Genomic DNA, 288,358 nt, shown 5'->3' with positions numbered 1-288,358 from the left:
AAATGAATAATCCCGAAGGAGTACTCATGAAGTGGAACGTAATTCGTTAATGAATGATAGGTAATACATTAACAGAATAAGTTCGCTATACTAGTTCTATAACTGGAACTTCCTGCATTTAGAAAACGATGCAACTGACGATGATTTAAAAAAAATTAATACACGTCACCCATAAAAATCTCAGAAAATAAACAGTAAGCGTAAACATTCTTTAAGGAGCATTACTGGAGGACACTAGGTGAACTGCTGAAGTCAGGCGTTACCGAACAGAACACCGCTTAACAGGATGTTCGAGCCCTACAATTGATTGAACTGACTGACGTGTTTACGGCCGTTTGCTTCTCATATATTCCGTCACGAGACACGATAAAACGAAAGGCCAGAATTTAAAATAGCTGTAAGTTTTTCTTCTAATATTGTACGTGCTAAGTGTGTCATTTCTCTATGTAGTCTATATTCTATACTGATATGTATTTGATTTACGGTAATTAATTGTGCTGTTTATGTGTGTCAACTGTAAGCAAACTCGTTGTTAAGGTTAAGCTTTCCTTGTAAGACTGAGAAAGCCCATATTATTGTAATACAATAGAATCTGTATATTTTATGACTTAATATACACTAGTTACCGTGATTCTTCCTCGCCATTTTGACCATATTTCCAGATCCTTCAAGTATGGGTATCATCTGAACATCTCCTGCCAAGAATGCAAGGTATCTATAGTTCCAAACTATTTCATTTTTAGAATGTATTCGAAAAAGAACGGCGTATGCCTTACATATATGATGGTGATTATAGTGGCCCAGCATGACGACATAATGTATAGTTGGGCCCACGAAAGATGGAGTCTGACATTAGGGCGGTGAAAGCAGTAACTACGAAGTACGCTGCGTTGTCATGGTTACCTCCATCTGCGGCATATCACCCTTTCTTACAGGCTGAGTGTAGGCCTAATGCAACTCAATAAACTCCTAAGCTCGTGCTTATAATTCCAGGTCATTGCCGATAAATATGAGATGTCGTAATCACTGACAAAATTACAAGATTCGGACAATAACCTCAACAAGTGCACATGTTAAATACAGAATACAACTAGCCACTGATTAACTTACAAAAAAATTAACCAACAACTAAAATAATATTAAGAAAACAAACACGGAAATGCATAAAGCCCACACAGTTAGCGCAGTACCATTCTGAATAATATCACAAAAGCGACTGAGAGCAAGCCAACAAACGTGGCGATAGCTTCCTTAACTGTGGCATCGCCATTATGGTTGCCATAGCAACAGACCATTTTCGAGCAGCATTAGTCAACTTTTTCTCACCGGTGGTGCTAAACGTCAGATTCCAACTCTCGTGGACCTTAGTATAGGAATATATATATACAGGGTGTTCGGGAAATAAGTACACTTATTTTTTCTGCTGGTTATTGCTAGGGCCCTGAATGCATATAACCAGTAGTGGCGATTGGGAGTTAGAAATGGGAGGTGGTATCACAAAAATATATAGACAACAAAATGTATGCGGGTTTTAGGAGTGGGGGAAGGACATAACAGTTGAAAAAATAGCTACAAACAGGTCATATTTTAATGCTCTCTGAACGAATTTCGATAGAGACGTAAAGATTGAGTATACCAACTTTAGTGCGGTAATAATAAATAGGCTACTACTACACAGTAAAACTTTCACCAAAGGGGCAATAATTACAAATGTAATACAATTAAATAGAAGTTCCGCGTGATTATACAATTAAAAATCATATTTTAGTATTTGACTACATACTAACAAAGTAAGACACTAGATAGAACTACACAGACACATTTACTGAGTGAGACTGCCAGAATGACGAATGCGTGCGGCAAGCGGGTGAATCATACGTGTCCATGACCTTAGCAAAAAATATACCCCTGCTACCCTTCGTCGCAGCACATGATGTACGCTGCTGCGCGGTATGAATAGGTTAGTCATAACGAACGACATTTTGTGCATATTTCCGCTAAGTATTTGTCTTAATAATGAAAGAAATTAAAAGAAGGAATAAGCTGAAAAAACAATAGTGATTGTACAAATTGCTCGTTTATATAATTTCTAGTTTCAAGCTATTTTAAAATAAATCTTAGGTTCTTCAGTAAGTCGAAATTTAAAAAATCTCAGATGGCTAAAATGGAATAAAACATTATTTTTTCTCCACAAAATGGTGGAGAGAGGTGACTGCCCCTCCCCCCCCCCCCCACCCCCACCCGGCCTCGCCCTAATCGTCACTACTGCATGTGACATCAAAATAAAGCCTTATTTCAAAAATTAAATAATGAAGTTGAGAATTTGATGTTTGTAGCTCAGGTAGTATTTAACGATGACCGACGTAGGAATTTGCGGACAGACAGTCTGCGACTCTGAGTTTGCAATCGGGAAGCAGTAGAAATGAATACCACCGTCGGCAACCCTTAGGATGGTTCTCCGTGGTTTTCCGATTTTCACACAACGCAAATGCTGGGGCTATATTTTAATTAAGGCCATAGCCGCTACCTTCCCAGTTCTAGCCCTTTACCATCCTTCCGACCCCGGAAACCTTCCATGTGTTAGTGCGATGTTAAACAAGTAGCAAAAAAAAACATTGTTGACATTTAATACAATATTTTCCAGTGTGCAAACATTCGCTTCTTGCGCGTAGAACGTGTTCATAAAACTTATGCATGCATACTACCAGGAAGCCGCACTGCAGTAATATACGGTAATTATAATTGCCCTTACACATTACGCATGTAGAATGCCGTCCTGAACCCGCAGTGAAGTGATGTGTAGGCCTACAGTTCACCGCGATAATATACGTAGAATTGCTCCTCACATATTACGCATGCAAAATAATAAGTCCTAAAGACACAGTCAAGTGATGTTTACAGCTTCAGTGCAGTGATGTATTTTGACTTGCTTGTTACTCATTACGCGTGCAGAATACCTCCTTAAGCCACAGTGCAGTAATGTATACAGCTGCAGTGCAGTGATGTGCTTAGAATTACTTCTTACACATTACGCATGCAGAATACGCCTTACAGACACAGTGAATTGATGTATACAGCTGCAGGGCGGTGATGTGCTTAGAATTACTTCTTACACATTACGCATGCAGAATACGTGCTTAAGCCACAGGGAAGTGATCTATACAGCTGCAGTGCAGTGATATATTTTGAATTGCTTCTAGGTCATTACACATGCAGAATACGCCTTAAAGACACAGTGAAGTGATGTATTTAGAATTGTTTCTTGCTCATTGCGCGTACAAAATACCTCTTTAACAAACAGGGAAGTGATGTACGCAGTTGCAGTGCAGTGATGTGCTAAGAATTACTTCTTACACATTACGCATGCAGAATACGCCTTAAATACAGAATGAACTGATGTATATAGCAGCAGTGCAGTGATGTATTTATAACACTTCTTACACATTACGCATGCAGAATACGCCTTAAATACACAATGAAGTGATGTATACAGCAGCAGTGCAGTGATGTATTTATAATTACTTCTTACACATTACGCATGCAGAATAGGCCTTAAAGACACAGTGAAGTGGTGTATGCAGCTGCAGTGCAGTGATGTATTTAGAATCTTCTTGCTCATTACGAATGCAGAATACGCCCTAAAGACACAGGGAAGTTATGTATACAGCTGACGTGCAGTGATGTATTTAGAATTGCTTCTTGCTCATTACGCATGCAGGATACCTTCTTGAAGACACGGTGAAGTGATGTATACAGCTGCAGTGCAGTGATGTATTTAGAATTACTTCTTACACATTACGCATGCAGAATTCGCCTTAAAGACACAGTGAAGTGCTGTATACAGCTGCAGTGTAGTGATGTGCTTAGAATTACTTCTTACACATTACGCATGCAGGATACCTTCTTGAAGACACGGTGAAGTGATGTATACAGCTGCAGTGCAGTGATGTATTTAGACACAGTGAAGTGATGATACATCACTGTATACATCACTTCATTGTGTATTTAAGGCGTATTCTGCATGCGTAATGTGTAAGAAGTGATTATAAATACATCACTGCACTGCTGCTGTATACATCAGTTCATTCTGTATTTAAGGCGTATTCTGCATGCGTAATGTGTAAGAAGTAATTCTTAGCACATCACTGCACTGCAACTGCGTACATCACTTCCCTGTTTGTTAAAGAGGTATATAGGTATAGGGAATCTGAAATTTTGTTCCGAATGAGTAAATTTATAATACCAATATAAATGGTCCGTTATTGGACATTACAAATTTTCCAGCTAACTCATTCCTGGTTGCCAGCGTTTCGCCCATGTGTACTAGGCTGGGCTCATCAATTGGTACCTAGCACACCAACCAAGACGCATGGCCAGTGCATACTGTGCAGGCCACTGCGTAGGCTAATTGTAGCCCCCGGCAGTGCCAATGCACTATGAAAGACTTTGTCTCATTACCAAAAATGTACTGCCTGCTTGAAACAAAATTTCAGATTCCCTATGGGAATCAACATCTATATCATCTGATGGCCAACACAGGACAGTATAGGTGTCGACAGCGTACGACATGGATTGTCGAATGAACTTTTCTCCACCCTTCAAAAATCCGCCTACCTCTGCCGGGTTTGAACGCGGTTTTCTTGGGACACTCTACCACTGATCCACAGAGGGATAGACATCGCTGCAAGAAGAATGGCGAAAAGTTGATGGCATCGCTCGTGTTGAAGTGAGTTAGAGTAATGTCTCCAGAGTTGGTAGAAAGTTCAGGGAGACAAAAGCGGTTGCTGATCGACAACGGACGGGACGCCAACGCAAAACAACTCGCAGGGACGATCAGTATTTGTTGCCTTCAGCACATCGTAGGTCCACGTCATTCCTCCAGTATCTTCGAAGGACCACCGGAGTGAATGTGTCAGATCAGACAACGTGAAATCGCCTGCACGGCGGAGGACTAATATCAACGAGGACTGTGCTAAAAGCTCCTCCTAAACAACACCATAGAGCAGCTCGTCTCAGATGGCTAAAAACCAGAGACGTAACCCCACAGCAGAAAACAAAATAGGGCCCTCTCAAAGAAATTGTATAAAACTTGCCACTAACATAGTTCATTTGATTATACCACGCATATCATACGAAAATAACTTTAAATTGTTCGAAAGTTAGAAAGCATCACATCGTACAAGGTACGACTGACATTAAATAACCGAAAGGAGAGATCGTTCACAATTCAGGAATTTAAATCAACCCATTTTCGAACAAATATGTGAAAAAAATTAGACGTTGTATAGAAATTATGCTTAGCCTACTGCGGTATCAGGTACACTATACATGAAGAAAAGGTAATTTTCTAATTAAAATATGAGATTTTGGTACGATTTTTAATTGTTGTCATTATTATTTCTAACTTGGTGCAGCTGTTTGTGACGGAGTTCACCGCTCGTATTACGACAGACGGCTGTGCTATAATAATAATAATAATAATAATAATAATAATAATAATAATAATAATAATAATAATAACTCCAGCTAGATGCTACTTAAAAACTGTAAAAGAAATAGGTCCTTTCTGACCCATTCTATAAAATCATCGTGATATCACCTTTCCTGTGCAGAGTGGCATTCCGGTAAAATTAATTAATTAATCATCACTCACGGTGGAGTGGTTAGTGTGATTAGCCACCAACCCCGGAGACCCGCGTTCGATTCCCGGCTCTGCCACGAACTTTGAAATGCGGTACGAGGGCTGTAACTGGGTTCACTCAGCCTCGCAAGATCAACTGAGTTGAGGAGGGTTAGATTTCCACCTCAGCCATCCTCGAAGTGCTTTTCCGTAGTTTCCCCCTTCTTCTCCAGGCAAATGCTGGGATGGTACCTAACTTAAGCCCCCCTCTTCCTTGTCTATCCCTTCCGGTCGCCCCATCCCCCCACTAAGTCCCAGTTTAGCATAGCAGGTGAGGCCGCCTGGACGAGGTACTGGTCCTCCTCCCTATTTGTATCCAAGACCCATAGTCTCGCGCTCAAGGACACTGCACTTGAGCGCTAGAGGTGGGATCCCTCGCTGATTCCGAGGGGAAAACCAACCCTGGAGAGTAAACGTATTACGTAAGAAGAAAGAAGGAAGGAAGAAAGAAAGAATCATCAGTCAGTCACTCACTCACTCACTCACTCACTCACTCTCTCACTTATGGACAGCCCCGGGACCGCCGCCAACTCAGACCTACCAGGCCCTAACCTTACCCTACTGGCAAAAACTCATAGCCCTTGGCATCAGGAACAGCGGAAGCGTTCGCCCTTTACTGATGAGGACATACAAAAGGAACATTGGAGTCTTAAGACGATCTGGTGAGAGATGGAATAATCCCTTCAAACTGGAGGGCTAGTATCCGGAGTTTCGTCATCTTTTGGGGTGGGATAATTTTTGATCGATGTACGCCTCTAATTGCTATCCAGGATAACATGACTACTGGCCTTGTATACAGAGATAATAACTGATCCCCCAGCCTGTAGTTACAAGACTTGCTGCCACTGTGAGTGATGGCTTTACACTGGGGGTTGATAATACTCGTACCCATCGAGCCAGTGTGGTCACTCATTTCATTGAGACGCATGACATACAGCAAGTGGTGTGGTCGGGATATTCTGCCGACATAAACTGTGTTGTACATACATGGATGGAACGGAAGAAAGCATTTGACCACCGTCTTTACCTTCCTGCTAATATGCGGCAACTGACTGAAGCTGGTATCCAAGAATGGAATAATCTGTCCCCAAAAAAGTTGGATTCCTTTGTGTAGAGTATGCCTTGACATGTTGAAGAATTCCTCAGAGCCCGAGTTTTCTATACACTAAACTAGAATATGCAAAACTTTTTGAGCATTATATTATCATTGCATAATATTTTATACATTCATATATTATTAAAACTGTTGAAATACGCTATAAAAATACATTTCCTTTCACGATGCCTTATTATTTACAATGTGCCTTTAAAATAACTTTCTAATCAATTAAAATGTGATCTACTCATTTTTCAGGTACTCATATTCTTAAACATATTATTTAGGACATTTCTTATCGTTGGGGTACGTTAAACATTTACTCGTGAGTGAGAAGTACAATCTTTAACATGTTTAAGAACCTCTGGCTTAGATGATAGAGCCAAATCGACCCTTGAGATGTTTCGCTGCCGTATTTGGACTGAAGGGTGAATATTGCAGGACCTCTGTTCACAATTTTGCGCAAAGGAGCGACTTTGAAAGAGACGTCTGACCCAGCGCCATTACGAAACAGAATGACTTCAGAGCTCAACATTTATTTATTTATTTATTTATTTATTTATTTATTTATTTATTTATTTATTTATTTATTTATTTATTTATTTATTTATTTATTTATTTATTTATTTATTTATTTATTTATTTATTTATTTATTTATTTGAACTCGACAATATGACCGGAAGTGTTAGCAAAACTGTAACGAATGCATGAAACGATCATAGCTCTGAATAATACGATAGAACAGGCAGCAAACGTTAAGCCTATGCACAGATGCCATTGCGAACTTGCTACTCACTACTAAGCTTCCCCCTGGCAAAAACAAGCCAGTCCATGGTTAAGAAACCAGGGCGTACACAGGGTGGTTCAAATCCCAGGCAGTATATTTTACTGTTACTCTGGACATGGTACGGGCTTACACCTACTCATTTTCAAAGAATGAATTTTCACTAGCACTGAAAAAATCCGTCTGTAATTGGATGTTATGTAGGATGATTCATTCGTAAAGAGGATTATTGATATAACGGCAGCATCACTACCCACTTGCTGTAATATCCTTTGATATGCTTTTGGGTCCATGTCTGGTAAAAAGAAACATACTTTAAGTTTCACCGAGCTCGATACTTGCAGTCGCTTAAGTGCGGCCAGTATCCAGTAATCGGGAGATAGTGGGTTCGAGCCCCACTGTCGGCAGCCCTGAAGATGGTTTTCCATGGTTTCCCATTTTCACACCAGGCAAATGCCGGGGCTGTGCCTTAATTAAGGCCACGGCCGCTTCCTTCCACTTCCTAGACATTTCCTATCCCATCGTCGCCATAAGACATAGCTGTGTCGGTGCGACGTAAAGCAAATAGCTTTAAGTTCCGCGGTAACCTTGTTCTATTTCCCTCAGAAGTGAACCGTGACTCTTCTAATAATTTTAAGGGGCTGATGGACCACCCTGTTTCTTTGACATTGCTATTTTGGATGAGATAGTCATAAGCGGTGGGTGGAAGAAAGAATAGACATTTCCTTTTGGATCATTGCTCCGTATACCTAGACAGGCTTACATGTAATGCCCTGATATTCCTAAGAATAGAAGACATAACTATTATTGGCATGATAAATTCTAAACATGAAAACTGCACAAACACACATACACACACACACTGCCGACGAACTGCCGGAATCAATCAATGAAGCCGTGATCCCTTGAACAGCGCGCTAACCATTTACACATGAAGCCAAGCAGACCTAATAACGTAAGGGTTACATTAACTTCACGTCTCATGTCAACATTATGAAATCTGAAGACAAAGGTTGCGGAGTAAGTCAAAGATTATTATATTTATAGTACTTTTTCAGGTGACCACATTCGACTTTTAATTCGGATAACAACATATTGAATATGGATGGCATTTAGAAGGGGAGAAGGGATACGTAAAAAATGTTATGGTATTCAACCAACCACTGACATTCTCAATAGATGGTTTTTCATATACAACCCACAAGTAGGTATATTTCAAACCACATTGTATCAGATAAAACATTCTCTATTTTATCTATCTAATTTAATTCTAGCATGACCCAATTAGTCCACACACAATTATATTCAATCATAAATGACCACACTCCACTAATTGATGTACAGAAATCTTCCACAGCAGGACTCCAGCTGCGCAGTCTTCACTTGGACGGGTGACCTTCCTTAAATCTTGATTGATATGTCGCCTTACTTCGTCTCGCAAATCCAATCACCCCCACGAAGCAAATCCATGCAGACAGATACAAACACATGTCTTCTGGCCACCACAACACACGAAGACTTGGGTCGACTCCAGAGAAAGTCCGCCACTCACGCAGTGAATACAGACAACAAACGTGGTCGCTCCTCACAGTGAACTACTCAACACTGACAACTAAACCGCAACAGCTCAACGGTATTAATGAACACAAATATATTTGTCACAACAACAATTAAATCTGGTCCAACTCTACTCACTCCAACCGTTCCTCACATAGACTCCAAATCGGTCTACAGTCCACGGTAGTACACACACAGTACTCCAAGGCAGTACACAGATAGTACTCCACGCAGTACTCGGCGATACTCTGACCCCGGTGGGACACTGACGACAGCCACAACCAGATCTACAGCCGTATCATTGGCACTACAGCCGCCCTACTCCCATCACTCGATTGACTGTACGCGGCTAGTTTCCTTATATATCCTGATGGTGGAGTACTAGTAACTTCGGGGCTCGCCTAGAGAAGGAAGTTCTCGTAGCATCTTCAAGAACGTGCAAGGGGAAACTAGACGAAGAGGAGAGGCCGCGGCCTTCAGTTCTCTAACATTATTTTCATCAAAAATACTGCGTATCCTATATAGCATGCATCATTATACAGTACAGAGCAGTACAGATGTTCTTCGGAGTTGAAAATGTTTAGTGACCTGTGTTGCACCGAATGTACAGTATGTATTTGAGTGGGTTCTCTCCTTGCAGCTCCGATGGCTCGTATGATACTGTTACAAATAAAATGCTGATAGCTTTTTGTATCTGATGCATTTTCTATTTTACAATCTGTTATACGTCGCACCGGTACAGATAGGTCTTAGGGCGACGATGGGATACGGGAGGGCTAGGAGTGGGAAGGAAGTGACGGTGACCTTAATTAAGGTATAGCTCCAGTGTTTGCCTGGTAATAAAAAAAGAAACCACGGAAAACCATCTTCAGAGCTACGACAGTGGGGTTCGAACCCACTATCTCCCGACTGCAAGCTGATGGCTACGTGACACAAGCCGTAGGGCCACTTGCTCGGTGTTTCTCACTTTCACTAAGTTCGCCGGTTTTTGCTTGTGTGTGGAGGTTTAACGAACGAAGTTCCTGACGAACTTGATCTTGCATCGGGTTGGAAAATATTTGTTCGGTTCACCGCCTTGGCTCAGGGCATTCGCCTGTGGGTAGAGGACACGAACCGTGTCCGTCATTTTGTCAGTGGAGACGCTACTACACCTTGGAACGACTCACTTTCCAGTTGTTTGTGTCAACATTGTTTTTTTTTTTAAAGTCTATCTGCTCTCGGGCGAAAAGAGACCAGGCAACTTCAAACTCTTAAAGAAAGAAAAAAGGAAAACTGATTTGAACTGATTCGTTCATAGAAGGAAGGGAGGGAATCTGCAGCATCTAAAGCGCCCTATACACATGAGAACCTGGTTCGTCGATCTCGTTTCGGCGAACCAAGTTCGTGAGCAACGCTCTCTACACACAGTAGAGGGAAATGCCAACAATGATTCGTCCAAAATGTATTTTTTCCTTTGAGTGCGGTCGAGATGAGTTGTTCGAAGTTTGCAGTTGTTGTTGTTGTTTTAGATGAGTTGGGCGTTTTTAAAGAAAACAAGAAAAAGAAATCCGAGTGAACCATGCAGCGGTTGCGTCATGGAGAAAAGTGGTCTCATATTAATCTTTTAAATCACCTCAAAGTAGGACTATAAAAATGACGTAAGAATGACTGAGGTTCAATCCAATTATTCGTTATAAATTTTGACACCCCATATATCAAAGCATGAGACTCACGTGGAAAAATCAATATTTACTGAACATCGACTAGTTGATACAATTCACTACTTGACTACAGGTAGAAACATGGAAAACTTGACATTTTCGTGTGCCATATCGCCTAAAGCACTGGGGAAAATAATTCCAGAAAAATGCAAGGCAATCCACAGCGCCATCAATGATGATTTTATTAAGGTAAGTAAATCAAATATCCGCCTCTGTGGTGTAGTGGTTAGTGTGATTAGCTGCCACCCCCGGAAGACCAGGTTCGATTCCCGGCTCTGCCACGAAATTGGAAAAGTACTAGGAGGGCTGGAACGGGGTCCATTCAGCCTCGGGAGGTCAGCTGAGTAGAGGGGGGTCGATTCCCACCTCAGCCATCCTTGAAGTGGTTTTCCGTAGTTTCCACTTCACCTTCAGGCAAATGCCGGGATGGTATATAACTCAAGGCCATGGCCGCTTCCTTTCCTTTTCCTTGTCTATCTCTTCCGATCTTCCCATCCCCCCTACAAGGCCCCTGTTCAGCATAGCAGGTGAGGCCACCTGGGCGATGTACTGGTCCTCCTGTCCAGTTGTATCCCTCGACCGTAAGTCTCACCCTCCAGAACAGTGCCCTTGAGGTGGTAGAGGGGGGATCCCTCGCTGAGTCCGAGGGGAAAACTAACCCTTGAAGGTAAACGGATTAAGAAAGAAAGCAAGTGAAGCAAATTTACCTTACAGGTGATGCCAGCAAATTGTTTTCATTTTCGTTCAGTTTTCCAAACTTCGTATTAATGATAGATAAAAGTTAAACAGTTTTTAAATTTGAAAAAATCCATGACGCCGATCTCGATGCGTGGTGTAGAGCCCTGACGACCTAGCTTAATTTTACTCTTGCTTGTACAATAGGTAGGTGTAGGGGCTGAGTGCCTGCCTCTTAGCCAGAGACCCTGAGTGCCGGCCAGGTCGCGGATTTTTACCTGGATCTGAGGGGTGGTTCGTAGTCCACTTAATCTACATGACTACAATTGACGTTCGATCTGACGATGAGATAGAGGCCCCGGTGTAGAAAGCTGAGAGGATTCGCCGTGCTGATCACACGACACCTCGTAATCTGCAGGCATTCCAGCTGAACAGTGGTCGCTTGAAAGGCCATGGCCCTTCGGGGCTGTTGCACCATGAGTTTGGTTTGTACCGTTTTAACGTTGTCGATATGGAAATACCAAAACTTTTTAACTCACTTATCATTTCCAGGAAAAACGGGAAGGTGCTGACGGTCGCACTGCTATGTAAAAATACCTAGCAATTCCGAAACCAGTTGTCAGAGAAACTTTAAGCGCCACTGAAAAGACATTTTTGGCAATTACAGGATAATTCGTTTCCTGCTGCTTTCATTTGTAATTCGGGTGAATATTCTTCGAGTTATTTCAAACATATGTGGATAATAAAAGTCAAGATAAAGCGCTGTCTTGGGGCGAAAATTAATACTGATGTTATTTAATGTACTTCCCAGAATTCTAAGAAATGCCGGAAGTCAGAATTTTGTCCCGAAAGAGTTCTTTAACGAGGTAGAAACCAGCGATACCGAGTTATTGCAATTAATCACCCTCAAATGCCACCAACTTCAATTGGGCCGCTAAATCGGTAAAACAGCGACTTAGGGTACACGTGTGTGAAAATGAAGGGTGAAACAGTATATGTGAAAATGTTCATGGCGACAGATTTGATAATAATAATAATTGTACCGGGCGGTACACCTCCACGCCGCTAATTCAAACTTTGCGCCAGTTGAAAATCCTCTGCTGGAGGAAGTCCGAACTTTATCTAATGTATTAATTTTCAAGTTACCCAGAAGAGGTCACTACTTGGAAATTTTGAAGTTTCTGAACTGGGTCGTTTTCGACGTATTTTTGTTTTGCTTGTAGTAAGAAGTGTGAACTTTCTCTTCTAGAGGACACTACTGAAGAACTACAATAGTGCACCCTAGTGCAAGGTGAAAGAACTGTTTTTTGGAGAAATTTTTATTTCAAAAGTTTGTTTCTTGTTAAATTTCTTTCTGGTATTGTTTAAATTGGCTGTATTCCCCTTTCTTTCCCCTTGTTTTGAATTTAGCCAATTCCGAATTTCTTTAATTAATTTACGACCAATAAGGGGTTTCTTCTTCAAATTGGATATGCTGCTTAACCCTAACCAATAAATGATTGTGGGCGGGTGTTTTCTTTCCTGAAACGCCTCGAACTTTCCGCGAGAGTATATAAACTGCTGATTTTAGGGTCTCTGCGCCACTTCAGTACCATCTTTCAGTGTGTAAAGTACATAGCAGGGGGCGGGAAGCGCCTCTTTCTTCGGACAGCAGTTCAACAACCAGGTAATGGCCGTATAATAACTTCTTTTCTTGCTAGCTCAGCAGTTTAACTCTCGGGGCGGGTCCGAAGCTTTTTCACCATGTAACTTTTCCCTAAAATGTAAAGACTCTTAGTATCTATTCTCTTTTAAGCTACGTATTGGGATAGAGAGTGCTTAACCCTCTCGAGCTCCCACTCATATTGTTTTGAGGTGAACTTATTTCTCACAACCGATTCTTCCTTAATGTAATGTAAATTGTTCTTTTCTAAAGTCACCTCCGTAGTATGGGATTAGCCCTTGCATTAGCGGCCTAGAGCCAGATTAGGTTTTAAACAAATGTATTAGGAGTGCAGATCGCCTCCTCTCAAATTGTTATTTTAGAGGTCATGTAACTAACCTTTTTCTCACTTAATAGGCCTCAGTAGGTTGGGTATTTTACCCCAGTGTCTATGTCCTTAGAGGACAACTTGAAGGTGGAGTTTGGTGTGGCCTTTGATAGGCTTAAAGTTGAGAGCGAGTGGCTCTTTCTCGAAAATTGAGTGTTGTATGCCTCGAGGAGGCTTTTCTGTGTAATTTAGAGCAAGTGCTCCTGGGCATGAAGGGGGTTTTCTGCCCCTCTGTTAAATCTTTTTTTGAGGTAAAGTTGGGCTAGTTGCCCAAGAATTGCGAGTTCGGGGCTCGAAGCCCAAATCCTGTAAATACTGTAATTGTACTTTTGTTGCCTTGCTACTCTGTACCTGCCATTCGTGTTATTTCTGAATTTTGGAAAGAAAATATAACCTTGTTAAATTTTAAATTAACTTTAATTTCGTAGCCTGAGACCTGTTCACCCCCGCACCTTCTTTCACCTCTACCTACCACTAAAACTTGGTAATAATAATAATAATAATAATAATAATAATAATAATAATAATAATAATAATAATAATAATAATAATAATAATAATAATAATAATAATAATGAAGTGAGCCAATACTGAATATGGCTGAGGCATTGAGATGAAATGATATTTGAAGGTGTTCATAAATGGTCATATGCCCGAAGAATACGAGATAATTGAATTAAGAATTAAGTGTTTGAATCTGGGTGAAAGTGGAAGTATTTACTCAGTTGGCGGAAGCCGATGCTGTTCTCAGAGAGAGAGAGAGAGATTTATGGCCTTCATAATGAATGACAAGAGGGGCGAGCGCCAGGCCTTAGTTGCGGGTCCCGTTAAAGTCTGTCAACCGCTCAGAGAAACCACATGTTTTTCTCATTTCACACTGTACTGAATGTTCACGTGTCAATAATTTGTTACCATCAATACTGTACGGTTCATGATCCGATAGGCTCCTCCAGTTTATATTTTTAAATAAGACCGCAGTAGGGATTTTCAGATAGCACCTCGAAGTCAAGCTTGGACCGACACCAGGAGATCTGAAAGGGGCCACAGATTCTCAGAAAGCATTAAAATGTGTGGATTTGTATGTTATATTTACAGGTTAATGCTTCATTGTAATAGTGCGTATATTTTATGTATTGTATCAGTGTATGATGATTTCTGGTGAGGTACAGGATAACCAACGTCGTGTGTCCGCTTTGTAAATATTAGAATAAGTTATTACCCCGGAGAAATGCGTATATCCGATAGTGTGATGTATAGTTAATGTGACCATGTAGCCTTTATTAGCGACAAGCGACGACATGATTTTCATAATTGGATAAATATGCGGGATTGTACTGTCATATACGTCGTAACACAACAATAATGTAAAATTATTATTGTTTTTCTCACGAGAATTCCATCCTTTTCATATAATTGTGAGTTGTTATGTACTAATATAGTGGATACCCACGGGTATCAACGGGTAGATCCCTACTGATTAATGTATATATGCAGTGTTAATGAGTTGTTTTGGGAATACCAGAATGAGATTCAGAAGTGACCAAGACTGATACAAGACATTTTAGGGCATTACCCATATGATAAGTTCAGTGTTTAACATTACCACGCAGGCAATAATATAGCATTTCTCATGTGTGTAAATATTTCATGTGACTTTCTCACCAATTAAAATTTTGCTTTTGAATTGGGAACAATTCATTCTTACCATTTAGTAGATTAGCGTATTCCTCTTACTATAGTGCCCTACATTCAATATATTTAGATGAAATGCCGACTTTATAGGACCATTGACCCGTATGTTCTTGAGCGTAGCCGTTGTGCCAGTTGAAAGAAGGGGAGGATGGGACTTCGATGCCTGGGTTTGAGTTCCGAAGTTCTTCATCCAGAAGATTTCCATCCAAATATGAATTTGTGATGATAATTTATACTATACCGGGACAGATGCACTATATACACTCTATCCCAAACCGTCACTTTCAGTATATCCCCAGAAAAGTACTAAAGCCAGGTGGTTTTCTAGCTTTCAGCTTTGTTTTTCTTTATATCATTAATACTATAGGTAAACTTCAGTACTTCGCCACTATTTGTAACTTCCTGTATTTGGACATTATCCATATATCAAACTACCTTTACATGCCGCTGACTGAATAGTTCTGCCTTCTACAAGTCCTCACATACACACTCCCCTTAGTTCATTAATGGTCTCCGTAATGTCATTTCCTGGAACCTTTTTCTGTCTCTATACATAACCTTCCATTTTTCCTTAAAATTCATACGACTCTCACCTATCTTTGCCATCATGTTACTTTTAGCTGAGAGTTTTGTTAAATTAAAATTGCTGGTGAGTACCTTTAATCTCTCCTTAGTTCCACAATCTCCTCACTCTAACTTGCACATCCTTCTTAATCTTTTTATTTTCCTCTTATAATAAATTGGATTCTCTCATTTTATGTCGCCGTTAAAGGTATATATTTGTTTTCAGATATTTCAATATTGTTTCTTCGCGTACATTGTGAAAGCCCCTAAACCCGACCTGAGGCAGTTTAGTAACGAACAAATCCTCTCATATTTCTACACCTGCGTCTAAAGTACAAATATCTCTGTTTTATTCACAGAGTTGCCAATGACGCTTTTAAACGCACATCTGTGTTATCTAAATTCCTGTTACATATTCATCCACGTAGGATCCGATATAGACCACTATTACATGTCCCTCGTGTGTGCATAACACTCTAACAACGCTCTGTATTTTACCACCTTCCCACACCAACAAATGCACTGCATGAAATTGGCATCTTCATTCCCTACCATCTAATAAAAAACCAAAATGAAATGTATATTTAAAAAAGTAAGCTCTCTGTTGAAAATGTGACCAGAAAATTACTAGTGATACAGACAGAATTGTACCTGGGTTTTCCCTTGTTATATATAATTTCTAAATATTTCTAATATTAAGGTCCCACGTACTTATATTTTCTTACTGTTAATATTTTATGTTGTTTTACAATCGGTGTAGAATGGAGTAGACCAAGCGAGTTGTCCGTGCTGTTAGGGGCGCGCAGACATGAGCTTGCATCCGAGAGATAGTGGTTTCGAGTCCCACTGTCGGCAGCACTGCAGATGGTGTTCTGTGGTTTCCCATTTTCACACCAGGCAAATGCTGGGGCTGTACCTTCATTTAAGGCCACGGCCGCTTCCTTTCCACTCTTAGACCTTTCCTATCGCATCGTCGACATAAGACTATCTATGTCGGTGCGACGTAAAGCACATTGTAATTGGAGTACTTCTTACCTGTATCAGATTACTACTAAATAAATTTTAAAAATTAAATATACTTTTAACTTTATTTACCATTTTCCACTGATTACGATTACTTTTTTATACTCCCCCGTGCTTCTCTTGTCAACTCTATGGCATTGCCTAATAACCCTACTTTTACAACCTTTCTTTCTGCCTCATTAATTTTTAACTATGACAAAAACGGTTTCTTGATTACTTATACCATCTATCAATTTATTCAGGTTCTTTACAGAGCTTATCTGGTTTTATTAGTACCACGTCTAAAATACACTGACTTAGCAAATTTCATGGGATAGTCAGCTAATAGCGTGTGGGGCCTCCTCTGGCTCTGCGAACTGCAGTGAGACACCGTGGAAATGAGTCGACAAGTCCCTGGTAGTCCTATGGACGCAGCTGACACCAAGTCGTTTGCAGAGCGGCCGCCAATGCTGGTCTGTTCGTGGGTGTAGGATCCATGGCACGGAGCCTGCGTTCCAGGACATCCCAGATATGCTCGATGGGGTTCATGTCGGGGCTCCTGGGTGGCCATGGCAGTCGTTGGACCTCCTCTGCATGTTCCTGGAACCATTCCCGAGCGACGTGGGAGCGATGTGGCGGCGCATTATCATCTTGAAACACCGCAGAGCCGTCTGGGCGCTGGAAGGCCAACAATGGGTGGAGATGATCTCCGAGTAGCTCAACATACTGCGTACCATTCAAAGTCTCTTCCAGAACAACTAGGGGGCCCATTCCATACCAGGAAAATGCACCCCAGACCATAACAGAGACACCAGCGCCCTGGACCACACCATCGAGGCAGGCGGGATCCATCGCTTCATATGGTCTGCGCCATCCACGGTGCCTCCCATCGGCATGGTGCAGTTGAAATCGTGGTTCGTCCGATCATACCACATTACGCCATTGTTCCAGTGTCCATCCCTGGTGACTGGCGACACATGCGCGTCATTGTGCCCGATGACGTTGGGTTAACAGTGGCACCCGTGTGCGGCGCCGGCTCCCATACCCCATAGAACCCATGTTCCTACGGATTGTCCACTGGGAGACGTGTCTAGCACGGCCTGTGTTGAATTGAGCCGTGATTTGTTGCACGGTTGCCCGTCTGTCACTATTGACAATCCGTCTCAGATGTCGCCGGTCACAGTCGTCGAGGGTGGCTGGATGGCCGGTTGTTCGTCTGTTGTGGACGGTGGCACCCGCATTCAACCGTTAACGATACACCCTGGACACGGTTGATCGTGTGAAGCCGAATTCCCGCACCACTTCCGAAATCGCACTTCCCATCCGTCGGGCACCGACCACCAAACCCTGTTCGAACGGTTTCATCTCACGACGATGTTCCATGTTACACCTGTCACGTGCACAGCCACTGTTCACAAGGTCTCCTATACAACTGCCGCTGGCACAGGGGACGTGTGGTGCGCAGACAACACATCTGTGCATCAGTGCTCTGCTACCCCCATGACGTTTGCTCAGTCAGTGTATTTCACCCTCTAGTTAGTCCCGTCACTTTCTGATTCAGCTATCTGTACCAGATAACTTATTTACTATTTGTTGCACGTGATTTCTGTCATTCTCATTACCTTCCCGCTTAACAATAAGTAAATTTAGATCATCCGCCACAATAACGTTCTTTTCAATGTTGTTCCCCACATAACTGATTATCTTATAGAATAATTCCGCATCACCGTCAATGCCTCCCTTTCCAAATTAGTATACCCCAGAAATATCAAGTTGTCTCTCTAGAAATGAGCCTTACACCTAGAATTTCATGTTTCTTTCATTTAACTTTCCGTAGCTTACACGTTCTTATTCCACCAGTATGAATACTCCTCCTTCTTTTCGTTCCAATCCTGTCTCTACAGTAAACACCGCAGAACCGTGAGAAAATTTCAGCATCCATTATGTCGTAATCTCAGCAATGATCCAACCCCATACTATCCGCGAAACTTCTAGTGATACCTCGGCTCGCTAGTGCTGAATCGGTAGACCTCGGATATCTTTGAGTTTCATAGTGGCAACCACTGGCACAAATCGATTATTCATCGCCGTGAGACATGTGGCGGTATAATTGCAAGACTTTAAATATGGTTGTTATTTACACAGCAAAGTCAAAATATAGGTTAAGCTTGAACATGAGTGAGTGAGAAAAATCGAGGTACATCTCAGGAACAACCTAGAACTCCTACACGGAAACGACGGTTTAGAAAATTCATAACGATCGATCATACTATCGATTCAATTCAGATTTCATTTCCATTCAGTTGGCAGTATTACTGGAACCGTTGTAGCTCCCTCCTTACTCCTCACACCCGTACAACACAGTGTCACCAAAAGTTTCCCGGATAATACATACACACATACATGCATACATACATACATACATACATACATACATGCATACATACATACATACATACATACATACATACATACATACATACATGCATACATACATAAGTGTAAGAGAGGGCCAAGAGCCCTAACTTCGCCACAAATAAAGACATCAATAAATAAATAATACATACATACATACATACATACATACATACATACATACATACATACTGTCTCCGTAACAAGGTCTGCCGGTGAACAAGAGACACCCCAGGGGTGCTCAGTTCGACAGGAATGCTGACTTACTAACTACAAGTGGTAGGATTTGACATGAGGTTCGGAAATGAGAATGTTTAAGTATATAACATCAGATTACACTTTTATTCAAATAAATAAAATATTTGCCATCCTGATATCTATGGTGATGAAAAATGATCGCTACGTTACGTTAATTTACTAATGAATCCTGACGTGACAAAAAAATACTAACAAATGGGGTGGTACGCGTGACTTAGTTTCCCTACAATTCTAACAGGGTTTTGAATATAACATCATTTTTTTCTTCGATAAATATTAATTTAATAACTTGAAATTTATTTCATTTGAAAAATGAGCTTGTCGCCTCAAACTCCGCGAACAATCTAAAAAAATGCATTAAATTTTAATGAAGTGTCTGAGATTAAATATCCAAGATTAACAAGTTTACTTCTTTTAACAAAATATTAGTGAAATCCTGTTCATCAGAATTTTTATTAACATCTGAATGAACTTTGAATTTGCTTTTGTTTTCTGATAAAGTTAATTCGAGACGTCTAGTATATCTGTTCAACATCTTCCCATTTATCTCCTCGCGAGAACTAACAACAAAATTTACTATTGCTTGGTCATCATCAGAACTGAAATAAGCATCATGACTCCTCAAAGAAAATCATTAATTAGAGAAAATATACTTCGTCAACGTGGAAATCCAGTCCACAACTATGAATAAACACCACTAAAGTGTCACAGATTATCACAACACAAATGCATAAAAAATGTCTTAACACTAGAAAATCTACTAAATCTACGACTAACTACTGGGAAATTCTAAAAAGAAGAAATATTTACAGTATCTACACGCCGCATTCAGGTACTAATCAATATCGTCACTCTCCAATAAATCCGTTTATCAGGTGGGTACGAATTATGGCGATGAACAGTGAGTTCACCTGGTATCGAACTATAACATTATTAGGATATTAAATTGAGGATCTATTTTCCAGACTTAAGGTCCTCCTGTAAGACTTACACAAACTTTAAAACTTTAAATTACTGACTTCATGAGCTTTATCAGGGTAAGCTTTTTCCAACATATTAAAGCTGAATTACGGAGTACATCGATCGACAATGACTTGTTCTTATCATCAGAAGACATTGCTACAATGACTACACCTCGTATAATCTCGAAGATTCATTCTCTCTTGTATCATGATCAACATCATGTATAAAATATCGCCACATTAATACGCGAAATTCAATATCACAAAGACTCATATCGCCTGTACTAATTCTACATAAATTCCACATACAGAAACAACATCACAATAACGACTATAACTCATCATAACCGCGTATCACACGATGTGTAGTAAGAAAAATGTGTAAGAACTTGTAATCGTCCTAAAACAAGTCCTACTCTCATTCAATTTGTCTTGATGACTAAATAATCCATTAATAATCATATACCACAGCGCATGTACTCTACGTAAATCCATAATCTCGATTCGGAATTAATATCCTGAATACATGCTATCGTCACCACGAGGCACGAGTAAAAGTTCAAGTTATCATGAAAATGTGAAAAATATTGGGAAAATATTACCTCGATAAATTCATCTGACACAGATTAACTCACTATTATAATGAAATTCGTACAATAAGAAAGGATGGTTCTGATAACACATGGATAACTCCAACTACTCTGTAATTTCCGAACTCGACAACACGTGGTCATGAATCAAACAAGTGCACGACTAAAGTTAAAATCCTCTCTTACAAATAAGGAAATAACCAGTGAAATACCGTGAAAATGAAATCAACTATAGATTATAATACCAATCCAAAGGAATAACAATAATAGAAGTAAAGAGCTACATAGAACAGATATTAATAAGACGTTGTCGACTTATTTTGTTGTCTTCATGTTGAAGTCCTGGGGTCCACAATCACACATTCTAATATGGAAACCCTTGCATTTCTCTGTTGTCGACGCCGGTCTATGGGCTTAAAAACTTATGATAGAATGGGTGTAGTCTCTGGCACGAACTTCCATCTTCTGGCGATGACAATGTAGAGGTCCTCTTCTACGTTTACACTCTCTGACGATTGCTGAAACTTGTACCAAATGAGTTAAGAAAAATCCTGAGCACAATCTTGCAAAAAGACACATACGTTTATGAATTATCTGATGTTTTTCGACGTCTGTTGGTTACGCTAATTAGAGTTGTAGGCTGGCACAGTCTGAAGTAAGAGTTGAACACAGGAAATGAGTCCAATATCCCTGTCGTTGACAGTATCCCCACTGACGTTCTGCGATGAAATGCAGCTAGCGAGGCGAACGAAGTTGCAGAAGTGAGTAAATGATAAGCATGTGAGAGCTTGTACATGTATGACTCGCTTTAAGTACCGTCGCGCAACACTCGTTGTAGGAAGTAAAGTCAATTCAAGTACTGAATTCTTATTGGTTTCATTAAATAAATAACACCTCAATTTCAGCCGAAATATAATTAAAATTAAACAAAAATTCAGTTACTAATCATTATACTTCACACTTGATATCATTTACCCTGCCCAGTAAAATATAATTTTTGTACACCTTCATAGTTACACATATCACGCCATCGACGATATTATAAATATTTCCTTTACTACAAATCCAGTGTGACTGCAGACGAACATATTCAAGCTTTTTTCATCTCTCGCTCTTTTATTTTTATTTTTATTTCTCGAGTCAACTAGCTCCCCTTGTCAGATTAGAAACAGGTCTACAAGGACACGTGTGCCACGCCGACAAAGCTAGTCCAGTGACACACTGACACATATTCACTCAGCAGAGACCTGCATGCGGTCATAATACATACATACATACATACATACATACATACATACATACATACATACATACATACATACATACATACATACATACATACATACATACATACATACATACACACATACATCTTCATTATATAGTGTTATGGCTTTCAGTGCTCAGTCCGCAAGCGTCTGTGAATTAACAAAACGCCTCTACAATCCTATATTTGTAAGTAGAGTAGCTCTGTGACTTAGTTTAGTTCTATACCTCTTATTTTAGACACCGAGTCTAGCCATCTTCGTCTTGGTCTCCCCGTACTTCTCTTGCCCTATATGTAACCTATCCTCCTCCATCGCCACACATGGCCCCACCACCAATGGCGGTTTATGCGTACAGCTTCATCAATCGAGTTCATTGCTAACTTAGCCTTTATCTCCACATTCCGGGCACCCTCCTACCATTGTTCCCACCTGTTTGTACCTGCGCTCATTCTCGCTACTCTCATACCTGTTACTCCTAACGTATGAATAAGATATCCTGAGTCCACCCAGCTTTCACTCCCATACAGAAAAGTTCACACGTAGAACTGCAAGTTGAGTGAATTAGCGTTGTTGGACCTTGATTCAATTTTCATTTACGGTACTGCCACACTGGGAGAATACACTCCCTAAATACTTGAAATGGTCTACCTGTACCGCCCTGAGTGGTTCAGACGGTTAAGACGCTGGCTTTCTGAGACCAAGTAGACAGGTTCGATTCTGTCTCAGTTCGGTAGTATTAGAAGGTAGGTTGATTTACCATTACGTAAAAGAACTCCTACGGGACAAAATCCCGGTTCCTTGGCGTCTCCGAAAACTGCACAAGTAGTTAGTGAGTCTTAAAACCAATAACATTATTTCATCTATGATTTACTTGTTCCAGTTTTGCATTCCAAACCTGACATTCAATTCTCTTGGGTTTCTTTCCTACTTTAGTCTTGGAGAGGCTAATTTTCATATCATACTCACTGCACCTATTTGACGATCCATGTAAACTATGAACAACAGGGATGAAAGATTACAGTCTTGTTTAACCCCTGTAAATGAAATGGCGTATGGCTTTTAGTACCGGGAGTGTCCGAGGACAAGCTCGGCTCGCCAGATGCAGAACTTTTGATTTGACGCCCATATGCGATCATGAAATGATGATGAGGACGACACATACACCCAACCCCCCGTGCCAGCTGAATTAACCAATTATGGTTAAAATTCCCGACCTTGCCTGGAATCGACCCTGGGACCCCTGTGACCAAAGACCAGCACGCTAACTATTTAGCCATGGAACCGGACTTAATCCCTGTAAGTACCTTGAACCAAGAACTCATTCTACCACCAATTCTCACTGCAGCTCACTTTTCAACGTAAATGCATTTTGATTCCTTTTAATAATTTGCCCCTAATTTCACAATCCCCCAGTAAGGCTAACACTTTTTCCTTCGGTATTATATCATATGCCTTCCCTTGATCTACCAAACTTAAACATAAGTGTCTATTCCTCTCATGCATTTTTGAACTACCTGGCGCATAGTGAAAATCTGATCCTGACAGCCCCTAGTGGTGTGAAACTTACACTCAACAACTGATCGTACAATACCTTTCAAAATGCCAATGATCACCTCTTCTGGTATACTGATCAAAGAAATACAGTACCTCGATAGTTGTTGCAACCCTTCTTGATTCCTTGCTTATAGATAAGTGAAATCATTGATTTCGTTTGATAAGAAGGTGCCTTACTAACATTCCGTGTTAATCTTATTACTCTCTGAAGCCATTTGTGTGTTTCATACTTAAGTTGTGTGTGAATTTGTATGTAATGATGTTGGATTTAGATTGTGGGAATTGCTAGTTGTACTCTTGTTGTTGTAGTTTTAACTGTACTTTATTATCACACTACTGTAAGTGACCATTGCCAAAGGGGTATTTTCCACTTGCCAAGTATTTAATAATAATAATAATAATAATAATAATAATAATAATAATAATAATAATAATAATAATAATAATAATAATAATAATTTCATCCCTGCCTTCCCACTATATTTAACTATTTCAGGTCTTTATAACAATGGAATTTTTGTAACATTCTTTCTACTTCTTCAAGCGTAATAATTCCACTGACATTATTGTCCTCCTCCGCATGAACTCGGCACTTCGCGATATCTATAGAATGATTTCCTTTTACGTTGAGAAGCAGTAGCGTTTGCTGAGTCCAAGACGTGGGCTACCACGAGACTTAGGTTACCCCTTTGCGATGGTTGGCTTAGTGAAATTCAACCCTTTTAAGCGTTTTAAGCTGCAACGAAGAACGGTTGCCTTATGGATAATACAGGATAAACAGGGGCATCACTACCCATACTACATGGCCTTAAGAGTAAAAGAGAAAAGTTTGCACATAACTGGCCATTAACAAGAGGCAAGGAGGCGAAACTCCAACACTCCTTATAGTATTGACTAAAAACCTAAGTGGGCTTACGGCCCAAAGATACAGAGGTTAATCCCATACTACAAGAGGGTGACTAAAGGAGGAACCTTCAAAGCCAAGACGGGATTTACAAAATTTAGAGTTTGAAGACTTTAGTCACTCAATTGCAAGGTTGAATGGGAGACGGCAGAGGGTCACCACCCTTCTTTCCCTTACATTATATATTTCTCGGTAGGGAATAGAAACAGAGTACTCAGACTTCGCCGAAAATCCTACATTTAAACCACCAGTTCACAAAATTACATTAAAAGAAAACGGCTAAAGCCTTCCTCTCAAACTACCCGCAGGCGCTATCACATGTTTAGGAAAATTATGCCATTACCTTGTATCGCAGGATATTCTTCAAGCCGGCCGCGCCCCTGCCTCCTAGGCCTCTATCAAGTCACACTCCCATGCACTGGAGCAATTCAGACAAGACGGCCCTAAAGTGCCCTCTTTTGTAGTTCTGTAAGTGGAAACTTCCCGATTAAATTGAACTACACTTTGCTGATAGGCTGGATTCCTGTACAAAACCCCGATTTTGATTGGCTAGAGAACATATTTACAAACATCTGAAAGTTATACTACAGTAGAGGAGGAACCAGCTGAAGTGTTGACAACTTCGGTAAATTTAAATGAACAGTCTTCAGAAAAAAGGTTTACTAATAACAGAAATGAAATTTCCGAAGTTCTAGGTTCGTTTTTAGTGCGTGAGAGTGAGCTAGCAAATCAATGTTAGAGCCATCTAACTGTAGAAGACGAAATTTTTTGGGAGTTTACAAGTTCAAGTTTGTTGGCATACATGGCCTTACAGAAGGTGCGTAGTTTAAATAGCCGGGGAACCCCTGGTACTATTTTATTATTATTATTATTATTATTATTATTATTATTATTATTATTATTATTATTATTATTATTATTATTATTATTATTATTATTATTATCTTCATATGCACTAAACACATCATACTACCATCCACCACAGAAACATGTAATACTAATGACGTCCCACCTCACAGCGTTGGCGTCAGGAAGGATATTCAGCCGTAAAACTAAATCTAACTACGGTACGGGCTGATTAATGAATTTAGTAATAGGACAGGAATAATAATGTTACTTTCCCCCTGTGGGTGGGGCCGGTAGAATGCACTCACGGTATCTCTAGCCTGCCGTAAAAGGCGACTAAAAGGGGTCCCAGAGGCTTTCATTTTTGTAGCTTTTTTGAACCATGACATTGCTTCCAGTTATTTGTGTCAGGCTACTCGCTTTCATATTTCTTATCCGACCTCCCTTGGTCAAGCGTTGATTTTTTCCGACGGTGTTAGGTTTCCGGTGCCTGGGGAGACTGTCATTGTTAAGCCCTTTATGGTGCTTGGACAATACATTCTTTCTAAGCATTGTTGAAACTTTTCAAATTTTGCCTAGGGTGGTTGCCTTGTTATACCTCCCCTTGAGTCAATAGAAACTTGATAAACTGCATTCCTTCAGGCCATTTAGAATGAAACTGACCAATTAAAGGATAATGTACGTGAAATACAGGCATTAGTGTAAGTAACCACCAAACACACACTTTCCTATCTATCTATCAAATGCTTTCATTCCCCACTTGGGGCGGGCCACCTAGAGGGTGTCGCCCTCTCTCTGGCCAAGAGATGCGGGCAGGTTGGGGAGATGTGACGGAAGAAGGAGGTGGGTAAAGGATGTGAATGTCTAGGAGATGGCGAGGTGATTTATTATATCAAGTGGTTTACAATAGGAAGTACAGAAAATTTTTCAACAGTGGTATTACAGATTTACAATTTCGGTTGTGGCATGTTACAAAGATTATGCACTGCATTATAAACATGTAGGGAAGCATGTTGGGGTAAAGGAATAATGCAGAGGCTGTGGGACTAGTGAGGGGTGTGTGAGAGGGGTGAAAGAATGGGCTAGGTTGTGGAAGATACAAGAGAAATGATGCAGTGAAGTGAGTAAAATATGGAGGGGGTTTGATAGGGGTGGTGGTGGGGGAGAGAGATCGGGTGGAGGCGGGTAAAAACAGATGTGTGGACTCGGTGGAAGGAAAGGTGGAGCTGGCCGGGGACGGCGACGAGGTGTGGGAGGTCGGGTGGAAGTTTGGGGAGAAGAACGAGAGGGTTCAATCTGATGAAGGCGGCCGTGGAGATGAATTCCGTTGTCGATGAGGTGTTGGGCAGTGTCCGGAGTCGGTAGATGAAGTCGAACAAGGCACGTAGGTCCTGAGGCATTGAAGATCCGGGTTGCTCGGCGCACTGGTGTTCCGGTCTGGCGAAGAGCTTGGACGATGGTATCCGTGGATAAGAGCGGGTCCACTCCTCGAATGACGCAGGTGTAAGCTGGCGATAAAGGTGGCGTCGTGTCGGTGGCAGGTTCAGATGCTGCTTGTTGGCTTGATGGGGTAAGGTTGGGAGGGGAGATGACAGTAGTTATCATTATAGGGGTGGGATGGGTAGTAACCGAAGTGGTGAGAGAGTTTGTGTTGGGGTTGTGAACAGAGGAGATGGTGGTGGTAATAGTGGTGGTGGTGATCGTGGCGGTAGAAGTGATGCAGAGAGAGGACAATGGTTGTGGCGGGGTGGGGTAGGGAGATGACGTAGAAGCATCAGATGCAGGAAGATCAGATGAGTAGTCCGGTAATTGTTCAATAACTTGGCTAGGAGTGGGTTCCACGCGATGAAGACGGCTGCGAACATGAGCACCAGTGGCGAGAAGATGGTCACGGTCGGTCGGAGAGGTGAGAAATAGGAGGACCTCTGGTGCTGGAGCGGAGCCTTCGTAGAGTGTAGTTGCGCTGTACACTCCCGTCTTGCGGAGGTCGGAGAGGATGGTTTTTCCCGAGATGGAATGGAGGACGTCCAGGACAATACAGGTGAACATTGTCTATAGCCGACTTCCAACTAGGCGTCTCGCCGATATGCTTGTTGGGTCGGCTGGGTGCGATGGTAAAGTTGTGACGTCACCCGGTCGAATCAAAAACAATGAGGAGGAGGATTCACCAGAGCTGTGTGTTTCATGTCCCACTTTCCTTGAAATACAGTGTACTGGTGATTCAAATTTTGCACAATGAGTGATGATGGCATTACAATAATAATAGTTTGTATGTAAATACGATAATACCGTAAGGTTTCTTTTTTTAACAGAGATCTTTGCTCTGCGTCTTCAAAAGATAATCTCGTCTGTTTACGAGCAAGATTTCTCTAAAAATGAATGAAGGTTTGAATCATTTAAGAATGCTTTACCGTTGTCTATAGTAAGTGGTACTCTCGTTCGCCACTAGATGGCTCCCTGTGCGCAGTGTGAACCATCTTGTGATGAGGAGAATACGAATTTGGAAAAAATCGGAAAGAAATGATAATAGTGAAAGGACAGGGAAGAGAACTACCTAAAGGATCCTTAATGGCTGGCAACTACGTATTACTTGAGTGAAAGTGAGTGTCCCTGTTGAAACTGTCAGGATTTTTGCGTATTTCCACAGTTTCTCGTATAATCCCAGACCTGTAGTGTTTAGTGTGGGTAAGAGCTCGAACATCTGGTCTGCGGATGCAGGGTGAGTCTGGGCCCCCAAGTGGCCACGGCTGGTCTGCACTCCGACCGGCCAACTGAGCAGAGGAGGGATGGCCACGGTTTTACGCCTATGAATTCGGGAGACGGAGAGGGGCTGGTCCCCACCTTCGGCTGTCTTGAAAATATTTTAACCGAGGTTTTCCATTCTCCTATACTAAGGTGAATGCCGAGATAATTCCCAGTATAGGCAATGAACGCCTATCCCCTCACTTTCTCCTGGCATTTCCTGGTCTGAGAGACGGTGTGACGGTCTAAGAGGCTCGCCTCTTTCTTCAAGGAAGGAATGAAAACATGTTAGTAGTAGTCAAACATCTTGGAACGCGACATCATGACCCGTTGATAGGGCGCACTCAGCTATTACTGATTTGTTTGACTGATTGAGACGGATATTACGTTGGTGTTCCTTGATACGAGTACCAATAGAACTGGAATGTTTGGCCAACATATACCTTGCCGCAAGTACAGGGAATTTTGTACACCCCAGGGTGTATTTTACCCCAGGGTGTATTTTACCCCAGGGTGTATTTTGTATGGGTTATTACTAAGAGTGGTGCAGGCTTTGTAAGGCAGACCCTTCAACGATGACGGGCACCATGTGTTATAAGTACAATGTACCTTAAAAAAAAGGAAACAGGATCTTGCACGGAGAAACTTTATTTTACAGGCAGATAAAATAATACATAGTAGTACACATTGCTATTCAACATACTCACTATTCTTATCCAAGCTCTTGTTCCTCTACATCAAGACATCGATGTTGGCAAGACAGAAATCTGCTTCCAGTTTTTGAAGCCACGTCATGACGTTCATCCTCGTGCTTCATCAACGATCCGAGGAGATGGAAATCACTGGAAGCCTGGTCGGACGTTCATCGCTCAGCCCAGATCGACAAGGTTGACTTTTTCTAGGTGAGATGAAGAGAATAGAGCTGTGTTAGTATGTGTCTCTTTTGGTGGTGGTGGGGGGTGCCGTGAGGCTCCACCCTGCCTCACAGCCCGTGGTGACCTACCTGTTTGGACAAATGACCGACAAGCGAATACTAACGCAGGAACATAGCCTAGTACAAGAGTACAGAATAACTTGAGGTGCAAAGGCTAGTCTTCTGCCAGCTACTTCCACCCCTCCGTAAAGGAGAAGTTATGAGAAACCTCCCTAAACCCACCAGGCAATCCCATATCTCCTTTCGGCACTGGTTACCCTGTCGCGGTCATACCAAGACATCCCCGGCGCTAGACCACTGCCGCTCAAGAGCCACTGTCACCCCCGGTCCATGGCCGCCTGCAAGGCTTTCAAGGTAGAAAATGGAGAAGATAATAAAATAGAAAAGAAATTTTGACGCACGGTCGAGAGAGAATAAGGAATTAAAAAGTAGTCATGCAAACGCCCATGCGGATGGCAAGTAATGCGAAAGCTCTTCCCAAAGGAGCTACTTCACATACCCCCTTCAAAGTAGGATATTATTGCAGCCGCCACTTATAAAGGACGGACAGCATAGAGAATGAGGTGCCGCACCATTGTTGTCACAGCAGTGGTGGTGAATGTTGTTTTAAGAGAACGTACAACTGGGCAATCATTCTCCGATAACACTAATCAGATGGGGGGGGAAGGTGGAAGGGATCCGACAATTAGAAAAAGGAATGTATCGGCCAAAGAAAGACAAAGTCTACTACGGACACGAAAATTGAAGACTCCCTAGCCCTCGTGACCTAACACCATCGGGGTCTGAAATGAACAAGAGTTGATCAACTGAGGTCGGGTAGAACAGATGAAAGTGAGGAGCCTGACACAAGCAATGCCAGGGCACAGCTAAAGACCCCGTGGTGGCCAACCCACGCTCCCAAGTTAAGAATCCATAGAACCCCTTTTAGTCGCCTCTTGCGACAGGCAGGATCAATCAATCAATCAATCAATCACTACTGATCTGCATTTAGGGCAGTTGCCCAAGTGGCAGATTCCCTGTCTGTTGTTTACCTAGCCTTTTCTTAAATGATTACAAAGAAATCGGAAATTTATTGAACATCTTCCTTGGTAAGTTATTCCAAACCCGAACTCCCCTTCCTATAAATATTAACGTTGTTACTGCTGATTGTTTGACTAGATACTAAAGAATAGTACAGGGCAAGGTATATTGCGGAAATCATATTAAGGAGGTTGTCACGAAAGGTTACAGATCTCTCCGCATGGTTATGAGAGTATTTAGAGGGTATAGTAAGAATGTAAGGAGAAGGCGTGTACAGTAAGTCTCTGGCAAGACCCCAGTGAATGGGATCCTCACCAGGACTACTTGATATGAGAACTGGAAATGATTCAAAGGAAAGCAGCACGGTTTGTTCTGGGTGTTTTGCGACAACGGTGTAGTTTTACGAAAATGTTACAAACTTTGGGCTTGGAAGACTTGGGAGTAAGGAGACGAGATGCTCGACTATGTGGTATGTTTCGAGCTGTCAGTAGAGAAATGGCGTGAAATGATATAAGCAGACGAATAAGCTTGAGTGGTGTTTTTAAAAGTAGGAAAGAAGTTTGAAGATAAAGTTGGAATTCAAGAGGAAAAATGGGGCAAATTTCGTTTATAGGAAGAGGTGTTAGGGACTGAAATAATTTACCAAGGGAGATCTTCAATAAATTTCCAAATTATTTGCAATTATTTAAGAAAAGACTAGGGGATGTGCCACCTGGACGACTACCCTAAATGTAGATCAGTAGTGATTGATTGATTGATTGATTGATTGATTGATTGATTGATTGATTGATTGATTGATTGATTGATTGATTGATTGATTGATTGATTGATTGATTGATTGATTGATTGATTGATTGATTGATTGATTGATTGATTGATTGATTGATTGATTGTCAGTGGCGTACGCTGGGATCAAGACGTGGACTACCAGTAGACTTAGGTTACCCTTTTCCATGGTAGGTTTAGTGAACGTCAAACCTTCAGCGTTTTGACCTGCAGCCAGTAGCCAACGGAGAAGCCTGCTCTCTTGTCATATATCTGCTTCACGAGCTATTCAATCAATCAATCAATCAATCAATCAATCACTGCTGATCTGCATTTAGGGCAGTCGCCCAGGTGGCAGATTCCCTACCTGTTGTTTTCCTAGCCTTTTCTTAAATGATTGCAAAGAAATTGAAAAAATTATTGAACATTTCCCTTGGTTAGTTATTCCAATCCCTAACTGCCCTTCCTCTGCTGCTGCCAATGTTCAACCCCCGATCAGTGGAGATGGTAGCCGAAGGTTTAGCAAAATTAAAGTCCAGCTTTGTGGCTAAATGGATAGAATGCTTGCCTTTGGTCCGATGACCACGGATCAGTTTTCAGAATCAATCTCTTCATACTGTTAATCCCGTGGCTTGGGGACTAGGTGTTTATGACGTCTTTGCCATTCATTTTATCCGCATTAGGACACCACCAACCCTACACAGATGCCATGCACTATTATTATTATTATTATTATTATTATTATTATTATTATTATTATTATTATTATTATTATTATTATTAAATACAAGTGCTAAATTTTACAGCGGTCGTGTCCATCGTTCACTGGTTTATTAGCTTCCTCGGGAGATCAGTGGTGGTGTCTGACCCATGATCGAGGGGTCGATTCCAACCAGCAAAAGAGAACCTGAAAGATTGCATTTCATTTTAGCAGTTGTACCTTTAAAAATAAAACTATATTGCCCCTATAACAGCAGCCCTGCAGTGTCTTCCTACAAGGATGTAGAAGGAAACGGGAGTGAAATATCTGCATCCTGTTATCTATATGATTAAGTCAGAAGTATGAGATGAGGAAGTATATACGATGAGTAACGCATGGTTGATAGTAGTGGCGATCTGACGGACCGAAGCCTAGCACACCTACCCCCCTCCCCCACCGGCCCACGCTCCTATGCAATAGACAGTAGAGATGGGAGTTACATATCGTATTATGATACTGTATTCTGTTCCATCGCAGTAAGCTGTTCCATAAATATTATGTTCCATCCGAGACCCTAATACAAAAGTAACTGTCTCAGCGAAACCAAGGGAGCTCCTGATTGGTTAACGGATGTTAGACTGCAAGCAAGCATGGCAGCTAGACTTAAGCGCGCACTCCTGCGCATGCGTGAGCGATACATTTGTAACCGCTTAGAGGCAGTACTGACATTCCTACACTGTTACTTGTCAGCCGGTTACAGAATTACAGATATTCATTAGTTGTCTCAAGAGCGTTGTATTAGGTTTACAAGAGGGAATACATACAGTTGTGTAGTTTCTCGAAACAGTTCCGCGTGGTCTTTCCAGTTAATATTTCGTGTTTTACATTGTGCTGTACGAGATGAGTAAACGACAGAAGACGAGTCCTCTGTGGTCTTATTTCACTGTCACAGACGATGTAAATAAATCTGCCCGATGTGATTTATGTGGGCAAAAATTCAGTTACAGGGGAACGGTTTCTAACTTGAAGAAACATATTGAAAGAAGGCACCCAACAATAAATATTTCCGTGTTAAACTCTCAAAACTCTACCAGTGCATGTGGGTCTGATAATGTTCATAGTACTCAAATATCAGGTCCTGGACAGCCATCGCAAGTGCCACCTCGTGTACCTATCCCTCCTCCTGAATCTTCATCATCACCTGCAGCCCGTGAGGCAGTGAAGCAACAGTCGCTGTCATCATTTTTGCCAGTGCAAAGGAAAATGAGTGATGTGCAGAAAAAGAAGCTGGACAGGCTACTATTACGGTTGTTTACCGTGGATTTTCAGCCTTTTTCTATAGTGGAAGATGAAGGTTTTGCAGCTTTTTGTACTGGATTAAACCCTGCCTACGTTTTGCCTGATAGGAAGACTATTTCATCATCACTTGTTCCAGCAGCATATGAACAGTGTATGACAGTTGTTCGTGAACATTTAATGTCGGCTTCCAGCGTCTGTTTAACTACAGACTCCTGGACGTCTAGGAATTCAGAGAGCTACCTAGCTGTCACTGCACACTTCATAAATGAAAATTTCGAACTAGAGTCAGTTTTGCTGGAATGTTCAATTTTGCCTCATAGCCACACAAGTGTTAATTTAGCTGCTGAAATTAGGTGTATTTCAGACAAATTTCATTTGTCCGAAAAAATTGTAGCCGTTGTAACGGACAACGCATCTAATATGAAAAATGCTGTTGTAAATGAACTTCAATGGAAGCACTTTCCCTGTTATGCGCACACTTTAAATTTAATCGTCCAGGATGCATTGAAACAGATACAGTTATTACTGGAGAAAGTAAAACATGTAGTGGCGTATTTTAAAAGAAGCACGACGGGCATGGAGAAGCTACTGACAGCGCAAAAGAACATGGGTTCTTTTCATCCCAAGAAACTCATTCAGGAAGTCCCCACGAGGTGGAATTCCACCTACCATATGTTACAAAGGTTTTGTGAACTAGAGGACGCAATAAAAACTTCAATAGCTCTCATAAATAGAGGTATCCCGGTCCTTTCGCAAGAGGAATGGACATTTTGTAAGGAACTTTGTACTGTTCTCAAGCCATTTGAAGAGGTTACACTCATAATGAGTGGCCATAAGTATGTAACAGGCAGCCAAGTACTTATTTTGACAAATGGCCTCACAAATGTTTGCCGAAAACTGTTAATTGAGCCCTTCAGTGAAACAGTAATCGGCGTTGTAAACAAATTATATGAGGGACTCACTACAAGATTCAAAAATCTAGAGTACAACGAAGCGATTGCCTTATGTACGTTTCTGGATCCAAGATTCAAGTTACTGGCATTCACAGACAAGACTGCAGGAGAACTAGCAAAGAAGCGTACAATCGAACTGCTATCAAAATTAAACAAACAAGAGCAGGTTATAGCTAACGCAGATGATGGTAAACAAGTTCTGGAAAGAGATGACAACAGGAGTGAATTCTCTATTTGGACTGATTTTGATAAGGTGACATCTTCGAGAAAACCCACAGGTAGGTTGATATGATGGTGATAAATAATAATAATAATAATAATAATAATAATAATAATAATAATAATGAACACCTATGAGACATAGTATTATAATCGTTCTTTTCTTTATTAGGTACACCATTGTCAGCTGCTGCCATTGAAATTAACCGTTACTTGGATGACGAATTGCTGCACCGAAGTCGGGACCCACTACAATGGTGGAAGGAGAACTGTTACATCTATCCAACTTTATCGAACTTGGTCAGGCTGAACTTCAACATTCTTGCTACCTCTGTGCCCTGCGAAAGATTATTCTCTAAAGCAGGGCAAGTGATAAACGATCGCCGAACACGCTTAAGCTCAAAGAACTTGGGCAGGATTTTGTTTTTAAACATGAATTCCTACCTATTGCGTAGAGTATAGACTAATCTTCTCCTAAAGTATTGCAGCTCATGTTGGGTTTTATTTTGTATAGTTTTATAAATGAAATAATAATCATGAATTAATATCAATTGCTCGGGTATTCTTTGCTTGTCTATCACTATGCTGTATAAATGTAATAATGTGTATGATGTTAAAAAGTCATTTAACTGGTCCCTGTTTTGACTACGTAGTAGTATTTCTAGGAATGTAAATGGGTCACTGCAAACATTTCTTGGAATAGTAAGTGACGACCAAGTGAAAGGGATGGAGGTAGTGGAGAAAGCGAGAGGGAGATAGAGTACCGCTATTTACGTACTGGTTAGGAGCTGCAAGAGGCAGCAGGGGGTTAACGACTATTCATCCCAAAAGCTGCCCTGTACCTTGTATTAGGTTACATTTATATCCTAATACTGCAACCTAATACTACACTGTAACGGATACAGTGGAACATGATACAGGAAAGTAACCGTTTGTCCCATCCCTAATAGACAGCAGCAAGCCGCTATGGGGGAGGAGAGGGGAGAGGGACGAGAGTCTGAGCTGCGATATCAGTCTCCGATGCGTAGCTCACGGAAATACGTGCGACGTTTTTTCTCAATGCTTTCAAGTTTTGAAAATGGAACAGTGTGTCAGATGCTTAACATTATAATGTCTTTAGACTTCCATCGTTCTCATTTGAGGTTTGGGCTTGTAACTGTTCAAATCCCGTTACAAGTATTCATTATTATTATTATTATTATTATTATTATTATTATTATTATTATTATTATTATTATTATTATTATTATTATTATTGTTGTTGTTGTTTGATTCAATTCTAAAATCTGATTTCGCTATGTATTAATTAATTATCGCTTGCTTTATGGTATTTACTTTATTATGTATATATGTGTGTGTATGTTAGCATCAAATAATATAAAGTCAGAATTACTGCCTAATATCGAATATGGATATATTCTTTGTGATGCTACCTTTTTAAAACATTGCAACGCTGTTGCAATACTGCTACCGTAACTGTAGAGTCATCGCACTGTCATTGTATGCATTTAGCTATAAGCTCATATTTAGGGAACACCTAGATCTCCTTAGGCTATTGCAACACAACCTGTAACACTTTGAATTGGGTGGGAGTGACATCATTGTTATTTTTTGAGATTACGTAAGTGTGACAACTAATGGCTATATAAGCTGGTCCTATCTTACAGAAGCAGTCAGATGGATGGAGCCTTGGTCGATGGATAGTCGTATGAAAAGTAAGGCCACAAGTGGTCAGTCAGTGAGTTGGAGAAGCAGCAGTCACATGCATACTTAGTCGTCAGTCACCATATGGATTAAATGTTCGGAGTGTGTTTCATGCATCTGTTTCGATCGAGTCTTTGTGTCAGTGAGGTGACAGCCGAATATTGAGTCGTCGTAATTCAGACTAACAGTTATCAGTGAATTACTTGTAAAGTTGATTGCCAAGTGTGAATCTAATTTCAAGCCATGCTATAACTCGTCAGTGAAACAAAAAGGATTGAGATACCTACAGCTGACACCAACTCAAAGGAATACGTCGTAATAACAGTCTAAGTATTAAAGGTACTATTACGTGAACCATTGAGGGACACATTTCTAGGACAACTTTTAAATGTCCGGTCAAGAAGATTTCAAATTTAATGCCTACAGTTTCCTTCAGTTACAATGTCAGAGTTTTATATTTTCTTTGGTATTATCGCAGTAAATCTCGCTCGTTAAAGTCAATTTTTAAAGAATATACCTTGTTTATTATCAAATATGATTGATTGTTTCATTTATATAGCAGCTCAAGTAACCTCAAATTTTAATGGGGAAACCGAACAAAATCTCCTTTCCCCAAAACGAATATGTTATGTTGTGAAAAGTAAGCTTGTTGCTTCATACGCTAGAGATATTCAAGACTCTCATTTTATTAGCGCTACATCTATTTGTAGCTGGCGCCCATCAACAATTGTATGTGTAAGTAACTAGATAAGAACTAAGTGTGAGTAAATTGTCCGACGATTGAGCATTTTATTTCATAATATTTTAATATTGTATTTCATTTAAATTCAGTTTCATATGTTATATCAGTGAGTAGTAGTCACAAAGTGTCACCGCAACGTGGGACTCTTATAATTCAGAACTTGTTCTGAATGACAGCATATCATAGGTTGATTTTGGGAAGAGTATGCACATCTAAACCAACGGAATTATAACCGCTAAATGGGAGGAATGTAATTATTTTGTAATATACATTTGTATTTTGGTGGCATGTCAAAGTATTTGAAGAGGAAAATTAATTTGAGATCGCGTACTATTACTAGTGAACTAAAAATGGACAAAGAAGATAATAGCAAGTCACGTGACGACGAGACTGTTGCTTCTGCGAACATCCAAGGCGAGGTTGTTAATAGGGTACTGGTGAACACGATGGAAGGTTCTGAAGTAAGTCAGGAAAACGCAGAAGTTAAGAAGCACGTTGAAACTCAAGAGGAAGTCTCAGGGGGATGAACCAAGATCTTTTTAATTTGCTGATGGCCAAAATGACCAGGCTCAGTGGAAATATTGATAATAGTAGCGAAAATAGTAGCAAAATGGAGGAAAAGATTGATATTAATAACGAAAATAATAAGAAATGGATGAAATAATTAATTCGTAGTTGTAGTGAAAATAATAAAAACAGACGGAAGAATTAATTGGTAGTACTATCGAAAATAGTAATCGAAAAACAGAAGAATTAATTAGCAGTAATAACGTAAATTTTAAGGCGATCATTAGCAAAACAGATACTAAGATATTAGAGGTAACAGATCAAACACCTAAGTTAAATATACTTCAAATAAAGAGTGTGATGAAATTAGAGGTGAAATGGAGTTGAGTCGGAGCGATTTTCATACTCAGACCGAGCAAGTCAAGGAGGTAGGTACAGAGAACAGCAACAACATCCTACAGTCAGACATTAAGAGTTCTAGTAATCGGAAAGAAATTCATGAGGTGATCGAGAAAAGATTGGACAAGATTTACAATGCAGTTGGGCAAGATACGAGGGAACAGGTTAGTAGAATCGAACAAATGGAAAGCAAACTTGGGGAGGTCAGTGAACTACGGAACAAACAGGAAACGCTATCACAGGAAGCGAAGGAGAAAGAAGAAAATTACAGGAAGAAGTGATAATGATGAAAGGGAATGCTGAGAGCGTAGCGGAAGAAGTATTGATTTGCCAGAGAGTGATAGGCAGGAATTTAGAGGTCAGACGACGGGAGAGGTGGTAGTAGCGAGTAGTTTGTTCAGTAGAGATAAAGATTTCTGGAAAACAGTTCAATCCTGTGGAATGTGTAAAAATAGTTGAGAAAAGATTTGCGAGTAAGTTGAGGAATAATATTATTGAATGGGAATACGCGTTGGAGATCTTGTCGAATGTTGTTATCGGTGAAAGTAAAATATGTTTTCGAGTGTATCGGAATAATATGTCAGAGTTAGGATAATTTAAAGAGAAGTTCATTGACAGGCTTTGGGATGAATGTGTACAGGATCGCGAGAGAGCTTATTATGTCTGGTGAAAGTAGAACAGTAGCGGGAGGGGGGAAATCAGACAAGTATCAGAGGAGAGGTAGTTATCATGGTCAGCAGAGGACTAACAGTAATTTCAATTGTGATAAGGATCAGCAGAGTAACCAGAGACAATCCCAAAATGGGAGGCGTATGCATTTGAGTTATCAGAGAGATAATGATAGGCCGAATATGAATGTTATTCAGAAGTCGTTATCGAGCCAGAGTACTTCAAATTCTCAGGGGATCGGATAACGTAGGTCACGTGGACAGGCGAAGATAGAAGTTTAACAGTTAAGTAGTATAAGTAGTTATGTACTGAAAGTAGATTTAAAAGTACAGTGTGATTGTGACCTAAGTAATGTTAAGTGAGTAATTTTAAGTAATGACGTAGTCATAGTTAATAGAGTAATTAATGGTAGTAGTTAGACGTGAGAAGTGATCGATTAAGATATGTAAATTAATAAGGGCAAAATTGGACGAATTCAGTTTGGGTGACAAGGTGCTGCTCAAAGTTCCACTTCCATCATCTGCAGAGGCGGGAAACACGTCTAAATTCTTTCTTTTGTATCAGGGGTATATCACATTGTGAACCGTATCGGGAAGTGTGCATATTCCTTAAAAGTTCAGGAAGGGAATATTGTCGGTACTTATAACATCATAAATTTAAAGAAGTACATCATGTGAGATTTGCCGAGATATTACTAGGATGATTGTTATTTTTGTAAGAAGTTAGCATAAAATAAAACTAACATATGTAAATTTTCGTGTGAATCAAGTGTCGTATTGGTGCACTGAACTCTAGTACATGGAAAAATAAGTGCTATATTGTTGTGAATTGTATGATAAGGAGAGAACGAGACCTGAACAGTTATCTATGATGACAATCTGCAAGAAAAGTTCTCATATAAGTGATATTTCATAAAATGTATTGATATATTGTAAAAAGAATTTGGTAGATTCATTTAATTTTTTTTTACTTATACAAATAATTCCAGTGCTATATTGTTGTGAATTGTATGATGAGAGAACGGGACATTGAACAGTTATCTATGATGACAATGTGCAAGAAAAGTTCTCATATAAGTGATATTATATAAAATGTATTGATGTGTTAATAATAATAATAATAATAATAATAATAATAATAATAATAATAATAATAATTGTATACACATTTTAAAGTGTTTATGTGTATCAATGTAAGTGTGATATATATTATGTTGTTCATAAATCCATCGATTCTTTGTTCTTCGATTTATTCATGAGGTAGGCGAATTGTAACGGTTCAAATCCCGTTACAAGTATTCATCTGCATTAATGTTATGATTATTATTATTATTATTATTATTATTATTATTATTATTATTATTTGATTAAATTCTAAAATCTGATTTCGCTATGTATTAATTGATTATCGTTTGTCTTGTGGTATTTAATTTATTATGTCTATGTGTGTGTGTGTGTGTGTGTGTGTGTGTGTGTGTGTGTGTGTGTGTGTTAGCATCACATAACGTAAAGTGAGAATTACTGCCTAATATCGAAAATGGATATATTATTTGTGATGCTACCTTTTAAAACATTGCAACACATGTTGCAATACTGGTACAGTAACTATCGAGTCATCGCTTAGTCATTGTATGTATTTAGCGATGAGCTCATACTTAGGGAACACCTAGGCTATTCAACACAACCTGTAACACTTTGAGGTGGGTGGGAGTGACATCATTGTTATTTTTGGAGATTTCGTAAGTGTGACAACTAATGGCTATATTATCTGGTCGTATCTTATAGAAACAGTCAGATGGATGGAGCCTTGGTCGATGGATAGTCGTATGAAGAGTAAGGCCACAGTTGGTCAGTCAGTGAGATGGAGAAGCAGCAGTCACATGGATACTTAGTCGTCAGTCACCATATGGATTAAATGTTCGGAGTGTGTTTCGTGTATCTGTTTCGGTCGAGTCATTGTGTCAGTGCAGTGACAGCCGAATATTGAGTCGTCGTAATTCAGACTAACAGTTACCAGTGAATTACTCGTAAAGTTGATGGTCAAGTGTGAATCTAATTTCAAGCAATGCTATATCTCGTCAGTGAAACAAAAAGGATACATCACCAAATTAGGCTTGAGATACCTACAGCTGACAACAACTCGAAGGAATACGTCGTAAAATCATTCAAAATGTTCAAGGGACTGTTACATGAACCACTGAGGAATAAATTTCTTGTACAAATTTTAAATGTCCGGTCAAGAAGTTTTCAAATGTAATGCCTACAGTTTCCTTCAGTTACAATGTCAGAGTTTTGTATTTTCTTTGGTGTTATCGCAGTAAATGTCACTCGTTGAAGTCAATTTTTGAAGAATAAACTTTGTTTATTATCAAATATAATTGTTTCATTTCTATAGTAGCTCAAATAACCTCAAATTTTAATGGGGAAACCGAACGTCAATCTCCTTTTGCCAGAACCTATAAGTTATGTTGTCAAAAGTAAGCTTATTACCTCACACCCTAGAGATATTCAAGACTCTCATTTTATTATCGCTACATCTGTTTGTAGCTGGCGTCCATCAACAATTGTATGTGTAAGTAACTAGGTAAGAACTAAGTGTGAGTAAATTGTCCGACAATTGAGCATTTTATTTCATAATATTTTAATATTGTATTTCATTTAAATTCAGTTTCATATTTTATATCAGTGAGTAGTAGTCACAGGCTTCACCGATAGCCTTGGTAGCCCTCAGCATACGTCACTATTGAGAAGTTTTTCAAAATATTTCTTCCACGTGTCCAGTGATTACCTGGGATCTGCTATGAGTTCACTTGATTTACCCTAAACAATATCATTTCCTTCTATCCTTCCTTTCTAAGATTCTTTATTATCCTCCAGAAAGGTTTCCCTGCAGTTTGACGCAGCTTTTCCAGGTCATTACCGAAATCTTCCCATGACTTCTTGGTTCGGCAATAATTTATTTTGTTCTGTTTCTTTCATCTATGTGCAATTCCCAGTCGGCATCAGTCCTTGTTTGGAACCATTTTTGTTGCGCCTTCTTTTTACGTTCAAAAGCTGCCCTCACTCAATCATTCTACCAAGATATTTGCTTTTTCCCACCTTTACACACAGTTGTTCCTAGATTTTCACTTGCCGTTTCTACCACAGAGCCCTGTATGCCACCTATTTATTGACTATTATTTGGAACTTTTCATTAATGGACTGTACTTAATTTCCTCATACTGGATATTTTCTACACTTATTTTTCTGAAGACAGATTTCACTTTATCCCAGGGCTAGAATTGGAACCATACGACCCTGCCGCGTGTCCCAATGAAGTAGATAGCCGAGCCGCAGGTGCAACGATATCGGATGGGTATGTGTCGAGAGACCAGACTTATGAATGGTTCATAGAAAGGAAGGTAGCAGCCTTTCGGAAGTTGTAAGGGCGGCAGTCTAGATGATTAACTGATATGGCCCTGTAATAATACACAACATGGCGTACCTGTGTTGATACTGCTACACGGCTGAAAGCAACAGGAAATTACATCCATAACTAACTCCCGAGGACATGCAGCTCTCTCTCCGTATGAATGATGTACTGATGATGGCTTCCTCCCAGGTAAAATATTCCGGAGGTGAAATAGTTCACCATTCGGATCTCCGGGTGGTGACTACAGGAGAGGGGGCAATCATCAGGAAGATGGATACAACATTCTGCGAGTCGGAGCGTGGAATATTAGAAGTTTGAATCGTTATGGTAGGTTATAGAATCTGAAAAGGGAGATGGATAGATTAAAGTTAGATGCAGTTGATATAAGTGAGGTATGTTGGCAGGAAGAGCAAGATTTTTGGTCAGGCGACTACAGAATTATCAACACAAATTTAAACGGGGGAAATGCAGGAGTTGGTTTACTAATGATTAAGAAAATAGGGCAGCGGGTAAGTTACTACGACCAGCATAGTGAAAGGATTAGTGTTGTCAAGATAGTCACCAAACCAATGCCCACCACAATAGTGCAGGTCTATATGCCTACTAGTTCAGCAGATGATGAAGAAATCGAAAGAATGTATGAAGAGATAGAAGATTTAATACAATATCTAAAAGGTGACGAGAATTTAATTGTGATGGGGGACTAGAATGCAGTGGTAGACCAAGGAAGAGAAGAGAAGTAGGAGAAATCGGATTGCGACAATGGAATGGAAGAGAACGTCGTCTGGTTGAATTCTACACCGATCATGTTGTAGTCCTTGCTAGTGCTTGGCTCAAACAGCAAAAACGACGCCTGAACACGTGGATGAGACCTGGAGACACTGGAAGGTATCAAATAGACTTCAATATGATTAGGCAGAGATTCAGAAACCAAGTGTTGGATAGCAAAACTTTCCCACGAGTAGACGTGGGCTCTGACCACAACCTGTTGGTCATGAAATGCCATCTGAAGTTGAAGTAATTGAAGAAAGGAAGGAATACAAGGTGATGGGATCTATACATGTTGAAGGAAAAGAGTGTGAGGGATTGTTTCAAGGAACATGTTGCATACGGACTGAGTGAAAAAGCTGAAGGAAACACAATAGAAGAAGAATGGACAATCGTGAAGAATAATGTCTCTAGGGCTGCTGAAGAAATGAAGAAAGGAAAGATCAGCTAAGAATCAATGGATAACTCAGAAGATAATGGACCTGATTGATGAACGACGCAAGTACAAGAATGCAAAAAAATGAAGAGGGCAGAAAAGAATACAGACGATGAAAGAATGAAGTAGATAGATAGAAAGTGCACGACACCTAAGGAAGAATGGCTGCAGGGGAAGTGCGAGGATGTTGAAGGTTGTATGGTTGTAGGAAAGGTAGATGCTTCATGCCGGAAAATCAAGGAAACCTTTGGAGAAAGGAAAACAAGATGTATCAATATCAAGAGCTGATATGGAAAACCACTTCTAGGGAAAGAAGACAAAGCAGAAAGATAACAGAAACATACCCAACAATTGTATCAAAGTAAAGACGTAGATGACATGGTTCTGGAACAAGAAGAAACTATTGATATTGATGAAATGGTAGACCCAATTTTGAGGTCAGAATTCGACAGAGTTTTGAGAGATTGTACCTGGTATTGATGACATTCCTTCTGAATTACGGACTGCCTTAGGAGAAACCAGCAAAGCGAGGTTATTCTATTTAGTGGGGAAGATGTATGAAACGGGAGAGGTGTCATCCGATTTTCGGCATAATGTTGTTATACTTATTCCCAAGAAAGCCGGTTCTGACAAGTGTGAAAACTCCCGCACCATTAGTTTAGTACCGTATCTCATGCCTGCAAAATTTTAACACGTATTATTTACAGAAAAATGGAAAGATAAGTTAAAACTATGTTAGGAGAAGATTAATTTGGCTTCAGAAGAAATGTAGGAACACGTGAAGCAATCCTGACTTTAGTCTGATCTTAGAGGATTGAATAAGGAAGGATAAGTCCACATACATGGCGTTTATAGATCTAGAGGAGGCATTTGATAATTTTGATTGGACCAAGCTATTTGAGATTCTGAAGGTGATCGGAGTCAGATACCGAGAACGAAGAATAATCTACAATCTGTATACAAATCAGTCTGCAGTGATCAGAATCGAGGGCTTTGAAAAAGAAACAGCAATCCAGAAAGGAGTGAGGCAAGGTTGCGGTTTGTCCCCCGTCCTTTACAATGTTTATATAGAACAGGCAGTAAAGGAAATCAAAGAGGAATTTGGGAAAGGAATCACAATCCAAGGAGAGGAAATCAAAACCCTGAGATTTGCTGATGATATTGTTATTTTATCTTAGAGTGCAGAAGATCTGAAGAAATTGCTGAATGGTGGTCTTGGGTAAAGAGTACAAGATAAATAAGTCCAAAACAAAAGTAATGAGTGCAGTCGAAGTCATGTGATGCAGGAAATATTAGATTAGGAAATGAAGTCTTAAAGGAAGTAGATGAATATTGTTACCTGGGAAGTAAAATAACTAGCGATGGCAGACGTAAGCTGGACATAAAATGCAGACTAGCACAAGCAAGGAAGGCCTTTCTTAAGAAAAGAAATTTGCTCACTTCAATCATTGATATAGGGATTAGAAAGAGGGTTTTTTTTATGACTTTATAAGTAAAGGAGTGGAATCAGAGGTAAGGCTTTTGCGGATGATGTTATTCTCTATAGAGTAATAAATAAGTTACAAGATTGTGAGCAACTGCAAAATGACCTCAATAATGATGTGTGATGGACAGCAGGCAATGGAATGTTGATAAACGGGGTTAAAAGTCAGGTTGTGAGTTTTACAAATAGGAAAAGTCCTCTCAGTTTTAATTACTGCGTTGATGGGGTGAAAGTTCCTTTTGGGGATCATTGTAAGTATCTAGGTGTTAATATATGGAAAGATCTTCATTGGGGTAATCACATAAATAGGATTGTAAATAAAGGATACAGATCTCTGCACATGGTTATGAGGGTGTTTAGGGGTTGTAGTAAGGATGTAAAGGAGAGGGCATATAAGTATCTGGTAAGACCCCAACTAGAGTATGGTTCCAGTGTATGGGACTCTCACCAGGATTACGTGATTCAAGAACTCGAAAAAATCCAAAGAAAGGCAGCTCGATTTGTTCTGGGTGATTTCCGACAAAAGAGTAGCGTTACAAAAATGTTGCAAATTTTGGGCTGGGAAGAACTGCAAGAAAGGAGACGAGCTGCTAGACTAAGTGGTACCGGGCGAGTTGGCCGTGCGCGTAGAGGCGTGCGGCTGTGAGCTTGCATACGGGAGATAGTAGGTTCGAATCCCACTATCGGCAGCCCTGAAGATGGTTTTCCGTGGTTTCCCATTTTCACACCAGGCAAATGTTGGGGCTGTACCTTAATTAAGGCCACTGCCGCTTCCTTCCAACTCCTAGGCCTTTCCCATCCCATCGTCGCCATAAGACCTATCTGTGTCGGTGCGACGTAAAGCCCCTAGCAAAGAAAAAAAAAAGACTAAGTGGTATGTTCCGAGCTGTCAGCGGAGAATGGCGTGGAATGTCATTAGTAGACGAATAAGTTTGAGTGGCGTCTTAAAATTTAGGAAAGATCACAATATGAAGGTAAAGTTGGAATTCAAGGGGACAAATTGGGACAAATATCCATTTATAGGAAAGGGAGTTAGGGACTAGAATAACTTACCAAGGGAAATGTTCAGTAAATTTCCAATCTCATTGAAATCATTTGTGAAAACGCTAGGAAAACGACAGATAGGGAATTGCCACCTGGACGACTGCCCTAAATGCAGATCAGTAGTGATTGATTGATTGATTGATTGATTGATTGATTGATTGATTGATTGATTGATTGATTGATTGATTGATTGATTGATTGATTGATTGATTGATTGATTGATTGATGTCCCTTGCTTGTCAAATGGAAGTGAGACTCCATTATTCCCATAGGCTCGACGCTTATCTAAAATATTCCGAGTTAAGTTAAATTAAGTGAAGCAGAATGCTACCCCACTTACATAGTCTCAGTGAGAATCTCTCCTCTAACGTGTTAGGGACTATTAGTGGATTGTATAGTCCCAGCCGCCTGAGCCAAGGAGGGTCATGACTCGAATATGGAGGGCCAGGGGGGCCGGGTCCTCCCCAAAATGTTTCCTGAAACTAGAGCGAGGATCAATCGTTGTTTTATGCACGGTACGAACAACTTAAAAACTAACACCGAAATGTTAAATTAGCGTAACAACAAAGAATCTACTAGCAAGGCTTAGTACGGCCGTACATAATTCTCCATATTTGTACTGCTTGAATGAAAGGAAAACACTTAGAATTTTGACGCGCGGGGATATTTCCCTTTAGAGGCCTCAGTATTGGGAATATAACCGTGTGTTGACAAATGACAAGAGATGGGGAAAAGGGCCATTAGCAAGGAATTACTCAGTAGGGGGGAACGTGATCACCGAGATAACGGGGGCACGGCCAGAAACAATTTGCAAGCATACAACATCGTGTCAGCTTTTGCACATCGGTTCCAGGAAACAACAATGTCCTAGGAATCCTGGGGTTGTACCGTGGTTGAGAGATGTGCTGTGTTTAAGTTGCAGCTTTGGGACGATTGTGACAGAATTGTGAGTCGCAGGTTAGTTTTTTATTTTGTGCCATATAAGTAACTTTTTTTTTAAGATGGGCCGTTTTGTCATAACGAAGCAAAAACTATGAGCGTCCTCGGTAAGTTACGAAAAGTTTTTTTAATTCTAATAGTAGCAAGACAGATCGCGGATGCGTGCCTAAATTCTATAAGTAGGCCTACATATTTTGTCAAATGCCTGGGGACTGATTGGAACCTCAAATGACACCATCAAAAGTGCGGGTGACTATTTTGTAAGTAGCGGGCGTGATAACTCAGTTCCAGTGGTTCTATCTTCTCATCAAGACGGACGAGGCTTGATTCGCAGTTGATGCATGAAACATTTTAGAAAAGATAAGTCACGTTCTATTGCTTCGGATTCTACTTAAAACACTCGATCTCGTCCCTTACCTTTCTTTAGTACTTTTGAGCCATAACCGCATCATTTATGGTGGTGTATTTTGAGTATCCAACCATTCTTCGGGCTTATCTGTACCTTAAATTGTGAGTGGTTGCAGTGGCGTACCCAAAAATAATTTCAGTCCAAGCCAGTAGCGAGGATACAAATTTTCCTTGGAAGCGGTTGTGACAAAAAAAAATTATACAGAATTTGCTTTACGTCGCACCGTACGTCTTATGGTGACAATGGGAAAGGAAAGGGATAGGTGTTAGAACTAAGCGGCCGTAGCCTTATTTAAGGTACAGCCCCAGCATTTGCATGGTGTGAGAAGGGGAAACCACGGAAAACCGTCTTTAGGGCTGCCGACAGTGGGGTTCAAACCCACTAACTCCCGGATGCAAACTCACAGCTGTGCGTCCCTAACCAAACGACAATTCGCCCGGTGGATATGAGAAGAAAGCGGGTCCTACCGAGTGCGGTGACGGATCTTCAGTAGATATTGATGGTTTTGATTGTTACCATGTAATTATATCCAACAATCGAAATCACAGCTTCTGTATTCTTAACATAAACCGGCTGTATTATTGAAATGAAATGAAATGAAATGGCGTATGGCGTTTAGTTCTGGGAGTGTCCGAGGACAATTTCGGCTAGCCAGGTGCTGGTCTTTTGATCTGACTCCCGTAGGTGACCTGCGCGTCGTGATGGGGATGAAATTATGATGAAGACGACACATACACCCAGCCCCAGTGCCAGCGAAATTAACCAATTAAGGTTAAAATTCCCGACCCTGTTGGGAATCGGACCCGGGACCCCTGTGACGAAAGGCCAGCACGCTAACCATTTAGCCATGGAGCCGGACATTATTGAGACTGTTTGTAAAATTGATAACATCGTTCTTCGTTTGTGAGGAAGAAAAATCTGCATTGCATTTGTCTTCTTTTAAAAAAAGAGCCACTTTGGTACTACACCCCGTGAAGCTGACTACCTTCCAAGTCGTAGATATTTCGATTACGGGAGACTCAAGGCTAACTCTATTGCACCCACAAACAAGGCTGTATCTTCCCCATCCCATGCCTTTCTTAACTCTGTCAGTGCCGGGGAATGAATGCAGGATGCCTTAACAAATTCTAAAGTAAGGAGACCTAAAAGTAAACAGCCAGCTCCGCTGAGTAGGGGTAGCGTGCCTGCCTCTTACCGGAGGCCCCGGATTCGATTCCCGACCAGGTCAAAGATTTTTACCTGGATCTGAGGACTGGTTCGAGGTACACTCAGCCCACGCGCTTATAATTGCGGAGCTATCAGACGGTGAGATGGCGGCCCCGGTCTAGAAAGCCAAGAATAACGGCGGAGAGGATTCGTCGTGCTGACCACATGACACCTCGTAATCTGCTGGCCTTCGGGCTGAACAGCGGTCGCTTGGTAGGCGATGGCCCTTCGGGGCTGTTACGCCATAGAGTTTGGTTTGGAAAAGTAAACAGAGAGGGAAGCGACATCCCTGCAAGGCTCTTTAGCTTCCAGCTAGTACTTCGTCCGGTCTCGTGCATTTAGGACAGTTGGAAAACGTACTCCTTAATAAATGCTCCTCATAAAACCTTTGTAAAAATACTAACTGCATCTAATAATAATAATAATAATAATAATAATAATAATAATAATAATAATAATAATAATAATAATAATAACCAACGTCTCCTTTTCATGTGGCTTAGTTGGTTGAGTCTCTGTCCTTCTGAGTCCGAGTTCTCAGGTTAAAATCCCGACTTGGGTCGGCGGCCCTTAGACCGGTGTTGAATTTGGCGGTGTCGTATGAGTTGCACCGAGTAAAAGTTGCGCCGTGTTAAAATCAGTAAAACTTGCGCCGTGGTCATTAATCATTCTAGGAACTAGAGGTCTTGTTTGAGAATTCCACAGGAATGAAACAACGCTGATAGAATGAACATTTGCGACGGAAAACTGTAAATTTCAGTTATTGTTAAGATTAAAAAAGCTTCTTCATGACGCTGATGGAACGTAGGCTTCCCATCACTGCTCCGGGGGTTAAATCTACGATCACTTTAGATAGAGTTTATTCTGGACAAAGCTGGCGTTCAAAATATTATTTCTGATTTCTTCATATTTACATCAGCATCACTGTTTGAAACAATTTCATTTGTCATTTATTAATCTTTTATACCCAGGGGAATGCGACAGGCCTCGCCAGGGCACACAATTTCCTTTCTTTGGCAGTAGCTACGGTTCATTCTTGAGCCCTGTCACTTCATAAGGGGTGCATGTCGGGGAAACGTAGGGTGAGTCAGTTTTTTCTGTTTTCACTGGTCATTCCTTATTCAACAAATTCGCTACATTTAATTCGCCATCCATGAATCTTTGTCCGCAAAAGCACGTCAGACCTCGCACTCGGCAGTATTTTCTTCCTTTAGCGGTATTTCATTCTTCATTCATTCTATTCCTGAACCTCTCAGTTAGCTGTGGATATTCTTCATAAGACTGAAAGACTGATTCCATGTTTCCACACTTGGTTTGTAAATTAAGTCAAACTACGTAGTTATACACATATCACCTACTGATATAAATAGGATGTAGGTTTTCTAAATGTGCTAGAAACCAACATTGATAGAGTGAATACCGAGCTCGATAGCTGCAGTCGCATAAGTGCGGCCAGTATCCAGTATTCGGGAGATAGTAGGTTCGAACCCCACTGTCGGCAGCCCTGAAAATGGTTTTCCGTGATTTCCCATTTTCACACCAGGCAAATGATGGGGCTGTACCTTAATTAAGGCCACGGTCGCTTCCTTCCCACTCCTAGCCCCTTCCTGTCCCATCGTCGCCGTAAGACCTATCTGTGTCGGTGAGACGTAAAACTAGCAAAAAAAAAAAAGAGTGAATAATATTTTTTATATATTAATTTCAAAATCTCAGCACTACAGATATTCACAGACATTCCTTGAACTTGGAAATAAACCCCCTGCGGTGCAGCGCAGGTCGCAGATGCTTAAGACAGCTGTCAAACCACTTCTACTCCCGGCGGGGAATCTCCACGGCGCAAAATTTACACGGCGCAACTCATACAGAACCGAATTGAAAACAGCTCCATGTCGTTGGTTTCTGGCACGTTAATAAAAATTATGCATACGAATATTAGCGTCACAAAACTGTGACTTTATACAACTATATTCTGTATCTCCGGCTTAGGAGGACCGAGCTCGATAGTTGCAGTCGCTTAAGTGCGGCCAGTATCCAGTAATCGGGAGATAGTGGGTTCGAACCCCACTGTCGGCAGCCCTGAAGATGGTTTTCCGTGGTTTCCCCATTTTCACACCAGGAAAATGCTAGGGCTGTACCTTAACTAAGGCCACAGCCTCTTCTTTCCCAGTCCTGGTCCTTTCCTGTCCCATCGTTGCCGTAAGACCTATCTGTGTCGGTGCGACGTAAAGCCAATTAAAAAAAAGGCTTAGGAGGGAAACTAATACGACAAGATAAACCCTACCTAGCATAATTATGTTGTGACGTGTATTTTTCTTTACTAACATAATATCTATACCCATACCCCTTACATTATATATGTTGTGTGTATTTCTTTGCCGAATTATCACATGACCATTCTTATAATAAAATTACCGTATTCATTCTAAACCGAGCCTTCGTTGGTCAGGCGGCGGCGCGCCAGCGTCTTACCGCTGGTTTCCGTGGTTCAAATCCCGGTCACTCCATGTGAGATTTGTGCTGACAAAGCGGAGGCGGGACAGATTTTTTCCGAGTACTCCGGGTTTCCCTTTCATGTCATTCCAGCAACACTCTCCAATGTCATTTCGTTTCATCTGTCATGCATTAATCATTGCCCCAAGAAGTGCGACAGGCTTCGACAGCCGGCACAACTCCTATCCTCGCCGCTAGATGGGGGCTCCATTCATTCCATTCCTGACCGGTCGAATGGCTGGAAACGCGCTGTGAATTTTCATTCTAAACCAGAATATTGCATCTTTACTCAAACTATATTCTTGTATTCATTCCACTTGTACTCGGAATATATGATATGCTGCAGGTGTGTTGGGATGAGAATAACAGAGGTTGGCCGGGGCGGGGGTTGTCGTCCAAGGAGTTCAGACACCCCAAGTGTTTTAACGAATGTACTTTTACTAAGCATTTTATATATAATGTACTAGCTTCCGGAATGCGCACGAACCCACCACTGTTACTTGGATCCAAGGACACTCATTTCCTTTTTAGGTATTCGATATCACCTAAACTCTGGAAGATTGGATACCTATCAAAATAAAATTCTGGATGAAGAACTACCTTAATGCCACCCTCCCCCCTCCCCCAAACTGAAATCCTGGCTACTCTACTGTTATGAACCAAGACACCACTCCAAATGCAGCGGAATAGCATGCGGCGTACATAGCTTTTAAATTAAAATCGGTTGGCCTGATACTTGGCTTCCTAGAATGGTATAGACTTCCATGAGACGGCAGTGGGGAATGGTTGAACACAAAAACTGACTTTTGGAGTAGTTTTGCAGTTTCTATAGGCGTGAAACCATATCAAAGTGTAAAATAATTTTACACTTATTCATTCATTGATTGATTGTTTTCGTAAGGACCGGGCGAGTTGGCCGTGCGGTTAGGGGCGCGCAGATATGAGCTTGCATCCGGGAGATAGTGGGTTTGAATTCCACTGCCTGCAGCCCTGAAGATGGTTTTTCGTGGTTTTCCATTTTCACACCAGGCAAATGCTGCGGCTGTACTTAATTAAGGCCACAGCCGTTTCCTTCCCATTCCTATCCCTTTCCTATCCCATCGTCGTCATAAGACCTGCCGCGATTAAAAAAATATGCCTGCAAAGAAGAATAAGCTGTGGTTTGCTTTATCTGGAACTTTGGAGTTTTCTTCCACTGGAATTTTGGAGTTGCAGTTGGTAGATACTGACAAAATTCCATAGAGTTGGCTGCGCTGGACAGTTCCCGTTGTGCTTTACTAAACGTAGCAGAGAGTAGAATAATGTGGATGTAGTCTTTCTCCTTACGTTGTGTATGAGGTGAATGCCTATACATTTTATAACTTCGTATATAGTGCACTCGGGTCCTCACAATGACGTCACCAACTCGCTGAGAAAGACCACTGTTTCCCGCGAACCTCGCTGAAACGTCATTATTGGTTGCGATGGTGGTGATTTTTTTTCTTTTTGTTTACGTCGTACCGACACAGAAAGGTCTTGTGGCGACAATGGGATAGGGAAGAGCTAGGAGTGGGAATGAAAGCTCCAAAATTTGTCCGGTGTAACAATGGGAGGCCACAGAAAAACTTCTTCAGCGTTGCTGACAGTGTGGTTCGAACTCACTATATCCCGAATGCAAGCTGATAGCTACGTGACTCAAACCACGCGGCTACTTGCTCGGTGATTATTGTTTTAAGAGGAAGTACAACTGGGCAACCATCCTATCTTAACACCAACCGGAGGGAAAATGGCCAGGTAGGGCGGGAAAATGAGAGAGTTCCTAGGCCTCGGAAACCTAACACAACCGGGCTCGAAGCAGAACAAGAGTTAACTAAGGGAGGTCAAATAGGAAAGATGGAAGTGAGGAACCTAACACAAGTAAATGGAAGCAATGCCAGACTCACCTAGGGGAACCATAGTCGCCAACTCACGCTCCAGAGTCCCTGGTCCCCCTTTTAGTCGCCTTTTACGACAGGCAGGGTATATCGAGGATGTATTTTACCACCCCAATACACATGAGGTCCATTATTGGTTGCAGTTGTAATTTTAACAATGCTAGAGCGAAGTTGTCACATTGAGCATAGCTGGCCGAGGCGGTAAAGGTGTGCTCGGTTCGCCCGGAAGGACGTGCGTTCGAATCCCCGTCAGGAAGTCGTAAAAAAATTTAAGAAACGAGATTTCCACTTCCGGAGGTGCATATGGCCCTGAGGTTCACTCTGCCTACACCAAAAATGAGTACCAGGTTAATTCCTGGGGGCAAAGGCGGCCGGTCGTAGAACTAACCACTCTACCCCATCACGTGCCGAGATTAACAATGGTGGAAGCCTTTACCTTCCACCCCTCCAAGGGCTTTCATGGCCTGTAGGGAGGTGACTTTGCTTTGCTTTTGCTTTCTACGGTATGACTGCCATATTGCCATTCTATTGTTTGTATAAACCCTGTATTATTGCTATTATTTTCTTGGAAATGTACTTTGGTAGTAAAATACATTATTTTCAGTACCGGTAGCATCTGATTTGTTCTTGTCGCTGTATAAAGAAACAGTTTTAGTGGAGGGGTATTTTTGGAATAAAAATAAAATCATCGGTGAGGAAATCCCGCCCCCGACCCCACTGTAATTTTGCATCTTGGTAGAAACTGTCAATATTCCTTAGTGCTGGCAACGCTGGACAGTTCCCGTTGTTCTTTAGTAAACGTAGCAGATAGTAGAATAAACCTTTGAGTAGATTTCTTGAGAACAACCTAACAAAACCACCTTCAGTCAATGAAACCTTAATCAGCTGTTTCGAATATGCTACAACCTTTCCGCACATCTTTATCAATGTTTGCAGCCTCTTTTTGTTAGGTTTGTCAACAATGTGATGTTAGAAAAGAGTGATAAGGAAATACAGTGTCAGTGTGGTATTTGGCGAAACGAGCGTTAAGCCAAGTCAGATTGTGAAATTAATTGGTTAATTTACTGTGGTTGTATCTATCAGACTGTTAATATTAATTATATGCTTATATTGCGCACATAGAATGCAGTTATGCTATAGAACTCTTAATATTTAGAATTCAAGGCAGAGACCATTTGAGATTTCGTCCTGCGTAGATCTGTCACGAAAGCATTTTGTTTGCTCAGGTTGGTGACACTGAAGTTACATATTGGCTCCGCATAAAAGTGAATTATCTTGCTTCTGTGAATCCATGATTTGTGTATTATTTTGTCAAAAATTAGAGATTTGTCACTACTGTCAGTGGTTGAAAAGTGTCATTGTCTGTAGACGATAAACACTGTAGCGCATTATTAGTGTGTTATACATGAAGTCTAACGATCTAAGTTGTTATTTTTGAGAAGGAATGATTGGGGTTAATCAAACATGAATCTTTGTTCTAAAGAGAAACAAAGTTGTTTATATTGTATGCATGAGTGGGGACTTCACAGTTGAGTGAGTAGAGTTATTTTAAGAGTTTTTAATAACTATAGATTAAAAAACATATCCCAATCTTAGAAAGCTTTACTTAATGCTCTTCTTGTCATTTCAAATTAAATTAATTTTTGTTCTTGGTCCCTGTTACCATTATTTTCTAATTAATTAACATCTTGTATTATCTGAATTTTTATTTATTTATTTATTTATATGGTTTATGAGCTTTATATGTATTACTTGTGATGCTTTCTAGCCTATCTATGACATACCGTAGAAGATTTCCATATTCTATCTCTCTCTCTCTCTCTCTCTCTCTCCCCTTCTCTCTTTTGTGTTGTCGATCTTGACTATTTTACATTCATCTCATCTCGTGTCATTGCCCGCCTCTGCAGCGGAGGTCCGGGTTCAATTCCCAGTAGTGCCAGAGATTTACGAATGGCAGGAGGGCTGGTAGGCCTAAGTGATTAAAATGGTACATGCAGCTCATCTCCATTGCGGTTATGCCTGAAAAGAGCTGCACCACCTTAGTATGAGGACACGAGTTTACTTACCTTTATCTCGTCTCATCTCATGCATGCTAAGGGAAAGGGAACCTCCCTAATTGATGAGCATTTGTGTGTAGGCAATATTGTCAAATATCTGATGAGTTCTGTTTGCAAGTAAATGTGAAAATAAAAGATCAAATTATACTTAACTAGAAGAGGGAAATCAGTTTAATTCTGTGCTATTTTACTGCTAGTATCTCTATTTAATGGACATCGGTATGTATTAAGGAAATATTAGAGTAGAATTCATACAAGAAGAAATTAATATATAATTTTAGGTTAGATTTGTTGGGTAGTTTAACTTTGATGTTCAAGGTTGTGATATGATGATGGAGTCAGTTGGCATCTGAGAATTCTTAAATACGTGAGAGTGAGACCTGTGTGATTAGTTTCCTTGGCTTGTTAAAGAACTATTTTTTTGGGACAAAATATCAACATTCTTCTCTCATACAGTAGTATGTAGTGGCAATTATTGTTTTAAAAGGAAGTAGCATAGAATTGGGCAACCATCTTTCCACACTAATAAGCGGAGAAAAATGAAGAGACCAAACCTTTTGAAGAATGAGGATACCAGCAAAAGAAAGCTGTGCAACCCCAACCTTTCCCTAAATCATCCCTTTTTTATTTCAAAATAATGCAAGTAGAAAAATCCATTTATTTCTATAAAAATGAGGCAAAATTACTGATGTACTCAACAAATAACACAATTGTATGTTTATTTACTGTCGTAAGAACAAACTTACCGGGCGAGTTGGCCGTGCGCGTAGAGGCGCGCGGCTGTGAGCTTGCATCCGGGAGATAGTAGGTTCGAATCCCACTATCGGCAGCCCTGAAGATGGTTTTCCGTGGTTTCCCATTTTCACACCAGGCAAATGCTGGGGCTGTACCTTAATTAAGGCCACGGCCGATTCCTTCCAACTCCTAGGCCTTTCCTATCCCATCGTCGCCATAAGACCTATCTGTGTCGGTGCGACGTAAAGCCCCTGGCAAAAAAAAAAAAAGAACAAACTTAAAGTTGAAGGCGATTGCGAACAGCATGACACTTCGTACCGATCTCTGTGGTACTCCATTTTCTTGAACATAATATTGAGAAAATGCATTTCCTACTCAGGCTTGAAAGAGCTGGAGGGACATGAAGTTCTCATTAAACATTGGCAGATTTCCCCAAAATCCCCACTGGTGTAATTCGCAGATAATCCCATATTGCAAAGGGCGAGTTGACCGTGCGGTTAGGGGCGCGCAGCTGTGAGCTCGCATCCAGGAGATAGTGGGCTCAAATCCCACTGTTGGCAGCCCCGAAGATGGTCTTCCGTGGTTTCCCATTTTCACACCAGACAAATGCCACGGCCGCTTCCTTCCCATTCCTAGGCTGTTCCTGTCCCATGGTTGCCATAAGACCTATCTGTGTCGGTGTGATGTAAAGCAAATAGAAAAAAATCCCATATTGCCAGATACTGACTGTCATAAGCTTTCTTTGGGTCTAAAAACATGGCGATTAGGTATTCCTTCCGGAGAAAGGCCTCCTGAATGGCTCTCTCCAGTCTGACCAAATTGGCTCTATTGGTGAAAAATATCTAATTCCCTCCATGGGAATTTAGAATTTTCCATGGTCGAAGGCAGACCGATGAGAGCGAAAACTACATGGGTAGTTAGTCAAAAGTCCTCCCTCTTCCATGACCCATACAAGTCGTTGGTCACCATCTCTAATAGCTTTCAAATAGCCTACACAGGCCATTTGTATAAGACATATAGGCCTATAACCATCCAGCAGTTTTGGATCTTTACCTGGCTTGTGAAATGTTATTACAATTTCCTCATGCCCTTGAGATGGAAACACTCCCTTCCTCCATATTTTGTTGAGTAAAGTGAGGATATCATTGAGACATCGGTCGCCCAAATGCTTCAGCATTTGATTGTGGATTTTGTCCGGTCCAGGAGCTGTGTCCCTGTACAGTGCTAGTGCACTCCCCAATTTCCATTCTGTGAAAGGCACGTTGTAGGAATGCAAAGTACTAGAGGTGAAGGAGAAATGGTGTGCCTCTCCTTCATTCTTGATAGGCAGAAATGCAGGGTTGTATCTCCCAGAGCTGGACGTATCTGCAAAATGTGGCGCGATGTGATCTGCATTGATTGAAGAAATCTTAACTCCATCTTGATTAATGGAGGACTGAGGGCAAGTTCTGCTCTCCTACAATATAGCGGAGTTTTGTCCACACTTCTGATGACGGAGTATGTGCTGTCATGGAAGACACGTACTTTTCCCATGTAGCTTTCTTACTTTCTTGAATAAAATAATTGGCTTTAGTGCGCAGATGCTAGAATATTATATGATTGGCCTTTGTAGGATTCCGTTGATAATGCTTAAAAGCTGTTGGTGATCACGTATGGCTGCTGTAATTTCCAACTTGTACGTTTGAGTAGTTCCACCTTTCCACCTTTTTAAAATCTTATTTTTCTTAGATCAAAATGAGTGGTTAATTGTCTGTTTTACCCCCTATCGTAAGAGGCGACTAAAAGGGGCAACCAAGGGATGATCAAATTAGAACCATGAAACTACTTGTGATTAGTACCACCGCGCGGTGAACACCATAGGTCGCATTTACTTGCGCGTAGTACCACTATGTTGAGTACCAAATAGGTTTGTGATTTGTAGCAGACGAGAGCGCAACGGTTTTTACAGTACCCGTGATTAGCAGCACTATATAAGCGACACCATGGGATGAGGGAACCCATGGTTCTGGCTTACCTATGATTAGTACGCACTATATGAGGAACACCACGGGATAGTACGAGTCCCTGTGGTTAGTACACTTATGTGATGAACACCGTAGGTTTGCGTTGCCTGTAAATGGCGCCGCAATGTGCAAAGCACCGTAGGTCTGTAATACATGTGCAAATTTCATTACCTGTGAGCAGTACCATAATTTGTGGAATACCGCGAGTCTACGCTACTCTTGATTAGTACCACAACATGACATATACCATGGTTTTACTTTCCTAGCGATAAGTACCATTGTGAGGGGCCACTGACTTGGATTTTGGACCCCTTTCGACTACAAATATCGATTCAGTATTGTGCTATAGAAGCAGTCCCTTGGTCTTGTTCTGCGCCAGCTTCTGTGCATGTGAGGCACTGTGGGTTGGTTCCACTGATCGTTTTAAATTCATATCCGTCTGTCCGTCCATCCATTTTGAATTGTGATCAGTGGATGTTTTTGTGCTTTTAATTTGTCCTTTCATTTCGTCTCATTTCGTACCATTAGGGGCCAATGACCTAGATGTTAGGCCCCTTTAAACAACAAGCATCATCATCATCATCATCATCATCAGTTGTGTGTTTGTGCATATTTTAACTGTCATTCAAGATCACAGCTGAAGATGTTTTCTATAAAAATCGAAACGTACAGTCTAATTTTTAAATATCTTATTTTGATCTAAGAAAAATTGTAAGATTTTAAAGTGGTGGATAGGTGGAATTTCTGAAATGTACAAGTTGGAGTTTGTTATATATAATAATTTCACCATAGACCAAGATGAAATTTTTACTTGTAATAATTGCTGTAATTTCATCGGTCCACCATGGGACCTGTTTCTGGTGAGGAATACTGGACGAGGAGGGAATTGATTCCTCTGTAGCAGCTAGAATTCCAGTTATAATAGAAGGAATGTGGTCATCAACAGATTCCAGCATATCATCGGCCATCACTGCCCGTTTTGAAAATTGTGGCCAATTTGCCCGTTGAAGTAACCGGCACTTAAGTACTTTGGACTGTCTTGATTCAAGAGCATGAGAAGTATCGAGAAGTGGTCACTATCACAGCGGTCATCTTGTACCTGCCATCAAAACAGGGGAACTAGCAGATGGCTGCACAAGGTGACATATGAGAATGTGCCATGTGTGCTGCTGAAATGTGTTGGTTGCCCTGTGTTAAGCATACAAAATCAAACCGGTTGATCAGTCACTTAAGAATCCTCCCCCTAGGGCAGAAAGACGGAGAGCCCCAGAGGGTGTTGTGGGTGTTCACGTCTCCAGCAATAGAAGAGGGGGAGGTAACTGAGCAATCAAAGCTTTGGAGTTCAGGCATCTGAAGATCATAATCTGGTGGAAAGTACACGTTGCACATCACTGTCATTACTGGCAATGAGTGCAAATTGCAACTGCGTGCAGTTGAATACAAAGTAGCACTTTGTCACTGAAAATGTTAGAGTTACCCCACCATCCACAGGGCTCTACTTTGTCTTTGGAATAAAAACAATATCCCCTCATAGTTATGTCATATCCAGGTCTCAAATGAGATTCCTGTAGATACACTATAGAGGCTGCAGAGATGGATGTCAGTTGACGTAACTCAGTTGGTGATCCACTGCAATAGTGCCATTATGTGGATGGGTACTGAAACAAGGTTAGGATAATTGCTTGTCCTTCTTTCTGCCTACTACTGTCTAATTTCTACCATCAATGTTGGTGTCCACTGTCCCTTGTGTCAACATCACCATCGATGATAATGAGTAGTTCAGTCTCCATTGTCTCCCCAGATGAGGGAAACGCTGAGACTGAGCACTCCGTGGATGGCAAACTCTCCGATTACTGAGCTCGATAGCTGCAGTCGCTTAATTGCGGCCAGTATTCAGGAGATAGTGGGTTTGAACCCCACTATCGGCAGCCCTGAAGATGGTTTTCCATGGTTTCCCATGGTTTCCCATTTTCACACCAGGCAAATGCTGGGGCTGTGCCTTAAATAAGGCCATGGCCACTACCTTCTTACTCCTAGCCCTTTCCCATCCCTTCCTCACCATAAGACCTATCTGTGTCGGTGCAGTGTAAAGCAGCTTGTAACAAATAATAAATGACTCCGATTTGGAATGTTGGGCCTTCTTCCTGCTATCTTCCCTAGGAAGGGATTAATCGAGAGGACATCAGGGCCTTTTCCTTATTCTTTGAAGGAAAGTCGGGAGATGGTTTGTCCGTCTTCAAGGATCCTGTGACCCCCCGATCAGTTTGGAGAAGGCTTCGTCTCCAACATTTTAGGGGAGAGCTGTAGCTTCCCCTTCTCCTCCTTCTTTGTCTGGGCTTTGGTAGGAGCCCTGGTTGGGGATGTCATCCCTGCCCCCCCAACCTCCACCTTGGTAGGGGAGGACTTCCCGGCCGAACGTACCTGGAAAGAAGCCTTCCGAGACAACGTTGGCAATAAGGCACTAGATGGTTTCACAGGTGTGGGTACCTTCTTGGAACCATCACTTCTGTGCGTACCTATTGATTGTTGGTGGCTAGTAATCGATGTTTCAGTTCTGGAAGTGCTTGCTGCGGGTGCAAAACTTTCTGACGAGATCCATACTTGCGCGACCTTTTCAGCAAAGGAGACGGAGGACTCCAGAGCAGCCATAGAGTTAAACTTCTTCCGGACATCTGGATAGAATAGTTTATCCAGCGTTTTGATCTCATGGATTTTTTTTTTTTTTTTTTTTTTTTCCTGAAAGTGGGGCAGTCCTTGGATTTTGGAGCATGCACTCTATTGCAGTTGACACACATAAGCGTTTAGGGAATGAAAGTTGTCAAAGGGAGGTCGGATAGGAAAGACAAAAGTCGGAAGCTAAACCAGACTTTGTTGAGCGTCTCATGGTTACAACTTCACACTCATTAGTTGTGAGCACTGGAGAGGTGATTCATTTTCCAGGGATAAGTTGATCACATCTTGAAGAAAAGCTTAGTTCCTTTGTATTCTGTTTGCTTACATCTTGTGTTCTCTCTAATCATTAAATAAATTTACACCGAGCTCGGTAGCTGCAGTCGCTTAAGTGTGACCAGTATCCAGTACAAAATGTCAAAAACATATCAGATGTAAGGCTTTTCAGGCGTTTGCTCTATTAACCAGCATTTCGTCTTAGGTCTGACACTAGACTCCTCAGAGTGGGATGCGTCAGACCCTACCCACTGACGCTGCTGTGTATGCAGGTGAACTTATCAGAAGCCCTTATAAGAGGCACAGTCTGATAACTGCATACCGGAGATAAATCTTCACATGGAATTATTGCCCACCTAGCAATTCCGAATGGAAAATTCTAAATTCCCATGGAGGGAATTGGATATTTTTCACCAATAGAGCATGTCAAAAATGTCAAAAACATATCAGATGTAAGGCTTTTCAGGCGTTTGCTCTATTAACCAGCGTTTTGTCTTAGGTCTGACACTAGACTCCTCAGAGTGGGATGTGTCAGACCCTACCCACTGACGCTGGGGTGTATGCAGGTGAACTTATCAGAAGCCCTTATAAGAGGCACAGTCTGATAACTGCATACGGGAGATAAATCTCCACATGGAATTATTGCCCGCGTAGCAATTCCGAATGGAAAATTCTAAAAGTCTTACATCTGATATGTTTTTGACATTTTTGACATACTCTATTAGTGAAAAATATCCAATTCCCTCCATGGGAATTTAGAATTTTCCATTCAGTATCCAGTATTCGGGAGATAATGAGTTCAAACCTCGCTGTCAGCAGCCCTGAAGATGGTTTTCTGTGGTTTCCCATTTTCACACCAGGAAAATGCTAGGCTGAACCTTAATTAAGGCCACAGCCGCTTCCTTCCAATTTCTAGCCCTTTCCTGTCCCATCGTCACCATAAGACTTATCTGTGTCAGTGCGACGTAAAGCAAATTGTAAAAGAAAAAAGTTATTGCAGTAAGACAGATATCAGCAGCTGTCTTTGAGGTAGATCTAGGTAGTTTTGGCATTGTTCAGATTATTGTAGTTAATTCATTATGTGAAGGTAGGTTAAAACTTTATATATAAATGATGGTACCACATGGAGAGACTAATGATAGTTGTCGAAAATCAGAGTAGCTGAGGAAAACCTTTGACAGCAATAAGGTTTGTGAAGGTTATTTAATTAACTCATTTTCATCACAATACCGTGTCCAGAGATTACAATAGTAGCTCTTTTGTGTGAGGTAACTGTGATGATTAAACTTCAGACTCTTTGGAAATATAATCAGTAACAAGACTATTAGGCATGATCCTGATCGATTGAAACCACTCAGAGACTATCCTATTCCATGTGGCCACCAATCTCTTAGGAGAGCGCTTGGCATGTTCTCACATTACTTGCCCTTTGTGTCTAACTCCTTGGCAAAAATTCAATCTCTGTGCCAGGGCTTACTGCCATTGCTATTAAAGCTTTTGAAGATATCAAATCTGCTGTAGAAAATGCCACGCTTGGTAGCATAGACAACAATGCCCCTTTACAATCGAGACTGATGCATCCGATTCTACTATTGCTGTTACCCTCTCCAAAAATAAACGCCCTTTTGCATTTTTCTCTCGCACACACTCAGTTTCTGAGTACCACCATTCACCGATCGAAAAGGGAGCCTATGCTATTGCGGAAACCATTTGTAAATGGAGGCACTTCCGCATTGGCCATCATTTCCACCTTATCACAGACCAGCGCTTCGTAACTTTCGTGTTTGATTCAAAACATTCCGGGAAAATAAAGAACAACAAGATAATGCTCTGGCATTTGAAATTATCCCCTTATTGTATTTTGACCAGGCAACCATAACCAAGCTGCTGACGCCCTCTCGAAAGTTGGTTCCATCAATCACAATACAGATTTATGAAACGCTACTGTATCTTCATCAATCTCTTTATCACCTAGGCGTCATAAGAAAGGGTCATTGGATACGGATTAATAATCTTCCCTTTTCAATAGAAGATCTCCAGTGTGTTACATCTGCATGCAGGACATGCGCTGACCTGTAAAGCCTCGGTTTTTAGACATCAAGGCTCTCTTATCAAGGCTACAGTCTCTTTTCAACATTTAAATCTGGACTTTAAGGCACCGTTGCCTACTAAGACTTGAAATCACTACATTCTCACTGTAATTGATGACTTTTCTCATTTCCCCTTTGCCTTCGCCTTCTATGACGTCACATACTCCATCATCTCAAGTGTGGACTAAACTTTGACGTATTTCGAGTATCCAAGGATCATCTTCTGTACCAGTAATTACCATTGCAGGCAGTGTCGTCACTGAACCACTCTCGATTGCTAACCATCTACCTAGTAATTTCATGGTGTATCTGGCTCCGGGAATTACCTCGTGATTTCCTCACTCTGAAGCGGGAGGCAGAACATCATCACCTTAGTTTTGCCACTCAAGCTCCAGAGGACTACAACGTGTCCTTTATGGAGTGGGAACTCCGCAGCGCCTTAGCGCTTTGCAAGGACACGTCTCCTAGACCAGACAGTATCCATAACCAGATGTTGAAACACTTTAGTGAGGAAAGTACTATATCTCCTACGTGTGTTCAGCCAGATTTGGATAGGGGGTGATTTTCCGTCTCAGTGGCGAGAGGGCATAGTCATTCCTGTCCTCAAGCCTGACAAAGATCCTAAGTATATATTTCTGTCGACTGCGCTTTTATCCCTTTGACTCTATTTTAGTTCGTGTTGCGTATTTTAATGTGTTATTTTAACTCATAATTTGAATTCTATGTATGTATATATCTGAATGTTTAGGCAATACCTTATTCCATTATGACCTCTATTTTCTATTTTATTAGAAAATAAGGCATTGCAAATTACATCCACTGATTGTTTTAATCTCATAATCATTTTTCATCACCATTTATTTTCAACTCTAGTCAGTGGATACATTTTAATATTTTACTTACCATCTCATGTTGTCCATCTCGTACCATTAGGGGTCGATGATCTTAGATGTTAGGCCCCTTTAAACAACAAGCATCATCATCATATCATCATCATCATCACAAAGCATTCTTAAATTCAAACCTCATGAGCCATCGAGATTTTCTTCTGAAGACACGGATTAAATTTCTCTGCGAAACATAAAGAATTTCACCTTTTGTTCTTGACATAACAAAAGTGCAAAAGCATTTCTAGAAACCTACTCTCATCCTTGACTGCTGAAGGACATATATCAAGAAAGTTAATGTACCTGTACATATCAAACTTTTTTGTTGTTGTTGATTTTTCTGGGAAGTCTTGAATGATTAAGCATTTATACTGTGTTTAATAAGAGGTGAATATTAAATAATTTTGTTAGAATATTTTTGCTAATATTGGCAAACAAAACTTGAATTTTAATATTGCAGGACATACATAAAGAATGATAGAGATAGTGGAAAACAGCATTGAACAGAGTTGTATAAATAGGAGGCGGTACCATGAACCAAAAATTATAACAAAGTAATGGCAGAAGGCTTAACAACTTCGAGACTTGCTGATGACATTGCATTACTGGCAAACGACAATGATGAACTCCAGACATTAGTTACTGGTCTTGCCATGGAATGTGAGTCAGTTGGCTTGAAGATGAACCTTTCCAAAACAAAAGTCATGTCCAAGAAGTGGGTCACAGCAGGAAATATGAACATCAACAACACGCCGTTAGAGAAGGTCAATGAATATATCTCTCTGGGCCAGTTGATGAATATGAAATTTTTTGACCCATTAAGCTAGGATGGCAGGCGTATGGAAGAAACTCAACTGTCTTCAGATCAAATATGCCAGTAAATCTGAAGAAAATAGTTTATGATCAGTGCATTCTACCTGTGCTGACTTATGGCTGTGAGACCTGGACACTGAACGAATTTATGAAAGGGAAACTTAGGACAGCACAGAGAGGCGCGGAGAGGTCAATGCTGGGTTTTACAAGGAAACATAAGAAGAGACCAGATGACATCAGATCAGTCACTAAATTTAATGACATTATTGAGAGAATAACCACCTTAAATGGCAATGGGCTGGACATATTGCTCGAAGGGAAGATGACAGATCGACGAAGCAAGTGTTAGAATGGAGTCCAAGAGATCATCAGAGGCCTAGAGGAAGAGTGCCAGACAGATGGGACAAAGACATCAAGAGAATAGGTGGTGCTACCTGGCAGAGAACTGCTCAAAGCCATTCCACCTGGAGAGTTCTGCTAAAGACTTAAAGAGGTCACATTCGGTAATGATAGTATTGGCTGATGATGATGATGATGATGATGATGATGAATTGCTGAAGTAAAGTTAGAAATGGTTTACGGTACCCGAGAAAAAAGAGATATTCTTAACAGTAGGAAGAAGCTATTATAGAATTGTAAAAGAATGGAAAAAGTTAGTATCGACATTAGATAGAGTTATATTGACAACCTCAGCAGAATAAAAAGCAGATGGGAGGAATATTTTCAATACTTACAGTAGGAAGAGCATGAAGTAATGACACAAAGGAAATTTAGCCAACAGAAAAAGTTGAAACAAACTTTTCTGTGGCAGAGATAGAATTGGCTGGTAAAAAGATGAAAGTAATAAAAGCTCTGGAAATAGATATGTTCAGTCAAATGTTGTCATTTACCACAGATCTGCATTTAGAGCTGTTGTCCAGATGGCAGATTCCCTGCTGATTGATTACCTAGTCCTCTCTTAAATGATTTAAATGTAAGGAATTAAGAAAACGTGTTTTTAGGGAGGGAGATAATAATAGTAAGTTTATGTGACAATTACTAGCCTTATAAAGCCCTTGTAAGGCTGATCCTCTAAAGACAGACAACATGCTGTGTACAGGGAATTAACCATTCATGATAAAAATCCCATGACCCAGCCAGGAATCAAGTAGTCTTAAATGTATTTTGCTGGACTCCAGGGGCGCAACTTTCATCACAATGCTTGGTTGCTTTTTTTTTGTTTTGCTAGTGGCTTTACATCGCACCAACACAGATAGGTCTTATGGCGACGATGGGATAGGAAAGGCCTAGGAGTTGGAAGGAAGCGGCCGTGGCCTTAATTAAGGTACAGCCCCAGCATTTGCCTGGTGTGAAAATGGGAAACCACGGAAAACCATCTTCAGGGCTGCCGACAGTGGGATTCAAACTCACTGTCTCCCGGATGCAAGCTCACAGCCGCGCGCCTCTAACCGCCAACTCGCCCTATCTTGGTTGCCTTATCCTTGAGACATCCTGATAAGGCTTTCAGTATTTTTTTTTTTTTTTTAATCTTTTGGAGTTCTGAAAAACTGCCCTATCCTCATGAATGCATTTTCAAACATTTTGAAGCCATTTTTTTTTTGTCCATATCTTGCTACATTTTGTGAAAGAAGGAAATTCTTAGCACTTCTTTGCACCACAGTTTTCTCAAACACTCAGTGTTTGATTATTACTTTTTTTTTTTTCACTTTTAATTAATTTTTTTGTGGCACAGGCCTATACTGATAGAACTCACTGTGGCAAATCAAATGACATCTCATGCTACGTGCTACCACACTGGAGTCCAGAGCTATGCTAATTGTTAGTCATACAGCACTGCAGTTCTAGTACAGGGTCATCCAATTAATGCAGAACCACAGCTGAGACAAGGCTGAGATGGGTAAGCTATCGCTTCCTGCCGGCTGGGCAATACGAGAGCTAGTTAGAGTGACGGCCTGATAAATTCTAATGCGCTGTAAAAGTACATTACTCACCTGTCACTAAAGGAGATGCCGGAACTGCCTGCCTTCATTTTAGAAATATTTCTGGTGTCTTCTTATGAAACTCTTCTTAGTTCACTTTGAGGAATCAAATTAATCTCTTATCAAATGGTATCCTTCCCATCCTTGTTGAAGTTATTGATATTGATAGTGGTATTCTCCAGTTCGTCTAAAGTGTGCGATTTGTTTTCATAAACTTGACCTTTTATTGATCCCCAGAGCTAATAATCACAGGCTGTTAAATCAGGAAATCACAGGAGCCATATATTGTTGCTGATACGGTAACTGTATCGTCAAACACTTGTTGAATTCTGTACCGATGTACGAATTGTAAATAAATACTCCCATGTGGTATAGATTATTACTTTCCATTTATCCTCACTTCACTGTGCACACAGGTGTTGCTTTCACTGAAACACAAAATAAACTTCATTGCAAGACAAAGCCAGAATTGATAGTTCTCCCATAGGCTCCTCTTCTTCCCACGCAGCTGTCGATTTAGTCACTCCCAGCTGCCATTCCGGTTCCAAGATAAATGGATGACTCAGTACCTCTCTCAAGATGGTTACACTATGACCCAGTGATATCCTACCAAGGTCAGATTCTGCTTGGTACGTCCTTCCTCTTTCCAGTGAGATGTTGTTAAGTTTTTAACTTCAAAACTTTCATGCTTTTGTTGTGCTCACCAGTCCAAGTACAGTTCCAAAATTATAGATGTATTCTACATTAAAAATTGATTGTTTATTGAGATAATTTAGTCATATTAATTAGATGAATAAACAAGAAATGCAAATCAAGGTATGATGTTACAAATGAAAAGGAAGGTAAGACCCAGGTTTCTCTTGATGGCAGGATTCAGAATAGGGTGAGGCAACAGGACCTGGACTAGAACATGATGATGGAAGAGGAGTGATGTAAATATGTAATACCCTGATGCGACTGCATCTGTATAAGGGAAGATCATAAATGTTCACATTGTTGATGTGTAAATGGATTTTAATATGTTCCTTAGCTACTATGTGCTCTCAAGTGACTAATAAAAAACGCATTGAACTAATATAAACTTTCTCCTAATTAAGTTGAAATTTAAAGTTTCTGTTCACTTCCATTTTGCAGTGTAACAAATGCTGAAAGTAAAAATTCCACTCAAAACAAGTAAAGATGGTGCAACAGGATCGGGATATCCTAGCAGCTGCCGAAGCATTACTTGGAAGTTCATCTAGCTACCAGAACAATGTCAGTAAGTGACTGTCTTAAACATTTTTTTATTTTTTTATGTAGGGCCGCGGTAAGTGATAGCCTTAAACATTTTAAATGTACTTTTCAAGGCATGAGAAGGAATTTATACTGAGGAAAATTTCTATCACAATACAGATCCTGTTATAGTCCTGATGTTCAACGCATACCCATGCAGTATCTTCTGATCTCAAAACTTGGCCCACCCTTGTAATAATGAGGGTTGTCAGTCTGCCCGCCCTGTGATAATGAGGGTTGTCGGTCGGTTCCTTTCCTCTGGACACAAGGGGTGCGTGTTGTTTAAAAGGCAAGTGAGTGTTGTCAAAGGCAAGGTTGTCATATTTTGTGTCGATTATTTAAACATGTTAACATTTAATTTATTCTAAAGTCAAAATATAAATATAAGAACTTGATCATGAACCACAGCACAAACCAATATCGCAGAATAATTTGTTTCGTGTTTAACCCATGCGGTGGTCGCAGATGTTGAAAGAAAGAAAGAAAAAACAGGAAGAAGGAATTGGCAAATAAACTTGACAAAGACTATTAAAATAAACTTAAATTGATATCAAAGTAGGCCTATTAAAATATTAATTTTATGCTGCTAATATCAGTGTCTCGCTTTCAGTAAAGAAAGGAAAAGTACAACAATTTTTTACAATTTGTTTTATGTCGCACCGACACAGATAGGTGTTATGGCGACGATGGGGTAGGAAAGGCCTAGGAGTGGGAAGGAAGTGCCCATGGCCTTAATTAAGGTACTTCCCAAGCATTTGCCTGGTGTGAAAATGGGAAACAACGGAGAACCATCTTCAGAGCTGCTGACAGTGGGGCTTGAACCCATTATCTCCCCGATGCAAGCTCACAGCTGTGCCCCTAACCACACAGCCAACTCGCCTGGCAAAGGAAAAGTAAAATCACGAACTAGGGACTGGGATAATAATAATAATAATAATAATAATAATAATAATAATAATAATTGTCCGCCTCTGTGGTTTAGTGGTTAGTGCGATTAGCTGCCAACCCCGGAGGCCCGGGTTCAATTCCCGGCTCTGCCACGAAATTTGAAAAGTGGTACGAGGGCTGGAACGGGGTCAACTCAGCCTCGGGAGGTCAACTGAGTAGATGTGGGTTCGATTCCCACCTCAGTCATCATGGAAGTGGTTTTCCGTGTTTTCCTTCTTCTTCTCCAGGCAAATGCCGGGATGGTACCTAACTTAAGGTCACGGCCGCTTCCTTCCCTCTTCCTTGCCTATCCTTTCCAATCTTCCCATCCCCCTCCAAGGCCCCTGTTCAGCATAGCAGGTGAGGCCGCCTTGTCATTCTCCCCAGTTGTATCCCCCGACCCAATGTCTCACGCTCCAGGTCACTCCCCTTGAGGCGGTAGAGGTAGGATCCCTTGCTGAGTCAGAGGAAAAAACCAACCCTGGAGGGTAAGCAGATTAAGATGATAATAATAATAATAATAATAATAATAATAATAATAATAATAATAATAATAATAATAGTAATAATAATAATAATAATAATAATAATAATAATAATAGCAAAGCAAATTCACCTCCGTTCAGGCCATGAAGGCCCTTGGAGGAATGGAAGGTAATGGCTTCCACCATTGTTAACCTCGGCACGTGATGGGTTAGAGTGGTGAGCTCAATGCCCGACCGCCTTTGCCCCCAGGAATTAACCTGGTACTCATTTTTGGTGTAGGCTGAGTGAGCCTCAGAGCCATATGCAGCTCCGGAAGAGGAAATCTCGTTTCTTGAATTTTACGACTTCTTGACAAGGATTCAAACCCACGTCCTTCCGTGCGAACCGAGCACGCCTTTACCGCCTCGGCCAGGCAGCCCCTAACAATAATAATAATAATAATAATAATAATAATAATAAATATCGGAGTGTGCAGTTCAGACAAAAAATAGCCAGCAAACTTAGCTACTTTTAAAACAAATGCAGTATTAAACCTTACCTCTATTTGTCGTCCTCGTCATTGTCTGCTAGGTGAATTGCAAATCTATCTTGGTTGCTATACGTGTCGTGTTTCATGTACTTCTCTTCTGCCTAAATGGTGCTTCGAACACAAGCAGACCATCTCTCAGGACCGATCGTTCCAGCTCCTTCACGCAAAAGTTGACACACACTAGCACTCAAAGTTGGCGTAACATTATTTTTCTTAACATACGCCTTCAGCTGAGACCACATCATTTCTGTAGGGTTTAAAATACAGTGATATGGAGGGAGTCGCAAAACTTCCGTGTCCACATGAGGCTGCGATCTCCTCTACGGTGTACCTTTTACTGATATTGGCTAATTTGATTTCCTGCAACATAACTGCCTTGATAGGTACAGGTTTTGGCATGGGAATGTTATTGTACTCCATAAACTTAATATTGTCCTTAATATTAGTGTTCATGGAAGGAAACCTAATCAGCTGCCGCGAATGATAGCTTGCATTGTCCATCACGATTACACATTTTCGGTCACGTAGTAGGTTCTCTAGAAGATGAGACCTAAACCAGTTTTCGAAAACTTGAGCAATTCTCAATCCAGCCCTTACTGCCTCCAGCATGCAATACCATAATACGCTTGCCTCGCGATGTTGGTGCTTTCAGTATGCAATTACAAATTCCATCATCCCACCCTTTCTTCACGATGTCATGAGTATCGTACCAAGTTTCATCTAGATAGACAACTCTGCACCCCTCGGAATGCAACTTTTGGAGACGGTCTATTAATTTATATCGCCAAGCTACTATACTAGCAGATTCCATTACAATCTGTTTTTTCCTCAGAATATGGAAACAAAACCCAAGTTTTATCAACAGCTGTCGTAGAGTAGTGTTTTCATAAGGCAAGCCACACACATTTTTCAAATGTTTTAACAGTTCGTGTACGGTTGGTGACTTACCTTTAGTAAAGAATGTATATACCTTCCGTCTCACCAAGTCACAACAAAAATCATCAATTTTATTAAAGATAACCCTATTATTACCACACCTTTTCGGAGTTGTAGGTTCCCCCTTTACTATTTTACTTATAGTTTTCCTGTTAAGTTTCAACATTTTAGCTGTCTTAGAAATATAACCCTTGCAAACGTTGTTCTTCATTATAAGAAATTAGAATAGTTCTGTATTGACGGTTTTCACTTTACAAAGGTGAAAAATGAGAGTATCCTCCTAATTCAATACAATAAATTTATTGTTCTTCATAACATATTCGTATGCGTTACATACCAGCCGTTGACTTTGCTTACTTAAAGTTTAGTCGCCTTTCTTTTCTCCGCGGAACGACTGTTACCCGGCTGAATATCACTCGCGGGCGCGGAACCACTGCTACCCGGCTGAGTATCACTCGCGGACACGGAACCAGTACTACTCGGTCGAATATCACTGTTACTGGTGCTCAGTTGAAGATCGTTTGCATGCACTGGCAGATTTAATTCAGGATTTTCTGATGCGATAATTTCCAGGCATGATTCCCACGGCCTCCATATTGCTGCATGAAGCGAAGTGAAAAGCAACTCACTTATTAATTAACGAAGCAAAGAAATAATCCAAAACTTTCAAACAGTGAACAAAGCAAGTGTGAATTGTCTTAGCTGAAAAAAGAGACTGACGACTATTTAACAAGAAGTGCATTGGCAACAGAGCTGTGTGGATTTCTGAAGGGGAACGCGAACTTCCGTTTTAAAGCCCACTGCCATCATAAATCACCCCCTGCTAGGCCAGTGAGTGGCCAGGGAGATCAAACGTTTGCTGAACTGTTTGAATGCTGCTGGGTATGCGTTGCCTGTCTCAGCTATAGCTTGCATCTGGGAGATGGTGGGTTTGAATCCAACTGTCAACAGATCTGAAGATGGTTTCCCATGGTTTCCTATTTTCACTCTTGGTAATTAGAGGAGCTGTACCGTAAGGCCATGGTCACTACCTTTCCAGTCCTAGCCCTTTCCCATTCTGAAATCATTGTAAACCTCTACATGTTAATGTGGCATTAAAGCACTAACAAAAAGGAAATCAAGAATGTCTACATTTAACATCTCGTGACTGACTGACTGACTGACTGACTGACTGACTGACTGACTGACTGACTGATTCGTTATCGCCGAGACTAAACAACTGGACATAAAGAAATTAAATTTTGGGGATACATTTATATTAGAGTGTAGGTGCTCACTAATGGAAGATTTAGATGAGTAGATTTATCATCAACAGGTTATTTTCACAATTAAAGGTGATTCAATAAAACATAATATACAACAAATACACCTTAAATAAATAACACTAATTTCCTAAAATAAAAACCCTGTTCAAACTAATTTACAACATCGTAAATAAATCAAACTAATTTACAACACCATAAATAAATAAAACTGAATCTCCTTAAGTAATTGACATTGTTAAACTACATTAGTAATGTTTACATAATTTACCGATATAGCCTTACATTCATGAGGTCATTAGGGCATGTCTGATTTTAGATGGGGGTGAGTGAAAAAGGTCCACAGATTCACCCACCTCATTCAGTGATGTTAGTGCCCTCATGAGCCATGAGTTAGCCCGAGCCACAGTTCTCACTTTAGGCAGATGAAAGATATTGCAATTTCAATATAACTATTAGAAACACAGTAGAACTTATTAAGAGATAAGAATTTCATACTGTTCCATATTGAAGTGAGTTCAGTATTAAGTTAAAAGAAGGTATACAATGGTTCCACCTTTCAATACTGTTAATGTTTACATTCCTATTTAATTAAAATTGGTGCCGGTTTCGACCAGTATTCATGGTCATCATTAGCCAATTATAAGTTTAAAACAATGCATAGAAAAATAAATTTTGAAGTTTAAATAATTCTGTTTGGTTTCTGCTAGTGAAGCACTAAAATCTTTAATAAAACATTTATTGCAGCCAATGATCAATTGTGTAAAGCAATAATACAATGTCACAATAGTATAATAATTAAATTATACAAATTAATGCTTGTCTGAACAAAATTCCTTCCATGATTCTCGCCGAAGCCTACAGTACAAAGCATGATATCGATCACAAGAGTTTCCACAATGATCACACACACAGTTCGGACCAGGCTGATGAAACCGCTTCATTATACACAGTTTATAGTGAAAGCCATGTACAGCGAACCTAGTGTCTAGGAATCCTAGGTCATACTCTTTTCACATCCAGTTTTGATAGACCATTGCATCAGTAGCATGAAAGTCTCTCCATATGCTATTTTTTAAAAATTTTAGTTCATTCAGTAATTGATCATATCCTTGTACGGACAGAAGAGGCATTTGTAGCCAAAGATCCTCTATGTAGACAGTTCCCTTGTTAACTCATAAACCAGACATGAAAGGGTGTATTTAGAGACGCACAGAATCTTCTTCAAGAAAGTCACCTTAACTTTTTCTCTTAACACTAAGTGTTTCTTCTTTAAATAAGGCCATACGATTTCAAGGCCGTAAACTATAACGGGTGTTACCTTCAGATTAAACAATTCCAGGGCTGTCTTTAGTGATAGCCTGTGTGGGAATCGGATGTCATTCATAGCTTTTATTGCCGGGTTTATTTTTTCCCTAATATGCAGCGTAAAATCCTTGCCAGAAAACTGTAATGTGACGCCCAGGTATTTGAAGCTGTTCATACTTCGCAGGGGACCATTCCTGGCGCTTCCACCCTTCCTAAATGTCATAGAAACTGTCTTTTCTTCGTTCAAATGAAGCTTATTCTTTTCCGCCCATGTCATCATTAGGTTAAAAGCTGCTTGTAGCTCTTGTTCTGAACTCGAAGCCAACACTATATCATCTGCATACATATACAGAATTACTCTTTCTGAAAAAATTTCTACATCATTAGCAGTCGCGATAATAAATAACAATGGGCTCAACGGATCACCCTGTAATACGCCATTGGTTTGTTCTATAGGATTAGATGTTGTTATTCCATCATTTATCACTATGCCATTTGAGGCCAATATGTTTATAATGAGTCATGTTATGTAGCTGCTATTCCCTATCAATTGTTCTAATTTCTCCAACAGAATCTTCCTGCTTAACGTGTCAAATGCTTTGGAAAAATCTATGAAAATGCCATGTGATTTTCCTCTTGAGACTGCTAGAGCAGCCGCAATACCATTTAGAAAGCACTTAATTGCCTGTGCTGCTGATCTTCCTCTCCGAAATCCAAACTGTGCCTCTGGAAGTCTGTCATCAACTATCTTAATCAGACGTTTAGCCAGGAGCTTTGGTAAGGTCTTAAACATGGTGCATTCAAGGGCAATACCTCTATAGGCATTTGGGTCATCTGATTTTCCTTTCCCCTTATATATCATTCTGACCGTAGATCTTCTCCAACGATTGAAGGCATACATTAAAAATAGAAGTGATAGCTTGTTTAAGCACTGGAAGAGCACTTTTCAGGTGTTCATTGTGAATGAGATCAGGGCCAGAGGGTTTATTGTCTTTAGAACTATTAATTACTGCCACCACCTCTTCAACTGTAAAAAGTTCAAGGTCCACCGCAAATCCATAATTGCTTACTTTGTCTTCTAGAAGGCAAGTATCTTTCTCTTGTAGGACAGTTCTCCCAAATTTCCATGGGAATGTTACTAGGTATTTGGGTCGCCTAGGATTTAGAGCTCTATACGGATCTCGTTCTCCTTCCTCAATCAGACTTTTTTCTTCTTGTTCCTGGTATAATTCTTTTGTCTCTTTAAGGAGCACTGTGCGTTGATATATAGCTAAAAACACAAATAAGATAAACAGGTAAAAATGAAGTTTAAATGATGCTGTCAGATGCAGTTATGGAACACTATAACACATAAGGGAGCACTGTGCGTTGAGATTTCAAAGTTATGTAGAAGTCTAAAGTCAAATACGTATTTTTAGTTGTAGTTTATGAGGCACTGTATAATTTTGAGTATCGGTAACGCGTGTCTGTAAAGAAGTCGTAGATCAAATACGTTATTAAGACATATGTTAGAGAGCACTGTGTTGAAGAAGAATCAAATATGCACTTAAATGTAGTACGGAGTAAGTACTTGAAGAGTTCAGTTACATTTTATCGGGCACTGTATAATTTGAGAGATTAGCACTGCATATCAATAGATCCAAATATAATGAAGAAGTTGTAAATCGTATTTGACGTATTTGACGATATAGATGCTGATTCCCATACGGAACCTGAAATATTGGTCCCGAATGAGTATATTTGTAATACCAATAATAGTTCATCTATATCATCTGATGGCCAGGCAGGCATCAATTCTTGGTAATGAGACAAAGTCTCTCATAGTGCATTGGCACTGCCGGTGGCTCCAATTAGCTTATGCAGTGGCCTCCACGGTATGCTCTGTTGGTAAAGCAATCAATATCTAGTGTCAAAACTTTCATTTTTAGGTTCCGTATTGAATCGAGATTTACATTCAAAATTGTTAGGTATGGAGATCCACCTATTCAATACAAGAAATAGTGATAATTACAAAGTCATCGCATTTTCAATTTTATTTGGGACCAGTTTTGGCAATAGGGTATGCCATCATCAGCTTAGGAATTAAGACAAAGTCATTGGGCATAGAGTACATTACATTTCTTAAAATTATTAATATATACGTGCTTGAACTGAATTACTTTACATATGTACAAGGGTTTTTATCAATAAAATTGAATATAGAAAGGTGTACCAAAATGCAACACCAGTGTAGAGATGGCGTGACCATGTGCTGTACATTACCTGATTATTAGAACTTGGAGCAACCTAGAAGACACTTCACACTTGTTGATAGGAAATGGACCAGAAAATAGAGATCAAGGAGGAACCAGTTTGGTTTGATGGAACAGTTCCATCTTTGGTTCGAGATTCTTCCAGAGTTTTTACCAGATCCATTCAATACTACTCTCTCGAAACCTTGTCTGCTCTTTTATATTAACTTACAATTTTCAAGCCGCAATTTACGGTCACGGAGAAACCAACCCGTACAATGAACTTACCCATTTTACTTAATAAATTTAGGGATATAATAAGCTGTGATGCTGTGTCATATCATCGGATTTTAGCTATATAAGAGATTTGTATACAAAATCCATACAATGTTAAGTCCAAGTTGAATGCCTCAGTAATTTTAATTAGTACACCTTTATGAGGATCTTCTTTCACTTGAATAACAGACTGTAGCAATTAGCTCATCAGCATATCTAGATTGATTACAAATGTTTAAAAATTGACATCAAGATGTTCAAATAGATTAACCAAATTTTACATATACCACAAGAACTGGAAAGTAGTTAACACCTGCAGACAAGCAGACCAAGCTCAATGGACTTATTCTCTTTTTCTTTTTTTAATGAACCCTTGTGGATATAATAACCTGTGACACAAAAGCCTTACCGTACTATATTTTAGCCGTATAAGACATTTATATATCCAAGTTGAATAATTATTGAACATCTACTAGGAAATTTAAGTAAACAACTGGTTGTTGTAACTAGTCCATCAGACTATCTATAATAGGCTGTTAATGTTATTACTGAAGTGAGAAACTCAATTTCATATATACCATTACGACTACATAGTAGCTACGACCCATATTGTTCTTACAATGTGAAAAAAGCTCATTCCACTTTTGTAATTTTAACTGTACAAACATTTTGTAGTACACCTTTCTATATTCAATTTTAATGATAAAAACCCTTGTACATATGTAAAGTAATTCAGTTCAAGCACGTACATTTAAAAAAAGTATTGTTAATAATTTTAAGAAATTTAATGTACTCTATGTCCAATGTCTTTGTCTTAATTCCTAGGCTGATGATGGCATACCCTATTGCCGAAACCGGTCCCAAATAAAAATGAATAGGTGATGACTTTGTAATTATCACTATTTCTTGTATTGAATAGGTGGATCCCCATACCTAACAATTTTGAATGTAGAGCAACCGACACGAAATCGGGAGGTTGTGGGTTCGGATCCCACTGGTGTCTGGTTGACCATGTTTGTTCTGTATTTAACATCCATTCAACATGTACTAAATGTACATAACACAACCTAATAGGTTAAAAGTCGGTTATGATTACAATGCGGTCGTGAAAATTCAATATTCATTAACCCTGTCGTCTGCCGGACAATATGCGTGGATATTAGTAGCTCCCCTTTCCCCTCCTGCAAAGCTATTTGCTTCACTTTCTCTCTAGCTTCCTTTGAGTCTTGACCATGTAGAGAATAGTTGTGTCACTGTGCGTTGCTTCATTCCGTCTCTACAGGGACCGCGTCGTCTGAGGTACGAATGCTTAGTGACAACGTTACTTTTATATTTGATACATAATTGAGCATGCTTACATTTATTTATTTATTTATTTATTTATTTATTTATTTATTTATTTATTTATTTATTTATTTATTTACTCTGCAGATTCTAAAAATAAACAATAGCTTATTGCACATTGTGTCCATGAGTACTTCCATTATTAACATCGGGATATATAATTTCATCATAACGTTCGCATTAACTGTAATTGTGTGTTGAAATCGGGAATCCACTCCAGAAAATTGAAATATATTTCAGATGGCAGAGAATATCAGAGATGACCCACACACAATACTACAACTTCTGACTGAAGTAGATGACACTGGCGACTACACAGCAGTAACTAGAGAGACATGCAGTGAACTGGAGGACGACATCGAATTAACTGACAGACAATCTGACCCAGAGCATAACTCGCAGTTAGATGATTCCTATGATTCTGACGAGCCGGAAAGAAAGAGAAGACGTGATCCTGAACCAACATACTCTGATGAGGACCCTGATTCAACTAGTAGCAATTCAAACCCGATTGTTTCCAGTGCTAGGCTTCCGAATGTTTTAGTCCCTAATAAGACCAATCTACGAGGGAGAAATAAACACAGATGATCAGCACTTCCATTGAGAAACCGTAATACCAGGACACCCGCCAGAAACATAATTCATATAAACTAAACCCCTTTAGGAGAAGCCAGAAATGTTTCAACATCCACGGAATCGTTTTCTTTATTCTTTAACGATTTCGTTTTAGAAAAACTAGTACAACACACGAATGAGAAAATACCAGTTCAGAGTTGTAACTACGCTACAGCTAGTGCAACAATTTCTCAAACAGGCAGGGAAGAAATCAACGCTCTTTTTGGTATACTTGTGTTATCAGCAGCCATGGAAACCAATAATCTTCCTACAAGAGAGCTGTTTGATTCAACTTTCTGTGGTTACAGAAATAAGGCGACAGTGTCAAGTGAGCGTTTTGATTTTCTGTTGAAGTGTCTTATATTCGATGATAAATCTACTAGGGTAGAGAGACGAGCGAATGACAAGTTTGCAGGCATTCGAGAAGTGTGGGACGAGTTTATCAAGAACTATCGAGACTCGTACAAGCCAGGAAGTTACACAACCATTGATGAGCAACTCGTTGGATTTCGTGAATGATGTCCTTTCAGGATGTACATCCCCAACAAACCTATAAAATATGGAATTAAGATTGTTATGTTGAACAACGTTGGGACCAAATATATGATTGACGCTAAGCCATATTTGGGGGAAAATACGAATATGTCTGGTCAACCTCTCGCTCATTATTTTGTAAAAGAACTGACTGTGACCATCCATGGTTTGAATAGGAATGTAACCATGGATAATTGGTTTACCTCCGTCCCACTGGCTGAAGACCTTTTAAAACCACTTTACTCTCTGACAGTTGTAGGAACAATAAGAAAGAATAAATGCGAAATACCTCGTGAGCTCCTTGAAGTGAAGAAGCGAAAAATTGGCACGTCTATGTTTTGTTTTGACAGACCAAAAACCCTTCTTTCGTACAAACGAAAGCAGGGGAAAATCGTCGTTTTGCTGTCCACTACTCACGATGACATAGAAATAAGGGATAACAGTGGCAAACCTGCAGCAATTGAATTTTATAACGAAATAAAAGGTGCAACAGACTCTTTCGTACAAATGTGTTGCAGCGTGAACTGCAGTAGAAAGACCCAGCACTGGCCTCTGTGTGTATTCTTCACTATGATGAATATGTTCTTAGTGATTGGATATACTTTGTTCTGCCACAACATCCTCTGAAAGGGAGAAAACCTATCTTGAGAAGGGCATTCGCGCAACAGTTAAGCGGTGACCTGATTAGACCTCATTCTAGCTCAGCCTTACGCAACCAACTTTGTAACGGTCATTACGTGATATGATCTGCGAGATTCTCAATGAAAATCTTATAGTACACAGGCCAGACCAAGCACAACTTGGCAAAAAGAAAATATGTGCATTTTGTTCCTCAAAGCTACGAAGAAGAACATGGTTTTATTGTACTGTTTGCAGTCGAGCCATGTGCGGTGATCACCGATCAACAACTTGTGCTGAGTGTTGAAATGACACGAGTTTGTGAAAAATGGAAAAATCTGTCTGTACATAGAATGTATTATGTGCTGGGTTAGTTATTAAGTTTTAAATAAAGTAATTGTAAGAGTTATGGAAGTTTTTTTTCCCCGTAGTCTCGTAGATGAATGCTTAGTGATAACGTACTTCATAGAAAAGCTTAGTAATCTGGGGTTAAATGCTTGAATTTTCAGTTCAAAAATGTGCAAAAGTAAGTGATATACTGCACCCGCCCCCTCCCTAAATGGCACCGGCATGGAATCTACAGGGTCGCACATGGGTCAAGAAGTATGAAATAAATGGGCGCTGAACTAAAGTAAACTTAAAGGCGTACAGGGGAGGAGAAGCGGGGCATACATAACTGAAATGAGAACACATTCGAGGTAAGATATTTAACTCAAACACCAGTTTATTCAACCTTAATGATCATGGGAAATGGCGCACTAAATAACACTAATGAATTACATTAAAATTTATAAATGTTTGTTGTGATTTGTGAGGTGGACATCTGTCCGTTATACTTGATAGAAACGAGTACTTTATCGCGAAGCGATGTATCGTGACATATGGCGAATGGTAATTTTATCATAACACTGAGGCTATATTATCGCTAACACATAAAACTATCATGCATCCGACAACACGTCTGAGCAATCCCTATTCTAATAAAGACCTAGATTTCCCAATGAAATGACGTAAAAACAAAAAATACACACACATGATACAACACCTGGGTTCGAACCGACCCTCGCTATTATAGACATCGCCAAGCTGATGGACAGAACCACCACTGACCTTATGTACAACCACACATGACATAAAGAACACATAAATGATACATGATATGCAACAAAACACGTAAAAGGCACTTTGATCTTTCTTCTGACGCTGTAGGCCTCCTATGCCTACGTTGAGCATCGAACTGACAACCTCTTGCGATGAAGGCAGGGTCCTGTAATCCCTATCTATATTAGACTCGAACAATTAACAATGATTCAATGGCAAACATTATCATTATCGGCCGGGTCGCTTGTTAATTATTACACTGCTCTGCCGTGTTAGGTAAATCACATTATTTTGCCGTTCAAAGAAGCCAACTTCTCTTTAACAGCAATGTCCCTCCTTCCTCAGCTTATGGGACACCCACACAAAAAAAAGAAACACAACTGGGGCAAGGTCAGACGGGACGGGTCCGCCACCCCAAGGGTCAACAGCCCACATAACACGCGTGACGTTCCCTTTTCAAAGGAAACAGTAACACTTCACTCGGAAGTACGTCTACAATAAACTCGCGCAAATCACCTTGAATTCAACACATATTTACCCAACAGTATCACGTCATTTTCACAACGCGACTCCGGTATTACAATGGTAACCTTTGCCCGATCACTATTATTATTATTATTATTATTATTATTATTATTATTATTATTATTATTATTATTATTATTATTATTATTATTATTATTATTCCTGCCGTCCTACATGGCTTACCCGCTACATTACTTATACATGGTCATCGTGCGGAATCTATTCAGCAATTACAACACAATTAAGTGCTCGCTCGGCAATTTACATCCGATTACTGACTGCTAATTAATCGATGGTCAGCCCATGGCTACTTTATTGTCACACGGCAATACATTCATTAATTAATTAATATTCACACGGATTGATATTTGACACACGCATTATGATCACTTCCTGGTAAATTTAATCACATAATCAATTTAATCTTATCACTTCCTATCTAAGTATTTCAAAGGGTGGAGTTCTTGGCTGTCAGTTCGGCCGCTGAGCCTCGTAGTTACGTGCCTTACGCACTGTAGTACTTACCGTTTTACTTGCCATACACTTATCAAATTAATGATTACTCTAATAACTACTCTCACTGCACTCCCCTAAACTAATTACTCCTGGTCTTCTGACGCCAATAAACAAACAGAATCTCCCAAGAAAGAAATAATTGAATAAATCTCTATCCCATGAAAAGCTAGAGTATTATATTCCCTAAATTATTTACAATCAATTACTCAGACCTGTCGCCGGTTTCCTAAACTAAAAATTAACAACTACGCGCCCATTTCGGCGCTCTATTTCAACATGACTACATCTTTAATTTCTTATAGCGTCAGTTTACAATAAATATTCCCATCCCCTCTATGCATGCCAGATATTAGAACTTTGTACTCATCTCTATCACATGATGACACCTTCGTCAGCTCAGGAGGTCCACCCTGAGCTTACTCCTCCTCCATGGGCACCGCGGTGATTACTTCCATTTCCATTCCATCTTGAAATTGAAGATCCATTGTTCGATGCTGGTGGAGCCGCTGGCAATTAATCATGTACACACACGTCACTGTTTAATTCACACTCCGGTTAACAGCGTTCAATGTGAACGTCCGGTCACGATCTCGTAAGCGACTACGTAAGATTATTATACTATAGTAATGATAATAATATTACTTTACACATCACGGTTTTCTAAAAAGTTAACACTGGCGTCACAGAGATCAAAACTATACACTGTTTATGCGAGTTGTATTATTTCACTTAAATAGGAGTTAACTTCACTTGAACAAAGAACTAACGAGGGCTTAACCGAGCGTAGCTTCGCCGTCGATGAGCCGCTAACCCCGAATGACACTCGTCCCTTACTGCAGTAGTTTTTACAAGGGAGCGATACCCCTTCCACTAATTTGCGTAGCGCCTATTCCCGGCATACTCGAGGTATAATAGTACGGTTAATCGGTGACCAGTATTTAGTTGATGCGATTGAGACATAACCACTCAATTATCCTTCGGTGAATCTCCTTAAATTAATTAAAATCTGTCCTACTTCCCCCACCCTGCATGGTGAACTCCCTTTCTCGAGGAGGTGTCGTGAGAATAAACAGATGGCCCAGTACTTTTCCACGCAGAAACCACACAGTATTCTTTCTTCTTCTGAAAGTTATCAAGGAAGAGGACATTAAACACTAAATAAATGTCCCAGTGACATTTATCCCTTTTAAATCGGGAGATGACCCATAATTCGAGTTTCCTTAATTTTCTAGATCGTAGGTAATTAAGTTGGCTAGTCCGAGTCCAAGATGGCTCCTATATTTCGTTTCGAAAAAGTTGGTTTCCCCTCATTCTGTGAGTCTTGAGGAGGGATGTCTTCTCTCAAGTGATGTCACGGGGAATCCCCATTCATAACCCCTCCCGGGTCTAAGTTGGCTTGGCTTCATCTGCGGGCCCCCGCCACACAAAGGACAATACTGCACAATAAGTTGCAGACAAAGAAATCTCATAGAATAATTTTTAAAATACACAATTTATCCATCTCAATAGTATGAATATTAATTAGTTTCGGTATGACCTCTATTAATGATATGAATATTAATCAGTTTCAACATTCTTTCCCTTAAATAGCATTGCGTGCGTAATTACGAAGATCAATATCAACCAAAGGTCCTTGGATCATGCCCCTGTCGGGTTCAATACGGTCAGCATTTCCAATGGTTGTGCCCCTCAGCATGTACCTAAAACTGGCATAGGTCAATAGTTATTGTTTCTCAACTATCTGTTAATAAATGTGTTATTTTCTGCTAAAATTATAGTCTTTAGTCTATGTGAAACTTAAATCGCTTACATTTGTACCTAAAATGTACATGGCATCTAGCAGAACTACAGGGTGGATGTATAGTGAAACATTGTACTGGTATAATATCCTAAACATCATCAGAATATATACCAGCAATCAAAGTTCTAAAAATAATAAAATGTGGCTTTAATTGGTTAATATCTCTTTCCTGAAGAAAGCAGTTTGGTTGGTCAAGCTTGCTCCTTCTCTGTAGATTTCATGTGCATTCATACCTTTCAGTTTCCTTCATGTAAGCAACATGCTTCATAACTGTATTGCAGCTGCCAGTTCCATGGCTACAGACTGAGATTGTTGCTGCCTAAACTGGCAAAGACAACTCTTTTTTAGCAATGAAAATTATTCAAATTCAAAGTGTAAGAAAGACGTTAAATGTAACTGGAGTTCAAAGGTGAGTGTATGTTCCACATGGACTGTGGTATTAGGTTACAGTAATGGACTGCCAGATATTTGAGATGTGAGCTGTATTATGTCATTGGTTCATATAAACACACAAACATAAGTGGTATTCAAAATATATCATCTCCATGGCAATATTGTGATGGCATTGTTACATTCAATAACAATAATCTACTTATTCATCCAGAAGTTAGAAATAGAGTTGAGATTGATAACATATATTCCGGCCAGGGTTACCAGCTACAGGATAGAGTAGATCGTGCATCAACCGACTCAACGCCAAGTGTTGAGCGGCAGTAAATAACCCGGCTCTCTAAAGAGGTGACCCCTGCCAGTTAAGGCAATACCACTGAAACCCAGCAGGCAGTGTCTGTTCTCCAGCTTAGGGGCAGCCTCATTGAAAAATGGCAGTTAGGTGTAAAATGACTTTGGGTGTAGCAAGCCCATAGTAATAATAGCTTATATGATGTGTTAAAGTGAATCAGAACAAAGACATACAGAGTATCCCAGAAGTGATGTGCATCTTCTGTGTCTCCAGGGAGGTGCGAGAAGTGGATGGTGATCCTGGATCTATAGCCAGACCCAGGAGCTCCCTGGATAAGGATACTGAGGAAGATGATGAACAATAATTGTTTAGAAAATATTAAGTCATATATATAGAGGGATAGGAACATTAAAGAGAACACACACTAACATAAACGCAGCCTGCCTGGTGGTGATGATTGTTAAGGCATTGAAGTCTAAACGGTCTGACACTGTGGTTAGCCGGTTTGAGTCCCGTTGGTCGAGAAACTGTTCACCATCAGAATGTTGGCCGGCAGGCTAGGGTAGGTGGGGGTATACAATTTCTAATCACTAGATTGCGTGTCAAATGCCTGGATTAAATTCCTTCTTCTTGCTAGTTGCTTTACGTCGCACCGACGCAGATAGGTCTTATGGCTACTATGGTATAGGAAAGGCCTAGGAGTTGGAAGGAAGCTGCCATGGCCTGAATTGAGGTACAACCCCAGCATTTGCCTGGTGTGAAAATGGGAAACTACCTGTGAACATTATCAGCTTGTAAAAATGCTCAGATAATTGTTATCAGTTAGAGAATGAATGAGAATTATAGTCTACAAAATACAGTATTTAGCTTTTGGCTGACCGGGCGAGTTGGCCGTGCACGTAGAGGCGCGCGGCTGTGAGCTTGCATCCGGGAGATAGTAGATTCGAATCCCACTATCGGCAGCCCTGAAGATGGTTTTCCGTGGTTTCCCATTTTCATACCAGGCAAATGCTGGGGCTGTACCTTAATTAAGGCCACGGCCGCTTCCTTCCAACTCCTAGGCCTTTCCTATCCCATCGTCGCCATAAGACCTATCTGTGTTGGTGTGACGTAAAGCCCCTAGCAAAAAAAAAAAAAAAAAAAAAAGCTTTTGGCTGACTTGCTCTTTTATTCGTTTATTTGTTTGCTTATAGGGGGGAGATGATTTATTACTGCAAATAATAATCATTGGGTTCCCAAATTTATGGTTTACCAGCAGTGGGCAGAGCAAGCAGATCAGTATTTCTTTTACAAAATGTTGAAAACTGTTGTATAACTCAAGATAAATGTAGCATTCGATTTGATAAATTGACATAATTATCAGATCTTCATCAATGCAGGGTTCTCCAGGAGCATAGATAGTCCCATACTATTCCCATTGATCCCCATGTGACAGGTATCACAATGTTCAAAATGCTTTTCTGTGGTAAATTGAACCCTTTCTAGAACTGTGTGAAGAAAGATGGTATGTGCCCCTAGCATTAGCCTAATAACCTTGATCTCCAGGTGGTAATTGTCCTTGTCAAAAGGTACTGTAGGAATAGAAGCATTCCTTTTCTCAACTTCTACTTCTTTAGCCTGTCCTCTACGATTTTCGGATCGGATAGTTTGGTCAATTGCATAGCCTTAATTGTTGATGTTGAATGCTATTGTATGAATACACCTTGTGCTGTCAGCAGATAATATACGTGGACCTTTTGTACACATTAAAGCCCTTCCTCTGCAGTTCATTGGCAATTAAAGATTGGATTTTATGATATTGGGAGTTTCTCAGTACTTCACAGTACAAGCATTTTCCAAGGACATGAGCCAGTGTTTCTTCTCTCTAGTGCATCGTCGACAGAGGTTGCCATCCAAAGATCTTCCTAGAACAGTCCTGATTGGGTGACGTTAGCTGTTATTTCTAACTACTCCACACCATTCGCTTCAGGAAAGAACTTTTTAATTTCTGATCTAACTGTTGGTGGGTGTATATTCTTTATAAAGGTCCATACCAATGCCCACACCCGATTGCCATTTTGCATTCTCTTATTTCCCAACAAACTTTTGTCATATCAGTTAAGCTGCTTTGCTGGTTTGTCACGTGATTGTTGTTAGTAATCTTATTCACTAAAATGACCGAGACCAAAATTGTAGTTAATAGTGTAGATGTGGAAGAATCTGCAGTCGCTTAAGTGCGGCCAGTATCCAGTAATCAGGAGATCGTGGGTTCGAGCCCCACTGTCGGCAGCCCTGAAGATGGTTTTCCGTGGTTTCCCATTTTCACACCAGGCAAATGCCGGGGCTGTACCTTAATTAAGGCCACGGCCGCTTCCTTCCACTTCCTAGGCCTTTCCTATCCCATCGTCACCAAAGACCTATCTGTGTCGGTGCGACGTTAAACAAATAGCAAAAAAAAAACCCACACATTTGCGTTTGTCATCAGGACGCAGAACTTGTAACAGCTATAATTTGTACGGCTTCATAACCAACTGACGTCTCAAAAAAACACCAAATTGATGTTGTAGGCAGTTGTAACTCCCGACTGGCATGATGAGTTGATGTTGAAGGACTACGTTGGAAAGCAGTTTCAATTCATGCAACATTTTCTTCAGGAACACGAGGACAGCCAGCACTCTTTCCTTTACATACACATCCTGTATCTACAAACTGTCGATACCATCTGCGAAGGTTCCACCCATTCGGAGGATCAATTTGGTACCTCAACCTGAAACGTCTTTGCACTGTAATCACGGAATTACACTTCTACTGCGGAGTACCATTTGAAACATATGACGGTTACCAAGCAAAACAGAAGACAACTGACATCAAGCAGCTATTAATATAAACTAGACGATGTATTCGTTTCTACAATAGCTGAGCCGAGGTGCAGCGATCGATAGTTTGGATAAAATAATACTTTGTAATACGTATATTCTTTTTGAAACACCCTGTATTTACCTTTTTGTTTTGTTTTGTTTTGTTTTGTTTTGTTTTGTTTTGTTTTGTTTTGTTTTGTTTTGTTTTGTTTTGTTTTGTTTTGTTTTGTTTTGTTTTGTTTGTAAAAGTTTTCTCTGAATAACAGTTCAAATGGGACCACACACCTCATGCCAGTAAGTATTTTACGAGTAGGAAAGTAAAGGAAAAAATAGAAAGAACATTAGCATACAGTTCAGAATATTTTCGTATTGTATTTTTGGGACATTAGTCCATTGACTTGGTTTGATGCAGCCCTCCATTCCTCCCTATCCTGTGCTAACCTTTCCGTTTCTATATATAACTACTACATCCTTCCAGTTTTACAAGATAGTTGTATTACCTATAGATATGCAAGACTTGAGTTGGAAGTTGGGAGTTGATAATGTCTTACAGCATCTAATGGAGTTGCTTGAAGTGGAAGCATAATACATTACTCCCTGTTTCATGAGTCATTCTTTTATTTCAAAAGAATTGAAAAGAACTCTTTTTATTTTTATTTTTACACATGTATAAAGAAAAAGTGGGTAATAGTAAGGTTATTAATAAATGCAGTGCTGTATTTAGTTTGACATATGTAATGTTCAAATTATGGGAGAATCTAATACAGTGATCAGAAAAACAAGTGGATCACTTATCTAATACAGCCATTATTATTAAATCTGGGGATGTTTTTGAAGTGTTTTATCTTGGTTTGGACTCTTCCTTCTCCCTATAAATGATTACAAAACATTATCCCTTTCCATCTGCTAAGCCAGCTTAATTTAAGAGTACCGGTATAATGATTCAATCGTCAATTTTCAAGTTTTTAAGTTTTGTGACAGGATATTAATGTGGAATATTCATCTGGTGGTTATATGGTGTTTCAGTGCAGTTTTATAGTTGTTATCTTGTTGCAGATTATAGTATCAATTCCCCAATGGAGCCAGTTTACAATCAGGACATCATCACTGGCTCCAGGGATGAGGGAAGAATGTCTGTCATCAGTGATGAGGGAAGAATATCTGTGGTGCGACGATTCTTTTGCTTATTTGTGACATTTGATCTCCTGTTCATTGTCCTCATGTGGCTCATATGTATCATGGTAAGTGTTCTAGCTACAATTTTCTCTCTACTAATTTAATATTTACCTTTTTTTGTTTTGTTTATGAAAGTTTTCTCTGAATAACAGTTCAAATGGGACCACACACCTCATGCCGGTACAAATGTTTTACAAGTAGCAAAGTAAAGGAAAGAATAGAACATTAGCATACAGTTCAGAATATTTTCATATTGTATGGTTTGGGTCATTAGTCCATTGACTTGGTTTGATGCAGCCCTGCATGCCACCCTATCTGGTGCTGACCTTTTCATTTCTACATAACTACTACATCCTTCATCTACTCTGTTTGCCATATTCATGCCTTGGTCAACCCCCACCATTCTTACCACCTATACTTCCCTAAAAGAACTCAGCAAGTCCCAGGTGTCTTCAGATGTGGGACCGATGACCTACATGTTAGGCCCTTATAAACAACAAGCATCATCAACTCTTAAGATGTGTCCCAGCATTCATCTCTTCTTCTGGTCAAATTTTTCCAAATTTTTTTTCTCTCACCACATTGATTCAGTACTTCATCATTCTTGATTCAGTCTAACATTTTGCCTAGAACATTCTTCTGTAACATATATCCAGTTTAAATAATTTGAGTTCAAACGCTAAAATTGCCAAAGCTTCTTTTCCATGATTTACAGTGCATTGTACATCTTTGAGGATTTATTCCATCAAATTTACAACTATACAGTACTCTGTGATTTTGAATTTTATCTGAATATTGTTTGTACTGTATATCTAATATTATTGTGTATTTTGTGTATGTATTTATAAAGTCTTGAAAAGTGTAATATTTGAATGTATTCTATTTTGAAATGTTCTTTAATGAAACATCACCAAATTGCTACCCTATGTCAATGCTAAGACACCTTTTGAGATAAGAGTATTTAAACATTTAGTTTCTACATTGTAATTCAGGATAACATGTAAGGAAACACTAAGATATTGTTCTTGGAGTGTGAACAAACTGGAATTCTAGATATCATGGTATAGAACCAGATAGTAGAGTAAGAACTATGCTATAAGTCTGTGTTTATATATCAAAATCTTTCCTTTTTCTAAGGCATCTTCTTCATATTGAACTAGTGCAGTGATATGTGTGCCCAATGCATTTTCCGACATGTTCTAAAATGGCATCAGAGTGGAGATATAGTCCACACAAGTCAGAACTATATAAAGTGAACTATAATTTAAAAGTTCACAGGAGGTCAAGATCAAGTAAAGAGCGCATAATTTCAGGGGCTATGAGTAGAGAACATAAAAATATCAAGTGGATTGTTTGAAAAGAAACAAGAAAATATGAATGTATTATTACACTAACTAATTTGCCGAGGTACTGGACGGACTCCGAAGATTTCAGCTGTGTGAAAAGAGAAAGATATTAGCCGATTTAAAGCAAATTACTAAAAAATTACTTGTCTTAAGAAGAAGATACGGCGTAATACAAAGTATTCAGTGCAGAGGAAAGGAATTGCAGTGTGAAATAAGGAGATTTGAATTAAATACATTCATCAACTGGTCAGACAAGGACCGCAATGACACATCAAAGCTTATTTGAGGATGGAGATCGGAGGATGGAAAATAGCCAAGAATTATTACCAAGACGGCAAGATTAAGAGATTCTTAAACCTTAAAGAACAGAATTATAATATAAAATTCTATACAAAAATTAAAGCAAAGATAAGACTGGAAATACACTGAACCCAGTGTTAAATATTTTGGGAATCGTCAGCTCAATAAGCAGATATAAGAGTATTAGTGAGATATTTGTTCTTCAAGAAACATTAAAATGAACTCTTACTTGTTGGGATTATTTTATGTTGACACTAGCGCAAGAGAGATGATCATGACTTGCCAAATTTGTGTTGGACCGACCTGGAGGTGAATATGTAACCGTCCAGCCAACTAACCTGATGTAGGAGAGGACTCCAGCTGATCCATAGTTTCCAGCCGGCCAAGGACTACAGCTGTAGTGCATATAGCTACAAAGTAGTCATAGCCAGAGAATGACAGGCTAAGTTTACTAAATTATAGTTCTTAATTAAGTTAGAATGTAGTAACCTCATGAAATTTATAGTAATTGTGAAGTATTTAAGATATCAAGTGACTCAGTGAAGTGCAATGATTGAATTAAGTATTACAAGGTTAAGTTGTGATAAAATCAATATCTCGAAGAAGTGATTATACATGTTTTGAGTGTATTATGATAGCTGTGGAATTTATGATTTGCGAGAATGAGTGTAGATTTCACATAGCAAAATGAGAGTATATGCACTTAATGGATTCCTTAAATGGGTTTGGAAGCTGAACATGCTTATTAATCATCATAATGAATTGATGTAGAAAGGAAGTGTAGATTGTAAGAGTTATTCCTTGCCGATGTACGTCATGAAGGGGTATCATGGAATACTAGAGGTTAAATATTATTCTATGAGATGAATTATGATCCATTGAAGTGAATATAGATTCAGTGAAGTTTAATACGACATGGGAATTGTGTTTTATACGAAGAGGTTATGATATGAAGGAAAGTGGTTATGTTGATATTTATAATTGAATGAATTGAGCGATATGTAGAAGTTAATGGAGTAATGAGAAGGAATTGAAATGAAATGTTATGAAAATAGATGCAGCAGAGACGTAATGATGGATGCTAAATATAATATTCATCTTCTGGATCAATTATAGGAAGCAAATACATAGAATGATTAATACTTAGTTGGAATATTGTAAGACAAGGTAGGCATGGCTAACCCAAACGTATATGTCAAAGCAAATGGTTCTTGCTACATTAAAATAAGGTTGTGTTGTTAAGAAATATCCATAGCAAATGTCATATAGGGATAATACATGAATCAAAAGATTAGATGTACGTGTGGCTGTGTTGAATAATATTGACGTCAGAGATAATATTGAGCTATCATATTAAAATTGAAAGGGGTCACTTAACTCTTCAACGCAAATAAGACTTCATGAAAAGTCAGATATGGAAGAAGAGGTCGAAATTATGGCTAATTAAGAATTAGTAGAGTTAGTAATGAGATTTAGATTAATTTTATTTTGGAAAGATATGTGATAATTTCAAATGCTCAAATATAGTAAGACTAGGATGGTAGGTGTCAAGATTATACGTGGCAATAGGTGTTGGTAACCTTAGCATGTCATTCAACAGAGATAAACAGAGATGAGGCAATATAAACTAAACAATATAGAATTCATAACTTGAAGAAAAACATTTAAATATGAATTATGTGTTATTTTAAACAGTGATATGATTGATTTTTAATTTAATCATTATTTAAATATTGTGATGAACTAATTCAATATTTAAATATCAAATGATGATATAAAAACAAGGTGTTAGTTCATATCAAGATTGAGTATGATTCATATTAAGTCAGTGCTGATATAAATGAAATCCATGGATAATGTTAATTTATTTTATGACTTATCAAACAAATATTTTAATGAGTTACTTTCTCTTTTCTTTTGCATTAAATTAGACTAATAAACTTGTTTTTTAGATTTTTATATGTGTGAGTAATTGATTTATAGGGTATTTTGTGGATTTTTGCGATTTCTGATGATACATGCGTTGGAAGAATATGCGGTAAGATGGATACGTTCATCCGGTATTGAATTATGTCTTACTAGCAAATGTACCCGTGCTTCGCTATGGTATTCTACATTGTATACGGATATCAAAGTAAATACTGTACGTGCAATAAATAAGATTGCTTTAAATTTGCATGTCTCTTAGCGTTATCTGAGAAATAGCATGGACAGGTCAGCATACATTGTTTCCAATGTAAAGTGCGGGTTGTGGAGTTGTGATGATAACGGCAGGCTCACTTGCCTAGTGCTATTCACAATCGAGTTGGGAAGTTTTCATTATAATTGCAGGCCCCATTGCCTACTGCGCGATCACAATTAATTTGGGGAGTTTTCGTTACAATGGCACGCCCCTTTTCCTACTTCCAGACAGATTACAATTGAGGAGTTTTTATTATAATGGCAGGCAACTTCCCTACTACCAGTCAAAATTGAGTTGTGCCATTATCATTATAATGACAGGCCTTTTTTCCTGCTGCCAGCTAGCTTACTACCAGTCGCACAGAGTTGGTGAGTTGCCGTTAAAATAGCAGGCCACTATGCCTAATGCTAGTCACATATTAGATGGGTACAATTGTTTATAATGGCGGGCACCCTGGCCTACAGCCAAACTCAATCGGATGGGGGAGTTTTGAACAAAATTGCATGCTCTCTTGCCTTCTGCAAGTGAAATAGAGAAGTGAATTATTCATTACATTGCTAGGCCCTCCTTACTACTGCCGATTACACAGGAGTTGGAGAAGGATCCCATTCCTACTGCCAGTCAAAGTCGTTGTGGGGAGTACTGATTACAGTAGCAGGCACACCCTTTCTCGATTGCTACAAATCAACATCAATGAATATATATAGATTGACATACGAAAGTATATGCATGTTTACAATAATGCAGACCTTCATTTACAGATTAACTGCTGCTAAATGGTACATCATATCGACAAAGGATTGTACCATAAGACGCAGTATTTATTTATTTATTTATTTATTTATTTATTTATTTATTGATGTCTTTATTTGTATTAAAATTAAAAATTAAATAATTGAAAAAGAGGTTCAACCTATTCAATACATAAAAGAAAGAAATGTAGTGATTACATTCTTATTTAATAGTAACTATAAATGGGACCGGTTTCGACCCTAGTCCAGGTCATCGTCAGCCGTAAAAACATGTAAAACAATGCATATGAAAAAGAAAAAGATTAAGTGAACTCTGGATCGGTATAAGATGAAACATAAATTAACGATGGGGGTAGAAATTGTGAGTCGCTTAAAAGAAAACAGTACGTAATATTAAGAATGGTAGTATGGCACACGCAATGATAGGCGAAGTCTCACAATGTTTATGAATATTGGAGAACTGTCAAATGGGTCAGTTTCCACACTCTGTTAGGCACAAAGTCACAATACTATCAAATAATATATGAAGATCATAAATAACTTGAAGTCGCGGTTTGCTTCTACAAATCTATTCGTCTGCGACTTCAAGTTATTTATGATCTTCATATATTATTTGATAGTGTTGTGACTTTGTGCCTAACAGAGTGTGGAAACTGACCCATTTGACAGTTCTCCAATATTCATAAACATTGTGAGACTTTGCCTATCATTGCGTGTGCCATACTACCATTCTTAATATTACGTACTGTTTTCTTTTAAGTGACTCACAATTTCTACCCCCATCGTTAATTTATGTTTCATCTTATACCGATCCAGAGTTCACTTAATCTTTTTCTTTTTCTTTTTCATATGCATTGTTTTACATGTTTTTACGGCTGACGATGACCTGGACTAGGGTCGAAACCGGTCCCATTTATAGTTACTATTAAATAAGAATGTAATCACTACATTTCTTTCTTTTATGTATTGAATAGGTTGAACCTCTTTTTCAATTATTTAATTTTTAATGTTAATACTTTAAATACGGAACAATGAAATTTTTATCTTTAAAAGTCTTTATTTGTGGCAAAGTTAGGGCTCTTGGCCCTCTCTTACACTTAACCACATTATGCGGCTATATACTGAATCCAAACTTAATATACTAACTTAACACAGTGTATATAATATAATAGTAATATAACTTGATATAGTCTAAAACTAAAAGATTACATCATAAGTCTAAAATTAGAAAAATAATAAATAAATTCAGTATTAACTACTCTAGGTGGAATTCATAAAATATAACAGTAATTTATGTAAACTTTTGGGAACTATTTACTCCAGACATTCACTCACACATTCACACATAACTACATGATATAGCCTACGTATTCAAGAAGAAATCTTTAGACTGTCTATTGAAGGTAATTAATGAGGAACAATTTCTAATTTCAGGGGGTAAAGCATTCCATATTCTAGCGCCCGACACAAGGAAAGAATTACTGTAGGTAGATGTATGATGTGGAGGTATTGCAATTGTTGACCCAGATCACGTGTCATGGTCATGATAGGAGGATAGAAAACGGAAATTACTGGAGAGATATTCAGGTATATTTTCAGTCAAGAGTCGATAGATAAGGGTTGATACATGGTGATTCCTCTGCTGCTCTACCTTTAACCAAGAAAGTCGTGCATAAAAAGGGGATACATGCGAGGCAAAATTCAATGAAAAGATAAATCTAATGCAGGAGTTTAAAGCTCTCTGCAATTTCGTATTTTGTTCACTGGTAGCATCCAGCAACACAACATCACAATAGTTAAAAATTGGAAGTATCAATGTTTGAACCAGTTTTATTTTTAAGTTGAGAGGTATTACGGTCTGGTGAATCATAAGGGGATGAAGTGATGAATGAACTTTCCTGCATACGTTAGTGACATGCTCATCCCAGTTTAAAGTTTCATTATAGTGACTCCAAGGCTTTTTACTGATTTACAGAGTGGGATAGCAATGCCATTTAGTTGAATGACTGGAATTTGTAGACTGTGTAGATAGGCAAGCAGTTTTCTCTGCCCTAGTATGATAGCTTGTGTTTTCGTTGGGTTGATGGAGAGAGAATTCTCAGCTGCATAACAGCTGATCTGCTCTAAGTTTTGGTTCATATTTTCAATAGCTGCATTTATCTCATTCACTTTTGTGTGGCAGTAAATTTGAAGGTCGTCGGCATAGAGATGGTAGTTGCAGTTTTTCAACTTAGAAGAGATGTCATTCAAATATAAAATAAATAACAGGGGGCCGAGTATAGAACCTTGTGGCACACCATTAACTTTCCACTCCGTTCTTTTATCATTCATGACAACACACTGGCGTCGGTTATGGAAGTAGGAAGCGAACAATTTGAGAGCAGCGTGGCTAAGATGGAAGGAATGCAATTTCGCTATTAATATGTCCGTACTGATAGTGTCAAAAGCACTGCTGAAGTCTAGGAGAATGAGCACGGTCACTTTACGTTCATCCATTGCTTTTCTTACGTTATCCGTAATTTTTAGAAGAGCAGTAGATGTACTATGTCCTTTTTTAAATCCAGATTGCAGGTGATCAAGTAACGAATGGTGCATCAAATATCGGAGCAGTTGTTCATGCATGATTTTTTCTAAGACTTTCAAAAGCGAAGAAAGTATACAGACAGGTCGATAGTCAGATGGAGAATTTGCTAGAGATTTTTTTGGTACTGGAAAAATTAAGGCATCCTTCCAAACAGTTGGGAAGTAGCCTTCCAAAAGACATGAGTTACATATATGGGTTAAAATTGGCAGTACTACATCTATCAAGGTAACGACGAAGGATATCGGGATGTCGTCCACTCCGATTGCTCGCGATTTGATTGATGTTAGTTTTCTTCTTACATCGTTTTCATTTACTTTACGAAATTTGAACAAAGGCCGTTGTGGCAACGGAGTAGATTGGAGAGAATTTATTGTTGTTTGTATAATATGAGGGTGGGTATTAACTATTTCTCTAGCAAAGTGGGCATTTAATTCATCTGGATTTATGTCATGCGTATTGGAGTTTGTAGTTTGCCTCCCAATACCTACGGATCTGAGTTGTTTCCAGGTACTTTTTGTGTTCAAGTTACTGGCTAATTGTTGGAAGTACGCATATTTTTTGTTTCTGATTATTTGTTTAACTTTATTTCTAAGCACACGGTAATTTTCAAAATCTTCAGTTGATAATGTCTGCTTGTAACATCTGTGTAGTGCATCTCGTTCAGCCATTGCGGACTTAATGTCATTTGATAACCATGGAGCAGCTTTGTGAGTCACCCTAGCAGTACGTTTAGGTACGTGTTTGTTATACAATCCCAACAATAATGTGTTAAACCTCTTTACTTTTTCGTCATTGTCAGTCAAGTACAGTATTTCGTCCCACGGGCAGAGATTAGCATCTTGTATCAATTGTTGAGGATTTAGCTTTTTCATGTCTCTATAGGTTATCCACTTCGGCTTTGTTTTGGGAACTTTAAAGAATAAGCTAAATATATGAGATCGTGGTATGATATATCAGGTACAGAAGTTTGTCCGTGTTTCAGTATTTTCTGAGGATTGTTTGTGATAAGTAAATCTATTAGAGTGTGTGAGGATCCGTTAGCCGTGTGCACGTGGTGAGTGGGGTTAAGTGGCAACACTGACATGTTACAAGAGGTAAATATGTTCTGTAAACGATATGCTTCAATGGAGTCTAATAACATGTTTGTGTTAAAGTCGCCAAATATGAGTACGTGTTCGTAGGTAGGTACGAGTCTTAGTAAATTTTCTTCGAAGTCGGTGAAGTTTCCTGCTTTTGGTGGTTTGTAAACAACTCCAATCAGTACTTTAGTCTTATCAACAGATAGTTCTACAAACATATATTCAGTTAAAGTGTCAGTAGATAATGTCGAAGTTTGCATAATCTTCCCTGTTAAATTGTTTTTGTAGTATAGAGCTACTCCTCCTCCACGGCGGTTCGGTCTATTGTGAAAAACTGCATTAAATCCTTCTATATTTACCGAGTTCAGAGGGACCAAGTCCTTCATCCAACTCTCACTAATTGCTACAACATTTACCATGCTTCCTTCAAAAATAGCTTTCAGCTCAGTGTGATGGGCAATTATAGACTGAGCATTGACATGGGCGCACAATAATGAGCGGGGAAAGGACGAGAATTCTCTCTCCCGGTGACTGCGGGCAGGGTGAGAGGGGTCAGGGAAAGAAAAGGGTGGGAGGGTTCAGTATCAAGGTGAAGGTTGTTTACCCTGCCCAGGGAGAAAGCTATGTTATTACCTGTGTTAGCCATAATCAAAAATAAACAGAGGGCAACTTACCATGGTTTCCTCTTGCCTACGTAAGCCACTTGAATCATTCAAACATTCACTCACACTAAACTTATAATTAAAACGTAAATCCATGAGTCAGGTATTCTACTAATCACCTAGCCCTGAAATAACAGCATTTAGTTCCGCTTTAGTGGTCACAGTGAATTTGTTTTCGTTTTTGCCTAGAACTACGATTCTTCCTTCCTGGGTCCAAACGTTACACACTCCGAGCTGATCTCGGGCTCGATTTAACAGATCTTTTCTAGAAGCAGTCAATGACTCCGTCACCAATAGTTTGGTGCCTTTGAAGAGCTTCTTAGCGCGCCAGACACGATCGCGAACATGAAACCGGACGAATTTGACTATAATCGGCCTCGATGTCATCCATCGATAATTCCACTTGTAGCTTGCCTCCCAATACCTACGGATCTGAGTTGTTTCCAGGTACTTTTTGTGTTCAAGTTACTGGCTAATTGTTGGAAGTACGCATTTATTGTCTCTATCACTTTGACATAGACATTCTCAGCCGGTTCTTCTTTCACCCCGTGTATGAGTAGACAGTTCCATATACTGTATTGTTCGGCTTCGTCAGCCCTGGCTTCGTGCTGGTCAAGACGCTGTTGAACAACTAGTAACTCCTCCTTTACATAAGAAATTTCCGCCGAGATGTACTGGCGAAAGTCTTTGAACTCGGAACAGAGGGAAGACAGATTTTCATCGGTGCGGTCGTTAGTGTTGGCAGCCCTGCTAGCACTGGCTGATGCCAACTGTTCCAAGCGAGCTTGGAACTCATCATTTAGTGACATAATATGATATTTTCTCACATCTCATCTATTCATGGGTCAGATTGAGTTAGAAACTATAAATAGGGTGAAATTTGTGTAAGATTATCTTACATTGCATTACTTTTCGGATAATTATGTGACATAGCATTTGGTTCCCATAGGGGGTACTGGGTGGGCCAACGTTCGTGTAGAGTTTGAAGATTCTATCTTTTCCGTAAGTGATTGAAAGTATGAATTATGCATGTAAAAAGTCCAAATTTACTTAAAATCGAGAAATAGAGATAAATCTAACATATAGAAGAAGTCATAAGACCAAGACTGAAAATCACTCCAAATTGAACTGAGATTGTGCCATCCGTTATGTGATAGGACTTCCCGTTTGTCCCATGAAACACCTCAAAACGAAGGTTTGCACCATCATTAAAATTGCCTCCATATTTTCATATTCTTCGGGGATAAAAAGTGAAAAATTTAAAGATCTTGGAAGTTTTCCGTCCATTACAGGCTAAAACGTATAATTTTGCTTAATTTCAATTTTCAAGCTCATGTGGTAGATTGTGCCACAATCTTGATTTTGGGCGAGGAGGGTAAAATTTAGGACTTTCAGGAAACTATAGCTAAATAATATGCAGATGGTCATTATTACCCCTTAAACGGAAATCTGCATGAAAATTTTACCAAAATAGTCAATACACAGACACACGGTCGTTACGATTTGATCTATATAGATAAGGAATTGCTCCACATACAACACCTTTTGGGCTATGTCTGCTGGACTTAGCCTGAGAAACCGACCTTTCATGATATCTCCCTTACTAATCCTCCTGACTCACCAAGGTGTCTGCTTTCACCAACAGCTGACTGCTGACACTGCCGTCCATCTCTTCTGTCTCCATTATCTCCGCTGATGATGTCTTGTGCTCAGTCACTGCAACTCCCTTCTTCCCCTCCCATTTCCAGCTTCAGTAGTTTCCCCGGGGTCCAAATTCGCAACCATTTCCTGTCTGCTGTAACCAAACACTTCCCTACTGTCTTTGCTCGCAGGCCCTGTGCTCTCGCCTTCCACATATGCTGTTTTAAGATTTATATCTGCTTCCTCTCACCCTTGTCTATCTGCCTTCAAATATATGTTTGAGCCTTTGAGATTCACTGCATTTCTTAATCAAATGTCTGCCATTAAGGTTGAAATCAATCTCATTTTCACTGGCCTATTCCCATTGTTCCTTCCTACTGTGTACAAGTCATCAATGTCCACTTCAGAGAAGTTCTTTTTCATCTTGTTTGCAATTATATCTACAACTTTCAGCACCAACTCCACTTTTTATTCTTTTTTATCTGGTAATCCATACACAAAAACATTCTTCCTTGTTGACTCCTGCATCGCCAGCCTTGTTTCTTTCTTCATTTCTGCCAATTCCTCTTCCAATGCACTCACCTTCTCTCTCAAACTTCCCACTTCTTCTTCTAAATCCGCTATCTTATCGTTTACCCCACCAATTTCTTCTTTTATAAAAAGTTTTAGGTCCTTCATCTCTCTTATGTGTGTGGATCGGTGTTCCTGCAACATTTCTTTAATCTCTTCTCCCTTACTTGCTTCCTTTATCACTCTTTATTTCTTCCAATTCCTCCCACCCAAATTGTCCTGAATTGGGACCTGAGTTCTTCTCTACTCCTCCCACCACCAACAACGTTGCTATCACCACCACACACAACATGATTTCTAACAGCCCCTTAGGAATGCTTTTATCTCTCCCTCCTTCCACTTCTCACTTCCTCCAGCACCACGTTGCTCCTTGCCAACACCCTATTCTTATCCTGTACTGCTGCACCGTTATTCCCATCATTCACTACTCGTTTCCACTGACACGTCTGCAATATATGCTGTCTTGATCACGATCGGATGGAATAAATAGTATAAGGCAACTATTGCTCCATCATCTTTTCTTTAAACCTTCATAACAAAATAATATCTGAAATGTCGAGCTATTCCTTGGAGCTTCAGTGCAGCTGTCAACGTAGCGCGGCGCTTGCAGTTGCTAACAGATATGTATATTTGTGATCAATTATGTGCAGACTGGTTATCAGATATACCTACGGTTATCAGATATAACTAGAGACAGTGAATTAGATATTCTAATTATGTGAGTGATTCTGACAGTGCTTTTGGTCCTTCTATTTCAAATCGTGGACAACAATCTCGTGTGTTGGAATACAGCAGAGACTCAGATGCACACAAGTCGAGTATAGATAGCACTTGTATTTAGTAGGTACAGATACAGTCAGCACCTTCTCAGAAGATAATCAAGTTCGTAATTTAAAAGTTTGAGGTCGATATCTAGAATAGTTTTTGCGTTACATGAGTTTGAGTGCAGCAGTGTAAATTTGTTCTTGTAGGCTTCACTACTCGATCAACAGGGGGTAGTGACCTCCGCTCGGACCCGGTCGCCAATGCGTTAAGAGCTAATCCAACACAAAAATTAACAATAAATTTACTTTTAAAGGGATCAGACATCAAGAAAAACTATAGCAAAAGGTATTGATATACTTTGCCAGCTAATCTTTCACAGAAGTTGCAGTGAGGATGCAATAATTTAAAGCACAAAAATAAGTACATCAATTTGGGTATGAAACTACATCAGAAGAAAATATAAATATCACTTATTAATGCCTTGCAGTACCAAACGTGCAAGCATGGTATCATGAATTTAAAATTTAGAATTTAAATAATATAAACCCAGAACCATATCTTTCAAGATATGCAAACGTATAATGAAGGGATTTACAAATTTAAACTTTCACTGATTTTACTTTTCATTACAACACAATTACGTGGTAGCCGTTCAAAGAGAAGTTGTAAAGAAAATTACATTTTCTTCACAACACAGTTTCGATAGTGACTCCAGTTGCAGGAAAATAAATATTACACATTAATCTTAGTTTCTTGAGAAAATCACCAGCTTACTTGAGTTGGAGTAAAGATTTAAAAATATTGCGAGGTGAAAAGCACAAAATGAGTAAGTAATGCTAACCAAAAAGAAAACTAAAACTTCACATCCGCTTCCGTGCCTGGGCTGGTAGGTAAACATGCCATAACCTTCATATAACACAAAGAGATGGCTCAGAAGTACCCACACTAAACATTAGCGACAAGTCAATACAGGATCAAATAAAATACCTATTTTGGTTAAGTTTATCAACAAAATCAATCTCTGTCCATATAATAGTCAGTTCCATAGGAAACAAATTGTATGTGCACTTCATAAAGTCTCAGGTTGAGCAAAAGTGACTATCACTAGCTTTTCATTAAGGTGGCTGTGTTTCACAGTGCAAATAAGAGTTTTGTAATGAAAAGTCACGTTTTTCTGATTCATATTCTGTGTAAAACTGGAGGTCGTGTGCTGATGAGTATATCAACAGTCATGTGAAACTACAAGCTACTGGGCAAGTTAGTCGTGCGGTTAGGGGTGCGCAGCTGTGAGCTCTCATCCGAGGGATAGTGGGATTTGAATCCCACTGTCGGCAGCCCTGAAGATGGTTTTTGGCGGTTTCCCATTTTTCACACCAGGCAAATGCTGGGGCTGTACCTTAAGGCCACGGCCGCTTCCTTCCCATTCCTAGGCCTTTCCTGTCCCATCGTCGCCATAAGACCTATCTGTCTCAGTGGGACGTTAAGCAAAAAAAAAAGAAAGAAAAAAAAAACTACAAGCTTGCTTGTTTGGTTACGTTAATAGGAAAAATGGCCTCCAAGGATATTAAAAAAAAACATAAAAATGCTTCTACTTTACAATTCCAAGCATTAACACTGTCTGAGAACTCGCTAAGCAAAACAATACTGGTGAACTCGATAGTGCTTTGAAGTAAATGAAACCAGGAAAAGCCACTGGCCTAGACAATATTGTATGGTAAGTGCTTTAATGCCCTCAAACATGAGATGCAGCAGGCTGGTTATAATTGCTGTTCAGCCAAATTGCTAAAGAGGCACAAGCACTTCACTGGCAGTAGATCACCATTGTAGACATCTTGTAAAAGAAGGCAAACTGCCGTCTTATCTGACTTCTGAGCCATACAGTGAAGATCTTTGAACACATTCTCGACAAGTATATCTGCAAGGTAGTCAAATTTACCGAAAATCAAGATAGTTTTGTAAAAAGAATTGCACCATAGTCGATGCAATCCATGCTGCAATCACTCTTAGAAATTGGTTATTATTATTTTGTCAGAGCATTGATGCAATATAAATATACATAAACATAACACAGCCTACATGTTGCAAGTTCATAAAATACATGGCACTTTACAGATATAATTCATGTGGTCACACAGAGTCCATTCAATAATCAGTAACAGTAATTCCCTCTTTGCTAGAAATTGATAATAGATACAGAATGACATATTGTAAAACAGTTCCTATATATTCAAATAAATTATGGTCACTGGGGAACACACTCCCATGGGGAAGTGGGATCATCGTGAAACTTTTGGCAGTCGTTTCTTATCTATTGAAATGAACACTCATGGTGGTACTATGCGGTGCAATTCGGTATGAGAATTGTGGGACGTCAAAGTTTGTGAAATATTCTTCAGCGTGCCTAGCACATGGGAAACTCTCCACCCAAACCAAATGCATCCAGTACTGAATTAGTCTCCAATGAAATGATGGTCAGTAATGAAGTAGATATAAATATTAAATTAAAAGTAACAGGAACAGTTTTAATAAATAAAAACAACTGATTGTGCTGAAAATCATTATTTTATAAGATTGGACGATACGAAGGCGGATCAAATATAAACAGGAATTTGAATGTACCGCTGCTGTTAATGAGGATTCTGAGGTGGTGCTTTGTCAGGATGTTGGTGGGGATGTCTGAAGAAGGGGTTTGCGAGTGCGAACGACAGTGGAGAGCTGGGCTGCTTTAGTACGCCGTGAGTAAGCAGAAGGTGCACAAGTCTGTTGCGTACCACATCATTATCAAATTTTCTGCAAAAGAGGGCACCAAACCTGAAATTTTGAAACAGTTTGGGGAAGAAACACTTTTGCAGACTCAAATGTATGAGTGGGCTAAACAATTTGTGGCAGGAAGAGGAACTGTGGAAAGTGAACCTCATGAAAGGAGACCGCAGAAAAGGATCATTGCAGACAACATTCTTGCAATTTGTGACATTATTGGTGAAGATCGGCAAATAAAAATTTTGCAAATTGTTTTAGCCGTAGGAATAAGTTATGGAAGTGTTCAAACCATCATCCAAGATGAACTCTATTTCAGAAAATTGTCTGCCAGTTCTTGTCTCCTCAACCACGTGCAAAAAACTTTACACCAGGAAGTTTGTCAAGAGACTCCTGCATAGCTGCGAGGAGGAAAAAGAGGATTTCTTGCTTCGTGGAGACAACTTAGGAAAGGATCGTAAGTTTTCGGGGATAAAGAGAGAAAGGAAAGCAGGTTATAAGGAACAGCAGTTACACAATTTATTTTAACAATATTAAGAATAAATAATCACATTAAAAGAAGCAAGAATTTTACAAACTTGAAAGGCATTAAGTAAGTGACTTTGAGCTTAACAACTATAGGTACTGCACATTGAATATTGAATGTAAATAAGACTGATGTCTTATTGAAACTAGAAAACATTTGACATAAGCCAAAATAAAACCATGTAAACTACATTGCAGGCTGACCAATGTCAAACCATAATTTAAGTTACAAAAGTTTTAATAACAGGAAAATATTAAAGTGAATTAAAGATTAAAGAAAACATTAAGTTTAAGTAGAGAAAAAAATGGTTGACAAAAGTTTAAAAAAAAAAAAACTATTTAACTAGATAGCAGGATCTTGAAAGAAGAGATTTTCTGTAATTTGTAGCGCTCCTCCAGGGAGAAAAAACCAAAGTGTAATAACATGGTTAAAAATCCAAAGAGCAGCATTTAGAGCCTACAGCCATAAAATGTTGATGTCTAGCAGAAGAAAAGAAACCGGGTGAACAGATCTTCACCGGCTGCTAGACAAACCAGTCGTCAGCAATATTTTAAAAGGAAGAGCCATGAGAACTGAATGCTACTGGCGAATGCGAAGAAAAGCAGACAAAATGCAGAGCTGCAACTGCCATCTGACGTGTTTCTGCATTGAACATGAAAAACTCTGCCACGCAGGTGGCAACTGAAGTTTATGCTAGCTGCTGTCTTGACATGTCGGCATGGCTTAGAGCTGCAGCGGGAGCACAAGCATGCGCTGGTGAGCGGTTGACCTTCTCATGGCTGAATTCAAGCTAGCGAGTCTCCTGCTAGCATTCTGTAGAGAGGTGGAATGTTGTAGAGGCAGAAGACGAAAAGTAGCGCTGGAAACTAACAATTAAGTTACTACAGAGAATAATAACAGAATACAAGAAGAGTACAGAAAAAATCTGAAAAAATGTCCTAAAGGAATATTAGTAATAACATTCAATAAATAATTGAGAAAGAATTAAATAATGAATTAAAAAGAATAACCAATCAAAGGGAAGACAGCGGTGAAAGATTACATCATCGGTACCAATCAGCGTAAAAGTTGCCGATGACGTGAGCAACATGTCCAGGTGATAGTAGCTAATAAGAAAATTAGGAATTAATTGCCACGGGGTCAGCATACCTGCCAAGAAATCACAGAAAATAGCTTTCATTAAACCTGTGACATGAACACACGCCAAGGGTGAACTTAAACTCTTCCAGATTGAAGAGCTACTTCAATCGAAAGCAAGTTTGAGGTAAGATTAGCATCAATAAATAACAAAGTTGATAAAAAATGAGAGGTATCTAAATTTAAATGTGTGAATATACATTTATCATCAAACTGTGAATATGTTTTTGTAAAGCATGAACCAAATCGTATTGTGACTTGAGATGAAACTTGGGTGCATCATTACACACCAGAGTCAAAGCAAGCAAGTATGGAGTGGCAGTGAAGAGACTAAGTATGTCTGTTCAAGGCCAAAACACGCCCATCTGCTGGAAAGATGCTTGGAATCGTTTTCTGGGACTCTGCGAGCATTTTGCCTGTGAATATTCTTCATGAACAAAGATCTATTAATGCAGCCTAATACTGTCTCCTTTTGAATGAACCAAAAGCTGCGTATCACAACAACCAATGCCGGCGATCGATCCAAAACGTCATTCTTCTCCATGACAATGCAAGGTAGCATACTGCCATTTTAACGTGGGAAAAACTGGAGGAAATTCGCTGGACACCTCTGGAACACCCTCCGTACAGTCCAGAATTTTTGTCCTGCAACTACCATTTGTTTGGACCACTCAAACAAGGCCTAGGAGGACAGCTGTTCGCTGATGATGCATGTATAGAAGAGTTCATGCGCATCTAGTGATGTCTTGGGATAATGTCTTGGCCTTCGATTTTTAGGAGTATGCAGCACTTCAGAAGGCGTATTAAGATCCACTGGACACACTTCTTTTGTTGCACTTTTCACAGTTGTCCTACCTACTTTTGAAGCGTCATAAACTCAATCCATCACTTTTGTAACAGGAAGAAGAGGCCCACCGTTATCATGCTTTTTCTCAAAATATAACAACTGATTTTTTTAAAAAGTCATCTCTGATAATCCGCTGGCCATGACACAGTAACAAAAACAAATGGCTTACACACACCGTGAACACATGCCCTTCATGCTGGCTAGAGAGCAACTGAGGCCACGTGTTTCTCTTCAAACAAGTGTCACCGCCGCACCAGGAGTACATGGGACTCATGGCGATGTGAACTGTGATTGGTGCTTGCTCTTAAATCTTAAATGTGGCACACCAATGATGCCAGGCATTGCAAACCATGATATTCTACCACTAGCAGAACTCTTAGTATTCTTTTCAGTAAAATAAATTTAAACAATAACATCAAATAAGTGAAGGGTGTTGGTTTCAGTGATTTAATATTAAAATCATACGGCACAGTGTAAATTCATAATAAGTGTTTTCAAGGTTATATCTATAGTTTCAAATCACCACAGGTTGGCAATACTGTTCTCTCCTCTCTTTTTTCTTTGTATGTCTGTTAAGTCTTCAGCCCAGAGGATGGCTGGATCCTCAAATAGCGCCAACAAAGGCTATACAGTTGTAACTCTACCTGCCCTATTAGTAGCACCTCTCATAACACCCAGATGCCGTAGTCGTACTACAGATATCATTATGTGCTAATGGAGTCTTTTTCTACCCATGATTCCAAGGTATTTTCTTCCACATGGTAATGCTTTGAAAACAAAAACAAAACAAAGAAATGAAATTTGCACCAGTAACACTTTATGAAGGAATCTTCCTCACATACCTACTTCCTTTTGTTAGCAGTTGGAAAATTAAGTTGTTACAAATTGTGATTTTGACATATTTTTGATGGTATGTTTCTCTTTTACTTGTTTCAGCTCAGTGGAGATGATGTGTTCTCTGCTCTTTCCAAGCAGGTAGTCCATTATAACATCCGTACTTCACTGTTTGATATTGTGGTGAGTTGATTTAACAGAATGATTCTTACTAATAATCATTATAGATAATGCCTTTATTTATGGTGAAGTCCTATGTATTAAGGTGTATTAAGATCCACTGGACACTTTTCTCAGTTGTCCTACCTACTTTTAAAGCATCACAAACTCAGTCCACCACTTTTGTAACAGGAAGAAGAGGCCTATGAAATCTGGAGTCGAGAAGTGTTTCAAATGGAGGTTGATAAATGTAAGGGGTTCCAGGAACAATGTACAAATGCCAAGACCACCTGGTTGGAGCAAATAAGGAGGGAACTCCGTGAAAGGGTGAAAGAATTCTGGTCTCGTCGCCGTAAGACCTATCTGTGTCGGTGCGACGTAAAGCAACTAGCAAAAAAAAAAATAAATAAATAAAATTAAAAAAAAAAAAAAAAAATCTGGGATGGGAAGAAAAGACAAATCGGTAAATCTGTTGTTTCCCGCAGTCCAAAGTAGGCCAAAATTGGAAGGAGAAAATGAAGAAAAAAATAAATCCCTCTCAGTACAAAAGGTGCCCCCAACATGATGGTGAAATCCTTTCTATTTTAAAATATTCCCATGTTATTTGGTCACTGGTATATTTAATAAGTTACCATAAATTATCATTGGGCCCTCTCAGTTTTAAAAGTTATGTTGTAATCAAGAGCAAGGTTTTGAATGCAAGTATCGATTCTCGGAGGTTTGCAAATGCATTATATTCAATTCTGTCCATCACTCATCACAAGCCATTAATTGTAAGGGGAAAAAATGTCATCCTACCTGAAGCAGTTTCGGTTTACTTGTGACCTAGAGTTCATCTGTGAAGCTCGTTGTGGCACTCACTGCACAAGCCAGTACAGGTGGGAAATTATACAAATTGTTTAAATGTTATGCTGTGCATATGAAACAACTGCTGTTTACATAAGGACATTTTAACACAAATGTAAAACTCCCAGTCTTATACTGTATTTGGACCAATACATTAATATGCCAAGACCTTCCATGGCTTTATACCAGGTGGTCCACCAGCCCCTTGCGATCTAGTCATATGCATACGTGACTTTTACTACAATTCTGAAATACATCAGTCCTTTTCCCTAAACCGGTGTAATATAATGAGATGTGTGGTTATGGGCTAGAAGACAGCTCGAACCTTGAGCGCCATTATTAATTCATTATGGTTACCTCGAATGAATCCATAACATGAGTGCAGATACGAAGAATACGTACCTTACAACAGGAGGTGCACACTCAGACCAGGAGCAGGTATTGTATAGGCTGGGAACTACACGCTACTTATCAAGCCTCGCAGTAGCTCACACGGCAATGACTCGGTGGGAGATGTGATAGTGGACAGTGCCCAAAGGTTCAAATCTCATGCAAGTTTTCTTTTTCTTTTTAGCACCAATTGCCTTGGATATGATAAGGTTACATGCTTGATAACTTCCACAGACTGGTGTGTTATAGCATAGGGTAAGGAGCTGGGTTTGACAAGGATGAGGTGGTGATGGTCTTTGGCTAGGAGGCACAGTGCCTCTATCAAGAATGCTATCCGGATAGACGACAACCGACAGGCATGACATTTTGAAATATGGAAAGACGTCTACAGGCTACTGCATCCCTGGAAAGGACGTAGCCTGTTTGAGATCATTCCGTGACGTCTGCTCACAATGAAATGAAATGGCATATGGCTTTTAGTACCGGGAGTGTCAGAGGACAAGTCTGGCTTGCCAAATGCAGGTCTTTTGATTTGACGCCCGTAGGCGACCCGTGCGTCGTGATGAGGATGAAATGATGATGAAGACGTCACATACACCCAGCCCCTGTGTCAGCGAAATGAACGAATTATGGTTAAAATTCCCGAACCTGCCAGAAATCGAACCCGAAACCCCTGTGACCAAAGGCCAGCACGCTGACCATTTAGCCATGGAGCCGGACGGCTCACAATGAAGAGGCTGTCTTGGATGCTATCTGGCATAATTCCCACACTAGTATATGGGCATAGGAGATGAATGTCAGCCAGGCGTCTGTCCTGCAGATATTGCATACCCAGTGGTTTCAACCATACCATATGCACTTTCACCAGGAGCTCCATGCTCATGATTTGGAAGCCCAGGTGGCGTTCTATCAATGGACCTACAACATGTGGACACTGATCCCGCCGTTTTAGTGACCATCTTTTTTATGGACAAAGTGCAGTTTTACGACAGTGGAACTGTTAATGATATAGCTGTTGATTCTCATAGGGAACCTGCTATATTTGTCCCAAATGAGTAAATGGTCCGTTATTGGACATTATAAATTTTCCCATCCGTCATGTCAGGAGAACATTATTTGCAGATTCTCTAAGGTGAAATACCACCGTTCTTGGAACCCGTGCCACTCCTTGACCACTGCAGGATGTGGTTTCAAAATGACGGGAGGGAAAATTTATAATGTCCAATAACACACCCTTTATAATGGTATATAAATTTACTAATTTGGGACAAATATTTCAGGTTCCCTATGTGAATCAACATCTATATCATTTTTGGTAATGAGACAAAGTCTCTCATAGTGCATTGGCACTGCCGGTGACTCCAAGTAGCCTGTGCAGTGGCCTCCACGGTATGCACTAGCTATGCGTCTTGGTGGGTGTGCTATTTACCAACTGATGAGCCCAACTTACCACACCGGGGCGAAACGCTGGCAACCAGGAATGAGTTAGCTGGAAAATTTATAATGTCTAATAACGGATTGTTTATATTTGTATAATGGAACTGTTAGTCACCATAATATGTATGACTGTAGTGTGGACGATCCCCATTGGGTATGGCGGGCAGCTTTCCAGGTACAGTATGCCATGAGCGTACGCTATGGCATCATGGATATTCACCTCATTGGTTTCCATTTCTTTGAGAAACCTCTGACAGGAGAAAGCTATTTGCAGATTCTCTAAGGTGAAATACCACCGTTCTTGGAACCCATGCCACCCTTGACCGCTGCAGGATGTGGTTTCAACATGACGGATGGGGGTCATCCGGAACCATCTCCTTGTGATATATCCTGATAAATGGATAGGAAGGGGAGGACCTGATCCCTGGCCTGCTAGATCACTTGATCTTACACCCTTGGATTTTTTTTCTGTGGGGCCATGTAAAACAAATGGTGTATGCAAAGGAGCTGGCCAATCCTGGTCACCTTAGACATCTCATCACTGACAGATGCTGATCCGTTACGCCAGAGATGTTGCTATGTGCCAGATGATCCGTACAATGTCGTACGCAGCTCTGTATTGACCATGGAGGTCATCAGTTCAAGTAGGTACTGGGTTAAATGACTTACGTAACTGAAATCCTGTCGCAAATTTCCTAGCCTCTTCCAGCCCAGCTCTATACTTTTCATGGCCAAATAAACAAATCAGTCTGTGGAAAATATTAAGTATGCAACCTTGCCACATCCCAGACAACTGGCTATATATAAAATTTTAGAAAAACAACCACCTTGCATGGGATTCGAGCCTCCTAACCTCGAGCAGTATTCACATTCAGATCTCTGACCACACGCCTGCCAAGAGAGCTATTGCGAGGCTTGACATGTAGTGGGAAGATACAATACCTATTCCTGGTCTGTGTGTGCACCTCCTGTTGTAAGATATATGTTCTAGTTTTACGGATCATTCGGGGTACTCATAATGAATTAATAGTACTACTTACATTTTCTGCTGTTTCCTAGCCCGTAACCACACATCTCCTTATATAACCCCAGTTTAGCGGGAGGGACCCACATATTTCTAGATTGTAGTAAACGCTGTGGATTGCATAAAACTAGATCGCAAGAGTCAAGTGAAGCACCCAGTATATGTAAGGTGCAGCATCTGCTCAGGTCATGAGAACACAATCCACTGTTCTCCCCAGAAAAATTCGTCAGCCTGGGGGCAGGAATGAGTAGCCGGGCGGGGAATACGTAAAAAATGAATGTGGTAACATTTCAATATATTCCCCTCAGGGCATTAACAATAATATCAGAGGTAAATTGTACCTGCAAAACTGTATATTTCAGTGTCATTATCACAAACAAGACACAACAGAGTATTCTTGAACTTGTAGTGTTCTCCTGCTCATTCATAATCCTGTAACACCGGTGCTTACCACTTGGTTGCTCTAGAGTGCCATACAGGTTTGTGATGCCATACGGAATCAGTGCTTGCATGTAATTTCTCACCAATCCAGACACTTCTCGCGCACGACACTGTACAATAGTCAAGCTAAACTCCGATGTAACTGATGCAATTATCTTGACCATAATGAAGATTTATCATTTAAATGAACATTTTACAGTATTTGCATTGTAATTTGGAACACCTAATGACTCAAATAGATATTAATATCATGTAACTAGCACATATCTAGATTATGTTAGCTGGGCGGTATGAAAAAACAGCAGGGCCATTAGAAAGGTCTTGGGAAGAATACTGCATTCATATATAATGCCTGATGGTGCATCATTGGAAACTGCAGCAACTGTGAAAGGTTCACCTTAGATAACACATCAAACTGTGTAAAAATGCAGATAAATTATATTTTGTAAAGCCTTTGTCCCATATGCTCAGAAGTGAGCCATGACCAACCACAGCAGTAAGAATATTGAAAGTCACAAGACATGACAAAGCTTTCAAACTCTCAAGACTCGACTAAATATCCAGCCATATTAAAATACTAGACTCATGTTAGGAAGGAGCGAGTTTGATTCCTGTCTGAAAGTGTAGTAACTAGTACCCTGCGAGATCTGCCAAAAACCTGCTCGGCAATACAATTGTAAAAAAGTCTGTCAAAAATAAACTTCTAACCCTGGACCTAATTTAGACGTTTTACAAATAAGAACTGTTGACAAAACTCATTCTGTCTTCAAGTATAACTATCAGAATTCACTATCTCCTTTCAGCTGTTGCGGCCACTTTGCTTTTTGACTTCCGTGGTTTCCCTAAACAATACCAGGCAAATGCGATGCAAAGATGTTTCCTTAAGCAAGTTCACCGCTGATTGCTTTTCTGGTACTTGCTTTAATTATCACAATGACGGGACGTTAATGTGAAGATCCATAGGTATGATGTAGCTGTCCTTTCATCCTTGTTATTTAGTTATAGGTATATGTAGCAAGTTTTTGTAGGTCTTGTATCACAAATTACCGTTAGGCCTACTCGACTTCTTTCAAAGGGTATGTTGTATTCGAGAATATGGTTTTGAATGCAAACATTGATTCTGAAAAGTTCTCTAATGCATTAAGTATATTTCATTCTGCCTGTCTTGAAGAAAGTTTGTTAGAGATTTAGTGTGTTGATGGGACCAAAACATCTGAACAGTTGGGAAATAATTTCTTCGAGGAACAGGTAATGCCGGATTTTTAAAACGATTCGATTAGGATCGTGGTGGGACCACCTAATTTAAATGAATAATCCAGGAAAACATAATTTCTGGGTGAGGATAAACAGTGCTCCACTGTAATTGCAAATACAAATAAATAATATTAACAGCAATAACAATAATAATCTTGTTGAGAGTAATAGTAGAATCCTCAATTTTGTAATGGTAACTAAAGTATACCTAAGTGAAGTAATTACGGTAACTCGTTCGTTCGTTCGTTTGTTCAGCAATTATCCAGCAAGTCAGTGGGATCTACTCAGCAAGTGCCCACAGCAAATTACTTTAAGGTGAGTGGGAATGTCTCTAATGTTCACAGTACAGAATTCCATGACCTGGACGCAGAGATTATAGTAGTGTCGTGTATGGGTTTGACAAGAGAGGTGCCAGATCGTGTGTTGTTTTCATAATAGGACAAGAGGTAACAAAAAGGTGAAGAAAGATAGCTGGGAGTATTAGTGGAATGTCGGCTGGAACTGTAACTTGATCCGAGTATATATAATGTCTTCCTGCATACATTGACCAGTTCAACTCAGTTTAGATGTGTTTCCTGACATAAAACATACGCCCACACAAATCACACTGGATGGATGCAGGGTGGGGTTGTAATTTACGGAGTTTTCTTGCTTGTCGCTTGGCCTCTTGATGTCTGCGGCGTTCTCTTTCAAACAAGTTGACAGCGGTGGCTGTAGTATTCCACCACAGTGAACGATCCACAGCACATTCTTCCCATGTTTGTATATTTATATACAGTACAAGTCCGCTATAGCAAGTACGGCATATAACAAGAACCCCGTTATAAGGCCAATTTTTTCCTGTCTCTTAAAAATTCCTATATTAAACTTTGTATTATCTTTCGGTTACTGCGAGAGCCTTATCACTGATGCATCCGTTATTACGAGCGCTTAAGCGCGCGTGATTTTTCCCGTTACCAATATTTATGCACCCCAGCGATTATGTTGCATGCGATCGATTAACTTCTGTATTGTTTCCTCGCTATTTCCACTAGCGAGTTCACTCGTCGACATTCTAAGGCGATGTCGGGGTTAAGGTTCGAACCCCATTGTCGGCAGCCCTGAAGATGGTTTTCCGTGGTTTCCCATTTTCACACCAGGCAAATGCTGGGGCTGTACCTTAAGGCCACGGCCGCTTCCTTCCCATTCCTAGGCCTTTCCTATCCCATCATCGCCGTAAGACCTATCTGTGTCGGTGCGACATAAAATGCATAGCAAAAAAAAAAATTACGGAAAGGCTATTATCATGTAAATTTATACCGAGAAGGTTAAAATTTCTCTTCCTATCTGTGTCGGTGCGACGTAAAGCCCCTAGCAAAGAAAGAAAATTTCTCTTCTGGCGCTTGAAGCGTGTTTTCATCATACATATAGTACGGTTAAGTTAGGATAGGTGGACGCTGTTAGAATGTGCATTTACGAACTCTCTCATCAAAATTCAAAGGCAATGTTGGAGTCGATTAGTAATACCCGTCGACTGCTGTAATCTAAAGAAAATCCTAAATGGAAGATGATAACACGTTTTCGTAATAAATGCATAAATAACGTGGTCGATAGCAGTTGTTAACACATTAAAAATAAAGGCTGAAGTTAAGTGAGAATGTGATACACCTCAAGATATGGCAGAGTACATTACTGATTTCACAGGATAGTTCATATTTTTTCATGTCTAGTTGCATTTCGGAATGGCTATTCACGTGTAAATTTTTAGTGAGGAGGTTATCATTTCTCTACGTGCATTACAAATATGTTTTCATGATACATGTAAGGTTAGGTTAGGCAACGCTGTTTGAAGAAGAAATCTGAAATGTTTGCCACAGAAGCCTCTGAGTGATACTGTATTTCTCCGAATCCAAGATGACGTTTTTCTCTCAGAATTTCATGCGAAAAAAATCAAGGGTTGACTTGCATTCCCAGCCTAACAATAACGAATACCCCTGACCACTAATGCCGTAACCACGCTGCTTCTTTTCACTCCCGCATGCGCACGTACACACAAAACTCGTTGACAATAAACGACCACCTCTTTATTATACACCGCTAGCTGAGACAACCGGTTGTACACTGCCTGTGTGTAACGTCACTGGATCTTGGGAAATAGTGAAGAGAGAATGACATTCTATTAGTCTCTAGAAAAAGTTTCTCAAATCTGCAGGATGGCACCAAAACATGCTAGCCTGCGAATTCTTAGAAAGGCCATGGCTGTATACTCAGTGGCAGAGTTATATCGCATCTACTGTACCTGACACTTAGTAAAATTAAGTTTTATAGACAGCAGGAACATTTTTGTGATGGATAGTCGTTTTGTAAAAATACGCGGAACAGGTATTGCTGGCAAATTAACAACGGGTTCTTGTCGATATTATGATGCCAGTTTTAAGTTAATGGTTATTAAACATTCGGAAATGTAGAATAATTGTGCATAGGCCTAACTAAAGCCAGTATTTGGCGTTAGCGTGAAGACAAAGATAACTAAAAAATGTGTACTGTACAAAAAATGCATTCAGTGGTCCGCGACTATGATGCTTTAAAGAAGTCGGAGAAGAAATTGTGAGGTATGTGCACGAAAAACTCAAGGGGAGAATGGCCATACCGTGGCGCAATAAACTCTTCCCTTGACCTTCAACATCTGCGATTAGGCCTATACATCACTAGCCACTGAAGTTGCCCGAACCCGGCAAGCGAGATGTGTGCATAGTGGTTGCCAGTTATATCTGATGCTGAGTAAAAGTAACAGTTTTATAGGCAGCAAAAATATTTTCCTGATGGATCGTCGTTGAGATGCATGGAATAGGTTTTGCCGGCAATTTTCAGCGGGTTCTCTTTGGCATTACGATGCCAATTTTAAGTTAATGGTCATTAAACCTGCATAAATAAAGAATAATTGTGCAGCCGCAAAAAAAATATATATATACATATACGGCATAACGAAAGCCAATGTTCGGCGTCTAAAATGCGTAGCGTACTGTACAACAAAGGCATTCATATGATATTACAAAGCACTTGTTGAGCCTGATTTACATTTTTGGAGGGAAAAGTGGGGTTCGTCTTGGATTCAGAGAAAATATACGGTACTATAATTTTTTCAGAATGAAATTAAACTCTCACTTTCACGAAAAATAACGAACAAGTTAGCCGTAGTGTGGATATTATCCTCGGAAACGCAAGTTTTGAACAAACTGATTGCCTTTCCATACCGATTTTAATGTGTATGGGGGTTCATCCGGCTTTTAAAAAAATCGGCTATAACAACAATCCGCTATAGCGAGTAAATTTTTCACTGTTATGAATTCTCGCTATAATGGACTTCTACTGTATATTTATTAGAATAAAGATATAGCTATTTCCAGCAGGATGGTGCAATAGTCCATACCATATAGAATCATTTAAGACTTCATAGCGGAGTAGCAAGGCATAAGAGCGGAGAGAAGCGGTAACAGCAAGCAGACATACAGTAATGATCTCAAGGAAGTGGCATGAATATGCCTATAGAAACTAAATGAAACTGAACTCACCAGGTATATACATGCTCAGGACAAATAAATAAATAAATAAATAAATAAAAAACAAAGGATAAACTAGTAAATGAAACCGAACTCAGATGTTAAAAAGAGATCTCCTTGAGCTGTGATGTAAGCTTCATATCTTGTGAATTGACATATCCACTCAAATGGAACCATGCTTAATCATTTGTAAAAAGAAAGTTTGGATCCACGATACCATCGTGGACACTATTCGTTAGCTAATTGCAAAATCTTATTCTAGCAATGAAATCTGTAGGCTGTATGTTATGGTCTGAATGAGTCCAGTAACATGGTAAATGTAATCATTTTGTTGCATTGCATGCTGATGAACGTGAAATACCAATTTCCTGAGTTACTCTCCGAAGCAACTTCTGTGGACAGACTTGCCTGTATATCTTCTAACCTCTCCTGCTATGTGAGAGCTCTTCTCCTTCGCTGGTTGTTTTTTTTATTTTTTTATTAGTTACAGAACCAGTACTATGCCACTTGTGAACGATTTGTTGCATGAAACGTTTTGGTGGTAGTGAAGAACTGTTTATGGAATTTTTGAAGGCACCCTTTAACTGGTTTCTCTGTGCTGCAGTGTGATTAATCATCGCGATAATAACCTCGCAACACACCTTTACTAGTGAACTGCTGCATCAGCAATAAAGATTTCTTATCATGCCAAGCTTGGCACAAGCCATATGGTGCTCACTTGGAGATTTCTGCGAACTGTGAGTAGAACTGCAAAGTCTTAAATGCTACTCTCTGCATTTTTTTGTAGAAGTGATAACATGTGAAGTTCATGGTGATGGTGCACTCGAAGCCATGCAGGATTCTTATAATATGAAGATATATGTGCATCATATCGTAGATTAAAGATATATCTTGCGCTACTCTTCAGGCTCCGATCCAGTTTTTTGTTACTGACGTAGGTTATTTCAGTCAGCACGTTGTTACAATAGTCAAATATACACTGACTGAGCAAATGCCATGGGATAGCGGAGCACTGATGCGCAGGTGTGTTGTCTGCGCACCACACGCCACTTGTGCCAGCGGCACTTGTATAGAAGACCTTGTGAGCAGTGGCTGTGAATGTGACAGGTGTAACATGAAACATCGTCATGAGCTGACACCGTTCGAATGGGGTATGGTGGTCGGTGCCCGACGGATGGGAAGTGCGATTTCGGAAGTGGTGCGGGAATTTGGCTTCACACAATCAACCGTGTCCAGGGTGTATCGTTAATGGTTGAATGCGGGTGTCACCGTCCACAACAGATGAGCGATCAGTCATCCAGCCACCCTCGATGACCGTGACCTGCAATATCTGAGACGGATTGTCAGTAGTGACAGACGGGCAACCGTGCAACAAATCATGGCTCAAATCAACACAGGACATGCTAGACATGTCTCCCAATGGACAATCCGTAGGAACATGGGTTCTGTGGGGTATGGGAGCCGGCGCCGCACACGGGTGCCGCTGTTAACCCAACGTCATCGGGCACAACGAGGCGCATTTGTCGCCAGTCACCAGGGATGGACACTGGAACAATGGTGTAACGTGATATGGTCAGATGAATCATGATTTCAACTGCACCATGCCGATGGGAGGCACCGTGAATGGCGCAGACCACATGAAGTGATGGATCCCGCCTGCCTCGATGGTGTGGTCCAGGGCGCTGGTGTCTCTGTTATGGTCTGGGGTGCATTTTCCTGGTATGGAATGGGCCCCCTAGTTGTTCTGGAAGAGACTTTGAATGGTACGCAGTATGTTGAGCTGCTCGGAGACCATCTCCACCCATTTTTGGCCTTCCAGCGCCCAGGCGGTTCTGCGGTTTTTCAAGATGATAACGCGCCGCCACATTGCTCCCACGTCGCCTGGGAATGGTTCCAGGAACATGCAGCGGAGGTCCAACGACTGCCATGGCCACACAGGAGCCCCGATATGAACGCTATCAAGCATATCTGGGATGTCCTGGAACGCAGGCTCCGTGCCATGAATCCTGCACCCATGAACAGAGCAGCATTGGCGGACGCTCTGCAAATGATTTGGTGTCAGCTGCGTCCAGAGGACTACCAGGGACTTGTCGACTCACTTCCATGGCATCACACTACAGTTCGCAGGGCCAGAGGAGGCCCCACACGCTATTAGGTGACTATCCCATGACATTTCCTAAGTTAGTGTAGGTAGTAACAGAGAATGAATTAGTTGTACTTTAAATAGAACAGAGAATACATTACAGAAATGTTTCAATGGGAATAAGCATTTATGAAGTATATGTAATATACTTATCACCTGTTGAGTTCAGTGAAGGTTCTCAGTTATAATAATACTTAAGTTAGTCACTGAAGTAGAGCGGGGTATGATTTTATTTTATTTTAAAATTATTGGAGGAATGCCCGTTGTTGGAAGGAGTATAGGATTTTTTTTGTACCGATAATAATAACAACTTGAGTTATGTTCAGGTTTATTAATACGGTGTTTTTATTTGAATAGTCACTAAGATGATGTAGGTCAGAATTTATTCAAATAATTACAGTAGGTCCTATCTATATCACTCAGTTTTGAATGGTGGTAAATCTGTATATCATCTGCATACACTTGCAATTTGCAGAATTTAAGAGGTTTTGGTATGTAATAGAATCTGTTGCACATTTAACTTAAGTTGAGCTGGTATTTCAAACAAAACATTGCTCATATGTGGGATACTGTTAAAACAAGGGTATTGAATTTTTAGGGGAGGAAGTAGCGGCTATTCTTGGCTGTGCTAGGTGATCCTTTAAAACCTCTAGCGGTATGCTTGGCACATGTTGGTTCATGATTTTACCCATATTTATCTTAAGTAATTTACTCCATTTTTGTCTGAGACTGTTATTTTTCATCAGTTCCTGAAAATAATTACCATATTTACTCATGAGTTTTCAAAACAAAGAAAATTAAAATGCTGATGACAGCCAGCTGGTTTTCACTCATTCCAATAATATGGCCGTTGTCCACTTCAAAAGTAGCCTGTACCTCTTCCAGATGAGCTGATAATTACTGTCCATTTAGGTGGCAACATTATAGCCACTGTGAGTGATCACTCAGCTGCTTGTGCAACACAAGTCCCGTTGAAGCTGGTGAGGGTAAAGGAAAAGGGGTGGATAAGGGCTGTGGAGAGGGATGCAGGTCAATGGCATTTCTGATGTGGTGGTCAAGAAACATGGAACGAAGCGGTGGGAAATAAAATTAAATAAGTAAAATGAGAGTTTACCCGAGCAACCTGGTGAGTAGATTCACTGACTTTAACAAGCAGACATTTAAACACACACAAATATAAACTAAGTAGTTCATGAGTTCATCCACTCCACTTAAAAGCTCGCTTCACATGCCACACTTGATCACGATCATGGTATTTGAAGGAACTTGTGCAGCAAGAGACAATTCTGGCAACTGTGCTGTTCAGCCTTGTCCAGTACATCGTCTTGTTTCTGAAGCCAATCTTTGAGAACCTTCAGCTCCTCTTTAAGCTTGGAGAATTCTTCACTGACCTGTTTCTTGAATACCTGGAACTCGCCACCCAGCATATGGAGCATGTTCGATGGGTTGGCGGCACTGACTGCTGAATCTAGGCAAGCTTGTAAGTCCTTCATGGAATCTTCAAAGATCAATATCTTCCTAGATACTTCCTTCAGAGACATGGTGATTAATTTTTAAAGAAGACTAACTCAGTTCACACTGATCAGTATTTTCTGTAACTCAGCTTTCGATTTAAACAGATGTACCAGGCTATCAGCATTGAGGGGATATAAGGTCATTTATTTAGTCAATCAGCCTGAAAAAAACTCTCCTCCAGTGAGAAAAAGCAAGGGAAATTTTGCTATCTTCAGGGCTGCTGACACTGGGATTCAAACCCACTATCTCCCGGATGCGAACTCACAGCTGCACGCTCCTAACCGCACGGCCAACTCACCTGTTAAGGAAAGGAAACTATGAGGACATAGTTGTAAAAGAGGTACAGTATATTCAACTATTTCCTGTCTGGGGAAAGAAAGATTTGCTTTCACTAAGAATTTGTTCGCTGTAAAGTTATTCAGTGCATCCCCTTTTTTTTTTTAATCTACTGACTCCCACAGCTTTCCATCCAGTGAGCTCGATAATACTATTGAAACCTGCCTGTTCTTATGCCAAGAGTAACTGGTGACCAAACTGTCTGATTTATATAAAAGACAGGAGTTCTGAAGTCTCTCCGGACTTATGAAGATGTATGAGACATTGTTGAGTACTGGACTTAGTGAATGCTGCACAGAAGTATTCACTCTTTTCTGAATAAAACTGACAAACTACACCCATGACACCGGAATCTGAAAAGTGCTCTATTTTAAAAAGAGAGGAAACATTTTTAAGGAGTAAAATATCAGAAGGACGTCTTTAACCACTGACAATATTCAATTGACAAATGCGCAGCGATGGTCCAATTCTACGAACTTGAAGGTCCTGAAAAGGACCACGCATCTCCTTGTTCGCTCTTTGACGGAGAGGTCGTTTCCAACAGTTCGGTCTCATCTTAACACTGTTGCTTTCTTAGCACCACCTGGGGGACACGTGTTGGGCAGTGTAGTGGTTAAACCTACGGACGTGAAGCAACGTCTCACCACGTATATCGAAAATGGATATGAGAGGAAATCAGTATGCGTGGACCGAGCTCGATAGCTGCAGTCGCTTAAGTGCGGCCAGTATCCAGTATTCGGGAGATAGTAGGTTCGAACCCCACTGTCGGCAGCCCTGAAAATGGTTTTCCGCAGTTTCCCATTTTCACACCAGGCAAATGCTGGGGCTGTACCTTAATTAAGGCCACAGCCGCTTCCTTCCAACTCCTAAGCCTTTCCCATCCCATCGTCGCCATAAGACCTATCTGTGTCGGTGCGATGTAAAACAACTTAGCAATATGCTTAGTAATAGGTACTTCCAGATCTACACTGATAATGACAGAAGTAGTGTGTTTAAATTAAACGATGGTTTACCTCAAGGATCAGTCCTCTTTTCAGTCTGTACATATACAACTTCCCAGACACATCATCAAGAAAATATCATTTATGCTGATGACATTTGTTTGGTGACTCAGTGCTCCAACTTTATGATGCTGAAACTACTTTAGCCACTGATCTGGAAGCCTTGGATGTATACTTCAAGAAATGGTGCCTTCACCTAAATCCTCAAAAAACAGTTATATCTACATTCCACTTACGCAACAGACAGTCTAATTACAAACCAACAATAAAATTCCGAGGTCAAGTGTTGCCGTTCTGCAGTACACCAAAATACTTGGGAATAACACTTGATAGAACTTTGACTTTCAAGCAACATCTCTCAAATGTAGCTGCTAAAGTAAAAACTAGAAATAATATTCTTCAGAAACTTGCTGGTACATAATGGGGAGCCAATACTCATGTTCTAAGATCAACAGCATTAGCCTTATCATATTCTGTTGCTGATTACTGCTGCGCCTCTTGGATCAATAGTGTTCACACAATGAAGATCAATGTACAACTCAATCAGGCAATGCGCATAATCACGGGTTGCATTCGGAGCACGAACACACTATGGCTTCCTGTTCTCAGCAATATTCCACCTTCAGCCCTAAGACGATCAGAAGCTCTCCTAAAGGTTTGGAAGAACATTCAGCAGAACCCCCAACTACCCATCTATCAAGATATTACGCACACTGAACATCGACTGAAATCAAGGAGACCACCCTGGCATACCAGCAATGGATCTTGAAAGAACCTATTTTCATGTTAACAGTTTATGGAAAAGCCCAGTGGGACCAGTCTTCAGTAGTGAACAAACATCTAGTTGAGAATCCTTCTAAACGCTTACAAGGATTTGATCTTCCAAGACGACAGTGGAGAATCGTCAATCGGATAAGAACTGGACAAGGCAGATGTGGTTATCTGTTGTGCAAATGGGGTTGGACTAGCTCTGCAGATTGTGATTGAGGTGTCTCTTCTCAGTCAATCCACCACATTGTTGCTGACAGCCCAATTCGAGCTTTTAAAGGAATGCTAATGGACATTCACTGCACATCGGATGAAGCAGTTGATTGGGTGAAAATGCTAGACCTAGAGTTGTAGTATTGTACGGACTTGTGACTACGCACATTTTTTTCTGAAACTATATATATACGTAGGTGGTTTAAAAAATTCTTGGAATGTACTAGAATTATCTTACCTCGGTGGAACTGCTTTTATTTTTCAACATAGTCTCCCTGTAGACTAATGCATTTGGTCCAGCGATGTTCCAATGCCTTGATCCCATCTCAAAAATGAGATTCCTCCAGGCCTACAAAATACCTCTCCAATTCGGCTGTCATTTCTTCCCTTGTAGAAAATCTCCGTCCAGCGAGGAAAATTTTCAGCTTGGGGAATAGATGAAAGTCTGATGGTGCCAAATCAGGTGAATAAGGTGGATGTGGCAACAATTCATACCCCAGTTCATGAAGTTTTGCCATGGCAATAACACTTGTGTGCAGCGGAGCGTTGTCCTGATGAAAGATGACCTTTTTCCTTGCCAAACCAGGCCTTGTTTCACGTATCTTTTCCTGTAGTTGGTCTAGGAGGTTTGCATAGTATTGCCCCGTAATTGTTTGGCCAGTAGGAAGATAATCTATCAGCAGAATGCCTTTTGCATCCCAGAAAACTGAGGCCATGGCCTTTCCGGCCAAACGCACTGCCTTTGCTTTCTTTGGTGGTGGTGAATCAGCATGTTTCCAATGCTTTGACTGCTGTTTTGTCTCTCGGGTATGGTAGTGGGCCCAAGTTTCATCTGTAGTCACAAACTGGCACCAAAAATCTTGTTGGTTGCACTGAAAAGGGGCCAGACTTTGTTCGGACATTTCCAGTCTGGTGCGTTTATTGTCCAATGTCAAGAGCTGCGGCACCCATCTTGCGGATAATATTTTCATACCCAATTCTTCGGTTAAAATATAATATACCCATTCAGAAGACTCCCTACAGCTTCAGCAATCTCCCGCACTTTCAGTCAACGATCCTCCATGACCATTTTATGCACTTTTGCGATAAATTCTGGGGTCGTAACACTTTTTGGCCATCCATTACGTGGATCATCATCCAAGCTCTCCCGACCAAATTTAAACTCGCTGGTCCACTTGGCAACAGTTGAAAATGAAGGAGCAGAGTCCCCCAGTGTGTTCTGAAAGTCGGCATGAATTTCCTTTGCTTTCATACCTTTCTTTACAGAGTATTTAATCACTGCTCGAATTTCAGTTTTTTCCATTGTCGCAAATCACTATGCAGGAACAACAACAACATAGAGTCGTCACTACCACACTCCTGCAGCTAGAGCACTGACGCGCCACGTGTTCACTCACAAAGGATGTGTGATTATTGCGTGGGAACCTCGTTGCTCTAACACTGACATCTAGCGGTGATTCCGAGAACTTTTCAAACCGTCCTCGTATATGTACATAGATTCATCATACGATAAATAAATAAATAAATAAATAAATAAACCACTGACAATGATTAGTGTAAAAAAAAAGAATCTGATGGGCAGTATAATCAATTTCAGCAAGATAGTAATTGACAAATTCACTTGCCATAAAGAAAGGAGAATGGATTTTGTATTAAAGGTAAATATTAAAATAGAAACAACTTCATTAAATTAAGCATCTATTATGTTTGTGTATGTTTATGGCTGTCTAATGCTTTATATCAACCATTGCTGTATAATAGCTGTAAGTATCAGAGACAGTTTATTGCAGACTTGTGAACTGGAAATCAGTAGTGTTTGATTGCTCATAATTTTAATAAATAGTAACAATAATTCAAGTATGTTCTTTAAATTAATCATATTGCAAGGTTAGCTACAGTCCGGCCCCGCAGTGTAGGGGGCAACGCGCCCGCCTGTCACACAGCGGCCCCGGGTTTGATTCCTGGCCAGGTCAGGGTTTTTAAATTGTAATGATTAATATCCCTGGCCTGGGGACTGGGTGTTTGTGATGTCCTTAATCAGCTTTTCCTCACATGCAACATTCCACACTACCACCATTCCAATTACACGCAGGTTCATATAATATGGTGCCAGTAGGGGCAAAAAAGTCCACATGGGTCGACGCCCCAAAAAATAGCATTTTTAATCAAAAAATGTAGGGTTTTTTCTTGCTATTTGTTTAATGTCGCACCAACACAGATAGGTCTTATAGCGACAATGAGACAGGAAAGGTATAGGAATGGGAAGGAAGCAGCTGTGGCCTTAATTAAGGTACAGCCCCAGCATTTGCCTGGTGTGTAAATGGGAAACCATGGAAAACCATCTTCAGGGCTGCCGGCAGTGGGGTTCGAACCCACTATCTCCCGGATGCAAGCTCACAGCTGCGCACTCCCAACCGCACGGCCAACTCGCCCGGTAAAAAAAAAAGTTAGCTGCAGCCCTGCCAAATGAGAAATCCATGAGCCGCCACTGGTTTTACATCATATATATGTATGACTACCCGAGTTTAGATAGTATCCATGCAAATTTATATTACAGCTGGTTGTCCAACCAAGATTTTTTAATCCAGGAGAGTTGATTAGCTGGCATTCACTATTGACCTATTATGGTGTTAGACATAATTTTCATTTTTAAGACTTCATATTGTGTTTTTTGTAAATGGGCAACAAAAGGAATACAGAGGAATGTATTGATTGGCTCAGTGATTATAGAGGCTTTATTGTGTAGGTATTGTTATTATTGTATAAGGTAGAAAGTTATTGTTTCTACCAAAAGTAAGTTATAGTAAATTAATTAGAGACAACAGAGGTGTAACTCTTCAGAAAGTCACATTCAACAATGGTATTAAATGTTAAAGTGGCTTCAACCATAAGAAGATGCTATTTTATATCATTCTGCCAAGAAAAGACACTTTCACACCATTCATCACAGGAACTGACTGCATACGGAATGACATTGCCCATACCTTAGTCACTATCATACCATCCAAGTCAAGGGTCGGACTGAGACAGTCAATGGAAGTAACAAATTTTTTGGTATATTCATTGACTGGAAAATTCTAACTGGGAACTTTTATAAAATAAAGAAAAAATGTTTAATTGGGTAAAAGGAATGCTGGTAGGAACAGTATGAAACCTTAATCACATCTATTAAAAATACTTGTCTTCAACTGAAATGACACTCCATTTCTACATTAGTCTTTAATTATCAAATACACCTAAATGATGTGAATAATCCAATTATCTATATTTTACTTTTATTTGTTGTTAGATGGCAGCTGCATGTCGGTTCGTCATCCTGCTACTTTTCTATGCTCTGCTTTGTATCAACCATTGGTGTATAATAGCTGTAAGTATCAGTTGATTTAACAAGATGTAGTCATTTGCATAATCTTGTGTACATTCAAATGGCTAAGTTAAAATAGTCCATAAATTTTCAGTAATTTGAGTAAAGTTTAACTCGTTTTGTTGTAATATTAACATTTTATCTTCTGCATTATTCATTGCAAATGTTAGTGTTTTGTCTTCTCCTGAGGTGATTAATATCAAAGCTTAGTGTAATCTGTTGTATAATCTGGTTGTGTAATACAGCGAAACCTCATTACAGTGGAGCTCAAACTTCTTCATATTTGAGGCTATCAGCCTGCTCAGCACTGACCAGTAGCAGCATTCTACAAGTTGCCTCATACGGACAGGCTTTCTCACTGCTTGTAAAACTAAATCAAACACCACAAATGCTTGGAGTAATGTTGTTTTTTTTTAATTTTATTTTTGCTAGTGGCTTTACGTCGCACCGACACAGATAGGTCTTATGGCGACGATAAATGTTTTATTTTTGGAACTTTGAGTTCAATTGACATGGATAGGGATATTTTTATGAATATATAGAAACAAAAATAATATTTTTTTGCTGAGTGGTTCGCATTTTATAGTTTGTTGAAGAAAATCGCAGTAATCAGTTTCCAGGATTATGCACAGGTTATTACCGTCTCGGAATTCGTCCAGCAACAAAGTTGGAAACAAATACAAATGAAATAACTTAAATATTTTTCCTTGGTTTTTCATTTTAATTCCGGGCAATTCCTTTCTTATTTTAATAATTAATTGGGAGTACCCATATGGCATAAACGGCCTGCTATATATGAACCACACTATGATTGATGACCATGACGTCCTTATTCACTAAATGAAGAAACAAGTATGTGCTGCTACTGAAGATCTTCCAGGGTTGAGAGAGGTGATATAATCAGGTAGGTAGGGTAATACACTGAGTGGCCAAACACATGGGAAGCCATTGAATGTGATGTTAATAACGAGTTGCCCTTCCGCGAGCCCTCTAAACGGCAGCAATACGGCGAGGTATCGACTCTGCAAAGTGTTGTATTCGTTCTGGAAAGATCTGGACCCACACATATTGCACTGCTACCCTCAATTGGTCCTGTGTAGTTGGTGCAGGCTTCATGCAGCGTACACCAGCATCTACAGTATCCCCATAAATGCTCAATTGGATTAAGATAGGGGGATCTGGAGGGCCATTTCATGGTTGTAACTTCACTGGAGTGCTCCTCCAAATACCTGTGTGCCACTACAGAGCAGTGATATGGTGCATTGTCCTGTTGAAACATGGTATCTCCATCAGGGTACTCTAAGGACAGAAAGGGATGTAGATGGTCTGAAAGAATGTCCACATAATGTGCACCTGTCACCGATCCCTGCAGCCGGACAGTGGGGCCTAATTGCGACCATCAGAACATCGCCCAGACCAGAACTGAGCCACCTCCTGCCTCGACACAACCTTGTTGACACACAGGATCCATAGCTTCATGGGGCATACGCCACACTGTCATGCACCCATCAGCTTGATACAACTGGAAATGGGATTCATTGAACCATACCACACGCCACCACTGTTCCATGGTCCATTGCTGTTATTCGTGGGCCCGTGCATGTCATTGAGGTTTGTTTTACATAAAATCAACTTTATTTTCCACCTTGTTGATACATTAGTTGCTTAAGGCAACTTATTAGTTAAAAGTGGTACATGTTTCGTATATTGTTAACATCTTCAGCCACATAATACTGTTTAGATGAAAAATTCATATATTGACAAAGTATCAATGCCTTGAGAGAAATTGTCCTTAAAAATAGCATAAGAAGATTATATGACAACATTAAAATCAATGTTTTTAATGTGTCTTCATGACGGCCAGTAATTCATGGCGGGTGATGTGGTAGTACCCTTGGTCTTGTACAACATCTTGCTGTATTATTGCAAACTATAAACATCATGATAGTTCAGTATTGATTTACAGATCAGAAATACTAACTCTTAAGAGAATTTGGATTACGGATCCACCTTTCAGTACAATTTAAACCTGACATTACAATTGAATGTTGAATTCAGTCGTGTGAAAATTTTTCCTTCTGTGATATGTTTCAGCCCTTATTGGGCCATCTTCAGCTGGTTTGAACAATTGACAAAGACATCTTAAAAACTATGAAAACTGTATAAAAACATGATGCAAAAAAGATTGATAATGAGTCATGAATGCTTTAAAAAGTTCTTAAAAATGCAATTTACTGTGTTTATTGTAAATATCCTCTTCTTTCAATCTTGGTAACAACTATATTGTTCCAGAATGTTCCAGTCGTAAAAATTGTCCAAATATTTATCAAGCTGAATTGTGAGGAAACTCTTCTTGTTTAAATGTGGTGGAATCAGTTTTACTCATGGGACAGAGCACTTTTAATAAAAATTGTCAACGTGGAAACTCAAGTGTCAGAATTACTGGCAGTTCATTTATGCCTTTTGGAGTTCCTTCGGCCTGTTTGAGCGGGCTGTGTCCCGTCGATGCTTTGTCACGTTGCATTGATGTTTGAATGAATGAAGGAATGAATGAGTGTTCAGTTGCAGTTATTAATGAGTGACAAAAATGCTTCCCATTTTGAGTGAAGTAGACCTTGAATTTTCTTGCTGTATATAGCATTGTATCAGGTTTGTCACCAGGAAAACAAAGAATTTCTTTAATAGTACTTCTGATTAACTTGTCAGTATCTTCCAGGAATTTCAAGGGAAGTTGATTTAATGGATGTTTTGGAACAGATATACCAACATTGGCCAGATATAATTATTGAGAACTAACAGTATCTGTTCTAAAACGAATAAGTAACTCGACAGTAAATTAAAAGTTTGTCAGCTTGGTTCTGAATTATAGAATTAGGATCAAACTTCAGCTGCTTGGAAAAGTTAACCTCCATATATTTAATTGGTTGCTCTCTGCAGGTACTTTTAATATTCATTCCACCCAATTGAATATATTCACTGCATATTGTTACATTGTCGATAACTATTGTTTGAGATCTCACTTAATTTAATTGCAAACCAATCTCAGAAAAATATCTGATAGCCATTTGAGTTCAGTTGCTGCCTGCTTATTTTTTGGCTGCTATAACAATGTGATCTGCAAACCCCAGGACAGTTATTTAAATAAGACCCTCCACTACATCTAAACAAAACTCTTTTCCTATCAAGTGTTCTGAAAGCTCATCAAGTATGTGATCTATTGGTAGGTTGTAAAGACAAGGTGATAGAGGAGCATCTTGCATTACTCCTCATTTGAATTCAATGCATTTTGTCTTGTGAATACCAACATTAATTTGTGTAGAATTTCATATTAGGAGATTTATGATTCTTTCATTTTCGAAGTTAGGGCATTCTTTCGATTGTTGATATAATGTGATCATGGCCAACAGTGTTGGATGCCTTATTGATGTGTAAGAATATCACTGTAGCATCATCTCTCTCTCCCTTTTTTTTTTTCAACAATATGTGTGGTTCATGGTGTGGGTTACTGTAGTCACGTCCTAGTTCGTGAACCATGGGCAACGCCTGAGTGGGCTAGTAAGAGGTCCTGAGGGTCAGGATACCAGTTGCTATGGAATGAGAGTGGGCATCTCGGACATAATCTGAGTCATGGCCCTCCTTGTGCTCAGACTATACAATTCAGCGGTGGTCCATAACCCGTTAGAGGAGAGATCCTCACTTGGACTATGTGCAAGTAGGGTAGCATCCTGCTTCATGAATTTACCGAGCTCAGAACATTTTAAGCAAGCCTCGGACCTATGGGAGTAACGGAGTCCCACTCCCATTTGACAGGTGAGGGACTCCTTGGAAACAGCTTGGCGAACGAAATGGAATTCGATGGGGAGCTATCAGTATTAATGGGGCTTATGGAAGAAAGAAAGGAGAACTGGCTGAGTCAGCAAAGGGGATGCATCTGGATGTGCTAGGAGTAAGTGATATTCGGGTAAGGGGATATAACGAGGAAGAGATAGGAGATTATAAAGTGTACTTGACGGGTGTTAGAAAGGGAAGGGCTGAGTCTGGGTTAGGGCTCTTTATCATAATTTCATCCTCATCATGAGGTGCAGGTCGCCTACGGGTGTCAAATCAAAAGACCTGCATCTGGCGAGCCGAACTTGTCCTCGGACACTTCTGGCACTAAAAGCCATACACCATTTCCATTTCCATCAGGAATACCATTGCACGCAACATAGTTTCTGTTAGGCACGTAAATGAGCGAATGATGTGGGTAGATTTGTCAGTTGGATGAATTAGGTCTAGATTGTCTCCGTTTATTCACCATGTGAGGGTGCAGATGAGGATGAAGTTGACAAGTTTTATGAAGCATTGAGAGACATCATGGTCAGGGTCAACAGCAAGGATAGAATAGTGCTAATGAGCGATTTCAATGAGAGAGTTGGCAATAGAACTGAACGATACAAAAGGGTGATTGGTAAATGTGGGGAAGATATAGAAGCTAATGGGAATGGGAAGCGTTTGTTGGACTTCTGTGCTAGTATGGGTTTAGCAGTTACGAATACATTCTTCAAGCATAAGGCTATTCAACGCTACACATGGAAGGCTAGGGGTACCAGATCCATAATAGACTATATCTTAACCGACTTCAAATTCAGCAAATCTGTTAGGAATGTACAAGTTTTCCGGGGATTTTTCGATGATACAGACCACTATCTGAGCTGTAGTGAACTAAGTATCTCTAGGCCTAGGGTAGAGAAAGTGAAATCTGTCTGCAAACGAATAAGGATAGAAAATCTCCAGAATGAGGAAATTAGACTTAAGTACATGGATATGATTAGTGAGAAGTTTCGAACAGTAGACAGTAAGCAGGTTCAGGATATAGAAAGTGAATGGGTGGCATACAGGGATGCTGTAGTAGAAACAGCAAGGGAATGCCTAGGAACAACTGTGTGTAAAGATGGGAAAAGGCGAACATCTTGGTGGAATGATGAAGTGGGAGCAGCTTGTAAATGGAAAAAGAAGGCTTATCAGAAATGGCTCCAAACAAGGGCTGAGGCAGAGAGGGATTTGTACGTAGATGAAAGAAACATAGCGAAACAAATAGTTGTTGAATCCAAAAATAAGTCATGAGAAGATTTTGGTAATAACCTGGAAAGGCTAGGTCAAGCAGCAGGGAAACCTTTCTGGACAGTAATAAAGAATCTTAGGAAGGGAGGGAAAAAGGAAATGAACAGTGTTTTGAGTAATTCAGGTGAACTCATAATAGATCCCAGGGAATCACTGGAGAGGTGGAGGGAATATTTTGAACATCTTCTTAATGTAAAAGGAAATCATCCTGGTGGTGTTGCGAACAGCCAAGCTCATGGGGAGGAGGAAAATGATGTTGGCGAAATTACGCTTGAGGAAGTGGAAAGGATGGTAAATAAACTCCATTGTCATAAAGCAGCAGCAATAGATGAAATTAGACCTGAAATGGTGAAGTATAGTGGAAAGGCAAGGATGAAATGGCTTCATAGTGTAGTAAGATTAGCATGGAGTGTTGGTAAGGTACCTCCAGATTGGACAAAAGCAGTAATTGCACCTATCTATAAGCAAGGGAAAAGGAAGGATTGCAACAACTATTGAAGTATCTCATTGATTAGTATACCAGGCAAAGTATTCACTGGCATCTTGGAAGGGAGGGTGCGATCAGTCGTTGAGAGGAAGTTGTATGAAAACCAGTGTGGTTTCAGACCACAGAGAGGCTGTCAGGATCAGATTTTCAGTATGCACCAGGTAATTGAAAAATGCTACGAGAGGAATAGGCAGTTGTGTTTATGTTTCGTAGATCTAGAGAAAGCATATGACAGGGTATCGAGGGAAAAGATGTTCGCTACACTGGGGGACTATGGAATTAAAGGTAGATTATTAAAATCAATCAAAGGCATTTATGTTGACAGTTGGGCTTCAGTGAGAATTGATGGTAGAATGAGTTCTTGGTTCAGGGTACTTACAGGGGTTAGACAAGGCTGTAATCTTTTTCACCTTTGCTGTTCGTAGTTTACATGGATCATCTGCTGAAAGGTATAAAATGGCAGGGAGGGATTCAGTTAGGTGGAAATGTAGTAAGCAGTCTGGCGTATGCTGACGACTTGGTCTTAATGGCAGATTGTGCTGAAAGCCTGCAGTCTAATATCTTGGAACTTGAAAATAGGTGCAATGAGTATGGTACAAAAATTAGCCTCTTGAAGACTAATTTGATGTCAGTAGGTAAGAAATTCAACAGAATTGAATGTCAGATTGGTGATACAAAGCTAGAATAGGTCGATATAATTTCAAGTATTTAGGTTGTGTGTTCTCCCAGGATGGTAATATAGTAAGTGAGATTGAATCAAGGTGTAGTAAAGCTAATGCAGTGAGCTCGCCGTTGCGATCAGCAGTATTCTGTAAGAAGGAAGCCAGCTCCCAGACGAAACTATCTTTACATTGGTCTGTTTTCAGACCGACTTAGTTTTACGGGAGCGAAAGCTGGGTGGACTCAGGATATCTTATTCATCAGTTAGAAGTAACAGACATGAAAGTAGCAAGAATGATTGCTGGTACAAACAGGTGGGAACAATGACAGGAAGGTACTCAGAATGAGGAGATAAAGGCTAATTTAGGAATGAACTCGACGGATGAAGCTGTACGCATAAACCTGCTTCGGTGGTGGGGTCATGTGAGGCGAATGGATGAGGATAGGTTACCTAGGAGAATAATATACTCTTCTATGGAGGGTAAGAGAAGTAGAGGTAGACCAAGACGATGATGGTTAGACTCGGTTTCTAATGATTTAAAGATAAGAGGTATAGAACTAAATAAGGCCACAACACAAGTTGCAAATCGAGGATTGTGGCGACGTTTAATAAATTCACAGAGGCTTGCAGACTGATCGCTTAAAGGCATAACAGTCTATAATGATAATGTGTGTATACGAAAATACGGTGTTGTATTGATAATTGTCTCACCATGTTAACAGCTGAGATTCAGACTGACGATTCCTGCTTGCCAGGTCAAACATGTACAGGCTGCTTACAAAGTCAAGAACTATGCGCGTGCTTCCCAGCTGCAGCTGCCGTAGCACAGACTACAAAACCGTGCATTTGGTCTGAGTTTATAATAGAGAGCCTGTAGACGGTTCAAGCTTTAGGCATCAAAGTGAAACATTTTATGCTCATAGAGATAAGATGTGAATTGCATTTACTGTTCAGCTCCCTCTTATCATAGCGACATAATGTGTAGTCTATGTTACCCCTACGATCATATCAGAGCTGTCTTAGGGGCCGTTGAACTAGAGGTTAGGCCCCTTGAAAATACAATCATCATCATCATCATCATCATCATAGCCGTTGGTAGAAGTTTCATCAAAATTCGTCCTTTATTTTAGATTAGCCCAGACACAGTACAAATTTTGTCTTGTTATAACATTTGTATATATTATTAAACATGCCAAGTTTTATAATATGGTTTTTAATCGTATGTAATTTTCTGTGTTGTAGCTCTCAACTGCTGGAACATGTGCATTCCTGATTTCCAAGGTGTTCGTTTATGATGTAAGTTCTGGTGTGTGTCGGTTTACCTCCTGAAATACATAAGCTAGTTTAACTAATTTTGTTGATTTCTCTGGAATGTGACATTCTCTTGTCTTTATTCTAGTGGCCGAAGGCACAGTTACCAGTATTCCAAGTTCTCCTGATCCTCATTTCGTTTGTGCTGGCATGGGGTGAAGCTTGGTTCCTGGACTTCCGTGTTCTTCCTCAGGAGAGTCAGGCTGCACGTTTCTCAATTCGTGGTAAGAGTAATTCCATTTTTGAAAGTTAAATTTGTTCAGAGAAGTGATGGGAACTATCTAGCAGCTTAATGAGGAACAGTACAAAGATGCTTTGTACATTATCAAACTAATCATGCAAAAATTTCTCATTAGCTTTAGAGTTTGCAAATTAGCAAACAGAACAAAAAAGAAAATGCACCTAATCAGTACACTTCATTGATGTAACTGTGTAAACATCACACTTTGTTGGACTAGTTTTGACTTGAAACCTAAATTATCTTCAGCCTCACAATCAAAAATTGACAAATATATTCACATATTGTGTTTCTTAAAACAATTATGAAACTCAGTCTTAAAATCTAATGGAACATGTTGTATTAAAACATAATTGTTTATTCCATAAAGAACAATAGTGAAAATTAAATATTCTTCCATATTAAAATTATGTCCATTTGATGTCTCATAATATGCTAAAGTTGTAATTTAGCTCATCAGGGAAAAGTGAGAATTTATGTCGCTTTTCATGTGATTGAGCATTTCCTTTAATTGCAACATTAGACATAGTTAATTACATTGATACAAATACTGACAGCATTGTCAGACCACCATATTCTTACTTGGATTCCAGTTGCGAGTCAAATTGCTCCTTTCTATTTACCTAAACCACCTACATAGCTGACTTGTATTTTAGTAGTAGCTAGTATTTTATAAACAGCTGCCTTTGCAGTTTAATCCTTACCAATCAAATAAATGTGGTTGGTTACTCAACTGTACTAATATATATTTTCGTACAAGTTTGTAGGTGTATTGCTATTCAATCTTAAGGCTAACAAGCTTTTATACCAATTTCAAACAAAAATAAGTCATATAGAGATAGGAACATGAAAAGGAATACATAATAGGATAAACATGATGACCGGTCAGTGTTGGGAAGATGGAGCAGTATTATTTACTTTTCGTATGGCATCCACACATCACATTAATAATAAACAGGAGAGTTTTCCACCTATTCAATACTTAGCTGTATTTACAATGTTATTTACATTACATGGGACTAGTTTCAACCCTACTCGGGGTCATCATCAGCCATATTAAACATACACAATATTTGACTAAATCCTAAAACATGTTTCTAAGCAGTAAGAATCTTATGAATATATAAATTACAATATGAAGTGTGGTTGAATTAGGCAAGGTGCTATGGCGCTCAAAATGTTGCAAATGAAAATGAGATATTACTAAACAGTAATCCACAGTTGATCCATCAACCAGTATCAATAATAAACTCGCTTTCTTGCACTCAACAGAACTTGGTAACTCACAACAACACACTACATCTCAACTACTACTACTACTACTACTACTACTACTACTACTACTACTACTACTACTACTGAACTGTATTTTAAGTTTCCATGTAATTCTTATGTTGGTACACATTATATTACCACAGGATATCCTGAAAGTTCTAGAATAATACAGATGTCCTTGGTAACTCACTGTTCTAAAGTTCTCTTGAATCACCACAATCTGGCTACTTCTGGATTTGTCATGATATCCTGTTGCCACAGTATATTCTGAAGGTTCTATAATTAATACACAAATGTTGTAGGTAAGTTATTGTTCCAGCGTTCTCTTGAATTAGCACATGCACACCTATAAGTTTCCTGAACATACTTGAAACACACAGGGAAAATTGTTTTCAAGTTTTACAGGTATCCTAATCGTAGTATATAACCTAACCTGTGTCATTCTGTTATGTGCTCCTTTTCATGCTCCTATCTCCAAACAACTTGATTTGACACTTGCTTGTCCATTTCCAATACTTATCAAACAGAAGGAAATTACTGTACAAGATTTCACTAGTGCTAAATCTCTCCTATTCACTGTTACTGTCTGTGTCATAGATCTCAGCCTGTATGAAGGACTAGTGTAATTGAAAAGGTTTTGGAGAAGAAGTGGGTTTCTCTTTGCTTTTCTTTGTTCTTTTTTTTTGTCTTTTTGCAATGCACAGTCAGTTGTAATCTTCTGAATATGCTGCTAGATGAAGTGTTGACTTTCCATTGAGTGGCTGTTCATCTTGACTGGAAAGAAATCAATTTCAAAGATCATTAACTGCTACTTTATAAACTTAATTTTGCCCAAGTGTTGCTAAAAACTTAAACGCCTGTTAACGTGCACTATTCTAAGAATAAACGTGAGAGTGGGAAGATATCTATATAAATAAAAATGAATGGCTAAATATGTTGCTAAGCGCAAAACTCAGGAACGGTTGGACCAATTCGGCTAATTCTTATTTTCAAATATACACCGAAGTCCGAGTAAGGTTGTTTCGAAGAGAAAAATTGGAAAAAATGCCAGGAAAAACGTAAAAGCCCCATTTCTCTTTTTCCATTCAAACTGTTCGTCTCTCCTTCCTTCTCCCAAGTTTGCGCTTAGCACTGTCCTCCTCTAATCCTGCGCGTTTGCCAAATGTCCGTAAATCTCAGTGTTATCGGTTAAAATGGGTGAATATCAGATTATGTACAAAATTTCAAGCCGCATTTGATGCCGTTAACCAAAAAAAAAAAGTTTACAAAATAATTGACTGTGAAAATGTTAATATAATGGAATGTTACCTCAAATGGAAAATTTTCATTGCATAGAACTTATCATGTCATAACTCCTATTTTATATTCACTATATTTGTAATTTTTTCACTGCTAGTAAAGGAACATTTCAGCTCGACGTAGATAAGTTTGTTTTTAAATTTAAATGATAAGAACATGCACTATTTGTGTTTCTTTTCAGTCATGTTCAAGAGATTTTTATGTGCAGGCACGAAAAAGTCAGTTGCTGGCCAACTTCTTTGTCTGGCTGCCTCGACTGCCGGTACAGATTTCCCAAAGATACGCTCTCCAGGCGGTCGCATGCAGTGTCGTGTTTTGTTATAGTTGGAGACCTTTGTCTACCCTGATTGTTTTTAAATCTTTGCTTCTCAACAAACAAGTTCATCGATTTCTTTGGCTGATTGGTTTATTTTGTGTGTGATTCCATATACAGTATACTCATTTCAAGACTCATGCCGCCTATAAGACACAGGCGGAACAACTTTGGTCAAAGAACTCGAAATGCTAAAGCTAATTTTCAGTCTAATCGGACACAACAACGTGAAGAGCGAAATGAAACTGAAAGGATTCGGATATCACAAACCTGTGCAGCGTGTCGTTCAGCTAATAATCTTCCAAGTTTGAATCGAGCTGCTTTCAGTTACAATGTTTCAATTGACTACAGTGCCTACCAGTGCGTTGCTATTGGATCTATGAACTCAGTTTGCCACGCACATGGCTAGCGGTGAAAACATTGCTGAACAACGTGATCGAAGCAACCATTCTAACGGGGAAGTATCCAGGAGAAGACGTTTTGCTACCATGCATCCCTATGATTCCGACTGACATACCATTTGAATTTAAACAACTGCAGTTTCCAGTAAAGCTCGCTTTTGCTATGACCATAAATAAATCCCATCGTCGCATAAGACCCATCTGTGTCGGTGCGACGTAAAGCAAATAGCAAAAAAAAAAAAATAATAATAATAATAATAATAATAAATTCCCAGGGGCAGTCATTGAGTGTTTGCGGCAATTATCTTGAAAACCCATGTTTCTCGCATGGCCAATTGTATGTTGCCTGTTCCCGTGTTGGAAAACCATCAACCTTGTTTGTTTACACGCAAGGTAATCAAACAAAAAATATCGTGTACCTTAAAGCTTTACAATGAAAAAATTCTTCATAGTGTTGATTGGAATCAATGTTTTCTGTGATAGTTATTTCCTACGAAGAAAGAGGAGTAAGTTTTGCCACATTATCTTCATGCCATCAGCTTATCAAATTACTTGATTTGGAACGGGGAATAATTATGGCTCTGTGAAGGATTTGAAGACCTGCTGAACAGTTCACATCTACGTTACAGTCAATCAGGGTTATTTCTGGGTAGTGATATGCTGTGTATTTGAGCATTTCCTTTTTCACAATCAAGAAATTAATATTGCAGGTAATGAAAACACGTTTTTCCAGTAGTTCCTTACTAACTCTTGGTAGCAGTAGAAAATTAACTCATTTGATGTTGATGATGTAGTCATTTGCATTATTCTGATTTTTGCGTGCAGTACAGACTGAATTTGAGTTTGTTCCATTGTCATTTATTTTTGACAGAACGACATCTGTTGGGTCAGCTAGTTCAACATAAAAAACACAACTGGAGATTATGATGTTTGTGACGTTAGAACATTTCCAAGGTACCAGCACAAAGAGTTAAGGGGTGTTATAATGTAGCCTACTAGAGCTGACATATTTTATATTCCTTTAAGCAAGAGGGGGTAATAGGGGTTACTTTCCATCTACTGCAGTGTGATACTATTGTTCATAAGGGAGGCAAGATCATTAACAAAGTGATCGTTTAATATTTCTTAACTTGGGCCAATATAGGTTTTCTTTTTTTTGGTGAACAGTAGGTTTAAAACATGATAAAAACAATCCAATCACAATTGTTTTACTCAATCAATACTGATCTGCATTTAGGACAGTTGTCCAGGTGGCAGATACCCTCTCTGTTGATTTCCTAGTATTTTCTTAAATAATTTCAAAGAAATTGGATATTTATTGAACATCTGCCTTAGTAAGTTATTCCAGTCCCTAACTCCTCTTCCTTTAAACGAATATTTGCCCCAATTTGTTCTCTTGAACTCCAACTTTATCTTCATATTGTGATCTTTCCTACTTTTAAAGACGTCACTCAAACTTATTTGCCTACTAATGTCATTCCACGCCATCTCTCCGTTGACCACTCAGAACATACCCGCCATATAAAACAAGACAATAAATAAATAAATAAATGATACAAATTCTTATAATTTTATTAAATACCACCTGTTCAATACATAATAAGCTTATGAGGACTTACATCTTTATGAAATTGTTAATATGGTACATGTTTCGCTCCTTTTTGTGAGCATCAGCCAAGTATAAGATTTGTAAAATATTATAAGATTTGTCACTCATGCTTACAAAGCATATTTTAGCTCAGTAGAATATGTTCACGATCTTAATCAAACCTTGGGTAAATGATAATTGGCTGATGATGCTCACAAAAAGGAGTGAAACATGTACCATATTAACAATTTAATAAAGATTTAAGTCTTCATTAGCTTATTATGTATTGAATTGGTGGTATTTAATAAAATTATAAGAATTTGTATCACAAGTAGATCTTCAATACGGACAAAAAATGAAATGTATAGCCTGCAACATACCACTTAGTTGAGCAGCTCGTCTTCTTTCTTCCAAATCTTCCCAGATCAAACTTTGCAACATTTTTGTTACGCTACTCTTTTGTCGGAAATAGCCCAGAACAAATCGAGCTGCTTTTCTTTGTATTTTTTCCATTTCTTGAATCAAGTAATCCTGCTGAGGGTTCCATACACTGGAACCGTACTCTAGTTGGGGTCTTACCAGAGACTTATATGCCCTCCCCTTTACATCCTTACTAAAACCCTTAAACTCCCTCATAACCATGTGCAGAGATCTGTACCCCTTTTTATACAATCTAGTTTATGAGATTACCCCAATGAAGATCTTTCCTTATATTAACACCTAGGTACTTACAGTGATCCCCATAAGGAAATTTCAACCCATCAATGCAGTAATTAAAACTGTGAGTACTTTTCCTATTTGTGAAACCTGACTTTTAACCCCGTTTATCATCATACCATTGCCTGCTGTCCATCTTACAGCATTATCAAGGTCATTTTGCAGTTGCTCACAATCTTGTAACTTATTTATACAGAATATCATCTGCAAAAAAGCCTTATCTCCAATTCCACTCCTTTACTCATATCATTTATATATATAAGAAAACATAAAGGTCCAATAATACTACCTTGAGGAATTCCCCTCTTAATTAATTAATACAGGGTCATATAAAGCTTCGCCTACTGTAATTCTCTGAGATCACCGGGCGAGTTGGCCGTGCGCGTAGAGGCGCGCGGCTGTGAGCTTGCATCCGGGAGATAGTAGGTTCGAATCCCACTATCGGCAGCCCTGAAGATGGTTTTCCGTGGTTTCCCATTTTCACACCAGGCAAATGCTGGGGCTGTACCTTAATTAAGGCCACGGCCGCTTCCTTCCAACTCCTATGTCTTTCCTATCCCATCATCGCCATAAGACCTATCTGTGTCGGTGCGACGTAAAGCCCCTAGCAAAAAAAAAAAAAAAAAAAAAATCTCTGAGATCTATTTGCTAGAAATATAGCAACCCATTCAGTCACTCTTTTGTCTAGTCCAATTGCATTCATTTTTACCAGTGGACTCCCATGATCCACCCTATCAAATGCTTTAGACAGATCAGTTACAATACAGTCCATTTGTCCTCCTGAATCAAAGATATATGCTATATCTTGCTGGAATCCTATAAGTTGAGCTTCAGTGGAATAACCTTTCCTAAACTCAAATTACCTTCTATCGAACCCATTATTAATTTGGAAACATGTCTTAATATAATCAAAGAGAATGCCTTCCCAAAGCTTAAACCACAAACCTACTATGCTGGCGTAGCAGGGGGAGAGGTGATACTCCCACATGGCGCGCCCCCCAGGTGGCGGATACTGGGGTCCTAATCGGCTTGCCGGCGGACTTGAGGGAAATAAAATACCTCTCGCGGACCAAACACACAACCCCCTGTGGGTGGCGCAGACAAAGAATACACCCACGGTATCCTCTGCCTGTCGTAAGAAGCTACTAAAAGGGATGATCAAGGGATGATTGTATTAGAACCATGAAACTACTTTTGATTAGTACCACCATACGGGGAACACCATGGGTTGCTTTTAGTTGCGTGTAGTACCAGTATGTTAGGTACCAAATAGGTTTGTGATTAGTAGCACGCAGGAGCACCATGCGTTCAGCCCCCCACTTAGAGTACACTGTCGGCTTTTGCAGTACCTGTGATTAGTACCCACTATATGAGGAACACCACAGGATAGTACGAGTCCCTGTGGTTAGTACACTTATGTGATGAACACCATATGTTTGCGTTGCCTGTAAATGGCGCTGCAATATGCGAAACACCATAGGTCTGTATTACATGTGCAAATTTCATTACCTGTGAGTAGTACCATAATGTGTGGAATACCGCGAGTCTACACTACTTTTGAATAGTACCGCACCATGACAAATACCATGGTTCTACTTTCCTTACGATAAGTACCATTATGAGGGGCCGATGACTTGGATTTTGGACCCCTTTAGACTGCAAGTATCAACGTTTCAGTATTGTGCTTTAGAAACAGTCCCTTGGTCAGTAATACTATTGTTTTACATCAGTTTTTGTGAATGGGAGGCACTGCGGGTCGGATCCACTGATTGTTTTAAATTCATATCCATCTATTCATTCTACGTCCTGACGTTTTGAATTCTGGTCAGTGGAGGATTTTGGACCTAATTTGTCATTACATTTCGTACCATTAGGGGCCAATGACCTAGATGTTAGGCTTCTTTAAACAAGAAGCATCATCATTATGATCATCATCAACCAAAGCGAACATGCAGTGCATGTCAAGCTTACTGGCTTGTAATTTTCGGCCAACGTACCTAACGAATAATAATACTGATATTGATTTTTTTATGTCCTCTTTTACTTTCAACGATTTTCGGAGACACCAAACAAAACATACTAGGGTATGTGTTTATAAAAAATTGGAGACAATGAACGTACAAAATTAAACATTATGATAATAAAACGGATTACCACCACACCTGTAGATGTCCATAAATGTGGCAAAATTTCCTGTTATTTATTTTTATTCTTTCCAACGTGGAATTTTTGGCGCTATCCGGGCGATAGCATACCTAACCTAAACAATGCGGTCTCTCTTATCTCCTTTACAGCTGTTTAGGTAAATCCTGATGTGATAAATGTAGAGAACAAGCATGAAATATACTTAAAAATAAGGGTCTGGTTTTCAACAGCCACAGTTATCAAAAGAATGCTTCCAGTCACTGTGCATTACATCAGAAATACAATTCATAACGTACGCTAGTTATCAGCTGGTGGTTTGGCACGCTTTCAACAACAAGGCTTTATTCAGAAGGAGTGGCTTCTGCTACACATACACCAGCTGGGAATATTAGAGACCATCTCCAGAAAGCATTTGGGAATAGCTTCACACAGTTTCGACTCTATAGTCAGGAATGAAATTTTTTTTTTAAACGTTCAAAAAGAGGAGACCTCGAATGCTCTCGGTCTTGATAGCAGTGCATGGCTGACGAGATGGCGGTGAAGATGATGTCACTTGGAATGACGACACGCCGGTAGTAGGGAAGTTAGGGGCGCAAGACAATTAAAATGAAAGCAGTGATTAGGTGTACTGTGTGATAGGTCTACTGCTCAACTGACAGAGACAAATGACTGGCCATTGAGTTATTTTGTTTCATTATTGCTTAATATGATAATACGATACTCTCATCCCTTTTCTCTACGGGATCAAGTATGAAGTGAGACGAATCTTCGTAGCAAGTTTTTATGACCGTACGCCCTTCCTGATGTCGACCTCATCAGAGGAATTAATGATATGAAACGAATGACGTGATATGAGTAACTAGAACGGATGATATTTACTTTATATGTAGGCCTAAAAGTCGTGTTTACCATTTATTGACTTTTTACATTTAGAAATAATGCTTTCCAACGAATATAGCCAGTATAACTCAAATTAATTCATAAGTTTGTTAAAGAACAGTGTAGAATATTTACTTGTACAATTTATAGCTCTTTATAGCCTAGAAGTCATGTATTCACTGCACAAAATTTGAGGTTATCGCATATTGGACCCCCTTTACTTTTTGGCTGTAAAATTGGGGGGGGGAAAGGGGGTCTAATACACGAGTAAATTCAGTATCTATTTTGTTGAAACTTTGACCCTGTCCTTTGTTAATGGTCATTGCAAAAATAAGACATAACTGGAACTGCCTCCATTTAAATTTGAAAGGTAGGTTACTGTCAGTAGACACCAAATCAATCCTAGGTAGATAAATTACCTGATTCTTGGAAGCACTTCTAATTTTATAATTTTTTCATACTTTTCTCTATAATGTATGTAGTTAGTTCACTAAACCAAAGGCCATGTGAATATTTATTATGAGCATTACAATCACACTAACTTTCAATTTATTCCGGGCCCGCGTTGTAGGGGGCAACGCGTCCGCCTGTCACCCGGTGGCCCTGGGTTCGATTCCTGGCCGGGTCAGGGGTTTTTAATTGTAAATGATTAATATCTCTGGCCTGGGGACTGAGTGTTTGTGTCATCCTTAATGTTCCTTTCCTCACATTCAACACTTTACACTTCCGCCATTTCCAAATACACGCAGGTTCATAACATATGGTGCAAAGTAGGAGCAAAAGATCTTAGGTCGACGGCCCATATAAATAGCATTTTTCTATTTTTAAAAAACTTTTAAATTTTATACATGTGGAGGATTCCAGACGGCGTAATGTAGTGTATGGATATGTTGCTTACGAAATCCGTGTCAGTATCATCATCTCACAACAGAGTATCGACAATGTTGTATTCCTTATAACTTCCTGGGATTAGGTGAAGAATGTCTTCATTTATGCTGTTACTGTCATCATTGAAGGGACTGACAATTGCTCTGTTATAATAAGCTGATGCCTTTGCTGGCGAGATGTAGTGTTTACAGTGCACTATGTCTTCTGGTATGGGCTATATCAAATTTGTTACTTTCATTGACCTGTCACAGTCTCATCCTTGGCTTTGACAATATGAAAGTGACTGAGGTATGAGTGATGCTAGTAATACCATTCCTTATGCAGCCAGTCCCTGTTATGAATGGTGTGAAAATATCGCTCATAGGGTCAGTTGGTGCATACATTTCAGTGGGCTTGGCAGACTGATATGTAAGAGCAACTGCTGGCTCGGTGAGGAAAGCAACGGGAAACTACCTCACTCCTCGTTTCCCTAGTACGCCTCTTCAGTGACGCCTAGGCTATTTATGACAGCTGTTGGCGAAGCTGCAGAGGATCAAACCAGCCTTCGGGCTGATTACCCAACATACATACATACATACATACATAATAAGCTGAAGAATTAAAGTCTATACAATTGCCAAAGACGTGACTTATGGACGAATCGTTACTTATGAAGTCATTGGGAACCCTAATAATATAATTCTCTATTTCTCTTTTGTTGTTATTTGAGTCATCAAAAGAGAAATATTTGAGTCATGCCGGCTCCATGGCTAAATGATTAGCGTGCTGGCCTTTGGTCACAGGGGTCTCGGGTTTGATTCCCGGCAAGGTCGGGAATTTTAATCACCATTGGTTAGTTCCTTTGGCACGGGGGCTGGGTGTATGTGTCGTCTTCATCATCATTTCATCCTCATCACGACCTGCAAGTCGCCTACCGGCGTCAAATCAAAAGACCTGCATCTGGTGAGCCGAACATGTACTTGGACACTCCCGGCACTAAAAGCCATACGCCATTTCATTTTTCATTTGAGTCATCGTTCCATAAACTGGTTTGATGCAGCCCTTCATGCCACCCTATCCTGTGCTAACCTTTTCATTTCTACGTATACTGCATCGTACATCTGCTCTATTCTTCTTTGCATATTCATACCTTGGTCTACCCCTACCATTCTTACCACCTACACTTCCATCAAAAACCAACTGAACAAGTCCTGGGTGTCTTAAGATGTGTCCTATCATTCTGTCTCTTCTTCTCATCAAAGCTTCTATTTTCTTTCTTTCTAAATCTCAGGGTTTTGATTTCCTGTCCTTGGATTGTGATTCCCTTTCCTCTTTGATTCCTTTACCACGTGTTCAATATAAACATTGAAAATGAGGGGGACAAACTGCAGCCTCATTCCTCTCTGGATTGCTGCTTCTTTTTTAAAGCCCTTCATTCTTATTACTTTAGATGGATTTTTATACAGATTGTAGATAATTCTTCATTCTCGGTATCTGATCCCGATCACCTTCAGAATCAATATGCACTTTTAATTTCATTATTTCCTAATTGTAGTAACCATATCGTGAATTCCTTTTCAGAAGGCTTTGCACACATATTTGTTTTCAAGTGCAATACTTTAATTCTTGGCCATATTTGTGCATGTTGAATGGATGACTCAGTTACCTGAGCTCCTCCACCTTTGGATACCACGGGCAGAACTTGGCCAAAATCTCCCCCCAAATATGATAATCTTACCACCCAATTTTTTTCGCACCACACAATGTCCTTTAGTAGGCGATCAATGTAATTTTCTGCAAATGCAGGAATCATTGAAGTTTCATCAATAATAATAATAATCATCATCATCGTCATTTCCCCTTATCCAGCTCCTGCCGAGTCGGGGTATTTAAGGCACTACTCCATCTTCCTTTTCCCTTCCACCATTCTTCCACGATCTTGTCCCTGTCTAATTTTCGTCTTCTTATGCTGCTCTTTACTGATTTAATCCATCTTGTTCCAGGTCTTCCTCTTGCTCTCTTGCCCTCGCACTTTGCCTCAAACATCTGTCACTTAGATTTCCTATCCCAACTTCCTTCCTAATATCTTAATTTCTCACTCTGTCTTCCCTTGTCTTTTCTATCATACTTCTCATGAATTTCATCTCACTGGCTTGAATTCTACTCTCTTGCCTGCTCGTCAAAGTCCCAGTCTCAGCTGCATAAGTCAGTATGGGTACATAGTACATTTTGTACATCATCTCTTTTCTTTTCCTTGGAACTTCTTTGCTCCAAACAAGTTTTCTTACACTTTGATAGAATGGATTGCCCTGCTGTACCCTCCTGCTAATCTCCATATCCACCCTAGCATTTTGTATGAATTCACTTCCTTGGTATTTAAAGCTGTCCAAAATTTCTAGACTAACTTCCCATTTTTACAGTGCTCCTTCCTTGCCTTTCTCCTCTCGACATCACCATAGTCTTGCGTTTCTCTGTACTGATTTTCATTCCATACTTCTCAGTTTTTTTGTTCAGTATATCTAGTTGTTGCACTTCTTTGCTACCCTTTCCTCAGATCACATCATCTGCAAATAGCAGTATCTTCATCTCTTTATCTCCATAGGCTTCCTTTGTTTCCTTTACAATTTTATCCATGACCACAATAAACAAATGAGGTGACAGCACACTCCTCTATCTTAGTCCAGTCTTATTCCTAAGCCATTCTGTCTTTCCAACTGGTGTCAGTCCTATGCTAACACAGTTGTTGTGCATTGCTTGCACCATTTCTAACATTTTTCTTCTGAGTCTATTTTTAACCATGGTTTCCCAAACCTTCTCCCTGGGGACACTATGACATGCCTTTTCTATATCTATGAAAGTCATGGCCAGATCCTTTCCATATTCCAAGTTCTTTTCGATCAGCTGTCTCATGCTAAAGATTGGGTCTACTGTAGATCTTCCACTCCTGAAGCCATATTGTTCCTCTTGTAACCCTCCTTCATTCTTTCTAATATCCTTTCCAGTATTTTAACTACCTGCGGTATAACTGGGATTTCTCTATAGTTACCGCAAACTTTCTTGTCCCCTTTCTTAAACACTGGTATTATTATTCCGCATTCCAGTCTTCTGGTGCACATTTGTGTTTCCACAGACACTTTAGTAGGCGGTATAACCATTTTCATCAATAATAATAACAGCTGATTTTTCAAAATACACCTATCTGCTTCTGAGCTGTTCCATTTAATACATGAAACTCGACTTCCTGTAACTGAAACAGGCAAACCAAAAGTTTTGTTGTGAATTGACTTACCATCTGGTAATAACGGAGCTGCAATTGTTGTCCATGCAGCAGCAGTGATTGCAGTCTCACCTCTGCTAATAATCATGTGTACCAAACTTGAATAAACATATGTTTTCTGGCAGCCTCCTGGAACTTCTAAAGAGAGATGTGCTAACTTCATTTCACAGAGCTTTCTATCAGGTTAACATAGAAAGATCTGCATAGACAACTTTCATAAAACCTTCTGTCAGGCTTTCATAGAAAGATAGCAGAGATAACTTTCATAGAGCCATCTACTGGCGAAGATGGTTAATTGTAACGACCTAAGTATCGTATCATTCGAATAGATGACTATTTTACGCAAATAAAGGATTTGATGAAATAAATAATATTTTTCTAGTAATCCTGAGATGGAGACTTTTCTTTTGATGTATAACACATAGGCATTAGTATTGCAGTTGTCTCAAAATATTGTCTTACATGTTCAAATTATATAGGCCTATAGATATTAACATTAACTGATTAACTGTAGTAATTTTATTTATATACGTTGAACTATGCCTTGTCCTGTACAGCAACTCAAACATGTGTAGAGTGAGTGCTCCTTTAAATCTTTGATTACTGCTTGCAATTGTTGCTTGAGTGTTAGTTTATTTTATGTTTCAGGAAGCTCCATTCCAAGTCGTTTCTCAGAGCGAGCACCTCTGCTCAAAAGTTTTCTACAGACTTTACCTCCTAATGATGATATCCAAGAATCTGTCCGAAATTTTTACTCCCCAATGGAGTCTCCCCGAGGTATGTAAAAGGAAGCTGTATTAATGATATATGCGTTCCTGAAATAGACGTTAAATTAAAATTCTGTGCGAACTTTTTTTGCTTGCTGATGTGCAAATAAGAGTGGCAACTTCTTAAAAAATATAAAAGTGCTAGAATAAATAATAATAATAATGTGTAGAGTGCTTCTTTAAATCTTTGATTACTGCTTGCAATTGTTGCTTGAGTGTTAGTTTATTTTATGTTTCAGGAAGCTCCATTCCAATTCGTTTCTCAGAGCGAGCACCTCTGCTCAGAAGTTTTCTGCAGACTTATTATTATTATTATTATTATTATTATTATTATTATTATTATTATTATTATTATTATTATTATTATTATTATTCCGGGGTATCTGTGGAACTCAGAGGTGAAAGAAGGTGCCGGGGTGAATGTGAAGAATTGAATTTAACTTAAACTGAGGGTTATATTTCCAAAACTTCAAACTTAAACAAACAATTTTACAGGTACAATCAATCAATACTGATCTGCATTTAGGGCAGTCACCCAGGTAGCAGATTCCCTGTCTGTTGTTTTCCTAGCTTTTTCCTAAATGATTTCAAAGAAATTGGAAATTTATTGAACATCTCCCTTGGTAAGTTATTCCAATCCCTAACTCCCCTTCCTATAAATGAATATTTGCCCCAGTTTGTCCTCTTGAATTCCAACTTTATCTTCATATTGTGATCTTTCCTACTTTTATAAACACCACTCAAACTTATTCGTCTACTAATGTCATTCCACGCCATCTCTGCGCTGACAGCTCAGAACATACCACTTAGTCAAGCAGCTCTCCTTCTTTCTCTCAACTCTACCCAGCCCAAACTTTGCAGCATTTTTGTAACGCTACTCTCTTGTCGGAAATCACCCAGAACAAATTGAGCTGCTTTTCTTTGGATTTTTTCCAGTTCTTGAATCAGGTAATTCTGGTGAGGGTCCCATACACTGGAACCATACTCTAGTTGGGGTCTTACCAGAGACTTATATGCACTCTCCTTTACATCCTTACTACAACCCCTAAACACCCTCATAACCATGTGTAGAGATCGGTACCCTTTATTTACAATCCCATTTATGTGATTACCCCAGTGAAGATCTTTCCTTATATTAACACCTAGATACTTACAATGATCCCCAAAGGGAACTTTCACCCCCATCAATGCAGTAATTAAAACTGAGAGGACTTTTCCTATTTGTGAAACTCACAACCTGACTTTTAACCCCGTTTATCAACATACCATTGCTTGCTGTCCATCTCACAACATTTTCGAGGTCACGTTGCAGTTGCTCACAATCTTGTAACTTATTTATTACTCTATAGAGAATAACATCATCCGCAAAAAGCCTTACCTCTGATTCCACTCCTTTACTCATATCATTTATATATATAAGAAAACATAAAGGTCCGATAATACTGCCTTGAGGAATTCCCCTCTTAATTATTACAGGGTCAGATAAAGCTTCACCTACTCTAATTTTCTGAGATCTATTTTCTAGAAATGTAGCAACCCATTCAGTCACTCTTTTGTCTAGTCCAATTGCATTCATTTTTGCCAGTAGTCTCCCATGATCCACCCTATCAAATGCTTTAGACAGGTCAATCGCGATACAGTCCATTTGATCTCCTGAATCCAAGATATCTGCTATATCATGCTGGAATCCTACAAGTTGAGCTTCAGTGGAATAACTTTCCTAAAACCGAACTGCCTTCTATCGAACCAGTTATTAATTTCACAAACATGTCTAATATAATCAGAAAGAATGCCTTCCCTAAGCTTACATACAATGCATGTCAAACCTACTGGCCTGTAATTTTCAGCTTTATGTCTATCACCCTTTCCTTTATACACAGGGGCTACTATAGCAACTCTCCATTCATCTGGTATAGCTCCTCCGACCAATCAATAATCAAATAAGTACTTCAGATATGGTACTATATCCCAACCCATTGTCTTTAGTATATCCCCAGAAATCTGATCAATTCCAGCCGCTTTTCTTGTTTTCAACTTTTGTATCTTATTGTAAATGTCATTGTTATCATATGTAAATTTTAATACTTCTTTAGCCTTAGTCTCCTCCTCTATCTGGACATTATCCTTGTAACCAACAATCTTTACATACTGCTGACTGAATACTGTTGCCTTTTGAAGATCCTCACATACACACTCCCCTTGTTCATTAATTATTCCTGGAATGTCCTTCTTGGAACCTGTTTCTGCCTTAAAATACCTATACATACCCTTCCACTTTTCACTAAAATTTGTATGACTGCCAATTATGCTTGCCATCATGTTATCCTTAGCTGCCTTCTTTGCTAGATTCAATTTTCTAGTAAGTTCCTTCAATTTCTCTTACTTCCACAGCCATTTCTAACTCTATTTCTTTCCAATCTGCACCTTCTTCTTAGTCTCTTTATTTCTCTATTATAATAAATGGGTCTTTATCATTCCTTACCTCCCTTAAAGGTGCAAACCTATTTTCGCATTCCTCAACAATTTCTTTAAACCCATCCCAGAGTCTGTTTACATTTTTATTTACCGTTTTCCACCGATCATAGTTACGTTTTAGAAACTGCCTCATGCCTGCTTTATCAGCCATATGGTACTGCCTAATAGTCCTACTTTTAAGACATTCCTTTCTATCACATTTATTTATAACTACAACAAAAACAGCTTCATGACCACTAATACCATCTATTACTTCAGTTTCTCTATAGAGCTCGTCTGGTTTTATCAGCACCACATCCAGGATATTTTTCCCTCTGGTTGGTTCCATCACTTTCTGAATCAGCTGTCCTTCCCATATTAACTTATTTGCCATTTGTTGGTCATGCTTCCTGTCATTTGCATTTCCTTCCCAATTGACATCTGGTAAATTCAGATCTCCCGCTACAATCACATTTCTTTCCTTGTCGTTTCCTACATAGCTGATTATCTTATCAAATAATTCTGAATCCGTGTCAGTGCTACCCTTTCCCGGTCTTTACACTCCAAATATATCAAGTTGCCTATTATCTTTAGAAATAAGCCTTACACCTAGAATTTCATGTGTCTCATCTTTAACTTTTTCGTATCTTACAAATTCTTCTTTCACCAGAATGAATACTCCCCCTCCCACCATTCCTATCCTATCTCTACGATAAACACTCCAATTCCGTGAGAAAATTTCTGCATCCATTATATCATTTCTCAGCCATGATTCAACTCCTATTACAATATCTGGTAAATATATATCTATTAAATTACTCAATTCTATTCCTTTCTTTACAATATTTCTACAGTTCAACACTAACAATTTTATGTCATCCCTACTTGATTTTCAGTTCCCTGTTCCCTTATCACCGCTCCCTAGGCCATCCCGTTTCCCTGAATGTACCTCCCTATTACCCTTCCTAACAAATTTCCTAACTTATACGTACCACTGCGGTTTAAGTGAAGGCCATCTGAGCGCAGATCCCTATCTCCTACCCACCCATTAGGATCTAGAAATTTCACTCCCAGTTTCCCACATACCCACTCCATAGTCTCATTTAAATCCCCAATCACCCTCCAGTCAGTATCCCTCCTACACAGTATTCCACTAATATCAATCTCCGCTTTCTTAAACTTCACCCGTGCTGCATTTCCCAGATCCCACACATCTCCAACTATGTTGGTACTTATATCAGCTTGCCTTATGTTGTTGGTACCAATGTGAAACACTACCACCTTCTCCTTCCCCTCCTCCCTCTCTTCTACCTTCTACTTTTCTCAACATCTGGCTCAAACTAATTCCTGGATAACATTCTACCCTGGTTCCCTTTCCTTCACACACTTTCCCCACGTGTCTAACAATGGAACGATGGAATCCCCCATGACCAGAGTAGTAGCAATCATTAAACAACATGGGGAAAAATCCAAGATACAGAATCTTCACACTTTGGGCTTTAAGTCCCTACCTTTACATTTCCTGAGCTACTAGCTCAAATTTACCAAAGAGCACAAATTTATACAAGGGCAGAAATCCCCTAATTGAAAGAGCACTTGCTCCCAACATTACAACATCTAGCCTTCAAGAGGTATTCATTAATTATACAAAACTTTGGAAAAGAGCTAACAGGCTCTCAGTTTCTCAAGCCTACTCAAGGCAACATCAACTTACAATTTCTCGATTATACAGGGGTATTTAATACCCAACCTACTGGGCCTTCATGGAACAAGAATAACGGCTAAATAAATGGCCCGAACACAATGAATGGAGGCGAATACCTGCACTCCTAGATATGAACACTTAAAACCTAAAGGGCACTAGCCCGATGAAACAGGGGCTATTCCCAAACTATGGAGGTGACTCGTACAAGAATAGATTATAACATTACAGAAAAGAAGAAAACCAATTACAAAATGTAGTCACCTCAAACCAATATGAAGGGGAACTCGAGAGGGTACATCACTCTCTATCCCCGATTCCCAGTTAAAGATTTACTGAAGTTTTTACATTAGCCAGCAGAAAGTTACATTTTTAGGAAAACTAGGTTACGTAGTTAATGATTCGGACCTTTCCCTCAGGTTAAACTGCGGAGCTAGCAAGAAATAAAGAGGTTATGTGGCCATTACCTTGTCAATGTACTGCTGCCTGATGAAAGAGGCCGCCCGCCTCCTACTTTGACACACACACTTAGTAAGATGACGATCAATTGGCCCTGAAGCAACAAAATCCGCAGTCTATAAACTCTCGGGGAAAGTTTGAGATCATTCAAGATTAAACTAGCCACACCCTCTCATGTTTATTAGTCAGTTTAAAAGTTACACTCAAAATCAAAGAAGACGACTGTGATTGGTAGAAAATTAATTACAGAAATTAAGGAGTAGCTAGATTCAAAACTGGTGGAAATAAAAAGAAAATATTGCAAACCCAAAAATAAATGAACATCAGCCAGTAAAAAAAAAACTTGTGAATACAAAACTTCTTTGAATTATAAGTTCTTACACCTCGCACCAGGGTGCATGATCATAGTTTTTAGTAATGACATCTGTGGAAGAATGTCCAAAACTTCTTGATGGATAGCAAACAAAACTAGTAGAAATACAGTCAGTTCAGGAAACTTCACAATATCAAAATTACATCATATTTTAGTGGTGACCTCTTCTGAGTAAATTTCTAAGTTGGTGTAGTTTAAATTTCACTGTTTCACCAATAGAGGAGTTCATTTAGGCACTAGATTTAAATGTGCGGCGTAGGGGTGTACCTCCCGGTACAATTATTATTATTATTATTATTATTATTATTATTATTATTATTATTATTATTATTATTATTATTTGAAGTTAGATAGAAAGTTTACAAAATGTAATCCTCTGTTTTTACAGACTTTCATTTTATTGCAGAAGAGAAGTTTTGGTATTTGAAATACCTATTTTTATGATGAATATCACTTTTGTCATTTACATGCTGTTTGATTCATTTGAATTATCCATTTAGCCAAGAATCTATGCTTGAATGGGATATAAGATATAACTGCTTCCTTCCTGGTCCTATTCCTAATTAATGAAAAATTCTCACTCCTGTATAGACAGCTCAGCCACACTGGTTATCGTATAGATGTCCTGTGGATTAAGTACCCACTGACGTTCTTAATTCGTAATATCTGAGATTTGCTGGTAGCCATCACCGACACAGTTAACCCACCGTATACTGTTAGGTAAACTCTATGAGATTACCCAAATTGTTAGCAGTCTTTTATCATAATTGTACATTCTTTGAAGAATTCCAAGGTTGGTGTAGTCATTGGAGGAAACAAAAGAATGGTCTACCCCAAAGCAAGTGTTATTGCCCCATTCCTCTTCAAAATTTATACCAAGGACCAACCTCTCCCAGATGGTACTAGAAGCTTTATGCTGTATTTCCTCGCATCTAACTCGTACTTTTTTCACAAAACATAAGTGTGAACATTCTCGGTGCGTGATATATGTGGAGATTTGTGTGCAAAGGATCGTATTCCCGAAAAAGTGTAAAATTTGCATTAGGCTATTGAAACAAGACTACTGGCATTACCCTATTCATTGTCACTGTCTTCAGTCTCCGAGCTGTTGTCACGTGCATCATTCTGGTCACCATCCCATACTGCATCATCCTGACTTCCGTCTAACGCATTTGCGATGCCCGTCTTCAAGAAACTCTTCACAATAACGTCTGTCGACTCCATAACCTATCGCTCTGAATGCGATTTTATTTGATGTAAATAAATATCACACGAGAACACGTTCACTTCTTTGTGTAAACTACTTTATTGTCACTGTAAGCCACAACATACAATTGTACACAGTAGCAAGTGACACTACAACACTTAATAGCGGAGTACCGAGCTCGATAGCTGCAGTCGCTTAAGTGCGGCCAGTATCCAGTAATCGGGAGATAGTGGGTTCGAGCCCCACTATCGGCAGCCCTGAAGATGGTTTTCCGTGGTTTCCCATTTTCACACCAGGCAAATACCAGGGCTGTTCCTTAATTAAGGCCAGGGCCACTTCCTTCCAATTCCTAGGCCTTTCCTGTCCCATCGTTGCCATAAGACCTATTTGTGTCGGTGCAACGAAAAGCAAATAGCAAAAAAAAAAATCAATAGCGGAGTACCTTGAAGTTGATTCTGACAAGTACAGATATCAATAACACTGACTCGCTCTGTATAACACACACTCTGTTGAACTGATTCCACCTCGGAGCCCAATAGTCACTCCGAGTCCAACACTCCATTCCCTCACTGACACCCATATATATATATACCGTTCGATCAACCATTTAGAATTATCAGTTTCTGGAAGGGTTCTTACAACACTCTAAATGGAACATACTCGCACCATCGATCGACCAGCTAGTCGAATGGAGTACTCCAGTAATGGATCCAGGTCGTACTTTCGTTTGCTGTTTACCAATACACATGGAAATCTCTCCAACATTCCTAATGTCTCTACATGTATCTGGATAATAAACCTTACAGTAAGTTTCCAGAACCCTTCATATATACCAAATTATATAGCAGAATGCACCTAATATACGAAAATTATAGAGTTTTCTACAGCTTTTGACTATATAGATTTTGAGGTTAAACTTATACACAATACGTATTTTTGCTTCTTCTTCTTCTTCTTCTTCTTCTTCTTCTTTTATGACCACATAGGATCACTTTAGTCATTGATGGTTATGAATTTCATGTTTTTGGTCCGTATTGAACAATATATAAGTAATAATAATAATAACTTAAATGTTTCCACCTTTTCAATACAATATATTCACAAATTTACAAAATTATACGGTACCGGTACTAGTTTCGACCCATCTAGGGGTCATCATCAGCCGTATTGGAGCAAAGATCATTTGTGGCGAAATCCTAAGACAATATTATTTTAAAGAATAACAAGTGAAATGAGATGTTATGGTAATAGTTAATAATACAAGGAATATACATAATAAGAGGTTTTTAACAAAGAATAAAGTATAAATGGGGTGTTGTAAAAATTATAATCATGGAAATCAGTAAGTTCTTGTATTGAAATGAAATATGGCTTAGGAAGAGGGCTTAAGGTGGGGCTGAAGGGTGCGGGAGAAAGTGTAATTGTCTTGGAAAAGTACCTTTGATTAAATTTAGGATTGAGTTTAGGTTGGCTGCATTATTGTTTCTGAGGAAAGTGATAAATAGATCGAAGAGTATGTTGGGTTTCTCTGAGATTTCATTGAGATTGTGACTGGCATTAAAGTATTGGTCTAGGTGTATGTAGTAATTTTCCATTACGTTCAGTAAAGGGCCCTTGTTTGCTAATACGAGGATGTCCATGTCTTGTTCAATATTGGTGAAATTATGGTTATAATCTTGCATGTGTTGGCCGATGGCTGAAAACTTGTTGTATTTTATTGCGTTAGTGTGCTCGTGGTATCTGATAATGAAGTTTCTCCCGGTTTGCCCGATGTAGGTTTTTTTACAGGTGGTACATTTGATCCTATAAACTCCTGATTTTAAAAAACTGCTGGTCTTGTTGATGTGTGAAGTATTGTATAAAACATTCATGTTCTTATTGTTGGTTTTGAAGGCTATTTTAATGCCTTGTTTCTTAAAGATGTTGGTTAACTTGTAGATATCATTGTTGAACGTGAAGGTGGAAAATGTTAGAGGTTTGGTTATTTCTTTTTTGAGGGTAGTTTTTGGGCGATGTTTGTGTTTATTGATTATCCTTTCTATAAAATGATTGCTGAAGCCATTGAATTTTGCGATTCCGCGGATTGTGTTGAGTTCGTTTTTTAGATCTTTATTGGACATAGGTATGCTGAAGGCTCGGTGAACTAGGCTGTTGTATGTGGCTCGTTTGTGGGACTGGGGGTGCACTGAATCTTGGCGAATGGTGGAGGCTGTTTGAGTGGGTTTTCTGAAAATTTTATAACTGAAAGAATCTGAGTTTCTAGTGATGGTTAAATCTAGAAAGTTGATTTTTTGATTTGATTCGGATTCTAGTGTGAATTTGATATGAGGATCAATATTGTTGAGTCTTAAGAGGGTGGTGGGTGCGTTAATTGATTTCTCATTCATGATTACAAAGACATCGTCGACATATCTGGCCCAAAAGAGAATGTTTTCGAATTCGTTGTCAATTTTGGTGTATTCGAGGAAGTCCAGGTATATTTCTGCTAAGATACCTGAGGCCGGTGACCCCATTGCCAAACCATTTTGTTGATATATGACATTGTCAAAAGTGAAGAAGTTATTGTCGATGATAAGTTTTAATATTGTGATAAAGTCTTGTATCTCTAGTTTGCTTAAGTGGCTGTTTTTGTTTAAATTGTTTATAATTATCGGAATTAATTTTGATACTTGTATGCTTGGGTACATGTTTACAATATCGAAAGAGTGGATGGAGTGATCCGGTTGCAAATTGAACTTGTTTAGTTTTTCTACTAGCTCAGATGTGTTTTTAATAGACTTTTTGGATAAGAATTGATAATTTTTTCTTAAGAAACATTGGATGAATTGTGATATTCTGTATAAGGGGCTCGGTCTATAGTTAATTGGCCGGATGGGAATTCCGGTTTTGTGAATTTTGGGAAGAGCTTTAGCAGTGGGGAGTCCTATTCTATCAAGAAGTAGAGAACAAATTATTCTACGAACTAGCCAAAAAACAGTCAAATTTGGAGAATAAACTCAACAGGCTAAAAAACTGCCAACTACATAACCAACAAACTAGAAACTCCAATAGTAACACGTTCGTTCGTACGCAGTTTCATCCAGCTGTTGTAAATCTATCTAACACGCCCTTAAGTGAAAGTGAACACTTAACTTTATCCAAAGGACCGAAACACAACTGGCCAAACTTGAACAGCCTCAACATAGCCGCTACTATGATCACAGAATCAGAGCTAGCCATCAGCAAAATACCGGAAGACACGCAAAATGAGGTTAGAACCGATGTTAAAAGGAAACTGACTGATATCCTCCACAATTTAACCAACCCCGCAAATAACCTCAATAATAAAGAAAAAATTGCTGAACAAAAGCGCATATACGCCCTCAAGAAGAAAATTAAAGACAACGAACTCATCATAACCAAAGCTGACAAAGGCAATGCAACAGTTATCATGGATAAAAAAGTATATATTGAAAAAACAAAAAACTTTTTCACAGACAGCTCATTTTCCATAATCAAAAAAGACCCCACCCAAAAAATTCAAAAACTACTTAAACAAACTCTTAAAAACACTTCATTTTTATTTACCGAACAGGAAAAATCCAAACTCATACATATGAACCCAGGACTCCCCACTGCTAAAGCTCTTCCCAAAATTCACAAAACCGGAATTCCCATCCGGCCAATTATCAACTATAGACCGAGCCCCTTATACAGAATATCACAATTCATCCAATGTTTCTTAAGAAAAAATTATCAATTCTTATCCAAAAAGTCTATTAAAAACACATCTGAGCTAGTAGAAAAACTAAACAAGTTCAATTTGCAACCGGATCACTCCATCCACTCTTTCGATATTGTAAACATGTACCCAAGCATACAAGTATCAAAATTAATTCCGATAATTATAAACAATTTAAACAAAAACAGCCACTTAAGCAAACTAGAGATACAAGACTTTATCACAATATTAAAACTTATCATCGACAATAACTTCTTCACTTTTGACAATGTCATATATCAACAAAATGGTTTGGCAATGGGGTCACCGGCCTCAGGTATCTTAGCAGAAATATACCTGGACTTCCTCGAATACACCAAAATTGACAACGAATTCGAAAACATTCTCTTTTGGGCCAGATATGTCGACGATGTCTTTGTAATCATGAATGAGAAATCAATTAACGCACCCACCACCCTCTTAAGACTCAACAATATTGATCCTCATATCAAATTCACACTAGAATCCGAATCAAATCAAAAAATCAACTTTCTAGATTTAACCATCACTAGAAACTCAGATTCTTTCAGTTATAAAATTTTCAGAAAACCCACTCAAACAGCCTCCACCATTCGCCAAGATTCAGTGCACCCCCAGTCCCACAAACGAGCCACATACAACAGCCTAGTTCACCGAGCCTTCAGCATACCTATGTCCAATAAAGATCTAAAAAACGAACTCAACACAATCCGCGGAATCCCAAAATTCAACGGCTTCAGCAATCATTTTATAGAAAGGATAATCAATAAACACAAACATCGCCCAAAAACTACCCTCAAAAAAGAAATAACCAAACCTCTAACATTTTCCACCTTCACGTTCAACAATGATATCTACAAGTTAACCAACATCTTTAAGAAACAAGGCGTTAAAATAGCCTTCAAAACCAACAATAAGAACATGAATGTTTTATACAATACTTCACACATCAACAAGACCAGCAGTTTTTTAAAATCAGGAGTTTATAGGATCAAATGTACCACCTGTAAAAAAACCTACATCGGGCAAACCGGGAGAAACTTCATTATCAGATACCACGAGCACACTAACGCAATAAAATACAACAAGTTTTCAGCCATCGGCCAACACATGCAAGATTATAACCATAATTTCACCAATATTGAACAAGACATGGACATCCTCGTATTAGCAAACAAGGGCCCTTTACTGAACGTAATGGAAAATTACTACATACACCTAGACCAATACTTTAATGCCAGTCACAATCTCAATGAAATCTCAGAGAAACCCAACATACTCTTCGATCTATTTATCACTTTCCTCAGAAACAATAATGCAGCCAACCTAAACTCAATCCTAAATTTAATCAAAGGTACTTTTCCAAGACAATTACACTTTCTCCCGCACCCTTCAGCCCCACCTTAAGCCCTCTTCCTAAGCCATATTTCATTTCAATACAAGAACTTACTGATTTCCATGATTATAATTTTTACAACACCCCATTTATACTTTATTCTTTGTTAAAAACCTCTTATTATGTATATTCCTTGTATTATTAACTATTACCATAACATCTCATTTCACTTGTTATTCTTTAAAATAATATTGTCTTAGGATTTCGCCACAAATGATCTTTGCTCCAATACGGCTGATGATGACCCCTAGATGGGTCGAAACTAGTACCGGTACCGTATAATTTTGTAAATTTGTGAATATATTGTATTGAAAAGGTGGAAACATTTAAGTTATTATTATTATTACTCACTTTAGTCAGTCCGTCGTTCAGGTCTCTTTGAAGGGATTGTTCGGGCTTTGCGGTCCTCCCAGTACTTCTTCAGACGCTCCGATCTTCGTGCCCTTTCCTCAGTTGAAAATGTGCGTGGTGTTGGTTTGTTTTGTGTAAGGGTAAAGCGGAGGTTTGTATTCTTGAGTTTTGTATTCAATTTTATCTTATTTTTGGTGTCTTCTGTTGTAAGGCCTATTTCCTTCAGATCCTCTCTTACTTCTCTGATCCATTTACATCCTGTTGTGGTATTTTTTGAGACGAGATTGTGTTGTACTAGTTGTTTCAGAAGTCTCGAGTCCTGCATCCTCATGATATGTCCAAAGAATCCCAGTCTCCTCTTACGCATAGTATCTGTAATGGGTTCTAGCTCTTTGTACACGACTTTGTTAGGTATTAACCGCCACTGTCCATCTTTCTGATATTTTTTGTTGATACAGGTTCTTCCAATCCTCCTTTCAATTTTCTGAAGTCTGTCAATCTTTGATTGTTTATTCAGGTAAAAGAGTGTTTCTGCTGCATATGTAGCTTCCGGTTTTATAACTGTGTTGTAGTGTTTTATTTTTGTATTTATTGATAGACATTTCTTTTTGTAGATATCCCATGTTAATTTTTGTGCTTTAGCTAATCTATTTGTTCTTACTTGGATTGAGATTTTTTCATTTAAGTTATGTGTTATTACTTCTCCAAGATATTTAAACTGAGTTACTATTTTGATTTTATTACCATTTATGGTGACTTCTTTTAGCTGTGTTGGTTTTTGGGGCATAATTTCTGTTTTTTTCAAATGATATTTTGAGGCCAATTTTATTTGCAATGTTTTGAAGTTCTGATATCTGGGTTTTTGCTTCTTTTATGTCCACTGCTAGTAATGCTAAATCGTCAGCAAAACCCAGGCAATTTGTTTTGATTTTTCGGCCAATCTTTATTTTGGGGGGACATTTTCTAAACCATTCCCTCATTACCATTTCTAGAGCACAGTTAAATAATAGTGGTGAGAGCCCATCTCCCTGCCGTAGTCCAGTTTTAATTTCAAATGTCTCTGATGTTTCACCCCTAAACTTCACTTTTGACTTGGTATTGGTGAGAGTCAATTTTATCATGTTTATTAATTTGGGGTGTAGTCCAAGGTGTCTTAAAATTTTAAACAGAGATTCTCTATGGATGCAATCATAAGCTTTCTTGAAATCTACAAATGTTATCACCATATCTCTGTTTCTTCTCCTGTTATAGTCCATTATCAACTTAAGACTCATGATCTGATCAGGACAGCTCCTCCAGGGTCTGAAACCTCCTTGATATTCTCCTAGTTCTTTCTCAAGTTGTAAACTTATCCTATTAAGGATGATTATTGAAAATATTTTGTATGTTATGTCTAGGAGAGAGATTCCCCTGTAGTTATTAGGGTCGGTTTTGTCCCCTTTTTTGTGCAGAGGATGAATGAGGGCTGTTGTCCAGTGTTCTGGTAGTTCTTCTTTAATCCAGATAGAGACAAGTTGTTGATGGAGGGCAACTTTTGCTGAGGTTCCTGCATATTTCCAGATTTCCGCAAAGGTCTGATCTTCTCCTGGCGCTTTGTAGTTTTTTAATTTATTCAGAGCTTGGTAGACTTCCTTTATTGTGGGGGGATTGATGTTTTCTGGTGATGTTTTTATCGGGGTGTTGGTGTCCAAATGAAGGAGTTCTGTAGGTTCCTCACAATTTAAAAGCTTGTTGAAATGTTTAGCCAGAATTTCTGCATTGTCTTTATTGTTATGGGCCAGCTTACCATCTTCATCCTTCATCAGTAGGGTCGGGGGTTCATATTTTTGGAGCTGCTTTCTGAAGGTTTTGTAGTAGTCCCTTGATTTAGTTTTACTGAACTGTTCTTCAATTAACTGCAGGGTGTCCTTATGATGTTGTCTTTTTATTCTTCTTAAGACTTGGGTAGTTTCTTTTCTCTGTTTTACTAGCTTTTGGTAGGATATTTCTGTCTTTTGGGACTGATGTAATAGCCATGCCTGATGTCTTTTCTCCACTGTTTCATCACATTCACTGTTCCACCATTGGTATTTTTTACGTGGTTTAATTGGAGCTAGGTCTTCTGCAATTTGTTTAAGGTTGTGTACTAAGTCTTCAAGTTTGTCTGTGATTTTTATTTTTTCAGTTGCTTTCTGGTAATTTTTGTTGTTGATTAGCTGGGTAGGGTCTATTTTTCTTTTAGTTTTAAGGGCTTGCTTTTGTTGTCTCCTCTGGGGAGTGAGTTTAATTTTAATTTTAACTACGTAGTGATCTGAACCTGTCTATTCCTCGGAGGACTTTGACGTTATAGATCTCTTTGTGGTGGTATTTGTCCATGCAGACGTGGTCCAGTTGCCATTCTCCTTTAGTGTAGTCAGGGTGTTTCCATGTTTTGAGTTTTTGAGGTTTCCTCTTAAAACATGTAGATTTTGAGATTAAATTATGGTTTCTACACAGGTCAACTAGTCTCTCTCCATTTTTATTTGTTTTCTTGTGTGCTGGCCATTTTCCGATGATGTCACGGTATTTTCTTTCTCTGCCTAGTTGAGCGTTGAAGTCGCCTATTAATAATTTTATATGGTGTTTGGGGATGTTATCTATGGTCTGGTCCAATAGGTCCCAAAATTCTCCTGTTTCCTCCTGGTCTTTTGAGGAGTTGTTTTTTGCTTATACGAATTTATAATACATATTTACAGGGAAACCCTGTATTAGTCATATTTAACATTTCATCATCATCATCATCATCATCATCATCATCATCATCATCATTTCCCTTTATTCAGCTGTAGCCGGATACGGCCAAATATGGTTCCTCTCCACTTTCTTCGGTCTTTCCACCACTCCTCCTCCAACACTGTGTCCCAGTCCAGGTTTCTTTCTATAATGCTGCGTTGGATGGTATCCTTCCATCTCAATCGTGGTCGTCCACGGCCTCTCCTTCCTTGGATTTGCATTTCCATCACCTTTTTTGCCATTCTTTCGTCGCTCATTCACTTTATGTGCCCAAACCATCTTAGTCAGCTCTTCTCTATTCTATCATTCGTTTTTTCCACTCCAATTTTTTCCTGGATTTTCTCATTCCTTATTTTGTCTCTTCTACTCTTCTGTATCATACTCCTCAAGAACTTCATTTCGGCTGCCTGTATTCGACTCTCATCCTTCTTTGTCATTGTCCAAGTTTCTGCTCCATAAGTTGTTATGGGTACGTAATACATCTTGTACATAGTATCCTTTGCTTCCGTTGGCACATCTTTGTCCCATAACATGTTTCTTACACTATGATAGAAACAACTTCCAGCTTGAATCCTTTTACTAATCTCAGCATCCAGTTGAGCATTCTCCATTAATTCACTCCCCAGGTATTTAAACGTTTCCACTACTTCCAGGGGCTTGTCTGCAAGTCTAATCTGACCTTTCCCTTCTTTCTCCCCTCTAGTCATAACAAGAGTTTTACTCTTTTCTACACTTATTTTCAATCCACATTCTTCGATCTTCCCATTCACCACATTCAACTGTTCTTGAACCTTCCTGTCGTCTTCTCCCCAAATCACAATATCATCTGCAAATAACATCATGTTCATTTCTCTTCCTCCATATGCTGCTTTTGCTGTTCTCATGATGTCATCCATTACTATTGTAAACAGGATTGGTGACAGAACACTTCCCTGTCTCAGCCCACTAGTTATTTTGAACCAACTTGTCCTGCCAACTTGTGTTTGCACGCAACTACAACATTCCTTATACAATGCCATGATCATTTTTATTAATCCCTGTCCAATTCCTTTTTGCACCAGACTGTCCCAAACTTTCGTCCTGGGGACACTGTCATATGCCTTTTCATTGTCAATAAATGTCATCACCATATCATTCCCATACTCCCAATGCTTTTCCATTAGTTGTCTCTTAATGAAAATGGGTTCTATTGTTGACCTTCCACTTCTGAAACAAACTGATTTTCCTGTATCTGATTCTCAACCCTCAACCTTATTCTACTTTCCAGTATCCTTTCCATTATCTTAGCAACATGGCATATTAGAGTAATTCCCCTGTAGTTCTTCAGAACTTTATCACCTTTCTTGTAAATTGGGATGATTATTCCTTTTTGCCAATCCTCAGGGACCTCCTTATTCTCCCAGACATTCCTGAGAACCCGATATGTCCACTGCAGGCCTACAGCTCCAGCTGCCTTTATCATCTCCACTGAAATTTCATCTATTCCAACAGTTTTTCCATTCTTCATCTTTCTTACTGCCATTTCAATTTCATTCATTGTAATTTCTTTATCCATTTCTTCGTCAACTAATTGCCTTTCCTGGTCGTCCATTGAATGACTGTCATCCGTTCTTATGTTCAGCAGCTTCTGAAAATACTCTCTCCATCTATTTCTTATTTCTTCTGGCTTTGTTAATATTATGCCACCTTCATCCTTCACAAATCTGGTGTTTACTTGATCTCTCTTTTTGTTTCTTAAGATACCATACAGTAATTTCTTGCTGCCCTGCGTATCATCTCTCAATGTCTGTGTGAATAAGGCCCAGCTTTTCCTCTTTTCTTCCTCCACTACTTTCTTGGCCAAATTCTTTGCCTCCACATATTTTCTTCTACTTTCTTCAGTCTTAGATGTTTTCCATGCTTTCCATGCCATTTTCTTTTCCTTCACTTTAATCTTTACCCTATCATTCCACCAGTGTGTTTCTTTGTCTTTCACATTTCCTGATGTTCTACCGCACACCTTTTCTGCACATCCAACCAGTGCTTCCTTAAATCTTTTCCATTCCTCTTCAACATTCCCCACCTCTGTCCTGGGTACCAAGGGTATTATTTCCCTTTAAAATTCTTCTTGTATGCTTTTCTTCTTCAACTTCCATACTTTAATTCTTTTCTCTCTTCTTAATTGGGGTTTTTCAATCTTTCCAACTTTCAATTTTCCTATCACAACTCTATGATCTCCACCAAAGGCTTCTTCAGGAATGGCTGTTACATCTACAAGGTTCTTCCGGTGTTCTTTCTCAATGATTATATAATCAATCATGGTCTTTGTTCGTTTGTCTCCCCAGCCATACATTGTAATCTTCTGACTGTTCTTCTTCCTAAACCAGGTGTTTCCAACAATCATTTGATTCCTCATGCAAAAATCCACCAACAACTCGCCTTCTGGATTTACATTTCCATATCCACTGTACTATATAGAGAGAAATTTTGAAATTCCATCTCAGTGGTAAAGATCTTTGAAAATGAGTCTGAAAGGCTGCTGCTAAGCATTCCCAGTCAGAGACTTTTCACTGTTTTATTGCTTTGTTCGGTTCTTATAAAATAGTTGAATATAAATACAGTACATCAAAAACATTTCAAGCACTTTGGTATCTCCAAGAACATGAAAGGAAGTCTATTAAAGAGACATAAAAGCATAACATTATTACTTTTAATCTTAGAAATTCAATTTATTAATGAAGTGGAGAAGTTATATTATGAATTGATCTTATCTCAAGTTATTGTATGAAGAAGATTTTGGATGTTGTAATATTTTCTTTGTGGAATGTTTTGTGTGTGATTGTTTAGAAAGACGGTTATTGTTATAATACTTGAGAAATAAGTGTAGTGTGATATTTGACAGGATCGGACGTTGAGGAAGAGCCCGAACCACCCAAGATTCCAGATCGTAGAACAACACAAGAGGTACTGTATAATATCTGTTTAAAATTTATTTTATTCAGAACCACTTGCTCCCTTTAAAATAGGATCATTTATTTCACTTACAATTCCAGGAAGACTTTCTTTTTCATTTCTTAGTCATGCTGACTGAGGGAAGGTGATAAAGGGCAAGATTTCTATCTGAGGGATATTCAGATGTTACATTCAGGGATGGTGTGTACTACACTGCCTGACAAAAGAATTGAAACATCCAGAAGGGAAGGAGGAAGCTAAATGTAACTCCATGTGTTGAGAGGGTATGTGATGTTATTTCAAGGATTACAAAACTGAATCATATTTACAAAGAACTTGACAATACGAGCCCACTTATCAGTATGATGTTGCACCCTCTCTGGCCTAATTTGTAAACAGTTCTCTAAACCTATGGGTAAATAGTGAAAATATCAAGCTTGATTAGTAGGTTGATTATTACGATAATTGGCGACCTTGACCGGACTTGAGAATAATTTTCAGTGGTAATAAGAGTGTAAGTGGAAATCAGAATAAAAAAGAAAGTGAAACTGGAAAATATGTTTGTAAAACAACTTTGAGGCGAACTCTCAAAATGAAATCCTCCGACGAGCGGCAGTAAGAAATCATTATTTCTCTCTCTCTTCACCTGGTAGTCCTAGAGTGGAGAGTCTGATTCTACCCAGCACCTCACATTCGAAAAGTATGTGTTCAGCTGATTCTTCTGCTTCATTGCATTTCCTGCATATATTGTCTCTAATTACTCCAATTCTATGTAGGTGTCTTTTCAGATGGCAGTGTCCTGTCAACAGTCCTACTAACCATCTTATATTTTCTCTGCTGAGTTTCAACAGTTCTTTAGTATGTTTCTTGTTTGGTCCTTTTATCAGTTCCTTTTCAAGCCTGCATCCTGGAGTATTTTTCCAGTTCACCATTTGTTTCTTTTGTACCCTTCCTACCCTTTGATAATGATCAATTGTCAATAGGGACCATAATGAAATTCATAACCCATTTTCTTATGTAGTGTTGGGCTTGTCCATAGGAAATCCCGCATTCAGGTTCTGGGCCTACAAAATATGCTTCTGCCCCTTTCCTGGCCAGTTTATCTGCCTTTTCATTTCCTTCTATACCTGCATGCCCTGGTATCCATATTATTTTGACAATGTTGTACTATGAGAGCTTCAGGGGAAGTGAATGGCAATCCTAGACAATTCTGGATATTATCAAGACTGCTTCTAGTGCCTTAATGGCCGCTTGGCTGTCCGTAAAAATGAATATGTTCTTATTCCTATAGTTCATTTTCAGATTTTCTTCAAGACATGTTGTGATAGCTATCACTTCAGCTTGAAAGACTGTAGTGTGTTTGTCCAGGCTCATCTGGATTGATCTCTCAGGTCTTCCCCTTTTGATCTCTCCTCCTGCAGCATCCACAGTCTCTGAGCCATCAGTCCACCTCACTATATCTTCTTTTTCAGTATTCCATTTGTTGATATCCCAGTCTTCTTTTTTTATTACCTGGGTCTCAGACATTTTTTCATAGTTGTACTTTGGTACCATATGATCAGAAGGCATGTGTAGAACTTCCTCTGTCATTACTCTGTTAATTTTACAGTGTTCTAGAAGCTGTCCTTTTATGAAATTGCAAAATGATGGGAGGTCTAGTAAAGTATTCAAGGCTTCTGTTGGCATAGTTCTCATAGCCCCAGTTATGGCTATGCATGCCATTCTCTGTAGGCTATCCAATCTACTGCTGACTTTTCCTTGGCTTACTTTCTGCCACCAGATGATTGCAGTGTAGGCCATCAACGGTCTCATGATCACTGTGTATATCCACATTACCATTGATGGTCTTAGGTCCCATGTCTTCCCGATGGCTCTTTTACATGCATGCACCAAGTTCTTGGCCCGAGTTATGTTCCTTTCTATATGTGGATTCCAGGTTAGATTTTTATCTAACACTACACCTAGTTGCAGTGCCTGTTCTTCCATATATATATATATATATATATATATATATACAGTGAAACTCTGTTAAGAAGTTTTTCAAGGGACTGCAAAAAAAAAAACTTCTTAAGCAGGAAACTTCTTAAAAGGGGTAATACCCAAAAACTTATTCTGTACTTTGAAATACATGTGAAACACACAGCCAACAGATTTCCTTGTTTGTGAACAATACCGAAATAGGCCGATATAAGAACTGCTTACAGAAAGCCACAATATAAAAATTCGATTATCATGACAATATTTTTAGAGATAAAGTAAAATAATTGAACATACCATATTATAAATATATTTGATAAGAGAAGAGAACATATTAAGTTATATAAGAACGTTGCAAGGTTTGATTATTTTAGCAGGCAGAACCATGTCCTTCCACACTTCCCTTCCCTCCAAACTTACACTCTCTGCTTCGCAACAAATTGTTTTGTAAGCGAAAACCAAAAACCCCATGGCACTACAGCCCTTGAAGGGCCTTGGCCTACCAAGCGACCGCTGCTCAGCCCGAAGGCCTGCAGATTACGAGGTGTCGTGTGGTCAGCACGACGAATCCTCTCGGCCGTTATTCTTGGCTTTCTAGACCGGGGCCGCTATCTCACCGTCAGATAGTTTCTCAATTCTAATCACGTAGGCTGAGTGGACCTCGAACCAGGTCCAGGTAAAAATCCCAGACCTGGCCGGGAATCGAACCCGGGGCCTCCGTGTAAGAGGCAGGCACGCTACCCCTACACCACGGGGCCGGCTCGATTTTTAAAGCGTTCCAGCCACCCGCTCGACGCGGTAAAAGGTACCCTTAATTTGCATGAGGCTTTCTCCTGCACAATAGTCCCACTGAAAGGTATGTTTAAACTTCGCTGCTATTTAAACCATATTAGCAGAACTTGTTCTATTTCATCGTACTTTTCAGATTTAACTTCCTTACAATTTGCTGAAGTATTCCCTGCAGAAGCAGAGATCTCTTCTTTCTTCGCTATAATAACGTTCAAAGTAGACGGCGGCATCCCCCAGCTCCTTTGCCAAAGCAACACGAGAAAGTGTAGATGACGCCACTTTCCTTATAATCTCCACTTTGTCTTTTATTGTTAGTGCCTTTCGCTTGATCTCTTTCCTCTGAGTTGCGCTCGTTTTCACTTTAAAAAAAAAAAAAAGCTTGTACGTTGATATTACAAGTACAACTAACTTCACCTACTCCTATTCATACTAATTACGACGCTACACTATGCTCGGCAATCCGTAGCTTAGGCTTACAAGAAGCAAAGACAAGACGTGTACTAGTTTGTTAGCATGTGCTTTCTATCTTCCTCACACCCCTGACACCTGCTTCAAGGATAACGGCAGCAAATGGGAAATCTAGCAACTTACTCTTAAGAGATTCTTAGAACCTAGGCCTAAATCGCCCCTGCATTCCTACTGGTTGTCACGGCAACGGGCGTAGTTTCTGGCTGTTTCACAAGTACCGCATGGCCAAGCCAGTATTGAGTTTATTTTCCCGCTTCAATCCTCTTCATGCTGTAGGTAATGAAGAAAAGAAACACAGGTTCGAAGTTGGTAGAAATTAGTGCATGGAAATATATCCGGTGTATTACGTGGGAGAGATAAAGGTGCAGTAGCAACGCTATAGCACGTCTAAACGTAAACAGTTTCTTTCCCCGCGAGAATTTTATTTCATGTCTCCTCATCCTTGTGCTACGTTCTAATAATGCGATGTAATAATTACGAGTGACACGATAATACAATGTTTAGCTCGTATAAAGGTAAAATTAAAAATAACTTTCAATTTTATGCCAACACGTGGTATTGCAATGCCTGTATGTGCCTCCCTCAACACCCAGTTGGATATCAACATTCGTTCAACTTCGTAAACGATCGGGATCTTTCGGTCGGCTGTTTGGCGGCATGTGTATCAGCTGGCTGCTGGCAAATCGGCTGTTTCCTGCATAGAGTCGCGAAGTTGTTTTTATTCACCTCACTAATAATAGACACGGAAAATCTTATCAGTTTAGTTCAAAAACGTAATTTCCTCTACGGCAAGGCCCACAAGTATTATTGCAACAACGTAAGACAGAATGCCTGGAAGGAAATAAGCAAGGGAATGAAAAATCAGACAGGTTAGAATATTCAGTTTTGTGGTAGGGTAACAGTAATGTTGTGGGCAAATGCACTTTACGGTTTTTAATTAATGTTTAGGCCACCTCGATTAATGACTTCACCCTGTCGCGGCCCGCAAATTACTGCATTAAAGTTTTATCAAATCATTCATTGCGTACTTTATGTTTCTTACGTAGAATCCCGTTCGATTTTATTCCGCTAGATGGAACGGTGGAGTGGAAATTTTGACTGATAGGTTCGATTCGATTCCACAAGTCGAGAGTGAGCATCTGCTGTCCGTGTTGTCATAGCGTGACGTCATATGGCCGTGGCAGGCCCGCACATGTTCCGTGACACCAGACGCACACCGCGAGCGAGCGCACGTTCTAACACAGGGTGCAACTTGCGCGGAGACTGGAGGGTTCTAACCACGGGCTGCTTTGAGCGGACGTTTTCTATCTCAAGGGGCTCTAAAATCTGAACTGTTTAAGCGGGAAATATATTTACAACAGAACACTTTAAACGGGAAAAATATACATATGTCTTAATGCAACTGATCAAGGGACCAAGAATATCACACTTCTTAAGCGGGAAAACTTCTTATGCGGGAACTTCTTAACCGAGTTTCACTGTATATATATATCTTGACCAAAGAGCTTCAGTGATCTCTTTCCCTCTAATTTTCTCCTTCTTGTGAAAGGGACCAGAGTTATCTTGTTCGGGTTGACTGGTAGTTGTTCTTCCCGAAACCAGTTCTCCACAAGGTTAAGTGATCTTTGCATGAGGTCCTGGATAACACTCATCACCTTACCTCGTACCACAATCACTAGATCATCTGCATATCCTTGTGTATAAAAACCCTGTTCGTGGAGCATAGCTATGATTTTGTTCACCATGAGGTTCCACAGCAGAGGTGAAAGAACTCCTCCTTGAGCACAGCCTCAGGTGGCCCTAACCGTCAGCGTTTCTTCAAACAGGGTTTCTTTTATCTTCCTTCCGTCTAACATAGATTTAATCCATTCGACGACTGTTTTACTCCCCTTGCTCTTTTCCACTGCTTTGATCATAGTCATAGGTTGTATTGCTGAAAGCTCCTTCTATATTTAGAAATGCCGCCAGTGCAATTTCTTTATATTCTAGGCTTTCCTCTAGTTTACAAACCAACTGGTGGAGTGCTACTTCAGTGGATCTTCCAGGTCTATATACAAACTGATTTTCATGTAACGTTTAGTTCATTTGCACCGTTCTTCTGATATATTTATCCAGAATTTTCTCCATTGCTTTCAGTGTGAAGGAGGTTAAACATAATGGTCCGTATGTTTTGGCTTGGGCATAATTTGTCCTTCCAGGCTTAGGTATGAATACTGCTTTAGCTTCAGACCATGATTTTGGCATGTACCCTAAAGCTAGACTAGCTCTGAAAAGGTCCAATCGCTCCACATGGTGATTACAACCTTGAAACATAGTTGAAACAGTTGACTACCGACTGCCCATATCATCAACACATGTTCACCAGTGAAACTCCTACACAATAATTCCTCGTTACCATCAGGATCACCTCCTTATATATGTGCCCAATACATAGATTATAATGTACAGAATATTCTTCATCGTTCTTGCCTACCTAAACCATTCTGGAAATTACAGTGTGTTTCACAATTATGGATTACAAAATATATGTATACAGGTAAGAATAAATTATAATATTAATTTACAGGTATTTACATTAACTGAACTCATATAAATATTTATGTACAGCACATGTGTCATGATATAACTTCTCAAACAATGCGATCATATCATAATAATAATACAAATACTAACTGGATGCAACACTTCATAGCCATACATACAAGTAGTAGTAGTAGTAGTAATAATAATAATAATAATACTAATAATAATAAATTCAAGCTCCTTCTTGCATTATTTACCCATGGGTGAGTGAATACTGTTTTCAAGTTATATCCGTTTATCGCATTTGCGTCAGGACGTATTTTCTAGTGTCACTTGCATTTTTTCTAATTCACACTTTCACTCGTATTCACTTGAAAATTATTCTTACGTCCTAGTCACGGCCGCCAGTTCATGTATCCAGAAAGAGACACACAAAATGCTGTCACTTGTGTACACTATTTATTTACAAATATTATTTATGTCTTCCACACACACTAATGAACTGCCATCTGGAACAAAACACTACTATCCCCCTGTGGGTGGGGGCGGTAGAATAACACCCACGGTATCCCCTGCCTGTCGTAAGAGGCGACTAAAAGGGGCCCCAGAGGCTCTGAACTTTGGAGCGTGGGTTGGCGACCACGGGGCCCTCAGCTGAGTGCTGGCATTGCTTCCACTTACTTGTGCCAGTCTCCTCACTTTCATCTATCCTATCCGACCTACCTTGGTCAACTCTTGTTCTCTTCCGACCCCGACACTATTAGGTTTGCCAGGGCTAGGGAGTCTTTCATTTTCACTAGTCCCGATTTTAGTGGGTATAAATCACGATCCTATTATTTGTGAGGTTATGTCATGAAACATCTGCTGTATATATATCAATATGAGTTTATTTAATGTAAGAACACATAATTAATAATATCAGGTGTATTACCTGTATATGTATGATGTATAATCCAATGTGGAATTTTGCAACACACTATAATATCCAGAATAATGTATCTTTGTGACTAGACAGTTATAGAAAATTCTTTACATTGCAACTAGGGTATTGGAATCTCTTGAATTTATGAGAAAATATGTTGTGTCATTCTTCTAGAAGTCTTGCCAGACAATGTATATAAAGAGGCAGTCTTGATGGTAGAGTGGAGTTGTTTAAATGAGACTTTTGTGGAAGTTGTGGTAGCTGTGTTTGAACTCAAGTATGTGAATTGGTTTTGTTGGGAGGAACTAGTGAGTCAGCTGGAATCTTCCAACTTGAGAACGTGACCAGCCTGTTCCTGTATTGTTCCCTTTGTCTGGTTCCCCCGTGCACTTTCTGGAATGGGAAACGAGAAACTTGCCTCTCTAGCCACATTGCAAATATTCTGGTACTCATCACCCAAGCTATAAAAAGGACGCTAGACGCGAACAGTAAAAGTTATGTTGCAATTTAGTTGTCGGACTGGGGTGATAGAAGTGCTGACTGTTGCAAGTGTCTCACCGGAGTCTGAACAAGGAGTTGTTGTTTAGGAGTGTTGTAGTTCGGTAGTTGGACTGGGGTAACAGTGTTGGCTGTCGTCATTGTCCCACTGATGTCAGAGTATCATCATTGTTTGTTGGAGGGGGGTGGGTGTGTGGTCACGTGCACGTTACCACATTACCATGGACTGTAGACTGCCTTGGAGACTGTCTGTGTGCAGAATAGTGACGTAAGTTCGGAACAGTGTTAATTGTTGTGAGAGTATTGTCTTGCTGGTTAGCACAGTTGACCCATTGCAGCAGAAGTGGAAATTGCCATCCAGAAAATGAAAAATCTGAAGGTGAATGGGCCTGATATTATCCCAGCTGAGGTTGACACAAGTGCGATAATAGTTATAACTTGAAAACAATGTTCTCTCACCCATGGGTAACTGATATAAGTATCGAGCTCGAGTTATTATGGTTGTTGATGTTGTTGTTATTATTATTATTATTATTATTATTATTATTATTATTATTATTATTATTATTATGTATGGCTGATAAGTGTTACATCATGTTAGTATTTGTCTTATTATTACAGTATGATCGCGTTGTGTGTGAGGTTATGTCATTAAGTATTAGTGTTACTATTATTTACGTAGTCGAATGATCATATTATGTGTGAAGTTATGAAACGTGTTGTACATACACATTGATATCCATAATTGTGAAACACAGTGTAACTTCCAGAATGGTATAGGTGCTAGAACAACTGAGATTCTGTACATTATGACCTATGTAGTGCGCACTTGATTTTTTTTTTTTTTTTTTTTTTTTTTTTTTTTTTTTTTTTTTTTGTAACTGTTCTTTCTGGAAGACTGGCCAGCATATATAAAGAGATGATCTTGACGGTGAAGAGAGACAGAGTTGTTGAAAGAGAGTTATTGTTAGGAGCCTGTGGCTGACATGTCGAACCAGACAGTCTCCATGTTGAATTGATCAGTAGTCATCTGTTTTATCTGTGTTTTGAAGTGTAACCTCTGTAGTATTCGGTGTCAGTTGTCAACCATTTAATGATGAAGTGAAGTGTTTTATTGTGATATGGTGATTAAGATTGTGTGTGTATTAATTTGTGAATATCTGTAAATACTGTAAAAGTATTGTACCAACTGACAGCATCTCATGTGCATTTGTGTGGCTACGTTATGGTATGGAACATTCTTGGTAATCATGGCACCTCCATTCTCACAAACCCCTTCAGTTGCATTGTATGGGGCTGGGCTGAGTGGCTCAAGACTGTTCAGGCTCTTGCCATCTGACCCTAACTTGGCAGGTTCGACCCTGGCTCAGTTCGGTAGTATTTGAAGATGCTCGAATACATCAGCCTCATGACGGTAGATTTACTGGCATCGGGCAAGTTGGCCGTGCGGTTAGAGGCACGCTGCTGTGAGCTTGCATCCGGGAGATAGTGGATTCGAATCCCACTGTCGGCAGCCGTAAAGATGGTTTTCCGTGGTGTCCCATTTTCACACCAGGCAAATGTTGTGGCTGTACCTTAATTAAGACCACGGCCTCTTCCAACTCCTAGGCCTTTCCTATCCCATCGTCGCCATATGACCTATCTGTGTTGGTGTGACGTAAAGCCACTAGCAAAAAGAAATATTTGCTGGCACATAAAAGTATTCCTGCAGGACAAAATTCCGGCACCCCAGAATCTCTGAAAACTGTTGAAAAGTAGTTAGTGGGACGTAGAAACAATAATATTATTTATGATTGTAATTGCATTGTGGAATCAAGTGAGGTCCCAACAAATTGACTGAACAGTGTCAGTATGGAAGGGCAAAGGTAATGTAGCCGAATGCTTAAATTGTTGTCTGATTCGTCTCTTATGTCACACATTAAAGATCTTGGATAGACTTCTCGATACCCGCCTTGCATTGTTTCCATCACGCTAGACCAATGCGAATTTGTTAAAGGGAGTGCTGTTACAGATGCTATGAATGCAGCTCGCTTACTCCTGGAACAAAATCATGAGAACAACAAGACGGTGCACGTGGCCCCTGATCTCATCTGGCATGCACTATGCTTGCATCACAGAGTCCCTGAAGCCTGCATCAAATGGACAAATCTTTTGTATCGTAATGTCAACAACGTTGTTCAGTTGTCCAGGTGGAGTTCTGTCACCCTTTGCCGTTAGCGCAGGAGTCCTCCAAGGCTCAGCTCTCTCACCACTACTATTTGTTCTTTGCGTGGATGCAATAACTGCTGACCCTGAAACACCCTACCCATGGTTTCTTCTCTACACTGGCAGCATTCTTCTGACATCAGAAAATCACATGGCATTACAGCAGCAGGCATAACAGGGGAAGACCCATCTTGAGACTAACGAAATGAGGCTCAATACTCGGGAAACAAAGCACATGGATGTAAAGTGGAACGCAGTATAATGACACCCACAGCATTGGTGATGGAACAACTAATGAGGACCACAAAGTTCAAGTATCTTTCTGCAGTCATTAGCTGTGATGATGATATCCTTCCCAATGTCCATAGTAGAATTAACACAACCTGGATGAATTGGCAACAGGTCATAGAGTCCTTTGTGATCTAAGGATGCCCAAAAGGCTCAAGGCAAAAATATACAAGACTGGCATTCATCCTGTTGCCCTCTATGAACCAGAGTGTTGGCCAACAACATCAAGGCACAAACAGGCACTCCATGTGATGGAGATGTGGATGCTCTATTGGAACCTTGGGTTGGCACAGTGGGATTATGTGTCAAATGAGACTGTCTTTTTTGGGATTGGGCATGTCTCCGATCATAGAGAAGATGCAGGAAGTTTGGCTGAGATGGTATGGGTACGTTATCCGAAGTGCCATAGATTCAGTCGCTAACGCAGTTTTGAGATTGGACCTTGTCAAAAGACGGGCACGAGGAAGACCCGGGAAGCAATCGTTAGACAGGGTCATGGAAGACATGATAAAAACGAGTGCCAAATCTGGCACCAAATGGCATTAACACAAGGAAAGAGAGCTGTCTCTTGATGGTAAAAATAATAAATTATCCCCAAATATCGGCAACTGACTGGTAACATCAAACAGTGTGTTTCTGTGACACACCTAACTCTTCCAACAATGTGCAATATTTTCTCAGTCAGGAAGTTAGTTCTGTTAACAGGTGAACTGTTCTGTTGCTTATTTGCTGTGGCGTGATTTTATTCTTGTGAATTAGTGTTATCAACACCATGGATGCATTTGACATGGAAATATTGATGGAGCCCTTTAACACAAAGTAGCAGATATTATTCAGAAAAATAATGACATTTTGACTAAAGAAAAGCACAGTTCATTAACTGATAAAAAGCAGTCATCTTCATACAGGCCATGAAGGCTTTGAGAGGGGTGGAAGGTAAAGGCCTCCACTATCTCTATCTTTGGCACGTGGAGGGGATACGGTGGTTACCTCTATGCTCTGCTGCCTTTGCTCCCTGGAATTAACATGGTACTCATTTTTGGTATACGCTGAGTGAACCTCAGGGCCATATACCTCCAGTGGAAATCTCGCTTCTTAAATTTTACAGCCTCCAGACAGGGAATCGAACCCATATCCTTCCAGGTAAAGCAAGCTCGCTTTTAATACCTCAGCCAGCCAACCTCTACTATTAATTGATAAAGAAAATAAGTCCAAAGAAAGTGGTAAAATGTCAAAAGAATATTGAAGACTGAAGATATATATACACACACACACACCTGTGCGTATGTGTGTTTTTATGAAAGTACTATAGATCTCATTGGGTTATATTTGCATGTGAATAACCTTTTATATGATTTTTTTTACTCAGCAAGTAGTCTACATGGCATGGATCATGTAGCTGTGAGCTTGCACTCAGGGGATAGTGAATTCGAGCCCCACCATCGGCAGCCCTAAAAATGGCTATCTGTGGTTTCCCGTTTTCACATGAGCAAATGCTGGGGCTGCACCTTAATTAAGGCCACCTTCTCAGTCTTAGCCCTTTCCTATCCCATTTTCACCATAGGGCCTGTTTGTTTCAGTGTGATGTAAAACAAATAATTTTTGCCTTTTAATATTTAGATTTTTTAGTTCTGTTAAACATTTTATTACTTTTAGCTTATAATATTTGCTAGTGATATACATATTAAAATGTATATTGACTAATGAAAGGAATTAGTCTTTTTTTTTTTAATGTACCATCTTCATCTCTGCACTTGAATTTGCCTTTTTATATATATATTTTGCATGTGTAAATTATTTGTGGTTTCTGCTTAAGTTGTGTTTCGTTACCCACACTGTTTGTGTCCAATTTTGATTATTGAGTGCCCATAAACCAAACCCTTATCAATATGTGTGACACTCTCCAGGAAACCATACCTTAAGTCGAAAAATTGCATTGATTTCTTTATTGCATATTTTGATAGTAGATAAATGTGCAATCATTTTTGTGTAAACTAGAAGTCTTTAGCTTAAAAACTGATCACTTTATGTAACTTTGAAGTTGTAGGACAGAATTTATTGAATTTCGAGGAAACCGGTTGGAAAATGGGGTATAGTACTCCAATAATAAGTTAAGGATGTAAGAAATTACAAAGGGTACTAGGAAAGTTTTGCAATACGCAAAAGCGGTTGGCTGGACACCCCTTTTATGGTGAGGGGTGAAAACCGGTCTAGAAGACAGCAAGGCGCGACCTTCACACCGGTTGTTACCATGCAGTGGGATTGAAAGCAAGTTATGTTATCAGTATGGTCTAAAGGTGAATATTGTGCAATTATCCACTACAATTTTGCTCGTGGATTAACTGTCGACCAGTGCCTGGAGGAAATGTCTCCCGTGCTGGGGAAAGACTGTCCACATCGGACAACAATTTTCCGCTGGTACAGAGTTTCAGAGGGGAAATTTTGGCGTTGAAGATGATCCTCGTTCTGCAGGACCGTCTGAATCAGTGACAGGAAAACATTGAAGCTGTGAGGAAAATGTTGCAGCAAGAGAGGCGGTTGACATATCGGCAGGTAGAAGAGACCCTCCACATCCCTGCACCGCTATTCATTCAGTTCTACATGACCATCTCCATGTTAGAAAGGTTTGTTTCCTTTGGGTGCCCCATTCACTTTCAGAGGAACAAAGGGCACGTTGAGTGAAATGGTGCCAAAAAATACTAAAACAGTTTGAAAATGGGATTTCGCGTAACGTCAGTAGCATCGTTACATGCGACGAAACTTGGCTTTATTATTATGATGTCCCAACAAAATCCCAGAACAAGGTGTGGCTGTTTAAAGATGAGGGTACTCCTGTGACTTTGCGAAAGTCAAGGTCAGTGAAGAAAAGGATGGTTGCAGTATTCTTCATTAAACGAGGCATCCTGACTCAGGTTGTGCTAGAAACACAAAGGACAGTTACTGCAAAGTGGTACAGTGAGACTTGTCTGCCTCAGATCACCCAGGCTCTCAAGCAGCTCCGTCCAAGGTCATGGCTCAACACTTGGCTCTTGCATCTCGACAATGCTCCAGCACATCGTGCTAATGTAACAATGGATTTTCTTGCCAGATCAGGGTTGACTGTGCTTGATCACCCTCCATACAGTCCTGATCTTGCCCCATGTGACTTCGCACTCTTCTCAGAAGTGAAGATGAAGCTGAAAGGCCTTCATTTTGTATCCAACGAGGAGCTTCTGGCAGCATGGGATCAAGAGTGTGAAAATGAAACCGAAGAAAAGAGGCAGAGTTGGTTCAGTGGCTGGTTCGACGTATGGAGAAGTGTATTGAATGCGGTGGAAATTATTTTGAAAAAGTCTAAAGCGTTCATTCGCATTGCAAAACTTTCCTAGTGCCCTTTGTATGACTGTTTCACTGGATAAAGGAATATCAGCTTTGCATATTAAAATAATTTTCATAAATATTTAGGAGTTTCATTCTCCGGGAATTAAATGTGTAAACATGTTCAAAATGTGAAAAAAGTGAAAAATAAAGTTTTAGTCTTGTGGCACTCAAATACGAAGTTCTGTCTTGGATACAAATAAGATATGGTTATAACAATAATAATAATCTATACAAACATCAGAAAAACATTGTTACTTGTATAAGCGAGGCTCCTGGTTTTCTATGGGCACCTAATCCGCATGAACCCCTGCAGACATACCGACAGGATCTTTGCTGTGGCAGGTAGAGGGAAGGCATACAGGAACAAGTGGATCTCTTCAGTCAAGTCAGATCTGGAACAACTGGGGATCTCGCATGAGTCAATACATGACCGCCCCCAGTTTCAGCAAGCCATCCAGTGGGGAATTTTTCCAACGTCACTTACGAGTAGGAAGAACACAGGAACCAGCAGACCTATGTGGACGGAGGAAGGAAAGCTGACTCACAGCCAGAAAATTAAGGAATACTGGAAGAGGAGAAAAACGTTTGGCCCAAGTGATGAGAAGATACGAGCCCTGTAGTCCTCAGTAGGCCCAAACGATAAATAATAATAATAATAATAATAATAATAATAATAATGTTAGATGGATATTTTAAAAGGTCGTTATGAAACTACACACAGTCAGTATACAATTTATGATGTATTATTTAATTCATTTTCCGGGTTGAACCGTGTTGTACTTGTACGCATATCACGTACAGTTTGCCGACGTTTCGAATACATTGCAGTATTCTTTGTCAAGGCGACTGAAATACCCCTACTCGATCCGAGGTAATCAGTCTCCCAGGCAGAAATTACACTACTAGAGTGGCCTTGATCTTGGCCTTTTATATCCTAGCCTATCTGGCTGACGTAAGCCCTGGCTGTCTCGCGAGGCTTCTGGAAAGTTTATGTCACAGCCAGGTAGTGGGGGCTTGCCCGCGCTGTTATGTAATGGGGTTGCGGCCCGTGTACGTCTGTATGTCTTAAACTATGAATGATGGGCATCCAAGAATTAACTGATTTTGTATCCTTCTTCTAAATTTATGTTATTCGGATGTTTCTTGATTTCGATAGCCTCGCGGATTTTCCTTTCCAGGTTCCAAGGGATAGCTGCCAGGATCTTGGTCTTGTCAAATGATATTCCGTGCCTAGTTTCGTAGGAATGCTTGGCTACTGCTGAAATATCTGTGTTTTGGTTCTTGGTGTGACGGATATGTTCTTTTAAGCGGGTGGAGATCAGACGTTTTGTCTCACCTACATAACAAGCTCCACAGCTACATTCAATGTGATACACTCCAGGGGCCTGTAATTCTATTGTGTCTTTTACTGGTGGTAGATAACGGGCTAGCTTACGGTGAGGTTTATAGATAGTTTTTAAGTTGTATTTTTCTTGGATGCCCATCATTCATAGTTTAAGACATACAGACGTACACGGGCCGCAACCCCATTACATAACAGCGCGGGCAAGCCCCCACTACCTGGCTGTGACATAAACTTTCCAGAAGCCTCGCGAGACAGCCAGGGCTTACGTCAGCCAGATAGGCTAGGATATAAAAGGCCAAGATCAAGGCCACTCTAGTAGTGTAATTTCTGCCTGGGAGACTGATTACCTCGGATCGAGTAGGGGTATTTCAGTCGCCTTGACAAAGAATACTGCAACGTATTCGAAACGTCGGCAAACGGTACGTGATATGCGTACAAGTACAACACGGTTCAACCCGGAAAATGAATTAAATAATTCTTCACACCGTGGAAGCTTCACATCTAAGAATTTATGATGTACATTACTAATCTATCTTATATCCTGTAATAACAAAACTGAATTGTTGCTCATTTTTCTAGAATACTCTTAATTACGTACGGCTTTTCCTTTTGCGAACATAATCTGTCATGCTGCTTGACGCAAGTTCAGTGGCCTTAATTTTGCCTAGCCGTTGGCACAACGAACCCCCCCGTTTCTACTGTGCAGTACTCTTGAATGTTGTCGAACAGATATTTAGTCCTTTCTGCAGTCATCGCTTTTACTTCCAACTTCTTAGGTAGGTTCTGAGGAAGATTATCTGCCTTGCAAGTCTTCACAGTTACAGTTGGACAGTCCAATTTTTGTTAACATGTATTGACCCTGGGTATATTCATTTTCACAGTAAAATGACTGAAAGATGTGATCTAAGAAACTCTTTTCTAATCATGTTGGCAGTCATGCATATTTATTAACAGCTCGCCAGTTTCTTTTCTGATGATAACAGCTTTGTTAAGTTTTGACTCAGCGGTGCTATCTTATATGACTGAGACAATGTCTGTCATGCGGTACTTCCTTTTCATGAGACCAAAAGTCCATTACAGGATGTTAACATTTTTAGTTAAACATCGTTAAAATGGAGACATGTTTCCCCCTCCATGTGGGGCATCATCAGTCATATCAAAGCACCTCAAAATTAAACCAGACGTCTGGTTGGAAATTATGAACATAATATGTAAGAAAGAATACATTAAAAAACACGTACAAGGTCCTATCCTAAACAAAATAACAATAGACTAGTTACACATAGTAAAATACGCTAGTGGTTTCTTAATATTAAAATGAGGCCATCATATGCACAGTATAAAAATGAAAGTAATCAAAGTCTATATGATATTGAGTTCAATGGTAGTTCTACGTAGTATATACAAATGTTGCTAAAATAAAACACTATTTATAATTACTGTACACTTATTTATAATTGTTAAAATTGATGAGGTAAAACATTCCAATTTGTCTATTTGTAATTTGGCTCCAACTAAAATAATTCGCACTAGGATTCATGAGGTAGTCAACTCCGTTGGTCACTCTCTATATGAATGGAGTGCACAGTGCAAGTGAACAGCTTTTGTTGATTATAAAATGAGGCTGTGCTAAGACAGAGTTAAAACAACACCGGCTTCAAATGAAGATAGTTAAAAACATCATTAGGTTCTTCCTAGTTGACTAAAGGTTTGCGTATATTTTGTTGTTGAAGTGTGGGAAAATCAGTTGTTGGTTGAATGGGCAACGGTCGAAAATGTTGTGCAGTGCAATCGGTGTTTGAGCTGTCCTACATGTGAGGGAAATCTGAAAATGGAGGATTTGTCTTAATTAGTTAAGTGAAATGACGGAAAAAGAGAAAAAAAGTGGGAAATCGTTGAGAAATGAAAGATGTGAAAGTTAAAACTTACCTTGAAAGCTGTTGAGCTGTTACCTAATTGCTGGGAGGTTTGTGGAGCACTGGCTGTCGCTAATGTCCTGCTCCTTGTGTTGTACGTGTGACGTCTTAGAGGAGGGGAGTGGATTTGAGAAGGCGTGGCTGTGGGTATGTGATTGGTGCTTGGAGAGGAGTTGTGTGTATTGGAGGGAGAATAGGGGCGTGATAAGTTGAGCGGCTTAGTGGGGGTGCTTGGAGAGCTTGTTTTGAGGACGTTAACAAGTCTTTGTCTTTCAGATTTAAACTATTGAGCGAAAATATTAATTGTTCGTAAAGAGGGCTTCGGTTGTCTATTGGATCATTTAAATTTTTATTCTTATTATATTTTTGGTCCAAAAAAATGTATAAATTTTCGAACTCGGTCATGAGCCTGCCTTTATCTAGTCTTTTTAAAATTTGGAGATCCTGTTTGATTGTGGTAAAACTATGTCCAGTGTCTTTCATATGGATGCTCATGGCCGAGTGTTTATTGTGCTTTTGGGCATTGAAATGTTCTGCATATCTAATTGCAAAGCTTCTACCAGTTTGACCGATATATGAACTGTTACATTCAGCACATTTCAGTCTATAAATGCCAGAGCCCGAAAATTTATTGTTGTCCGAGTTTATCTTATTGTGGTTGAAAAATAGCTTTTGATTAGAATTATGGGTCTTATAGGCTACCCTAATATCATGTTTTTTTAAAGGGGTAGCAATTTGATGTATAATGGGGTTAATGTAGGTGAAAGATGCATATTTAGGCTTATTAATTTTTATTGGGGAGAGGTTCGTGGCCAATTTCAATTTCACTTTATTGATTATTTTCTGTATGATTGAGGGATTGTATCCATTGAAAACAGCTATTTCTTTTATGGTACTTATTTCTTTTTTTAAATTGACGGTTGACATGGGAATTTTTAACGCTCTGTACACTAAACTGTAAAACGAGGCTTGTTTGTGCGATTGTGGGTGAAGAGAATGTTGTTTTATTGTTGTGGGAGTGAATGAAGATTTTCTGTGAATCTGGAAATCGAAATTGTTTAAGGTCCTGGTGATTGTAATGTCTAAAAAATTGATGAAATTATTGTCCTCATCTTCTTTAGTAAACTTGATGCAATTATCAAGGCTGTTTAAGTAAGTTAGTATGTCTTCACTATTGTTGCAGCTTTTGTCTATTATTGCTAGTGTGTCATCGACATAGCGTAGCCAAAGACACAAACCATTAATGCTGTTTGTTATTTTACTATTTTCGAGGTTGTCCATATAAATTTCGGCGAGTATTCCCGAAATGGGATCACCCATGGCTAGACCTTCTTGTTTGTATATCTTATTATTGAACGTAAAATAATTGTTATGAAGGACGAAAGTTAGTAATTTTAAGCATTCTTCTATTTCTAACTGACTTAAGGTGCTGTGTTTAGAAAGATTAGTTTGTATGATTTCGATAGTTTTTTGAGCGGGAATGTTCGAGAACATATTGGTAATGTCAAATGAGCACATTATGTGGTTAGGCTGCAAATTAAATTTATTTAAAGTTTCGCATAATTCTATTGAGTTTTTAATAGGGTGTTTATTGTGAAATGTGAAGTGTTTCTTAAGGAATTTTTGGAGGAACTGAGAAGTTTTGTATGTTGGGCTGTTTTGGCTATTTATGATGGGTCGAATGGGAACGTCATTTTTATGTATTTTTGGCAGTGATCTGACGGTGGGTAATTTGGGATTCATGTTGATGAGTTTTTGATGTTCGTGTTCATTAAATAAAAAAGGTGAATTTTTTAGGAGTGTTTTTAAATTACGCTGAGTTTTTAAGATAGGATCTTTTGAAATTATTGAGTAAAAATTATCGGAAAAGAAATCCTCCGTTTTTTGGATGTAGTCGTGTTTATTCATTAGGACTACGGTATTGCCTTTGTCTGCTTTCGTTACTATAACATTATTGGTGTCTACCTTTTTTCTTAATTCGTGGGTTTGTTTGAGAACGGTGAAATTATTGATGTTGGAAACTTCTTTTACAAGGGTGGGTAATTTCTTTTTTATCTCATATCTCACGTCATTTTGTCTGTCGAAGGGAATTTGTTTATTTATGTTGGATTCAACTTCAGCTATTGTGGTAATTATGTCCTCGGCTTTATTTGGACAGGGTCAATTATATTTTAGGCCTTGGTCAAAGAAATTGATTTCATTATCCAAAAATGTGGTGTTAGATAAATTGATAGTGGTTGGAGTGTTTTTCCATGAGGGGGTGAAAGTTTCTCTATTTTTGTTTTGGTTTATGGATTTAGGTTTCTCCTCTAATAGACATGTCAACTTGTGGTCTAAGGTTTTTTGTTTTTTGTCTAATATGTTCTGCAATTTATGTGCAATGTGTCTGGTATGAGCTCCATTCGAGAGGTGATAATGATTGAGCAGTGATCAATGTTCCCGGTAAAGCTGCAGGTTTAGTAGGGATTTTTTTCTATAGATTAGTTTAATTTCATTTCTAAGCCAGATGGTGTTGACTTTATTTTGGACGTCTTTAGATTTGAGTGTTGGAATGTTTTTCCTTTGAGTTGATTTTAAGAAATTCGGCACCAGACCTAATCTTAAACATTCTTTTAAGAATAAAATATCTTTTGAAATTTTACCGATTTTGATTTTGAGGTTTTGATATCTATTTTTATTTTTATTAGCCTGGTTGGCTTTATCATTACAAGTAATGAAAATCATTTTATTTTCCGTATTGAAAGAATCTCAATAATAATATAAGAGAATTTATTGGACTCCAACCTATTCAATACATTACAGGATGTTAACATTCTTAGTTAAGCATCGTTAAAATGGAGACATGTTTCGCCCTCCATGTGGGGCATCATCAGTCATATCAAAGCACCTCAAAATTAAATCAGACGTCTGGTTGGAAATTATGAACATAATATGTAAGAAAGAATACATTAAAAAACACGTACAAGGTCCTATCCTAAACGAAATAACAATAGACTAGTTACACATAGTAAAATACGCTAGTGGTTTCTTAATATTAAAATGAGGCCATCATATGCACAGTATAAAAATGAAAGTAATCAAAGTCTATATGATATTGAGTTCGATGGTAGTCCTACGTAGTATATACAAATGTTGGCAAAATAAAACACAATTTATAATTACTGTACACTTATTTATAATTGTTAAAATTGATGAGGTAAAACATTCCAATTTGTCTATTTGTAATTTGGCTCCAACCAAAATAATTCGCCCTAGGATTCATGAGGTAGTCAACTCCGTTGGTCACTCTCTATATGAATGGAGTGCACAGTGCAAGTGAACAGCTTTTGTTGATTATAAAATGAGGCTGTGCTAAGACAGAGTTAAAACAACACCGGCTTCAAATGAAGATAGTTAAAAACATCATTAGGTTCTTCCTAGTTGACTAAAGGTTTGCGTATATTTTGTTGTTGAAGTGTGGGAAAATCAGTTGTTGGTTGAATGGGCAACGGTCGAAAATGTTGTGCAGTGCAATCAGTGTTTGAGCTGTCCTACATGTGAGGGAAATCTGAAAATGGAGGATTTGTCTTAGTTAAGTGAAATGACGGAAAAAGATAAAAAAAAGGGGGAAATTATTGAGAAATGAAAGATGTGAAAGTTGTATATACTACGTAGAACTACCATCGAACTCAATATCATATAGACTTTGATTACTTTCGTTTTTATACTGTGCATATGATGGCCTCATTTTAATATTAAGAAACCACTAGCTTATTTTACTATGTGTAACTAGTCTATTGTTATTTCGTTTAGGATAGGACCTTGTACATGTTTTTTAATGTATTCTTTCTTACATATTATGTTCATAATTTCCAACCAGACGTCTGGTTTAATTTTGAGGTGCTTTGATATGACTGATGATGCCCCACATGGAGGGCGAAACATGTCTCCATTTTAACGATGCTTAACTAAAAATGTTAACATCCTGTAATGTATTGAATAGGTTGGAGTCCAATAAATTCTCTTATATTATTATTGAGATTCTTTCAATACGGAAAATAAAATGATTTTCATTACTTGTAACCAAAAGTCCAGTCAAAAAAATAATTCATATGACTCACTGGCAGAAAGAAAATCGTTATTTCTTCATGTAAACCTCATTTAACTCTCCACACGATAATTTTATTTTTTTGTTTAACGCAGTTGTCAGCATGAAGAAATAAATCACAGCACTATGACCGGGCTTCTGTGCAGGCAGTCCAACTTTCTTAAAATTATCAGTTATAAAATAAGCAGCCAACTAAATGTATATAATTGTAATTATACGTTATCTTGATGCACAAGCTGGTTATTTCATATTTCGGAACAAGAAGATAATGCAGGAACTTAATTTAAGAAATCATACCCTAAGTCCCCACTGTCAAGTCCCATTGTGACTTAAGGTATGGTTTTATTAGACTGCATGGCTTGATTCCAAGTTCTTTTGAAGACTTTTCTGTATGGTCAAGTCACTGTCACTCCTTTCATCACGTTGTTCAAGGATCAGGCTAACAGATGGCACTGAAATTTAAAAATCGATATTCCATGTCCCCGTTTTTTCCTTCGTAGCATAAAATTTTGTCATGTGACTTAAGGTATGTTTCCTTAGAGAGTATCACATATGGTATAATGTCTTCCAGCTTATTTTTAGTTGAATTACTATCATGACTTACTGACTCATGAAGATATGTATAACTGTTTTCATTAGAATCGATATCAAGGATACCTCCTCCAGTGCAATGACATCGTAGAGACAGCATTGCGGATGCTTAATGCTCCTGACTGGAGGCTGGAAAAGACAACTGTTCAAGGAGACATCATCCATAGCAAGAAAATACGTGGCTCAAAAATATACCGCATGACGGTAAGTTTGAAGAAAATTGCTATGAGTATAGTAACTTATGAATTGTTGTCATTATCATAGAATCTTGGTGTTTTACATAACTCATATAATTGTCAGCATGAAGAAATAAATCACAGCACTATGACTGGACTCTTGTGCAGGCAGTTCAACTTTGTTAAAATTATCAGTTATAAAATAAGCAGCCAACTAAATGTCTATAATTGTAATTATACGTTATCTTGATGCACAAGCTGGTTATTTCATATTTTGGTACAAGAAAATAATGCAGGAACTTCATTTAAGAAATCATACCTTAAGTCCCCAATGTCCCCAAGTCTGTAAACTTTGTCCAGGGTTGCAACAAAATTGAACTCTGGTAAAACCTATTTTGTACAGTTTGGTTTTTTTACAGATCATATTTAGAGGATTATGCTGTTTATTTTACAGATGAAAACTAATACTCTTACTAATAAACCGTGTATAAGCCTCCTGTGTGTACATCTGTTATAGTTATTCACTAAATTGCTTATAGAGACGAGGACCCTTGTATAAGCATTGTATAGCAACGATCGATGAAAAAGAAACAATGAGCAATCAGTTTATTTTTGTGGTATTTACTCTCTGCAGCAATATTATAGTGTTAAAATATCAGACTCATCCACTAAGTACACATTGAAAGAATGGAAAATGGTCTCCACGACATTTGTAACACAGAAAGCATAGAAGGAGGTTATGGAGGCTGGACAGGTTCATAAAACAAAACACTTTAAGAGAAGGAGTGACCCATTTCCGCTAGGTGACAAAAGTTTTAAAATGAAATATATATGTAAGAAAGAGTATGCTCGAATTGTCATTACCAAAGACAGAAATGACTTAATGAAAGGTGTGAACTTGATGTTCTCACAGCACTTCAGACATGAGCGTGGAATGAGGTGAGAATAAGATACTGCTGAAATATGTGTTTTACTCTCCCGTTCTTGTTTATTTGAGCTTTCTAATCTATTCTATTCGGTGTTGTAGTAAGGATGTAAAGGAGAAGGCATATAAGTCTCTGGTAAGACCCCAACTAGAGTATGGTTCCAGTGTATGGGACCCTCACCAGGATTACCTGATTCAAGAACTGAAAAAAATCCAAAGAAAAGCAGCTCGATTTGTTCTGGGTGATTTCCGACAAAAGAGTAGCGTTACAAAAATGTTGCAAAGTTTGGGTTGGGAGGAATTGAGAGAAAGAAAAAGAGCTGCTCGACTTAGTGGTATGTTCAACAATGATAAAGGTGTTTTAATTTATTCCACCTATTCAATACTTATATTATCACGTATAGTTGTTACATAATTAAATTCTTAGTTACATGGGACATGTTTCGCCCTCATTTAAGGGCATCTTCAGCCTAAATACAATAATCAAAAATACAACTAAATTAAAAGTGGAAGTTAAATACAATCATCAAAAATACAACTAAAATAAAAAGTGGAAGTTAAACGTTTAGTCTGTTCTTAAAATTCAGAACAATAAAATTGTGAAAAATGATAAAATAAAAAGATGCTAATGGAAAACTGTCTTATGATTAAACTATAATCTTGTCGGAGACTAAAACTTCTATTAAAATTCGAATTACAACAGTTCATATAAAATATTGGAAAATCAAAGTGGTAGTAATAAAAAGCCAACGACATGAGGGCGTGTACACAAGCATAAACTTGATTGTCATGAATACAATCTTTTCAAGGCCGCTGATGAAATTCGTAGTAAGTAAGGCAGAAGCGTCTATTGAAAAATTGTAAGAGGCCGTTAGCACCGGTAGGTAATAAAATGGCTGAATCCTTGCCAGAAAATGTCAACAGATGCAGAAATAAGTTTTCTGTAAGAGAAGGAAAAGTAGAAATAAGAAATTGAACGTAAGGAGAGAATTCAGTCTTACATAATTTTGAAACAGATGAGGACTTACATGTAAGTGGAAGTTGTTATTTCTTAACTACTGTTGAGTTGGTTGCTGCCCGTCTGTTGGCTCTAAGTCTGGTGTTATAACTGTGCTGCAGAGGCGGTAGCGAACTCGGAGGGGAAGGAATAGGGGAGTGCGGAAGGGAGGAGAGGATGGGTGGAGTCAAATGTGACGAGGCTGACAAAGGGGCGGAGTCAACAGCATTGCTGGAAGTAGGCCTAATATCTGTAGGTATGGGAGGAGTATTAGGGTTTGAAGAATTAAATATATTAGGTATCCTAAATTTATTCGAACTAACTGACTTTAATAATTTCGGCATTAATTCATGTAACATACTTTTATTGTCCGTGGTTTCATTGAGATTCTTTTGCTTATTGTACGTCTGATCTAAATAGATGTATAAACTTTCTAATTCATTCAGCATTCTTCCTTTTTGTATGTTTCTAATTATCGTTAAGTCTTTCTCTATGGATTCAAATCTGTGGCCAGTCTCCCTCATATGCAAACTCATCGCTGAGTATTTCCTATGTTTTTCCGCGTTAACATGTTCCATGTATCTTGTCATAAAATTTCTCCCAGTCTGTCCAACATATGAAAAATTACACTGAGTACATTTAAGTCTGTATACTCCCGATCCTAAATAACGATTCTTATCATAATTAACTTTTTTATGATTAAAGAATATGGACTGGTTAGTATTAGTAGTTTTAAAAGCTATATTAAAATTATGTTTCTTGAATACGCTAGTAATCTGGTGTATAGCTGGATTATTAAAAGTGAATGTAGCATACTCAGTTTTTTTGGTCTTTTCTGGTATCAGATTCGTAGATAATTTGTTCTTAATTTTATTGATTAATTTGTTGATCATTTCTATTTTGAAACCATTTTGTTTAGCGAGGTATCTAATATAATTTAATTCTTTCTTCAAATTCATGGGAGATAGAGGGATTCTAAATGCTCTATAAATTAGACTGTGAAAAGATGCTTGTTTATGTGGACTCGGGTGTAAAGAGGAATTGTTTATAGTTGTAGATGATTGTGTCGGTTTTCTAAATATTTGGAAATCAAAAGTGTTAACCTTACGCGTAACTGTTACATCTAGAAAATTCAATGAGTTATCGACTTCGTCCTCTTTCGTGAATTTCAAATTAGGTTCGATTTCATTTAATTTATTTAAGATTTCTTGACTATTAGTGACATCTTTGTTTATGATTACAAATGTATCATCTACATATCTCAACCATAAATCTATTCCTTTAATTTTTGCTATTATTTCATTGTGTTCGATTGAATCCATAAATATGTCGGCAAGGATGCCCGATATTGGGTCACCCATTGCTAATCCATTCTGTTTATAAATATTATTGTTAAATGTGAAGTAGTTATTGTCTAATACGAACTTTAACAATCTAGTGAATTCTTCTACTTCCATTTTACTAAGATTACTGTGTTTACAAATATTATCATGAATGATATTAATAGTTTTATCTGTCGGAATATTCGGGAACATATTCACTACGTCATACGAACACATCATCTGGTTTGGTAGTACGCCAAATCCAAGCAAAATGTCACACAAGTCAATGGAATTTCTTAATGGTTGTTTATTATTAAAAGTGTAATGTCTTTTCAAAAAATTGTGAATGTATTTGGAGACTTTATACGTGGGAGAATTACGGCAATTGATAATCGGACGAATCGGAATATCTCCCATGAATTTGAAGAAAGAATTAAATTATATTAGATACCTCGCTAAACAAAATGGTTTCAAAATAGAAATGATCAACAAATTAATCAATAAAATTAAGAACAAATTATCTACGAATCTGATACCAGAAAAGACCAAAAAAACTGAGTATGCTACATTCACTTTTAATAATCCAGCTATACACCAGATTACTAGCGTATTCAAGAAACATAATTTTAATATAGCTTTTAAAACTACTAATACTAACCAGTCCATATTCTTTAATCATAAAAAAGTTAATTATGATAAGAATCGTTATTTAGGATCGGGAGTATACAGACTTAAATGTACTCAGTGTAATTTTTCATATGTTGGACAGACTGGGAGAAATTTTATGACAAGATACATGGAACATGTTAACGCGGAAAAACATAGGAAATACTCAGCGATGAGTTTGCATATGAGGGAGACTGGCCACAGATTTGAATCCATAGAGAAAGACTTAACGATAATTAGAAACATACAAAAAGGAAGAATGCTGAATGAATTAGAAAGTTTATACATCTATTTAGATCAGACGTACAATAAGCAAAAGAATCTCAATGAAACCACGGACAATAAAAGTATGTTACATGAATTAATGCCGAAATTATTAAAGTCAGTTAGTTCGAATAAATTTAGGATACCTAATATATTTAATTCTTCAAACCCTAATACTCCTCCCATACCTACAGATATTAGGCCTACTTCCAGCAATGCTGTTGACTCCGCCCCTTTGTCAGCCTCGTCACATTTGACTCCACCCATCCTCTCCTCCCTTCCGCACTCCCCTATTCCTTCCCCTCCGAGTTCGCTACCGCCTCTGCAGCACAGTTATAACACCAGACTTAGAGCCAACAGACGGGCAGCAACCAACTCAACAGTAGTTAAGAAATAACAACTTCCACTTACATGTAAGTCCTCATCTGTTTCAAAATTATGTAAGACTGAATTCTCTCCTTACGTTCAATTTCTTATTTCTACTTTTCCTTCTCTTACAGAAAACTTATTTCTGCATCTGTTGACATTTTCTGGCAAGGATTCAGCCATTTTATTACCTACCGGTGCTAACGGCCTCTTACAATTTTTCAATAGACGCTTCTGCCTTACTTACTACGAATTTCATCAGCGGCCTTGAAAAGATTGTATTCATGACAATCAAGTTTATGCTTGTGTACACGCCCTCATGTCGTTGGCTTTTTATTACTACCACTTTGATTTTCCAATATTTTATATGAACTGTTGTAATTCGAATTTTAATAGAAGTTTTAGTCTCCGACAAGATTATAGTTTAATCATAAGACAGTTTTCCATTAGCATCTTTTTATTTTATCATTTTTCACAATTTTATTGTTCTGAATTTTAAGAACAGACTAAACGTTTAACTTCCACTTTTTATTTTAGTTGTATTTTTGATGATTGTATTTAACTTCCACTTTTAATTTAGTTGTATTTTTGATTATTGTATTTAGGCTGAAGATGCCCTTAAATGAGGGCGAAACATGTCCCATGTAACTAAGAATTTAATTATGTAACAACTATACGTGATAATATAAGTATTGAATAGGTGGAATAAATTAAAACACCTTTATCATTGTTGAACTGTTAAATTTTCAATACGGACCTAATATGAGGTTTATAACATGTTAGTGGTATGTTCCGAGCTGTCAGCGGTGAGATGGCTTGGAATGACATTAGTAGACAAATAAGTTTGAGTGGCGTATATAAAAGTAGGAAAGATCACAATAGGAAGATAAAGTTGGGATTCAAGAGGAGAAATTGGGGCAAATATTCATATATAGGAAGGGGAGTTAGGGATTGGAATAACTTACCAAGGGAGACGTTCAATAAATTTCCAATTTCTTTGAAATCATTTAGGAATAGGCTAGGAAAACAATGGATAGGGAATCTGCCACCTGGGCGACTGCCCTAAATGCAGCTCAGGATTGATTGATTGATTGATTGATTGATTGATTGATTGATTGATTGATTGATTGATTGGTTGATTGATTGACACTAAGAAATGATTGGAAACCATGAAAACCAATTTGGCAGTGATTCCTGGTGGATTGACATCGGTAATTCAACCTTTGGACATTTCGATAAATAAACAATTCAAGGACAATCTCCAAAAAATTTAATCATTGTTCGATGGCAGAAAGTGTGCGTAATCTTATTCAGATGGGCAAGATTCAGAAACCACCAGTGGAACTCCTTTGTGAATGGATATTGCACCCTTGGGACATGATATCTTTGAAAAGAGCTATGAAAAAGAAAACTGGAATCTTGGATACCTTAAACAGGAGTGAAGATGTCTTCTTATGAAGAGATGTGAGCTGTTATAGCAGGAGCAATTTTTCCTGCAGTGCTGGTAGCATTGTCAAAGTAAAGGGTGGTGGGTTTTTTGTTGTTGTTTTTTCTCAGTATGTCTATTAGTAACGAACTTGGTACTTTATTTTATTCATATTTATTTTGCTTCAGATCTTATCATCAGCTCAAAATGGAAAGGATATTTCCCAGTGTGTGTACTTCAGACTTGCATGTCCAACTTGCCTGAAGTAGTTTACTCTCTTTGACTGTTCAGAAGAAAACTTATGCTTTCAAATGACCATGACTCCAAATGAGTTGAACCAATATTTTGTGCATCTTTTAAATGTAAATAACATGTTTGTTTATCTGAATCCCTTGAATAATTTACACACCCATATTTTTTTCCTGTATTTCCTGAAGATACCCTCCATCCTAACACCTCTGACATTCCACATTACAATATTAATCAGATTTGTTAACCCAAATCATTTGGCCTTATCCATATGCAAGTTGGTCTCTTCTGCCAGGGCTACTATCCTACTATCAAATTGGTTCATTCTGCGCTTACAGCGTACATATACATTATTTTAGTCCCTTAAATGCCACTGGAGTGCTACAAAAATTTTCCATAAATGGTACAAAATTACCCCTTAAAGTGCAAGTTTACAAGTAGGCAATGCCGGGCTGAGTGGCTCAGACGGTTAAGGCGCTGGCCTTCTAACCCCAACTTGGCAGGTTCGATCCTGGCTCAGTCCGGTGGTATTTGAAGGTGCTCAAATACGACAGCCCCGTGTCGGTAGATTTACTGGCACGTAAAAGAACTCCTGCGGGACTAAATTCCGGCACCTCGGCGTCTCCGAAGACCTTAAAAAGTAGTTAGTGGGACGTTAAACAAATAACATTATTATTATTATTACAAGTAGGCATAGTATATCTAAGGGCCAATGACCTTCGATGTTAGGCCCCTTAAAACAACAAGCAACAGCAACAAACAACAAGTACAGTATATCTAAGCTCAAAGTGCTGAATCAAATGCTTAAATCCTTTATCTTCTATAATGCTGAATGGGTGGTTGCCTTTGCATGTCATGTAAGCTATTTTCCTGGTAATTACCTTTGATTGATTATTTCTTCGTTTAAATTTGGATTTACCATCCAGAAAAGATGTGAGAATAGGCTGGCTAATATTTGAGTACTATGATGTTGATGATGATAACAAGGTTAATGCCTTCAAAGTCGAATGAACAGCCACTGGCTCTTCCACTGCCATTTCTTCCCTTGTTGCATTTACACTGCATTGATATCTTTTTTGGGATGTTCATTAAAAATAAATGGCACGGTTGTCGCCAACAGAATCCAATTGGAAATAGTTCCACACTTCACTCATGTTATCCAAAAGTGGTAGATTATGAAACACATCAGCTTCTGTCACTTCAATAACAACTGACTTGAAATTTTAAAATAGTAATCTAAAATCAAAATCAGGTTTCATCCTAAAGGTGCTAACATTTTTACAATAAGTTTCTTCCTTGCTTGTGATTTTATAGATTAAATAGATCACAGGATTTTTTTTTAAATGAAAGTCTTTGTTATTGGTTACACTCAAAAGTAGGTTATTTTGTAGGTGAAGCATGATTTTTCCATAGCTGCCCAAACTGAAAATAAATAATGCTACAAATTTGTGCAATATAACAAACAAAAATATGTTCCTCAAGCTGCAGCTCAGCATGTTTTTATTGCCCTGTGAATGACTTTTAAAGAAATGTGTACTTCAGACATACTGATGTTAGAACATCTGTAGAAATTCGGAGATGTGGAGATTGTCCTTTTCCTGTTCTGTTTTCATGTTTGTCCTTGTCTCCTTTTCTATTGCTCTCTCTTCCAGCACTGGTCTCTCATTATGTCTATCGTATTGTGTGTTCTATTCATATCCCTATCTTTCTATAGTCTAAACATTTTGTTTTAACATATTGGAAAATTTTTTAAAACCATAATGAGCAAGACTAAAGAGGTCTCACTTTTCTCTCAATTATTCGTAAAAGTAAACATGTTTTGCTGTAAACTTATGGGAATAAGAAAACATCAAAATTAGCTTGGTATTCATTCTCCAGTGTTGGCCGACAGAGCAGTTTGGGTTTCATAAATTGGTTTCATGGTATTCCAGTAATTTTCATGAAACTTAATGTCCTTTTGTTCTGTTGTACCATCAGAACAACTTTTGCTTTAATTTTGCGACTCCTCTTTGTTTAGGGAGTAATTGATGTGCTACCTTCCCAGTTGCTGGATCTGTTGTTTTATGACATTGAAGATCTTCCTTCCTGGAACCCTACTATCCTCAAATGTAAACGTGTGGAGGTTAGTAAAGTGATTTGACATCTCTTGCTGAATGCTACTTTACACTTACGCTATTGTAGAAATTTAATATTCTGAACATTGTCTCATCAGGTTATTGATGACCAAACAGATATCATCTACCAAGTGACTGCAGAAGCTGGAGGAGGTATTGTAGCAAGTCGGGACTTTGTCAATCTGCGACACTGGGTCCTAGTAGATAATAGCTACGTATCTGCTGCAGTGTCGATCACTCACCCTAGTCACCCGCCGCACAAAAAATATATCAGGTGTGTATGAGAACTACTGTGCACACATAGTTTGTTGAGTGCTGTCTTTACAGGCAAGTACAGACAGGGGAGGTCTGCTTTTGTGTGATCCTGCAAAACATTTGCATTTAACATGACAAAGGTATAAGGAGAATAGGAGAAGAATTATCCACCTTTCAATACAAAATTAAATGGAATAACTAAAAACTACACATTTCATATGTATGGGACCGGTTTCGGCCCTTGCGTAGGGTCATCTTCAGCCATGTATTTTAAAATCGGCAAGTTTCACACAAGTAAAACAAACAAGCAAACAAACAAACAAACAAACAAACCTAAAAACAAAAAGTGAAGCAAATGGGGAAATGTAGTAAATCATTGACAGGGTTCTCAACTAAAATGGCGACTCAGAGGGGCAGCATGTTTTACTATCGACTAAAGTTATTAATGCTACTATGTACAGTTATTTGCAAATGCACTCAAGTTCCAGTTTACCACTTCATGCTGTATGTACTTAAACTAACTTGACCAGCCACCTAGCATTCTGGCACATCGAAATGTGCTCTCCAACCTGGCCTCTCAGCATGGTGTCATCCTCAGAGCAGTTCACTGCACAACATGCACAAACATAACACCCTGAATTCACTTGGACTTAGAGCCGATTGATCATTTCACTGACTTACTGATTCAGTAAGCCAACACTCGGTGATTAACCAAAGTACTTCTGATGTGTTCACAAAGATGCACACAAAATACTGTCAGTTGCATACATTAATTAATTTTCATCTTAACTTCACATTAAACACACACATCAACAAACCACCATTTTTAACAGCTGCCTGTCACGAAGCACAAGGAGACTAAGACTGCCATCTTGAGACAGTTGACTGCTGACTGCCACTTAGCATGTCGGCATAAACACAACACAAGAACAACTCCTGTTAAACAATAACTCAACTCCGTCATCTAGACTTCCTCTTTATATAGGCAACCTGGCCAGGCTTCTAGAAGGATATATCACAACATATCTTCCAGTAAATTCGAGAGTGCTTAATAACATAGTTATAATGTAAAGAACATTCTAAAACCATCTAGTATCAAAGATACATTATTCTGGATGTTACAGTGTGTTGCACAATGTTACTGTGGATTATACATCATATATACAGGTAATAATAAATTATATACTATTAATTACAGGTTCTTACATGAACGAAATTCACATAAATATATATTTTTTAATACAGCACATGTTTCATGATATAACCTCACAAATAATACGCTCGTATCATTTGTACATATGGCATAACTATGCAAATAATAATAATAATACAAAATGGATGTAAACACTTCATAACCATACCTCACAAGCCATAATAATAATAATAATAATAATAATAATAATAATAATAATAATAATTCGAGCTCAATATACGCATAATTTACCGATGGTTTAAAGAATATTGTTTTCAAGTTATATCAGTATATTACACTTGCGTCACTCAAAACCCACGATTCACTGAACTCCACATAATAACAGATTTACTCAATCACTCTCACTCCCTAGCTTAGCTCTTTAAATAAGCCAGCAGAAGATTCTAGAAAAAATACCTCGTATATTTGGCTTCCAGATTATTCCAGCCACCTCCATAATATTTGAAGGGGCTAGACCAACTTCCCCATTGCATGCCTCAAAAATTAACCAGGGCTGTTGTTCTGCTTGCTCCTGGCTTCTGCCCACATTGTCACAGTTGTGCTACCTGCTGGTCTGTGTACTTCCAGTCTTTTTTGTCACAGTATATTCTTCATACATGTATTCTTTGTACATATGAATGAAGAGTAAAGGAAATGGAAAGAAATACAGGAGAATTTAAAGATGCTGTATATGCAGTAAAACCTTGTTAATGCGAAGTTGTTGGGACGCAAAAATTGGACTTTGAATTAACTGTCAGCTTGTAATTCAGAAATGCCAACCCTTGCTAGTCAATACTATATATTTTACGTCCAATTAAGACGAAACTTCACTCATAAATAGACATGTTTCGACCCAGCATTGGGTCATCCTCAGTAAGACATGTATGATGAATTAAAAACATAGGAAACACACAAAGTGAAATGTTAGTTAAAAAGTTTCTTTAAATGCATAATGAAAGTTAAAAAACTGTGAAATGTTGATCGTTAAAACAGTCTTGAGCTGGAGGTCTTTCTGTTTCAATGTTTTTGTTGTCCTTTGGTGTGGTTGAGCTGGTATCTGTATACTGTTGGCTTACGAGGACGGTTTGAAAAGTTCTTGGAATCACCACTAGATGTCAGTGCTAGAGCAACGAGGTTCCCGCGCAATTATCACACATCCTTTGTGAGTGAACACGTGGCGCATCAGTGCTCTAGCTGCAGGAGTGTGGTAGTGACGACTCTTTGTTCTTGTTCCCGTGTAGTGATTTGTGACAATGGAAAAAACTGAGATTCGAGCAGTGATTAAATACTTTGTAAAGAAAGGTATGAAAGCAAAGAAATTCATGCCGACTTTCAGAACACACTGGGGGACTCTGCTCCTTCATTTTCAACTGTTGCCAAGTGGACCAGCGAGTTTAAATTTGGTCGGGAGAGCTTGGATGATGATCCGCGTAGTGGACGGCCAAAAAGTGTTACAACCCCAGAATTTATCGCAAAAGTGCATAAAATGGTCATGGAGAATCGTCGACTGAAAGTGCGGGAGATTGCTGAAGCTGTAGGGATGTCTTCTGAACGGGTATATTATATTTTAACCGAAGAATTGGGTATGAAAAAATTATCCGCAAGATGGGTGCCGCGGCTCTTGACATTGGACAATACACGCACCAGATTGGAAATGTCCGAACAAAGTCTGGCCCGTTTTCAGTGCAACCAACAAGATTTTTTGCGCTGGTTTGTGACTACAGATGAAACTTGGGTCCACTACTATACCCCAGAGACAAAACAGCAGTCAAAGCAGTGGAAACATGCTGATTCACCACCACCAAAGAAAGCAAAGACAGTGCGTTCGGCCGGAAAGGTCATGGCCTCAGTTTTCTGGGATGCAGAAGGCATTCTGCTGATAGATTATCTTCCTTCTGGCCAAACAATTACAGGGCAATACTATGCAAACCACTTAGACCAACTACAGGAAAAGATACGCGAAACAAGGCCTGGTTTGGCAAGAAAAAAGGTAATCTTTCATCAGGACAACGCTCCGCCGTACACAGTTGTTATTGCCATGGCAAAACTTCATGAACTGGGGTACAAATTGTTGCCACATCCACCTTATTCACCTGATTTGGCACCATCAGACTTTCATCTATTCCCCAAGCTGAAAATTTTCCTCGGTGGACGGAGATTTTCTACAAGGGAAGAACTGACAGCCGAATTGGAGAGGTATTTTGCAGGTCTGGAGGAATCTCATTTTTGAGATGGGATCAAGGCATTGGAACATCACTGGACCAAATGCATTAGTCTACAGGGAGACTATGTTGAAAAATAAAAGCAGTTCCACTGAGGTAAGATACTTAATTCTTGTACATTCCGAGAACTTTTCAAAGCACCTACGTAGTTGTTGTGTTCCGACATTGGTTGACATACATAAGCATTATTGAAGTTGAAGTGTCTGATTTTAGTCTGTAAAATGGATAATAGAAATCGAATTAAGATTGGAAAATGGTGACAAACAGGAACAACATTTAGATTGGGTTTTGAAGAACGAAAATTAACTTACATTACGTGGCCCGCTTGTATCACCCGCGTTCTCTGACTATGGAGTCCAGCTCTCGACTGACTTGTTCCCGCAGTCGAGACGCAAGATGTGTTGCTACAAGGAATTGGAGTCGGGAAATGGTGCGGGGTTTGCGGGAGAATGGGAGTGTGCGGAATAATGGGGGCGGTGACTGAAACAGAGTGTAGTAATTGTGAGTTCTTATGTTCCTGTTATTTACTACAAATGATCGGAATAAAAGTTTCCCATATTATGTTCTTTTTTTCCATTTGTCTCATTGTGAATTTTTTTTTTTTTTTAAATCACTATTCAAAGACGAGGAGAAATCTATACTGGCTCCTCTGTGGAAATGCTTTATCGCTTCTATTACTGTACTGTTTGCATTTTCATATGCCTTGTACTTGCAGGGAATGTGTGTAACGCCCTTACAACATTGTGGCTTATCGACGTTTCATATGACAAGGGAAGAAAGTCTCTCACTTCCATGTGCTTTGCACAGTGACACTCACCCTTGTACGATTTCCCGCCTGTCACTTCTCTCCTTTCAAATTATAAGTCCGTTTAGGCTCGGCATTAAAATAAAAATCAATGCAGTTGTATCGGCATTGACAGTATTGTTTGGTGTGAACAACGGATGAGCCACGCTTTTTCGCCAACTGTCAGTATCACCATTGTTCGTGGATTCTGTTTCTCCGGACACTGCCTGCTACGTGATATTGTGGCATTCCTTAACATGCTGAGTGCAAAAGAATTAAGATTTCACTTGAACTTAGCAAATATGAAGCACTCTGTAGACACAGCGAAGTGAGTGAAAGTGCAGAAAGCTACCCCTGCACATTCCAGAAGATGCGTTCTTTCATGATGCGGAGAAATTTAAATAACTCCCTAAAATACTAATTTTTTTAAAATATAAAGGCAGTTTTGAATTGAAAGTCTGAATTTCATTCATGGAACCGACATTGTTCTTCGAATTACGAATTATCCATATTTGAAGTGCAAAACTGTACCTCATGTTTCCAGGAACGAGAGCTTATCCGAATTAGGCGAGATTTCAAATTACCGAGCTTCTACTGTATTCTTCCCTGTCTTGCATGTTTTTTTGTGGTCCCAAGAAACGTTTGCAGTAATGTGACAAAGGTGTACGTAGAAAATCGTAATTATGCACTATAGTAATTTATTTCCCTAAAAATGTGTACAGATCAAGATATTTGACGTACGAAGCAAATTAATTATGAGGAAAGTTCTGCTATGTGTTGCTATGTATATTGGATCCTGTGTTTACAAAAAATGAAGTGTTTGTACTAACATAACAGTCTCATAATTCACTCGTCTGAACACAACACGCTAACGTGGCAAGCATGACAAGACTGAAAGCTTTGTAGTGAGACCACTAGATATTGAGGCAGTCAAAGCGCATTCCATATTTCAATATTACTACTTTCACATACGAAGTTGACTGAAACCTGCTGAGTGAGGACTAGAGAGCCGAGCGCCTAACATAACCTTCACGTATAATACTGTACTTCAAAATTTCCTTTAGCCTAAGCTACACTCAGGTGGACCAACCCTACGGTCTAGGCCAGGAGCCTGCCTTTTACTCAGAGGCTCCATGTTCAATTCTAAGCCAGGTCTGGGGTTTTAACCTAGATCTGCGGGTTGGTTTGAGGTCTACTCATTCTACGTGACCACACATCAATAGCTACCTGATGGTCTAGAAGGCCAAGAATAACAGCCGAGAAGATTCATCGCACTGAACACGTCACCTTGTAATCTGTAGGCCTTCAGGCTGGGCAGCAGTTGCTTTGTAGGCCAAGGCGCACTAGGGTTATAGTTGTTTTGTTTTACACTCAAATGAAAGTAAAGGCTGAATAATAACTCCAAATGGCATTTTACTCCTTAACTGTCCATAGCTAACGATCATCTGACATTTATTCCCTTCTCAGAATTTATGCCATCCATTGAAATGAAAACTGTCAGACATGCAGGGCGTGAGATCTTATGATTTTTGTCTGCCTTGAGTCGCCCCATTATTCCTCACATAATATCAATATGAGTTCTTCGAGTTCTAGTGGTCACATGCACTCTATTTACCTATCAAGAACAAGCACACAATAAGGTCTGTTCTCTAAATAATAATAATAATAATAATAATAATAGGTAAGTAAAATTAAAAATCCACCTTTTCAATACTAATATTAAACTAAATAAGTTATAACATTTACTTGGAACTAGTTTCGACGCTGGCGAGTGTCATCTTCAGCCAAATATGAGAACAGGCAATCGTAAATATATACAGGGTGGCGCACGAATAGCTGACACATTTGAAAGCCAAATATAAAATGCAACTGATGTACTATGTTGTTCAAATTTCGCACATACCTTCCCTGTTTCATGGAAATAACTATAGAGGTGACACTGCTGCTTTGTCTCTGAATGCCTGAATTCCAGTGAGCTTTCTGCCATGGCCAACCACGGCCGACTCTCCGTTCAGCAGCACGCCAAAAGAGTTATTGCGAATCAAAAAGTGTTACGGTGGCACAAATAAAATTTTGAGCTGTATTTCAGACTAGGTTAGCATCAGCAAGGAACACTATCCTTTGCTTATAGAGAAACTTTGAAGAACAAGGCAGTGTGAAGGAAGAAAAGGGACCACGTGCACTAACAGTTCGGTTTCCTGAAAACATTGCTGCAATGAGGGTCGGCCATGCAGCCTACACCAGTCAACACGGCGAACTTCAAGAAAAGTGGAATATCGCGCTGTTCAGTTCAAAGAATGTTACACGGTGACCTTCAATTTTACCCGTTCAAAATGACTGTACTACACAAGCTACAGTAACAGATCTTCACAGGCAGAATAGATTGCAGTACGCATTATGGAGTCAAGATAAATAGGAAGTACTGTTTAACACTTGGCTCTCTGATGAAGCCTATTTTCATCTCAACGGGGCAGTTAATAAACAAAATGTGCGATTCTGGGTTACAGACAAACCAGACAAGACCTCAAAGTCGCATAGTAATGCGTGCTCAGATTGTGCAGCTCTGCAGTGAAATTCATGAAGGCCTGTGCCGCAAAGTCGTCAGAAACATACGCACTTGTCTCGAAGAGGGTTGGCAGCGGTGGAGGCCACACTGAACATGTGATATAGTGAAATGTACTTCCAGGGTCCAAGCTACCTGTGTCTAAAATTTCATTAGTGTTCTTTGAAAAATAATGTTGTTATTCTAAAAGTAAATGTGCCAACTATTCATGCACCACCCTGTATTATCATTATATCAATGCGCATATAAACACTCTTAATATGGGACTTATGATGCCCCTTAAAGTATCTGGAGAGTAAAACTTCAAATAATCACAATTTCAAAATCTTGAAGTCACGATCAGAACGACACTTAACACTTTTCACTCGAGTTAGAACTTTGAAAGTATTGAGCTCGACTTAGAACTGTAAGATTCTCAAATAAATAAAGAAGTCTCTTCAGAAGAGCATTTGATAAGGTCACAAAGAAGTTATGTTATTTGTGCCTGATTTGGTTTGTAGGAGTCTCCGATACCTCCAAGCGTGTCATTTTAGAATCCTCAGAATCTGAATGCCTGTGTACATCACTTAAGGTGACAGTGGATTGGCTACTACCTGGGGTAGTAGCTTCTGCTGAACTTTCTGCCATGCTTTTGACAGTTGAAAACTGTTTGCTAGGGCCAACAGTGTATCTGACCAACCAAGTTGCTACCAAGGTATAAGCCTTGGAGAGAGCTTGATGTTCGGCTCAGGCTAGTACTACCTTCATACCTCATGCATCAGTTTTCCTGCTTAAACTTGGGCAGCTGATTGCCATTTCCCAGCAAGAATTAGGTTCACAGAGGAATAGGAAGTGCCTGGGTTGAATGGCTGGACAAGGGATTACTTAGAGCAGCATTTAACATAACAAATTTGGAAATTTTATTTCTTTCCTTTCTTAAAATTGAGAGATAGAAATTCTAATAGGATAAGAGAACAATTGAAAGGTTTAATAACGAGATCGTCAGCTCTAACAATGTCTTGGTCTTAGAAGTCCTGAAATCAGGGGCAAAAACTTGAAATAATTACCTACAGTAGATTTCCGTTGTAGCAAGAATTCATAACAGCAAAACATGTACTCACTATAACGGATTGTCATTATATCCGATTTTTCGTAAAAGTCGGGAAAACCCCATACACATTAAAATCAGTATGAAACAGCAATCAGTTTGTTCAAAACTTGTATTTTCGCAGATGATTTCCACACTACAGCTCACTAGTTTGTTATTTTTCGAAATCCGATAATACATGAAATTGTGTTTGATTTCATTCTGAAAAAATTATAGTATCAATGCAGAGGCTTCTGTGGGAAACATTCCAGTTTTCTTCTTCCAACAACGTCACCTAACCTAACTATTTATGTATCACGAAAACATATTTCAAGCGCACTTAGAGAAATCATAACCTCCTCACTACAAATTTACATGGGAAGAGCCTTTCCGAAATGTAATTAGCCGCGAGAAAATGTAAACTATCCTCTGAAATCAGTGATGTACTCTGCCGTATGTTGAGGTGTATCACATTCTTACTTAATTTCAGTATCGTATATAACATTAAAATTGAGCGATCGTTTACTTAGCCTTTATTTCTAACGAGTTAACAAATGCTGATATAGATGTTGATTCCCATAGGGAATCTGAAATATTTGTTCCGAATGAGTAAATTTATAATACCAATATAAATGGTCGGTTATTGGACATTATAAATTTTCCAGCTAACTCATTCCTGGTTGCCAGCGTTTCGCCCTCGTGTGCTAGGTTGCGCTCATCAGTTGGTACCTAGCACACCTACCAAGTTGCTGGCTAGTACATACTGTGGAGGCCTCTGCGTAGGCTACTTGGAGCCACCGGCAGTGCCAGTGCATTATGAGAGACTTTGTCTCTTTACCAAAAATTGATGCCTGCTTGGCCATGTCTAGATGTAATCAAAATATTCCTATGAAATATGTAAAATCTGCAAGATAGTCTCAACAACTTTGCAGTCAGGTTATTTATAGGTCGCATCACTTCATAGATTCAATTATATGGTTGCAATTTGTCAAGGAATACATTAGATGACTCTTCCTAACCTATTAATAGCAATAAGCTAACATTGCGATGACACTACTATCATACCTGCCAACAATAATTTGGTGTTTCAGCTTAAATCAATTTCAGTATTAAATAGCATGTAAAATTCTCTTCGAGGTTGCCATAATAGTCTGAATTATAGGTTAATTGAGATTATTTTCAATGACCATACTCTATTAACATCCTGTAAATCCATTATCAATTTGCCATTACCTCACATTATAGGTTATTCAAGATTACGTCGCTATAAGCGTCAATTAAAACCTTAATCCTTCACTGCATTACACACAGTTACATTAATTAATTATACGTGAAATTCTTTCCTCATACGTCCTCACATTTATTACAGTTCCTCAAATAATATTCAAGGATATCTATTATTCATATCATTCGCACTCCTTATCTCGTATTTCCATCAAATCCTTATATTGCCGCATATGTAAACTTCATTTAATCTACTCAATGTAACGCTCGACTTATATAATTCCACATCCCAATAAAATTATCAACAACAACTTCTATTTCTGACAATATGCCATTTGTCAAAATATACACATATATAACCTATATCTATTCACGTTTGGCAATACGTTGATGTTATTTATGATCTTGGTAACCTACAATTCGATATGCACCAATTATGCACTCCAAGTACATCAAAACACATTATTTATGGTATAACTCTTCGTCAATAAACAGAAAAGATGTTAGTATAATACTTCATTGGCGAATGCGACATTTCCTACATATGGATGTTCTTACGTGCTTTGGACGACTACCTAAAACATTCGTTTGAACGGCACTATTAATACATTCACGTTGAAACTACCCTTTTAAGTCATCTCTCGAAGATATATCGATCTATTCCATATATCAACACAATCAACAAATTACTACATGATACTACTAAAATGTCTAATTTTGAATAAATCTTTCAAAACTTATCTTATTCTGCCTGTGTTTTTGGGCTGGGACTGCTGTAGTTTCATCCTCCTATGTGGCTATCATCTCTGGTTTACATCTGTGGCATCTCCGAGTCATGGTCACTGGACTCGTGTTGTCGGGCAAAGCCGGTTCGGTTCCCATCTGTCGCCAATCCCATCTCCGGTCTAGTAGGCTATCACAGCGTTTTCACGGACATGCATGAAAAACCTTCCTATATTATCTCTACGTTCTTATAGGTAGAATATGATGTCGTAAATTCAACCATTGTAGTTTTAATGACACGAATGGTGGCTTAATTACTGTCAGATTTATGTTAAAAGTGCTTAAAAATATCGTTTTTGGATGTCTTCTCCAATAAACTTTCAACAATCTTTAATTCAACCCTGCTTTTTGTTCAGTTATCTTCTTCATCTCCTGCAGAGTATTATTGCCTATGATCTTACACATTTACGAGAAATATAACGTTTGGACTTCGTATTTTTAATTAAATTTCTCGATAATTTTAGAATCTTCTCCCTAAAATCTGCTATTTCTTTGTATTAATAGCTTCTTGAAACTTTCAGTGTCTTTTCTTTTAATGCGATCTTCGAATGTTCCCACTGTTGGTTTTTAGAGCATTCTTCTAACTCACGGCCACTGGGGTTCCGTTTGTCTGTATCTTTTACCTTATACTAACGGCCACTCGGATTCCGTTGGTCTGTATTTTCTTACTTCAAATTTTCTGCTGCATGATTTACGAAACTTTACCATTATTCTCGGCAAATGACTATTTCAACTCTCGGATTTTTTTATAATTAGGGCAATGAAATGGTACAGTACATTTAAAAAATCCTCAAAAATAAGAATACCAACTTCCAAAATAAATATTTCCATGTGAATTAATTTGTTTTTAGTCATCAGAATGTGCTAACAAATTGGTGATAGAGCCATCTAACTGTAGAAGGAGAAAGTCTTTGGTAATTTAAAAGTCCATTGGCATAGATGGCCATAGAGAAGGTGCACAGTTTAAATAGCCAGGAAAGGTGTACCCCTGGTACAATAATAATAATAATAATAATATAATCAGTTGGACCGTTGTATATTCCTGACCACTCAAGCCTGAGTTGGTCTATGGCTGAGAATATGTCCTTCAAGTGAGTTTGTTACATGATACGAGTCATACCTGCAAGCTTACATTTGGGAGATGGTGGGTTTGAACCCCACCATCAGCAACCATGAGTGTGGTTTCCTGTGGTTTCCCATTTTTATACTAGTTATACTGTGAGTACCTTATTTAAAGCCACAACCTATATCATCCCAATTTTACCGGGCGAGTTGGCCGTGCGCGTAGAGGCGCGCGGCTGTGAGCTTGCATCCGGGAGATAGTAGGTTCGAATCCCACTATCGGCAGCCCTGAAGATGGTTTTCCGTGGTTTCCGATTTTCACACCAGGCAAATGCTGGGGCTGTACCTTAAGGCCACGGCCGCTTCCTTCCAACTCCTAGGCCTTTCCTATAGCTCTTGCATTATTGTAGTGATAAAGTAGTGAAAACCTATTGAAATAGCTTAATTTTGTGTATATCTGATTCCTTTAGTGCTGTTTATATAGTGGTGTTTAGTGCTTGTTGGTAGAAATTGGGAGTAGTAATAATTATTTAAATTTTGTAACAAGTAATTCAGTTGGTCTTCAGTAAATTACGTTTTCTAGGTTAAGTAGGCTAGCTAGGTGCACCTTGTTTCGAATTTAGGTTTAGGTAATACTTTAGGTAACAATATTAACTTTAAAAATATTTGTAAATATCTGTAGGTTCGTTGGTTGTACTTACAAAGGCAGGTTATCATAAGGAATAGTACCGTAACTTCTGCAGCAACTTCTCCGGTATTTCGTATAGATATACGTTCAAACTATCGCGAAGGTAATAATTTACTACATTAAAAAACACGATACGCCTGTAAACTTCCATTTAAAAAGAAGTTAAAGAGATTACACGGTAATAGTTAACAGTCGTATTGTTATTGATTATTGTCGCTACTCATATTCAAATATTGCATTGTTGGCTACAGTCGTGAACAAAGGGTGTAGTGTAGTCAAGTAAATATAAATAAAATTCAGCTGACCTTGTATTCCATTCATTTGTACTTCTGAGTAGGTAGTTAGTATCCGTAATTTATATTTCGCTCCCTCGATCTTTCAGTATTTATGAGCGGTTAGCTAATAATAATAAAGTTCATATATCCCAGTAATTGCAGTTCAAGTCCCTGGAGTAGTAGTAGTAGTAGTAGTAGTTTTGATAGAAATATTTGAGAAATTATTGTAGACAACCTCGTATTTTTCAGTAGGCCTAATTAAGGACACTTTTTTTTTCTCCGTCCCGTGGAGTAGGGAAAATAATAGTAATCCACCAGCTGTAATAATCACATAACCACATTTCAGTAGAATTGTAGTGAAGATAAGGTATAATATATTAGATAGTATCTTACCAGTTATATTCGTGTTTTTCTTCGTGTACGGCAATCCTTTTGATATTTAAGCATTTAACCAAACGCAGTGTAGTGTAGTGTAGATACATTGTAGTATAGATACAGTACATTTAGATAGTGCCGTATCTTGCCTGCTATATTTGTGTGTTATCTTTCGTGTATATCTATTAGACCGTAATACTAATAATAATTTGTCTAAGCATTTAGCTTCATTGGTAATCTTTGAGTACAGTAGTTCTTGCAAATTTCATTTCTGTTGTGCTTAGTAGTGACATACGGTACGGTACCGGTATCGTAATTAGGATACGTCTGAAAGTAGTTTAAAAATTACTGTAGTGTACTGTACAGTAGTATACGAGTAATATCCTATTAGAATTTAGTGTGCTTATTTTATTATTGTAAAATATTTGTGTAGTACTGGTGTAGTAGAGGTATCCATAGAAACTCTTACTAAAATATTGTTGAAATTAGGATAGGCTTAATTGCAGTTTTGAATTGTGTAGTACTGGTGTATTACTTTCGATATTCAGTAATTAACAGCAGCTTTTATCCTGTTAGGGGTTGTAGGATAAAAAAATAGAGCACGACTAAGTAGTATTGTAGTGTAGTCGTATATTAATTACCTTATTGTTGTGTACTATCCCAGACAATATATCCCTCCGTTCATTTATTTTTTTGCAAATAAGTTTTTCCCCCCCCCCCGTAAAGAATGGCTAAGGAGCGTGAGTGTACTTATTGTGGGTGTGGTGAGGCATTGAGGGGTATGAGGGAGGAGTTGGAAAGTTTGAGGGAGATAATTAGGATTCTCACAGAAGACAGGAAGGAAGATAGGACTCCCTCAAACAACGTACAGGTTACAGTAGGTGTTCAAGAGGGAGGGGAAGGAAAGGGAGGAGTTGTAGAAGACAGGTGATCTAATGTTCTAAGGGGAAGGAGATTGCAGGCCAAGGGCTCTATTCAGGATCAGAATTCAGGACAAGTGTCTGTGCGAAATCGGTACGAGTCACTCCAGGTAGAACAACAGAGGGAAGATGAGGGACAGGGAACTGTTGCTGAGATGCGTGGAAGTAGGAGGAAGGGAAAAGGTAGGAAAGGGAAATGTAGAGTAGAGTATAGGAGACAGGTGGAACAGGGTCATGGGAAGGAGAAAAGGGAGGAGGAAGTAGCTTCTGCAGCTATCAGGAAAGATAGGGCTGACCAGGAGGGGAGGGGATCAAATGAGGTGGGTAGGGTTGAGGCTCTGGTCATGGGGGATTCCATCGTTAGACACGTGGGGAAAGTGTGTGGAGGAAAGGGAACCAGGGTAGAATGTTATCCAGGAATTAGGTTGAGGCAGATGTTGAGGAAAGTAGAAGAGAGGGAGGAGGGGAAGGAGAAGGTGGTAGTGTTTCACGTTGGTACCAACAACGTAAGACAAGCTGATATAGGTACCAACATAGTTGGAGATGTGTGGGATCTGGTAAATGCAGCACGGGTGAAGTTTAAGAAAGCGGAGATTGTTATTAGTGGAATACTGTGTAGGAGGGATACTGACTGGAGGTTGATTGGGGATTTAAATGAGACTATGGAGTGGGTATGTGGGAAACTGGGAGTGAAATTTCTAGATCCTAATGGGTGGGTAGGAAATAGGGATCTGCGCTCGGATGGCCTTCATTTAAACCGCAGTGGTACGTATAAGTTAGGAAATTTGTTTGGAAGGGTAATAGGGAGGTACATTCAGGGAAACGGGATGGCCTAGGGAGCGGTGATAAGGGAACAGGGAACTGGAAATCAAGTAGGGATGACATAAAATTGTTAGTGTTGAACTGTAGAAGTATTGTAAAGAAAGGAATAGAATTGAGTAATTTAATAGATATATATTTACCAGATATTGTAATAGGAGTTGAATCATGGCTGAGAAATGATATAATGGATGCAGAAATTTTCTCACGGCACTGGAGTGTGTATCATAGAGATAGGATAGGAAAGGTGGGAGGGTGAGTTTTCATTCTGGTGAAAGAAGAATTTGTAAGCTACGAAAAAGTTAAAGATGAGACACATGAAATTCTAGGTGTAAGGCTCATTTCTAAAGATAATAGGCAACTTGATATATTTGGAGTGTACAGATTGGGAAAGGGTAGCACTGATGCGGATTCGGAATTATTTGATAGGATAGTCAGCTATGTGGGAAACGACATGGAAAGAAATGTGATTGTAGCGGGAGATCTGAATTTACCAGATGTCAATTGGGAAGGAAATGCGAATGACAGGAAGCATGACCAACAAATGGCAAATAAGTTAATATGGGAAGGACAGCTGATTCAGAAAGTTATGGAACCAACCAGAGGGAAAAATATTTTGGATGTGGTGCTGATAAAACCAGATGAGCTCTATAGGGAAACTGAAGTAATAGATGGTATTAGTGATCATGAAGCTGTTTTTGTGGTAGTTAAAAATAAATGTGATAGAAAGGAAGGTCTTAAAAGTAGGACTGTTAGGCAGTACCATATGGCTGATAAAGCAGGTATGAGGCAGTTTCTAAAAAGGAACTATGATCGGTGGAAAACGGTAAATAAAAATGTAAACAGACTCTGGGATGGGTTTAAAGAAATTGTTGAGGAATGCGAAAACAGGTTTGTACCTTTAAGGGTGGTAAGAAATGGTAAAGACCCACCTTATTATAATAGAGAAATACAGAGACTAAAAAGGAGGTGCAGACTGGAAAGAAATAGAGTTAGAAATGGCTGTGGAAGTAAGGAGAAATTGAAGGAACTTACTAGAAAATTGAATCTAGCAAAGAAGGCAGCTAAGGATAACATGATGGCAAGCATAATTGGCAGTCTTACAAAAATTTTAGTGAAAAATGGAAGGGTATGTTTTAAGGCAGAAACAGGTTCCAAGAAGGACATTCCAGGAGTAATTAATGAACAAGGGAAGTGTGTATGTGAGGATCTTCAAAAGGCAGAAGTATTCAGTCAGCAGTATGTAAAGATTGTTGGTTACAAGGATAATGTCGAGATAGAGGAAGAGACTAAGGCCAAAGAAGTAATAAAATTTACATATGATAACAATGACATTTACAATAAGATACAAAAGTTGAAAACTAGAAAAGCGGCTGGAATTGATCAGATTTCTGGGGATATACTAAAGACAATGGGTTGGGATATAGTACCATATCTGAAGTACTTATTTGATTATTGTTTGGCCGAAGGAGCTATACCAGATGAATGGAGAGTTGCTGTAGTAGCCCCTGTGTATAAAGGAAAGGGTGATAGACATAAAGCTGAAAATTACAGGCCAGTAAGTTTGACATGCATTGTATGTAAGCTTAGGGAAGGCATTCTTTCTGATTATATTAGACATGTTTGTGAAATTAATAACTGGTTCGATAGAAGGCAATTCGGTTTTAGGAAAGGTTATTCCACTGAAGCTCAACTTGTAGGATTCCAGCAAGATATAGCAGATATCTTGGATTCTGGAGGTCAAATGGACTGTATCACGATTGACATGTCTAAAGCATTTGATAGGGTGGATCATGGGAGACTACTGGCAAAAATGAGTGCAATTGGACTAGACAAAAGAGTGACTGAATGGGTTGCTATATTTCTAGAAAATAAATCTCAGAGAGTTAGAGTAGGTGAAGCTTTGTCTGACCCTGTAATAGTTGAGAGGGGAGTTCCTCAGGGCAGTGTTATCGGACCTTTATGTTTTCTTATATATATAAATGATATGAGTAAAGGAGTGGAATCGGAGGTAAGGCTTTTTGCGGATGATGTTATTCTCTATAGGGTGATAAATAAGTTACAAGATTATGAGCAACTGCAACGTGACCTCGAAAATATTGTGAGATGGACAGCAGGCAATGGTATGTTGATAAACGGGGCTAAAAGTCAGGTTGTGAGTTTCACAAATAGGAAAAGTCCTCTCAGTTTTAATTACTGCGTTGATGGGGTGAAAGTTCCTTTTGGGGATCATTGTAAGTATCTAGGTGTTAATATAAAGAAAGATCTTCACTGGGGTAATCACATAAATGGGATTGTAAATAAAGGGTACCGATCTCTGCACATGGTTATGAGGGTGTTTAGGGGTTGTAGTAAGGATGTAAAGGAGCGTGCATATAAGTCTCTGGTAAGACCCCAACTAGAGTATGGTTCCAGTGTATGGGACCCTCACCAGGATTACCTGATTCAAGAACTGGAAAAAATCCAAAGAAAAGCAGCTCGATTTGTTCTGGGTGATTTCCGACAAAAGAGTAGCGTTATAAAAATGTTGCAATGTTTGGGTTGGGAAGAATTGAGAGAAAGAAGAAGAGCTGCTCGACTAAGTGGTATGTTCCGAGCTGTCAGCGGAGAGATGGCTTGGAATGACATTAGTAGACGAATAAGTTTGAATGGCGTCTATAAAAGTAGGAAAGATCACAATATGAAGATAAAGTTGGAATTCAAGAGGACAAACTGGGGCAAATATTCATTTATAGGAAGGGGAGTTAGGGATTGGAATAACTTACCAAGGGAGATGTTCAATAAATTTCCAATTTCTTTGAAATCATTTCGGAAAAGGCTAGGAAAGCAACAGATAGGGAATCTGCCACCTGGGCGACTGCCCTAAATGCAGATCAGTGTTGATTGTTTGATTGATCGTCGCCATAAGACCTATCTGTGTCGGTGCGACGTAAAGCCCCTAGCAAAAAAAAAAATCCCAATTTTAACCCTTTCCCATCCCAGTTTGAGTTAGTATGATGTTAAACTATTAAGAGAAGCAAAAATATTTATGCATAGGATACCCACTATCAGGAGTACTTGTTAAGGCACTCACTGTTTTTGTAAGTGACTACAGGAATATGTATGTTTGCTTGCAGTTCAGGTGCTTCCTATGATGAACCATAATGTACCTTATTATCTTTATCTTTGACAGTATTTGTCCATTCTCATGAGTACAACTGAAAATATATTTAGTATAAAATTTTGGGATCCTGGTCCTTGTAACCAACATTTATTGTGTAATTCACAATATCCTTCCTCAAGGAAGGTAACTATGGAGCAGTAGACCAAAGAATGAAAGGTCTTAGTGTCAAGTGGTTTTTGTTTGTCCTTTTATGATATATATCACTGAAGCCTGTTAGCTGTTGAAAAGAGTAAAATATCACTCAGTATTTCCCCCCTGGTTAGCACCAACGTAGCACATGGCATGCAATGTAGGCTAGTGATTAATGCTGTCCCAGCATTTGACACACAATACAAATTATTTGTAACTCCATATTTCGAAGCTGCAGTTGGCAAAAATATTTCATATTTTATTTGCAGTTACATCACAAATCTTTGTCTCAAAAACAACTTACTGTAGGCGAAGAACAAACTTGCAAACAACAGTGATCTCTCCTGAACTGTCTGAATTTCTTGTAAATAGAATCTCTGCCCACTGTGATATCCTGTTAACAATTAAGTATCTGTTATTCCAGTTTATAAACTCGTACCATATTTCTTCCTGAACCAGATGTGAACTGGATGTTTTCCAAGTCAGGTAGGCCATCATTGCTGCATCATGGCTTGCAAAAGTTTGTTCAAGTTAGACTTGTTATTAAAAAGGAAATATTATTATTATTATTATTATTATTATTATTATTATTATTATTATTATTATTATTATTATTATTATTATTATTATTATTTATTTTCCTTAAATTGTACATGTACAATTTAGGGGTGGTAGATGGAGAAAGGGCAAGCCCCACATACACGGAAGTGCCTCTATCTCCACATGTATACATAACCTCTACTGAATATTTACATATTAACTTATATAGACAATTTTAAATTTACATATTTACACTCCAAACACTGCACCCTTAGAATAATAATTATCTTGATTTATCCTGAAAATATTAGAGTAAGAAGACTCAGCCATTTATACTCTCACTCATACCCTTGTATACCCACTCATTCATCACCACTCCCACACGCGCACGCATACACATTCGCCCACATACATCTGTACTTGCACCCATCCTTCTTGCAATTCTACTTTATACAAGTTATATACATCACATATGGGTTTCTATTTACATATACATTTTCTTTACTTTGCGGAGGAAGTGAGGAAGAGGAAGCAGCTTTACCTCAGATGGTAGAAGGTTCCAGGTACGAGCAGCCCTTGCGTAAAACCCATTTAAATATGAGGTTGTTCTAGCGAAGGGAGGGACAAGAGTAACTCCTTGGTCTCTTTTTAACAGAGCGGTAATTAAGCTGCAGGCGGTGGAAAGGGGAGAGGTGTGTGTTGTCTGTCAGGGATTTCCTAAGGAAGGCTACGTCTATTTGTATACATAACGAGTTCACTGGTGGCAATGACCTGACTGTGTTTAAGGGGATGTGTTTGTTAATTAAACGTTCTGCTCGTCGCTGAATATGATGTTGCTTACGTACAACGGACTTCGCATTGATGCGTGCATCAACCCACTGCCGCCGCATTGAATCCCGGATGTGCTGATGTATCCCTGGAGTATCACGTATGTTACTGGAGGGCATTTTGAATGTTTCATGTAAGAAAGAGTTTCACATGGTATGCTGGTACGTTCTGTTGCTGTATGTTTCCCATGATTAATGTACTATGTTGAGTTGCAAAAAATTAGGTCTAACATGGAAATAAAAGTGTGCGTACCCATGTCCACATAATGTATTTTCTTCTTCTTTGTATGCGAAATGTGTTCTGAAAGTTTGGCTTACCTTATTGTTACACTCTGTATAACTGTTTGCCTTGCCTGTGCTTCAAAATAGCACATAGACTTGCTTCCATTTTGCACCAAGGTCTCTTAACTTGGGAGCATGGGTTTGAGACCACAGGGCCCTTAGCTGAGTCCTGGCATTGCTTCCACTTACTTTCAACTATGCTATCTGACATCCCTTGATCAGCTCTTGTTCTTTTCTGACCCCAACAGTATTAGGTTCACGAGGCCATTGGAGTCGTCATTCATTTTCATGCCCTTTATGCCCCTTGTCTTTCATTGGCTGATATTTTCATTTTTCAAAGTGTGGACCCATTTTATTTTTCCCCCTCTGATTAGTGTTAAGAGGATGCTTGCCCAGTTGTACTTCCTCTTAAAACAGTAATCCTCTGCCACCACTACCACCGTTATTTTACCTGCATCAACTCGGCTCACAACACAAAACAAAAATGGCAGCAAGACACAGCACTCAATCTCATTGTTGAGAATGAAATGCTTTTAATGTTTTAAAATGTTATCCATTCGTGCACATTCTGGGAAGAGAAGTACTCCACATGCACTCTCTATGAACATAATTACTTATTCCTTAAAGCAAAATGTCAGGTCTGCTAATGAACTATATTGTAAAAGTGCATGAAGACAGTAAAGAACATCAGCTAATCGACTCAATTTTTACCACATGCTATACACATTCTTTTTTTATGTAGCAAAATTAAAGTAAACAGATTGTAGGTTGACACATTTATGCTGATTAAATCACATTCTGTGAGGAGATCCACAGCCCAAACTTAAATTATTCACATCTAGATCACACCTGAGTGTGGCTTATTCCCCATGATTTTTGTACATCATTTGAAGTACTCAATGTGCACTCCAAAACAAATATGATAGCATACCAGACTGCATTGTTTAAACGTAACACGTGAAATACTGATGATTGCTAAGTCCCTATGGTTCAAAATTAATATCATCACTTGTTATGACAACTCTTATATTAATATTACTATATTTCAGGAACTGATGATATTTTATATGATTGAATAGGGGTGAGCACGGTCCAAGTTGCTGGGTGATGGAACCATTGGATGAAGATCCCACCAAGTGTGCTTTTCAATGGCTTCTCAACACAAACCTACGAGGCTGGCTTCCACAATCAGTCGTCGATGCGGCCTTCTCATCTGCCATGAAAGATTATATGGCAAATCTTCGTACTCACGCAGGACGTACGATACCACGTAGAATCTAATTTAGTTTAAATTGTAGGCTAAGTTCCTTGCATTTGGTCTCAAAAACTCTTCCAAACATGATTAAATGGTGTCTCACTGACAGTGAATTTCATGTGATCGCCTTTGACTTTCTTAAGCAGTGTTAAAGCTGGTTTTAATATAAGGCAAGAGACTTTTTAGAATTATAAGTGCGTCATTTTCTCATAACTGGATAATTATCAGGTCCAGTGTTCAGACTGTGATATATATCCTTTTTAGTGAAAAATTTTCATAAAAATAATAGAATTCTGCTAGTGTCCTAGGCATTTGAAATTATTGATTTTTCTTATAATTGAAATGTTCACCAAGACATCACCTGGAGTTTTTTATGTACTAATTTTGATAGAGAACTTGTTTGATTTTATAAGGTTCATGAAGAAGTGTGATGTGAGGTCACAGAGAAACCATTCCCTACAGATAACTTTCTACCCCAGATACCATATTTTATTGTGTAATCATCACCATCACATAATAGTCGCACCCTTATTTGTGGGCAAACTGACTGGGATTTCAAAATTTTTCTGCTTAATCGTGGCATGGATATTTGTTTATCATGATCAAGAACTATTTAAAAATCTGAGATAGACTAATACATTTCTAAAGTAGATTAATTTATAATACCTTCAAGCAACCACAGCCTAAAAATGTTATCTCCTCCACTGTCACTGCATCAATCAGCATCTTAATTTCATCATCTGAAATGTCATCTGCTACTATTTCGTCCAAAGCATTTTATGCTGCCAGTAATACGTAACTGTTCACAACATTATAATAAAAGAATCCTTACCAAAATCTAAATAGTACACATAATTTCAGCTCCCGTACGTCATTATCCATGCAATAGCTATTAACGCTACATCCTCAATTCAATTTGATAATGCTGTTAATAAGCCCGTATTATAAGATTTAACATTTTGATAATAAATAACTAAACCATAAGAAGCAAGACCTAATCCGTCTCATCCCAATAAAATTCTAATTAAATTTGGTCTAATAATTAAAAACATTGACAAGACAAACATTAATACTAAAATAATAAACCGATTAATATTAAAATCACAACTGTACAAGAAAGGGGAAAGGGGAACTCCCTTCGATGTAGTTACACTTTTCCAAGAAGACTAGTTCCTGCAGAGGTGCCTTGTTCTCTTTGTTTTCAATCTCTTTTTGCCCACATTTAATTCTCATGCACAACTAATTCTTAAAAGGGAAGAGTTTCAAAATCGTGTGGATTTATGCTCTTATCCTTTGTAACAGTGATGAGCATTTTTGTTAGTAAATGCACAACCACCTATCATATTTCTAGGCATTCTTCTAAAGAATCAGGGGTTCAGAAGGAAGATTGAGGTGCTTGCAAAGTGAAGAATGAAGTATCATCACTAATATCACCAGTTCCTTATATTGTTGGTTTTCTTGAAGAATTATGCAAGATCAAGGCTGTTGAATATACTTTTATATTCTTGAATGTTAGATGCCCATGAATAATTACACCACCGGGCGAGTTGGCCGTGCGCGTAGAGGCGCGCGGCTGTGAGCTTGCATCCGGGAGATAGTAGGTTCGAATCCCACTATCGGCAGCCCTGAAGATGGTTTTCCGTGGTTTCCCATTTTCACACCAGGCAAATGCTGGGGCTGTACCTTGATTAAGGCCACGGCCGCTTCCTTCCAACTCCTAGGCCTTTCCTATCCCATCGTCGCCATAAGACCTATCTGTGTCGGTGCGACGTAAAGCCCCTAGCAAAAAAAAAAAAAATAATAATAATTACACCAACTTCACTAAGTTACTTTCATAGCAGTTAGTTTCTGAAGATTACTATATTTTTTGTAGAAAGCACTCAAAAGTGCCTCAGAATTTAGTAAAGTTGGTTTAAATTATATAAAATTATTTAAAGGTTGAGGATCCAAATGATTCCGATTATCCACTGAACAGCAGCTCTGAAGATTTCAGAAGATGTTTGTCTGAACCAATAGCACAGGTCCTTAAGCCAGGAATTCCTGCACCTTCCTACAGATCATCTTCCTTCAACTTATCTTCTCACCGATGAGTTGAAGAAGTTCATATTGTTCACCTCTCATGATGTGCTCAGTGTACTGGAACTTCAGTCCTCAGTGGTCATCATAATGTTTTTACTTTCATTCATGTAGATTTGGGGTTCCAGCGATGGATTGAGTGTACACCTTTCAAAGACATAGAGAAGGATGAGGAAAATATAATAACATAGCATCCAAACACAGAGCTGAAGGCTGATATCCTGACTAGTAAAGAGATGCTGATGAATGCACTTCTGGCCCCTCTTACTTTATTTCCTTCACAGCTGTGTGTACACCTTTCTTTAAAAATGAACTTCTTTCACACTGTATGACACATCATTTTAAGACAAATCATTGGCAGGTTTCATCCATTCTACTCATACCTAACTTGATTATCCTTTCTTCGTTCAGGATGTCGTTACCTAATAACACATTTGCTTGATCAAAAATTAAATGTTACCTTGGTTAAAATTACATCTGTTTGTTACTGATTTTGTTCTTACTTCCTTCGGAAAACTTTAGTAGTAGAACAAATGCCCTAAAAATTTGGCTGCATAAGATACTGAAGTATGTGTTTATTAGGGGTTTGTCTCTTCTGAAATGTTTAATGCAATTTTTTAGCAGCTAACCCCAGTGACTCTGTCAGTTACCAACCAGCCAGCCAGCCAGCCAGCCAACCAACCAACCAACCAACCAACCAACCAACCAACCAACCAACCAACCCCCCCACCCTTCCTTACCAATCAATCAGTTATTGATCTGCATTTAGGGCTGTCACCCAGGTGGCAGATTTCCTTTTAGTCGTTAACCTAGACTTTTCTTAAATGATTTCAAAGAACTTGAAAATTTATCGAACATTTTCCTCTATAAATTATTTCAGTCCCTAATTCCAAATCCTATAAATTAAGATTTGCCCCAATTTGCCCTCTTCAATTCCAACTTTGTCTTCATATTATTCCTACCTTTAAAGGTTTATTTGTCTGCTAATGTCATTCCATGCCATCTCTGCACTAACATCTCAGAACATACCACTTAGTTGAGCAGTTTGTCTCCTCACTCCCAAGTCTTTCCAGCCCTAAGTTGGCGACATTTTCATAACACTACTCTTCTGTCAGAAATCCCACAGAACAAATTGTTCTTCTTTCCTTTGGATCTTTTCCAGTTCTTGTATTAAGTAATCCAGGTGTGGGTCCCATACCCTAGAACTGGGGTCTTACTGGAGACTTGCATGCCTTCCCCTTTACATCCTTCCTACAACCCTTAAATAGCCTCATAACCATATGAAGAGATCTGTAACCTTAATTTACAACCTTGTTAACGTGATTACCCCAATGAAGATCTTTCCTAATATAAACACCTAGGTACTTACAGTGATCCCCATGGGATATTATTACCGAGCAAATGGCTATCAGCTTGCATTCAGGAGATAGTGTGTTTGAACCCCACTGTCAGCAGTCCTGAAGATGGTTCTCCATTGTTTCCCATTTTCACACCAGGCAAATGCCAGGGCTGTACCTTAATTAAGGCCATGGTCACTTCCTTCCTACTCTTAGCCCTTTCCTATCCTATCATCGCCATAAGACCTATCTGTGTCAGTGCAACGTAAAGCAAATAGTAAAAAAATGAGGTGTTATTTCCACATCAACACCGTAATTAAAACTGACAAGTAGGGGGTTCAATTGCGGCTGATGTCAGTCTGTTGACGTTTGAAGAGGCAATACTTAAACTTAACGGAATATTGGAGGTAGAGAGGTAATGATTGGCATGGCATGGGGTGTTATGGACATCAAAGTAAAGTACACAAAATGACCAACAGATGTCGCTTCATATGATACACAAGCAATAATTTATATAACTGCCGAGGTTTAGCAAAGACTATGTTCTTTACAACACGTGCTCAACATGTCGGCCGTCATTCATCATCAATACCTGTAGTCGAGCGACAGTGTTGTGAACAGCACTGTACAGCATATCCGTAGGTATGGTGAGAAATTGCCATCGGATGTTGTCTTTTAGCATCTCTAGTGAGGGTGGATGATTGTGATAGACTTGCAACTCTAGGTAACCCTACAACCAATAATCACACGGATTGAGGTCGGGGGAGTGGGGAGGTGCAAGCATGGCATGCTGCAATTGCAGGCGCATCTGACACCCTCTCTCACGACAACTCCTTTTATACCATACACTGGTCTCGTAGCATCACTAACGTGTTGCTGTTCAGTGTTATCTGTTGGCCTGTTTGTGCACTCGTTGTTGGTGTCAATAAAACCCCATGTCATGTCAAGTATGTATAGCCATTTGTACCTGATGTGTTGCTGTCCAGTGCCATCTGTTGGTCGTTTTGTGTACTTTATTTTGGTGCCAATAAAACCCCATGCCATGTGTGTCAATTATTAGCTCTCTACCTCCAATATTCCATGAAGTATTACCTCCTCAAATGTTAATGGACTTTTGGGTCATCCTGTATATATACATACACCAGTAGAAAGCATATTGAAACAATGGCATTAAACACCCTGGGTTACATTGGAGTTCTTCTTCTCAGAAAAAGGACACATTACAGTTGAAACTCATTCAAACATAATTCAAGGGCAGCAGTTTGAACTAGGTATAATTCAGGTTCGTTTTTAAAAATAATCAATAATAAAATCATCCTAATAAATAATATATTTCTACAAGTTTAAAAAATAATTTTATGTAATGTTCACAATTCCTGACACTGTAATGGACTTCTTTATTTCACTCTGATACTATTTTTCTGGAAAATTTCTTTTCATTTGGAAAAAATGTATGAACCATTACTATTTTGTTTTTGCCTTATCCTGTCCAGATGTTGTCGATCATCATGCCTGTCTGACTCTGTTGACGGCCCTTCTGAATAGCTCCATGGATGTCAACTCGACCCACTGATGGAGGTTTCCCAACCACGAAATGTGATGTCCCGTACCTCTTCTCCCAAATATCTTTCACTAAGATGTTTTACTACATCACAAAAGTAAAGTTACAATGAAACAAGCCCTGTCTCAGTATCTGTTTTTATTTATGGTTTATCCTCCTCCTCTATGTGCTATGTCCAATCCCCCTGTACCCCATGGAGACCCCATTCTTCGACTAATCTGAAGAGTTGTTCATTGTTGTTGATGCCAGTGCAGCCTTCACTGTTTCGGAGTCATGACGAGTGGTCTACCAGCTCTCCACTTGCCTTCTATCTTGCCTTGTATCATCAAGTGTAGTAGGCTGTACTTTCCACCTCATAGAACATGGGCTAAATAAGCTGTTTTCTTGGCTTTGATGATGTTTGCCAGCTCTCCTTCTGCTTCAGCTCACCATAACACTTCATTATTTGTTATATGATCTGTCCACGTTAGTCTGAGCATTCTCCATTGTAACCACATTTCAAAGGCACCCAGTCTGTTCATGGAGGAAGCTTTGACAGTCCTGGTCTCTACTCTGTAAAGCAGTGTTGACCAAATATAGTATTTCAAGAAACTTTGCCTGAGTTTGAGGTTTAGATTATCATCACAAAAGAATGACCTCCTCTTTTGGAAGGAAGATCTAGAAATCTCAATATGGGCAGATCTCTTTTTCACGGTATAATGTTTCCAAGGTACATGAATTGATTCACTCATTCTACATATTGATTACTTAATTAAATAGAGGCACCTCCATGGTTGCTTCTGCTAAATACCATGAACTTATTTTTTGTGGTACTGATGTTTAGACCCTATCTTAATCCACTGAGATGAATATTCTACTGAACAGTTCTTGCAAGCCTCCAATGGGGTCGCATATAATTAAGGTGTCATCTGCATATCTAATATTGTTTATACTGTAACTACTCCATTTACTTTCACACGTACATGGCTTCTTTAAATATGTGATTGGCATAGAGGTTGAATAGGGATGGTGGAAGTATAGTATACAACCTTGGCATACTCCTCTTTTTTTATACAGACTGTATCTCTAAAGTTATTGTTCATCCACTTTACTGTGGCTCACTGATTCCAGTGAAGATTTTGTATAATTTGAATATCTTGCACCCTCTACTTCTGCTGGAGGATTTGATCAGTTTGTCATATTTGACTGTTGAATGCCTTTTTGTAGGCAGTGAAACCTGCAAATACAGCTTTGCATTGTTCTTGGCATCTTTGAAGGAGAACGGTTATGCTGAACAATGTCTCTCTGGTACTATAGGCGTTTCTGAAGTCCATTTGGTTTCTCTTCAATAAATCTCACTTCTCTTCTAGAGGGATACATTTTCTTTTTCTGTCACTTGTGCCTGTTGTAGACCAACTGACCACAATCAGTTATCTGTATTGATGTAAAAATAAGTTATGGTGATTACAATATCTAATCCTCCTCAAATGTTGAAGTCGCTCTAGTATGAAGCAACTACCGTAGTCTTGTCACCATCTGCATCAAAATCTTCATGCTGAGTTTCCACAGGGCAGTTTGGGCAATGATACAGATGCTCCAGACCTTGAAAAGCACCATTGGCACAGGCATCCTACTGCATATAGTCCCATTTTTAAGGGTGGCCCTAGTTCTTACTGTACCAGTTGTTATCTTATTAAGCAATTCTCCATACTAGCCATGGTTGTGAGGCAGTCTGGTAGTGTCGATTGTTGCTGCCAGTACTGGTTCCTGAGAGTGCTTGGTTTAGCTGTTGCATGCTTGATGCTGTTCATGAAACACTTCCATGGTTTGAGACATTATTTTACTGCTTGTTGACTGTGCAGAGGATGACAAATGCCCATCTCTTTGTTTCAGTTTCTCAGTTTCAGCTACCAATTACCATTGAACAGGAGTTGGTGGGTACAAGTGTGGTATGCCTTTTTGACATTAGTTGATCTGAGGCATCCAAAGGCAATTATGACACTTTTCATTCAAGGCATTATCTACTTTTTTGAAATGCATAGAGTTGACCCATACAGGGGAAGCATACTCAGCCACAGAGGGAGTGAGTGCCAAAGAGCTACAGTTCACACAGTTGCTAGATGTGCACCCCATTGACCCTGTTAATGTCCTAAGTAAGCTGTTCCTTGTTCTAATCTCCATGCGGACAGAATGGCAGTGCCCTTTAAATATAAGTGAATGGTTAAGTTGAACTCCAAGATACTTGAAGACTGAGGAGAACTCAAGTTGTTTTCCTTCCCAGTAAATATTCAGTTTATGGTTTACATTGTGAAGAAGGAACAGAATGACCTGTGTTTTGCTAGGATTTGGTTTTAGGAAGTTGTCCTTGTTTTACTTGGACAGATTGCTGAGGCAGTCTGCAGCCTGATTCTATAATACAAGGGGGTACCCAAAAAAAAAAAAAAAAAAAAGGAATTATTTTTTAAAAGCTGTATATTTTCAAATAAGCCTCCATGGCTCAGGCGAATACCGTGGTTCAAATCCGGTCGCTCCATGTGAGATTTGTGCTGGACAAAGCGGTGGCAGGACAGGTCTTTTCTCCGAGTACTCCGGTTTTCCCTGTCAACTTTCAGTCCAGCAACACACTCCATTAACATTTCATTTCATCTGTCAGTCATTATCATTGCCCCAGAGGAGTGCGACAGGCTTTGGCAGCCGGCACATTTCCTATCGTCGCCACTAGATGGGGGCTTCATTCATTCCATTCCTGACCCAGTCGAATGACTGGTGGAAAACAGGCTGAGGATTTTCATTTTCATATACAGAATTTTCAAATATTTTACAAAACAACATTATCCCCCTTCAAAATACTCTCCATTACAACTAATACATTTGTCCCTCCAATGCTCCCACTGTTCGAAACATTTTTTGTAGTCATCTTTAGAAATTGCTGACAGCTCCTCCCTCGTTTTGTCTTGACCTCTTCAATATTGTCAAATCGGTGTCCTTTCCTGCCTCTTTTCATGCGTGGAAATAAGAAAAAGTCGCACGGAGCCAGGTCAGGCGTGGGGCTTCGGAACCATGCCATTTTTAGCCAAAAACTGTCTAACAGAGATGGATGTGTGTGCAGGCGCATTGTCGTGGTGGACAAACCAGTCTCCTGTCTGCCACAAATCATGTCCTTTTTTTATGAACACTGTTGCGCAATCTTCTTAAAACTTCCCAATAAAAGGTTTGCACGTTGTTCACTTAAACTTGCCATCATAAAAAACGAAACAAGAACAAAACTGCGCTAGCAAAAACAAACGCTGCAGATGAACAGAACAAGCTGGGTCGTCAACACAGGCGACACTGAACTGGCAATGAGTTGCGCTATACACCTAGCGGCAGAAATGCGTACTACACAAGCTTCACGCACAGCAGTGTTATTCCGGTTATTTTTGGATACCCCCTTGTAAGTAAAGTTTATTCATTCGTTATGTTGTGTATGTACCACATTGGCCTACTGTAGTACAAAGTCACCTCTGAGCGCTGTGTTGTACACCAGCACAGCTAGTGCAGTAGTATGACTTCTATCTTCTTTGAGCTAGCTCCATTTCGCTCACAATAATGTATGTGCTGCATTCTGATATCGAGAATGTTATATGTAATACAATGCTGTTTTGTCAGGACTTACAAAAATCCTACGCTTAATTCAGATCTACCTACAACTTGGTTACATATAAACCAGTTTCAACTGTATTTCAGTTTGCTAAACAGTTCAAAAGTATTATGAGCCTGAATGTTAAGGCAGTAATAGGTTAGAATGCAAATTTACCCAACAATTCTGCTGTGAAATTTGTATAAACATTTAGGTCCATGGTCTGTTGGAACCCCTAGAATTTATGTTACCCTCGCTACATTGTGGAGAGTTTGCATCCTAACCTATTACTGTGTAAACATCTAGTCGCTAATTATAAGAAAGCTGTATATCCTGATAGTGATCTGCAAAATCTCAGTAAGCGAACCAGTTTCTGCAGAAAGATGAGCTTATTATCCATCTAATAGACCAGGTGAACCAGCAGCCCCTTATAATTTGAAGAAATATAATCCGGTAATACATGTTAACCCTTCTCAAGCTGGCAATTTAATCCCCAGCTTCTCACTTCCCAGATGGCATTTAAATTGAAGCTTAACTGAGGTTTAGACATCATCATGTGAAAGAATTCACAATGTTAAATTTTAGGTCTACTTACTGAGATCATGTCCAATGTTCTTAGTAATATATGAGGTGACTGCAGTTCAGGGTTGTCCATTAGTTCTAATTATGAAACAGAGATGGCAGGAAAGTACACAACTTCTTGCTTAATAAAGTGGAAAAGATCCCGCCAAGCAGCTAATTATTAAACAGAGATGACAGGAAAGTACATAACTTCTTGATTAATAAGATGAAAAGAGATACCGCAAAGCAGCAGTTGTGTGTGTTCTAGCCGTTCTGACTTCCACCTGCACTGGACGTGCAATGTACGTCGAACCGGCTTGAGTGGTTAATTGTGACAGTCGATATTCTTTAGCTTGCCGACAATATGGTAACAACTCACTGCAAACATATCCTGCAAAGCACACTGGACTCTGTTAAATTTTGTACTGTGAGAATAAGACCATTCCAAAAATATGACCTTCTTTCAATCATTTGTTGTACATTAATCTAAAGATGATGGAGATGACATATGGGTTGGAGACCTGTGTGTTATTGAAAAGAGACATAAGCAAACTGCAAGCATAGAAATAAAATTTTTATGATCTGCTATGCAAAAAACAAGAAGAGACAAAATTAAAAATGTGTGCGTCAGAAATGACATGCAAGTGACCTGTACAATGGAAGAAAGACTACGCATTGCACAGTTGAAATGGTTTGGGCATGTGCAACGGATGGAAGAGACTAGAACTCCCAGGCAATACTTGGAAATGGCAGTACCTGGAAGGAGACCTGTTGGACGTCCCAGAAGAAGATGGCTGGACCAAATAAATGCAGACCTTATCAAGAAAGGAACTACACTGCAGGGTGTGAAAGGAGAGTAACTATAATGACAGGAACCGATGGAGGCATATTGCCCACAAAAGTCCTACCTGGCCCACTGAAAGGATACCCAGATGATGATGATGATGATGATGATGATGCTAAGTGATTAGTTATAGTAAAATGTGATATTAATGCTTAAAACCGTGATACAGTGGCATGATATAATTATGAAACAGCAAAATGGAGGAGGATTGCTCATTAGATATCCTTAATACAAGTTCCTCGCACATCTGTTCTATTACCATGTGATATAAGTATTGGAGTACTAGTCAGACCGTAGTAGGCTTTGCGGTTTGAATCCCACATTCCATAAATGTTTTTACTTGTACATGAAGCTTCAGGTTTCAAACACAGGTCAGTTCTTGCCACATTTGACCGGTAAATCGCTGGTATGTTACTTAAGTTCACTATACAGTGTAGGAAACCTTTACACAGGCTGAGGTACTTTCACCACGCTCAACAAGCCGCAGGCTGCCAGTATGGTGGCTGTTGGCTTTGTGGGAATAAACATCTCATTGCTATGCTCACTACTAGTTTATTAACACCATGTTATGTCCTGTTTGTCGTTAGCCCTGAGGACAAATAAATAGACATTAGAGACATTGCTATATACTTGACAGATTTTCTTTAGCATTAATTTTGTAATACTTTTGTAATTACGGTGAACAATGGTTTCAGTTACTCTATAAACAGGAAGTGGCTTAAAACTATGTTGTAAGGGGCAACTCGCTCACCTAATATATAATCATTGCTTATGAAGTTGGTTGTGATGTTCATAACATCTGCTGCTTCCCCTCTTCTGGTATTCTCTCAAAGATTAAGTTGAAGAAGGAAGGCAGTTTGGTCACAGGTCAAAGAACTTGGTAAAATAGGTATTTAATAGGTCAAATGAAATGGTAGCAATATATGAAATGTGCCAATGAAGGAAGCATTATTTATTTAATCTGATTCATGAACATTTGATTCAAGATAGCAGGGTTGTCCATAAACTGTATGTACTGCAGAAGTGATATTTTTTTATAAAGAAAGGATCAATTAAAGCAGGATTCATGTGGAAGAAGATATGCTTTTACAGTTCATTCTTATCCCAATACAAATTGTTAATGTTGAAATCATTCAGTGACCAGATTAAAAACTGTATCTATCATTGCTTTAAAATCTAGATTGAGAAGTGTGCAGTAGAGACAATAATAATTTAACATCCATATACGTGGGTGTATGTTACATAAACATTGTAACTTTTTTTGATAATAATAAATACAATCATGAATAAAAATATATAAATAAAATTACTCAAAAACTTAATAAAATTAATAAGCATACTTAACCGAAATGTCCGTAGTATGGGCGCCAGAGTTCACCAGAATGGATCCCTCGAATTTAGATAAGAGCATGATAAACTTTATATCCCAGGGCGTGTACATAATGCTGCGTACTGGTACATCTGCTGCAGACCTTACCTAACCTCCTGAAAACGACTAATTAGGTAGGAACTGCACCTAGGTTTATCAATAACACTGATTCTAAAATAGCTAACTATATTCTGAACAAATTCCGTGCATGAGCACCTCATCAACATACAACATTATACATATAATACACACATAAAATATTGCTGGAAGACTCCATATTTACAACAACAACAATAATGAAAACCGTGGGAAAACGAAAGCGAGAACTAAGCTACCATTTGTAGATGGTCCGATGAACAATGTACATGTATGAAGATAAACACCCTTCACTGTCTCTATATCAATTCGATTCACCGATTCTCATAATCGGCAGTTATCACATCACACAGATACTGTACCTTGTACTACTGTGTTCACATATTTTAACACTTGTTGTAAAGATATATACACACGTCTGTCGATCCTCAACATATAAATTTATGGAAAGTCTGAGATAGCTTTCACCAACATATAATGCTAGGCCGCCACAAGTGCTACAATACTTAATGCGCAAGCACTCTCCACAATCAGCCACTTTCCACAAACATAACAAGACTACGCTCCACGAACGTTTGAAGTCCAGTCCATTGCAGCCGTGTCACTCCAGTACCGTGTATCAGCACCACTTCCTTCCCGTACAGTGCGTCAGTTGTCGTTCCTTCATACAGTGTTACTGCTTGTAGTTGTAGTAGTTCCTTCTCGTTCCTTTACAATCACTCTCACAATAGCTGCCTCTGTGGATCAGCGGTAGAGTGTCGGCCTCCGGATCCCAAGATAGCGGGTTCAAACCCGGCAGAGGTAGTCGGATTTTTGAAGGGCGGAAAAAAGTCCATTCGACACTCCATGTCGTACAATGTCGGCATGTAAAAGATCTCTGGTGACACATTTGGTGTTTACCCGACAAAATTCATTAAATCTCAGCCATAGACGCCCAAGAGAGTTTCGGTTTACTCGGTCTGCCATCTAGTGGGGGCCTAGGGTAAAACGGAACGTCGAAATTGACGAGCAGACAGCCAGATGGCGTCAAATTGAAATGTCTGCACACGGTAGCTGAGGCCATACGATTATTATTATTATTACTCTCACAATGTCCTTTACAATGTTTCTTACAATGTCTCCTTGGTTGCTGCCGTATGATCAACCTTTATAGACATCAACATCCCCCTCCTCTCAGATGATACGTCTGGATTGGTGCTTGCCAGCCAATCATGAGTGAACCTCTTCTTTCTCCCAAGTTATAAACAAACACTCGGGAGTTTTACATGAATCATCAAATTTCGCTGGTACAACAACAAGCTCATCTCATCAGGCTGGGATATATACATGACTCATACGAACTTTCCGACGACCACAACAAATACTGGGGTAGCCACATGACTAATCCAAATTACCAGAGTTATTAAAGCAATGTTTTCCCACTCGTGCAAAACAAATTACTCATACCTACATATGTGGATATCTTCCAGCTTACCAATATAAATGGCAAAATATACAAATGAAATACTGATAATCATAATGATAATAATAATAACAATAAATCAAATACTGACAATAATATCTCTAACTTCTACATATAATTCGGGGGTGTGATATATGTACTATCACAACATTGACACTTATAGTTGATGATGTACATGTTAATGTTCCTTAATCCATGAGCTTATTTTTAGAGTGCTGCTCACAAATAATTATTCTGGCTGTAAGTTACTTTGACAGGTGGAACTTGCAAAATCTTTTTGTCATTAATTTTTTTGGCTTTTAAATGGTTCAGAGTACCACCAGAAGGTGGGAGTAGTTAACTGAAATATTCTGTATTGGGATACTTATTGAAGAACAGCCTACTTTGTAAATAATTGTTTTGTTTTATACTGTGTGGTCATTAGTCTCCATATTGTGCTGCTCATTCACTAGTTACATACTGACAGGCCCCAAAGTTTTCTCATGAGAATGCTGGATTTTCTTACTACTTTCCTGAGGAATCTCAAGCAAATCGAAGACTGCTCTTGAATAGTTGTAGTGATGCTACAAATGATGATCAGTATGTATGTTCTTCTCAGAGTGAAAGTAGTAATAATAATGATGTTGCCATGAGTAGAATGGAAGCTACATGTAGGCCTGCTGTCAATGTACCTGCATATGACACTTGGCAATGGACAAGTATGACCTATGTGGTTCAGAAAATTCTATTTATTTGTGGGTGTGATGTGAATTAAGAAGTTTGATATTCCAAATATAAAACTGAACATAAGTGTATTTAGTTAGAGATTGAGTGACAGCATTTTCTCTACAATTATTGACTGTCAAGGTTATTGCAACAAATTTTGAACTATATTAAGAATGCCACATTATAATATAGGCATTAATAGAACTTTTCATGAAAAAAGAAAGAAAACATTTTCTGGCATATTTTTTCCTTTAAAAATGAGTAAGCCAGTGAGTTAAACGAATCAGTCAGTCACATTTGGGAAATAGCCTTTGATGTAATTACATGCAGAAAAATATTTAAAATATTCTTGAATTCTTGTAGGAGGTATTATACTGTTCTAAAACTTATTTTTGAATTGGGGAGTCCATTATCTCACATTTGTAAGTTCACTTTCTAATGAGCAGAATAGTTTCAGTTCTGTAGAATGCAATAATATTTCAAGAAAGTATATACAGACATAGAGACTGTTCATATTGTGATTATTAATATCAGCCAAAAACTTTCAGACTGACACAAACCATAACCTCAATTTCATTAGAAGTGGACCTTCTAACTTTATTTATTGGGCTCTACAGTTGCACTATATGATGGAAAAGAAATTCCTGTTCTTTCTCTTTAAGAGGACCTGAATTTTCAGACTAACTGATGGTCAAAGATGTTTACAAGTCAGTTTCCTTAGTTATATTGACAAATGTTGCGACTGCCTAACTGAGGTGATAAAAGCATGTTCGATTCACCCAGAAGGATATTGGTTTGATTCCCCATCAGAAACGTGGAAAATGAGATTGGGAATATAGCCCCGAGGTTCACTTGTCCTACGCCAAAAATTAGTACCTGGTTAAATCCTTAGGGCAAAGGCAGACAAGCCTAGAGCTAACGATTCCTCCTCCTCAGATTTCTAGAAATCCTCCATATTCTGTTTTCACATCAATACTGTACTCGGTAATCTTTGAGAGAAAATATACATAGATATGGGAGCATTTCATATTGAGGCTATTAGCACCGGAAAGTTGAAATTTTTCTTCGGTATTGTTAAGATGAAAATTCTGTTCACAAAATGGCTGAATCATATCTAATTGCCTGCTCAGTTACTGGGCTGTCAGTGAAAGATGCAAATTTCTTAAGAGTTCCTAGTTCTGTTAAGGATATTCCTTACATATAAATAGAACTGTGGTACTCAAATTAATATCTTATGAGGTAGGGAAACCGTAGTATCGTCTGTTACAAATATAACATTTTGACACTTGTCCTTTCTGATACTGTTACTACAGTAAAACCTGTCCTGAGCGGAAACCCAAGGAACTGGACATTTTTTCTGTTGTATGCAGGATTCTGTTTCATGAAGGTGGTTAAAATATAAAATAAAAATCATAAGTGCAAATCTCCATTAGATAATCCAGCAGTAGATTTATATGATTTTGTGTGGTAGTAGAAACAATGACACTAATCACACACTTATATACACCAGTTAATCAGCACTAACTCAACTCTGTTCTTGCTTAGAACTTCCTCACAGTGCACAGTAGTACAGTACATACACTTATTTAATACACATTACATGTTTTATAGAAATAACACCAATAGTAATACTGTACAGTACTGTCACTTTCTTCTTTTCGAACTGAGCAGCAGTCGCTTAGTAGGCCATGGCCCTTCGGGGCTGTTGCACCATGGGGTTTGGTTTGGTTAGTAATCCAGCATTGCACACTGGACATAAATATCCCTGGTAGCATAGTTCTCAGTTAAAAAGTGGGCATGGCAAATAATATAGAACAATTTTTAGTTTTTTTTTTTGCTAGCGAAAAAAACTGAATGTCCTTTACGGCTGATAGGTAGAGGCACCTGTTTGTGGTGAAAATGTGAGGTCATTTTGTAATTTTTTAAAGGTTATTTTGGTCTTCTTTTGCTACTTTTTCGTCAATAATTTTGTTGAATTTTTCCTTTTCTCAGCAATAAAAATCTAAACTAAAAGCTAGTTTATAGCACATTTGCAGTAAAACATTTTATTTTTACATAGATGTAAGAAAAATGAGAGTTACGGTAAGAACGCATATTACACATATCAAAGCATGGATGTTTTAAACATTTCATCCTGCCACTTTAACAAGGAGGGCCTAGCCTACCCTATGTACAGTATATAATTTGCAAGTCAGAGATACCATGAGTTCCATATTGCCTGGAGTCAGATATTTGATTACACTGTCAGCAGTACTTAGTACAGTTTCCATATTCTGATTTCAGGGAAAGAAGAATGGCAATCACGACAATATCTTTATCCACTCTACACTACCAACTAGATCCCTGAACACTCTGCATGGTTCAAGATATTCTCATGTGAAAGTTCTCGTAGGATGGGAATTTTGCTTTATTGGATGAGATACTTCATTTTCTGAATCACGTCTCATTATGCTTCTTGGATCAAAGAGTTATTCCGCATCATTTCGTCAATAATTTCATGATTTTGCTTAAAAGGTGAAGAGTTTCGTGTTTTGAGCTGAATTTTTAATATTTCGCAAATATTTTGCGCTGTGCGAAAAACAGGTGCCTCTGATAGGGCATGTCGATAGGACTTCATGTTACATAAACCATCTTCATCGTCTTTGTTCTCGTCATTCTTCTCCTTCCTTTTCTATCACTTTTCCCACAGCTGTGGTGTCGCGGGTGCGAACTGTGTTGCACATATGAATTTGGCCCTGTTTTACGACCGGATGCCCTTCCTGATGGCAACCCTATGTGGAGGGATGTAATCACTATTGCATGTTTCTGTGATGGTTGGTAGTGTAGTGTGTTATCTGAATATGAAGAGGAAAGTGGTGGAACAAAGACCCAATCCCTGGGTCAGAAGAATGAATCATACTTGATTAAAATCCCAGATCTAGCAGGGAATCGAACCTGAGACCCTCTGAACCGAAGGCATCAATACTGACCATTCAGCCAATGAGTCGGACCTTCATTCTCATCATCGCCATCCATATCTGTTTTTTCTTGGAGTTGACGGGTGACGAACTTTTCAACGTTTTCTAACGCCACCTCTGTCTCAACTTCTAGATCAATGGCCATGTAATTTTCTGCATTGAAATTACCATAATTACACTGTTTGAAATTGTTGAAGCACATCAGTATTTTCATTTATTATGATTCCTTCTTCAGCTTATGAGACAAGGCATTGATGTACCGTATTTGGTGGCACTCCTTTCATTGCTTCTGCGATCAAAATCACAGCATCAAGCACAGAGACAGACATTTCCTGGCCGAATGGTATCTCGGCCATCTTAGATCCATTTGGAATACACATGGACTGAAAAGAGTTAGGAAGGAAATTTACATACTTTTTCCATTATAGTAGCAAAATCTTTCCCTTTCCATGGCAAACAGGTTCCGCTAAATACAGGTAAACTTACATTAATATTAAACCTTAATTCACGGAACTGGAAGAATTTTCTGATGTGAACAGTTTTCCCGTTCATAAAGATTCTGCTAAAGGCAGGTTTTATTGTATATTGTTATTTGTGGTCTGGTACAAGTTACTGAATGGACTGTATAACGGTTTCCATTTAGTTGCGCTGGCACAAATAGTCACTCGGATCTTTATAATGCATAAAATATAATTCATGTTGGTTTATTAACATTGATTATGTACACTGAAACACTTAACAATAGAATTACATGATAAAATGAAACTCCACATACCTATGGAGCTTGATGTTCGTGAGGCATCTTAGCATTACGCGGATCACGCGTGTATCGCACCATGTTATCTTACAAGTATCTGAGACTCTCTCACCGGAAGTCAACCCCAGCGCCCCGGGAACATGTTGCTGGAGGCGCGTGCTACCTGGAAGGTGCTGCACTCTGATGAGCAACTATTGTAATACACAGTAACATTCTCCCCCCTGTTGATTGTTCACAATCAAGACAAAGAGAAACACTACAAGTTTTTACACACTGAAATACTGTCACAAGAAAACACAAAAAAAATAAACACAAAACACTCAAATAAAGACTGTCACTGACAGTTATGCAGGTAGTTCATTCAATAGGTAAAGGACTGAGTTTCACAATGGGTCGCTTGAATTGACCATTTGTCATTTTTACAGTCGCTACTCTGACAAGTCCATCTTTCCCAGGATGAAGTTCTTGGACCACTGCAAGCTTCCACTGCAGGGGTGGTAAGTTGTCGTCCTTGACTGCGACCACAGTTCCAACCCTAAGGTTGGGTTGCTGACTGACCCACTTGGGCCTCTGCTGCAACTGAGTAAGGTACTCCTTGTACCATCTGGACCAGAAATGCTGCACTATCTGCTGAAGACGTTTCCAATATGTTAATCGATTGCTGAGAACAAGTGTCAGACTGGGTTCAGGGATTGAGGATAGATTGGTTCCGATCAAAAAATGTCCTGGTGTTAAAGCCTTAGGATCTGTGAGATCAGAGGACAGAGATGTGAGCGGTCTTGAATTTAAGCAACTTTCAATTTGTGTGAGCACAGTACACATTTCTTCATATGTAAGAGCTGCATTACCTACAACTCTGCGCAAATAATACTTTACTGATTTAATGCCTACTTCCCAGGTTCCACCGAAATGTGGGGTTCGTAGAGGTATGAAATGCCAGTTAATGCCTTAATTACTCATGCTGTTTGTAACTTCCTCCTGGAATTGGTTTGACATGAGCTGATGAAGATCTTGCAGTTGCTTGTCAGCTCCAATAAATGTTGTTGCATTATTGTTGTATATGTCAACAGGTTTCCCCCTTCTCGCTATGAATCGCTGCAGGGCAGCTAGAAATGCTTCGCTGGTGAGGCTACTTACTACCTCAAGGTGAATTGCCTTAGTAGAAAAACAGACGAATAATGCTATATATGCCCTTATTCGCACCTTGCTCCTTTTGTTGATCGGGTGTAAAAGAATAGGGCCACCATAATCAATTCTACAAGTGCTGAATGGTCGAGTTGGTTGCACACGATGCTTGGGTAGGTCGGCCATGATTTGCTGCGCAGTTACTGCTCTTAATCTGTGACATCTTATGCATTTGTGTATCTGATGTCTTATCATATTTCTACCATTCAGGATCCAATATCTTTCCTGAAGACAAGCCAATACCAATCCAGGTCCTGCGTGGGACTGTTGAAGATGTTCATGTCTTATGATCAGCTCTGTAAGATAATGTTTTGATGGCAACAGTATTGGATGTTTGGATGAAAACGGAATCGATGCATTCTTCAACCTGCCTCTGACCCTTAGAATATTGTTGTGTAAGAAGGGACATAGGTTCCTTATCTGGCTCTTCTTAGAGACTACGCCTCCGTTTTTCAGGTCTCCAATCTCTTCTGAGAAGGCTGCATTTTGTGCATTATGAATGCAGACTTCTAATGAATGTTCCACTTCTTCAACATTTAAAGGTCCAATTTTCTTGTCCCTGGCATGCTTAGTGTTATGCAAAAATCTGTAACAATAAGCTATTGTTCGTTGCGCGAAAGAAGTAAACTCGTGTCCTCATCCTGAGGTGGTGCAGCTCTTTTCAGGCACACCCCCATTGGAGGTGAGCTGCGTGTACCATTTCAACCACATACCAGCCCTCCTGCCATTCTTAAATTCCTGGCAATACCGGGAATCGAACCCGGGCCCCCGAGGACGGCAGCTAATAACACTAACCGTTACGCTATCTGTGGATCAGTGGTAGAGTGTCGGCCTCCGGATCCCAAGACAGCGGGTTCAAACCTGGCAGAGGTAGTCGGATTTTTGAAAGGCGGAAAAAAGTCCATTCGATACTCCATGTCGTACGATGTCGGCATGTAAAAGATCTCTGGTGACACATTTGGTGTTTACCCGACAAAATTCATTAAATCTCAGCCACGACGCCCAAGAGAGTTTCGGTTTACTCGGTCTGCCGTCTAGTGGGCCTAGAGTAAAACGGAACGTCGAAATTGACGAGCAGACAGCCAGATGGCGTCAACTTGAAATGTCTGCATACGGTAGCTGAGGCCATATGATTATATTATTGTTCGTTGCAGTCTTATTAATGATGAGAAGTTCTCAATAATAGTTCCAGCTTGTGTCACTACTAATAGTGTGGATGATTGTCGCTGCTCTGTTATGGCGAGCGAATCCTCAACATTGTTGTTCTGCGGCCAATTTAATTCAGAAGTGGACAACCAGGCGGGTCCTGACCACCAAATGGTTGAGTTTTGCAGATCTGCTGATCTGACGCCTCGAGAAATTAAGTCCGCTGGATTATCTTGTGATGGTACATGATGCCAGTCACTAGTGTTCGTTGACTGTTGTATGTGAGCTACCCTATTTGCTACAAAGGTCTTCCAACGTGATGCTGGTGATACTAACCATGACAGTACAATAGTGGAGTCTGTCCACAAGTGTGTTTCATTAATGGCCAAGTTTAAGACTGGCATGGTTTTGTGTACCAACTGAGCTAATAATGCTGCACCGAGAGGTTCTAAACGAGGAAGAGTGACTCATTTAACCGGAGCTACGCGCGATTTAGAGCATAACAGGTTGACTGATACTTCACCCTCCTGATTCACTGACCGAAGGTAGATGCATGTACCATAAGCTCGCTCGGAAGCGTCTGAAAATCCGTGAACTTGAATATTTGCTAAGTCACCCTCAATTAATACGTGGCATTCTACTTGTATATTGTCAGTGTGTGCTAGCTGCCTTTGTAATTTTGCCCAGTCTGATGCTAATGGATCTGGCAGTGGGTCATCCCAGAGAAGTTGATGTAACCATAAGTCCTGCAAAAATATCTTGTATAGTATCACTAATGGGCTGATCAATCCTAATGGGTCGAATATAGATGCTACAACTGATGTTGCTGTGCGTTTGGTTACTCTTCATCTTCTTGTGAGATGTGTTTAACCTTGTTGGCAATTAAAAAGGTGTCTGATGTTGGGTGCCATGACAATCCTAAAGCCTTCACAGTGCTATCATTATCAAAGTGAAATGGTAAATTCATTTCCCTGTCTGTGGGAATGGCAGGATGATTAGCACACCATTTTCTGATGGGAAAACCTCCCTTGCTCAATAATGCTATTAGTTCTTTCTGTAGCTGCAGTGCTTCTGTGATGTCTGATGCTCCACACAATGCATCATCTACATAAAAATCCCTCTGCAAAATCATAGATGCCTGTGGATAAATGTGTGCTTCGTCTTCAGCAAGCTGATTCAGACACTGTGTTGCTAAATATGGCGCTGAGGCAGTGCCATATGTCACCGTTAATAGCTCGTAGGTTTTCAGTGGCTCTTCTGGGGATTTTCTCCATAATATTCGCTGTAATTTTGTGTCATCTCTGTGAATTCTGATTTGTCTATACATCTTTGTAATGTCTGCTGTGAATACAATGTTGTGTGTTCTAAATCGCAGGACAATTGAGTACAGATCCTGTTGTACAGTTGGTCCTACCAGTAAGATATCATTGAGTGAAACACCTGTGCTGGATTTTGCCGATCCATCAAATACAACTCTAGTTGCGGTGGTGGAGCTGTCTTCTTTGAATACTGCATGATGTGGCAGATAGAACTGAAGTGTGTCCTCATCGTTAGTGATTTGTGCTTGTTTCATGTGACCTAGTTCCTCATATTTGGTCATGAACTGTACATAACATGTGTGTAAATCAGGATGCTTGTTAAGTTTGTACTCTAGTTGGTGGAATCTCCGGACTGCTTGGTCGTATGACTTTCCCAACTCTTGATGATTCTCCTGTAGAGGTAGCCTGACTCTGAACCTCCCCCCACTGTCTCTTGTTGTGTTGTCCTTAAAATGTTGCTCGCATTGTTGTTCTTCCACTATTCTGGGTTGTGTGTTCAATTCTTCAATTTCCCAAAACTGACGTAGCTGATGATCGAGGTTTTCCTCACTTCTTATGAAACATGTCACAGGGTTGTCATTTACAGTATGGTGTTGAACCTTGCGAGAAACTATCCAACCTAATTCAGTGTTTTGAAGTACAGGAAAATCACCTGTGTGAGTCTTTCTTTCCATTATCAAAATGTCATGAAATAGTTCCGCCCCAATAATTATATCAATGGTAGCCGGGTGGTAAAACTTAGGATCTGCTAATGTAATGTTATCAGGAATGTTCCAAGACTTGTAATCCAGTGGCATTGTGGGCATCTGTCCTGTTATGACTGGAACTACTAAACAGTTAATATTAGCCTTGAACGAGGTTGCAATGGAATGTATCTCAACGTCGACGCTGTGTGTAATTGACGAAGAGGCCTGATTAATCCCTAGCACAATTGTGTTATTTCTCTTGGTTCTTAACTGAAGTCTGTTGACGATGTCTTCAGATATTAGATGGCCACTGTCTAGCAGCCCTCGTACCTTGTGAAATTTTCCATTGTGGTCTCTAATGTTAACAACAACAGTTGACAATAATACATGTGGTGTATCATTATGACTTGGCCTGGGTACTTTTCTTGCTGTGTGCACGCTGGCAATGACTACATCATTAGATCTAGGATGAGTAATATCTCTACTTGTACTGCTGCTACGACGGGAGGTGTTAGTGTCTATGTGCAACAATGTTACAGAGGTGCAGAGATATGAATGTTTATGTCTATGCATGTTTTATAGACTATAAGAAAGCTTTTGATTGTGTCAGGCACAATAAGCTGATAGAGATTCTGAGATCAACAGGTATTGACTCCGGTGACTTACGTATAATCAGTAAACTGGAATCAGTTTGCAAATGTCAAAACTGATCAAGGAACATCAGAAACTGCTTCGATCAGCAAGGGTGTCCACCAGGGTTGTGTATTGTCACCTCTGTTGTTTAACATTTACTCGGAGGCAATCTTTAAAGAAATATTGGCAGACTATGGTGGGATCAGAATTAACAGGAAAATCATCAACAACATCAGATATGCAAATGATACTGTTGTCATAGCTGATGACATGCCTGCCCTTCAGTGCATGATAAACTCCTTAGTTCAGCACAGTGAAGAGTTAGAATTATATGTTAACCCCTCAAAGACGAAACTGATGGTGTTCTCTAAGAAGACAATTCGGACAAATCTCACAATTAAAGATAAAATAGTTGAGCAAGTGTCTTCTCTCAAATATCTGGGTACCATCTTGGATGACCAATGTAACTCCAAACGGGAGATAATATCTAGAATTGAGCAGGCCAGGAAACAATTCATTACCATGAAGAAATTCTTTGTGAGGTCAGATCTCAGTCTCCAACTACGAATTCGTATGACCCGCTGCTATATATTTTCTGTTCTCCTATATTGATGTGGAAGCTGGACTCTGGATCCAATCACAGAAAAACGTACTGATGCCTTCGAAATGTTCCTGTATCGCCATCTCTTGCGGATATCCTGGGTAATGAAAATCCCCAATGCCGAGGTCCTTCATCAGATGAAAAAGCAAAAAGAACTACTGCCCACCATAAAACAGAGGAAAACGCAATACCTCGGACATATTATGAGAGGTGAGAGGTATCAGTTATTACAGCTTATTATCGAAGGAAAGATACAGGGGAAGAGATCTGTTGGGAGAAGGAGAAATTCATGGCTGAAAAACCTTCGAAGATAACACTGCTGTACTTCAGCAGTGGCATTCCATTCTGCGCTGTCAAGATCAGAGCTAGTTACATGGATTGCCAACCTCCACTCGGAGATGGCGTCTTAAGAAGAGAAGTGGAAGGGAGTTGCATGTACCTTTTTTACCTCATATCAACATTCCTGCCATTCTTAAATCTCTGGCAATACGGTGCCAGAAATCGCACTCAAGCTCCCGAGAACGACAGCTAATTGTGCTAACTATTTTGCTGGTAGACATTCTTAACTACAAAACATAGACATATATACATGACTGAGTGCTTGCAATGCGCAGGTCGGATACAAAACTATTCACCTATTTGTGCGACATCATCAGAGCTGCGGTAGGCCTACGCTAAGGAGGCGGACATTTCTTAACTACGAAACACAGATGTACCGCATGACTTCAATGCATGTTTTCATTGCGTGGGTCGTATGAACAAAACTATTCACAAATTTGTGTGATGTCATCAGAGCTGCAGTAAGACTTGTATCCGCTTCATGTGGAATCTTTGTTCTTAGTCTCGAAAAGCCAGGGGGTGTCTAATACATGAGTAAGTACAGTATTATAGCTGCTTCCCTTTGGTTCGGCAAAAATTTCATATGCTGTAAGAGATCCAGTAATGAAAATGTAGTGTTAAGCTATATATCATATCATATCATATTCTTTATTCTTTCTCCAGATCTACATAATGTGTTTATGATACATTTATGTGGAGAAAAAATAACAAATCTTACCTAAACCAGCTCACAAAGGAAAATACTGTCACCTGATAAACAACAGACTCATGAACAAATCATAAATAATAATAATAATAATAATAATAATAATAATAATAATAATCATCATGGGGGGAAAAAAAGCAATAGGCAGAATAAACACTGTCGCCTGACCCGAGATCCACCCTTATTGATAGTCTGTTGGCCGTGGCAGAAATGTAGTCTGTGAGTATAATAATCAGAAACTAAAACAATAACACATTGCTGCATATAGATATTAAACAATAACATATTGCTATGTAGAGTGCGAACTAAACCCATGATACATGCTGTGGAGAGTGTCTACACAATAACATATTGCTATGTAGGCAAGTGTAAGCAGACGGTGTCTGTTCTTTAAACACGCGGCATGTCTCTTCCGGCCTGGTACGTTACTCAGCACAATCTTTTCTGAACACTGACCTTCCTGTATTTCTACTTACGTTCCAAACCCAGCTATCTTGTTGCCTCCATTGCCGTGTCCTTGAGCACTCTTTCTCCTCCCGTTTCATTGTTACCTCCACTACCGTGTCGCTGTGCACTTTTCTCCTTACGTTTCATTACTATTGTCTGTTCATGAATTCCACTGCCTCGCTACACTTGTTTTCTTTTGTCCACACACACTTCACCTCCTACTAATTTAATACTTGGTCACTCTTATTTCAACTGCAAATAACACACATCCTCCACTGTTCCCTTTAGCTTAAACAATTTACTTGCTGCTAGTGCTTGTTTTTTTTACTTCTTGTCATTATACCTACGTCCAGGTTGCTCGTCTTCTCCCACATTTCTTTCAGGCTCAAGCTCCTCCCTTTTACCAAGCCACCTCGTGCTTCTGTCTTCTCCCTTTCACTCCGTTTATGTGCACTCGTCACGTCTTGTGGTTCCTCCCCCCCATTCACTCCGTGTTCCTTCCTTTCGTCTCTGGCACCGAACTCCGACCTCAGCTCCTCAATCCTCGTCTTGGACTCCCTCCTCATCTCTTCACTGATAACCTGTATGATCTCCTCTACCGTGGTGTCTCCTCGTGCGAGCTCTTTTCTAATGCCCTATTTTCCTTGGTTTTTCCTTTATTTCCATGCCCATCTTCACCAACTATACTATCTGTAGTTCGCATTCCTTCTACCCTCTTCCCCATTACCACTTCCTTCTCATTCTGCTCCATTTCACGTAATTGCATTACTGTCCAATATTTGGTCCATTGACCATTGGTTACCACTAATAATTGACCGTTGATGTAGGCTCTTAACCCTTGCAATCGCGCCTGGACCAAATGTCTTTTCAGGGTGTTTATATTCTTGATCCCATCTCTTCCCATATCACTTTTAATCCAAATTTTTGCTCCCTGTATATTATCCGCTCCTCTTATCACTATTTCCGCCATCAGGGTGGAAAACAACTTCATTTTTATCGGTCTGTTTCCCCGTGCTTTACCTACCCTTCCCACATCGACAATATCAGCTTCGCTAAAATTGATCATTTTTTGGACGACTTCCACTACTTTGTATATAGTCAACACTTTGTTCTCACCTTTTTCCTCCGGGACCCCATATATGAATAAGCATTTATTCCTGCGTTCTTGGTTACCATCTTCTACTATTGACTTCAACTTTACCATCTCTTCCTCCATCTTCCTTATTTTCGTCTTGAGTGATCTAATTTCTCTCTCGTTAGTTTTCACTTTGGTCATTGTTTACCTCCGTTTTTCCCTGTATCCATCGCCTTATATTTTCAAGTTCTTTCACTTGTTCCTTCATCACATTTTTAATCTGTTCAAACGGGCAAACTTCTTCTACAACTTCTTTGACCACTTTTCTTATAACCTCCACGCCTTCCCAGTTCATGTTGCCACTGTGAGTCGGACCAGGATTTGCTTCCACGCCCCCTATAATTAACAGTACCATAATCACCGCTGCCACTTGTATTATCTCACCCATCATTCTCGTTTCTACTTTACCTCCTTCGCTCCAGGCTGTTTCCGTCTTCCCTGCCATCTTCCAATAACCACCCGATATTGGTCCACACTAATCATCTTCCTCTTCCCTCACGTCTTTCTTCCCACTCGCCGCACACACTGCGATCCCGCTCTACCGGCACTGTCCGCTCCTAACGTCTGCTTCCGTCCGCTGCTTAGGTAAGACTCTGTTAAGCTTAGAGCTAAAGGGTGAATAATTATATAGATTCAATTCTATGCTTGAAACCTATAATTAACTGATGTGTGGATCAGTTTTATGCAGTAAAATACCTACTTTAACATTTTCCAAACTGCTCATTTAAGTTGTGCTTAGTATGAGGATACCGGAGTGGTGGTGTTTTTTTTTTTTTTTTTTTTTTTTTTTTTTTAATTCAGGTTTTATTTTGCTGAAAAATTTTTCTTAAACCTTCTTAAAATAATTTTTGAAAATAAATCGCTGCATGCATAGGAAAATTGATAACACAAATGAGAAGTAAGAAAATATAAACTATATTACATAGTTACGATATATCATAGTCATCAACAAGGTCAGAAAAATTCAGCTACAGTGCCAGAATTTATCAAAATCTCCACATTATTAATTCTGGACAACTTGCTGGCAGCCATTTTACTTAGAGCACTAATAATGATAATTATATGGCCTCAGCTAGCATGTGCTGGCATTTTAATTTGACGTCATTGGCTGCTTGTTCGTCAATTTCGATGTTCCGTTTTACTCTAGGCTTACTAGATGGCAGAGTAAACCAGATCTCTCTTGGGTATCAGTGGCTGAGTTTTAATGAATGCCGGGCAAACACCAAATGTGTTACTAAAGATCTTTTGCATACCAACATTGTACAAGGAGTGTTGAATTGATTTTCCCCCCCCACCCTTCAGTGCCTAACAGTGACCAATTACCATATGTGGTTACAGGCGACACACTTAGTTTGCAATAGGCTGCGTGACCTAGTGTATTGTTTTGTAAGTACTGTACTTGAAATCCTACATCACAGGTTGAATGAGGGGCACATGTATGAACTAGCTTTATCTCCTCGTTCCGAGTACCCTCCTGACATTGTTCCCACCTGTTTGTACCAGCAATCCTTCTCGCTACTTTCATGTCTGTTACTTCTAACTTATGAATAAGATATCCTGAGACCACCCAGCTTTCGCTCCCGTAAAGCTAAGTTGCTCTGAAAACAGACCGATGTAAAGAGTTTCATCCAGGAGCTAAATTCCTTCTTACAGAACACTGTTGATCGCAACTGCGAGCTCACTGCATTAGCTTTACTACACCTTGATTCAATCTCGCTTACTATATTATCATCCTGAGAGAACACACAACCTAAATACTTAAAATTATGTACCTGTTCCAGCTGTATCACCAATCTGACATTCAATTCTAATGACTTTCTTATCTACTGACATCAGTTTAGTCTTTGAGAGGCTAATTTTGATACCATACTCATTGCACCTATTTTCAAGTTCCAAGATATTAGACTACAGGCTTTCAGCACAATCTGCCATTAAGACCAAGTCGTCAGCGTAGGCCAAACTCCTTACTACATTTCCACCTAACTGAATCCCTCCCTGCCACTACATACCTTTCAGCAGATGATCCATGTAAACTACAAACACCAAAGGTAAAGCCTTGTCTGACCCCTATAAGTAGGGCCTACCCTGAACCAAGAAATCATTCTACCATCAATTCTCACTGCAGCCCAGTTGTCAGCATAAATGCCTTTGATTGATTTTAATATCTACCCCTAATTCCATAGTCCCCCAATATAGCGAACATATTTTCCCTCGGTACCCTGTCATATACTTTCTCTAGATGTACGAAACATAAACACAACTGTCTATTCCTCTTGTAGCATTTTTAAATTACCTAGTGCATACTGAAAATCTGATACTGACAGCCCCTCTGTGGTCTGAAACCACACTGGTTTTCATCCAACTTACTTTCAACCACTTATTGCACCCTCCCTTCCAAGATGCCATTGACTACTTTGCCTGGTATACTAATCAGTGAGATACCTTGATAGTTGTTGCAATCCTTCCTGTTCCCTTGCTTATAGATAGGTGCAATTACTGCTTGTGTCCAATCTAAAGGTACCTTACCAACCTCCATGCTAATCTTACTACTCTATGAAGCCATTTCATCCCTGCCTTCCCACTATACTTCACCATTTCAGGTCTAATTTCATCTATTCCTGCTACTTTATGACAATAGACTTTATTTACCACATCCTTTCCACTTCCTCAAGCACAATTTCACTAACAACATTTTCTTCCTCCCCATGAGCTTGGTTGTTCGCGACACCGCCAGGAAGATATCCTTTTACGTTGAGAAGATTTTCAAAATATTCCCTCCACCTGTCCAGTGATTCCCTGGGACTGGGACTGTGCCTTAATTAAGACTACGGCTGCTTCCTTCCAACTCCTAGGCCTTTCCTATCCCATCGTCGCCATAAGACCTATCTGTGTCCGTACGACATAAAGCCACTAGCCAAAAATAAATTCCTTGGAATCTATTATGTGTTCACCTGAATTACCCAAAACGCACAGTTCATTTCCTTTTTCCCTCCCTTCCTAAGATTCTCTATTACTGTCCAGAAAGGTTTGCCTGATGCTTGACCTAGCCTTTCCAGGTTATTACTAAAATCTTCCCAAGACTTCTTTTTGGATTCAACAACTATTTGTTTCGCTCTATTTCTTTCATTTGTGTACAATTCCCTGTTTGCATCGGCTCTTGTTTGGAGCCATTTCTGATAAGCCTTCTTTTTTACATTTTCAAGCTGATCTCACTTCATCATTCTACCAAGATGTTTGCTTTTCCCCGTTTTTACACACAGTTGTTCCTAGGCATTCCCTTGCTGTTTCTACTACAGCATCCCTGTATGCATCCCATTCTCTTTCTATATCCTGAACCTGCTTACTGTCCACTTTTCGAAACTTCTCACTAATCATATCCATGTATGTACTTCTGTCCAATTTCCTCGTCCTGGAGATTTTCTACCCTTATTCGTTTGCAGACAGTTTCACTTTCTCTGTCCTAGGCCTAGAAATACTTAGTTCACTACAGATCAGATAGTGGTCTGCATCATCGAAAAATTCCCGAAAAACCTGTACATTCCTAACAGACTTTCTGAATTCAAAGTCAGTTAAGATATAGTCTCTTATAAATGTAGTACCCCTACCCTCCCATGTGTAGCGGTGAATAACCTTATGCTTGAAGAATGTATTCGTAACTGCTAAATTCATACTAGCACAAAGTCCAGCAAACGCTTACCATTCCCATTAGCTTCCATATCTTCCCCACATTTATCAATCGCCCATTCGCACTATCCATCCTGACTACGATGTCGCTCAATGCTTCATGAAACTTGTCAACTTCGTCCTTATCTGCACCCTCACATAGTGAATACACTGAGACAATTCCCGTCCTAATTCCTCCAACTGCCAAATCTACCCACATCACTCGCTCATTTACATGCCTAAAAGAAACAATGTTGCGTGCAATAGTATTCCTGATAAACAGTCCTACCCCATACTCTACCCTTCCCTTTTTAACACCCGTCAAGTATACTTTATAATCTCATATCTCTTCCTTTTTCTCTCCCCTTACCCAAATATCACTTACTCCTAGTGCATGCAGATGCACCCTCTTTGCTGACTCAGCCAGTTCTACTTTCCTTCTTCCATAAGCCCCATTAATATTGATAGCTTCCCATCGAATTCCGTTTCGTTCTCCAAGTTGTTTCCAAGGAGTCCCTCGCCTGTCAAATGTGAGTGGGACTCCGTTACTCCAATAGGTCCAAGGCTTACTTAAAATGTTCTCAGCTTGGTAAATTCATCAAGCAGGATGCTACCCTACTTACACGAAGTCCAAGTGAGAATCTCTCTTCTAACGGGTTAGGGACCCTCGGTGGATATTATAGTCTTAGCCGCCTGAGCACAAGGAGGGCCACAACTCATAATATGTACAAGATGCCCACTCCCATTCCAAGCAACTGGTATCCTGACTCTCTGGACCACTTACTAGGCCTCTCAGCCATTGCTCATGGTTCACGAACTAGGACGTGACTGCAGTAAACCAAGTGAAAAATTTAAATTAATTTGTAGATCGAACTTCATCAAAGTTGAATAGTACATACATACATACATACATACATACATACATTATCATTATAGACTGTTATGCCTTTCAGCGTTCAGTCTGCAAGCCTCTGTGAATTTACTAAACGTCGCCACAATCCTCGATTTGCAACTAGTGTTGTGGCCTCATTTAGTTCTATACCTCTTAACTTTAAATCGTTAGAAACCGAGTCTAACCATCGTCGTCTTGGTCTACCTCTACTTCTCTTACCCTCCATAGCAGAGTCCATTATTCTCCTAGGTAACCTATCCTCCTCCATTCGCCTCACATGACCCCACCACCGAAGCCGGTTTATGCGTACAGCTTCATCCATCGAGTTCATTCCTAAATTAGCCTTTATTTCTTCATTCCGAGTGCCCTCCTGCCATTGTTCCCACCTGTTTGTACCAGCAATCATTCTTGCTACTTTCATGTCTGTTACTTCTAACTTATGAATAAGATATCCTGAGTCCACCCAGCTTTCGCTCCCGTAAAGCAAAGTTGGTCTGAAAACAGACCGATGTAAAGATAGTTTCGTCTGGGAGCTGACTTCCTTCTTACAGAATACAGTCGATCGCAGCTGCGAGCTCACTGCATTAGCTTTACGGCACCTTGATTCAATCTCACTTACTATATTACCATCCTGGGAGAACACACAACCTAAATACTTGAAATTATCGACCGGTTCTAGCTTTGTATCACCAATCTGACATTCAATTCTGTTGAATTTCTTACCTACTGACATCAATTTAGTCTTCGAGAGGCTAATTTTCATACCATACTCATTGCACCTATTTTCAAGTTCCACGATATTAGACTGTAGGCTTTCGGCACAATCTGCCATTAAGACCAAGTCGTCAGCATAGGCCAGACTGCTTACTACATTTCCACCTAATTGAATCCCTCCCTGCCATTTTATACCTTTCAGCAGATGATCCATGTAAACTACAAACAGCAAAGGTGAAAGATTACAGCCTTGTCTAACCCCTGTAAGTACCCTGAACCAACAACTCATTCTGCCATCAATTCTCACTGAAGCCCAATTGTCAACATAAATGCCTTTGATTGCTTTTAATAATCTGCCTTTAATTCCATAGTCCCCCAGTATGGCGAACATCTTTTCCCTCGGTACCCTGTCATATGCTTTCTCTAGATCTACGAAACATAAACACAACTGCCTATTCCTCTCGTAGCATTTTTCAATTACCTGGCGCATACTGAAAATCTGATCCTGACAGCCTCTCTGTGGTCTGAAACCACACTGGTTTTCATCCAACTTCCTTTCAACGACTGATCGCACCCTCCCTTCCAAGATGCCAGTGAATACTTTGCCTGGTATACTAATCAGTGAGATACCTCGATAGTTGTTGCAATCCTTCCTGTTCCCTTGCTTATAGATAGGTGCAATTACTGCTTTTGCCCAATCTGAAGGTACCTTACCAACACTCCACGCTAATTTTACTACTCTATGAAGCCATTTCATCCCTGCCTTCCCACTATACTTCAACATTTCAGGTCTAATTTCATCTATTCCTGCTGCTTTATGACAATGGAGTTTATTTACCATCCTTTCCACTTCCTCAAGCATAATTTCACCAACATCATTTTCCTCCTCCCCTTGAGCTTCGCTGTTCACAGCACCACCAGGATGATTTCCTTTTACATTGAGAAGATGTTCAAAATATTCCCTCCACCTCTCCAGTGATTCCCTGGGATCTATTATGAGTTCACCTGAATTACTCAAAACACTGTTCATTTCCTTTTTCCCTCCCTTCCTAAGATTCTTTATTACTGTCCAGAAAGGTTTCCCTGCTGCTTGACCTAGCCTTTCCAGGTTGTTACCAAAATCTTCCCATGACTTCTTTTTGGATTCAACAATTATTTGTTTCGCTCTGTTTCTTTCATCTACATACAACTCCCTATCTGCCTCGGCCCTTGTTTGGAGCCATTTCTGATAAGCCTTCTTTTTACGTTTACAAGCTGCTCTCACTTCATCATTCCACCAAGATGTTCGCCTTTTCCCTTCTTTACACACCGTTATTCCAAGGCATTCCCTTGCTGTTTCTACTACAGCATCCCTATATGCCACCCATTCACTTTCTATATCCTGAACCTGCTTAATGTCTACTGTTCGAAACTTCTCACTAATCATATCCATGTACTTCCGTCTAATTTCCTCGTCCTGGAGATTTTCTACCCTTATTCGTTTGCAGACAGATTTCACTTTCTCTACCTTAGGCCTAGAGATACTTAGTTCACTACAGATCAGATAGTGGTCTGTATCATCGAAAAATCCGCGGAAAACTCGTACATTCCTAACAGATTTCCTGAATTCGAAGTCTGTTAAGATATAGTCTATTATGGATCTGGTACCCCTAGCCTCCCACGTGTAGCGGTGAATAGCCTTATGCTTGAAGAATGTATTTGTAACAGCTGAACCCATACTAGCACAGAAGTCCAGCAAACGCTTCCCATTCCCATTAGCTTCCATATCTTCCCCACATTTACCAATCACCCTTTCGTATCCTTCAGTTCTATTCCCAACTCTCGCATTGAAATCGCCCATTAGCACTATTCTATCCTTGCTGTTTACCCTGACTACGATGTCACTCAATGCTTCATAAAACTTGTCAACTTCATCCTCGTCTGCACCCTCACATGGTGAATACACGGACACAATTCTAGTCCTAATTCCTCCAACAGACAAATCTACCCACATCATTCGCTCATTTACGTGCCTAACAGAAACTATGTTCCGTGCAATGGTATTCCTGATAAAGAGCCCTACCCCAGACTCTGCCCTTCCCTTTCTAACACCCGTCAAGTACACTTTATAATCTCCTATCTCTTCCTCGTTATCTCCCCTTACCCGAATATCACTTACTCCTAGCACATCCAGATGCATCCTCTTTGCTGACTCAGCCAGTTCTACTTTCTTTCTTCCATAAGCCCCATTAATATTGATAGCTCCCCATCGAATTCCATTTCGTTCGCCAAGTTGTTGAATAGTAAAAATTCAAATTTAGATTGCAATCTAAATGCAGGGAATAGAATATATATATATTTTTAATTCCCCTCTCCTTGTCAGCCATTATTTTTGGTGACTGTGTTGACTCCTGGCCAGAGAGAAGGCGTTACCTTCTAGGTGGTTCGCCTCTCCCCTTTGGGGAGGGGAATGAAAACTTTCCCAAGGTCCTGTTGACATTATCTCTTTCTCTACCTCAAAATGTGAAACTTTCTATTTTATGTTAAGGAAAATGGGAATGTATTGTACAATCTTCCTGCAACAGCTGCAGGTTGCCCAAAGAGAGAGTACCTTAATAACAATATATGGATATCGTATGATGTTATGTGTAGGCAATCAAGTGAGGCATGTCAAACATTTGTTTGAAGTCCGCAAGCATGGTTCTTGAAGATCATGATGGACTTCTTGAGTATGGTAATCGCGATGTTATATATGAAATCTCCATTCACCCCAAAGGTATTGCAGAAGTTGACAAAAAAATGTAGGTATAATTCCTCGAGCACCTAACATCAAGCCGATTACAGAGATGGATGAGAGCTTATACTTTTGCTTATAGAAGTCCACCCTTTCTTCATAAATCTACACCTTCAAATATCTATGCATGTTTGTTGGTTTCTTTTTAACAAGTGTGACTTATCTAAAATAATCTTCACTGTGCATTATCTACCTGCTTGTTAAGATTCAAATTCAGTTGCTTTCTTCGTGAGATTGCTCTTTCCTGATTGATTCTCTAGCAAAATGAATGAGATTGTGTTTACCTTGCATTTTTAGAATAAGTTGACCCAAAGTTAACTTATCAGTTAATACCTTAATCCTATATGTTCATTCCTAAACCCTTTATCTCTTAATTAAAATGTGTTTGTGAAGTTTCCTATCCTACAGCCAAAATAGATTGAAAATACAACAGTAATTTGGTAAGAGTTCATTGTTTTCTTGCAAGTTCCCTCTTCCTGTAATTTCTCATTTTCATTCAACCATTAACTCTCAATTTAAATGTATTTTATTGGCTTTTTTAATACAAAATGATTGCCTATTGGTCTAGTATATTTGGCTACTGAATAACAACTTCAGTACATTGCATAACATTTTGCCATGTATTCCACCCACATTTGACAGCTGTGACATGAGTGAAGACCATGCAGAACCTCCCTGTGAAACTTATTTTTCACTCATCCCTGTGTATGCTTCTGATTTTATATTATGACTCTCCTATTAATAGATTAGGAGTGCTGTGCCGAAACTGTAATTTGAACCCACTGTGAGCTTGCATTGTGTTTATGTGAGTGCAATGCAATATTATACTTTCTGTGTGCGAAGTGTTTTGAGAACTGTATGAAGCAGATATGAACTGTTATGCTTTTTGTTCTGATGAGGTCATATTGACTTATCAAAGGTATTAAAATATATTTGCCTTAAACTGTGCAATTAATTCCCAGTGACATTAATATTGACTTGTTTTCCTTGATAACCTATTTGAAATCACCATAATGTGCAGTATGTCAGTCTAATTAGTAAATCTGTCTTTGAAATAATTTTTCCTGAACGTGGACGAGTAGAGAACTTTTATGTGATCAATAAACTGAGTGATACTTTATCTGTTGATGGAGCTTAAGGTGGGGTAGGATGGCTTCCTGGTTTCTTTTGAAATGGCTTAAAGCTTTCAGTTGTGCATTAGCATCACTGGCACCATGCCAAAATGTTTACTTTGTACTATAATAGGTGTGTTGATTTCAAAATATTTTCTTTATTTCATACCACTTGAATGAAATATAATTGGATCTTTTTTCTGATGACCTTTCACTATGTTGTCATTGTACAAATTAAAGAAAAGTTTGTTTTCATATTCTAGCAACATGGCCCATTTGGCTGCCAGTGTGTGTTCTGAACGTTGCTGACTTGTTAGCTTCACATCTGTATTTGCTGATTTTATATTGTGAACATTTGTGTTATTTTTGTGGTTGTCATCAGCATGACTCAAATGGAGTTTCGTTATTGCCCGCCGTCTTCGAGGGGAAAGCATGAAAGTTATCGAACCCTTGCCTTGCAAATGGGTTCTGTCGTCTTGCTCGTGACTGAAGTGTCTCAAGAATTATATGATAATGTTACGTGGCCAGTTCAACTTAAATAGCAGTGTTATGATGTGCATTGCACTGTTAAGAACATTCTTACTTGGGACAAGGATCAACTCTTACAACAAGATCATTTATTGCAATAATTGCAATACAAGATACCATCTATTAAGATGGAGTTTTTTCACCCATACATGTTTCAACTCTATAGAGTCATCCTCAGTGGATTAACATAAAACTGCAATTAAATTGTCACTGATAAAATCCATTTTTCTTATGTAGTGTCTAAAAGAGTTCATCTTAGTGTTGTTGGTTGACATAACTGATAAAACACATAACACAATTGTTGTGTGGTTGGAAGACCTCTTGTCTAAATTCTGAAAATAACACATTTGGCTAATATATAAATTGTCCATCTTCATTATTTTGTGTATATAAGTTTGGTCAGTAATTAGGGGCAAAATGTGCTGGATAGAACAGGACCGCAGTATTGTATCGGATTACTAGTAATGTTGTGGTTTTGATTCAAGTGAGTAAAACCGTCAATTTGTTAATCCTAGTGGATTTTTACATAATTTGTAATGGAAAGAAAAAGGGTGAATATATGCTCTGCATAATGTATGCGAGTTCTATAACTGGATAAATATGTGAGTGTAACACTCTTTTTCATGTTGCCCACTCGAACAGTCTGATCTTGTTCGTTTGAAAGTCTTGCCCTCAATCGACATGTTTCTAACTAGTGAGGTAACACCGATGTGCGTAGTGTTGTTTAAAAATAGTAAAATACATCAGCAGGAATAGTTCCGGGATGATCTGGCACTTATAAACACATAATATCACTGAAGGGGAATCATCACAGAGAACAACTCCGGCCCAGTCTGCAATCACAAGAAGCTACCCTATCGACAACAATTGCGAGGTATCCAGGTAGGTGTACATTCTGTGTACTAGAGTTGGGCAGACCGGAACATTCACTTGTTCCGCAACATTAGGAGCTTAAGGCGGAGTGTTTCGGTACAGAGTGCCGGGACATGGGACACAGGACTGTAACTGCGTCCTAGAGAGAACTTCGAGAGGCAACAGGACATGCTCCGCTTCAGCTGGAATGTGTCTGAACTGAACGTGCTGTGTCAAGGCCGCACTAGATAGATTAGTTGGCCTTGGCTGTGTCCGCCTGTGTACCGCCCTGTGCTGGAGTGTCAATATTTTTTCATCCAGTTATATCTTTAATTCCAAAGCGATGACCTATATTTTTCTTGGGCTTAAAAGTGTCCTTAAAGTCCAAATTAATTTTTAACATCAATCCCCGAGAAAGTGTTGAGGGAAATTTTCGAGATATTGAAGAAAGTAAATGGAAGTTGAGAGGGAAGGAATTCGAAGTGCAGAGAGCATTACAGCACGAAAGTACATCAATGTATTCATCCAGTTATATTTTTAATTCCAAAGCGATGACCTATATTTTTCTTCGGCTTAAAAGTTTTCTTAAAGTCAAAATTAATTTTTAACGTCAATCCCCGAGAAAGTGTTGAGAGAAATTTTCGAGATATTAATTACTCACAATACAGGCCAATATATCCAACTGGTGAAAATATTCTTGAATTGGTTACTTTTAAACACCTGCACTGCCATTGTAACCGTGTTATGTGTATTTTATATTGACCGGAAAAATCTTAACCTAAAAGCAGCCTTTAAACGTGATTATTGGGCGCGAATTTCAGTGTTCCGACTGTTCGTTCATGTTCCCTGCAGCTTTATGCTGGACCATGGCCATAACTACACACAGCACGTTCCGTACAGGCACATTCCTACTGGCGCGGAGCATGTAATGTTGCCTCTCGAAGTTCTCTCTACACTGCGCAGTTACAGTCCTGCGTCCCGTGCTCCCGCTGCACAGTTCAGCTAGTAGGCGAAGGGCAGTGCATAGTGGCGCTTCTGACGGGACAGCGAGTCAGTGTCTCCGGCTCGCTTGAGAATGTTTCGGAACAATTGACACACGGTGTTCTGGAACAGCGGAACATAACTGTGTGCCGAAACAGGGACATAATGCCCAACCCTACTGTGTACAGTTATTAACAAATTATACAGGGTTCTTCAGCTGAAATGACTACCTCAAATAACTCACGAACCGTTTAAGATTTTGACATTTGTTTTCACTTTAGTTTATGGAATTAAAGGGCTCATAGTTGAACCAGCGATACTTTTCCAGGTTGTCAGTGTCTACTGAGATAACGGTAATAACTAGAGCCCGGATTTCCATGCATTATCAAATCTCAAAATATGCATGCATTCATGCCCTATCATATGGCAAAACATGCACAGTAAACTGGAAAATATGCACTATCAAAATTCAGTTCCGTTTGAAACATTGTACAAATTTTCTTGATTTAAGCTCATTCGTCTGACAGATAAACACAGAAAATGATCTTTGTACGTCATAAGAAGTGACAGATGCATACTTAAATGAAGACATCTGGGACAAAGTGAGGTCAAATTGGACGTATTTTGTATTTTTACCACTGCGTCTTATATAATTTTGACGAATTCACAGTCAGGATTTGAACGGATCACTTTGTTCGACCTATCTCCAGCTGCCGCAGCTACTTCTCCGTGCGATGATTGCAGACATTTTTGAAGGTCCTCAGTAACTGCTAACGATTGCGTGCTGCGATAACGAAGACGTTTGAAGAGAGTTTCGGGTAGGAAATTCCAAGACAACAACGGAAGGTTCAGTGCAAAACCAAGGTTTGTAAGCTGGTATCTCAGTAACGCAACGTCACAGAAGTATGATACAAGTTTTGTTTTATTCGACTAACATAGACGAACAAATGAGCCGTCAATGAGTAATGCACAGTTTAATTATAGCAATGTATAACTGGGGCACTTTATTCCTAAGAATTACAGAGATCGAGGTGGGGACTTCCTGCTTACGTCAATATTTACTCAAGCAACAGATAAGAAAGTGCTTGGTTAATTGGTTTATAGGATATCTACCTGATGTACTAACTTTGGTTGTCAGATAGGATGCCAGGAATACATTATCTCCATCGTCATTAATAGACATATAACGTGGAAAAATGGTCCCAGATTCTGCACACCAACATTCATAAAAGGCACTAGCATGCAAGTTAACATTATATATGCGCCAAAATCAGAAGAAAAGTCATATTATGCAATATCAAACGTCCAAATATTCGCTATAAAATCCAAAATCTTCCAAATATGCATTATGCATGAATTTTCTCCTAAAATGGCCAAAACATGCAAAGATGCAGGGGAAAAGAACGGTTATTTGGAATCGTTAAGTCATAAAACGAATATTTGCAAAGTTTGAGAAGTGTAACCAGTTTATTAAGAAACATGCATTTGCATGGAAATCCGGGCTCTAGTAATAACTAATAGAACTACCATATTTTTCACATCTAGACTTAAACTTATGGTCATTACAAATTCAGCGCTGATATTTTCTTGGAAATCGGACGAGTAGGCCTACTTCTCGAGAAAGTAGGATGTCTTCAAACATGTTTCATTTGCCAGCCATGGGCTGTTACGTTTGATTGAATCACGGACTACTTTAGTCTGCCAAAAGACACCCTACGTATGACATGAGCTGTTGACGTGCAGTTTCCTTTCTCGTTCTGATTACTAGGCATTCGCTGGACTGTGTCCGTAAATACACTATGACAGATTGTATGATTTAACACCTTTCATCCTGTCGTAGGTAACAAGTGAAGGAAAAATTAATATGGGATGACATCTGAGAGACCATTTTATTATTTTTTTGTTTTTTTTACCGTTGACTTTACATCACACAGACACAGATAGGTCTTATGGCAACAAAGGGATAGGAAAGACCTAGGAGTGGGGAGGAAGCGACTGTGGCCTTAATTAAGGTACAGTCCCAGCATTTGCCTAGTGTGAAAATGGAAAACCATCTTCAGGGCTGCCGACAGTGGGGTTCGAACCCACTATCTGATGCAAGCTCATAGCTACACGCCCCTAACCGCATGGCCAACTAATGCGGTATATTATTATCCTGACGTGACATTAAGCCACATAGGACTGAGCAAGTTGGCTGCATGGTACGACCGTGGAATGTGCTATGTGGCATGTCTTCAAAATAATCCCACGTCCTTGACTTACGTTCATAAATGCACACACAATTACATATAGCTCAGTCTTATGCCAAAGTACCGGTACCTAATTATGACTTGAATAATAATATTAAATTGCCTGCTGTGCACTTCTGCCGATGTCGGCTTGTGTATCGGGAACTAGAGCTCTGCTTGCGAAACAGTGCCTTAAAATTGATAGACACTTTCAGGTTGCTGCGTCTCCATTTTGATAAGCGACTAACGTGTCCGCCCCACCTCCGTCAGTTGAAAGTTGCCTGCAAGAAGTTTCTCAGCGGCAGTTCGTTGGGGGATGACCGTGCGATGCTGCTACATTTTTATGCGGCTATGGTTCTTTCCCATGTGGACTACGGTAGTGCGGGTTATGGTTCGGCATCAAGATCTACACTGACATTAACTTATACGTGATTTGTGGTGTCGATGATGTAACCTTTCTTCTTATTCTTGAAGGCAATGATGTCGATCCTTCTGTGGCTTCCGTTGTCCGCTAAGCCATGAACCTCCTCAATACCTGGAAACCATAGTCTTTCAGCGTTGTCGCAATTAACGAGCGGATGTTATGATAACGCGTATTCCTTAAAAGTTCACCATGAGGACAAGATCCCAGAACATCCGCAAGGGTTTCAATCTCCTTGAGTCAGCGAATACAAAGGGAATCGTTCTGAGATCAAAATTCAAATCAAAAATCAAAATCTCTTTATTTGCAAATGAGGTGTCTACCTCGGTGGCAAATGGTACACTAAAATACATTATTGTCAAGCACTAAACATTAAATTAACAAGAGAAGAAAATTTTCCTATAATACAATATTATACAATTTACGCTAACAATGTTTTCTATTAAACACACAGCTCATCCTTAATAAATTTATATTGTTTACAAAATTCTACTTATAATATATCCTGTCCTACTTACAAATATAGTCAACTGATATACAGTATGTGGAATTACTTCAAATGATACTATACAACTGGTATAACATTAATATTTACATTGCATTTATTTATTTACTTTTTTTTTTTTTACCCCTTCTGGATCCTAAGTAGCATAACGACCTGCTGCGTCTTAACCAGAGCCCCTTTTGCCACCACTTTTCAGAGTTCCTGAAGGGCCTTCACAGCTACCGTAGCGGTCCCAGGGCCCTCGAAGTCCCCACTGTACTTCACCCCTACAGGCAGTCCCCTACTTTGGCTGTCCAAACTCCTTAGACCAGGGGATGGAATTAATTTATTCACACACATATACAATAACCTGCACTGGTCGAATGCCCTCTAACATTTCATTTATTTTCTCTGTTGCTGTTTATTCTCTTCTTGAATATCTGTACAGATTTTGGAAAAGGATCAAACACTACCCCTGGTAAACTGTTCCACTCCTTCACACCCTTCCCAATGAATGAAAATTTACCCCAATCGCTTCTGCTAAAATTCCTTCTAATTTTATATTTGTGGTCAGTCCTGCCGATATAATTATTTTCCAACTGAAGCCTCTCACGGATATCTCCCCATGCTTCTTCTTCTGTATAGGCTCTATATAATCCTGTAAGTCTAGTTTTCTCCCTTCTCTTACTTAAAGTTTCCCACCCAAGTTCCTTTAACATTTCTGATGCACTACTCTTTCTCCTGAAATCCCCTGTTACAAATCTTGCTGCTTTCCTCTGCACACTATCTATTTCTTTTATTAGGTATTCTTGGTGAGGATCCCAAACACTGTTTGCATATTCCAATAATGGACGAACCATACTCAAGTAACTTTTTTCTTTTAATTCTTTGTTGCATCCTTTAAGTAGCCTCATTATGACATGTAATGATCTGTAAGCTTTCCCAACAATGTCATCAATATGACCCTTCCAGTGCAAATTACTTTCAAATCTCACACCTAAGTATTTGCACTTGCCATCTTTTGGGATAACTACCTCATCCAAAGTATATTCAAATTCAGTTTTAAAGCTCCTGTTTGTAAAAGTTGTAACAGTTGATTTGCCTCCATTAACCTTCATATTATTTTCTTCAACCCATTGTTGGATACTTTCAAGGTCCCTTTGTAATTCTGAACAATCCTCAATGTTGTTTATTTCTCTATAAACAATTATGTCATCTGCATACAATCTTATTTTTGATGTTATATTGTTCCCTAAATCATTTGCGTATATTAAGAAAAGTAACGGACCGATTATACTACCCTGTGCAATTCCCTTCCAAACTTTCTCTTCCTGAGATACATTATTTCCTACTTTGACTTTCTGAACCCTTGAATTTAGAAATGCTTTTATCCAACGTGTAACCCTTACGTCCAATCCTATTCCCTCCAATTTCTTTAATAATATTCCATGTTCCACTCTATCAAAGGCTTTGGAAAGATCTATGGCTATGCAATCTAACTGACCTCCTGAATCCAACTGATCTGATATGTCCTGCTGAAATCCCACCAGTTGTGCCTCACAAGAAAATTCCTTTCTAAATCCATACTGGCTCCTCATGAACCAATTTTTATCATCACATATCCCTCTGATGTACTTCGATATTAAACTCTCCAGAATTTTACAAACTATACTGGTCAGGCTGATTGGTCTGTAGTTCTCTGGTTTCCTTTTATCACCCTTTCCTTTATAAATTGGTATTATTATAGATTCCTTCCATTCCTTTGGTATTACACTATTATTTATGACATAGTCAAAGAGAAATTTTAAATAAGGCACTATGTACCACCCCATTGTCTTTAATACCTCCCCAGTAATTTGATCACTCCCTGCTGCTTTTTCTTGCTGAAGCAGTTGGATTTCTCTGAAAATATCTTCGTTTGTGAATGAGAAGCTTCTTGTTTCCCTCTGTCTCTCTCCCTCTCTATCTTCTGTTTCGGTTTCCAACTCTTGACAATCATCTACTGAATCTCTAAATTCCCTACTAAATAGGTTTGCTTTCTCAGTATCTGTTAAATAGTGTTCACCCCCTTCTCCCACCATTGTAGGAATTTGGATTCCTTTTCCTTTTTGATTCCTGATATATGAATACAGCTTTTTCCATTTCCCTTTGTGGTCATTACCCTCTTGAAGTATGCCATTCATATAATTCTCTTTTGCTTCCTTTTTCACTCTATTCAGTTCCCTCATTAGCTGTTTTCTAGTTTCTCTACTCTCCCTACCCTCTTTGATTTTCCTGTTTACTATTCTACATTTTCTTTTTAATTTTCTTATTTCCCTTGTATAATAAACAGGGTCTGAGGTCATTTTACCCTTCTTAACAGGTACAAATCTCTTCTCTCCTTCCCAAATAATTCCTTTAAATTTAGCCCAAAGTGTATCCACGTTACTCCCTTCACTTATCCAACAACTGAATTGTGAGTTAAGGTAAGTCCCAAATTCATCAACTTTAGTTTTTCTGTACAATTTCTTGTCTTGTGTAACCCTCTTATTAAGCCTTTTTGGTACAAGTCCTACATCCATTATTACAGCCTTATGGTCTCCTATTCCTTCAATTACCTCAGTTTTATCAACAATTTCCCATGGTTTAACCAAGAATACATCTAGTAAGTTATTGAGACGAGTCGGTTCTTGTACTACTTGTGTAAATCCTCCCTCCCAAATTAACTTATTTGCCAGTTTCTGTTCATGGGCTTCACTTGCAGCTCCTTTCCATTCAACTTCAGGCAAATTTAGATCTCCCCCAATTATTACCATATCATTATTATTGTTTTTACAAGTATAATCTATTATTTTTTCAAAGATTTCCATGTCTCTTTCCTCTCTTCCAGGTCTGTATGTTCCTATAATTCCCACCTCCTTCATATTATCACAAACTAATTTTATCCCTAATATTTCATCCCTTTCATCGGTAAACCATTCATGTGAACAGTAAGTTTCCTTCACCAGAATAAACACCCCCCCCTCCCTTTTTATCTCCTCGGTCTCTACGATAGACTGTGTACCCTTCTGGAAATACTTCTCTATTACCCACCCCTTCTTTCAACCACGATTCCACTCCTATCACCACATCAGTCTCATAAGATTCCATCAATGTACCGAATTTTAATTGTTTATTTACTACACTTTGACAGTTTACCAAGAGCAATCTCAGACCCCCTTCCTCCCTAAAACTTGACTGTTGCAATTGGGTAACTTGAAATTCCTTACTATCCTGAGTTTCTTTTTCTAGTTGACTGAGCCAGCTTAAAGTATAGCTGGCTCTTTCTGCTAGTTTTCCTGGTCAGTATTATAACTCAAGGGAGTTGCCTGTTTTACAGTACATATCTTAAGATTAATAAAATCTAGAACAATATTTCCTATCTTTCGTTTACCTGAATTGTTTAGATGGAGGCCATGTTTTGTATAACAGTATCTCTCAAAGCTGCTGCATTCAATAACCTGAGTATTCCGAAAATGTTTACAAATTTTAACAATATCTGTATTGACCTTGTCCACTTCAATGTTCACACACGAATCTCTACTCAAATCATGCCTGTGGGGCACGTTCACTACAAAAACGTTAGTGTGGGTCAGCTTCCCTAGTGTATGTTTAAGTTGTGATCTTACATTCTTGGCGTCGTCGCGAGCTACGTCGTTCGTCCCACCGATGATAAGCACTGCATCGCCGTTCCCGAAGTTCCTAGTTGCTGCTTCTACGTCTTCCACAACCCTGCTGATAGAAGCTCCTGGATATATTTCTCCGGTTGCTGCTATATTCTCGTCGTTAATCACTCCCGCAATTCCCCTTCCTTGGCTATCACCAAACACAGCTACCTTCGCTGATTTAGGCCTAACTGGGTCTTGAATCTGACTTCTAGGCCTAAATTTCAAACTCGGCACGGCAACGGATCGCGATGATTTGGTTTCACGCGCGCGATCACTTTCTTCCAGGATTAAATTATTTAGGGCAGAAAACCTATTTCTAATGTTTATTTCCGGAAATTCAGTTGTAGATTTCTTCTTAGCCGGCCATCCACGAACTACTTGACACCACGTGCTCGAGGTTGTTACTTGTACCGGTATATCACTCGAAGAATGGTCAGTCCCAAATTCTAGCGATCGCAGTCTTTCTTTTAATTCTTGATTTTCAACTTTAAGAGTCTCATTGTCCTTTTTTAGAATGTTTATAATTTCTAATGCACTTTTATATTCCTCATCGACTGTTTTCGGTGCTTCGTCAACGCCGTCCCCAACAACAAAATTCCGAACACACTGCTCACAAATCCAGTCAACATTTTCATTAGTTTTTACGTCTCTAGGGCAATTTCCGCACTTATAATGCCACCATCGATCACATGAATCACACAACATTCCATTTTTCACTAATTTTCGACATTTTCCGCACTTTTCGTCACATTTTACGGTTAATTTACTCGGAGAATAAAACACTACGTCGTCATTACCGGGCGCCATTTTGAAAAAAAAGAAAAAAAAATGTTTGATGTCATCTTAATTGCTTCACGCCATTCACTACATGATAAGCCTTGATAGTCTCGAATCCAGGAGTTGGCAGGAGTATATTCATGTATAAACATACAACTCTTCCTTTCTGCTGCAAGTTACACCACTCACTGAATGCCCTTTCTCTCAGTACTCTTCTCACTTTTCTGGCATCATTTATTTCTAGGCGTGGATATACCAAATTGTCAGATGAAGGGACATTGAGGGATTGTAGTGAGAGAGTTATTTCTTTTTAGGATAGTTTAATTAAATATCAGTCTCCCTCAACTACTGGGGCTGCCCTTTTTCTGCATATGGATTATTAAAAATGGGAGGGTTAAACAATATGATAGCGTAACACGAACGCCACAGCAAATGAATAAACAATTATCTCACTGAATTAACATCTTCTTCTTCTTCATATCCGGTCCCCCGAGATGTTGGTGATCACCCTGGAGATAGTGGAGTACGGCCGGCAACCGGAGCTTTCCGTACTAGCTGTGCACAGCGGCAGCCCCATCACCATCTTACCGAAATTGCCAATAATTCGTCTTAATTCACCTCTTTTCCCATCCTACCCCCATACTTCCGCGCCATACAATACCCTACCGAAAATCACCGATCTTAACACTAACCTCAAGGTTTTATAACTGACACCCGGATATTTAACTAGGAAGTTTCTGAATGAGGCTAGGGCTGCCAAACCTCTGCTTTTCGCCCTACTAATCTCATCGTTCCAAGTTCCTTTACTGTTAATAATGACTCCTAAATATTCCAACTTCCTTACTTGTTCCAACCTTTCTCCCTGCAGGACCCATTCCCGTCCTCCCCTCTTCCTTTGTTTACCTGGGCTATTAGAATTTTAGATTTATTCCCATTAATTCTCAAGTCCCATTTTGTAACTTTTCGATGATAATAATAATAAATAAAATCATGAATAAAAATATATAAATAAAATTACTCAAAACTTAATAAAATTAATAAGCATAATTAACCGAGATGTCCGTAGTATGGGCGCCAGAGTTCACCAGAATGGATCCCTCGAATTTAGATAAGAGCATGATAAACTTTATATCCCAGGGCGTGTACATAATGCTGCGTACTGGTACATCTGCTGCAGGCCTTACCTAACCTCCTGAAAACGACTAATTAGGTAGGAACTGCACCTAGGTTCATCAATAACACTGATTCTAAAATAGCTATCTATATTCTTAACAAATTCCGTGCATGAGCACCTCACCAACATACAACATTATACATATAATACATAAGATATTGCTGGAAGACTCCATATTACCGGGCGAGTTGGCCGTGCGCGTAGAGGCGCGCGGCTGTGAGCTTGCATCCGGGAGATAGTAGGTTCGAATCCCACTATCGGCAGCCCTGAAGATGGTTTTCCGTGGTTTCCCATTTTCACACCAGGCAAATGCTGGGGCTGTACCTTAATTAAGGCCACGGCCGCTTCCTTCCAACTCCTAGGCCTTTCCAATCCCATCGTCGCCATAAGACCTATCTGTGTCGGCGCGACGTAAAGCCCATAGCAAAAAAAAAGACTCCATATTTACAACAACAATAATAATGAAAATCGTGGGAAAACGAAAGCGAGAACTAAGCTACCATCTGTAGATAGTCCGATGAGCAATGTACATGTATGAAGATAAATACCCTTCACTGTCTCTATATTAATTCGACTTACCGATTCTCATAATCGGCAGTTATCACATCGCACAGATACTGTACCTTGTACTACTGTGTTCACATATTTTAACACTTGTTGTAAAGATATATACACACGTCTGTCGATCCTCAACATAAATTCATGGAAAGTCTGAGATAGCTTTCACCAACATATAATGCTAGGCCGCCACAAGTGCTACCATACTTAATGCGCAAGCACTCTCCACAATCAGGCACTTTCCACAAACATAACAAGACTACGCTCCACGAACGTTTGAAGTCCAGTCCATTGCAGCCGTGTCACTCCAGTACCGTGTATCAGCACCACTTCCTTCCCGTACAGTGCGTCAGTTGTAGTTGTAGTTATCTTCCTTCTCGTTCCTTTACAATCACCTCTACAATCACCCTTACAATGTTTTTGGTTGCCTTTTTTTTTTACGGGGGGCCCCCGTAGCCCGCTCCCCCGCCGTGACCATCGACTCAATCTACATGGCCTCCGACATGCTATTAATTTCTAAGTAGAAAAGAGATAGCTGGGTAGAGTGGGAAGTGATACAAGGATTATCTGCCTGTTTCCATGTCAGACACGTTACCAGGCGAGATTGTGTTAGGTATATGGTATTGAAGGGTTAGGGAAAAACCACATAGGCAGAAAGAAGAAAGAGCCTACATGTAAAACCTGACATCTTTTGATAGCACATGCAAGGATGTGGGCTGGATAAAGACCAGAGGTTGTGTTAGTTAGGAATATGTGCCATGCAATCATAACCATTTACCTAGCTTTTGTCAATTATTATGGGGGATCAGTCCTGCTTGTCACTGCCTGGTGCGGCTCGGGTCCGCTGGCGTCTGGGCTTTGGGCCATAGGTTAGTCCCTTGGTCCAGCAGCCAGCAGTCCCTGGTGCCAAGTCTCCTTTTAAGGAGAAGGGGAGTAGTGCCAAGCCTTACTTGTTGTAAGGGGCATCTTCTTTCCCGCCTGATGACGTCCCTTCTTTGCGGTGTTGGTGTCACACACTTGTCTCTGTAAATATATACACATATATACACACATCCTATTATATATACATTATTACTTTTCTTCTGTAGAGTGCGGGCCGCTTTTCCGCTCAGGTGTCCTGTAGAACAAGTACAATTACAATTAATAGATTAATAGTTAGTGGTATTAGCAGGGGTGGGTTTTTCGTCCACTCCTTTGTCGCTGGTGGGGGCGGGGTTGGATTGGATCGTCTCTTTCGTGGCTGTGTTGCCTTCATCGTGTTGTATTTCTTCTCTCAATCCTCCCTCGCTTGGCTAAATCTATAACATAGTAATAACATAATCTAGGACAAGGATGTGGGTAGTAAACAAGCATGCACATATATACAGGTGTTGTGGTGTGTGTGCATAGTGTTAAGTGGTGCGGTCTGTTGAGTTGGTGTCAGTTTAGGAGCGAGGGCGGTTTTGGGCCCCCGGCCTCCTGGCCCTGTGCCTGAACAGAATGTGTTTCGGTGTGGGGTATTTGGTGTATAGGTCGACGTCATAGCGTCCTATTCCACTGACTAGAGGGTTGACCTTACTACCCCATGACTTCTTGTACATTCGGAGTGTTTGCTTTCGTATGTGTTGCCTTATGGAGGTGACTTTCGCAATTGCGCGTAGGTGGCGTATTGGTGTGTCATACGGGAGTTTAGCCTCTGCTCGAATGCATTTGTTTGGTATTAGTTCCAGCTTATCCAGGTTCGTCATAGCAGTGTAGCCCCATGCGGGAGCTGCGTACGTTATTATCGGCCTAATTAGGGCCTTGTACATGTTTATTGCTACTCGCTTGTTAATACTGGATCTTTTATTCAGTATCGGATAGAGCTGTGCCAGTCGTGCGTTTGTTTTTCGCTGGATGTCTTTAATGTGATATAGCATGGTTAGTTTTCTATCTAGGACTACTCCTAGATATTTGACCTTGTCGTGCCTTGCTATATCTCGATTAAATAATTTGAGCGGTTTTATGTTGGCTGGCATATGTGTGCGTCTGTTCTTCCTTGTAAACATCACAGCTTGGCATTTGTCAACGTTGACCTTAATACGCCATTTGGTTAGCCAGGGCTCGAGAGTTCAAAGTGCTACTTGTAGTCTCTTTCGGGCGCATGCTAGCTGAAAGTGTTGTACTGTGATAGCAGTGTCATCCGCTTAGAGGTGCGTGGTAGTGAGTTCCGCTGTCGGCATGTCATTCGTAAATAGAATGAACAGGATTGGCCCTATTAGTGACCCCTGGGCTACGCCCGCCCTGATTGGTCGCGTGCTTGACAGAGTGTTATGAACATCTACTTGGAACTCTCGGCCTTCCAGGTATGATTTAATTAATCTTATGTACCCTGGGTGGAATTCGAGGTCTATTAATTTCGCTAATAGGCCTTCGTGCCAGACTTTATCGAATGCCTTCTGGATATCAAGGAATACCGTGCCTGTGTCTCTTCGCTTGTTTAGTCCGATGGTCGCTTGTTCTAGGACCCGGGTAAGCAGTTGCGGGGCGGAGTGGCCGTTTCTAAAACCGAATTGTTCGTTCCGAATGATTCCTCTTTCCTTGATATGTGCTATGAGCCTTTTCAGCAGTATTTTCTCAAATACTTTGCTGAGGGCGTCCAGGAGACTGATGGGCCTGTAATTATTAGGGTTAGATTTGTCCTTGCCTGGTTTTCCGAATACAAGGATTCTCGCCTTTTTCCACTGTTCGGGATAATACTGCAATTGGAGCATTGCATTGTATATTTTAGTGAGTAGTGCGAGGGCTTTCGGGGTTAGTTTTTTAAGTATTATGTTCTGGATCTCATCTGGGCCGGGTGCCTTCTTCGGGTTAAGGTGATCTATTATCCACTTAATTTCGTGGATATTAGTCTTCTTAACCTCGGGCTTAGGTGCGTTTGTTAGGAATTCCGCTACCTTGGCCTCTGTTTGCCTAATGAAGGCGGGGTCCGACGGTTCGTCATTGGGCATAAAGGCCTCTTCGAGTGAGTCGGCTATCACCTCTGCTTTATCTTGATTTTCATATACTGGTCCGTTAGGTCCCTTAATTGTTGGGATCACGTGTGGTTCTCGCGTGAAATATCTCGCTAAGTTCCACACCGGTCTGGTATTTGTGTCAAACGTACTCAGTTTGTTATTCCAGATCCGAGACCTATACTCCATTATTTCGGTTTCGATTTCGACCCTGAGTTCGTTTTTACGTATCCGGTCTTCATCGCGGTGGTGTCGGGCCCAATTGCGCTTGTGTCTGTTGCGCTGGCGTATTAGATCTTTAATGTGGGCCGATATTTCCATGTTGGTGTTTTGTCTAGGTTTGTGTACCGGGATGCTCGCAGTTGTGGCTGCCTGGATCGCATTTACGAGTGTTTTAGGGATTCATCCGTTTGGGCTGGGTTTACTATTTGTATGTCCTCAGTCCCCTGTAGGAGTGAATCGAGTTTTCTTTCAAATTTGCCCCATTTGGCTGCTTTATAGTTTAGTCGGCGCTTGGGGTTACTCTCATATTCCTCCGGGTTCGCTTCCAGTGTAAATATTACTGGTTGATGCCTCGACCCTAGGTCGTTAATGACCTTTATAGTGTGTCTTTGAGGAATATTTCGCAGTAGGGCAATGTCCAGTATATCGTCGACCTGTTCGTTTGGTGCCAGGAACGTGGGTTCGCTGGGGGCTGCTACCACATAGTCCTGGGATAGCATGTGGTTGTACAGCCTTTCGCCGTCTGCGTTAGGTTTCAGGCACCCCCAGCTGGCGTGTTTCGAATTTAGGTCGCCTCCTAGGATCGTGTTTCTATTTTGCCTTAATACCGATTCTATATCTTGTGTGTTAAGGTGTTTAGGTCTGGAGTATGCCGATATTACATTGACGAGTGTTCCTCGCACTGGCATGGCAATTCCGCACGCCTCCAGCTCGACCAGTTCTGGTAAGTCAATTTCCATATGTTTAATGTCCTTCCTTACCAGAACTGCCACTCCTCCGACTCTATTGGCCTTGTCGCTTCGGTGTATTTTATAGCCTCTTATGGTGAACTTCTTCCCCGGTGGGAGGAAGGTTTCTGTTAGGAGAGCTATGTGTATGGTGTTCGCGGCTAGGAAGGCTTCGAGCTCATATTTCCTGGATCTGACGCCTTGGCAGTTCCATATTAGAACTCGAAGCTCCTGCGTGTTATTGTTATTATTATTGTGGTCTTCGTCGTGTTGTTCAGGCATCTTGGGACAGGAGGTCAGCGATCGCATTAACCAGATCCCTCAGCCAGGAAAATGGGAGCATGTTGGCCATCATTACCCCAGTGGTGAGGTTCAGGTTCGGAAAGAAGGTTTTCAGGATTTCTTCTATCCTTTCCCTGAACGCCTTTACTGCCATGTTTCCCTCTGGCTGTTGAGCCTGTGTTAGTGTTACATGTGCAGGTGGTGAGATGGGTGTGACTGTTGTTGTGTGGGGTTTGGAGGTTGGGGGGGTGGGTCGGATGCTGTTTTATTAGCGGCAGGTTCCTTGCGGGGGGTGGAGCTGCCCTGGGGCGGGCCCTGAGGCTGCTCCGGGGGAGCGTGCGTGGACTTAACCTGCCTTAGGTTGGGTCTTTGGGGTAGGGCCTTCTTCCTGTTTTTATTTTCGAAGGTCTTACTTTGAACGGAGGTGGCGGGTGCTTGGGCTGAGGGCCCGGTTTTGTGTGTACCCTCCGTCCTTGGGGGTTGCAAGTTTACTTTGCCTCCACCTGAAGGGTCTGATTTGCCTGATTGGCCTTGCTTTCGGCCCTTGGTGCCTGAATGGCCTGTAGGTCCTGATGGGTCCTTTTTGCCTGAGGGGCCTATTTGTTGTTGTTGTCCACGTGAAGGGTCTGTGCCTGATGGGCCTGCTGGGGCTTTAGGGTTGCCACGCTTATTACCCTTAGGCCCTTTGCCTTGAAAGGCGGCTTCGTAGTCCCTGCGGCGGGGACATTCTCTATAATTAGCCGCGTGTTTCCCCTCGCAGTTGGCGCACTTTGAGTACGCTGGATCATTGCCGTGGGGGCAGTCGCGGGACAGATGGGAGGCGGCGCATCTGCGACATCTGGGATCCAGCTGACATGTCGCCCCTGAGTGCCCATGCCTCTGGCACACCCCACATTGTGGGCCAGTGGTTTGCGGGCGGTACGGTTCGACTGTCACCAGCATGTTCAGCATCCGCATTTTCCGCAGGCTGTCCGCTCTCGGGGTATCCGCCACGGCAACTAGGTAGAGGCAGCCCTTGGCTGGCCTGTTTCCTGTTCGCATCCTGTGTACAGTAAGTGCTTGGATACCTTGGGCTCGCATGGCAAACCCGATATCATATGGCACATACGTGTTATTGGGCGTTCTCACTACAAATCGCTTTACTGTTGAGTTGGTGGTGGCATGATCGAGCTGTACGAGGTGTCTGTGGAGCTTTCGGCTCGGGTACTCGGTTTCCGACTCCCGCCCTGTTGGGCCTTGCGGCTCATAGGCTTGGTGTCTTTCCCTTTCTCCTCGCCTTTTCTCCTTCTCCCACTCTTGGCCTCCCTAAAACCGTCATCCTGGTTTCCCGGCTGGGTGGCTGGGTCCAAGGTTTCGGTCACCCCGTGCCCGCACGGCTCTTCTCCCTCCGTGCCTTCAGAGTCGGCATCCTGGCATGTACTTGATACATCTATCACCAGTCTTGCTACGTCTGGGTCGGAGTCCGATTCACCGGCTTGCCCGGGGGGGGGGTGTAGGACTTTACGGCGCGCCTTCCGCCGAGTCCGTCTTTTCTTGCCCTCTTTCCTTCCCTTGGGCGCCGCCTCATCGCTCGGGTAGGCGGAACTGGGTCCCGCTTTCCCGGCGTCCAGCTGGCTTGCCACTAGGTTGGGTTTGAGGGCAAGGTTTGTGTTGGGGGGAGAAGTAGTCTCCTGTTTATGTTCAGGAATCTCCCCAGTCACTTTCCCAAGTGCGAGTTCCGGCACTTCAGGGTCGAACCCCGGTTCCCGCTCACTCGCACATAACGTCAGGCCTCCTGGTTCGCTTTCCCCGCGCTGCGCGCTCCTTTCTCGGGGCTCAGCTCGAGTAGAGCCAGCCGGCCGAGTGGGCAGCAGCTGCACAGGTATGTGCTTGCCAGCGGCTACTGACGGGGTGGCTATGGGGGTTGTCCTGGTGTTGGTGGTGGTGGTCGTGTTGGTGGTGGTGGTGAGTACTGCGTGGCGCACCCCGTTACGTGAGGTTCGTGCGTCAGGTTTACTTGCACAGAATCAGGGGTGAAGTCTGTTCTGTGCTCCTCTGGCGCATTTCGCTCACTGCTCACGGGGGGCACGCTGTGTTGGGTAGCCACCGGTCCCCGCTCGGCCGGGTCCTTGGCCGTAGCGGGGGCCGTTAGCTCTGAGCTGCGCGCTAGCGGTCGCCCATCCAAGTACTGACCAAGGCCTATGTTGCTTAACTGCGGTGATGGGATTTTCACCGAAGTGTTCAGCATAGCATGGCCGTTGGTCGCCTGGGCTGGGCTCCTGGTAGACGTGTTAGGGGCTAAGCCCATAAAGATAGGACTGGTCAGCCCTAGTCTACTGATAGTGGTTGGCGGGGGGGTGCGCTGTAACAACAGCGCTATACCCTCCGCTGGTGGGCTGACGGCCGTGGAGTGAGTAGCTTGCCGTAATAACGGCAGCCCTTCACTCTCCGTCAGTTCTTCGGGATCGTTGTTGGTGTCTGTATTAGCCCCGGGCTCGCTGACAATTTGCTCTTCACTAAGCGCATTGCTCTTTTGAAGTTCTCGAGCCCGGCGCCGTGTGTTTGTATGTGGGGGCATCTAATGCGAACTAGTGGACGCGGGATTATCCCTTGTTACGGGGATCCCTGGGCCACAGAATCCCTATCTAACCCTAGGTACTGAGAGGCAGTAACCGATTGGGACAGGTAGTGTATCCACTTGAAGTTCTAGAGGTTCCCGGTGAGAGGAGAGTGAGAGCGGAGAGAGAAGCACATACGTGTTCTCGCTAGCGCAGTCGAACTCGTCCTCTTTTGGTTGCCGCCGTATCATCAACCTTTATGGACATCAACATCCCCCTCCTCTCAGATGATACGTCTGGATTGGTGCTTGCCAGCCAATCATGAGTGAACCTCTTCTTTCTCCCAAGTTATAAACAAACACTGGGGAGTTTTACATGAATCATCAAATTTCCCTGGTACAACAACAAGCTCATCTCATCAGGCTGGGATATATACATGACTAAAGGAATTTCCTGACACAAGTACATCACAACAGACACTGGGGTAGCCATATGACTCATTCAAATTACCAGAGTTATTAAAGCAATGTTTTCCCACTCGTGCAAAACAAATTACTCATACCTACATATGTGGATATCTTCCAGCTTACCAATATAAATGGCAAAGTATACAAATGAAATAATAATAATAATAATAATAATAATAATAATAATAATAATAATAATAAAAATAGAATACTGACAATAATATCTCTAACTTCTACATATAATTCTGGGGTGTGATATATGTACTATCACAATTTCTTCGCAAAGACCGATACTGCATGTAAAGCTTTCTGCATCACCCCTAAAGTTAGAGTCATCAATATCACATCATCAGCAAAAATCAATCCCGGCACCTCCAACCCATTAATTATCGGGACGTCCCAGTTGCTAGCCCCATTCCCATCCAAGATATCGTTAATAAATAAGATAAACAATATTGGCGACAATTTGCACCCTTGCTTTAAACCCACCTCAGACTTTAAGGGTCTGCTCAATCTATCGTCTCCCAATTTTACACAAAACCTGACCACCCAACATATTCCCTCCACTGCCCTCATCATCTTTTCCGAAACCCCAAACCTACCCAATTTCTCCAATAGAGCCTCTCTATTCACCTTATCAAACGCTTTTTCAAAATCGATTGCTGCTACATACACCTTACCTCTAGACAGGCTCCTACACTTCTCTAAGACTGTCTTTACTATCATTATGTTATCCACTGTTCTTTTTCTATCCCCTTGGTAATCTGTCAATATCTCATTTCTTTCGGCCCATTCACTTAACCTGTTCGCCAACACCACCGTGTAAATTTTACTTAAGGAGTCTAACAGAGATATTCCTATATAATTGTTCAAACTGTTCTTATTACCTTTTCCCTTATATATTGGACATACAATTCCTATTTCCCATTCCTTCGGGTACTCACCCCCCCCCCTCATAGATCTTATTGAATAGTTTAACTATGCCCTCTATCATTGTCACATTTTTGCTCATTTCTTTCCAAAACTTGTTATTGATCCCATTACATCCCCCCCCCCCGGCGACTTGCCCCTGATTCTTCTTATCACTCTCAAGGTTTCTTCCCTTGTAATTTCCTTGTCCAGTTCATAATTTGCTCCTCCAAATCACTTCTTCCCCGTCTCTCTCCACCGTTCTTCCCCCTTACCCCCGAGTAATTCGTCAAAATACCTCGCCCACTGAACTTCCTCAATGCTCGTTCTTTATATACTCCTCCCCAACTTAATTATTCTATTAATCCTTTCCCAAACTTTTTCAATGCTGTTAGTCTTACAGTCTTTATTTATGGCTTCAGTTTGCTCCTCTAACCACGCATTTTTTACCTCACAAATTTTCTTTTTATACTCCTTCCTCAACTTACAGAAAACCTCCCTTTCTGCACTCTCACCTTTTTTTCCATTTTCTCCTAACGCACCCAGCGCCTTCCTCCGCATTCCTTCACACTCTCTATTAAACCATTCTTCACCCTCTTTCTTTTTCTCCTTCTACATTCTACCATCTGTGCTATCATCTTTATTGGATGTAGCAGCAATTCCAAGGCTTTATCAATATTATTATCCACTAATGCACCCTCCCAACCATATTTCAGAAATTGTAATTCCTCTTTTACTACCCTATCCCAATCCCGTCCCACTTTCTCTGACCATTTATACATGTTATATCCACTCCCTAGTTTACCCTTCGTCTCAGCTTCCTTCCTTATATGCTTATCTTCCCCACTTTTCAACATAACCCACACTGGGAAATGGTGTGATTTAATCCAGTCTCCTACTTCCATCCTTACAATATCCTCCCACACTCCTTCCGAGCTTAAAACTATATCTATCTCACTACCTCCCTTCTCGGTAACATAGGTCAATTTCCCCGTACTGTCACCCTCCATCCATCCATTCAGAATATACAAATTTCCCGCAGCGCACATCTCTAGGAGCTTCTCCCCATAACTGTTTATAATTTTATCCTCACTACTTCTACTTTTCAACATACACCTTCGATCCCCCCTAATATATACTGGGCTCTGCTCCTCTATTCTCGCGTTCCAATCTCCGAATTACAACATATCCTCTTTCCCTGCAAACTTCTCTCTTATCATACTAATATCCACCAATAGCTCTTCAAAAAGATACTTATTTGAATGTGCTGAACTACTAGGATGGCAATATACGAACGCTAGATTTATTTTCTTCATCCTTCCCTCTACCCATCCCATATTCAATCTCAACCATAAGGTTTCTTTCATATCAGCCTCTATATCCTCCACCAGTTCACTAATTTCTTCCCTAATTAGTACTATCATCCCTCCTGGTGCGCGTCCCTTAGTCCTCTCCTTTCTTCTATATTTTTATTTAATCACAAATCTCCCTCCTGTTTCCAGCCACGTCTCCAAGAGTGCCACAACATCGAAACTTTCTATTACTTCCCGAACTTTCTTATTTCCTAATTTGCTTATTAGTTCCTCAATATTCACACATCCTATTTTCCAATATAGTTATAACTTTCTCTGCCTCCCTTCTAAGTTTCCTTCTCTAATCTTACTCCTTGTAGTTCTAGTCCCCTCATCCCCTATCTCCATTCCTCCTTTTTTACCAACCTATTCCGTTCCATGCCCTCCGTATCCTCCATCCCTTTACATACTGTACCCCAAAGGTCTTTTAAACTCCTACTTCTTCCTTTGCTCATAACAGCTTTACCTTCCTGTCGATCAGTATTCTCATGTCCTTTCTTGCTCACTAAACCTCTGCTCTCGCCGTTCCTTGCTGCTCACCCTCACTGACCCCTTCACTGTTCTGATCTTCTGTAACCACACTGCACTGTCCATTCTCACCTGAGTTGATCTCCTCTCCTTCGTCAGCTCAACTCCTCGTTGTTACTTCTTTCTACCTTCCATCTTGCCCTGTCATCTCTCCTCCCTCGGAGCTAACGCGTTCGTCCATCTCCTTCAGCTTCGCCACTGAGTGCTCCCTAACCCATCTTCCGTTTTTGTCACCACCAACCTCTGACCTCTTATTCGAGCCTTTAGTCCCTGATGTCTCGCTCTCCACAGGTGTCTGTTCAGAATCTTCATAATTTCAATTCCTTCCTTTCCCATGTCTCTTTTCATTCCTACTTTCTGGCCCTGTAAATTGTTACCGTTTCTTATCACAATTTCTGCCATTAGGGTTGAGAAAATTTTACCATAATTGGCCTCCGTCCTTTAGTTTTTCCCACTCTCTCCACATCGTCTATGTCCACTTCACTGAAGTTTATCTTCATCCTATCCCGTATGACCTCTACCGCCTTGAATATCAGATCAATCTTGCCTTCCCTCTCACCTTCTTCCACACCATATATAAATATGACTTTCTTCATTCTCTCCTGCCTGAACCCCTCCGCTTCTCTCTTCATCATCATCATCACCTCCTCTTCCAGATGTTTCACTTTCCCTCTTAATAACTCTATTTCCTTCTCATTGTTGCCCACTCTCCTGTTCGATTCCTCAGTCTTCGATTCTAGCCATTTCTTCATGTTCCCTATCTCCTTTTTCTGCTCTTCCATCATCTCCTTTATTTCCTGTACCTTATCCCATTGACATTTTTCCTGTATTACTTCGCTCACTACCACCTTTAGTGCTGCCAAGTCCTGCATGCTGAATTTTCCGCTGGTATTTGGGCCTGATTTAATTCCACCCCACCCCTCACCCCCCCATAACCAACAGCACCGCTATCACTGTCGCTACCAGCACCGCTTCACCCTTTTTTACTCCATCTTTTCTTATTACCCGTCCATTCTATCCTTCCTCTGCTTCACCTGCCATTTCCCAATCGCGGCCCGGTACTGCTCAATACCGACCATGTTCACGGCACGTATTGCACCACGCGACTTCACTCCTCGGATGCTCAAGCTAGACTGTGTGTTGCTTATTCAAAAGAAGTAAAATACGCCGACAAAAATACTTCTGGGAAGATCCGACACTTAAAAACACATAATATAAATAAAGAGGAATAGTCACAGAACACCCCCGGCTCGGTCTGAATCACAAGAAGCTACCTTGCCGACAACGATTGTGAGGCATCCTAACAACAGTTATTAACAAATAATACGGGTTATTCAGCTAAGAAGTCCACCTGACATAAGTCGTGTCTTCACTTTCGTTAAAGGTATTAAGGAGCTCATAGTTCAACATGCAGTGCTTTCCTAGTCTTTTGACAAAATTTAACGTCACACACGTTTCTATATGAGAACTGTTGATGATAACTATCAAGTTTACACTCGTACTTACTGGGACGTCGCACAGCTCGCAGCACACGGGAATCGGTCTCGAGAACGTCGCCCATAACCCCTGCTGAGTCCAACTCGTTGGCCGAACGGTTCGATTCCCGGCCGGGTCGGGGATTTTAACCTTAATTGGTTAATTCCAACTTGTTCAGTTGGTTTTTGAAGGAAGTGTAAGTGGTAAGAACGGTAGGGGTAGACCAAAGTATGAATATGACAAGCAGATTAGAGCAGATGTAGGACGCAATAGTTACGTAGAAATGAAAAGGTTAGCGCAGAATAGAGTGGCATGGAGAGCTGCATCAAACCAGTCTATGGACTGATGACTCAAACAACAGCGGTTAATTCCAATGGCACGAGGGCTGGGTGTACGTGTTGTCTTCATCATCATTTCATCTTCATCACGACGCGGAGGTCGCCTACGGGAGTCAAATCAAAAGACCTGCACCTGGCGAGCCGAACCCTTCTTGGGATATCCCGGCACTAAAAGCCATACGACATTTCATTTTACCGCTGCTGAAAGAATTGGAACAAAGTCGGGCATTTTAGATTACACGTTCCACTCATGTGTAATGGGGGTTGCATATGTAGCAAAGCACATCTTCCCCGTCTCAGGTTCGAATAATGCACGCCTCTAGTATCCAAGTAGGTGTACATCCTATCTACAGTTATTCACAAATTATGCATGGTTATTCAGCTAAGATGTCCACCACAAATAAGTCGTGAACAGTTTAAGATACTGACATTCTGTTTTCACTTTCGTTAATGGTGTTAAGGGGTTTGTAATTTAACATGCAGTACTTTTCCAGGCTTTTGACAAAATGTATTGGCTCACACGTTTTCATATGAGAACGTTATTTCACTCAATAACTGCCAATGATATACTATCAAGTTGACACTCGTAGTTACTGGTACGTCGCACAGCTTGCGCTACAGGAGGATCGGTCTCGAGATTCTCGCGAGAGTCTTGAGATCTGCGACGTCAGTCTCGAGAGTCTCGAGCGAGAGCGTTGCCCATCACTACCATGGAGTACTTCTAAGATGATGGAATGGACTGCCCAAGATTACATAATTTAGCTCAACATTATCGACCACCCTGATCAAATGACCTGCAGATAGGGTGTCACATGGCAAAAATGACTAGTTCCTCGGCCATATTACTTAAATGTCTTAACTGAATTCGATGTGTCTTGTCAGATAGCCCTCAGCTGACTTCACGAGGTTGAGTAAACCCTCGTGTGGAAGAAAGTTTGAAAACGTATGTTAATGCGTTATCTGTCAATCACTGTGCTAAATACATGCCACATGGACCTGCCGAGATTTGAACGTAGAATTCAATGGAGAATAACTAGGGAAGAGAAAAGAAAACCTCTTCACTGTGCGGAGGGTCAAGCGATGAAATAAAAGAAAATAAAGCTCATTGTTATGCTGAAGAATAAACGACGAAAGAAAATTGTACGATGTGGATCGATAACGCACTCCACGTTCTTGATTTACAAGAGCTGCACAAAGTAAGACCACCCCCCAGCCGCATTCTATGGCACGACGAAACAATCTTTCTCGTAGGCACAATGTGCTCACTTTAAAAGACGCCCCGATACAGAACAAGATAATGTCTCATTTCTTATTTCTCGGCCTCACTGTTCCAAGTGTAATTGTTATCCCATGATAACGCTTCTGTTAGTTCACGTATTGCCGGGCTGAGTGGCTCAGACGGTTGAGGCGCTGGTCTTCTGACCACAACTTGGTAGGTTAGATCTTGTCTCAGCCTGGTGGTATTTGAACGTGTTCAAATACGTCGGGCTCGTGTCAGTAATTCAATTAAAGTAATGAAAGTTAATTGTGATCTCGAGTATAGTCATGAGTTCAGTTTTCTTTTAATAATAATAATTGATTCAATTGCCTTGTACAATCCTCAATTGTGGAAATGCGACCACAATCAATATTTGTCCTGAACCAGATATCTGTCCTGCGGGGCACAATTCCAGCACCTCGGCGTCTCTGAAAAACATCAATAGTAGTTAGTGTGCCGTAAAACCATTAACATGATTAGTTCACGTATTGATAAAAAAAAAAGGGGGGGGAACGATGCTAGTAATGCCATTTCTTACGAAGCCAGACCCTGTAATGAATGGTGTGAAAATGTTCATAGGGTCGGTTGGTGCGTGCATTTCAGTGGGCTCGCCAGACTGATATGCAACAGCAACGTTTGGCTCGGTGAAGAAAGCAACGGGAAACTATCTCACTCCCCATTTACCTAGTATGCCTCTTTAGTGAAAACTATTTTATCTACCGGTATACCAGCCGGGATGAGTAGCTCAGACAGTAGAGCTCTGGTCTTCTGAGCCCAACTTGGCAGGTTCGATCCTGGCTCAGCCCGGTAGTATATCAAGGTCAGCCTAGTAAGAGCAGTTAGGGAGATATTCTTCTTCTTCTTCTTCTTCTTCTTCTTCTTATTATTATTATTATTATTATTATTATTATTATTATTATCATTTCTTCTTTCTTAATCTGTTTACCCTCCAGGGTTGGTTCTTCCCTCGGACTCAGCGAAGGATCCCACCTCTACCGCCTCAAGAGCAGTGTCCTGGAGCGTGAGACATTGGGTCAGGGGATACAACTGGGGAGAATGACCAGTACCTCGCGCAGGCGGCCTCACCTGCAATGCTGAACAGGGGCCTCGGAGGGGGATGAGAAGATTGGAAGGGATAGACAGGGAAGAGGGAAGGAAGCGGCCGTGGCCTTAAGTTAGGCACCATCCCGGCATTTGCCTGGAGGAGAAGTGGGAAACCACGGAAAACCACTTCCAGGATGGCTGAGGTGGGAATCGAACGCACCTCTACTCAGTTGACATCCCGAGGCTGAGTGAACCCCGTTCCAGCCCTCGTACCACTCTTCAAATTTCGTGGCAGAGCCGGGAATCGAACCCGGACCTCCGGGGGTAGCAGCTAATCACACTAACCACTACACCACAGAGGCGAACATTATTATTATTATTATTATTATTATTATTATTATTATTATTATTATTTGCTAGTTGCTTTACGTCGCACCGACACAGGTAGGTCTTGTGGCGACGATGGGACAGGAAAGGCCTAGGAATGGGAAGGAAGCGACTGTGGCCTTAATTAAGGTACAGCCCCAGCATTTTCCTGGTGTGAAAATAGGAAACCACGGAAAACCATCTTTAGGGCTGCTGACAGTGGGGTTCGAACCCACTATCTCCCGGATGCGAGCTCACAGCTGCGCGCTCCTAACCGCACGGCCAACTCGCCCAGTATTATTAATATTATTATTATTATTATTATTATTATTATTATTATTATTATTAGTATTATTATTATTATTATTATTATTATTATTATTATTATTATTATTATTATTATTATTATTATTATTATTATAGCTAATGGCATATGGCATTGTTGTTGACAATCAAACCAGCCTTCGGGCTGAATACTCAGCATATAATAATAATGCGAGCTTTGTGTGGAAGGCATAGAGCGCCCACCTCTTTCCCGGGCGTTGAGGGGCTGACTACGATATGGAAATGATTTTGTTTGTCCTTTCAATCAATCAATCAATCAGTCAATCAATCAATCAATCAATCAATCAATCAATCACTCACTCAATCAATCAATTCCGTACTTACTAAATAGGCTACAATGTGTTACTAAGTAGGCTACAAGACAGTGGGTTGGGTTATAGTACCATATCTGAAGTACTTATTTGATTATTGTTTGCATGTAGGAGCTATACCAAATTAATGGAGAGTTGCTATAGTAGCCCCTGTGTATAAAGGTAAGGGTGATAGACATAAAGCTGAAAATTATAGGCCAGTAAGTTTAACATACATTGCATGCAAGCTTTGGGAAAGAATTGTTTCTGATTATATTAGACATGTTTGCGAAATTAATAACTGGTTTGATAGAAGGCAGTTTGTGTTTAGGAAAGGTTATTCCACAGAAGGTCAACTTGTAGGATTCCAGCAAGATATAGCAGATATCCTGGATTCAGGAGGTCAAATGGACTGTATTGCGATTGACCTATCTAAGGCATTTGATAGGATGGATCATGGGAGACTACTGGCAAAAATGAGTACAATTGGACTAGAAAAATGTGTGACTGAATCGGTGGCTAAGTTTCTAGAAAATAGAACTCAGAGAATTAGAGTAGGCGAAGCTTTATCTGTCCCTGTAATAATTAAGAGGGGAGTTCCTCAAGGAAATATTATTGGACCTTTATGTTTTCTTATATATCAGAATCAGAGATAAGGCCTTTAGCAGATGATGTTATTCTGTACAGAGTAATAAATAAGTTACAAGATTGTGAGCAACTGCAAAATAACCTGTAGGCAATGGTATGATGATAAACGGGGTTAAAAATCAGGTTGTGAGTTTCACAAATAGGAAAAGTCCTCTCAATTTTAACCACTGCGTGGATGGGGTGAACAGAATTAATTAATAATGAGTCTTTCAAAAAATTACACTCGAGTAACTACAGTACATGAATATTATAGCAAGTTTTTGCTCATCACTGACTAACCACTTAGCGCTAATTGAAAACTGATTTACTAATAAACACAGCCCCTGTTTAATTTCGCCTACCTGTTTTATGAGACAATCTCAACATCATTTGACATGGTGGGAATATTAACTATTTCCACTGAAGTACTAGAAGGACTTATCCTTATTTCATCACCTGCAGAGCCTTTCTCTTTTTTTACTAGTAATCATGTCATGGAAAGAAACCTTAACTGCAGAATTTTGACATGTTTTATATTCTTCTCTCCTCCTTTTCCTTCTTCTTCTTCTTCTTAATTTTTTGGTTTTTATAAAGACAAAATTTAAACACTAGAAAATTTATATTTGTTACTCATTGCATAGAAAATAGTAAACTTTCAGCTAGTATTACCTACTTGTGAAGTAAAACTACTTTTGAAACACATGCACTGTGGGTGTTGATGCACCGCAATCTGCAAATTCGTCGTAAACTGTTGTGAAGCACTATACTCGTACGGTCGCCGAAGTAAACGGCACAAGCCGACATGCAGCCTGTTGTTGTCAATTGTTGTCAATCCGCCACCCACTGCTAAGTTGATTAGTTACTATTCGATGTGTAGGCCTACTATTTGGACTTAATATGGACACGAATTCTTTAAAGTTGGACAAAACTTTACGTAAAACCTTGTAATATGTATTATACATTTTTCTGTTTTGCTCTGTGTATATATATATATATATGTATGATGTCTGTGATGACCGAATAGTAATGTAGTCAAAGGTCAATTAAAAACATAAAAATGTTTGTTTCCAGGGGATGTATGCTCATCCCTAGCGAACTCGGTGATATAAGTATTTAAGGCAGAAATAAAGACGTTAGTATAGCGTATAGAAGGTAAAGTGTGCTCGCTTCACCTGTTTCAGCCGCTCATAGTAGGCCTACTGCGCTCTGTTCTATCTGAACTAGCGTATGTTATCTACAAATGCCGTTCCCGACCAGCGCCGTATTGGTGTTGCAAGGTGAAAACAATTCAATTTTCAATGCTGTGATGAACTTTTTGAAAACCGCGGATTTAAGAATTTGACTTTGTGCTCATCGCATTGTTGCCAGTGTTTTGTTTGTTCGCCCCCTCTTCTTCCAGAAGAGAGATTGTGTTGTGTTACGTACTTGAAAAATGTGGATGATCTGGTTTTCATTTCTTATATGTACTTTGCACTGACACTTCATATTTTTGTATGTATGCTGTGAGTGTTCCTCGTACATGGAGGATGACCAAATGCTGTTCCAACAAAGGTCAATAAAGTAAAATAAAATAAAATAAAATATTGCGCTCTGTAATTTAAGATGCTATGAAATACAAGTTATGTTTGTGAACAATTTTATTACAAACACGCGGCCTTTCGTATACAGCACCCAATGTTATTTCTTTACTATAGTCCTATTAGGCTAAAACAACGTGCGTGTTCTGACAGCTCGCAGCACATGGCGCCGACCGAAGGAGCGGGAGCGCTGTGTTGCCGGATGATCCAGCTGGAGTTACTACAACTACAATCAAAACCTCTAGCACTGTGCTAGGCGCTGTGGAAAATAATATCCATGTACAGGAATCATGAGAGTGTTAGAATAACATTAAAATCGTTGCTATTATTCCAAGGCGGCTCAGCAGTAACTTTATCGCCTCAAATGTAGTAAGACATACTCGTAATTCCCCTCCCTCACAGGCTTTTATCAGTCTATCTCCGGACGACTGATTCCATTTTTAGGTACATTTCAGCTGCAGAATGGCACTTTGACTGGCCTGCTCAACATTCTAGGTTCAAATCCGGATGAGGATGGGAGAAATATCTAAGAGATTTGTATATACATAAAGAAGGTAACTCGTTCGGACCCTGCCATAGGCGTCGGCAAAATTTAATGTTATTTGCTTTACGTCCCACTAACTACTTTTACGGTCTTCGAAGACGCCGAGGTGCCGGAATTTAGTCCCGCAGGAGTTCTTTTACGTGCCAGTAAATCTACCGACACAAGGCTGTCGTATTTGAGCACCTTCAAATACCACAGGTCTGAGCCAGGATCGAACCTGCCAAGTTGGGGTTAGAAGGCCAGCGCCTTAACCGTCTGAGCCACTCAGCCCGGCTCGGCAAAATTTAAGATGCCAGCTATAATTAAAACGTGAGTTGTGGTAGGTAAAAGTCTATCCTTCACCTTGTCGTTTCGAGTGCCTTTAAACTTGCGAAGATTAGTTATGGAACCTCTTTTTATTGAAATCCGAAGCAAAAACAAAACCTTACGTATTCTAACCATAGGTCGTGATTCTTAATTTCTAAAATCTCACGTGCTTTGTCCAAAATACCAAAAATCGAAGCATCTTAATGAGAAGGAAGCGAAGAAGAAGAATAGCCTAATGTATAATTATTATTTTAGAAAACCGAAAATAATAAACATGATCATAATTTCGAAGGGTACTTCAATTCAAATATTAAATTTTCAAGGTTTCATCCAATTTTACTAAATTATCTGGAAAAAATGCATCACCAGTTTTCGAGAAAATCTGAAATTACATGTTATGAATCTTATACTAGTATGTAAAATTTACACTGCGTTAAAATTAAAAGTCTTGATAACGATACACTTATTATTAGCATTTATTAACACGAACACAGTCGCACTATAAGTATTTAGCTGATTTCAAAAACACATTATACAGATAATGATATTACTTAAAGGAGACACTGTTTTATATAGCCCGGCCACATTGGCTACGGTATACCAATTGGCAACGTGTAGCTTGGTCCGGCCTCCTCACGGAGTTTTAAGAGAGAGCATATCTAGCTGGGAGTGGCTTAAACGGAAGGCGTGTACTGGTTGCCATAGCACCTGGCCTACCTGCCAACACTTACTACCACGCTGAGAGCTCCCAGAACACGCACGTTGTTTTAATAGTGCTATAATGTAGGAGTGGCGCCTTACACGTGGACTGGTTTCTCGCCCGTGAAGGGGGGCCAACAAATTAATTTTAGGATTATAGGGTTAATTTAGATGTAGGGGGTGCCCTAACGTGTGGACTATTCATCCGCCCATGTTAGTGGCAGCTTAGTAGATTTACAGTAGTTTAGGGGTGGTGCCTTCCACGGAGACTGGTATCCGCCCGTGTGGGGGCCACCTAGTCAGTTGTAAGATTATAGGGTTGTAGGATTGGCCATTACATGTGGACTGGTAAGGGCCGCTTGGTAGATATAGTTTTTAGTTCTGTTTATATGTGTTCAAATTCGTTGATTTTAATGGTTCCGTCTATGTTATGTAAGCTGGCATTGTGAACATGTAGGCCTATCTGGGCGTTAGCCTGTAAAGTTCAATAAATTCAATTCAATTCAATGTAATATGTACACATTCCAAGATGTAAAATTCAGCTCTGGACACAGAGAAAATATAGAGTACCGGCGAGTGGCTGCGTGGTTTGGGTAACGTAACCGTCAACTTGCATCCGGGACGTATTGGGTTCGATCCCCACTGTCGGCAGCCCAGTTTTCATGATTTTCCATTTTCACACCAGGCAAAGCTAGGGCTGACGATCGCTTCCATCCCACTCATATACCTTTCCTATCCCACCTTTACCTTAAAGCCTACTGCATCGGTCGATGTGACGTAAAGCAAAATTGTAAAATAAAAGTATAATAATAATAATAATAATAATAATAATAATAATAATAATAATAATAATAATAATAATAATAATAATAATAATAACAACAATAATACTGGTGTCATGCAGGGTCGGGCCGGCCAGCGCAAGCAGTTCTTACACAATGGAAAACTTTTTTTTTTCTTCAAAATGATGATGACCAGCGAAAAGTGTTGATGAAAATGTCCGAGATATTAACACACCGCATGGAATTCTGCTCCAGTATCACTTCTACACTAACTGCGTGGATAAGATGACTGTATTTGCACTATTATAGTGGATTCATTCTCCGTACTCTTCACCAGAAGCTAGTCATTATATTTTATCCTGTTCCTCATCCCACCGATCTCGATAGCTGCAGTCGCTAACGTGAGGCCAGTATCCACTATACGAAAGATAGTGGGATCGAACTCCACTGTCAGCAGCCCCGAAGATGGTTTTACGTGGTTTCCCATTTTCACACCCGACGAATGCTGGGGCTGTGTGGCTTAATTAAGACCACGGCCACTTCCTTCCCACTCCTAGACTTTTCCCATCCGATTGTCACCATAAGACCTATCTGTGTCGGTGCGATGTAAAGCAATTAGTAAAAAAGTCCTCCTTATGGTCAGTGACAGCCATCTCAGCCGCGGAAGTTCCGTCCCTTTGCCGTTAATCACAAATGTATCATCCTTAATAATGTACGGTACTTGTCGTGAAAATGATCATTACACACAGAACTTTCCAGTGAGAATTTTGTCCTTCCGGGGACTAGCATTTTTCCACCACAGAAACATGTCTCTCTAATTTTTGGGTGATATAAAGAAAGGTCTTGCCTCGTTACTGCTCCTTGTAACCCGGCATACACTCGCAATCACAAGAATTCCGGATGAAAAGTAAAACATGTAATGTTTGGGCGTAGATTTTGGCCAATCCTGAGGATGAAGGGGAAGTACGCTAGGCGACGTCACGTGTGTTCGTCTTCCAGGAGGTGCGGCCTGTTACGTCACGCACTCAGAGGTCACTCCCAACACAATTTTCTTCGGAGCTGATTAAGGTGTTTCTATGGTTAAACTTTCTGGCTATACTGGCTTCTCCTAATCAAGGAAAACAATTAATTAGGCCTAACTGTAATTTAATTGTAAAGAAATATGCACGATGTAATTCCGACCCAATACGTATGGTAATTAATAATTATGTGTTTGATCAGCGCTAACAATAACTTCATAGGTACGGTTTTCCAAATACTGTAGCATCTCTGATGATCATAATTATTTAATGCCAGGTTATTTTTACTCTGGTTTTTGAAGATAAAACATGATATTATTATAATTGTTATTTATTATTATTAATATTTCACAATATGGGAAGTAAGCTCAACAGTTATTTAACATTCAACGGCTTTATAAAGTTAGAAAAAATGGTTATAATAAGAAGGATGGCAGTTCGTGAAAAGAAAAGGAAAGAATAGAAAGGAAAGACTGGCCTACTTAGCACGTTTTCCCCTGTGAATAACTTACGGACCTGTAATGTATTTTCGGCAATATAGAATAGCACACAGCACCTCGACCCATTCCAATACTGATTATGATCACTGATCAGGCTCACATGAATACGGATATCTGATGTAATTCAGTGTTTCCAAACTGCTAAAGCAATGGAGTTGCTACAGACGTGTAGGCCTAATACTTAAGTAGTTGGCGACTATTGTAAGTTTTCAGTGCTTTTACTCTACCGTCTTACTTGAGCCCGCCTGGTGGCCATCTTGAAGTCTAAACAGTCTGACACCGTGATTAGTACATTCGAGTCCCGTTGGTCGAAAAAAATTTTCACCATCAGAATGTTGGCCGGCAGGGTAGTTGAGGTGGTGGTATACAATTTCTAATCACTAGATTGCGTGTCAAAAGCCTGGATTAAATTCCAAACCTCTCCGCAATGCTCATACGGAGTGAGGGCATATGACGCTGTTGTTGCTGATTCGTCCGTCGAATGGGGACGTTAAGACTTGAGCAGGCCCCTTGGTGCTAACTAACAGGAATAGGCTATGTGCCGCCACCGGGTTTCACCCTCTCCCTTCCTACTATCATATATCACGTCATTCATTTCATCTCATTAACTCCTTTAATGAGGTTGACGTCAGGAAGGGCATCCGGTCATAAAAATCCGCCACGACAGATTCATCTCACATCATACCCGACCCCATAGAGAAATGGGACATGGGTTGGACAAAAAAACAAACACTCTACCGTCTTACTAGACTACATAATTTGGTTTTAGATAAGAAGATACCGTACCAGGAAAAGGGCACGGAGGACCTTAAAACTACCACAAAATCGGGGCGACTAGAGGGCAAGACAGCTCTTTCAGAAACCAGAAATGAAAATCCTTTCCTATTAACAAAGTAATGAAGAACCATTCAGTTTCCGTTTATCGCTGATTAGTTTCCTCCAATCATTTTAATGGCTATAAAATTATTATTTTTGTGGGAAACTAGTGCACTGTTTAAAGTTAAACTTTTCATTTTATACAAATACAGTTATTTTTGTGTGCAGGAAACTTTCATTTTATTTATTTGCCTTTTCCTTACAAAATGCACTCCTTTGTTTCTTTAAGATATTTTACTACCGAGCTCGATAGCTGCAGTCGCTTAATTGCGGCCAGTATCCAGTATTCGGGAGATAGTAGGTTCGAACCCCACTGTCGGCAGCCCTGAAAATGGTTTTCCGTGGTTTCCCATTTTCACACCAGGCAAATGCTGGGGCTGTACCTTAATTAAGGCCACGGCCGTTTCCTTCCCACTCCTAGCCCTTTCCTGTCCCATTGTCGCCATAAGACCTATCTGTGTCGGCGCGACGTAAAGCAAATATCAAAAAAAAAAAAGATATTTTACTATGATAACGTGAGGATATCTTATTTTTATTTATCACAACCCACCTATCATTATTCCGTTTTTGATTGTGAATAATATTCTTCATTTACATGTCTTTTAAGTAGAGCCTCCGAGACTCAGGCGGCAGCGCACCGGCTTCTCACCGCTGGGTTCCGTGGTTCACATTCCGGTCACTCCATGTGAGATTTGTGCTGGACAAAGCGGAGGCGGGACAGGTTTTCCTTCGGGTAATCCGGTTTTCTCTGTCATCTTTCATTCCAGCGACACTCTCCAATCATCAGTCAGTCATTAATCATTGCCCCAGAGGAGTGCGTCAGGCTTCGGCAGCCGGCACACTTCCTATCGTCGCCGTTAGATGGGGGCTTTATTCATTCCATTCCTGACCCTGTCGAATGACTGGAATCAGACTGTGAATGTTCATTTCACGCGTCTTTTAAGTGTAAGCATTGTCTCTGTCTTTTATTTTTATACGTAATTTTATCCCATTTAATTTCTCTCCCATGTCCCATAATTATATTAAGGAAGGAAAAGTATGGTATGATATTTCAGTAAAAGTGTACGTCTTTAAATGAATCACAAATCCCTTTACCTTCATCTTAATTTCTTGCGTGCCGCACAAATTTGATATCCGTGTATTATTTACTGCAAAATATGTAAATTCTTCATTTGACAGCGCTTGCAAAGTTATTAACGTAGAGTAATTTAATAGGTACTATATTGATGAAAATAAGGGTAATTGTTTTTTACAATGGTCGTGCGAGGTGCCATTTGAGAATAAGGTCATGGTCGAAACCGCTAACATTTCAGCGAGCTTTCGCACAAAAGAATTTCAAAGAAATGTGAGAATTTGACCCTCAGTGAACTGACATACAAGACCGTGTGGTTCCTCCTTTCATTCCCCTCTCTACAGCATATTCAAGGTCGAGACAGGGGGACGTGTGGGCAGGTGGGAATGCTTGTACCTTCCCCTCTATGGGTATTTGGTTCATGTTAGATCTCCCGTCATTCGCTGTCTCCATCTCCCCTTGCTCTTCAAGTGTGTCCATGTGTTACACTTCCGTATGAATCTGATGAATGAAAGAGAGTAAGCTGGTACTGGGCGGTTCTGAGGGCTGTAGGCTACTGATTTCCTTGCCTGAAATGAGTATTTTTGGCCCAAGATTTAAATTAATACTAGGGTAGAGTTACAATATAACAAACCAGGCGAGTTAGCCATGCAGTTAGGGGCGCGCAGCTATAAGGTTGCATCCGGGAGAGAGTGGGTTCGAACCCCACTGTCGGCAGCCCTGAAGATGGTTTTCCGTGGTTTCCAATTTTCACACCAGGCAAATGCTGGAGCTGTACCTTAATTAAGGCCACGGCCGCTTCCTTCCCGCTCCTAGCCCTTTCCAATCCCACCGTCGCCATAAGACCCTATCTATTTATTTATTTATTTCATGCCTTCATTTGTGGCGAAGTTAGGGCTCACGGCCCTCTCTTACACTTAACCACATATCTAATAAACTTTATAAAACAGAATAATGAAATAATTTAACAAAATATAAATCCTAACCTCATTCATTCTTCCATTCATACTGCCATTCATACAAGCTGGTTATACATTTAATAGGTAATCTCGGCAAGACCGCTTGAAAGAAGCTAAGGAAGTGCAATTCCTAACACTAACTGGAAGGGAATTCCATAGCCTTGCACCAGACACTTGAAAGGAGCGGTTAAATGAAGATGAGCGATGCACAGGGAATGAGAGTGTCGTAGTCGATCGTGTGTTGTGTTCATGAGAGGAGGAGAGTAAATTAAACTTTGAGGATAAATACTGGGGTTTAGATTCATTCAGCAGACGAAATACGAGAGTAGCAACGTGAAGATGTCGTAGTTTATCAATTTTTAACCAGGAGAGAAGTTCATAATAGGGGGAGATATTAGTTGAAAATGTAATTGAAAATATAAACCTAAAGCATGAGTTCATTGCCCTCTGTAATTTTAGTGTCTGTTCCATGGTGGCATCTATCATTACAATATCACAATAATTAAGTATGGGAAATATGAGTGTCTGGATAAGTTTAATTTTCAAGCTTAGTGGAAGAAGTGATTGGCGAGTTTTGAGAGGGTGAAGTGACGAGTGAATTTTCCTGCAGATGCTTGTTATGTGCTCACTCCAATCTAGTGTGTCACTTATGATAATTCCAAGATTTTTTACCGACTTCTGAAATGGTATAGTTACACCACAAAGCAAAAGTGAAGGCAATAATTTCTTATTAAGGATATTTAACTGCCTTTGTTGCCCTATTATAATAGCTTGTGTCTTTTTAGGATTAATTAATAAACAATTCTTATTAGAATAGGAGCTAATCAGATTTAAAATGGAATTCATCTGAAATTCCAAACTCAATATCAATAGCTTTACAGTGATAATATATTTGTAGATCATCTGCATATAAATGATACTTACAGTTACTGAACTGAGAAGATATATCATTGATATATAGAGTAAACAGAAGAGGTCCAAGCACGGATCCCTGTGGGACATCTGTTTGCTTCGTCTTCCAGTCTGAGGTAGTGCCGTTTATGACAACACGCTGTCGCCGATTGGAAAGGTACGAAGCAAAGAGCTGAATAGCAGAGGGACTCAGATTAAATCTTTGTAGTTTCGCTAATAATATGTCAATATTTACTGTGTCAAACGCACTACTGAAGTCAAGTAGAATAAGTATAGTCACTTTCCGCTCATCTATAGCTCGTCTAATGTCGTCTGTAATTCTTAGCAGTGCCGTCCCTGTGCTATGAAATGGCGTATGGCTTTTAGTGCCGGGAGTGTCCGAGGACATGTTCGGCTCGCCAGGTGCAGGTCTTTCGATTTGACACCCATAGGTGACCTGCGCGTCGTGATGAGGATGAAATGATGATGAAGACGACACATACACCCAGCCCCAGTGCCAGTGAAATTAACCAATGATGGTTAAAATTCCCGACCCTGCCGGGAATCGAACCCGGGACCCCTGTGACCAAAGGCCAGCACGCTAACCATTGAGCCATGGGGCCGGACGTCCCTGTGCTATGTCCTTTCTTGAAACCAGATTGGAAGGGGTCACGCAGAGAATATTTTTCCAGATATTGTTCAAGTTGGCTATAGATCAATTTTTCTAGAGCTTTAGACAGTGCTGAAAGAATGCATACAGGAGAAAAGTCGGATGCTACATTAGCTGGCGACCTTTTTGGAACTGGGACAACTTGTGTATCTTTCCATTTTGTTGGAAAATAACTACGGGAGAGGCATGCATTAAATAGGTCAGTAATAACCGGCAATATTATATCCATAATGTTAGTAATAAAGAAAATAGGGATTTCATCAGCCCCTGTTGCATGAGATTTAATTGAAATCAGTACTCTTCTCACTTCAGACTCTGAAACAGTTCGAAATTCGAAATATGGACGATCAGATGATTGTTGTCGTATTATAGGCTTGATGGTGGCCTGCACTATATCGTGTTCAGGAGTAAAAAAATCTGTTGAAAAGTGTCTATTAATATCGTCAACCGGTATATCTGGTTTAGCATGGTTCATAGGAGGCCTTCCAATACCTAATGAACGAAGTTGTCGCCAAGTACTACCAGCGTTTATATTATTGGATAGACGCCGGAAGTAATCGAATTTCTTATTGCGGATAATTTGTTTAATTCGATTTCGCAGTACACGGTATTGTTCAAATGTGTCAGCTGATAAATTTCGTTTGTAACGTCTATATAACGAATCACACTGAGCCATCAAAGATTTAATTTCACTTGTCAGCCACGGACAGGGCGGCCGTGTTACTTTCACACAGCGCTTAGGAGCATGCTTATTGTAAAGTCCATGAATATGAGAATTAATATTTTCCAGTTTTTCATCTATGTCATTCATTAGTATTATGTCACCCCAAGGACATTTGCATGCATCTTCTTTTAGGTGATTGAAATCTATATTTTTAAAGTCTCTAAAAGTCACGTATTTCGACCTATATTTAGGAACTCTTAGCGAATACGCTACGTATATAAGGTCATGAGTTGATATTTCAGGAACAGGTATTTGACCGTGTTTAAGAACCTTGTGTGGATTATTGGTTATCATGAGATCAATCAGTGAATCGGAAGAGACGGTGGAAGTATGAAGGTGGTTAGTTGGTTCCGAGGGCAATATTGTCATGTCACAGGAGAGAAAAATATTTCGAAAACGTATTGTTTCACTAGTCCGAGTTAACAAATTTGTATTAAAGTCGCTAGTATAATCACATGTTCATAAGATGGTAAAAGCCTCATTAAATCGTCCTCTAACTCACCAATGCCCCCTGCATTTGGAGGCCTATATACAACCCCAATGAGTACTTTAACAGTGTCTATAATAATTTCAACAAACATAAATTCAGGAACAGGATTTGTAGTAGTGGTAGAAGTTTTTACCACTGTACTCCTGAGATTAAGCTTGCAAAACAATGCCACACCACCTCCACGCCTGCTCATCCTATCAAATCGATGAATACGATACCCTTGTATTTCAACCATACTGGAAGGAATTGAACTACATAGCCAACTCTCACTTACAGCAATTATATGAAATAAACTGTTTTCAAATATAGCTTTCAGTTCATCATGGTGAGCTACAACAGATTGGCTGTTAACATGATCACACAACAAAGCGCGTGGACATGCTTTCACTTCCGTTTCTAATATACTACGAACAGATAGATCTGAAGAGAGAATCTGGGAAGAGAGAGAGAGGGGTAAGAGGAGTAAAACTAGAAGTCGGTGCCAAAGAGAAAGGAGGGATGGTGTCTGTGTCCAAGTCTATGCTTGCAATAGAAGTGAATGACATTGTTATACTTAAATCCTCAGGCAGAAGTTGAGAATAAACAGATAGCGGCTTACCTCGACATAGCATAAAATATAACTTCCAGCTGATTCACACAAACACACACTTACTAACCATAACTAACCTAAAACACAGAATTGGCCTAGTATACATTAGCAATAACAAGAACACAATCATAATTATTTTCTAGTGGTAATTTCGCCTGACCGTCTAATCAAAGAATTTAATTCAGCAGGAGTGTTTAAGTGCATCTTGTTTCCATCGGCTGTGAGGACGATAATCGTGCCATTTTGCGTATTGACGTCCGAAACGGGGGAGGAGCTTACCGTCAGCTGTTTCCAATATGGCGGCGAGATAGTGACGGGATGTAAACACGACAGTGATCGGGTGTGCGTCTGTAGGATTTATTAAGTGTTCAAAATGTCTTTGGTGTCGTATGCGCAACTGTTGAGAGTTGTCGGAGATTTCATGCGTCCATTAGTGGAAGGGGAAGAGATATTCAAGCGTAATTACTTGATATGTGTAGGTAAAAGTTTGAAACAGAAGATGAAACTGGTTTTTACAATCATCCCACATCGATTCAAAACCGCACAAAGTTAATGTTGTCTTGAACAAGGGGGTGAAAATGTGAAGTGCAACTGTACATGTAAAGCGGGTTTGTCAGAGAAATGTTACCGCTGACACGCTAAATTCACCTTAACAGTTAAGCTACTGTAATTTTCCACTATTAGAGGTTACGGAGTAATTTCTTAGCCAGGTGACGGGGGAGTTACCTGTTTTGTAAACTGTAATCTTGGGGAAGAAAGAAAATAATAATTCTACTAAGTAAATGTTGTAAAGCAAATAAATCCTAGGCTTTATACAGGCTTGTGTTGGAACAGCCCACATAAACTTAAATGTTCTTCCATTTTTACCATCAGCACAAAAGTTAGAACTTAGAACCGACAATAATAAGTATAAAAAAATTATAACTACCTACAGAATATGCAGAGCAAAGTTGGAAAATTATAATTTAAGAGTACTATAACCTCTACAGTCACAGCTGTTTGGGATTGAAGAATACTTGGTTTGTCCAATTCTACCAAATAATTAGGTTATGGCTTCTAATTTATGATGACCGGGCGAGTTGGCCGTGCGGTTAGGAGCGTGCAGCTGTGAGCTCGCATCCGGGAGATAGTGGGTTCGAACCCCACTGTCGGCAGCCCTGAAGATGGTTTTCCGTGGTATCCCATTTTCTCACCAGGCAAATGCTGGGGCTGTACCTTAATTAAGGCCACGGCCGCTTCCTTCCCATTCCTAGACCTTTCCCGTCACATCGTCGCCATAAGACCTCTCTGTGTCGGTGTAACGTAAAACAAATAGCAAAAAAAAGCTAATTTATGACGGCAAAATACTACATATTTTCTTTCATTGATAGAAGTATTATATAGGCAATTTAAATTCAGTGCTTAATTACTATCAGTTAAAGATATTACTCACATGTAGATAGTTAATTTACTGTCTGCTGTTACACATATGAAGAAGTTTACAAAGAGCGGATTACATTCTATGTGCGGCACAGAAGTATTAGGCTACAAGTTTATCAGTATTTTTGATGTAGCTAAATCTTTGTGAATACAAATTAGAGACAATAACTATCAATGAGTACAATAAACAGTACCGGTACCTACGCTGTGGAAAGAAGTCGTCTTCACGAGAATGCAGACTGCGCACTGTCATGTATCGCGCAACGCGTTTTCCAATTGACAGCGCGGAAACCCATCTTTCTCTCTGAACTTTTTGTACAGGAAAGTAGTGACCAGATTTCGCATCCGTTTTATACGATTTGCAACCTTATACAGAGCAGTACCTCCTCAAATTTGACAACTTTCTTTCTGTTTCCATCACGACGTCAATGCTTCGCCATGTAAATATACCTCACCAGTCACTATGTTGCAGCTTCAACATTCTACCGCGTGGCTGCGCCATCCAACTTTTCTGACGTCAATAGGTGTTACGCATTCCAAATATATCACGTGCCTTGCGGAACATCTCCTTCCTAGTAGCTGTCAGTGATTCAGTAATAAGAACTTTAGTGCCTTTTAGCAGCCGCTTAGCGCGCCACACTCTATCTCGTTGCTGATATCTAAGAAATTTTATGATAATTGGCCTGTTTCCTGAAGTCACCACATCAGCAGTCGATCTCTGTTGTCGCCCTAATCTGTGACATCGATCAATGCACTCAATATTCAAGTCAATCTGCAGTTTATCTCTGATGGTATCCAAGGCCTTGCTGTACACATCTTCATCAGCGGTCTCCTTAACACCATGCAACAGGAGACAATTGCGTCTGCTGTATTGGGCCGCTTCATCTGACAATGCTTCTTGTATCTCAAGACGGTGTTCAATTTCACTTATACTTCTCTTCAAATCGGATATTTCCGCTGAAATCGATTCTCGAAAGTCACGGAAGTCACTTTCAAGCACACGTAACAACTCTTTGGGATTAGTGGCACTGTTAGTAGTAGCAGTTAGAGCTTCCTCCAGGCGCCCTTGGAATTGAGACATACGTCTTTCAAATTCACTAATCTTCTCATTCACAGCTTTGAGGGTCATGTTTGATGCACTAAAAATGAAATATATATATTTATAAATCTAGTGGATCCCACTCACGGTAAATATGTGTGATATATTTTGATATTCGGTAGGCGAATTACGGAGCACTTTCACACACGTTTAACTACAGGCGCCATCTTGCAATCTGTGTCGGTGTGACGTAAAACAAATTGAAAAACAACAATATAACA

The 288,358-nt window shown here is 39.6% G+C and overlaps 1 protein-coding gene across 4 annotated transcripts; it reads left to right on the top strand.

Moving 5' to 3' along the window:
- The first annotated feature begins 53,312 nt into the window (after positions 1-53,312).
- On the top strand, positions 53,313-212,124 carry LOC136874066 (steroidogenic acute regulatory protein-like). Of its 4 annotated transcripts, none has more exons than XM_067147586.2 (13): positions 53,313-53,556; positions 66,975-67,098; positions 86,697-86,881; positions 104,901-104,981; positions 123,154-123,231; positions 130,722-130,775; positions 130,879-131,014; positions 144,438-144,566; positions 161,870-161,931; positions 182,937-183,092; positions 191,297-191,401; positions 191,492-191,667; positions 211,642-212,124. In XM_067147586.2, the coding sequence occupies exons 2-13, from the start codon at positions 67,020-67,022 to the stop codon at positions 211,841-211,843; spliced, it is 1,443 nt and encodes a 480-aa protein (XP_067003687.2). In that variant the 5' UTR covers positions 53,313-53,556; positions 66,975-67,019; the 3' UTR covers positions 211,844-212,124. The 4 variants fall into 4 exon arrangements, with proteins under 4 accessions (XP_067003687.2, XP_067003689.2, XP_067003686.2 ...); XM_067147585.2 differs by lacking the exon at positions 53,313-53,556 and adding an exon at positions 53,574-53,863; XM_067147588.2 differs by lacking the exon at positions 66,975-67,098.
- The last annotated feature ends 76,234 nt before the right edge of the window (positions 212,125-288,358 follow it).

The sequence above is a fragment of the Anabrus simplex genome, chromosome 5, assembly GCF_040414725.1.
Source record: "Anabrus simplex isolate iqAnaSimp1 chromosome 5, ASM4041472v1, whole genome shotgun sequence".
Lineage (NCBI taxonomy): Eukaryota > Metazoa > Arthropoda > Insecta > Orthoptera > Tettigoniidae > Anabrus > Anabrus simplex.
The sequence above is the reverse complement of the archived record's forward strand: the minus strand, read 5'-3'. Positions and strand labels throughout refer to the sequence as shown.

Bases quoted from the DNA above. Each gene is read 5' to 3' on its own strand.
- LOC136874066 (XM_067147586.2), top strand. From the start codon at position 67,020: ATGGTGCAACAGGATCGGGATATCCTAGCAGCTGCCGAAGCATTACTT. The intron at 161,932-182,936 runs GTACTGTATAAT...TGTTTTCATTAG, and splicing joins ATCGTAGAACAACACAAGAG to AATCGATATCAAGGATACCT. The intron at 191,402-191,491 runs GTTAGTAAAGTG...TTGTCTCATCAG, and splicing joins TCAAATGTAAACGTGTGGAG to GTTATTGATGACCAAACAGA.